Below are 247665 nucleotides of genomic sequence, written 5' to 3'. Positions count from 1 at the left end.
GATACACCCTGACCTTATGTCCACCCCCCATCATAGCAGGCTGGTGAGACCCCAGCATCAGGGACCCCAGTGGCCCCAGTGCATTCCTGCTGGGATTAGGTACCGGCTCCCGGCAGTGCCATGCTGGTGTAGCCCAGCTAATCCCTTTTTAATTGTCCCAACCCTGTGCTGGGCTGATCTGGTCTGCCCAGGGAATGGGGACGTTGTGTGCACCCCAGTGCCTGAGCACCTGTGGGGTGCTGCCATCGTGTGTCCCTTCTGTGGGACCAAGCCATAGGGTACATGGTGAAACTTTTGGGGTGGTGATGAAGAAGGGGGTGTCCATCCTCCAGGTGCAGGGCAGTGGCTTTTTGGAGAGGGAAAGGGAGGGATTCTGGTCCTATAGGATCCTATCCTCCTGACCAAGGTGACCATTTGCCCTTGGCTTCGTGTCTGCCAGCAGCCAGGCTCTGGAACAGGCAGAGGGACCATGTGCCCTGCACTGAAAACCACCAAAGCTCCTCAAAATCATGTGTGGGGCAGGAGCAGGACACCCAGGCTTTCTGCCACCGTGCAAGCACTCTCCCCACCCCAGCAGGATGAGTCCCCCTGCCTGCTGTCCTGCCCATGTCCCTTTGGCCCTGCCCTGAGCCACACCAACCAGTGGCATCCAGCTCCTTAGGCTTTAAAAATAGGCTGGTGTCCCTGCCATGGGGTCAGTAATTTTAGCCAGGGTGTGTCTCGTTGGGAAGCATGCTGATCCATTCATCTTCTCCTGCTGGCCCTGCTGCATCCACACATGGGGCTGATGTCAGCCCCTCACTGCCCGCTTGCTCCTCCCTGCCTTGGGGCAAAGCAGTACAGCCAGGGCCACCTTGGGCACAGGCAATGCCTGGTGTGATGGTGAGGGTCGGGAAGAGAGGACATGGGTGTTCAGCTGCCCCCCGAGCCTGCCTGCTTCCTATCTTGGGCATCTTGCCCCCAAAGCTGGTGGCGCACAGGGAGACAGGCAGTGGTGGAGCAGTCCCGTGGCACCCAGCAGCACCCAGACAGGCAGTGGTGGAGCAGTCCCGGCACCCTGCCCTCTCCTCTCACCCTTCTCCTCTCACCCCGGCCCCCCAACACAACAGGCACTTCAGCCTGCCTCCCACGGTGCTCCCGGGGGGCTGTGCCGGCTGGGAAGGCTGCGGGGGCCGCCACCGAGCATAATGGGGCTATTGATGGCCGAGCCAGCGGCCCCGGCACGGCACAATGGGGCCTTGTCTGCTGGCCCCGCTCCTGCCCAGCCCCGTGCCCAGCCGCAGGACACCCCCTTTCCCCATGGCCCCGGGGCTCACCCAGGTGCCGGCCAGGGCAAACCCTGCCGTGACCGAGCCAGGGAGTACTGCGAAGGAGCAGCAGGTGGGAGGCCACCAGGTGAGCTCCCCTTCTCAGAAACCAGTGCCCAGGGAAGGAGCGCTGCTTGGGAAACTTCCCAGCATGGTGGTGCTCACCCCTGCCACCCCTGCTGGGCCAGAGATGGGGAGTTCCTGCTCAGCTGTGGGGTGACAGGAACAAGGAGGTGGCACATGCCCAATGATGCCTTCACTTCCCTCTCAGGACCACATCCGACTCCGCTGGCACCCCGTACCCACCGTAAGGAGGCAGGGACCTCACGGCTTCCCAGGGAGCTCCATTGTCCCAGGTCCCCAACGCCACAGCCCCCCTCACTGGGCCAGCCCGGCGCCCCAAAGCCACCATCTCACCTGCTGTGGTGCGTGGGCTCTGCCGGAGCTCGCCTGCCTCCTCGCCCGGCGGGTCAGCTGGGCTCTGGCTGCCGCCGGCTCTTTAAACACCAAATCCCCGGTGCTGGGCGCCGGTCCCGCCAGCGGCGGGGGTGGAGGGAGGGGATGCAAAGCCCCGGTCCCTGCTCCCGGGGCCGGCACCAACAAAAGGCAACTGTGTCCCGTGTCCTCCCTCTGCACCCAACGACCTGCTCGGCCGCTTGGGAACAGCCCCTCGGGAGCCCAGGGCTTTCGGGGTGCTGCCACCCCCTCTGCCTGCGCTGGAAAGGGAAGAGAGGTGCGAGCAAGCCTAGGAATCCCGATCACAGCCGCGGTACATCCCGATGTCCCCAAGCACCCGCTCCTGCCTGCTCGGTCCTGTTCCTGCCTTGGAGGAGTGCCAGGGTGAAGGCACTCATCACCGTCCCAGTGCCTCATCTGCTCCTGCGAAGTCCAGCCCAGCCGGGCTGGACGGGGAGGAAGGGGATGTGGCTGCTGCCATGGTGCCGATTCTGGGGGGACTCACAGCACGGAACCCCCATAGCTGCCGTGGGGCCGGAGAAGCACCTCTGCGGTCCGAAGGCCGAGCAGCCGGTGACGCCTCATTAATGCGGGGTAAATGTGTAACAAGTTCTCGGCTGGGCTGGGGCCGTTTGAGCCGCATGACTTCTCCTGCCTTCCCGGCATGCTGGGAGCAGGGGATTGAGTGGCTCTTACTGCTTTTAGTGCTCTTTACTGCTCTATCGCAGTAGGAGCCACTCAGCCAGGGCAGGAGGGGGGAGGAAAGTCCGTGTCCTGGCTGGACACGCTGGGGTGCCCAGGGCTGGCTGGGCGGAGCAGAGTGGGCAGCGCTGGGCTGGGCTGGGCCCAAGCCCATTGCTGGAGGGAGAGGATGATCTCAGCCCATGAGCCCTCCAAGAGGGCATGAGGTGAGAGAGAAGGGAGCAAGGCTTTGTTCAGCAGTGCCTGCCAGCATGGGAGGCAATGGGCATCATTTTAATAAAAAACAAAACAGGAAATTCCATCTGGAGGCAAGGGAATGTGTTTTTCTTCTGTGACAGTGGCCAGGTGCTGACATGGCTGTGCCAGAGGCTGCAGAGCATCCAGCCACGAGGATGTGTGCCCAAGCAGTCGGCACCGGCTGAGCCACTCCTGCCGTGGGGTGGGCTCAGGGCAGCCAGGGACTCTGCCAATACTGTGCCAGCCCCAGCCCCCCTCCTGGCAGCTGTGACCATGCAGGTGGAGAGGGGCTGGAGCACATGATCCTGGGATGTCAGTGCCACCACAGGGCTGGGCTCTTAGCCTGTTGTCCCAGAAGTGACAGTGGATCTCTGTGCTGTGCTGTGTGGTACCAGGTGAAACCCCAGAGCATCTCACAGTGTTGAGCTCCATGGAAAGCACTGGGGTGGCCAGAGGCCTCAGGAAACAGATGGCACCCACTGGAGATGTGTGAGACAGCGCGGCCAGCACTCCCCATAGGGTAGACTGAAGGACTGGGGCTGTCCCACAGAGGGGCAGGCAGGGTTCTGGGGTGCAAGTGGGGGGAGATGACTTCTTGGGACACACATCTGGGGGAACGTGGGCTGGAATCATACGGGTGTGACAAGGCAGGGAGTGCTGGGGAAGCCCCCGTGGGGTCTGGATGCAGGCACGGAGCAGGCGGATGTGGGCAGGGTGCAGGCAGTGGGCAAGCAGGGGGTGGGAGTGGGCAGGCAGTGGGTGGGCAGGCAGGGCATGGGCAGCGGGCAGGGTGTGTGCAGGGTGCGCGCAGTGGGGCGGGCAGGCTGCAGGTGGGGAGCGGGCAGCGAGCAGGCTGTCGGCAGCAGGGCATGGGCAGGGCGTGGGGAGCGGGCAGCGTGCGAGCAGTGGGCGGAGTGCGGGCAGCGGGCAGGGCGTCGGCACTGGGCGGGCAGGGGGCGGGCAGGGGGTGGGGAGCGAGCAGGGTGTGGACAGTGGGCAGAGGGCAGAGGGCAGTGGGCGGGCAGGCGGTGGGCAGCTGGCAGTGTGTGGGCAGGGGGCAGTGGGCAGGGGGCAGTGGGCAGTGTGCAGGGAGCAGTGGACAGTGTGCAGTGGGCAGGGGGCAGTGGGCAGGGAGCAGTGGGCAGGGGGCAGTGGGCAGGGGGCAGGGGGCAGGGGGCAGTGGGCAGGGGGCAGGGGGCAGTGTGCGGGGGGCAGTGTGCAGTGTGCGGGGGGCAGTGGGCAGTGGGCAGGGGGCAGTGTGCTGGGCCGGGCCGAGGGCGGGCCGGGGGCGGGCAGCGGGCGAGGCCCGGCTGTGCCGCCGGCGGCCGCCAGAGGGCGGTGGCTCACCGGTGCCGGCCGTGCCGCTCCGCCCGCCCTCGCTGCCGCTCCCCGCTGCCCTTGGCCCTCCCGGCCATCCCCGGCGCTCCCCGCTACCCCCGACGCTCCCGGTGCTCCCCGGCGCTCCCCGCTGCCCCCGACGCTCCCGGTGCTCCCCGGCGCTCCGGGGCAGGGCATCGCCAGCCCACAGAGTCACGGGGCCGCCATGTCCCGCGTGGGTGGTGTGGGGTCACCAACGCCATGCCCTTCCCTCCAGCCGGTGGGAACCGGGAGCGGCTGGCCGGCGGCGGGGGGATGACGGGGCCGGTGCTGCCGTAGCACCGCGCTGACCTTGCCGGCGGCAGAGCGGGAGCGGGCAGCGCTCAGGGCAAAACCGGCGGAGCTGGAGCAGCCGCCCGTGGCCTGGCACCCGTGGCCTTACCTTTCCAGGGACGGCTGTAGTGCCGAGAGGGCAGCTGCGGGCCTGTATCCCCATCCCCACCCTGGTATAGTGTCACCGTTGTGTCACCGTTGTGCCACGGTGGCTGCTCCTGCTGGTAATGGCATTCCCCACACCCATCCCAGCGCTCATCTGCGTGGTGCTGCTGCTCTCAGGCAGGGTGGGGGTCCCTGGAATGCCACGGAGCGGGTGGTAGGAATTTGGGTGGTGTGGGATGTGCCCAGGAGGGATAGGACTGGAGCTGGCCTCAGGTATCCCCCCGGCATCTGGTGGGACTGGGGTGGTTCTCCAACCGGGGAGCTCCGGGAGGGGTGTCAGAGGGCCTTCTGTGAAGCACCGTGCTCTACGGGTGGGAAAGGTTTCAGGGAATTGGGCTGTGGGAGAAACATGTGAGGTGGCTCGGCAAGGCCATGGCACGTGCCCTGGGCTTGTGCTGGCCACCAACCAGCTGGCCCCAGCCAGCCTGCAGCCCCAGGGACTGGCCCAGGCCCATGGCAAACAGGGCTGAATTGGGCGAGCTGACCCTTGGACTGGGCGAGGAGGGACGACCCCGCACCCAGGGCCAGTGGTCACAGCGCCACCCTGGCTGTGCCTCACTCCTCCCGTTGGGGACAGCTCCTCTGCCAGCACGGTGGGTGCTGATCTGGTTTCTGTTTCCTCCTCCTGGCTCAACCCCTGCAGCCCCGGGCTCGCTCCCGGCTGTGGGGCGGGTGGGTCAGCACCATTAGCCCCCTGGCAGCACCAGGCAGAGCAGTGCTGCCAGCCCTGCTGGGTGGCAGAGGTCCCGGGGACAGGAGCCCTGCCTGGGGGTGCCGGGGCTGGCTGCATGCCGGCGGCGGCAGGAGCCGGCCGGGGCTGTTTTCCTCTCTGTTTGCTCGGCCCTGGGGACGGCCAGCAATGCGGATCAAGGCCGGCGTCCTTCGGGCAGCCAATTGTTGTACAGCTCAGAGGGGAGGGAGAGGGGCAGCTGCCCCTGGGCTTTCCCAACCCTGGAGAGGGCCACCATGGCAGCACTGCCCAGCCTGAAACAGCACCAGGTTTAATCCACCCAAACTCAAGGCTGGCTGGTGCCAGCAGGGGCCCCGGGGTGCCTGCCAAGACCCAGCAGCCGGTGCTCCCCAGGTGCCTTCTGGATGGGGCAGGCACCCCACATCCCACCCCTGGGGCAGCTCAGGAGCCCCGGTGCTGCAGGATATGGCAGCCTCAGTCCTGAGTGCCAGCCCCTCCTTTTGTGCTTCTCTCACTGAATCCTTTCCCCTGATGGGCCATGACAGGGCCTTTATCCCCTCTCCTCCTGGATCACACCCGGCAGGAGCCTGTGGTGGGCTGTCTAGCCCTGGGACTGACAGTCACCCCAGCCGGTGAGGGGGTTCAGGAGAACCCTGTGGGTGCCTCTGTAGGGAGCCAGAGCAGGCTGCCCTTTCACTGGGGCCATATCTGCTCCTTGGTCAGCTCTGGACTGACCACAGCACCCTGGGGAGAGGAGGGACACGGCTGTGGCCATGTCTCCATTTTTGGCCCAGTTATAAATAACTCTAAACAAGGATGCTACAGTTGTCTGGGCTGAAAGGTGTCCCTGGTCCTCCCCTGCTCCCCGGTCCCCAGCTCCCCAGCCATCTGCCACCCTGCTGCCCAGGCCCTGGGCACTATGCCTGGCATCCCTCGGGGGCCTCCCAGCCAGCTCCACACTCCCTGACAGCTTGCAGGGAGCTTGGAGATGAACAGGAGAGCCCCTCCCAGGGACTGGAGACCCCCCAACACTGCCCCACATTTCCTTCCACTGCCCCATGCTGCACTGCTGGCATCACCTTGTGCCTCCTCAGAGGTTCTGGCAGCTGCCTGAGTGGAATGCTGAGTTCCCTGAGGCTTGGGGAGCTGATGGAAGGCAACCCCCAGCCTGGAGAGACTCAGGCCCTGTGCACATGGGAGGGTTCCCCTGGGAGCAGGGGTCCCCCTGCAGAGTGGAGCTGCATCACTGTCCTGAGGGATAATTGCCAGATCATCCCTCCAGCAGCTGATGGCCCCCAACATCTCTTTGCCCACCCAAGAGAAAATACTGCTGGCCCCATGTCTGCCTTTCCAGAGGGATGTGGGCAGCAACAGAGTCCAGCAATTGGGGTCACTGGGGAAACAAGCCAAGACTCAGGGGAGCTGGGTACTGGGTACTGGATGTTTCAGGAGCATCCTGGCTACTTGGGTTTGTTTGACTTGAAAGGCACTTGAAGGCATTCAAGTCCTTGCTAAATTCTTCCTTAATTACCTTAACAGCATTTAAGCCTTTGCTGCAGGATTGTCAAGCCACAGGAACAAAGCCCCTGGCCCCGGTGGGGCTGTGGGTGCTGCCAGTGGGGGTGGTGGGGACATGGCTGTCCAGTGTGGGTGGCAGAGATGAGCAGGCTGCCAGCAGGTGCCAGCACCTCTGGGGGGAACTGAAGGGACAGTCTCCCAGTGCCAACAGGAACAGTTTATTCCCACACCTTATGGCTCAGGGCATCCTCCTGTCCACAGGTGCTCCCAAGCAGCCATGGTGCTTGATGGGTTGGAACTGGGGGAGCCTGTGTAGGTCCCTCCAAACCCCTCAGTGGTGCAGGGGGAAGCATCGGGGTTACCCCGGGGCTCGTCCTGCAGCCCTTGGTTCCCAGATTGTGGCTTGGCAGGGAGGCGATTGAGCACAGAGATAACCCACCCTTCAGGTCTGCTGAGCAGTGCTTTGCTTCTGGCTTCTGTAAAGTTAATTGGTTTCGAGGTTCCAGGAACAAACGAAGGAGAAAAACCCACTCTGCGATGTGCGGGATCATTGAATGCTCTCTGGTGAGTTATAATTGCAAATCATGTTTTGAAATCACATTAACCAATTAGCCCGTGTTGTTGTTGTGCCCTGCCACATGACAGCATGTGCCGCGAGGGAGGCGGTCAAGGGCGAGGGAGGGGGCACCAGCTGCTGCCCTGCACCTCTGTGTGCAGCACCAGGCTGCTTCTGGGGGCAGGAAGGCTCCAGCCCTGGACACGGCCTCGGGCAGGTGTCATTCTGGAGTCCACCCAGCCCATGCTGCTGGCCACAGGCATCCGTCTCCTCTTACAATCAGCATTCCTTTTGTGCCCCACCAGCTCCATGGTTCAGGATGCATAACCCTCTGCATCAAGAGGGCAGTGGGGGTCTGGGAGCCCCTGTGTGTGCTGGCGCTGCGTCCGTGGGATGCCCAGGGATGGGAACCAGAGGCACCCTCTGGAATGTTCCTGGAAAGGGCAATCTCTGGGACACTTCTCGCTCGAGAGGTCACAGTGGTGGTGAGGGGAGCACTGCTTGGGCTGCAAATCTCAGCATTATCTCTGCCCTATCTTCCTGCCATCTGGGCTCTGGAAGCAGTGGGCAGTGGCAGGCAGCAGCAGGCAGCGGGCTCAGGGGCCGGGGAGGAAGCCGAGCGTGACAAGGAGAGCGTGTCCTGGCCATACACAGCACCCACTGCTTTGTGCCTGGCTCCTGGGCTGGCCTCGTCCCTGCTGTGACATTTGAGGCCGAGGGTTTCACGGGTTCACTTTAATCTTTGATCTCAAAGCACGGCTGAAGGATAAGAAATAGGGCAGCTTTTGGCTGGGGGAAATGGTGAGAAGGCAAAACCCACGGGGGTGTGCTGAGGGCAAGGGATCTGGCACAGCACTCTGCTCCCTGCCATTGGTGAAGCTGCTGGAGAGATGAGCCATGCTGTGCCGTGCTCCCCTGAAGGCTCCTCACATACGGGAATCCGGCGTCAAACTTTCCAGCCAGCTGGAGAAAACCGCACGACTGCAATTTTGCAATCCACTGGAGCCCTGACACCACCAGAGCCATTGGTGAGACTGGCCAGAGCTGCACTGGGGAGGCACTGTTGACCAGAGGGCTCAGGGGTCGAGAGCAGGGTCCTAGCCCACCCCTCTCATGGCTCCTCTCTGTGTTGCCAGCCCGGCTGCAGGAGCCAGCAGCTACTGTGTGCCAAGTGCTGGGACAGGCTTTAGGAGGTTCTGGGGACATCTTCACTCTCTTCTCCTCCTCTTGTCACTGCTTTGATTTTCTGCAAAGCTTCAGCTTGACACAGTGGAGCCTTTGTCCTCTGCCCACACAGAAAGTGGAAATACAGGTGAGGCTGTCCCATGCTGGACAAGAGAGGGGACAATACAAAGTAGACATGGCTGCATTTGTGCCAAGAGCAAGCAAAGGGCATTTGGAGGCTGGGAAGGAGCAGACAGCCTCCAAATCACTTCCCACAGGTCCTCCAGCATGCTACCCCAGGGCAGTGGCTGCACCCTGTGCCATGGGCCCACACTGCTGTCCCCAGGCCCGGCACCTGTGCTGTGTTTGCTTACAGGGCGGAAGCTCCTGGCCAGCCCTGTGAGACGCGTGGCCGCCCATCCCGGGACGTTTCTCCACAGGTGCCACGTGGCTGCACCCGCCTTCACCAGAGCAGGGAAAGGGTTAAACTGATGGCTTGAGGCCAGCCATGCCCATCCTCTGGGTGCCTCTGGCTCCCCCGTCACACTGCCAAACCTGGCTGCCTCCAGTCCCCCGGCGTGCCAGCCAGCGCTGGTTCAGCACTTACGCATGCTGCTGTTATTAGAAATTAGTTAATGGATGTATGTCTGCAGCCAAAGGAGAGCGGCAGTAACAGGAGCCGCGGGATTGCCGGGAGCGGGAGGGCAGAGCTGCCACTGAATATTTAACATCCCTCGATGTCCAGGCGAGAGAGAGAGGGTGCCTCTTCTCCCGATGGCGACGCTCACTGCTGGCTGGCAAAGCCATTTCCATCCCAGGCTGCCCGAGGCTCCGCAAGGATTTATGAAAGATATGCATAACACAAATAAAACCTTCCAGCAGCGTGCAGAGCCATTCTGCCAATGCACAGCAGCTGGGCAGGGTTTGCAGCTCAGCATGGGAGCGTGGACCCCCAACATTTTCCTCTGAAGTAAAAGCCGGGCAGGACAGAGGAGCAGGAGGTAGTTTAGGGGTGGCAGACCTTGTAAAGGTACAGGGAATCTTTGGGGATACAACTGGTGACTCCCCAGAGCTCATGGCTCTCCCTGAAGCATGTGGGATGCACTTGGGAGAAATTTCCGCTTCGGGGAACTTTTATGGGGATTTGTTTCTTCATGAAAATAGACATCTTTCAGCTCAAGTGGGGAGGTTTGATGGAGACTGGAGGAGGGAGCTGGCCTGTCCCAGTTACTTTGGGTCTTGTTGGGATGATTCCACATGGGTTGTTTCCTCCCAGTGTGCTGACATGCTGGGGTGAGAACTGTGGGGGCAGCGGGCACCGTGAGCAGGGCAGCCAGCTGGGCTGGCTTAACTTGGGAGCAACCTGAGCTTCCCAGGCCAGGGAGAGAATCTACCTGAAGGAGTGCTGCTGGGTGACCTGTTCCCGTCCAAGGGTGGGGGGGAAACGCTGTGCCCACACTCAGCATGTCCTGGATTTAGCCCTTCAGGTAGATTAGAGTGACTGCCCCAGCCCTGCTTCTTTGGAAGCAGCCCCTGGCCTCCTGCAGGAGCCTCAGCTGCTGTAGGCAGGGGTGCCCGGTGGGGTGTCAATACTGGCGGGATAGAGATGCCCCATACAGGGATCATGCCGTGAGGGGCACAGACACCTGGTGCCGTGTGCGGTGCGTGGGGATGCTTGGTGACTGCCCTATTCCAGACAGGGCAGCGCTGCCTGGACGCTGATGCCCCCAGGGGGATGATGCCTGGTGCGGGGGGTGATTCACTTGCGGGAGGTGATGCCCAGTGGACACTGATGCCCGGCGGGGCGGCGATGCCCCGCGGGCGGCCGTGCCCGAGGAGCGGTGGTCCCGCCGGAGCGGGGCGGGGCGGGGCGGGGCGGGGCAGGGGTCGGTCGATGCAGGGCGGTCGCTCCACCCGCTCCCCAGCGCTCCTCCCGTGCCCCGGCGGAGAGCAGATTGGGAGCCTTCTCACTGGGGGCGGGATCGGGTCCGGTTTAATCTCGGGCTCCGCCGGATTACGGTCGCAGGATAGTCTCTAATCCGCGGCACCGGCCACCGGGGGCTGCTTGCCCCAGCCCGCAGCAGAGGCACCGCGGAGAGGGGGCAGGTAGGTCTCTCCGATCTCCCCTGCCGCTCGCACTCCCGTGAAGCTCCGTGGTTGGAGGCTGCCGGGCGCTCGGACCCCTCAGCTCCCCTAATTCTCCTCCGCACCCCATCCAGTCCTTTCCGACCCATCTCTCGCTGGCTCCGCTTTCCTCTCACAGCCCGGCTCTCTCTCCTCCTCCGTTTCCTCCTCCTCCTCCAGGCGCCGGGCAGCAGCGGGAAGGCTCCGGGGCCCGGCAGCTCTGGCAGGTGCTAGCGCCCCGGGGCTGTTTGCTTTGCTGTACTCCTGCCACTTCCCAGCGGCTGGCACCTTCCCACGGGTGGGTGACAGATCCCGCGAGTGCAGGGGGAGGCAGAGCCCTGCCATACCGCTGGGTACCCCAACGCCCCGACACTGCCCCTGCCCGGAGCGCGGTCTGGGGGCTTCGGCGTGCATCGTTCCGCTGATACTCACAGTGGCACCAACCCCCAAACTCCCTTTACTTTCCCTTTTTTCTGCTTTAATTTTTAATCGCCCGTGGGAATGACATATGTTTCTGAAGGCTGGAAGCGGCTGTGGCCAGGATCGGGTGTCAGGGTGCCGGGGTGCCGGGGCGGGGGGCACGGGCAGGGAGAGCGATGCCGGCCGTCACGGGCACCGGGGCTGGCTGGGACCTGTGTGCGGCGATTCCATGGGCTGGGGTATTAATAGAGCCTGGCTGCCCGGGACAGCAGCATGGAAAGCCGGGCAGCACACTGCGTTCCTGTCGGCCACGCGTGTCCTGTGCCAGCCGGCATGGTGGCCCTCTCTGCCGTGTCAGCTGTGAAAGTCCCACTGGAGAGAAACCTTCCCCAAGGGAAACTGAACCACAGCAGGTGGTTGCTGGACTTGGGCCCCCAAGCCGTGCGGTGGCACGGGTGAGACAGGGGACCTGGCAAAGTCCCCAACAGGTGGGATGGCAGGGAAGCAGAACCCTGACTGGCTGTGGAGGGCATGGCTGTGCTGAGCTGACGCGGAGGAGATGGGGAATTTTCCACTGGTGTTGGACCAGGCCCAAGATGAGGTGTTAGACCTGTCTGGTCCCTGTGGCTTCAAGCGGGGTACCCCAGAGAAAGGCGTCTGTGCCTCGCAGCGCTGCCCTGTCTCCCAGAACAGAGTGCCAGTGTGCCTTGGCTCAGGTGGCCAGGGATGCTAAGGAGCAGTGGGACACTCCATTCCACTCGGGGGTGGCACGGGGGTGCTGGCACTGCAGGGACCCTGGCTGGGGCGCAAAGGGCCCCACAGCACCCGGCCGTGCTGCAGCTGTAATCACACGCCGGGGCCGCGGCCACGGCAAACAAACAAGCACCGGCAGAGCCTATTTTCCTTGGCGCATGGGGATGGGGGAAGGAGCGGAATCCCACGGGCTCCTTTGGAAGTGCAACCCTTGAGAAAACAGAGGCGGGTCGGGGACAGAATGGACCCCCGTGCCCCCGGCTCTCCTCGCCGCGTGGGTCTCAGCGGCCGCGTGCCTCCCCAGCTGCTGACGCAGCTCTGGGACTGGCTGGGTCCCCCATGCCAGCGGGGCACAGCCAGCCTCGTCCTGCTGTCCCCATGGAGCAAATGTCAGGCTGGTCCAATGGTGAGAGTGCCATGGCCAGGCACATACTCTCACCCCGTGCCACGGGGTTTGGGCGAATCGTGGCTCCTGATTGCCACAGGAGGCTGTGCTGGGGGTGCCAGAGGCACGTGGGGCTGTGGCTGAGGCCAGTCCCTTCTGATGTCCCAAGCACTGCCAGCACCAAATGGCACCTTGGAGGTTTTGCTGTTGACCCCTCCGTGTCATCCCACTAAAGCCAGTTGTGTTTTGAGGAGTGTGAACTCCTGGAAAGCATCTTGCTTCCAAGGCGAAACAATGTCCTTTTCTAGGCACTGCCTGTCCATCAGTCTCTGCAGTGCCACTACCTGTGCCACCACCTTCCCTGGGCGGCCCTGTGTTCCTGGAGGGCAGTGTTGGAAGTCCATAGCAAAACTCATCATACAGCCTGGCACGACCTGAGATGCTTTGGGCTCAAGCTGGTGTCTCACCCAGCCTCCCCAGGAAGCACACTGAGTGCCATTGGCCTCGTGCTGTGCCCACCCTGTCCCCATCCCCATGCTGCCAGCTGTACCTGCCACCTGACCTTGTACCACATGGTCAGCAACAGCCTGGGTTGTCCCAGTGCTGGACATGACTCCCCTTGCCTGGCCTCAGCTTCCTCACTTCTTTTCCTATCTTGCCTTGGTACTGGTGCTTGGATGTTGGAGGATGTGGCAGGATGGTGTTGGCTGATACCTGCAGCCATGGTGGGTTGTGTGCCTGGCAGGTAATGCTGTGGCTGAGCTGCACCATGGCTCTGGCACTGGAAAACCCTTTCCATGGCCCCACCATGATGTTTGGCTCTACCACTCCCTTCCCTGAACTGCCTTTCCCCTCCCTGCTGTGTCCCAGACCCCCTTCCCAGGCTCAGGTACAGCTGTCCCCCAGGCCAGGGGTGCCACTTGTGCCCTTAGAGCTAAGACCCTGGATGGACACCGCTGTCCACATGGTGCAGCAGAGATGGCCAGAAGTGCCCAGGCAGGTATTAGTGCTGCCAGAGCCCTGCTAGCCAGGACAGCAGCTTTCAGGGACACTTCTTATTTGCTACTGCCAGTCCTGCCCTGGCTGGAGCACTGGGGGAATTGCCTGACCAGAGGCTGAGCCACAGTGTGGTATTTGGGACTGAGAGAGGAGAAGTGAGCCCAGGAGCAGTGCCTACTCTACCCACCTTGCGCTGGGGGCATGAGTGGGGCTGGCTGGCGTGACCAGCTGGTGGGGCTGTCATCTCCAGAGGATCTCAGGTGGATCTATCTCAGGAGAATCTCCCACAGATCTGTTTGGGGAAGGTCTACAGCAGGGCTACCCAGGGAGATTCTCCAGCCAGGCACCAGGCAGGTTGCCTCCAGCTGTCCTTTCCCACAGCTACTGGGGTTCCCATGCCCATGTGGGTGCCCCCCAAAACCTTTGCCCCAAAGGTGAGGTGCCTGGCTATCCCCTGAATGGCTGGATTTGCCCCTTTGGGTGCCCCTTTCCTCTGGGGGAGGTGGCACCCTGGAACTGCCTTTTCTTAGCTGGGAGGTGGGGGTGGAACACCACAGGTTAAAACCAGGTTTGGCTTGCTAATTTTAGGAAGACAGGCTGGAGGAAAGCTTTGCCTGTGTGTGCTTCAGGGGAAGGGCAGAACTAGTCCCAGGGGAGCCGTGGAGAGTGGCTCTCAGTGGAAGGCAAGGACAGAGGGGTTTCTCTGCTGTGTGCCCTGCTGGGGTCAATTTCCCTGGGTAGGGGTTGCCCAGGGACCACCCAGGTTTGGGCTGTTGCCCAGCTGTGCCAGTGTGCACACACACCCCTGTGCCCACAGCAGTGCCAGAGGCTGACCAGGGACCCCAGGCTGGGGTCACCCTGGGCTCAGTGCTGGGGGAACCCCAGGGTGGGGCTGATGGCAGTGACTGGCATCCCTGCCCATTGCCCTTGCTGCCCATCTCTCTGGCAGGGCTCAGCCATCAGCACAGCCTCAGGGAATATGAGACCTGTGTGCCCAGCTCTGCTGAAACCTGAAGAGCCACCTGGGCCGGCGGGCAGGGCCGGGGGGGCTGCCGTGCCCCTGGCACACAGCGGCAGCAGCGGGAGGGATACCTGGCTGCCAGCACGCAGGCCGGCAGCTGCGGCAGGCTTGGCGCTAAAGCCGGATTACCACCCGGAATAGTCCCACGGCTCCAGCTGGGCCGGATTAACAAGGATTCATCTACAAGGAGAGGAGATGGGGAGGGACTCTGTGCCCTGGGGGGGTCCCCGGCCTGGGGGAGCACTCACCTGCTGCCAGGGAGACCCTGTGCCTTTGCTCCGCACAGGTGGGAGCCGTGGGTGCTCACAGATGGTGCTGTGGGCCCTGGGGACGCGGTCCCCAAGGCTGCCGTGGCACAGGCAGGGCTGGCAGGCACTGGCCGCCTGTCCCCGCGTGTGCCGCGCTCCCACCGGCACCGCCTGCGCTGCTGGGGACTGTGCCGGGCCGGGGCTTGACCGAGGGAACTGGCACAGCGCAGGAGCCAGGCTTGCCCAGGGTGATACGCATCCTGCTGGCCACGTTGCCAGACGCAGTGGACCTCCCATCCAACATATCTGCTGGCATCGCCGACAGAGCTCCCGTGCCCAGCCCCCGCTCCCGCCCGTGCCTGCCTCCCGCTGGGATTTTCCACCTTTTAAATGAGTTGCGTGGAAGCGAGATGTGAGGCAGAGAGAGGGATGCAGTTCCTTCCAGGACTGAAACTCTCACCGTGGTGCCCTGGTCCCCGAGGATGGCTGGCCGGGGGCCGAGGTGAGCCCAGGACTGCCCGTCTGCCAGAGCAGGGCAGGGATTTGGGAGCCCCGCCGCCCCACACACGTGTCCCCATCGCAGCGAGGGCGGGCAGGCTCTGTGCTGGCCGGAACGAGCGTGCGAGACCAAGCGCAGCCTCCCCCGAAGCGCAGACGTGGCCGGCGGGACGGTACGTGCCGTCCCACGCATCCGGCTCCGTGTTCCTTCTGCCGGGGCTGCGGGACAGCACCAGGGCCCAGCTCAGGCTGCCTGGCCGCACCGCAGTTTTGGTGGAGTGTCACCAAGCTCTGGGAGCAGCCTGGGAGAGGTGGGAGGTCTGGCTGCAGCGGGGTCGGGGCTGTCCTTGTGTCCCAGAGCCCGGCAGGCAGCAGAGAGGCGCGTGCAGGGAAATCGATGCAGCTTGCCCAGCACCCCCAGGAACGTGGTCCTGGGTGCCACAGCGCGGGGGTTCTGTGCCCACGCGAGTGGGCACTGGAGCTGCTGGTCAGGAGCGGGATGATGCCAGGCAGCATGCAGACTACCCAACATGGCAGTGAAGATGGCAGCATCCCATCTGCGTGGTGGCACCCTGAGGGAAGAGATCCCTGAGGAGATGCTCTTTGTCCAGAGCAGGGGGTTCCCAACTAAGGTGGGCACACAGTGAGGCAGTGAACCCACCAACCCCACCTGGAGGGGAACCAAGCCACCCCTTCAGGGCCACCCATCACTGTATTTGCTGTTCTGCCTTATCACAAGGCAAACAGCAGCAGGCAGGGCTCACACTGCCCGATCGAATTGTCTCATGCTCCCTCCTCTTTCATCTACCCCCTTGCCCTGGCTGCTGCCACCAGGAGAGCCTGGCCGAGGGGCAAAGGCCAGGGCCAGCTGGGGAAGTGGCAGTGAGTGGTGCTGTGCCTGTGCCAGGGCTGTGCCAGGGCTGTGCCAGGGCTGCCCAGCAGGAGGAAGCGTCTGGGTGGCAGCACGAAGCCCGGTGCATGCTGAATGAGTCCGGCCGTGCCGCTTGCTATTCCGAGAGACGCTTGGGGGAAGAAGTTGGTATTTCCTGAGCTGCCCAGAGAGGTGTAATTATAACCTGGGAGAAGAAAGGGGCTGCAGACGAGAGTGCCCAGCCTTCCTGGCGCCCGTGGGGGAGCGGGCAGGGGAGTGGGCAGATGCTGCCTGCCACCAGCGGGGTGCGGTGAAGCCCTGCCCGCAGGCAGCCCAGCGGCACTGAGGGGCTTAGGGAGGTGTTGGAACATCACAGATCTGGTGTCCCCCCTCAGTCCCATACTGGGTGAGTGGTGGGTTCAGTGATGCCTGCCTGTGGTGGTGGGAAGGCGCAGAGTTAACGGTGGCTTTTGGACGTGCTGGCAGCCTTGTTCATGCCTGGATCCATCCCAAGCGGAGGCCTAGTGGAGGGGATAAATCATCACCCAGAACCCGCCCTGCGCTTCCCTCTCGTCCCCCGCATGGCTCAACCTTCTCATTTTGGTCCCTGCTGGCCTGTGTCCTGCCTCAGCTTCCCCACCTGGCTGGGTGCTGCAGGTAGGGTGGCCCAAATATGTGCCCACCACCCTGGGCCGACCACAGGGGCTCGGCCCCCCTGGAAGTGCCAGCAGCCAGTGTGTGGCCTGGGATGACCCTGCCAGGACTTTGTGGCCTAGATGGGCAGGGACAAGCAGGGCAGCAGCTCAGGAGACCGGAGGTGCTGGCACCCACACCCTGACGTGTCATCCTTCCCTTGCGTGCCAGCAGGACTGCTGGACCCAACTGTGCTGTGGGAAGGCTCCTCAGATTTCTGGGGACACCAATCCCCTAGGAGCATAAAGATGGGCCTGTCCCCTGCTCACTCCATGGTGACCCCAGGCAGTGGGGTGGTGGGGCAGCAGCATCCTCCTGGCATTGGGGACCACACTGCATCCCAGCCAGGCCTAACCTCCAGCTGGGTGGCAGCGGCCCTTGGCTGGACATAGCCCCAGTGTGGAGCCCCCTGGCCAGCCGGACAAGACCCCAGCCCCTCGGGGCAGTGGGGGGTGGCGGGACCCTGCCCCGGCTGCCAGCCTGCCCCAGAAAGCCACCCTGTGCCGTTTCCCAGCGGGGCGGGGAGGGCCAGGGCTCGCACAGAGGCGGCTTTGTGCGGCGTGCCAAGGCGTCCCGCGCTCGGCAGCCCGGCCGCCTTCCCCTGCCAAGGAGCTGTCTCCCGGCCCCGCGCTCTTTCCTGCTCCGTTTGTCCAGCCCTGACGTGCCCCCGAGCCCCCCGCCTTGGCACCCCGGCAGCGGCGGGACGTGGGTGAGCCCTTCGCGCCGGGCAGCACCACGGGCTTTACATAACGGCGGCAGGGGGGTCCCTGAGCTCCCTACCCCGTCCTCAGCCGCCCTCCCAAACGCCCCCACTCGCCTGCTGGCACCCGTTTCCAGGAGGGGAAACAGAGTCATGGAGCCGAGAGCTGCGGGCAGGGGAGTGGAGGTGGGCAGGCGGTGTGGATGGGGACTCTGGGGCTGGGCAGTGCTGTGAGCAAGGGAATGGGGTGGGCTGTGGGATGTCTGGCTGGGCAAGAGGGCAACCCCACGTTGGGGCTCTGGTAGGGTACTGGAGCTGGGGCTGAGTTCCGTGGGACATTGTGTGCTGAGCGGGCAGAAGGGAGAAGCACGCCACCGTGATGCCTGGCTCGGTGACCCTCTCATCCCCGGGCGCCTGTCCCTGCCGTGCCACCAGTGCTGGTGCTGAGCCCAGCTCCAGTGTCCCTGGTGGAGGCAGGACTTGTGAGACTGCAGGCCAGCCCCTCCGGTGCCTCCTGGATCTCTGTTGCCTCCCTCTTGCAGAGCCTGAGTAGAGCCCATAGCAAGCCCAGCTGTCTCCCAGCCATGGATACCACGGACGTGCCCCTCCAGGCCGAGATGGTGGAGCTGGTGCCCAATGGGAAGCACACGGCCGCACTCACTGCCTCCACTGTCCCCTCACTGGCGGGTGACAGGTAGGGGCCTCAGGGCAAGCGGCGGTGCCAGGGACTTGGGGGGTCCTCCGAGCTGCTCCCTGCCCTTGAGATACCAGCCAGTGCTGATGGTCCCTGTCTCTGCTTTGGCTTCACTCCTCTCCCTCCGTGGATAGATTTGAAGAGAACCAGACTGGCGTGGCAGAGATGGAGGAGTTCCTGCCCCACGGTGCTGAGAAGAAGCAGACACACTTCACTGATGTGAGTAGCAGTGTGGGCACAGGGGTGGGGGTGGGATGGGGCAAGCTCCCGGTGTGACTGGTGCATGCCCTCCCTGTTGTGTCCTGTGAACAGTTTGAAGGGAAGACGTCTTTCGGGATGTCCGTCTTCAATCTGAGCAATGCCATCATGGGCAGCGGCATCCTGGGGCTGGCCTATGCCATGGCCAACACCGGCATCATCCTCTTCCTGTGAGTGCCATGGGGGTATGGGGGGGGACATCCAGGTGTGGGGGGCTTCTCCAAGGGGATCAGTGGGTGCAGGCAAGAAAGAAGTCTCTGGCTTGGGGTGATGCAGGGACCAGTGTCCTGCTGGCTGAGCAACGCCTACTGCTGGCAAAAGTCTGCTTGCTCTGCTGAGTGCTGTGCCCCACTTGGGGGGAGGAGGAGGGTGAAGGTTTGCCCTCCTTACTACAAAGTCAGATTTTCAAAAGTAGCTTGAAGGACATGAGTGATAGCTCCTCTTGGGTGTGGAGACAGGGACTGGATCTGCTCCATAAACACCCAGCTGGTGCTGAGGAAAAGGTGTGGTATCCTGCCAGGCCAGCTGCCCACAGGCAGAGCACATCTGCATGGGGTTTGCCCCACAGCCATGTCTGAGCCCTGTGCTGTGACCCACTGGTAACTGCGCTGTCCTCCTGCAGCTTCCTCCTCACAGCAGTGGCCCTGCTCTCCAGCTACTCCATCCACCTGCTGCTCAAGTCCTCAGGCATTGTGGGTGAGTGCCAAGTCCTCAGCAGGGCCGTGCTGGGGGTCTCACCCTGACTCTCACCCACCACTGCTCCCTGTCCCACAGGCATCCGCGCCTATGAGCAGCTGGGCTACCGAGCCTTCGGCACGCCGGGGAAGCTGGCTGCGGCCATCGCCATCACGCTGCAGAACATCGGAGGTGAGCGTGGCGCTGGGGACACCCGCCGGGGCTGGGGACATGGGGTGGGACCAGAGAACACCAGTGCAGCAAGACCTCCTTCTGCCCTGCAGCCATGTCCAGCTACCTGTACATTGTCAAATCTGAAGTGCCTCTGGTCATCCAGACCTTCCTGAACCTGGAGGAGAAGACCACGTGAGTGCCTCCTGCCCACGCTGCCTGCGTGCCTTCCCCGGGCAGGCGCCGGGGCTCTGGCTCCAGCTGTGCAGCCCGTGGCAGGGATTTAGTATCATTAAGCCACTACTATTTTTGATAACTGTCAGTGCTGAATAAGCCCCTGGGTGAGATTAAACCGAGCTGAACTTCCAATCCCTGCTCCTCACATCCCCTTGGGATCAGGCTTTCCTCCTTGAGCAGAACCTGGGGGTGCTGGGTGGGGGTCTGGTTGGTTATAGGTCCCCCATCGAATGCCCACATCCCCACTAGCATCTCTAGCCCTTGTGGGTGGTAGGCAGAACCCTAGCTCCAGAGCCCCTAGGGACAGTGGCCTCAGGGGTCCCCATGCATGTTGTCTCAGGGGTCCCCTGGGATGTTATCAGAGCACGAATGCCAGCCTCAGGGGACACCAGTGCCCCTGGGATTTGCCAGCTTAAGGGTCCCTAGGAATGGTAGACAATCCCCACAGTGGCTGCCTCTGCCTTCTGTGGCCCAGCAGACTGAGGTGGTGAGTGGGCCCTCTGCTTCCAGGGACTGGTACATGAATGGGAACTACCTGGTGATCCTGGTTTCTGTCACCATTATCCTGCCCCTGGCCCTCATGAAGCAGCTGGGTAAGTCAGGGAGATGCTACCCATGGCACTGGGGTCTGGCACCCTGGGTCTCCCATGGGGCGATGGTGCCAGCCTGGATGTGCTGGGCAAGGAGGGGACACTTAGCCAGTGCAAGGGTCCTGCCCGTACCCACCAGCCACTCTCCTCCCTCCCCAGGCTACCTTGGCTACGCCAGCGGCTTCTCCCTCAGCTGTATGGTCTTCTTCCTGATCTCGGTGAGCACCCGCTGGCATGTGCCGGTGCCTTGGGGTGCCAAGCATCCCTCCTGCTGGGGTGTGAGGCTGGGCTGCTTGCTGTGGGGATGGCAGAGGCAGCAGGGACAGCGGATGCTCGGGGCTGCAGACACTGTGGCAGGGCTGTCAAGCTGCTGGGTTATTTTCGGCTGAAGGAACCGAATGTTGTGGAAAGGGAGAGGGGGAAGGTGCTGGAGGGGCATCTGCACATGTGGCCCCTCCACGTGCTGCTGCCTCGCTCTGTCCCGCTGCCCACCCCCACAGGGACAGGCTGGGGGAGCAGCATCTCCACAGGGCAGCCCTAGCAAAGGGTGTCCCTAGGAGGGGTCCTGGCAGGGTCTCTCTCCTGCTGGGCATGTGGGAAGTGTGTGCTGGGAGCTGGGGGCACCAAGAACTGACTGGCCCCATGTCCCCCCCACCCCAGGTCATCTACAAGAAGTTCCAGATCCCCTGCCCACTTCCGGAGCAGGAGGGGAACATCACGGGCATCCTCAACGTCACCACTGTCAGCACTAGTGACTACCAGAATGGCTACACAGTCCTCCAGGCCCCGGAGCAGGACACTTGCACACCCAGCTTTTTTACCCTGAACTCACAGGTAAGGACCTGGGATGCAGCCCTGAGGCTCTGGGTGAGCTCCCACCCCGTGCACCCCATGAAGATGGGTGGTCCTGGTGCTGGCAGCACCTGCCACCGGGCCCCCAGCAGTCAGTCAGTTGTCCTCCCCTCGCACAGACAGCGTACACCATCCCCATCATGGCCTTCGCCTTCGTCTGCCACCCCGAGGTCCTGCCCATCTACACCGAGCTGAAGGAGTGAGTCTTGGGTGGGGGTACGCACAGGGAGGGGTGGGCTTCATCCGGCACCCACCCAAAGGCAGTGCCATCTATGTGTGGGACCTGCCCCGGGCCATTGTGGGGAGGTGGGTGATATGACCCTGGGTGGGGGAGTGGGTGGGTGGATGATGGCTGATAGGACCTGGGATGGGTGATATCAGTCTCAGGAGGTGGGTGATACAACCTGGGGTAGGTGGGCAGGTGGGTGGTAGGCAATATCACCCCTGGGAGATTGGTGATATAACCCTGGGTGGGCGCTACCCCCCCCGGGAGGTATGTGACATGACTCAGAATGGGTGCAGGGAGGGTATGACCCCTGGGAGGTGGGTGCCATGATCCAGGGGTGGTGCTGTGACCTCTGGGATGTGGGTGCTGTGACCCAGAGAGGGTGGGTGGCTGGTTGGTGCCACCCTGCCCAGGAAAGGGGACACAGCCCCTCTCTGCACATCCCCCACACACCCCAGAGTGTTTTGGCATCGCCCCTCCTTACTGGGTGGGTGCTTGGTGTCAGCGGGTGCCACGGGGCTGTGCTGAGCCCACCGTGTCCTGCAGCCCCTCCAAGAAGAAGATGCAGTGCATCTCCAACATCTCCATCATGGTCATGTACCTCATGTACTTCTTGGCTGCCCTCTTTGGCTACCTCACGTTTTACGGTGAGCCCCTGGGGAGGGGACTGGGGCTGGCACACCTGTGCCAGGGGGTGATGGTGCTGGGGCTCACCCAGGGGCTCCTTGATGGTGTTCACAGACCGTGTGGAGTCAGAGCTGCTGCACACGTACAACAAGGTGGACCCCTTTGATGTGCTCATCCTGTGTGTGCGTGTGGCTGTGCTGACGGCTGTCACCCTCACCGTCCCCATCGTCCTCTTCCCGGTGAGTGGCCCCACAGGAATGCCAGGTGGCTTCAGCATCAGGCTTTAAGAAGGGAAACTGAGGGAAACTGAAGACAGGGATTGGGGAACAGGACATTCTGGGTGCCAAGAGCAGGGCTGGGGCAGAGGCAGGGGTGATGGGGCAGAGGCAGGGCCACAGAGACAAGGCTGTGAAGAGGTGACAGGAACCAGTGGGGCATCAGGGTCAGAGCTTGGGAAGGGAAAGGGGTTATGGTGACCTGTAGAGCCATAGGGACAGGGCTAGAGTAGGGGTGATGGGGACCAGCAGGACTGCAGGGACAGGGTATGGGTCCTGGCTCCAAGGATGGAGTGTGGTATCCTGTCCCTGTCCCCAGGTGCGTCGGGCCATCCAGCAGATGCTGTTCCAAGGGAAAGACTTCAGCTGGATCCGCCACATCGCCATTGCTGTGATCCTGCTGACCTTCATCAACCTCCTTGTCATCTTTGCCCCCTCCATTCTCGGCATCTTCGGCTTGATTGGTGGGTGGCAGCACCCTGCTCCTGTCCCTCCTTGATCATGGGGTGTTGCAGCAGCATGCCAGCCTGTCCTGACTGGTGCTCAACTGTGACTGACCCTGCCGTGCCTCAGTTTCCTCCTGTCACCATGCCAGGACCAGGTGGTTGCGTGGATGGCCGATCCCATGGCTGTCCTGGCAGGCCGGTTCCCACAGCGCAGTGCCGGCACTGCTCCTCCCTGTGTGTTTCCCTTGATCCCCCTGGCCAGGCTCCCCCCGCTCAGCACTCAGCTCGGTGCCAGGGCCCGGGCTGCGGGAGGGGTGTGGGGACAGTGCCAGCACACTGCGTCCCTGGGTTCCTGGAAGGCTTTGCCAGGACTGGAGGGGGGGGCAAAGAGGGGGTGGGGGTGGACAGGACCTGCCCTGGCAGTGGGGCTGGCAGGGCTGAGCTGCAGGGTGGGAGGCCCCTGCCCACTCTGTCCCTGTCTTCTCCAGGTGCCACCTCTGCTCCCTGCCTCATCTTCATCTTCCCTGCTATCTTCTACATCCGCATCATGCCCAAGGACAAGGAGCCACTGCGCTCCACCCCCAAAATATTGGTAAGCGTGGGCAGGGGTACAAGGATGGGGACAGGCATGGGGTTCTGAGCCTGGCTGGGAACCCTGTTGCCCTGGCCATCCCTGAGTCCCTTCCTTGTCCCCACAGGCTGCCTGCTTTGCCCTCCTCGGGGTGGTCTTCATGATCATGAGCTTGAGCTTCATCATCATCGACTGGGCCACGGGTGGGGGGAAGAGCGGCGGCAGCCACTAGCCACTGCCGGGTGCCCAAGCCAACCTCCCCCCCACCCACCCGGTGCCCCAGGGAGAGCCGACCCTGGGCTCAGCCCCCATGCTGCAGCCCCACCAGGATTCCCTGGGGACTTCCGCTGTTGCTGCCCATCGCCTGTGGTGATGGTGAGAGGGCATGAGCCATAGCAGGCATGGAGACTCCTCGACCTGTGTCCGGGATGGGGCAGTGAGCCCGGGGCAGGTCCTGTGCCCCCCAGCCACTCCAGCGGGCACCTTCCCTGCTCTGCGCCTCAGTTTCCCCATCTGTAAAATGGGGAGAATAATACTGCCCTACCTCACCCGGAGCTGGCTGTCAGGTGGAGCTCTTCTGCACCCCAAGAGCCACCAGCAGCAGGCACTGCCAGGGGCGCAGGGCACTGCCTGCCGTGGGCACCGAGGACCGGGCACTTCCCTGGCCTCCCCCAGATAGCATCAAGAGCCTGATGAACAGTGTCCATGGGGGATGGAATCCAGCAGGGTGGTCAGACCTGTGACAGCACCTGTGCCCAAGCCACCCACCCTCTGCCCTGCCATCCCCCCATCCCCAAAGAGATGCCACCCACTGTCCTGGGATCACGGGGGCACCCCAGTCCCTGTGAACAAGCGTGGCCCTCATGCTGTGGCTCCTGAGCCTGCCAGGGGAACTGCTGGCTCCAGGTGCTTGTGGATGGGACCCTGCTGACCCCTAGGCCATGTACAGGGAGACCAGCTGCATTGCTCCAGGGAGGTGGCATGCACGCCATGGGCTTTGCATCCACTGACATCCTGCCCATGCTGCGGCTCAGCTGCTGGGAGCCTGGTGCACCCAAGGGGCATGAGGGGGATTTGGGGGTGGGCTGGGGGCAGCACTCACTGGGGGCGAGCTCAGGGCTCTGGAGGCAGCCCTTGTCTGCATGCCCAGATACCAGGGCGATGGGCACCCCAGCAACCCAAGCTGTCCCTGCTCGCCTTGCACCCTGGGCCAGCACTCAGACCCCTACAGCCCTCACCCATCCATCTATCCATCCATGCCGCTGGGATCCATCTATCCAAACCATGCCAAAACCCGGAGAGCGGCTCTCCCACCCCCCACCTCCCCTCCCAGTACAGAGGGCAGCCCGGCAGGGTGGGCAGCACAGGGTTGGGGGGGTCTGTCCTGCGGCAAAGTACATAAGAGATGTATTTTTTTATGAGGTGGTGGAGGCTGGGATGCTTTTTATAAATACTGTACATAAGAGTAGATCTTTTTTAACGTGTTGTGTTGCTCTGGGTAGCTCTGTATAATGTACATATGACATGGGGGGGCACTGCTGCGTACTCTCACCATCACCCCGGGTCTGCCGGTTGCAGCGTGGCCCCGCTGTTCTTGTCACCAGCCTGGCCGCCCCAGGGCCACCCCGACACTTGTAAATTACTGCTGGGGGTGATGCTGGCGGTGGCAGAAGGCCAGAGGTGAGAATAAAGATGTGAATGTGCCCAGGTCTCGGGCATCACTGGGGCGGGTGAGGTGTTGGCACGCAGGCTGGCACCTCACACATGGCATCCTGAGGTGGCACAGACAGATGGACAGGAGCCACACGGGTGCACAGACATGCGTGAAGATAGCAGGGATATATGGACATGGACATAGGGACAGTACACACGGATGAACAGCAGGACAGACAGCATGGACATACAGCAGGACAGCACAGACACAAGGACATGGATGTGCACGGACCCCCATGGGAGCAGGGCCCCTGTGGGAGTTAGACCCTGGGGAAACTGGGCCGTGAGGGAGTGGGATCCCTGGGGAGCAGGACACCTGTGAGAGCAGGATCCCCAGGACAATGGGACACGTGCGGGAGCACAGCCCTGGGGAGTGGGACTCCTGAGGAGTGGGATACGTGGGAGCAGGAGCCCCAGCAAGCGCCATGGCAGTAGTATCCCTGGACAGTGGGGCTGCTCTGGAAGCAGGGCTCAGGGAAGTGGCACTGGGGCACCTCGTGCCTGGTGCCAGGGCAGTGGGTGCCCCCAGTGCCCTCAGGGCCAGACCCCAGGCCTCGCCCATGGCACAGTGCAGAGTGGGGGTGAGCCCCCCCAGCCCTGGCCCCTCGCTCCCCTCAGCCGGCCCCAGGTCTGGGCTCAGTGCCAGCTCGTTAGCAAAGCCTTATTAGCACGGCAGCCTGCTCCCACGGGAACAGCCCTGCTCCCCCACACCAGGCCCACGGGCACAGGCCTGCAGATCCCACGGGGGATGCTGTATCCCTTCCCCTGGCAATCTGAATTGACAGCATCCCTGGCTGCCCTCATCCTGCTCAGCTGGTGCCGGTGGGGTGAGCGGAGGGGCTGCAGGGCCTGGGCAGGCATGAGGCACTGCTGTGGGGCTAGCATGGAGTGCGGATGGCTACCTGGGCACAGGCCAGCCCCCTGGGTCAGTGGGCACACCTGGCCCCCTCCTCAGGAACTGGAGGGGTTCTAGTTCCTAAGGGAGCAGCCCTGGGAGATGGGGGATAGGGCAAGTGCCTGAGGGAGCCCCTGCTCTGGGAGATACCTGGAGATGCCCCATCCTGCCCGGTCCCATCCTGCCCCATGCCCTGTCACAGGCACCGCCAGCCTCGGCACCTGCCACAGAGCTCCCTCCTGCTGTGGCAGGGGACACGGGACCCTGAGGACTGAGAGATGCCCAAGCTCTGAGCCACCACCCAGTGACACCGTGTCTCCACAAAAGGTAGCCCTGAAACACAGCATCACCCAAACCACTGTTCCACTGCTCTGCACCCAAAGGGCCCCAAAACGGCACACCAGGACTCCATCTCCCTCCCCATGTGTGTCCCGGGACACACCGCGTCCCTCCCACACGTCTATCCCGGGACACACCGTGTCCCACGCACACGTCTACCCCGGGACACACCGTGTCCCAGCCACACGTCTATCCCGGGACACGCCATGTCCCACCCACACGTCTATCTCGGGACACGCCGTGTTCCTCCTCCCTCCCGTCCCTCACAGCCCGTGTCCCCCCGCCCCTCCCCCGCCGTTACCCGCCGCTGCCGCCTGAGGGCCCGCGCGCCGACAGAGAGCGGCCCCGCCCCACAAAACCCCGCCCACCAGCCCCGCCCAGTCAGCGTCCCGCCCATTGGCCACGCCCCCATCGGTCCCACCCCGAGGGGCTCCGCCCTGCGCGCCCGGGGGCGGGGCCTGTCGGGGCGGGCCGGGCCGGGCCGGCAGAGCCGCGGGCGCGCGCAGCAGCCGCCGCCGCCGCCGCTGCCGCCGCCATGGGCTGCACCGTGAGCGCCGAGGACAAGGCGGCCGCCGAGCGCTCTCGCATGATCGACAAGAACCTGCGGGAGGACGGCGAGAAGGCGGCGAGGGAGGTGAAACTGCTGCTGCTGGGTAAGACCCCCGGGCCCCACCCCCGGGCCCCCCATCTTGGCTTCTTCGCCCGGCTCGGCCCGGCCCTGCCGGAACCGGGCGGCCTCGCCGCTTCCTCCCCCCGCGGTCCCGGGGCGATCCTGGGTACCAGCGCCGGGACTGCCCCGCCCCGCCCCGGGGATCCCCCGCCAGTGGGATGCTGGCCCCAGCCCAGGCTTCGGGTTCTCCCCACGGTGAGCTGTCGGCTCCATCTCGGGCCGCGGGGATGTCCCCAGGAACGGGGGCCTGCCCCGCCCCAGGCTTCCGGGTTCCCCCCCACGAATGGAGCAGCAGGCCTTCCCCCAGAAGTCGGGTGTTGATCCCCCCAGGACTGAGGTGTTGATCCCATCCCAGGCATCCCCCCCAGGAGTGAGATGTTGATCCAATCCGAGATCCTAGGGATTCCCTCCAGGAGGGGGTTATTGATCTTATCCCAGTTTCTACGGATCCCCTTCCACCCCCCCCCCCCCCCCCCTACAGGAATGGGATGTTGGCCCCATCCCAGCTCCCAGTGTCTCTCCCCACAGGATTGGAAAGTTGACCCTATCTGATTCCCCCTAGGAGTGGGGTGTTGACCCCATCCCAGCTCCCAGGGTTTCCCCACAGGAATTGGAGCCCTGTACCCACAGTAGATCCTAGGTCCCCTCCACACTGGGGTTCTTTCCCCCCACCCCTCTTTGAGCAGGATGCCAGCCCCAGGCATTGTTCCAGGCTTTGGGGATCCCCCTGGCAGTGGGGTGCTGGCCCTACACAGCAAGCCTTGGGTGCCCCTTAGAGAGGCTGCCGCCCCACCCTGGGCTGTGGGGATCCCCCCCAGAATTAGCTGCCACCCCACTATGGTACTGTCCCCCCAGCCAGTCAGTCTACACATATCCCTTTGGGACAAAGGTGAGGCATCCCCACTCACCTGTTGAATGTCCCCCCCTGCCCCAGCAAAGGTCCTGCAAGCTCGGGCACCCCGTCCCACCTGCCCAGGGTCCCTGGACTCCTCCATGGGCTGCTCTTACCGTGGCCTCTGGTTGTGGTGGAGGTGACGGGGCTGACAGGCACCCATTGCCCCGTGCCTGCCTTCCCCAGGCCCGAGCCTCTCCATCACCCTGCCCTCTCCGTGGGGGTTTGGGGGGCTTGGGCCATTGCCTGCCGTGGGCAGGGCCCCCCCCAGCCCACGGGCACCCTGCCTCACGGACACTCGATTTTGGTACTGATAACGGGCCGCTTTCCTCTTCAAAGCGCCCTGGTGATGCTGCCATGGGCGTTCACAGCCCTGCCCTGTGCCTGAGGGCAAGGCAGCACTTCGTTATTTTAATTCATTATTTCTCTTAATGACTCCCAGTTGGGCTTTTTATTCCCTTTGCGAAATTCCCAGGGAGGGCCTCCCTCCAGGTGCGAGCTGGGAGAGCTGGGAGCGTGCGAGGCTCCCATGGCACCGTGGGGTAGCGGGACAGAGGGAACCCTGACAGAAAATGTCTTTGGACTCATCTGCTGTCTGCAGAGGAAGCTGCCAGCAGCAGGAAGTCACGCTGAAATCCGGCAGGCCTTTATTTGCTCAACCCCTGCCTGCCTTGAGAAATACGTAATTAACGCCTTAAAATGCTCCTTTATCAGAGCGCGTCTCTTTTTCAGTTTATTTTATTTTGATTCTTTTTGCCTTGGCACGAGCAGTGCTGGCAACAAAAGCCACCCTGGAGATATTGGGAGGGGGTCTGTGCTGTCTGGGGTGTTCTATGGTTGGGCACACTCGCTGCCCCATTTTTTTCCTGTGCAAGGGAGAGTGAGGGGAGTGGAACCCCGTGGGATAGTGGAGGAGCATGTGGTGGCTCTTTGCTGTGAGCTGCTCCTGGGCTGGCTTTGCTGCCAGGTCTGCTCTTCTCAGCCCAGTGCCTGGTGGGGAGTAATGGGGAGGTTGCTGGCCAAGGGGGTTTGGCACCTCGAGCCTCGGGAGGCTCCTGGGACCGTCCAGGCAGTATCACCCTGGTGCTGTGAGCTCTGGGTGCCCGGGTAGGGAGAGCCCATCCTGTTGGTGCTGAGCATCACCGAGGAGCAGCTGGGGGCTCCCTGGGTGATGAGGATTATGCTGTAGGCTGACTGGCTGACATCCCTTTCCTGGGTCTTGCTCTGTCCTGGAGTGGAGGCAGGAGGAGGAAGAGGATGTCCGCACTCCCTTCTGCTGGGGCCGATGTTTACTAGCGGCATTTCTGATCTCAGCTGCTTTCTAAAGCCAAAAATAGAGCAAAATGGCTCTTTTTGTACATTGAAAAAAAAAGGCTTTTTCTTCCCCTTGCAGCTGTTCAGGTGTCAATAGCACCACAGCCTTGGGTCAGCACTGCCCACTTCCGAGCTGAACCTTGGCCGGAAAATCCTCCCAAGCTGGCAGGGAGCTGCTGGGCAGGTGTGGCCAGCCCTGCTCCCCTGGGGCTTGTGACATGTGCCCTCTGTGAGGTGGGACCGCAGTGCTGGAGGGATGTTCCCACCTCCCTGCTGCTCACCCTTCGTATGGCTTATTTTTTTTTCCCCATGGTCAGGGGAAGTTTTGAGGAGACCTGAGGCCCTCACATGCTTTTTGGTGAGCACCACAGCTCCTCATCACTCTCAGCAAGGCAGAGCTCCAGGGTCCTCTGTGGGGGCTGCAGCCCTCCTGCCTCCTCCAGAAAAAGGCAGGCAAAAACTAAAGAGAAAAACAGCTTCACCCTTTGTGCTGCATCAACGTACAGCATGAAGAGGAAATGTCCCTTCCAAGTGGGGCATATTTTTTGGCGTCAAGTCATGGTGTCCCACAGCTGAGCTTTGGAGCTGGGGCTCTACAGCCAGGCAGAGCAGGGTGTGAGTGGAAGGCATGTGAGTGAGTCTTGGTATGTGGTGATGGCATCAGCAGTGTAGGAGCAGAGAAGGCTTGGGGCTGACTGCTGCAGGTGCCTCAGATCTGTGCTGTGCTCTGTATGTGGCCGTGAGCCGCCTCCTTCCTGCCTTTCCTCTGCTGTGGTGGGTGAGCTGGGGAGGAATGGACACACTGTCAGTGCGGTGGGGACAGCCAGGACCCTCCAGTGGCACACAGCTCTGCAGGCATGGGCACAGCACTGCTCCTGCTGTGGCGCCTGTCCATGCCTTCAGGTTTTCCTCTGCTGTTTGCTCTGGCAAAGTGAGTGTCTGCCAGATAGTTGGAAGCTCCAGTCTCTGATGGGAGAAGACCCAGATGAAGCAATATCCCCCAGGCAAAGCAATTCCCCCCAAACAAAGAATGTGTTTCTCCCTGCTACTGGAAACCACCAGTCTCGCACGGTTTTGGTGCTGGGAGGGGCCAGGAGCCATCAACGACACAGTAAAAGCACCTGGAGCATCAGCTCCATACTTGCAACACCTCCTGGTGCCGCTGTCAGCTCCTCAGCATGGCTAGCACACAAAGCCCTGCAGTCACTGGCTGTTCCTGCTGGGCAGCAGTGTTCTGGCCAACCCACCTCCTTGCCTGTGGGAGCTGGGATGCTCCAGGGGGATTCAGCGTTGGCAGCAGGCAAGCTATTGCTGTGCTCAAAGCCCCTTATTCCTTTTCTTTGGAGGATTAGGAAAATGAAGGATTTCTCAGCTAGGTTAGAGGTGGAGAAGGCACTGGTGGGGTGATGATGTTAATCCCCAGGGGTCTGCTCTAGGTGCAGACCCTGGGATGAGGACACTGCCCTTGCTGGCATGGTGGCACCAGGGTACATCACATAGGAACTGCGTGTACCAGATCCTGCCTGGGACAGACAGGGCCGGGCAGGGCTCGGAAGCAGCTTTTTTTTTTTTTTTTTTTTTTTTTTGTGCTTGCATAAAAAATAGAGGAAGGGAGGGACCAGCTGTGACTTTCAGAGGTTGTGTGGCTCCAGAATTGCCCTGGGTTCTGTGTGAGCCACCTACTTCTCTGTGCTTGCTCCTGTCTTGGGGATTGTTTCTGACCCCACGCCTTCCTCAGTCCTGGCTGTTGGAGGGGTTGGATCCTCCCTTCACTGGGGGCACTGGGAGCCCCCAGTGTGATGGGCTAGGAGGTGTCACAGTGAGGGGAACCAGGGAGGAACTCAGTGCTGTTAGATCCAGAGGGATCTGACATCCAACCCCTGAAGCTGGTGTATGGGCTTGGGATAGGTTGGGATGGGATGGGTCACTACAATGCCCCCACTGGTGATGTCCTAGGGGCCGGCAGCTGCCCTCTGCTCCAAGATGAGCACTTAGACTTTGCCCAGGGGAAGCAGCAGGCTTATATGTATATGTTTAATATATATTTTTACAGATGTACATTAGAAAGGCATTTTATATTTTAACTTTTTTGTGTGTTTGCATATATGTATACACACACCATCTTACTTCTTTTGTGGAGCAACATATACATTGATTTAAAGCACATATAAATACATATATCTATCTTCACCTATATATATGTGTAGCTTTATGGTGTCCCATGGTCTGAGCCTGCCCAGGGCTGGGATCACAGTGTCCCCAGGCACTGTTGCTGTAGCCAGGGCTGGCCTGGCCTTTCCGCAGCCACCGGGTTTCCTGCTCCAGGCCGGAGCGCGGCTTTCCGGCCCGGAGACTGCTTGAATCACCGGAGCCAGGGGAGCTGAGTAATTCTCCATCCCTGGTGGAGAACCCAGCCGGGGGGATTCGGGTGCTGGCAGCATCCCGGCTGTGCCAGAGGGTGAGGCCCCATCCCATCAGGGCTGGGTGGACAGGATAATGGCACCCAGGCCTGGGGGCACATGGTAGCAGTGGTGCGGGGGGAGAGGGACCACTCTGGCCATGGCAGGGGCAGACACAGAGCAGCAAAGTTTCAGGATTCCTGGAAAAAGCCCAGCACAAGGATAGTTTTGTCCAGCTTGTGGACACCGGCAGCCCTTGTTGGCACTGGGGGTGCATTTTCCACACTCCCCCTGGGAAACCTTCCCTAGCCCACCTCCTCCCTGTGTGCCCTGAGCATCCTTTGTGCTGCCAATTTATTTCTGTTTTATTTATTTTTGTGGGTTTTTTTTTTTTTTTTTGCATCTCTATCAGCTGCCTTGGACAGGGGGTCTGCAACCCCCAATTTTTTAAGGTCCTGCCTGAGGACGTGGCATTCCACCAGCCAGCGATGCATGGCTCCTTCTGGGAAGCAGCCAGCCCTGTGCTGGAATGGGATGGCCCTTGGGAAAAACGCCCTGTGTCGCTGTGGGGTTTTAAAAAAATGTGATTATTTTTACAGCAATTTTCCATCTATTTTGGGTAGGAAGGAAAATGTTGAGGGGAATCTCTTTTTGTTATTAGAGTCTTTGGGGTAACTCTGCTTTTAACACACCCCTTTGCCCGTCCCACTTGATGGTGGGGACCCTGCAGGTGCCAAGGGGGGTGGGTTCTGCAGCCGTCCCTCTGTCCTGCTGTCTGTCTGTCCTGCAGGGAGGGGGGTTGGTGGGTTTGTCCAGAGCTAAAACCCATCTGTAAATCCGTGCTCAAATAATAGCTGCTGTTTGCCAGGTTGGGAAAGCTTGCCGGGACAGCAGCAGGGGATGGGCCTCTGGGTGCTGGGGATAGGGATGGCTCTGGACCTGCTGGCAGATTGAATTCCAGCTTTTCCCCCATAATGAGAATTTTCCAGCTATGCATTGCTTCCATCTATGCCTGAATATTTGAAAGTATGTGCTATGTGGAAAAATGGAAAATCCCCTGTCAGTGATGCGGGGTGAGGTGGATCCTGAAACCTGTGGCCAGCTCCTAAAATACAGGGATTACGTAGGTGCTGCCCAGAAGTATGTGCATATATTGCACTAAATATCTGCTGCCCAGAAAGCATCATAAATCATGGGCTGCAGAATATATATGTTGGCTCAATAAAGTTTTTGCCAATGGATTAGCAGGGAGTTCTGGAGCCAGGCAGCTGCTTGCTTATTTTAAATTTTTGAAGATTATTTTTAACAAAGAAAGGAGGAAATGAGCCCAAGAGAGAGCTCTCGTCCTGTTTTTGCCAGGCACTGCCCTGGGAACAAGCACTGCCTGCAGAGAGGCAGTGCTGGAGGAAGCACAGCCCTGGGGTCAGCCCATGGTACTTGGGGGTCTCCACCCCCCTCCCCCTGATATGCCGGCGCAGGAGTCCAGAGCTCCTCTGACACTGCCTCATCCTGCCCGGGCTGGGCTGGAGGGTGGAAACTGGCAATTGGCATCCAGCCCAGGAATTGTTTTGGGGCTGAATGGGCGGCAGCTGGGGTTTTCCGGGGATTGGAAATCCTTCCCCTCCACTGCACTCATGGAGGGGGCTGGGGAGGGCCCCCTGCGTGGGGAGGGGGGGCTGTTAATTCACATCCAAATTCCTGCTCACTGCAAGTGTACAATCTCTTGTGCTGGGCAAGCATCTGATGGGAGGCAGAGGTGCTGACTTGGAACATGGCTGCCTTCCTCGGGGGGGCTGGGAAGGAGCCGGGAGATGTGGAGGAAGTTTGCAGGGAAATAGCCAGCCTTGGTGACAGTCACCCTGTGACTGTCACCCAGCCCAGAGAAAGCAGGAGGCCCCGGCAGGGTTGTTCCCTCCTGGCAGGGAAAAAATGTCAAGCAGGGTCAGAGAGAGGAGGAGTCAGGGATGTCTGTCTGGCACCTCACCTCAGAGATGCTGATAAGCAAGCCAGGTTCTTGCTTGCCACGTGCCTCAGTTTCCCTGTCTGGGCATCCACTGGGAAACGATTGGGTGAATGCCACTGGCCACCGGACCCAGCAGTATGGGATGGTGTTAGAAACTAGAGATTTTTAATGGAAAAAATGAAGGCCTACGCTGAGTCCTTCCCCCTGCTCCCAGCTCCAGGCAGGAGTTGCCAGCACTGACCACGAGGGCTGGCCAGGCTGTGCCGGTGCCGCGTCAGCATCCTGGGGGAGGATGGGTCAGCAGTGCTGAGAGCCCCTGCTGTGCTGGGCAGTGACCTCTGAGCTGAGCAGAGCCCCTCCCTTGGCACATACAGCATGGGAACCACAGAGCAAGGTGCCCAAGTGGCAAATACAGGGTCTCTATAGCCTCAGTATGGCCCCAGCATCAGGGCGCTCCATGCCCTGAGCACTGCCCACAGTGGTGTCCCTGGGGGTACATGTCTGTCACCTGGTGGTGTTCAGGCCAGCGACATGTGTAGAAGGAGTTTGATCCCTGCCACCATGTCTCAGCTGGCATGATGGGCCCTGTTTTCCCCAGTTAATTTTAGCATAATCTGCTTTTTTTTTTCTGATTTTTTTAAACCTCCTCTGTAATCTCTGCCCCCTCTGTGGCCATGCTGGCACCGTCCTGCTTGGGGCCCCCTGTAAGGGCAGCTCCATGGACAAGGGCAGCACTGGGGGGACCCACAAAAAGGGCTGTGAGAGGACACAGGAATGGACTTTGCTCGGGAGATCCTCTGGGATTTGCACCTCGAGGCAGGGACCACACTTGTCCCCGGCCAAAGGGGCCGCATACTGCTGGGGGTCCTGGGGCAAGACAAGCCAGGCACTCATCCATCTCGTGACACTCCCTGCACAGAGAGGGGACAAGGGACATGCCTCTTTCTTTCAGCTTCCCCTTTTGGCTTCCCCTTTCTTGCAGCCAGGGTGACTTTGCTTCTTCCCTGCTCTCAGCCAGTGGAGGGAGGGCTGGGCTGAACTGCACATTGCCTGCGTGGGGTGACGTCCCTAGGGGGGACAGGGTGGGGGAAGGAGAACCTTAGGCACCTGAATGTCTTGCTGAACTCACAGAACCCTGTGCTTGGATGCTGAAAAACAAAATGACCAAAAAGCCATCGGCTTTCCCTGCTGGCAGCCGCCTCCGCAGCAGGCTGGGGCTCAGGACCCGGCAGGCTGGGAAGTGCACACTATTTAAGAACCAACCCGGGGGCGGCTGAGCCCGCTGGGATCGCTTGAGCTGGCTGGTGGAGGTGGCAACCTATTCCCGAGTTCCCTGCCTGTACCTTGTGGCACGAGCATCCCTGCATCCTGGCTGCTGCTGCCTCCAGCTGTGGATATGTACTGGAGCTGGTGCTCCCTTGTTCCCTAGCACAGAGGGGACGTGGGATGTGGCATCTCAGGTTCTGCTTGGAGATGGGATGGCAGGTGATGGGCAGAGCTTGGCCCCCTTGTCACAGGGAGTCCCCAGGTTCAGCCCAAGCTAGGATTGCCTGTCAGCTGTGGCATGCTAGGATTGTGGGGAAAATGTTAGTGTGTTGATGCCATTTTCCTGGCCCAGAGCAGATGTCATTTCTTCCCTTGGGACCTATTGTGAGGGCCCCCCAGGCTCTCCTTTTGTTCTCTCTTTTTTGGTCCTTACGTTTCCAGTGTACATCCTGTCATCTGCTCTGGCTAATGCTGCTTCTCCAATGTCTGAAGCACCTGCTGCATTCCCTCTCTGAGCTGGGCGGGTGTCCCAGTAGGGTAAGGGTTCGTGGCTTTGCACAAGACCTCATCCCTTCTCATTTCTCCACAGGTGCTGGCGAGTCTGGGAAGAGCACCATCGTCAAACAGATGAAGTGAGTGGTCCCTGCACTGTCACCGTGGCTGGCACTGCTCAGGTCTTGGCCACAAGCTCCAAAACCAGTGGCTGACAGGGAAAGCTCCCAGTCAGTGTTGCCACAGAGCATGGGTGGGGAGCAGCATCCTGGGGTACCCCACAAAGGGCTGACCTTGCCTGTGTCTCTTCCCTGTCCCAGGATCATCCATGAGGATGGCTATTCAGAGGAGGAGTGCCGGCAGTACAAAGCTGTGGTCTACAGCAACACCATCCAGTCCATTATGGCTATCATCAAGGCGATGGGGAACCTGCAGATTGACTTTGGAGACTCCTCCAGAGCAGTGAGTGCTATCCTTCTCCCACTGTGCCTGGTAGGGATGGGGGTTCTTGGTGGCTAAAACAGATGTGCCCAAAACTGGACTAGGATTAAAGGTGGCTCAACCCAGGCCCTGCTGTTCCCTGATGGGGCTCCCATCAGGTCCTTTGAGTGAGTGAGCTTCAGTAAGTCTGTGCCAATGCTCAAGTTGTTTTATCCCTGCAGGATGATGCTCGGCAGCTGTTTGCACTCTCCTCCACTGCTGAGGAGCAGGGCATCATGCCTGAGGACCTGGCCAACGTCATCCGGAGACTGTGGGCTGACAACGGGGTCCAGGCTTGCTTCAACCGCTCCCGAGAGTACCAGCTGAACGACTCTGCTGCCTAGTGAGTACCCCCTCCTCTGCCCCAGCTCAGCTGAGCCCTGTGAGCCACAGTGCTTTTATCAAGCAGCAGAAAATCCTCCCCTCAGGGGCTGCTGTTCACCTTCACCAGGCTTAGGAGCTGGTGCTGCCACTTCCCACATGGTGCTGGGGCTGAGCCCGAGCGGAACTGGAAGGCGGATGTTTCGAAAGCTGTTTCCTTCTCTGGCGGGGTGCTGTGTACCCTGGGAGGGGGGCACTGGGGCATCCCCCTCCTGCCACTGCTCTGTCCCCACTGCCCTTCCCCAGGAGATGCTTTCCACTGGCTGCCCACTCATGAGCACAGCCCATCCTCATCAGCCTTCATGGGCTGTCAAGGCAGGAAAAATTCCCAAGGAAAGCCCTGGGGACACTTAGGTCTGAAGAAGATGAGTAGGATGCTCAAGAGGCTTCTCTTTTTCTTTTGACTGCTTTTATACAGAAAGACTTGGCATTACACTCATGCATTACCCAGCAAATTGGTGTTTAGGTAGATTGCTGCAGCTGGTTGGGTTTATTCTTGAGGAGATTAATAAATAAAGTTAATCTGCCTAATGTACCATTGCTGGAGAGAGCAACACAACTGAGTCTGTGTTCAGCTCACACAGTGCCCTCCTACCCTCTCCACCCAGATCCCCTATGGTAAAGCAGTGTGGGGGGAGCTCATGGTGTGCCAGAAGCGCCCCACCAAGCCTGACCTCACCTGGGATCTGCGATGCTTGGGACTCACTGCCATCCCAGGGCAAGTGATTTCCCCAGCTATCCCCTCATGCACAGCAGTGTCGTTCTTTTGCACTGAGAGCACTGCAGGAAAGCTCCTGGCAAGCCCCAAACCTGGAGAAGCTCCTGTCAGCTCTTTCCCCCAGCACCCGCAGCTTTCACTTCCTCCTGATGGGCACACACCCACCTTCCCCAGCCCCTGTCTGCTCAGCTCCATCACTCCCCAGCCAGCCCTGGCATTTCCCTGGCAGTGGGTGCTGGTTTGGAAGCACAGAACACCCAGCAGGTGCCAGGGAGCTTGCACACACAGTTGGAGCAGGTGTATCTGCGCAGTGTCTGCCAAGTGCCAGTTGCTGTCAGTGCCATTATGGAGTGTTTAGCACGTGGTGGGGGTTGGACAACCATTAATTAGGAGCACCTGCAAGCTGTTGTTCCAGCCCTGTGGATATGCCTGCGCAGTGGCCAATCCCTTGCTCATCTCAGAGGGATGTGCCCACGGTGCTGCTGGAACAGGACAGTGTGGGAATGAGGAGCTCCGTGCCGTGCTCGGCACACAGCCCACCTGTGCCCCAGCCCTCTGCAGCACAGCAGCCCCCATCCTGGTCCTCCTCTGCCTCTGGGAATTCCAAGAGTTTGGGGTGCCAGGGTGGTTCTCACAAGCACCCTGGGGCTTGATGCAATGTCCAAGAGCCTGTGGCGCTGCGCAGGGCCCTGCTGTGGCGTTTCCTGTTTTTTGTAGCTAGAGGCCATGTGTGTTTCCGGCTGTTTTTGAGCTGCTCTGCAGCAGTAACGTGCAGGTCCCCCACCCTCACACCCACAGCAGGCTCCTGGGGCACCTCCAGCCCTGGCCTTGCCCTGACACGCTGCAGGGTTTCCCAGGAGCTGGCGAGTGGCCGTGCTGCAGTCAGAGCCAAGGATCCCTATGGCCTCGCGGGCTGTAATCTGGCTTTCACCAGATTACAGGGCCACAGATGCCTTAATTAAGACAAGCCTAATTTGCTTAAAGGAGCCCGTTTGTAGTAACCCAATTAAAGCAATGTGAGCTGGAGAATCAAAACCTGCCTTGATCCCCCTGGCAGCCCTCATCATTCCTGCTGGGTGTTGCACACTGGGGACCCGGCCACCACCTCTGCTGGGACCGTGCAGGCAGCAGGGCAGGCAAATCTCTCAGGGGACTCAGGACTCCTGCAACCCCCCACGGCGCTGCTCCCTGTCTCTCCGGCCTCCTGCTTCCTCCCAGGACGCTGTCCCTTTGTGTTTTTGACTATAAATGGCATGGCGCCATCGATTGTTTCCGCCGGCACTGTGGCTGGTTGCCATAGCACCGAATATTTTCCTCTTGCCATTTCCCCCTGTGCAAACGGCCAGGGAAACGGGGTGAGCCCCTCAGCCCCGGCTGCATCCTCTGCTGGGCTCCCAGTGCCAGCACACTGCCCCCAGTCCCTCGGTCCTGTGTGTCCCTGGCACTGGTGTCCTGCCCTGGGACACAGGGTTACCCCGGGATGCACACGTGGCCTCTGCTGTGTGTCCCAGCTTGGCACTGCCCACCCCAGCTGAACAAAGCTGGGAGATGGACAGGAGACTCCGGGCCAGTGTGGGCATGTCCCATGGGATCTGGGTGGGTTGTGCCCTATCGTCCAGCTCCCATAGCACCTTTCCTCTTGTCCCCAGCTACCTGAATGACCTGGAGAGGATAGCCCGTGCTGACTACATCCCCACCCAGCAGGATGTGCTGCGCACCAGGGTGAAGACCACGGGCATTGTAGAGACTCACTTCACCTTTAAGGACCTGCACTTCAAGTATGTCTGACATCTTTCCCTTTTGCCTTTTTGAAAGCAACAAAACCCCTTCCTCCCCATGAGCCATGGGTGCACACTGTGTGCACTCAGTTCTCCCCACCTCCTGGTTTGCTCATGGCGGGAACTGCTGCCTCAGAGAGCGGAAACCGCTGAAATAGCTGGAACAGCCTCAAAAACACTTCACAGAACTCAGCCTGGGGGCGGATCCAGGCTCTGGTGAGGAGGGGAGGGGGAAGGTGTCCCTCCTCCTGCTGCTGTGACGCTGCTTCCGGTGCAGGAAGGGCGCTGGGCAGGAGCTGGGGTCTCGGGGTCAGGCAGTGGCAGCACTGCCTGCTGGCACTCCGTGGTTGCGTTCCACTGAAAACCCACAGGAAATAATAAGGGCTTCAGTTTCGGAGGCAAAAAGCTGCCATTGTGCACATCCCCAGGGGATTTAGTCCCATGGCAACAGAGCTGATGTCAGAAAGATCTGCTGGGGTCCTCTGTGAGTGCAGGGGGCTCACAGGGACCCCGATGCCACCCTGGTAGAATGGATACACTTGGTTGTGCATTGCCAGGGCAGCACTTCGGGGGTGGCAGTGAGGGTGGTCTGGGGGAATGCAGTGTGTCCCAGTGGGGAAGCCTTCCTGCCAGCCAAGCAGTTGCAAATGGGCATGGCAGTGAATGTGGAATGCTACTGCTGGGCTCTTCTCCATGGAGGCAGGGCATCTGCTGCCCGTGGAGGGAGAGGCACATGGTGCATCGGGATCATCCCTGAGCCCTGCTGCTGCCACAATCCTGGTGAGCCCACAGTGACTTGGTTCCCCTTGGTCCAAGGTCTCTGGCTGTGCCTGCTCTGGAGCAGGTCTCTGGGGAGCATGACACTGACACCCCCTGGGAAAGGTGGCCTGATCCTGCCCCAGCTCACGTCAGGGATTAACTTTGGCTGGGAAATGAGCCTGGGCACTGTCCTGGCAGCAGGAGCTGGGACAAATGCTCAGTACTGGCAAAATCCCTGGGGCAAAGGCACTGTGCTCTGGCTGCACCAGTGCTGCTCCTGCTCTGGGCAACTGGGGACACTGAGACAGGGCATGGGGTGAGGATGGTGGGGCTGGGAGCTGCCATCCATCCCGTGTCACTCCCCTGCTGCAGGATGTTTGATGTGGGAGGCCAGCGCTCGGAACGGAAGAAGTGGATCCACTGCTTCGAGGGGGTGACAGCCATCATTTTCTGTGTGGCCCTGAGTGCCTATGACCTGGTGCTGGCTGAAGATGAGGAGATGGTGAGTCATGAGGATGGAACCAGTGCCATGAGCCGTCCCCTCTCTGGAGGGCTGGGGGAACAGCCCCTCCTCTGGTGGCCACCAGTGCCCTGGCCAGTGTGGCCCAAGCCTTGCAGGGCCATTGGCATCCCCTGCCCAGGCAGGCAGGAGCATTAGGGGTGTCAGTTTGGGGAGCAGTGGGGTGGGTGCTGCCTGGGGGTCCCTGCCTGCCTCATGCTGCTGTCTTCCCTGCCAGAACCGGATGCATGAGAGCATGAAGCTGTTTGACAGCATCTGCAATAACAAGTGGTTCACAGACACATCCATCATCCTCTTCCTCAACAAGAAGGACCTCTTTGAGGAGAAGATTGTGCACAGCTCCCTCACCATCTGCTTCCCCGAGTACACAGGTACCACTGGGACCCTCTGTGCCCCCTGCCCTCCTGGCAGGAGCAGTGGGTTGGGGCAGCAAGTGGGGTGTGATGGGTTTTTGGGTTGCCCTGGGAGATGTGCTGAAGGGGGGGTTATCTGAGGGTCATTCTGCCTCTGGAACTTCAATTTGGTAACAGGACAGTGACTGTGGAGGGCCAAGCCAAGCCCGAACCCTTTGGTGGCTGTAGGCAACTGTGGGGCAGCCCATGTCTCTTCTTCCCCAGGGGCCAACAAGTATGATGAGGCAGCCAGCTACATCCAGAGCAAGTTTGAGGACCTGAACAAGAGAAAGGACACCAAGGAGATCTACACCCACTTCACCTGTGCCACGGACACCAAGAACGTGCAGTTCGTCTTCGACGCCGTCACCGACGTCATCATCAAAAACAACCTGAAGGACTGTGGTCTCTTCTGAGGCTCAGGTGAGTGGTTGTCTCAGTCATGGCTCCTCAAATGGGGTGGTCATGGGCCATCCTTCAGCTGCAGGCTGCCCTGTCCCCAAACCCTCCCCTGCTCACGACCTCTCTCTCCTAGGAGCTGCAAAGGAAGGACCACACCATCTCCCTCTCCTGCTTCTCTTCAGATTCATTCCTCCGCCCACCACGTAAAGAGACTTTTTGAGTGCCAGCATGGTGGCAGGGCCCATGTACCCCCTGCTGGCCGTGTTTGCCCCCCACCATTGTCCTCCTCCTCGCCGGCATTGCCCTTCCAGGGAAGACAAGGTTTTAATCTTGGTTTGTACCCCCTCAGCCGTTCCAGCCCCCATTTCATTCACTCCGAGCCCTGGTGCTCTCACTGTTTACATTGCAAGTGTTGCTGGCACAGGGGGGCACAGGGTTCCCTCGGGGATGCCCACCCAGCCACAAACACGACCGATGACATTCCTTTTAGTAAACAAGAAAAGAAAGAAGAAAGAAAAAAAGGAAAAAAAAAAAAGAAAAAAACAACAAAACCAAACCCAAAACCATGCAAAAAAAAAAAAACCACACCACACCGGTTGGGCACAGGTTACTTTTTAAAGAAACCTTTTTACCAAACTATTTAAAAGCATCAAGTGCTACGTGGTGGTGGCATCCTCTGTGGCCAGCCCACCCCCCAACTGTGTGCCTTTGGGGGGGAGGGTCTGCACCCCACCCCGCCTTGCTGCCCCCATCCAGATGGGCAGCTCAGGCAGGAGGGTGGGCAGGGGGTGCTGCCCACTGCCTCTATCCCCCCCCTCTTTCTAAGCCTAGTTTTTAGGGCTAGCTGTTGCGTTGGGCGAGGAGAGCCCGCTGTACAGAGCGGCCCCCGCTGTCCCCCCAGCCCAGGGGGACCCTTCAGCCGGTGCCTGCGGCCTCGCTTTTCCCACAGGATGTTTTACTGAATCGTTCACATGGTTTGAAATAATAAAATGTAGAAAGGAAAAAAAAAAAGAGAGAAACATTATATATACTGTAACACGCTCTGTGCCATGGGAGTGGGCAGGGGGGCTTCACCTCTGTAGAAGGGCTGGGGTGGTACCCAAGGGGGGAGAGGGACACAAGGTGGGTTGGCATCCCCCTGGGGTCAGGAGAAGCCCCTGGTCCTGGGAGGTGAGGGCAGTGGTGGGATGCTTGGGGATGTAGCTGGGATGCTGCTGCAGGGCTGAGCCCTACCCTGAGGGGCTGTGGGGTGGGGGGGAACAAACACATGACCACCCCCTGGCTCTGCAGTGGTGACATGGTGGCACGAGGGGAGCCCCAGTATCACACAGTCCCTGGGGACACCCAGTACCCAGGAACACCCAGTGATCTGTAGCCCAGAGGGAGATGTAGCACCCCTTGCACCCAGCAGCCCACAGGAACCCCCAGCCCCAGCAATCACCCATGGACACCCCACACTCAAAGGACCCCCAGCTCCAAGGGGTTTGTGGAGACTCCCAGCACCCCCAGCTCCAGGGGGGCACCCATGGACACCCAGCAGCACCCGAGGGACCACCTCAGCACCCAGAGCTTCAGAGGGCACCTGGACCCCCCAGCACCCAAGGGAACCTCTAACACCCCTCAGTTCCAAGGGGTACCAGGGACTCCCAGCACCAAGGGGCAGCCAAAACCCCCCCGTCTCCCCAGTGCCAAAGGTCATCTCTCAGCCCTAAAGGGAATCCAGGGACACCCTAGGATCTCTCAAATACCTAGGGACACCCAGGACCCCCAAACACCCCTCTACTCCAAGGGGTAGTCAAGGACCCTCAGCACCCAAGGGAACCCCCGTACCCCACAGCTCTGAGGGTTCCCAGGGACCTGCAGCACCCAAAAGTATCCAGGGTCATCCAGCTACCCCTAGGACCTGAAGCCCCAGAGACCCCCAGCAGAACTGGGGGCCCCACAGTGGGAGAGTTGGTGGGGAGGGGGAGTGAGATGGTGCCCCCGCCCCCCCCAGCCCCCCACTTCACCAGGGGTGGCTTTAGAGCTGAGTAGGTCAAATCCCAGAGGTCTGGGGCAAGCAGAGATTGTTGTGGAGGTGGAATGGGGTCAGCAGTGGGGCTGGTTCCCAGGGGAGGGGGTGCTCGGCTGGGGCTCAGAACAGCCCGCAGTCCTTGAGGTTCTCCTTGATGATGATGTCAGTGACGGCGTCAAAGACGAACTTGACGTTCTCGGTATCGGTGGCGCAGGTCATGTGGGAGTAGATCTCCTTCACGTCCCGCCGCATGTTCAGCTCCAGGAACTGCAGCTTGATGTAGTTGCCCGCATCATCGTAGGTGTTGGGACCTGGCGGTGTGGCAGTGAGCAGGATCCCTTCCTGGGCTGGTGTCCCCCACCAGAATGCCGGCCCGGGATTACCCAGTGCTCCCTCAGGCGGGTAAATCTTGCACACTCCCTCAGCGAGGCTCCTGCAGCACCACTTGCATGGGGTGCTGAGGACACCTGGTGGGGGACTCCTGCGGGGGTGGTGGCACCCAGCCCTCCAGCAGCGCCCCACCGCCACCAGCCACCACCACACTCACCGTCGTAGTCGGGGAAGCAGATGCTGAGATGGGCCTTCTTGATCTTCTCCAGGAAAACGTCCTTCTTGTTGAGGAAAAGGACGATGGAGGTGGTGGCAAAGTAGCGGTGGTTGCAGATGCTGTTGAAGAGGTGCAGGCTCTCATGCATGCGGTTCTGCGGAGGGACACAGCCTCGTGGTGACGCCCAAGTCATGACTGGGGCAAAGCAGAGGGGGTGTGAGGTGGTGAGCCTTCCTCACCACTTCGTCATCCTCCACCAGGACCATGTCGTAGGCACTGAGAGCCGCGATGAAGATGATGCAGGTCACGCCCTCAAAGCAGTGGATCCACTTCTTCCTCTCTGAGCGCTGTCCGCCCACGTCGAACATCCTGGGCAGGACAAAGGAGGGTCAGCACCCCCCCTCCCTGCCTACCATACCCTGGCACCAGCCCTCACTGGGGCCTGGCCCCCACCTGAAGTTGAGGTCTTTGAAGGAGAACTGGGTCTCGATGATGCCAGTTGTCTTGACGCGGGAACGCAGCACGTCCTGCTCCGTGGGGACGTAGCCGGGGGTCACCAGGCGCTCCAGGTCTGACAGGTAGCTGGCCAGGCACACGGTGGGCATGAGACACAGGTTGGAACCCCCCTGATGCCTGCCCCACCCACAGTCCCTGAGCCCACCACGTACTAGCCCGCAGAGTCGTTGAGCTGGTACTCGGAGGCGCGGTCAAAGCAGGCTTGGATGCCCGAGTCCTTCCAGAGCCGCCCGATGATTTCTGACATCTCCTTAGGCATGGTCCCCTCCTCGATGGTGTCCGAGAGGTGCAGCAGCTTACGGGCATCATCCTGCGAGGGAGAGGGATTCAGTGGGGCCTGGGGACTGCGGGGAACCCCTGCCCAACATGGAACACCCCTCACCTGGCGAGCCGTGTCCCCGTACTGGATGTTGAGGGTGGTCATGGCCCGCACGATGGCCAGCATGGACTGGAGCGTGTTGCTGTAAATGATAGCAATGAACTCCAGGCATTCCTCCAGCGAATAACCGTCCTGATGGATGATCCTGGATGGGGAAGATCACAGGTGTGGGGCTGAGCTGGGTGCCATGGAGCTGAGCCACACGATGGATGCACCCCATGGCAGTGGCACGGGGCAGTCAGGCACAGTGGGAGAGGGCACGCCATGGCTGCAGTGTAGGACAGACACTGTGCAAGGTGGGCATGATCAAGTGACCCCCTCCCTTGGCACTTACTTCATCTGCTTGACAATGGTGCTCTTCCCCGACTCCCCTGCTCCTAAGGGGACAAAACACGGGTCATGGCGGTGCCATGGGCACTCCCAGCTGAGCCCCGTGCTGGCTCACTGAGAACCTTGGTGCCTGACGTGGCTGCAGGCACTGCTGGCTGTGCTGGGTCCATGGCTCAGGGTGTGCAGGGGGATTAACAGCCTGGTGCCAGGGGCATTAAGGTTAGCCTGAGCCGCTGTGTCTAATGGGATCTGAAGCAGCTCAGCCAGGGACACTCTCAGGAGCCCAGGGGAGGAGTTGGGGACATGGTGACATCGCAACCTTCCAACCAACACCCAATGCCCCAAACTTGTGGCTGTGCAGGAAGATGTGTCCTGGGCCAGGCTGTGAGGACAGTGATGGCCCCACCACGTACACAGCACCCCAATCCTCAGGCACCACTGGGGGACTGGGAAGCACTGGGAGGGACACACAGCACAAGGGGGCTCCAGGGACAGGCACGGGGTGATGGAATGGGCTGCATGGGGGTCCCTAGGAGGATGGGGCAGGGGTGCTGACAGGCTGGGGTGGTGATAGGTAGTGTGGGTGAAGGCTCTTAAGATGGGTGGGTTGGTTTTTGGGGGCCCTGGGAGTGGGGGGATGTTAGGTGGGCTGGTTGGGTTGAGGGATATATAGAAGCCAGGGGATCTTTGGGTAAATCTTAGGACCTTGGGATCTCAGGATCTCATCTTGTTGAGACGGTCTGTTGTGTTTGGGGCACCTGGTAAGGGGTGCTGAGCAAGCTGGGATGAGCTGATTTAGGGGATCCTGGGAATGGTTGGGTTTAGGGGATCTGAAGGAGAAAGGAAACATTGGGTGGGCTTTTTGGGTTGACTGGCTGGCTTTAGGGGTTCTGTGGGTGTCAGTGGACTGCTAGAGCGGGCTGACTGGGTTTAGGGGTGCTTAAGAGCAGGGGCCTGGGGACTGTTGAACTGATTGGGTTTAGGGTGGGGTCAGGGAAACTGTGGGTGTTTTATTGGGGAGGGATTGGTTGGTTTTAGGGATGCCTGGGAGTGGGAGGCTGTTGGGGACACTCCTGGGTTGTGCTGGTTTGGTTTAAAGGTGCAGGAAGCATCAGGGAAACATTGGGTGGGCTCTTGAGATGGGAAGATTTGGTTTAGGACTGCTGGGAATGGCGTTGATGTTGGGGTGGGCCGCTTGGTTTTAAGGGTCCTAGGTGAGTCAGAGGAATGCTGAATGGACTGAGGGTGGGCTGCTCGGGTTTGGGGCCCATCAGGGAGCCAGAGGAATGCTGGATTGGCTGGTTGGGTTTGGGGGCAGTTGTGGGGTGTGCTGGTTGGGTTGACGGGCACTGGTAGGTTTCAGGGGAGCATTGGGTGGGCTGTTAGGGTGAGGTGCTCAAAGGATGGGTATGTCCCCCGGGGTGTTGTGTCTCCCTTACCCAGCAACAGCAGCTTGACGGTCCTGGCATCCTTCTCAGCATCTTCCTTGAGCTTCTTCTCCAGCTCTCGGGAATGCTTCTCCTCGGCACTGGCCCCGGCTCCCATCCTCAGCCCCGCAGCCCTGCGGTTCACCACCCGCTCCTTGGAGGTCAGCACCAGGATGGGCAGCGAGCTCCAGCCTCCCGCCGCCTCCAGCGCTCGCTCCCGTGCCCGCCGCCGCCGCTGCCACCACCGTCCGCCGATGTGCGACAAGGACGGGGCCAAGGTCCCGCGGGGCCGCCTGCCGGGGGGCTGCGCTCAGCACCCGGGGCTTAAGCTGGGCCCCCCCGATAAACCCCCTTCAATCTGCAGCGGGCTGAGCTCAGCAATCCCGCGGTTCCCGGAGTCAGCACTTCTGCCGGGAGGGTGCCCCGGCCCCACCAGCCCCCAGCTTTGCCTCCACCCGGGGGCTGGGGCAGTGACCCGTTCTCCCTGGGGGAAGTGGGACCCCTGCCCATCTCCAGCTCTGCTGTGGACCCCAAGGGTTTGGAACTGGGGAGCGGGATAGTGTGTCTGCCGGGATCTGGTCAGAGTGGGACCTAATGTCCCCACTGTCCCCATCTCACCTGGTCAAACCCCCTGCTCTGGATAAGTGCCCACTGTCCCACCCCAGTAAGGCATGCCAGTGTTCCCATGGGCGCTCCCCCCACTGATAGAATGTCAGCCTCAGCCACCATACCCTGTGTCCCCAGGGACCCTTCCAGAACTCTCCATTAATGTCCCCATGCCCTCTCTGTGACTTCTTAGTGTGCCTGCCCAGCCACCCACCAGTACTCTCCCAGTGCCACCAGGCCGGCTCAGTATCACCTCCACAGTGTCCCCAGGCCCTCCAGCCACACCTGCACGATGTCCTCAGGGACACCTGCATATCCTCCACAGGGTTCCCAGTAACACTCCCCAGTGACTACAGAAAAAATCCCAGTGTTCCCAAGCAATTCCATGTCCCACCCCAATCCAAAGAAACCCTGTCCAACATCCAGGGACACTGCAGTGCCACCTCTGTGTTAGCACCCCAACCGCAGTGAGCCCCCACAATGTCTCTGGGTCCCTCAGTGTGCCTTCCCAGTGCCCCCCTCTTACGTCCCCATTGACACCACCATGTGGTCACCACAGCAAAACTGAGTGTCCCAAGGAACTCCCCAGTGTCCCCGCCCCTCCGGTGCCTCCAGGCCTTGCCAGGGCTGCCCCAGTGGCCCCAGTACAGCCCAGTTCCCCTCTGTCCCCACATTTGTCCCCAGCGCGCCCCGTCCCCGCACGGCGGCTCTCCTGCAGCGCCGCTCTCGGCCGCCAGAGGGCAGAAGCGCCCAGAGCAGCTCCCGGTACAGCCCAGTGCAGCTCCCGGTACAGCCCAGTGCTCCCGGTACAGCCCAGAGCCGCTCCCGGTACAGCCCAGAGCCGCTCCCGGAACAGCCCAGTGCTCCCGGTACAGCCCAGTGCTCCCGGTACAGCCCAGAGCCGCTCCCGGTACAGCCCAGAGCCGCTCCCGGAACAGCCCAGTGCTCCCGGTACAGCCCAGTGCTCCCGGTACAGCCCAGTGCAGCTCCCGGTACAGCCCAGTGCTCCCGGTACAGCCCAGAGCAGCTCCCAGTACAGCCCAGTGCTCCTGGTACAGCCCAGAGCAGCTCCCAGTACAGCCCAGTGCTCCCAGTACAGCCCAGAGCCGCTCCCGGAACAGCCCAGAGCAGCTCCCGGTACAAGCCCAGAGCAGCTCCCGGTACAGCCCAGTGCTCCCGGTACAGCCCAGCGCAGCTCCCGGTACAGCCCAGAGCAGCTCCCGGTACAGCCCAGTGCTCCCAATACAGCATTGCACCACCCCAGTAGAGCTCTGCACCCCACCAGTATGCCCAGTACTGACCCCAGCACAGCCCCAGCACGCCCAGTACTCACAGCAGTGCCTCTCAGGACTGGCCAGGAGGAGCACAGCACCACCTCCATTGCTCCAGTACTGAACAGAGTGCCGTGCTACAGCCCAGTACTGCCCACTACAACCCCCAGCCACCCCTGCAGAACCATTTCTACTTCCCTGCCGCTGCTCCCCGTGCCACCAAGTACCACCAGCTCCTACTACCAAGCCCTAATGCCTCAGTAGTTCTCCTAGCCCTCCCAGTACCAACCTCCAGTGTGCCCAGTGCTACCTCTGATACAGCCCAGGACCTTCAGAACTAGCCCCAGTGCCTCCTGGAGCTACTCAGAGGAGCTTGGTGCCACCCCGGTATCAATCAAGGTGCTCCCAGTATCCTCCACTACCACCCTCAGTGCCCTCTGTTAAGTTTCTCCCCTGCTCCACGCTGCCAGTACCAGCTCCCAGTACCATATCCTGGTGCTCCAGAACTTTCCCCAGGGCCCCAGCACTCTCCCGGGCCCCCCGTAGTGACTTTGAGCGCTCCCAGTGCCTTCAGCAACACCCAGGGCTGGCACCAGACATCAGCCCAGGGTACCCCAACACCCAGCAGTGCCACCCACTACTGCCACTCCCCACAGCCCCTGTCCTGCCCCCCAGCACAGTGACACAGAGCTCCCCAGGGCCAGCCCCGGCAGGGCTCGGGGGATGTCGTGGTGGGGCCAGCCCGTCCCCTACAGAGCACACGCAGGCGCCCGCGTCTGTCCCAAAGCCAGCGTTTATTTGGGAGTGCCCCTGGCTGCAGCAGGAGCACTTACTCAGCCCGGGTCACTCCTGTGTTTGCCATGTACAGCTATTTACAGCCCTCCACACCCACCGGGGTGCCCAAAGAGGGTGGCTGATGGGCTGGGTGCCCCAAACACCTCGGGATGCCACTGTCACCAGGCACCAGCAGCTGCCCAAGGTTTTACACCAGCGTGGCCCCTTCTCTTTCCCTTCTGCATCCAACGACCCTGGGGACAAGCCCCCACTATTGCCTGAACACCTCAGTCCTACCTTGAGGTCCCATTTCACCCCTGCCAAGCCCCCAGGGAGGCGACAGAGCCCTTGCCCCTCCTCCTCAGCTTCCCTGGTGGTCTACAGCTTCCCCACAGAAAGCACTTGCTCCTCCATAGCCCTGTGGGGAAACAGGCACAAAACTATGATGGTCATGCCCAGCTTGCAGTGGACAGCCCTTGTCTGGCCCTGCCTCACCCTCCTGCCCTCCCCAGGGCATCATCCCCTCCCACACACGTCCATGCCCCAGCACAGTGCCATGCCCCAGCTGTGTGGGAGAGGGGCTGTGGTGACCCATGGTCCCTGCACAACAGGATCTGGGGGTCCCTGGCAGGGGGGAACACAGTGATGGTGGCTGCAGCCACCTCAGGGGTCCCTGCTCCTCCCTGGAGCTGGGAGGTGGGGGTAGCACCACCCCAGTGACTATGTACAGCCTACAAATAAATACCACCTCCCGTGGGAGGGGGAGCGCATGTGTCTGTGCGTGTGTGTGTGCGTGGATGTGTATATATATATATATATATATTTATTTATTTATAGATATTTTTAATATTAAAAGGGGGGAAAAATAGACCACTGTGCTAGCAAAGTCCCTGATGATGGTTTCATGTATGCCCATAGGTCTCTGGCTGGTGATTCCGGCGGTTCCGAGGCTTCTTCTGGTCCTGCTGCTCCTTGGCTTTGAGGCCAGCCAGCGGCTGCCGGGGGCTGGCGGCCGTGTGCCGCCAGTAGCCCTGGCAGTACTGGTCCAGGAGTCCCATTTCAGGCTGGCTGAGGAGCTGCAGCAGGTCCTGGTAGCGGGGGGTGGGGGCCCCCGGCAGGCCGGGGGGGGTCTCTGCCTGGACCAGCACGGTGTGCACGGCGCGGCTGCTGAGGACACGGAGCTGCACCCTGGTCACCGTGTGCTTGAAGTTGTTCTCGGTGGCGGTGCAGGAGTAGAGGCCGCTGTCGCTGAGCTGCAGGGCGCGCAGCAGCAAGCCCTGCTCCGTGCGCAGCACCCGGCCCTCCACGCGCAGCTGGGGGCACAGGGAGCACGGCTCAGCCGCTGGCCCCCGGCACCCCCGCGCCCCCAGCACCGCCCCGCCCTACCTCCTTCCGCCGGTCGCTGTTGTCCTTCTGCAGCAGCCACTTGATGCTGGCCTGGGGCGAGCGGGGCTGGCACTCCAGGAAGGCTGTGCTGCCCTCCACCCCGTACTGCACGGCCTCCACCGTGTTCTTGTTAGCTGCAGGGGGGCCATGGGCAGCCAGGTCACCCCCACCCCACTGCACTTCGCCCCTGCCCCCTCTGTCTCCAAGGGTGGGTGTCCATCCATCCATCCATCCATCCATCCATCCATCCATCCATCCATCCATCCATCCATTCATTCATCCCTCTATCCACGCATCCAAGTATTTTCAATCTCCTCCCCAATGTATCTGTCTGTCCATCCATCCATCCATCCATCCATCCATCCATCCATCCATCCATCCATCAACCGACCCATTCATCTGTGCTTGTTCTCATCCCCAATGTATCCACTCATCTGTGCTTATCTTCCTCCCTACAACTACCCACTCATCCACCCACCCACCCATTCATCCACATATCTTCCCATACATCTGCCCACAAAACCATCCACCCGCCAAGGAATCCCTGTGTCCCCAGTCAGCCCTGTGCCCTCAGCCTCCCCTCCCAGCTGCCCCATGCTGAAGGCCTTGCCCCAGCCCCCCTCACCATTGGAGTTGTAGCCGCGGCACTGCCGGATGGGGTTGCCGTGCCGGACGTCCTGCCGCCGGCTCCGCCTGCAGGGAAGCGGGAGCTGAGAGGGGGAGCCTGTGGCTGGGGGGTCCCTGCTGCCCCTCCCTGGCCCTCCCTGTACCTCTTGGAGGAGGCGGAGTAGCGGGTGCAGGCGCTGCCATCCCAGGCACAGTAGGGGTCCCGGGCCAGGCAGCAGTCAGCACAGGCTTCCCCGTACACGTCACAGCGGTGCAGCGCCAGGTGGGTCACGCCTACGGCCGAGGACACATACAGCTGTTGCTGTTGGGAACAAGGAGGACAGGCTGAGATACTGCCTCATCCCCACTACATTAGGGCCCCTGCAAACATCCTGATCAGGTGCTGTGGTGACACTGGCAGTGCCACTGCTGGGACAGGGATGGGATCTGCCCACCCAGCCTCTGCTATGACTCACCCTCTTGGAGGAGATGGTCATCGTCTTGATGGGGGCTGGCACCTGGATGAGAGCAGGAATGAAGAAGATGGAGGGATGACTGCTTGGACTGATGCTACAGCCCTGGGGTGGGCACCCAGACCCCCCACAGGCAGCTGGAGCAGGCAGGGGGGGATGTGAGTGGGCAGCAAGCAGGAGGACCAAAGCCTGGAGTCCCTCCAGAGCTGGCCAAGAGGTAGCTAGTGTCCCAAGGGACTGGGTGATGTCCCAAGGGACTGGGTGCTGTCCCAGGGAGTGACTGGTAACTCAAGGGGCTGGCTGGTGTCCCAGGGGGGTTGGTTGGCTGGGTCAAGAACACTCAGCAGAGGGTGGAGGACATGCAAGCCCTTACCTTGAACACTTCAATCTCCTCCAGCATGAGCTCCTCTGTCTCCATGTCATCCCGGGGGAGCACAATGACCTTCTGCACGGTGCCCCGATCTGCAAGACACCACAGTGCCCAGGTGCTCAGTGCTACCCTGGGCACCCATGCCCTCCCTGTCTGTGAAGGGCATCCCTGCTGAGCCTGTGGAATGGAAGGATCCCCCAGGCCCATCCCCATCTCTCTCCTGCTGTGGCAGTTAGCTATGTCTGGAGTGGAGTGTGCCAGCTCAGGTAACCAGTGTCTAGAGACTGCCATCAGAGTGCCAGAGAGTGCCCAGAGCAGCATGCAGACATGCACCAGGGCTAGAGAAGGACCAGGATGTATCATGGGTGCTCTGGGATGCACATCGAGAGCAGGGGAAGCACTGGCCTGGATGGTAGTGCCCCCAGGATGGGCATTGAGGTCTGGGAAGGACCGGGCTGGATGTCAGTGCCTCTGGGATGGGCAACTGGGCAGGAAAGGCACAAGGCTGGATGATGACGGGCTTAGCATGGGCAACAGGAATGGGTGGGTACTAAGATCAGGAAAGGATAAGGCTGGATGATGAGGCCCCTGGAACAAGCACCAGGACAGGGGGAGGACCAGGCTTCATGGTAGAATCCCGAGGATGGGAACATCATGCTGGATCGCTGGCTTCAGGGATAGGAGCTGGGCTAAGGGAAGGACCAGGCAGGACAGTAGGGTCAGTGGGATGGCATCAGGGAAAGAACAGTCTGGAGCCTCGAGGAGGGGCAGGGATCTCAGGGGGCCATTCTCAGCCCCCCACCCCGCTCTGGCAGTGGAGGGCACCGTGCTCTGGCCAGCCCTGGTGGTGCCCGTGCCCTCCGGGGCCGCGCCGGAGCATGCTGCGTTCCCGCGGTGCGCGGCGTGGGTACCTGTGCCCAGGAAAAGCACCTCATAGCGCCCGTCTGCCGCGTCCACCTGGTCCACGGCCACGGTGGTGAAGCGGTAGTTGACGTTGGTGCGCACCACCAGCGGCTGGCGGTGCGTGGGGTACACGGCGTGGTACATCAGCGGGTGCGCGCGCATGAAGTTGATCACTTCGTCGGGGTAGTCCTTGGTCGACTTCATGGATGGGGTGAAGGTCCCCCCAGGGCACTGTGGCACAAACATCACCAGGGCTTGGTGAGTTGGTGCCCGAGCACAGGTCGGAGGGTGCTGGCTGCCTGGCAGGCACTGGCTCACCCACGCGTGGTGCCCGGGCGGTACTTACGGTGCCTGGGCGGGGGTAGGGCATTTTTCCGGTGTAGGGCATCCACTGGTAGTTGGGTCCCTCCTTGTGGGCAAAGGGCCCATTGAAGACCATGCGGATGTCAGCCATCGAGTAGACACACACAGCAGAGCCTTTGAAGACCGACCTGGGGGCAAGGACCTGCTGCCACCCTTTGTCATGGCATTGCCAGGACACCCACCCAGCTGAGACCCCCTCCTCTCCTGCCCTGTGCCAGGAGGGTCAGCACTCACCCCGAAGCAGAGAACACAGCGTAGATAACAGGGTTCTTGGTGTCCTGAGTCTGCTGGATGAAGACGTCCTCTTGGGACAGAAAGATGGAGGCGTCACCATAGGGAAGGTAGGCAGGGACACCAGGGTACAGGCAGAGCAGTTACCCATGGAAGAGCAAGAGGCAGGGGGCAGCAGGGGTGTCCCCAGCTCTGCCCAGGGTGCCCCTCAAGCCTGCAGGGGTAGAGAAGGCTCCCATCCCTTTCCTCGCACACTCACGGAGCTCGTCGAAGTGCGTTTCAATTCCATCGGGTCCCGGCACAGAGCAGACGAGCCGGGCCTTCAGGAAGGTGCTCCACTTGTTCACGAGGCAGCAGTGGCCCCCGTCGTCATTCTGCAACAGCGAGACCCCTGTGCTCAGCCCTGCCTGTCCCCCTGCCCACCTCCTTGCCTGCTTCCCTGCCTCTCCTCTGCTACACCTACCAGGCAGATGCGCCCGATGCGGGAATAGACCCCAGGACTCAGTGGGGCATCGGCCGACTTCTCTCGGAAGAAGAAGTAGAGCTTGTCATCATTCCTCTCGCTGCTGTCAGGGATGAGCTGGGCATGGACAAAGGCTGGGTCTGGAATGGCACAGCACAGCATGGCACCATCAGCCAAGGGCACTGCTGCTCCATGCCATAGCAGGATGCTGAGTCCCTCTCTGCTGAAGCATCACCTCACTCCTGGAAAAGCACTGTCACAGAGTGAGAGCTACATCTCTGAGTGTCTCTTGTGATCTCTAATGCACCAGGAGAGGCTTGAAGCATCTCTGGGGCCCCTGGGAGCATTCCTGAGGTCCACAGGTTGAAGAGATACATCAGCTCTACAAGCAAGGTGGTGGGAACCAGTTTTCCCCAGGAAGGAACCACACAGCATGGAAGCTTCTCAGGAAGCTTTCCCTGCCATCCATCAGCCAGTGCCCAGGCTGTGCTGACAGCTCCCCCTCTTCGGGTTACCACCCCGCTGGCTCCCCAGCCCGGCAGGATCATCCCATCTGCTCTGCTCTGTTTACTCAGCTGCTGCCCTGCAGGCAGGGGCGCTCCGAGGGGGGCAAACGAACGTTCAGGGTCACCGACTGCAGGCGACACGGGTGACATCTCAGTGCTGCACAAACCTGTGCACTGACACCAGCAGAGCCAGCTCCATCTCTCACCAGCCTGCTCTTGCCGCCCAACAAAGCTCCAGGCATGTCTGTCACTGCCCCACACAGCTATCCCTGCTCTTGTGCGCCTTCCCATCCGTCCATCCATCCATCCATCCATCCATCCATCCATGATCAATTCATCCATCATCCATCCATCATCAATTAATCTATCCATCCATCCATGATCAATTCATCCATCATCCATCCATCCATCGTCAATTCATCTATCCATCATCAATCTATCCATCCATGATCAATTCATCCATCATCCATCATCCATCATCCATCCATCCATCCATCCTGGCTGCTGTCTCTGTTCTGGAGAAGGAGGCAGTATCCCATGACAGGTCTCACCTCTAGGCCTGGAGCCATGAGGTCCCCAGGGCACCTGGGCCAGCGTCACCTGAACTCACCATTGAGCCAGCGGGAGTTGTACTGGTCTGTCCTCATGGCTGTCTGCTTGCCCATGGTGCGGAAGATGGCTGCGTCCGTGCCCATGAAGTCGATGTACACACCAGCATAAAGCTCTTCATCTGCAGAGGGCAGAGGTCAGCCAGGCATCCCCACCTCATCCCATACACCCACCTTCTTCAACTGCCAGCCCCAGACCAGGCCAGTGGCTACCAGGCAACCAAGAGCCACCGCCTGTGACCATCCCAGAGTTCTGGAGGTTGGCACTGGTCTGTAACCACGATCCCCTCCTCTGCTGGGCCAGGTGCCTGGCCAGCTGAAGCAGGCAGTGGTGGCAGAGCAGGAACCCTGCTCCTGGTGAGAACACCTGTTCCATCCTGCCTGCATATTCCCTCTGCCCAGAGCAGGAAGCACTGGCTCCAGGGAGCCACAGGACTCACTTATTAATGCAGAGACAGTGTCTACTTTGGGGTCGTAGGAACACTTCCCCTTGCCTGACTCCAGCTTGTCTGGCTCCAGGTAGAAGATATAATCCTGGAGAAGGAAGCAAACAGAGCAGCTGGTTAGACTTTTACCCCTCCACTCATGTGACAGCTCCCAAACCCCACCAGGAGAGGCAGCCTCCTCCAGGATGGTGCACAGCAGCGAGGACAGATGTGGAAGGGGTCTGCAGGTCTCCTGAGAAAGCGAAGCTCCTGTGAGCGACTCCTCCAAAGATGCTGGGTTCTTCTCCATGCCCTCCACCACTTGGAGACTTGGCTGAGCCATCAGGCTGAAGTGGGGCATCCATCCCCCAGGTCTGGAAAAACATCCCCCTCTGATTGCCTCTTCACTCCAGCTAGCTGTGCTGCACATTGCCTCTTGCCCAGCAAAGTCACACAGTTCCAGCAGCTTCAGCAGGAAGGGTCTGGCCTGCAGCACAGCTCAGCACAGCTTGGCTGCTGGACCCGCTGCACTTCTCTTGCCAGGGGCCATTTTCCAGTGCTTTTCTCCACACAGTGAGATGCTGTGTCTGCTCCATGGGATGCCTCCATACTGTCACTTCTGCCTTCCTGTGGCCATCCCTGGCACCATCACACATTCCCAGCCAGGAGTGAGACCCACGCCACCTCTGGAGGCACGTTCAAAATCCTCTGCCAGGGCTGGCTGGGGGCACACAGGGACAGGCTGGCCCAGCCAGGTCACTCCTCACCCTAGCAGAGGGACCACCTTCAGCTGAGACAAAGCAGCAGCACAGAGCACCCACGAGAAGCCTGGGCATGGGGGGGACCTTAAGCAGCCAAACTGGGCAGATGCCCACTGACCCTGTGCCCTGGCTTTGGCACATGGGTGATAGACACAGTGACAGCCACCCTCCACTGAGAGGCCAGCAAGGTCTGGGTGGAGGGTGGGGGGCTGGGATCTCACAGCGGGCATCTCCCACTGGAGGGTTTGCGCACACCAGCTCCTCCTGGGGCACCCAGGCCCAGAGATGAACACAGCCATATTTCTCCATGTGCATTGCTGCACTGTGCAGTCTGTGCCACCATCACCATCACAGATGCCTCTGCCCAACACTGACCCTGCTCCTGAAGTGGGCAAACACCCCACATGGACATCCTCTCTCCCTCCAGCACAGCCCTGGCACTGGCTGCACCATCTCACCCTCCTGGTCAGGCAGCACAGGAGCCAGTGTGGTGCTGGCACTGCTGATCAGCTAAGGCACCTTGAAATGCACCAGAGCTGCCAGGAAGCACGTGCTGGCAGCCCCCAGGGTGCTCCTGCTGGGACACACACCCTCTGCCCAGCAACCTGAGGGGGCTAAAATGGGCACGGCCTTTTCCCAGCTGGCACTGGGGAACTGGCAGCAGGAGCTGCCCACAATCTGGGTGATGCTCACTGCCAAGCATCACCCTTTGCCCCCAAGCACCCGAGGAGCTGGGGGAGCCCCAGGCTGCACCAGGGTGCCCATGTTCCCCACGCTCCCCAGCCCATGCACTGACCCGTGTTAGTCCGGAGGGGAGAGGCTGGGGGGTGACACTGTCAGGGTGAGCTGCACACTGGGGTGCTCGCAGAAGCCGGGGATGCTGTCACCTCCCTGAGTGCACTTGACTGCCAGGATGACATAAGCCCCTCTTGGGGCAAGGTGAAGCAGCTTCTCAGTAATGTTTCTGTAGGCCCTACCCGAACACCTTCTGCACGTTACTTGGGCATCCTCCCCTGAATCATTCCAAGCCCTGTGGCTCTGCCGGCACATGGTCCCACTTCCAAAGGACACAGCAAGCCTGGAGTCAGGCAAAGTCAGCGGTGGGTGGAGAGCCACCATCCCTGACAGTGTCCCCCTTGGGGGGGATCCTACATGGACTGGGAGGAAGGAGTTAGTGAGAGAAGGAGAGCCGACGCCAGGCCGGTGGCCGGGAGATGCTGTGCTGGGAGGGAAGGGGGCCATCCCCAGGGGTCGAAGCATGCCAGTGGGATGAAGGAGCCCGCGGCTCTGGTGTGCCCCTGTGCCAGGTGGGCACGGCTGTGGCGGGCTCCCAGACCCGTTCCCACCTTGCTTTGTGCTGGTCTCGGGCTGAGGGGGCTGTCGGTGGAGCTGCTTTCCCGGCCTCCCGGCTGGCTCGGCGGGAACCCCTGGGGAAAAGGAGCAGGGCAGAGAGTTAGCGCCGGCAGGGGAAGGACCCCCAGGGCAGGGGTGAGCAGGGGACCCCAGGAGCTGGGGTGATGGATGCCCATTGAGCAGCAGCGCTGCTGTCCCCCTGCGTTCCTTCATGCTCCAGGCTGGGTTGGCCTCCAGCAGGAGCTTCTCCAGGATGGATCCTGCTCTCTCCTACAGAACTGGGGTGCCCTAGCATGGGGTAGGAGAGAGTGGAGAGATGGTTGCCCACAGCCAGTCAGGTTGGGCTCACACCTGGAGGCTCAAAAATGGCACCTGCCACCTTGCTCCTCCTGTGTTGATGAGCAATGCCTCAGCATCAAAGCTATCATCACCGTGGGTTCACTGAACATTTCCACACTGCCACTGACCCTGTTGGCCAACTAGTGCTGTCCTTGACTGCACTAGCACCCTAGGTCATCCTCATATGCTGCCACCCTCCAGTTCAGTCCCAATCCAATCCCAGTTTGGAATGGTCTGAGCAGTATCCACCTCTCTCAGTGCCCATGCCAGGTTTGGCGGCTCTGAGGCAGATGCCCGTCTTTCATTTCCAGCGCCGTGATCCTCCATCAGTTCGGCCTGGTGACTCCCTCTCCAGCCTCAGGAGAAGACACAGCCTGGGACCTGTCACTCCAGCACAGAGGGGACAGACACCTCACAGGGCTTAGGACACCTGGGATTCTCATGCTGCTACTTGCAGAGACCAGCTCCCTCCCAAGGCTGTCCTGAAAATGCTCCTCTGTCTGCCACACCTCCTGCCTGGCAGCATGCAGCTTTGATGCCACCCTCTCACTGCACGCTGTGGTCCTTGGTGCTGGGTGACATCCATCCAGGGATGTTCCTGACATGGCCACACGAGCTGGCACAATCCCTGCACGGCTTTCCCTGTGCAGCACCGGTGCTGGCATCCTTGGAATCTATGGTGAGGGGCTCAGCAGCCTGGCAGCAAGTGGGAAGCTGGGTTGACATGTCCCTCGTCCCAGTGGAGATCCAGCAGTGGCTGCAGCCAGCAGGGTGGGAGGGCACGTTGTGTGGAAGCTGCCATCAGAGTACAGCCAAGTTCCAGCGTGAAGAGAAGTCCTTGGTCTGTGGAGAAGGCTTGGCCCCTCTCAGCAGCACAACACTGTTAGCCATGGTCACACCCAGACTGCCCTTGCCCACAACCTTCAGTTCCCAACCTCCCCCAGCAGCCAGCAGAGCTGAGCCAAGCACCCACCCCACTGCAGTCCCCTGGTGGCTGTGCCAGCACCCCTGTGCCAGACAGCAGCTCAGCACCCCCGTGCCAGACAGCAGCTCAGCACCCATCCCTCCCGCCCTCACCTGGGCTTTGCGCCCGCGGTTGACGAAGGCACAGATGGGGTTGTAGGCGCCGGTGCCACACACGTAGAGGTGTGTCCGGTTCCAGGGCTGGATCAGGCGGATGAAGTTGCCGCACTCCCCCTGGGAAGCAGAGGAGAACGCATCAACCCAGGCACGGGGGCTGCAGACTGCCATGGGGCTGTGTTGGGGTGGGCATGGGATGGAACAGGTCATTGGATGGCACGTGGCACGGGACAGCATGGACCAGGGGTTGGCATGGGCCATGAGCCGGCAAGCCGGAGGGCCCAGCCCTGGCTGGTAGGAGGAAGCAGCATGGGGAGCTTGGCCTCCTTCTTGCCCAGAAAGCTCTCCAGGACCTGCCTGGCTGGAACAGAATGGGTGACAGGACACTGCAACGCCCTGGAGTGCCACCCCATCTCGTCACAGCTGTACATGCTAGGGAGTGGCTTTTCCAGAGTAGGATACAGGGACATAAATCCCACTCCAGTGCCAGGCACCAGCCCCACTCCACTACCAGAAGGGGGTTCATGGTGGTTACTCACATTACTGTTCTTGCCTGATAGGATGCACTCTTCAATCCTCTGCTGGGATGCGGGCCAATGGATCTGTGGAAACACCAACCCAGGGGAGACCAGGACTCCCACCTGGCCCCACCAGCACCAGCTATGCCCATCAAGCTCTTGCCCTGGCACCCAAAAAGTCCCCAAAGTGCCCCATTACCCCCTTCCACCTGCTCCCCCTGCCCTGCCCTGCCCTTACGATGAGGGGCTCGCGGTTGATGTCGTGCAGGTCCAGCGAGAGCACGTAGTCCTTGCTGCCCACGTACATGCGGTCGTGGTCCTCATCCTTCAGCAGGATGCGGTAGTCGCTGGAGTTGAGGAGGAAGTTGAAGAAGTGTGCTGTGCCCGTGGCCTTCAGCTCTACAGGGGGAAAGGGGAAGGTGTCAGTACGCCAGGGAGCTCAGTGTCATCCCTGAGTCCAAGCCTGGGCCCAGCTGGAGGACAGCCCGTGAGAGGAGGTGCCCACTTTCCACTCCATGAGCACCATGATACTGCCACCTCTATGCGGGACAAGGGACAATGACAGAGATGCTCATGGCCAGCTGGGACAACCAAGAGTGGCCAGAAGAGGAATCACCAGAACCTGGGCTTGGGAGATCCAGCACCCCACAGCAGGGAGTGGAGGTTGCCATTGAGATGGGGCAGGAGGCCGGAGCTCTCTGCCACCTCAGCCCAGAGACCACAGCTCTCAAAATTTCCAGTATCCTCCTGCCCTGTGACCCCATGTTCCAGCCAAGCCTCTGGCTCCTAGGATGGGAGAGCTGGGACCGCAGGGAACCAGCTCCAGGGGAGGGGATGAGCCTCTCCCCCGCCCCGCACACCCCATCCCCCCTTGGAAAGTTATTTTTAGTCTAAGTGTAGGAGCAAGGAGTGAAAGAGGATAATGAGGGTCATGAATATTCAGAAGTGCAACGAGGCAGCCAGATGGAAGGCAGAAGTGCTGCAGATGATGTGGGCCAGTGCCAAGAACCACGCAGCAGGGGCCAGGGCATGAGTAAGATAGAGCACTCTGCCCCAACAGGATACAATCTGTTCTGGAGGCCACCTCTTTGGAGATGCCACTCTTTGGAGGTGTCACTCCCCTTGGAGGTGTCACCCCCTTTGGATACCACCCCCAAATATCAGATGCCACCTCCATGGGATGACATCTGCCCTGGATGTCACCCCTTTGGATACCACTCCAAGCCATCAGATGCCATCCCCATAGGATGTCATCTTCCCCATATGCTTCCTTTTGGAGGTGCTGCTCTCTTAGGATGCCATCAACAGCCATTGGATGCCACCTCCACGTGATGCCATCAGCCTCTGAAGCCAACCCCTTTGGAGACGCCACGCTTTTAAAAGGTGTCACCCTCCTTGGATGCCACAAACAACAATCAGATGCCATCCTCAGCCATTGGATGTCACCCTCATGGGATGCCATCTGCCCCAGATGCCATATTCTTTGGCGTTGTCATCCTCTTTGGATGCCACCAACAGCCATTGGGTGCCACATCCATGATACACTGATCCAATGAGCACCCTCACCCTGTGGAGTGTGTCCCAGGAGGCACCAGCAGCAGCTCTGGGGACCCTTCCTGGGGAGGAGCAGAGCAGGGTCCTGCAGGTCAGTGTCAGGAAGCATCACACCGGCTTCCATGCAGCATGGGGCAGGGCTCCAGCAGCCAGCTTCCATTCCCAGCACCAGGCCAAGTGCCTGCAAATCCCCTGACCTCCTGGCTGCACAAGGGACTGGAATGTCCCACAGGTGCCCCAGGGTCCCTTCCCACCGAGGGCAGCCCCTCTGTCCCATGGCTGGCAGCTGTTGATGGTCCCCAGTGCTGCCCCTGTGCAGATCTGGACCCGCTCAGCCGCGGCAGCGAGGCCAGAGCGCGCACATGGAGTGGGAACCTCCAGGGCTGGCTGTGGGAAAGGGCGTCACGGGCTGTGACAGGAACCCCTCCTGGCTTGGGACCTGCCTGTCTGCCAGGGCTGGAGGGCGGGATGAGCACGGTGGGCATGTGCAAGGGCTGGAATTTGGGCTGCAAGCGGGGGAGCCGTGGCAGAGGTGCAGTGGAACAGTGCCAAGGATGGGGGGCCAGGCAGCCGCTCACCCACCCACCCACGGCAGGCTCCTCCTCCTGCCTGCCCCATCTGGGCTCCAGATGCTCCCTGTTGCTGGCGCTGGCTCTCATGCCACCCATGGCGTCCCCAGCCTGTCCTGTGACTGTGCCATGGCACGCTGGGTCTGCTCCCTGCCTGTCCTCTGTCCTGAAGCTGCCCCACTGGCCCATACATTGTGTGTGCGCAGGTGTGTGCACAGGTGTGTGCCCTATGCTCTGGGTGTGTGTAAAGTCGTGTGCCCCACACTCTGGGTGTGTGCTGGTGTGTGCCCCACACTCTGGGTGTGTAAAGTCGTGTGCCCCACACTCTGGGTGTGTACGGGTGCCTCCCTCAGTGCAATGCTGGTGTCAGTGGGGACCAGAGCTCGGGAGCCAGGAAAGGGCAGGGTGGCTCTGGCACTGAGTGACACAGGCAGAGCAGAAGAGCTCGTCCCCAGCTGCCAGTGATGGAATTGCATGCCCAGCCTTCCCACGCAGGACAGAGACACCTGGCCAGGCAGAGACAGGGATGGCAATTAAACTGGACAGGAGCCCCCATGCCAGGACAGCCCCTCACCTGTCATCCCTGCTAAGCCTGGGAATACCAGCACCAACAGCCCCAGGATCCTGGAGAGGGGGCACTGAGTGGTAGAGGGTTCCATGTCAGTGACAGCCCCAAACACCCCACACATCCATTAGGATGGGCGTCTCCAGGGCTTGGCAGGGGACAGGGCCAGTAGCACAAAGGGCCCTGGCCCCCCGCCGGGGTCTCCATTCAGCCCCCCACGGCCCAGCGATCAGAGGGGGCGCTCCCGAAGCAGGGCGGGGCCGGACCCGCTGCCCCGTAACGCCCTCTCCAAAGACAATGGTGGGGCAGCCAAGACCCTGCCACAACCTCTGACCTCCCAAACCTCCACCGCACTGCCTAATCCCCCAGTGTCACTGTGCCCCCAAAGCTGCCTCCAGCAGCCGTGGGGTGTCCCTGGGGATGGAGTGGGGCAGGGGCCCCGGCCGGGCTGCAGAAGCCCGCTCACCAGCCGATGCGCCCCAACGAGCAAATTCCCTTCTGCTTCGCCATTGCCAATCCCAGCACCGGCAGAGCTTCCCCGGCTGGCCGGGAGCCTAATCCTATTTTAATTGCAGAGCACCGGAGCCAGGAGCTGCTCGGCATCACAGCCAGGGTGGCCTCCGTGGGGACCGTCTCCTCACAACATTCCGCGGAGCCCCCAGCGAGCCCCCCGGGACTCGCCTGCCCGCAATCGTTTTGTGTCCTCGGGCGCTGAGCTGTAATTACCCCGCGCCCTCGAGTGATGCCGGCGGCCCGGAGCCCCAGGGCTGGCAACAAGGCGCGATGCTCTGCTTTGCCCGCGGCACCACCGCCCCACTGGATGCTCTGCAAAGCCAAATTCCTCCTGCAATGCCAATTTCGGGCTGCATTCCCAGCCCCGGCAGCTGTCCACCATTGCTGGCTGTCACCACTGGCCCCCATCGGGCAGGGGCGAGTGGTCCCTATTCATCACCCATTGGCACGGAGACCAGTGCTGATCTCCAAAGCAAAAGGGAGATTTTGGGGGTTCCCGATAAACCGCGCACCCCGTGGGACTCCTCACCCCACCTCAGTCCCCCAAACATCACCAGGGCACCCGCATGAAGAGTTAATGCCATTACGACCCGAGCGGGTCACCTCCCCAGGTGCACCATCACTGCATTCCCCAAAACCAATTACAGGCGCTCTCACCTAATTAGATTCTAATTATGGGCTTGTAGCGCATTCAACATAATTAGCATGTAAATTACACGGCGTGTTTATATTCAATAACCGCACTCCCGCCCCCCCCCCCACCACCCCCCCCCACCCCGGCTGGCGGAGGCAGCGCCTTTCGGGAGCCCTTTCTTTGCATGGGGAAGAATGAATTCACTTTAAATGCCGATGGAGAAGCCCAGCACTGATCCCAAGGGAGCCTGGCACAGCAGGGATAAATCCCATCTCTATCCTGCAGTGTTTTATCCCACAAATTTAAAAGCGTGCCCCAAATTTTGATTATGTTCCCTACTAATTTTTTTCCCTACTTGGAATTTGAGATGCAGCTTTTTGGGTTTGCGTCAGAGGGGTAGGATGGGGAGCAATGCCAGGAGAGGGATAGGGGGCTGGATGTGTCCCCTCTCGTGGTTAAAGCATTTGTTGTTATTGGGGCTGATCAAAGAGCTGGGTGGGTCGTCCGATGAAAGCAGAATTGCTTATTTGTTTGAGCGTCACTCCGCTACCCCTTGATGGGTTATTTATGATGTAATTAAGCTAATTACATGTAATAAGAGAGTTTCCGTGGCCCCCAGCCAAGCTCTTTTCCCATTTAACCGATTCACAGGTGGGAGGAAACCGAAGATGCCTTGCAGGGGCTCGGGAGATGAAATACCTCCCGTTCCCGCTTGCTGCCTTCCAGCCCCGACCATCTCCAGCCCCCCTGGAGCATCGCCCCGTGCCGGCACCCGCGGCAGAGGACGGACAGGTGCTGCCGCCGCCCGGCTCAAATCCCCCGGGATGAAAGAGGTGCCGGCCGGGTGCTCCCCGCAGCCATCGCAGCCCGGCCGGTTGGACGCAAGCCAAAAAACAATTAAAAAAATAAAAAGAAAACCCACATTTTTTTTTCAGCGGAAACCGCTGATTCATCGCCGGGCCAGCCCGCCCCAAGCGCTGGTGTGTGCGTGTGCCCCAAGGAGCAGCGCTGCGAGGGGGACCCCGTCCCCACCGAGCATCCCTGCGCAGTGGAGACCGGGCTCTTGGCTGAGTCGGGGGATGCTCCAGCAGCACGAAATCCCCTTCAGGAAAGAGCCTGGCTTCAGAAAAAAATACTTTAATCACCCCAAAAGCAGAGTGCTGAGCGGAGGTGCCCCAACCCACTGCTCTTTGGGCTCTTTTGTTTAATGTTTGGACATGATTTCTTTCCGCAGCCCCCGAGGGGAGGGCACGGTGCCGGGTGGAAACTGCGGCTGCTCCAGGCCCCTTGCTCTGTGCCCGAGCAGCTCTGGAGTGGGGAGAACACCCCTGCCAGGACCCCGGGAAGGGCCATGCTGTTCCATAAGGAGCATTGTTAATTTGAGGGATAACTAGCTTATTAGATATAGGCTTGGGGGGGCTGAAATTGCACAGGGTTTTTGGGGGAGGGAGGGTTTAAGGAGCTTATGGAGCTTCGCAGCCGGAGCCAGGGAGCTCAGCCCCAGCAGCAGCCGGTCCCAGCGGGTGGAGGGGCTCTGCCGCAGCCCCCCACTGTCCCAGCCAAGGAAATCCTCTTAGGGGTCACAGGGTTCAGCCCCGTGTCCCCGCCCCTTCGGGCACAGGAAAGGGGACTGTGGCATCCCCCTGACCTTTACGGGGTCTGAGGAGCAGCATGGGGCACTCCCGCCAGGGTGGCGACCAACAGTGCCAGTGTTCCCAGCACATTCCCAGCACTGGCTGTCCCTAAGCCCTTGGCCCTGCTCGCACCCCCTGTTTATCCCATCCTGCTGTCACCAAGCAGTGCCCACAGCTGCAGCAGCTTAGGAGGGCGCCTGGGTGGCCCCCAGGACATGGTCCCCTGTCCGGGCTCCTCTCCAGCCATCTGCCATCCCCTGGCCCGGATCAAGCATGCCGGCATCTCCTGGCCACCAGCAGAGGTGCCAGCGGGGTGGGAGGGGAAACTGAGGCACGAGGCAGGCAGGAGCGAGGCCATGCAGGGGGCTGGCAGTGGAGCCCAGAGGAGACTCCACGCTCAATTCATTCGTTTTAAAGTAATTTTTTTCCCCTGCAGGAACTGCCCTGCCTCTCACCCCGCCCCTCCCCGCCAGGGCTGCCCCCGGCTGGACCTCAGCCACAGCTTTTCCGAGAGGTGCCAGCACGGCTGTTCCCCTCGCTGCGGGAGCGGCTCCCGTTTGGAAGCCCCACGGAGAGCCGTGACCTCGAGGGCTTCCCGCCGTGATGCGGGGCCAGAGCCCACCCTTCCTTCCCGCACGCTTTTCCCACGCTGGACAGGGAGCAGGACACGGAGGGATGAATCACCATCATCACCATCACCTCCTGCATCCTCGTGGGGAATGGGCCAGCCTCTCTGGTGCCCGAGCCCCCGGCCCAGAGGAAGGCCCAGAGCAGAGGGGACCGCAGGATGTGTACAGCAGTGTGGGGAGTGAGTGAATTGTTAGCACGGAGATGATTAAAAATATCCACCCTATTTCTGGCCAGCACTGGGCTGGGATCTGGGAAGAGCTGTTGGCAAAAGGGAGCTGTGCCGGAGCCGCTCCCAGCACTGTTCTTTCCATGCTGGTCACCTTCCTCCTGCCGACACATGGACAGGAAAGCCTTGAGAGGAGGACAGACGTAAAGAGACCACGGGGGTGACGGGATGGGGGGAGGACTGACCCTGCCCAGCCCATCACCCTGCACCGGGGCACTGCAGCTCAGTTCCCACCCCTTTCCTATCACTTCAGTATTTTATAGATGTCTTTTTTCATGCACTCAGACGCCGGGGCTCCGTGGAGGATGACGCAGGCCCCGGGGAGCTGCGACAAACCCCTGGCGCGCGATAACAGCAAAGGCAAACAAACCCAGAGACGCTCCCGCAGCTGGCAGCGCTCCAGGCAGCACAGCCACCCGGCCAAGGCGCCGGGGGACACGCTTGGGGACATGGTGGCTCCTTCCCCAGCAGCCTGGCCACAAGGCCACCTCGATCCCACCCTGGCATTGGGATGCTGTAGCCAGAGGGATGCTGTGCTAGAGACCTGCACCCCAGCCCAGCAGCTGTGGCTGCACAAACGGCCACCAGGTCCCCTGTGGCAGCACAGCCTTCCTGACAGCAGAGCCCAGCCCAACTCATCACACCAATGTCCCCCAGCCCAGACACATCACACCCAACCCCACTGTCGGCAGCTGCACTGGGAGTTTTGGGGCCAGGCATTTGGGTATCACCCCTGCCTCTAGAGGCAAGAAAAGGGGCTGGACCATCCACCACGTGCCACTGTCACCCCATATCTCATCGTTCTCTGGCTTCAGGGAGGCTGCACACAGATGATCAACTCAGGAAGCTGTTTGGTGTGTGGCTCCCAGCAGGCCCTCGAGGAACACCCTGGGAGAATTCTCCACCACTGCCACCCTTGTCAGAATACAGGCAGGAAAGAGGCGAGTGGCACCCCTTCCCAACCCCAATGTGCTTGAATCCAGCACACCGCTGGCATTCCTTCTGCATATGCCAGTGCAAATCAGCCCTTCTCCCACCACAAATCCCCCCTCTAGACAGTGAAAGCAGGGGGAGCCCTGCCACACCACCTCAGGCAGGAGGGAGAAGGACTGCAGATCCTGAGCACAGCCAGGAACTACAGCTCCAACCAGCTGGGGCCAAAATAAACCAACCCCAAACCAGCCCCTAACTTGTAGCACAGCAAGCTTAACCATGCCTATCCAGAATTAATCTCCCTCCTGGAGCACACCGTGGCAGTGGGCACCAGGGCCAGCTGGGACTTTGCTGGAGCCTCCCCTCCCCACAGCTGTGAGGAAAGGTGTTTTAAGCCAAGGTGGAGAAGCATCTGTACAGCAGCTAAAGTGCCCCAGCAGCCCCCCAAACCCTCCAAAAATGCTGTTTGGAGAGGAAAGTGGCGCCTGCCTCTGGGGAGGAACTTGCTCACTGTTTTCCAGCCTGGACTTGTCCCCAGACTCTTCATACCAGCCATTTTTTCTGTCAAGACCAGCCTGTAACACCCATGGCTATTGCTGCTTCACCGCGTTTGCCGTCAGCCCCCCCGGCCCCTCCTGCCTGGCTCTGCTGTGCTCACCATCAGTTCTGCCACCACATCCCTGGGCTCACAGGTTCAATAGGTGACCAGAGGGCAAAGGCACAGTGGGACAGCAAAGAAGGGCACAGGCAGCACAGCCCCAGCTCTCCCACAGACCCCAAGGGGAGGCAGACGTGAGACTCCTCGTGTCTGTCACCTCCTGACACACATCCAAGCAGGCAAGCCCCCAGCAGGAACAATTTCCGTTCCGCTCCTCAAGGTTTGCAGCCCCGGGACCTGCCTCATCAGCCTCAGCCCGGCCTGCTCAGCAACCTCAAAACATGAGATCAAGACAAACCTCTCCGCCAAGGTGCACCCCAAAGCTGACCCAGGGGTCCCCCCACAGCTCCTAGAGTGGCTGGGTGGGCTAAGCAGCCCCGGTATGAAAGGGTTAAGCCCCTTCCCCCCACCCAGCACCCTCCCCTCCTGCCTCTCCCGGCTCCCTGCCAGCTCCCAGGCGTTAATACCAGCTGGGGGGGTCGGGGCGGCGTCAAGCTGCTGTCTGGAATCGGGGTGCTGCTGGGGGGGCTTCCTGCACCTCAGCACCCAGCTTTGCCAGATGGAGGGAGCCACCCACCCACAACAGGAAGCAGACTGGGGGGACTAGGCAGGCTACCAGCCCCCCAGGACTGCATGTGCTGGTGCAGATCGGGAACTCAGCCACACCTGAATATGGATCCCCATGGAGATTTCTGAGGGTGCAGATCGCTGATGCCCCCTGAACAAGGAGGAGGAGGAGAAGGAGCCTGTACTGGGGTGCCCGTGGCTTCCTCCATCTTGGGGTCCCACCCTGCCCCCGACTCCAACAACCAGACTCTTACCTTTGAAGGAGAGCTGCACCCTGGGGGTAGCGAAGCCGTGGTCTTTGGGATGGGCAGCCCGCCAGCCCAGAGTCAGCAGGGTGGCCCAGAGCAGGACACCGACCACGGGCATGGTGGGCACGCTCTGGGCGCCGAGACCGAGGGCAGTCCGGGGGAGCCGAGCCTGCCAAGGAGGGCACACGGGGAGGGATGTCAGTTCACTGCACCCACCACCCCCTGAGGGGTACAAGCCCCACATCCCGCTCTCCATCACCGCTGGCACGCAGCATCCTCTGGGGAGGAGTGGGGGCCAGCCCGGGAGGCTGAACCCCGCTCTGCAGACTGGGGGGCAGGGGGCACAAATCGGGGGGCCACAGCCTCACCTCCCTGGTGAGCACGCAGGGCGAGGCAAGCGCGGCGAGAGCCGCTGCAGCACCCTCCTCCACCCCAGCTGGTGAGCCTTGGCCAGGTGAGGAGCATCCCTCCACCCCTCCTCACCCCCCCTCCTCAGCTGCAGCATCCCCAGCCCCCCACTGGGCTGGCTTTCCCTGCCCCGGCACCCAAAGGGGTCCCACTCCCAGCCCTTGCCTCCCCACCTCTCCTCCCAGCCCCCAGCAAAGCCACAGCAAGCAGAGCTGGGATCAAATCTTTCCAACATGAAGGAAATCTGGACTTCATTATTCCAAGAACGTACAAAAAAAAAAAAAAAAAGGATTTTTTTTTCATAAATAAAAGAGGAAGAAAAAGAAGAGGGGAAAAAAAAAGCCCTGCCTGTGTGCCAGGCAGCTGGACTCCCTGGGGCTCCGGCACTGAGCGGAGTCCGCCAAGCTGCCTCCAGCAAGCCACACACGCACCCCGGCACGGCACGGGGCACGGTGCCCCCCGCGCACCCCACAGCCCTTCCTGGACACACCATCCCCTGGGTCAGGCCCCTCTCCGGAGGCAGCACCCTCCTGGGGGAGTCCAGGGCACTCCAGGCAGGATTTGGGAGGAGGCCAGCAGTGGGAAGCCCCTCGTGTCCCCAGGGAGCTGCACGCCTGGGTGGGATGCACTGTGCCACAGCACCCGGGTGGGCTCAGGCACGTGGGGAGCATCCAGCCAGCCCAGCCACAGGGGGTCAGCTCTGCGGGAATGGGGGTCCCACCGTGACACCCCAGTGAAGCCATGCCCTCCAGGGCTCTGCCAGCTGCCTCCACACAGTCCCACAGGGGACAGGCACACCCAAAGGAGCTGGACGGATGGCTGGGAACCTTTTGGGGCGCCCCGGGGAGAGATGCTGAGCTGCAAGGGGGGCAATCCCGCACCCCACCCGGGTGGTCTGGCTGGCCTCTCCTGCAGTGTACAGCACCCACACCGCCAGCCCCAGCCCCAAGCAGGGAAAGGGCAGCAGCACTGTCACCAGCAGTAGGGCAAGTCCCCGAGTGCGGTGGCACTGCTGCTCCCTACGGCTGTGTATTTTTTTCCTCCTTCTTGCCTTCAGGGTCAGTAAATATTTCAATTTGCTCCTCTGTCCCTGAGCACACCCAGCTCTGCTCCATTGTACTGGTATTCGGTCCCTTTACAGGCTGCCTTTCCCCTTCTCCCACCCATTCCCAGGCTCTGCCCTTCCCATCAGCGCCAGGCCGGGACAGCCTGCACCCCCAATTCCTCCACCAGCCAAAACTCCAGTTGGTTGCAGTTAAATAACCCCCCTCCATCCAAACCTTCCCCCTCTCCCCAGCAGCTTTAGGAAATAATTCTGGCAAATCCTACTATTGCATTTGGATGGAGCGGCGTACGCGTCAGAGACAGGGAGCGAGATGGCAAACAAAGGAAAAGAGGGAGAGGAGGGGAGCGCAGCGAGCGCAGGGCGAGGAGAGGGGAAAGGGCCGGCGGTGAGTGGGGGGCACACAGACCCGGCTGGGAAAGGCAAATTCCAAGGAAGCAAAAAAGGGAAACGGGCCGCTGGAGTGTACCTTGGCCAGGAAATGTCCATTTCCAGGGTCATCTGCACTCGGGGGAAACGGAGAACTCCAGGGGAGAGCGGCCACATTCCTGCCCTCCAGCCCCCGGGCTGTCTGGGCTTGGAGGAGTTTTTTAGCAATTAAAGTTTGGCCATTGCTTGTGCTGCCGCAGGAAGATCAAAATCCCACTCGGCTTTATCCCCCCTTCCCCAGGCTGGTCAGCCCAGCGCCGCCGAGCCCAAGCAATTGGGGAAAGGTTTTCTCGTCTGGAACGGGGACTCCTTTTGGGGATCGAAACCCCAAAGAGGGCTCAGGGGATGCCTCGGGAGAAGCCCGGGGGGACCCAAGGGTAGAGCTGCCTGCACGCCTGCTCCCCGTGGCCTCGGGAGAGAGCAGGAAACATTTTGGGAGGGAAAAGCAATAGAGGCAGGATAGGCAGTGGGAGGGGAGCCTGGCCCACCTCCGGCCACGGCGCGCGATGCCATCAGTGGGAAGGGGGGGAAAATAGGGGGGAAAAAAAATAACATAACATAATACAATAACGCTAAATGCCCAGCGCGGCCCCGCGCACACGAGAAATAACTTTGCACAACTTTGCGCTCTGGCACGCCTGGCCTGTCCCCAGGGAGCGCCGGCTGTCCCCTGCGCCCCCCGACCGGGCGTCCTCCGCGCAGCCCCAGCGCGCCGGGGCGCGGGCTCCTGCCGGGGCTCGGCGTCCCACCGGGGCGGGCTCCGCCAGCCTGCTCAGGGTGCCGGGCGTTCTCCGGCGTCTGTCTCTCCGTGTGTCTCCCCCGGCACCCCCTCCCTGGGCACCCGCTCGCCGCCGAGCCCTGCCGCAAGCCCCGTGCCCCGGGAGCTCCCTACCAGCCCCCGTCCCCTGCGACAGTCCCTCCGCCCCGAGCGAGACCGGGGCGCGCCCGCCCAGCCGCGGCTCCCGGGAGCAGGGGGACCGGCAGGTCCCCCCACCTCGGTATAACCCCGCTGCGAGGCGGGGAGCGGGGGTCCCCAACGCACCCGGCGCCGCCGCCGGCTCGGGGATGGGGTCCCAGCGCCTCACCGCCGGCAGCAGCCCAAGCCCCACCTGCCCACTTCACCGGCAAGTTGCGGCGGGGGGGGACCCACACGCGCGAGTTCCGAGCGGCGGAAAGTTTTCCCGGGGCGCCCCCCGCGCCGGGCATCCGCTCCGCCGCCCGCCGCCGCTCTTACCTCCGCGGGGGTCCCGGCGGCGGCCGGGCGCTGAGGAGGGCGGCGGGGCTCAGCGCCGCGCCGGGGTCCCGCGGCCCCCCGCCATCTCTCGGCCGCGACTGCCGCCGCGGCCCCGGCCCGTGAGCGCCGGGCGGGGCGGGGCGGGCACCGGGCGGGGCCCGGCCCCCACTGGGCCCCGTTGCGGGCCCGCCGCGGGGGGCGTCCCTCGCATGGACGCGCCCCCGGCCCCTCCCACCGCCCCGGGCCGCAGGTTCGAGCCCCGGCGCCGCCCCCGCCGCTCACCTCCTGCTCCGGCCCTTTGTTGCGGGGTGCAGGCGGTGCCCCGCCGCGCCGTGTCTGCCCGCCGGTGGCTCGCCGCACCTCCACAGCCCACCACTCTCCCGCCGGTCCCGGGAAGGAGGCGGATAAATAAGTGCCGTCCCTCCTTTGTCTGCCGCGGCGGGGGGCGGCCCGGGGCGGCGGGGTCTGCGGGGAGCCGAGCCCCGGCGAGTCGGCGGCTTTGTGAGAGCTCCGGCTCCGCTAAGAAACCAAAAGCGTCTCCCAGACACGACATCTCCAAATGCCGGGAGTGGGGCGCCGTCCCTAGCCCCACCTTGCTCATTCTGCCGCCCCCACCCCGGGTACCCCCACAGGTGACCCCCAGCCCTCAGCCCGGGGCAGGCGGGTGACCCCTGCCCGCTCTGGTTGCGCAGCATCCCGCGGCCCTGGGGCCTGCTGGCACCTGGGGGATCCCAGCTCAGTACCTGTGCCTGGCATCCAGGATCTGCTGCTTCCTGGCTATCCCTTCCTGGGACCATTCCCTCCTGGGCTGGCACTGGGTGATCCCTGCCCAGCACCTTCCCCCCTGCACACCCAAGGCAATGACTGGCAGGTGCTGTGCGGCTGAGCTCTGTAGCTCTGCTCTGGTCCTTCCTGCCTCTGGTCCTTCCTGGGGCACTGCCTCTGGTCCTTCCTGGGGCACTTGGAGTCCCCCAAATGCCAGGCATGTGTCTCAGTTCCCCTGCTCGGTTTCTGCCAAGCTGGCGGCGTCTGTCAGAGCCTCCTCAGCCAGATATGGGTACAATCCCCTGCAAGCACCACAGGGCTTGTCCCCATGCCCCCCAGTCCCAACAGGACCTTCCCCCTTGGCCTAAGAGGACCCATGCAGAGGTTTGCAGCTTCTCCTTCTGCTTACCTGCTCCCACAAGTGGTAATGCGGCGTTAAGGATGCTGAAAAACTACAATGATGCGTGCTGGAGCAGAAGGTGCCCTGATCTAAGACCCGTCATTTCCTCTGAGCCAAGCCTTCTTGCATAGGAGCAGGGCAGGGGGAGCCAAGGCATTCCTGCACAAAGACCAGGGAATGGAGAGCAGTAGCCATCCACAAGCAGACACTGCTGCTGGAAAAACTCCTCCCCTGAGCACAGACCCCTGCTCTGTCCCAGTGCCCCTCCATTCCCCTAGGTACCCCACAGGAAGAGGGGAAAGTTTGCAGGGCAGGGTTTCCACCCCGGCAGGGTCACCTTGTCACCCAGGCACTGCTGCTGCTTGAGGAGGAGGCAGAGAGGGTGTCTGCTCCCCGCCCCACTGTGATCTGCCCCCTGCTGCCTCTTCTTTTCCCAGGGATGGCTCCACAGAAATAAGCTGGCGCCGTCCTTCACCCTCGCACATCTGCTCTGTCTTCCTCTGAAAAATGAGGAGTTTGTCGCCGGATTCTCATCGCCAGCCGCTCTGTGTGCGGGAGGGCAGCAGCAATGGCCTCAGTCAGCAGCACAAATAAATGGCCCGAAACACGATACGCGGGAGCTCCCTGGGATAAAAGAATTTCTAAGGAGAGGTTTTATTTTCCCCTCGGAGCCCCAGTCTCTCGTGATCTGGTCCAAACACAAAGGCTGTCCTGAATTTCCAGTCTCACTTTCTCTCCTGGCAGCTGGTGAGCTGGGTGATGCTTTGGGGCACCTTGTCCTCTGTGCTGACGCCTCGGCACACTGGGCTGTGGTGGTGGCAGGTCACCTGGCCCCCCCAGGCACTCCAGGGCCACTGGGCTCTGGTGCAGCCTCCAGTTTCAGTTCTGGGGGTGGTGACACACATTTGGCAGCGAATTAAAGTGGGGCAGCCACAGCCGGAGGCTCTCAGCGCCCCTGCACTCCCTGCCTGATGCTGGGGGGGCTGCGGGTGCTCCCCAAGCTGCCTTGGTGTGATGCCAGGCAGGAGAGGGAGTGCCCACCCCGGGCCACCCTCCCAAGACCAGGTCCCCAGAACAGGTGTGGGTGTCCTGGAGACCCAGAAAGGAGCAGCTGGATCGCCACCATCCCCTCTCATCCCCATGATCCGTGGCTTGCTGGCATGGAAAGGGTCCCGGACCTCCCGGTGTATCATTAACCCAGAACTGAGCCATTAACTCTCCCAAGTCCCCATAGTTATAAATCAGCCTTCCCGTAACTTCCTTCTCCCCTGCTGCAGTTTAAGCCTGTGGCTTCCTGTCCTAATTAGCCAGTGAGGTTAATTGGCCCCCAGCTTCTTTACACTTCCAAGCTTCTCTGAGGGGTGGGTCACTGCATCCTCTGTTCGTGCATTGACCCTTGGACCCTTCCCCACTCCATGAGCTCTTCCCTCAGCACCAGGGATGGGAAGTGCTGATGTGGCCACATCCATGACATGGTTGAGGGCGACTGCCTGCCTATTTCCTATTTCAGCTCCTGCAATCTGCTTTTTGCCTCCTCAGCCTCTGCCAGGCCTGGGGTGGATAGTCACTACCTACCCAGCACCCTATCCTGTCTTCATTCCTGTCCCAATTCCTATCCCCATCTTTATCTCTATCCCCACCCCATTCTCATCCCTATACCCGTTCCCATTCTCATTTGTATCCCTTTTCCTGTCCCCATTCCCATCCCTATCCCTGTCCTCATTCCCATCTCTGTCCCTTTTCCTGTCCTCACCATGATTCCTGTCCCCATTCCCATCCCTTTTCCTGTCCCAATTTCCATTCTCCTCCCTATCCTTGTCCACATCCCTGTACCTGTCCCCATTCCCCCATGTCCCTCTCCTGGCCCTGCTGCATGGCGGTGCAGAGGCCCCCGGCAGCTCTCGGATGCCTCGGCTCAGCCCGTGCCAGCTTCATGCTCTGGCCATCTGTCCCCCACCTGCCTGTCGTCTCACGCCTCCTCCTCGGGGCCAGGGGTCCTTGTCTCGCCTGCCCCAGCCCGGGGATGCCAGCCAGCAGCGGGGTGGGTGTCCACAGGGAGTGCCCTGATGCCGGGAGGGAGCTGGGCACTGCTGGTGGCAGAGCAGTGCAGAGGTGCCTGGACCAGATTTGGTGCCCCTCTGAGCCAGCCTGGGGACCAGCCCACTGCCACCCACCGCAGGGATCCTGCAAGGACCTGAGGAGCTGCTCAGCCCTTTGGGTCGTGCCCCAGCACCAAAGCGTCCCCCAGCACCCCGGGTGCCCTCGGTGCCGCCTCCCGGGCCGTGCCGCCATCCCCTGCCGGGCTGGCAGGCATCGCCCGCCGTGTGCTGCTCTGGGGGAAGCATTCCTGCCTTTTATAACCCTGCTGAGGCTCCCCAGCTGCCAGCCCCGTGCCAGCCTGCCCGCCCTGCTGCCTGCGCTGCCTCCCTGCCTGCTGCCTGCCTGCCCGGGCACGGCCGGGGAGGGGGTGGCGGGGCCGGGGGCTGCAGGGCCCGTCCGACCTGCACAGCTGCATAGCTTGTCTCCAGCTATTAAACAAACTCCTCCATCTCCCCCCTCCTCCCGGTCCCCTTCCCGCCGCCAGACGCTGCTTAACCCTCTGCTGCCCCGCTCCTCGTCCCGCAGCCGCAGGAAGCGGCTCAGCCCCTCGCTGCCCGCCGCAGGTTTGACTGCCAGCAGCGACCCCCGTACTGCCAGTGCCCCCAGGGCCGGCCGGGCAGCCATGGCGGTCACCCAGGTCCCCGGGGTGCCCGCAGCCTGCCACCATCCTGGGCACCCACCCTGAGGGCAGCGCAGGAGAGCTGGGAGTTGGGGCTGGGGAGGGCAAGGGGATGCAGGCTCTGGGGGATACAGGCAGGGGGTTGTAGGGAATGGTGGATGCAGGATGGGAGAAGAGAGGAGCTGTACTGCAGGGGAGGGACGGTTCGAGGGCTGCAGGGCAGGCAGAGGGGTGATGAGGGGCTGGACCTTCCCTGACCCACCACCCTCTGCCCTTCCCACCCCCATGAAACCGTCTGCCCTTCCCACCCCACTGGATGAAGCAATGCTGGGGGGTGCCCCTCCAGCTGCATATGTCCCCTGCAGATGGGGGCCAGTAAAGGAGGCAGGAGGGCTCAGCGGCCCCGGGATTCCCCCCAGGGCGGCTCCTGAGATGGGCACACCTCGGTGCACGGAGGCAGCAGTGCCACAGCCTCCTCTTCCAGTCTGGCTTAGCCTGGCAATGCCACGAGAACAGCATCCATCCCCCAGTCCCCACCAGCTGCCTGTACCCCCCTCTACAGCTCTCAGAGACACCAGCTTCGCACGAAACCTTAGTAGCTCCCAGCTCAGGAACTGCTGCAGGGGATGGGATGCGAGGGAGGAGCAGGATTTGCCCCTCCAGGCTGAATTGAGCCCTCTGGAAGGGTTGAGGTGGTGATGCCACACTCTGCTGCCACCATCTTAGGACGCTGTGGAGAGGACAGACCCTCTCTGGCCCCTCCAGGACCTCCCTGCCTGCCCTCTGCCTCCCACGCTCCCTCCCCCAGATGTTTGGGATATCTGGTCCTTTCCCGCTCCAGCCCAGTGACAAATGCTTGCCTGAGCTCGGTTTATTATTGTAAGAGCCTGGAGCTGGCTCTGGCCAACTTTCTGCCTGGGGCTAAGCCAGCAGCTGCAGGGCACCCTCCGGCACAGCCACCCCAGGGACGAGCTGGCCCTGCCCGGGCACTCTCTGCGTGCCCAGAGTTGGGGACCGACCCCTGGCACTGCCCAGCACCCTGGGGGCGTCAGGAGCCCGGGGCAAGCCCCGGCCCCAGGCAGGGCACGGGTGTGGATTCTGCACCCCTCAGCTGGCAGTGCAGGGAGAGGCGTGGGGGGCTTGTTCAGACCCCCCCAAGCCCCCTCTGCCCTGCCCTGCTCTGCTCATGGATGGGATGCTGTGGGCTGGAGCACGGCGGGCTCGGTGATCGATGGCCGAGGCGGGGGCTTGCCAAGCCCTGCGTGTTTGGAAGGCGCCGTGTTTGTCTTGGCAGGAGCAGGGATGTCATCTCCTCTGCCTTGCACCGTGACGAGCTGGGAAAACCACCGGGGGGCTGTGCCGGAGCGGGTGCCCCAGCGGGACCCCTGGCAGCAGCAGAAGGGTCTGACCCCGAGGGGCAGAGCGAGGTCCCAGTGAGGTGAGAGGTCCAGCAGAGGCACCCAGTGGGTGTGTCGAAGTGACATGGGGACAAACAGCCTGTTAACCCCTGGCAGAGCAGGTTTGGCCATCCAGGTGTGCCCTGCACCTGGCAGAGCTGCCCCCAGCCCGGGCGCTGAGGCGGCGCTGCCCGCAGGGTCACCAAGCTCTGAGCTCTGCCGCTGGGGAAACTGAGGCAGGAGGGTGGCACCAGCTGGCAGCAGGGCCATGGGACAGGGGGCTGAGGGGCCGTGAGTATGGCAGGCGCTGGGAAAAGCAGCCTCTTGGGCAGGGAGCAGCACTCGGGAACTCTGCCGGGAAGGAGGTGCAGTGGGGGCATGAAAGGTGGCTGACGATCGATGTCCTGCCCAGCGCCGACGGCAAAGGCGTTTGAAGAGCAGCTCCTGCTGATGGCAGTGAGGCGCTGGGCGGTCGATAGCCGCCTGCAAGGGCGGGTCACGTCCTGCTGGGGTCTCCAAGCACAACAGGAGACCGTGAGGGGGGGAGATGATGCCTGGTAGCGTCTGCAGTGTGATGTACTGGTGGGCATGGGGCTGGGAGAGGCTGAGAATCCTGAGACGGAACTGCTGAAGTAAGCCCTGCCCCCAGGACTGAGACTTTTCCCAGCTGCAATCCCAGGACGCCTGGGAAGACAGGGCTGACGCACAAGCCCTTCCCAGGCAGAGGGTGGCTGGTGCTGCCTGCACCAAGCCTAACCATGGTACCCATCCTGCTCTGCCCCCATGACGGTTCCTAAGCCAGAAGGACAAGTGGGATGCCCATGCCTAGCATCCCTGCAGTCTGGTTGGCAGTGCTGAGGTCATCCATCCTCGCAGCTCTCCATGCCCCAGAGAAAGAAGCCATCCCCTGCCTTTGGGTGAAGCCAGCCCCACCTCATCCATCCTTCAGCCTGGCCCCACAGGCACAGCCCCAGGCTCTGCAGCAGCAGGAGCATCATGGTGCCCATGCCTGGCCAAGACTGAGAATTCCTGGTGCCCTCCGGCTCACATGGGCCACGTGGGACCAAAGCATGGTGTGGGACCACACCTGTGTGACCCCACAGGCTGCCATGGAAACGGGCAGGAGCTGTGCCAGTGGAAAACAGACCTGCCCTGGTGGCTCTGGGTCCCAGTGAGCCAGTCCCAACACCCCCACTTTGCCATGGGGTGCTCTGTGCTGATGTAGAGGGACACTGGGGCACAGGGGTGTGCATAGAATGGCAGGGATGTGTCACAGTGAGGCTGTGTCCTCTCCAACACATCCCCATGCACACCAGATTTATGAATACCACTGTTTTGGAGGGCTACAAGACCCTTTTCCTGTTTTAGGGAGCAGTTGGGGGCGTCATGACTGGGACCACTGTCTTGTGGCTGCAGTGGCCATGCAGGAGGTGGCACCAGGGGCCAGGCCACTGTGCCAAGAGGAGCATTATCCTCAGATCAAGGGCTGCACTGGTCAGCATCCAGAGTGCCTGGACTGTGCTTCACTGCTGCCTGGAGCCGTTCCCAGCCCCCACAAATATAGGGAGATGCTCAATGTTGTTTGTGTGAGAAATAACTCAATAGTTATTGTGAGAGAATAACTCAATAGTTTTTAGATAACTTCCCAATTTTCCAGGGTGTCCAGGGGCTTTCATGACATGGGAAGGGAATGTGGGCAGAGGGTGGGGGCCAGCAGCTCTGTGGCACAGCCCTGACGTGCCGGTGTGCCACGTAAGTGGGTCAGTGGTGCAGCTGTGGGCATTGGTGTGCGCAGAGGAGCTGGAAAGGACAGGACAGAGGCAGCTGGAATGGCTCAAGGGCTGGAAGAAACTGGGACACATCCATGCACGTGGGTCCTCCCAAAGAAGTTGGTCCGGGAGCTGGATCAGCTCACAGGGATAAGAGAGCACCAGGCAGTTGGAGAGGATTTTTGACTGCGTGACTCAGCAATCGCTCAGCTCCAGGATCCTTCCCTGGGATGTGTCCCGTGGTGGCTGCCTCATTCCAGCAAGGACAGAAAGATATATGGTCACAGCCTGGCATGGCCCAGCCAGCCCCAGCATCCCTCTGGGGTGGAGGAAGGGTGGTCAGCCCAGCCCAGACCGGGTTTGTGGTGGGAATACTGGTGAAAGGGGTCTCTGTGGAGACTGAAGGAATTGGGAGAGCCCCATGCTTACTCCCCAGCCCTCTCCCAGAAACACAGCCTGCCTCTCCCTTTCCCAGCAACATCCCGTGGAAATGATGCTCCTGCTCCTGGGTCGCCGTGGCAACCGGCAGGCCCAACAAGAGCGGGATGCAGGATCTGAGCCCCATCCCTCCCTGCAGCCGGGACCCTTCCCAGCACTTGCACAGCTCCATCTCCCCAGGGCTGGCTCCTTGCCAGGGGGCTGCCACCTCTCCAAGGTCAGGCTCCAGCTGAGGGTCAAGGGAGGCTCAGGCAGCTGATGCCGGCACGTGCCTTGTGGGAAGCTGTCTCCCTGCCTTGCCCTTCACCACATCCCTTCCCAGCTGCTGCCTGAACTTCAAAGCCACTAAAGGCCACATGGCCTGGAGCATCTTCTCCGTATCACTTCCAGGGAGAAGAAGATGCTTTGAAACCCCCTGGCCCTTCTCCCCTCCTCTGCAGGGTAATTTCCATTTTTTTCAAAATCCCACAAAAAAAGGAGCCTTTTTCCTCTTTGTTTCTCTTTTCTCTCTTTTTTTTTTTCCCCTTGTCTTTGTCAGCTAAAAATATGCAACCCACCAGGGAGGGCGAGTGGGGGGAGCTGCTGCTGCACCGAAGGTTAGCGCCAGGCCGGGCTGGGAGAGCCACTGGAGGGAAATGCAGGTGCTCCCCGCCACCTTTGGGAGGGCTCCTGCCCCGGAAGGCCCCCTTTGCTCAGGCTGGGGTTCAGGGCTTTGCCCCCAGCGTGCTGGGCGTGCCTGAGAGGCAGCAGCCAAGTTTGAAGGCAGAGCCTGCTCAGGACTTGGTGTGACACAGCATTCAGTGAAGGGGGCAGATCCAGATCCATCTGTCCCGGCCGCTCCCCGGGGAGCTGGGAGATACCGGGGATGCCCGTCCAGCGGGGGCGGGATGTCCAGGCACCCCGCGGGGACGTGACCCCGCAGGGCGGGGATCAAAGCAGCCGGGGGCAGGCCGGCAGCTCCGGGCTGGAGCGTGGGAGGGAGGTGGGCGGCCGTGGCAAAGGAAGGATGTGATTTACCTAATATCCTCCTCCAACCAAAGAAGGGATGGAGGAGAAAAACATCCCGGGGGTTCCATGTCTTGGGGAGATGCTGTCAGGGGCTGAGAGGCACCGAGCAGTGCCAAAGGCAGCTGGTAAATTAAATTGGGATGAATCACCCAGAGCCGGGAGCATTCACCTGAGCTACAAACTGCCACAAATTCAGAGAAAACACATTTCCCAGCTCCCAGCATTGCTATCTTAAGACTAGTCCAGCTTTGCAGGAAGGTGACAGACTTCAAAACTGGCTTACTATTTCTTCCCGCCCCCCCTTGCTCGCCCCCTCAAGCACGGGAATGTTGCAGCAGGATGTCTCGGCGTGGGGGTAATGACCAGCCACGGGCTCCCCTCCGGAGATGGTGACCCGGCAGCGGGATGCCGGAGCCACGGCCCGCAGGCAGGACCGATCCCCGGGCGTCCTGCAGGGCTGAGGGCGGGCGCTGGGAGGGAGGACGCAGGCAGGAGACGGGCTGGGAGTGGAGACCGCGGAGTCAAACGTGTTGAGAAGGCAGGAGACACAGTAGGAAAAAATTTCCAGGGCAGCTGTGGGTCAGGGGATTTACTGGCGCCCTGGGATGGAGGTGTGAGAAACAGGGAGGTGACAGAGCCGCTGCTGCTACTGAAGTGGGGAGACACCGACACAGGGTGCGCCAGACAGTGCTGCTTGAGCTGAGGGGGGGGGGGCTCCGTGGCTTGGAGGGCTGAGGGCAACTCATTCAGAGGATGCCTTGGCTACATCAAACAAGCTGGCAGACCCCAGACCCGCGGGACAGCTCGGGGCGGGGGCTGTGTGTGATTTATGCAGTGGGGGATTAGGCAGGAGGAGGCGGCGGCAGCGGGACACACATGGCAGGCGCTGACGGAGGGGAAAGGGCTGCCGGAGCAGGACGGGGGTGAGTCCCAGGTGGCAAGGATAGAAATTCCTCAGCCTTCCCTCGAGCCCCGGGGCGATGAAGATGGCCTCGCCGGGCGGCAGGGGGCTTGGGGCATGTCTGCTCTCAGAAAAGCACCCTGGCGCTCAGCGGCGGGGAGGGAGCAGGGTACGTCCTCACTGGGGGCTGTCTGGACAGATTTCCCCTCTCCTCCCACGGCTCAGGCAGTGTCCTCCCCAGAAGAGACTTCAGGGAGGGGAGATGTTTGGCAGGGGGTAAACTGAGGCAAGGTGGGGGTCGCCTGTCCCCGTTTCACGGGTCAGGACGTGGCGGCTCTGGGATTCCCAGCCACAGCTCATCTGGGGCCCCAGGAGCTGGTGGGACCAGGCGGTTCCTGTGCTGCCTGCTGGGCACCAGCGTTCGGAGAGCCCTCACCGCCTCCGCCGGATGGCGATCTGCCCGTGGGAGCAAGGACATCCCGGATCCTTCCCGCGCGCCCGGGCAGGTGGCGTCGGGTGTCCGCAGCTGCGAGCCGCCTTTCATCCCCTTCCAGGCCGGGGCTCGCTTTCCGTCACCTGCTGCCCTCCCGGACGGAGGCCAAGAGCCCGCGGGCAGGGCCGATGTGCGAGACGTGGCCGCTCTGCCCGCACGTCCTCCGGCCGGAGGGGGGGCAGCGAGACGCCCGAGGCAGCATCCTGCCCCACGGCTGCTCCTCGGCTCAGGGTGGGCAGAGCAGGGACCTGGCAAAGCCCCAGCCCAGAGACAGCAGCTCCACGCACTTTCCCTGTAAAGTTTCCATTGCCTCCGGTTGCTGCAATCCGCGGGAGGGGTGGGGGAGCAGGCGCTGGGGTGTGGGTGCTGCTGTGACACGCGTGGGCAGCAGGGTGTGCGTGTCCAGGCACACATGTACCTGTGCCAGCACGCGTGTGTGAGCAGGAGCGAGTGCAGCTGTGGGCAGACGGACAGACAGACAGACACACACACCTCCCTGTGCATCTCTGAGCGGGCACTGCACGCCTGTGAGACTGCAGCATCCCTTCTGCTGCAGAGTGTCTCAGCGTGTGCAGCCTAATGAGCCGGCACAGCAGAGTTAATTGGGGGGACAGGCAAGCTCGTCATTAAGGAAGGCACTGCAGCAGGTACCAGTGACAAGATGCTGCCTTGTCCCCCCGGGCTGATGGCAGCCCCTGCAGGGGACAGTGACAGCCTGAGTCCCCAGGAAAGATGGCTGAAGATGAGCATCCCACGTGCTGTAGCCCTCGCCCAGGGCCAGCTCCATTAGCAAAAGCAGCCAGGGAGTGGGAATTGCTGTTGCTTGCGTGGTGGAATGAATCTGCCAGACTTTACAGTGGATACCCAGCCCTGGAGATGGTGGCTTGTCCACAGCCCTGTTTGCATCCTGCCCACAGCACCTTCCAGCAGGAACACGTCCCTGCAGGTGCACACTCGCACTGGCTGTCAGAGCTGCCCCCTCAGCTCCCACCATTAGGTTCTAGAGTGAACATGCAGCAGAGGGGACAGAACAGCCGGCTCCCAGCAGCATGGTGAGACTGTGCCAACAGCCCACAAGGACGGGGAGCCTTGCTCAGGGCTGTCAGATTCTCGCTCAAGAAACTCAGAGAACTGGAAAGGAGCCTTCACCGCCTTCATAGCCAGGAGCTCCCACACTCCGCCTCCCTCCCTCTTCGGCTCTCTTGCTGGCCATGCCTCTCCATGGGGGCCATGTCCTCACAAGACATGCCCACAGTTTCCCCCTTGGAACCTGGCTGCTCCTATGGGCATCTCCATCTGGAGGGCTGGGAATGCCCCTTCTGTTCCTTCCAGTGGGTGATCACTCTGAAACCTAATGGTGGGCCAAAAGCCTGTCCTGCAGGAAGGAAGTGATCCTGCTGGAGCAGAATCCAACCCTCTGCCTTCTGCCTCTTCCTCCCATCAGTGCAGCCCTGCATGCCCTGCCCCAGCCACCAGTGCCACACGCAGAATAAAACCTTCCAGAGTGAGCATCCCCCCTGAGCAGATTTGCTCTGCTCCCTGATGAGGGGCTCAGTCAGTAACTGCTGGGCTCCTGTCAGGGGGACCTGAGTGTTTACGAGTTGATAACCTTATCACAGACACATCCCTAATTAAGCTTGTTAGCTCTTTATGATAAACAACATATGGGCTGGGGCCAGCATGCTGCTCAGGCCCATGTGCTCTCTGGCAGCCACGCAGCCCATGGGGCAGTGCAGGCAGAGAACAAGCAGCCCTGTGTTCGTGCCTGCCTCGCCCTGCCCTTCACAAAACGGACCTTCAACCCTATGGCTTCGCTGACCCTCCAAACCATAATATTAGCCCTGGGTTTCTCCTCTGGACTGGGGTAAGCAGGAGGGGGCTGGGCTAGACAAGGCTGTCAAGGCTGCAGGATCCCCTTCCTACTGCTACAGGGTGTGGAGCAGCACGAGAGAAACCTACAGTCTGCTGAGGGCTGGGAAATGAAGGCATGATAGAGAACAGCAGCTCTACTCCTCATAGGAAGAAATGATGGGACAGCAGTGCAAACTGCTGGGGTTACACAGGCCTTGTGACCCACCACAGGGTGGTTTCTTTGTCCATTATCTGATTGGTAGCTGGAGATCCATCCATCCATCCATCCATCCATCCATCCATCCATCCATCCATCCATCCATCCATCCATCCATCCACACTGGCAGAGTAGGGTGCTAGCAGGGTACCCTGGCATGACTCACCCAGGCATCCTCCCCACCATCTATCCTTGTCTTCATCCTTCCTGCTCCCCTATCTATCCACCAGACACCAACCCTTGCCTTCACTCCTTCTTCTGTCCTATCAACCCCCCTCACCATCCACCCTTGCCTTCATTCCTCCTCCTCTCTCTCACCCATCTCCCTGCTCTCCCTAAGCTCAGAGTGCTCATCACCTGCCCCCCCCCAGCTCATTAATTACCAGCCTACGTCTCTGGGGCCAGACCTGTTAACGGGGTGCAGGGGGAGCACCCGCTCGCTCCCCCTCCTCACAGCTCTGCCTTTCTTATCTCTGAGATCCCACCTTGCTGGCGGAGGAGTGAGGCAGGACGCTGCTTCCCTGGGGAATGGCAAGCCAAGCGATAACGAAATCGCAGCGCGAGGAGAAATTACCTTGCCTGAATTTTAAAAACTTCTCGCTGAGGTTGCCGTGGTAACTGAAAGGTGCATCACGTTGCTCTGACAACCCCGAAACAGACAGGTTTTTGCCTGGCGGGCTCCGAAGCGGCAGGTTTTGGGGAGGGAGGAGCCCAGTGTGCTGGGGAGCAGGGTGTTCAGCCCCAAGCACCCGAGGCAGAGATGTCTCCCTCCCCATAACCACCAGCTGCATCACAGCCCCACCACAATTTCCAACCTCGCCCCATCCGTCTCTCCTCAGAAACAATGGAGGAAGAGGAATAAGGAGCTCCAAGCCCGACCGTGCAGTCCTTTGAGAAGGTGGCAGGGTGGTGGGATGGGCTCCAGGTTAGTTCCCCCTGCTGTGGGCATCCCTGGCACTGCAGGAATTGCCGGGACCCCCAGCAGGCAGCCTGGGGACCTCTCTGCACCCTGTCTGAGGAGTGGGTTGTGCACCCAGCATTGCCTTGGGCTCCAAGACCCCAGGAGAGTGCCAGCAGCATTGTCCCAGTCCGTGTAAATCACTCTGCCACGGAAATAGCCCCAGTGGGGTTAAAAAATAGCAGGTGACTCACGCAGAGCAAAGGGTCCAAAATAGCCCCTCCGGAGCACTCCTAAAATTAGTCTCCCTCCCGGGAGGTCCCAAGTACTGTGTCCTTGCCAGGGCACAGCCGTGGTGTTGAGCCTGCCTGGCTGCTGCCACCATGGCCACTTCCCTCTGGGGTGAGGGGCACAGGGCTCCCTTTGCTGGTCCTATCCCTCCCATATCTCCTGAAAACCCACCCTTGGGTGTGACCGAGCCGTGCATCTCTGAGTCTCTGTCAGAGCTATGTGGCTTCTGTGGCTGCAGGCTGATTCTCGGGGGATGCCCATGCAACACTCGCACACACCCGGCAAGATTCAGGCGCTAAAATACTACAGCCTTGGAAGCTGTGAGCTAGCAGGGCACCAAAGATTTGCCCCCCATCATGCTCCCTTTGCTCGGATTTCGGTGGGAGGGATGCCGAGGCAGCAGATCAGGTGTTTTCCAGCCACAGTGAGTCCCGCAGACACTCGGGTTTTCCCGCACCACCTCGCCCACCTCGTCGTTCCACCATGGAGGGCAGCACCAGCTTGCTGCTCCCACCCGCTGCTGGTGCTGGGAGGCGTGGGGGGCCTGGGGGGAAACTCGGAGGGACCTCGGGAGCAGCATCCGCTCTGCTGGCATGGCCGGGAGTGCTCCCCATGCCGGGCCATCGCTCCTGCGCGGGGGAGCTGTACCCAGTTAATTAGAGGAAGGGATGAATAATTCCTTTTTATAATGCAACGTCGCACGGCAGATGCCGTCTGCCTCGGCGCGCCGCGCGCGGGAGCCCGCGATATTCTGCTCTCAGCAGAGTTATTTATACACTGGGACATTTTTCAAAGCGCCGCTTTGATGGTCTTCCACCAGCTCGGAAAAAAAAGTAGTCCATCCCAAAATAACCCGAGTGAAAGTCACAGCTCTTCATTACGCAGAGCTTCAACCGGGGGGCTCGGAGAACAAAAACCCGTCACATTCCTCCCATCAAATCCACCCTTTTCAAGTGCATTTCAAACAGGTTCAAACCGCCGCGGCGGCGACCAGACGAGCGCTAATGATGCTGCGGGCACATCCCGCCGGGGAGACGGATGGGGCTGAGGCAGTGGGTTTTAAGCAGCTTCCAGAGCCGACAGATGTTTTGGGGTGCCCAGGACAGGGTCCTAGGAGGACTGCAGTGGGATATGCTGGGAAAAATGCATTCCCTGTCTTGCTTGGTTTTTCTTGCTGCAGGAAGCAGTTTCTCTCCCCAAAGCAAGCTTTGGAGGAGGGGAACAAGCACCAAATAAATTTTTCTTAGGAGCTGGAGCAAAAAAGGTGCAGTCTCTGTTTCTCAATTGCACTTGCATGCACACACCTCTCAGGTCTGGTTGCTGCTAAATGGAAAAAAAAAAGGGTGGAGGTAGAGATTTTTGTAGGTGTTGACAAATTCCAGTGAAAACGTTTCTGACATGAAATCGTCTCCCATTCAACCTCTCTCCCGGCGGAGACGGTGAGCAGCTCCGCCCGCCCCCCCACTCCCATACCTGGCAAAGGGCCCTGTGGGTGCCCCACGGAGGGTTCAGGTTTTCCCCATCGCCAGGCTCCGGCTCACCCCTGGATCCCCCGGGCCTGCCTGCAGCAAGGCTGACGCTGGCCTGCCCGCAGCCCCTCGGTGCCGCCGCCCAGCCCCCTCGTTCTCTCTCCTGCCCGGGGCTCAGCGCGGCTCCGGGGCTGCCTGGCTGCTGATGGACGGCTCACTGCCCGAGGCAGGGAAGAGTCTCTGCTGGGAAAACCGCTTCTTTACCCTCCAAATCTGCATGTTCCAGCATTTCTGCAAGGCTGGAGCATCTCCCCTGGGAGAGCCTGGCATTGGAAGATGCCCAAGGGCTCAGGACAGCATGAGCTGCCTGGACAGGGGATAAGCCTGCTGGATGTAGCCACAGGTCCCAGGCTCCAGGATCCCAGCCCCCATCTGTTTTTAGTTTTTTACAACAAGAGCCCCCACACTCCACCCCCCAGGGATGCAAATTGTGTCCCTTTTGCTGCAGATGGCGAGTCAATTAAAACCATCCATTTTTTCCACCCCAGCAGAGAAACCTGGACCATGCAGTTCCTGAGCCAAAACAGGTCAAAACAGCATCTGAGTAGCCAAGGGATAAGGGACACACCTCGCCTTCCTCACCCACCCTGGTGCTGTGGGGCTGGGGAGGAGGTGTCCAGGATGACATGGCCACTGGTCTAGGGCCACAGGTGTTCCATGCCAAGGGGCAGGAGGGGTGCTGGTGTAGTGAGGACCTGGAGCAGGGTGCTCACACCCTTCCCAACCCCCTTTATCTGTGCGCCCTCCCCCTCAGCTGTGCTTTTCCTGCCCTTTGAGCATCCCAAACAGGCAGGCTGCCAGGGTGCCACAGCAGTAGCCATGGTGTGCCAGCAGGATGCTGCACCATGGCCCTGCCCATCCTCTCACCAGAGCCCCACAGCTGAAACCACAGCCAGGTGGTTGTGGGGCATCTGGGTTAAATAGGGAAAACTGTTCCAGGGCAATTCCAAAGTAGTTAGGACACAGTAGCTCAGGAGAGGATGGACCAACATGGTGGGGAAGAGAAAGGGAAGCAGCCTTGTTAAATCCAGGGTGGTACAGTGGGGAAAGGCACTGGAGAGGAGCACACACATGGACACACAGGTGCATAACCTCACCCATGTCTGTGCCCCCTGCCTCAGCTCTCCCATGGCAGCAAACACCACCTCTCCCTTCAGATGCCCCTTTGGCACCAGGATACAAACCCCATGGAGCTGTAGGTGCCTGGCTTTGAATGACACTCAGCATGAGCACAGCCCATGGTCCCAGTTCTCTCCATGCCTGTCCTGCTGGGCACAGGAGGCTTTTTTTCAGGGAGAATGCAGGAAAGCTGACCCGATCCACACAGAGCCCTGGGGCCTCTGGCAGCCCCAAACACAAGGATGTGTTCCTGCATGCAAGCAGAATTTCAGTGATAGTGCAGGAGAGCCAGGCAGGCCTGGGGCTGGCCATGCAGAGTGCTGGGCTCAGCCATGGGTTGGTAACTCCAGCGATTAAGGAACACTCAGGAGGAAAGCTGTTCACACTGATGGTTTGGCTGCTTTCCCCGCTTCAATTAGCACGCAGGAGCTCCAAAGGCCTCCCGGAAAGCCAGGGCATAGCAGGCTTGGGAGTTTTAATATTAATAATGTTGAAAGCTAGCCAGAAAAATCCCAAACTTTGTAACTAGCAAAGGCCGCCCCAGCAGGGGCGGCCTTAGATTCTGCATATTGTAGGTGCTGGAAGGAGCTGCAGGCCTGTTGGAGCCAATGCCCTAAAAGTCACCCTGCAGCTGCCCTGTGCCTGCAGCCCCTGGCTGCAGTCCTGCTCCCATGTAACTATTGCCCATGGCAAAGGGCACAGGGTCCCTTTGAGTGTCCCCCCTTCCTTCCTAGCCTGGGGTCTCCACCTGCTCTGGGTGGAGACTTTTACTTTTCCATTGTTAGCCAGAGAGAGACCTTGCGGCTGCTCAGCCTTAGGGAAACCGAAGTGTAGGAGCGCAGCGAAGCTCTGCCCATCCAGGAACTGAGCTGCATCTCCTCCAGCCCAGCTACACAAGCCTCTGTCCAGTATGCTATGTCCCTCTGCATTCCTGGTGGGACCAGCTTCAGCCCCCCAGCACTTTGACAATGGCCCAGCACCTTTTTGGGGCATCCTGGCTCAGGCTCAGCTGCTCAGCCCCAGTGGGAGTGGCGCACTGGCAGCCCTGCAAGCCATGCCCAAGGCAGCTCCCCCCTTGCTCCGAGGGGGATCCTGCCTTGTCAGTGCACACTTCTGGGGCTGGCCCCATCCCAGGGCTTTTCCTCCCACCCCCAGAGGTCGGTCCCCGGGGAGGCAGGGACACCATGTTCCTCTGAAGGCTGTGGGCCACAGTGCATTCAGTCACGAACAGCCGCACTGTGCTGCCTAAATTGGAGGCGCGGGTGCTGGCAGGCAGTGGTGCCTCCATGCCCTGCTCCAGCGCCTGCCATGGGGTTCAGGGGCCTGCCTGGGAGTGGGGGGGGTGCAAACCCCCCTTCCCCCAGCTTCTCTTGTTCCCTGGACACCCAGCAGCAGTGCCTTAACCCAGGAATGGGGGCTTTAACCAACCTATCAAGAGCAGGTGGCTGCAAGCCCAGGACCCCAATAAAGCCTTGCCGCAGGAAGGGACCCTGCTTTGGGCATCCCCTTCTAGCAGTTATCCCCAGCAGCAGATCCCTGTGCCCCCGTGGCATGCTCCTGGCTCCCCACTGCAACTGTTCTGCAGGAGGTACCAGCTGGGGCTGGCTCAGCTCCAGGCACGGGAGCAGCCCTTGGCTGCAGCAAGGAAGGAGTGAATCTGACAGAACACTGCCGTGCCCACTGCAGGCCCTCCCCCCGTGCCCGCAGCATCACCCCTCGTCAGGAGGATGCATTGGGACAGGGATCGATGGGCTGGGAAGAAGCTGAGCTACACAAATGCACTTTATCGATCCATCGAACCCACCTGCTGGGAAACAACCCCCCCCCATTTACAGCCCAGAGCAGCAAAGCACTTCTGTGGGGCCAGCCGGGACACACAGGGAGTGGGGGGAGGCTGCCAAAGGCACACGGGGCCCCATCGCAGTGCAGCAGGGCTGCCTTCCCTGTCACGGCCCTGGGGGGAAGCTGGGGCAGGGAGCCGTCACTTTTAGGTTGTTTCAGCCACCCGGCTTCCTCTGTGGAGCCGAAGAGGGAATGTCACTCGCTAGGGAGAAGCCCTGGAGCTCCAGCGATGCTCGGCAGCCCAGCACAGACTGTCAAGCTGGGCCACTCCTGCCACCTGGTGGAAGGGCCCGGCCACTCCGGCAGGGTCCCCAAGCCCTGCGGTCCCGCTCCTGATTCAGGGGTGGGGGCAATCCCCAGCTCCCCTCATCCCAAGCCAGGCACCCCTCAAAAATCAGGGAGCAGCCTGACAGTGCAACAGGGGCACAGGTGCAGCTGCAGCAGCCAGCAAAGCAGGATTCACCCATTCAAAAAACAGCCAGAAGATGCTGGCCTTGACCCTCAGAAGGGCTCTGCACCAAGCTCGAATGGTGAAGCTGCTCCTGCTTCATCCTACCCCTTCCTATACCCACCTGGACAGTAGGAAAGCCCACTGCTGGCTCAGCTTTTTGTGGAGGCTGAGCGAGACCCACAGCCAACAGCATCAGCAAAGGCAGAGCTCAGGGCTGAGAGGGACTCTGATTATCCTGGCTCTTGTGAAGAGGAATGTGAACAAGGCACAGCACAGGCAGAGAACAGACAGGCAGTAATGGAACAGCTGCAGGACACCTCTGGGGAACCTTGTCCTCCCACGACCCAGATGGCAGCTCCCCACAGCATCGAGGCAGCCCAGAAGCCGAGGTGGAGCAAACGAACCTCCCCAGAGGTGCCACACATGACCCCCCCTCCCTGCTCACCAAAGGGCCAGCAGGTAACACCCACGGCTCCTGAGCAAGTGCACACACTGCTGCTGCACCTCTCCTGCTCCTACAGTGAATGGCAAGAAGGGCTACAGAGAGATCTGATGCTGCACCAGCCACCATCCATGCTGGAGCTGTGATAAAGATGCTGAGAACAAGGCACAGCACAGGGATGAAAGGAGGGAGGCGAGTGGAGAACTGCATGGAATGGAGACTCCAAGGATGAAGTCTCATCAAGGAAGAAGCAGAATGACAGAAAGGACAAGTAGCATTGGCAACTTAATTCTTCATTCACCCACTGAGAAACAGAAATAGGATAATTTTTGGATGTATTTCATTTGGAAATGAGCCAAATTGGCAACTAGAATCAAAGTCTTCAAAAAGTCTATACAAAGATGTATCATACAAAATGTACAGGAAAATTCTCCAAAAAAAACACAGACAATACAACAAAAGGAGAGCAGAGACAGTTTGAAAGCACAGCTAACAGGTCCTGCTGCTGCTCCAGGGGGCAGGAGCGGCACCTGGACAACATGCTAGAACACAGAATAATACATTACACTATATACACGACCATATAAAGATCAGCCATCCCCTTTGGTCTAACCAGGAGCTCTCCAGCATGAAGTTGAGTCAGTTCAAACAATCTGCTCATGGAAGTGTTTGTTACATGCTGAGCAGGGAACAGCGTCCAAGGGAATGAAATGGTCAACTCTAAACCAAAGCCAGGATACAGCCAGGTCACCAAGGCTACGGAGTTTAACAGTCAGTTCTTGCTAACAAGAAGTGCTTTGCAGGCAGAGGGGTCACTCCATCTCCGTGAAGCGAGCGAACATGGCTTTCCGCACAGCGTCTTTGTATGAATCCGCCGTGGAGACGCCATAGGAGCTGCCCTTGGCTCCCAAGCCAGCTCCTCTCATTCGTACCTGGGCCTGCAAGGGAAGAGACACACTACAGCTCTACAGCAAGTGGCCAAACCACCACGAGTGCACCACCAAAAATCCCATCAATTCACCCAGCTTCCCAAGCTTCCCTGGGGATCTCTATGGCCATAAATACCACCATGGACACCGAGAGACTGGAGCACACGTAATACCCCACATCTCACATTATGGCCCCAGTCCAGCTGTGCAGAACAGCTCCTAACAGCACAAGCTGGAGCACAGGCAAGGTCAGGAAAGGCAACAACTGGAGTGAGGCACAGCCATGCCTCTGCTTCAGCATCCAATGGGACAAACATGAGCAGGGGCCAACATAAATAGAGACAGCTTTGCAATGGCTGGCAGTTTATTCCTTCAGAGCTTTCAGCAGCAAGTGCTTCTGGTTAAACAAGAAAAAAACCAAGGCACCAAACTTCTCAAGGAGACATCCCTCTTCACTTACCTCAATGGGTGCTGTGATGCCCTGGCATTTCCTTCCCAAGCCCGAACCTTCCCTCCAGCCCATGGCCTGCAGCATCTTGTTCCCAATATTACTGTTGTCAAGGCCATCTTTGGTGGGCTGCTCGTAATTCCTGCAGGAAGAAGAGAAGAGTTAACAAGCCACCCCCACTGCTCATGGTGCACTGAGGCAGCTGCTGAGGAGCTTTCAGATACGTACACTGTGCCTGCATCGTAGACCTTCTTGCGCTTGGGCTCCGGCGGCTCAGGGATGCCGTACTTTTCCCGCCTCTCAGCTGCTCTGTCTCTGTATTTCATCTACACAAAGCAACTACAGTTAGCATGGATTTCAAGACAGTTTTTTTCAACTTTGAGTTATGGGAATCAGATGAATGCCTGGCTACTACAGAATGCTGTAGACTGCAGCCCACTAATTCTAGCACCACAAACAGCAAAGCCAAAGACTCAAGTCTCTCGAGCACCATGTGAACCAGCACTGGGGCAGGAAGAGACTTGCAGGTTTCTAGTCCCAGTCTGGCAGCCCTGAGCTAGAGGTGGAATGAATCTTCTGTGCTAAGCCAGATCTGTGGGACATGGGACACTTCTCTCCATCTAACAGGGCAGCTCTGAACCTTGACTGGAAAAGGGGTTGGCTTACAAGGATTATCTGGAGTGACGTATGTCAGGATAAGGAGAGCTCAACAGATCACCTGGACAGGTTTTCTATTAGCTACTCATCTGCTCATCTCAACACTGACCTCTCTCTCACGCAGCTCCAAGGCTTCAAGTTCCTGCTCGGAAAGCTTTGATCTCCTATAGATATCCATGTTTTGCTGAAACAAGAAGAGAGATTCACTTTAACAACATGAAATACACAACAGTTCTTCTTAAATGAAGTAGCTGACTTTTGGGAAAGCAAAAATCCACCTGCAGATTTCTGCTTTAAGAAAATTAGTTTTCCAAACAGCAACATGCCTCATGGTTTTGGTTTACAAACCTAATTATGACAAGCCCAGTATTTTCCTCACTACATAGTATAACTACCTTGTGCAAGTCAGACAGCTGCTGGTGACGAATCAGAGCATCTTTGTTTGGGAACTGCCTTCTACACAGCAGACAAGCCATCTTCTTCCAGTCAGTCAGTTTCTCCTCCTCATTCTCCATTCTTTCCAGCAAGTCCTCATCATTATCGCTGTCACCACTGTAGGCAGCCACAAGGCCACGCTGAAAAGCAAAGACAGCATTAGGGGAGTGCAACAGTGCCACAGTTCAGAGAGCACAAAGCGGGAACAAAGGCTGCAGATGTGTATCACAGGAGGAACAGCATGCTCCCATTACTAAGGATGAAATCACAGAATGCCTGAGGTTGGATAGGACCACTGGAGGCCATCCAGTCCAACCCTCCCGATTAAGCAAGGTCCGCCCCTAGCACATACTGCTTGGGACTGTGTCCTGATGACCTCTGAGTATCTCTAGGAAAACAGACTCCAGAGTCTCTCTAGGAAACCTTCCAGTGCTCAGTCACTCTCACAGTGCTAGCTCTTTTTCTCATGTTCCCCTGGGTCGTGGATTCCTAAGGGCTGGCCTTGGCAGTGAAGACTGAAACAAAGGTGTTAAGTAGTTCAACCTTCTCTGCCACCTCTGTTACAGGGTCCCTCTTCTATTAAGTACTGGGCCCAACTTTGAAGTACTGCAAAACAAGTACATACCACAGCAGCTGCAAGACAGTTCCCATTAGCCAAACAATACTTCTAAGTACAGCCTATGTAGAAACCTCAAAACCCCAAATGAGCTCAAGGCTAAGAAGAATCCCAGCTGTCCTCAGTGTATCTCAGTCACCCAACCTATTGCACTTGCACCACACCCCTGCAATCCTCAGCACCACTTTTTACAGGTAATGCCATGGAAATCCAGGTTTGAAAGCAAGTACTGGCTAGAGCTCCTCTACCATACTCACCTTTAGTGGATTTTCATCGTCCCCATTTTTCAACACTTCTGGCAAGATCTGCTGCCGCTCAGACAGAGCTCCCTGCATGAGACAAGAATGCCATGAGCACAGAGCTCTCTGTCACAGGAACCCTACCACACACCACTGCCAGCACCTTCACCTTTTTCTCAAAGAGGGCAAAGCCTGCATCTGCAGCTGCTGACTCCTTCCGCTCCTCCTCCCTGGTACTCAGTGGCTGGAAGCTATTCTTGAAGTTCTCCTTCTGCTTGTTTAAACTCTTTGCCCAGCGCTCCATGTCTTTAGCAATCTGAAATGCAGAGTGGTTTGCTCACACAGCTCCTCTCAAAGCTATCAATCTCTTATGACACCCATTCAATCTCACATGCAGTTTCAGAACAAGTCAACCCACTACCTTTTATTTTTAAACCACAGAACACTGGATGCAGTGCAGGTGTTTCCCTGTATACAGCGTTCAAAGATAACAAAGCTTGCTGCTTTTACTGTACAAACCCTTCTTATCAAGATAATCCTCTATGTGATGGCTCAGTTATACTCCCACTGATCCTGGCAGGATTCCATAAGCACTCCTCCTATGCAGAGCTTATTTCTGCACTGAAGCCTTGGCAACTCTACCTCTCCTCAGCCCCCCGCAGTGCCTGCAAATTGAAGGCATGCACCCCACTGAACAACCTAAGATTTCCTTTCTCATGAGAAAGGAGAAATATCCCGTTCCACAGAGAAGACTTTATCCCAGTTATGATCCCATTCTGTCTTTTACCTGTTGGGCTGTTTTACTTTTAGGCTTCTCTTTCTTCTCTTTCACTTCTTTGGTGGTGGTTGTGGTAGCTGTCTGTTGGTATGTGACGCCTTCTGCTGCAGGCATGTAGGTCTCCTTTTCGCCATCCCAGTACAGGTACTGCTGGGTTAAGGCATTGTAGTAATACTGCCAGAGGAAAGGAGAAGCAGACAGTTAAACACCTCACACAAGCTCAATGTCCACGGGAAAACCCAAACAAGCTGATTCACACTACTGCGCCACACGGGAAGGCGTTTTGTAGAGTCCAAACAAGTTTTGGAGACTCCACAGAGGAGTCAAAAGGCAGGAAAGTGGCTGAAGCCTCTGTCCCCAAACACAGGTGGTTCTGCCTAACAGCACTATGGAGAATCTTTTGCTTCTCCCAAGAGATGACCCACCAGAGCCCAGAGCTGGGTGCACTTTGCTGGGCACTCCGCAAAGAAATAGCTCAGTTACAGTGGCTGTGACAAGTGCTAATCCTATATGGGCCAAATGTGGAGGAAAATTAAGGAAAAGGAGAGAAAAATGCAGGGCTATACCAGAGGGAAATCAAGTCCCAGCCCTATACACACTGCTGAGAGTTATCTGCAACATTTGGTATGTTGTGCACTTCAAATGTCACTTGTATGATGAGAGATAGGAAACTAATGGACCTTAACAGTTAAGACATGTGGGAAGAACTTGTGTTTACCTGGGAATTAGGATCATAGTAGAGCCCTGTTATAGGATCATAATAATATCCTGAAGATTCATCATATTGGTAGGTGGAAGTATCAGGGACAGCTGTAAAAAAATTAAAGCGTGGGACATGGTCGTTCCAGACGAATTCAGACAGGTATCTTTCTACATTTCAGGTAAAATTCGGAGATTACAGCAGCCACAACGGCAGACACGTCTGTAAAGGGCTCTTAATCACCCATGCAGCCAACGCTCTCCAGGGGCAGCTTCACCATGACAGGGTGATGGAGCACTTGGCCAAAGCTGAGTTTTATTGCTACAGTGGCAGAAACCTGTCCCCAGGAGCAGCTCCCAAGCACTTACCGTACTTGGTTCCAGGCACTACGCCAGTCGGAGGAGCTGCCTGCGCCTGAGTGCTAGTGGTAGGTGGTGCTGATTGTGTCTGAAAAAAACCCAAACCACAAACCTCAATTAGAAAATCTGTCACCAAGAAAACAAGGACAGCGAGCCAAGGCGTGAGCAGTGCACCCTACGCGTACGACAGCTAACTCCTCCTCACCAGCATGCCTGGCACTCACCTTTAGCAAAGAACAAAACCATCCCAGAGAAGAAATGGCAGGTGACTTATGGCCACAAGCACTGTGACTAACCCACAGACACTCAGAAGCTTTGCTGTACCACCCACTTAAAAAATCAAAGGCTACAGGTAAGCCACATATCCCAGGTTTTGAAAGCAAGGACTCATCAGGGCTGTAATTACCGGAGAGTCAGGTGAGTTTGTCTGCTGATTATACAGCTGAGGACTCTGGGACACGACTGCAGCTGTTGTTGTAGTGACTGGAGCTCCTGCCAAAAGAGAGCAGCAACGCATAAGCGAACTAATTTGTAAAACTACTGCATCCTAGGGCTAAAAATTACTTTGTTTATAGCTTCAGCTACTAATTCCAGCTCCAGCAGCCAAAGAAGGCAATAAACGTTCTAAAGGAGATAGATACACAGTGGGTATCTTCTATCCAGACAAGGAATAGTTTCCTTTTCAGGAGGAAACATTCTGCTCCCAAAGTCAGCAATTCCTGCCCTCTACAGCTCTTAGTGCTGAACATTTGCTAGAGCTGCTTACACCACTAGCATAAGTTCAATGCCTTTGTCAATAGTTTGAAACAAAGGCTTTTCTCTCATCTTGCATGAGAGACTCCACTTCAACAAATATGCTACAGTTCTCTAGTAATGGATCCTCATTCAGACATCCTGAGAGCAAAATGAACCAAGTCTTCTGCACAGCAAAACAACAAAAACAGGCATTACTACTGCAAAATTATAATTACAAACAACTGCTTCTAAGATGCTGGAAGCACTACCTGATATGGTAGCTGTGTCTGTGTCCAACACTCCTCCTTGATTTTGGTAGTACTGCTGATAATCCTGGGAATACTGTAAAGGGAAATGAATGACAACAAGAGGTGAGTAATCTGCATACCCGAATTATGACAACCTACTGCTTAGAGCACCATCTCTACTACTAACCTGAGCATACTGTGAGTATCCATCCTGTCCTGACTGGAGATAGCTGTAGTCAAGGGTGCTGCCCTCTCCAGTCTGTGGCTGAAATTCAAGAAGGTTATATTTGTCAGGGACAGGTAAACAACTTTATAAAATAATTTCATGCACCCCACTGCCTAGGCTCCAAACTGATTGTGTGTGGACCAGATCTGTCACAGCTGAATCTGCCATCAAACAACTGAACCAAGCAGGTGGCCAGGAGGGCAATTACATGGTCTGCATTTTAATTTTCAGGAAAGCAGGACTGTGAGTAACAGTCTCCAAATCATACCTGAGTGGATGACCACTGAGCTGCAGCAATGGCTGTACTTGCCACAGAGAAGGCGCTGACTCTGTTACCGTCTGGGAGAAGCAGGTCTCTGCAATCACAAAAATCAGGCACCTAAGTATGCTTTTTACTGAACTGTCTCCCTATGCAAGGAGGTGGAGTCTGCCCTCACACATGGATTTCTTGGCAGTTATAAAACATTTGGAATGTAATGAATGAGCCAAAACATTGCTTGGCAAGTAAAGGAACTTCAGGTTCATTGTTGTGGAGTCAGTAACAAGTCAGAAGGTGTCCAAGGAAACAAATGTGCGGTGCACACAAACGGTTACAGTGTTATCTTCAAAGGACAGAGGCAGGGGTGTGGGGAGCACTGCTTAGACTATCCTGGTTTGCAGTGAAAAGTAGGATGCATGCAACACAAGTGATTTATAGGAAGCAAAACTTTGGAGTTAGAATAAGCTTAATAAAAGCGTGGGTTACAAGAAGAAACCATCCAATATAAAAGGAAGGGATAGGTATGTGAATAAAAAAAAAAAGCAAAACCCAAAAATGCAATTGACTGCTATCACACTCACTTTCTGGCACTCTTTGCAAAGTCAACACCAATTGTTTTGCCATCAATTTTTAATGGCGGCTGAAGACTTTGTAAAATCTGTAGCAGTTGAGAAGCATCCTACAACAAAAAAATACTCATTATTATGAAGGGCAGTTTACTGAGTGGGATTCAGAAGTCCCCCAAACTCCACCTTTTCATGCAGAGCCACTGAAAAGAAGTAAAGATGTAAAAACACCTCCATCTCCTCCCAATTCACACATGCAGAAGAGCACAGTGAGACTCCTAACAGCCCATGTAAAAATAATGAGCCTTTCCCTGGGTCACATAGTATTAAATACGTTCCAGAAGCTTAGCTTCACCAAGACACAAAGTACTCCAAATGGGACAATAGCAAAAACTGAGACTGGGCACCTGTTTTAATCCAACCACCTTTCCTCTGATTAAAGCAGGTCCAAACAGATCACACTGCTGCTCGAGTTTGATGTACTGACTCAATGAATCATTCAGGTTGGAAAGGACCTTTAAAATCATCGAGTCCAATGGTTAACCCAGCCACCACCACACCACATCCCTCAGAGTCACATCCAGGAACAGAGATTCACTGCCCTTAATGGATCCCACGCCAGCATAGGACCTCCCTGAAACTTAGGAGGCGTTTCTCATAGCTCTGCAATTTCCTGTGTTTCAATTTATGGCTGCTCCCTACCATCCTCTCCTTATATATCCTTGACCATTTTTCTGTCCTTACACCCTCCTACTGGATGCTGCTAAGAAGAGCAACATCTGCCTCCTCCTCTCTTCTCAAGGTGGAAGAAGTTTAACTCTATGCACATGTTCCCAAAATGTATGCCCCAGATCTTAGAATCTGTCAACAAAGTATGATCCCACAGCAATACTTCTGCAATCAAAGCACAAAGCTAGGCTGCAATCCAGAACAGAACTCTGCTACCAAAATAGACTTTCAACGTGCTCCCAACATCCCACCACCTTTCAAACTGCAGCTACATATTATCAGCTTTGACACACTGCATCCATCAACAATCCTTGAAAGGGGACAGTCCTTCAGACAGCTCAGGGCTCTATATGCTGCAAGGGAGAGAAGGAGGTTAACCAGCTGTTTCTCTCCAGAACAGCAGTAAAGTCCTCACCATGGCAGAAGACAGCTGCACAAACGCAAAGCCTCTGTTCTGCTGAGTCTGCTTGTCTTTGATAAGACGAATATTATTGACTGCCAGAGATGCATATGGAGACAAGGCAGTCATGATGGATTCCACTACTGTGTGAGGAGCAATGTTTCGAAGAATGATGGCTGAGGAGAAAAAGGATGACATTAGCAGTGCACATCATGGCTTTGCAGAGTGTTTCATGTCCTTCAGCTGGCAGGCTGAGGTACAGAAAGGATTTTTAGTATGTGTGTTTACATTTCACATTCTAGAGTAAGTCAAAGATCACTTACTATCACAGTAATAATCCACAGACTGAACGGCTTCTGCTGCCCCAGGTGGTACCTCCTGTTCTGAATCTTCACATGAAGAGAAAATATTTCAGTCAGGACATGATTCATTCACTTCAAGCTCAGTATTTCATAAGCCAGTCTAGAACCTACACGGAACTCTGGTTCCTACATAGGCCAGAAAGTTTCCCACAAACTGAACATGAAAGAGATGATGGTAACGTACCAAATTTGTCCGCTCCACAGCGGAAGCATTTTAGCCTCCTTCTGAAGTTGTAAAGGCAGCACTGTGACAAACAAGAGAAGCCCAGTAAGAACTTGGGTAGTTTTAATAACTCTGCATTTGCTGTACACTAACAAAACCCAGACATTCATACAAAGTAACGCAACTAAGCTAAACCCACCAGAATAATCCAGAACGTCAAAAGCCACCTTTATCTGCACTACAGCTGCTTTTCAGAACATCCCAGCTACTTTCTCCCTAGTCACCCCAAATTAGGTATTTTAACTGTGTAGTCTTTGGCTTACAATCCCAAGCATAGTCACAAGATAGTCACTAAAAGCAGTGTTAGAAGGGAGCACATGCTGGGGAATAATTTAACTTCATGGGGAGCAGGAGCAGGTTTGATTTAGGTGTCACTTTTTAAAAAACAACTGAGCAAGTGGTGAGCTCTAGAGCAAGACAAACGCTCACGCAGAAACATGTGTTGTACCTTGTTGCAGAGCCAATCCTCAAATTTAGGCCTTGGGTTGCTGTAGTGCATTGCAATCTGCTTCCCCTGGATCACCAGCTTTTTCTGCAAAAAAAGTGGTTTCAATTATTCCTGCATCAAGACACACATGTCCATTTTCCCATGGCAGAGCACCCTTCGGAGGAATCAGTGCTCCTGAATTAAATGGACAACATATGGGGAGGATGTGGAGGACAACCACCGCCACCTACACCCTGCCCATCCAATCCTGCAGAGAGGAGGACGAGGGCAGTAAGAGAATGGGATGTGGAGCAAAGATAAACAGAATCAGGGAGGGTAGAAAAAGCTGCCAAACACTAAACGCTGACATGGAACCAGAAAGTGTCTCGAAGGAGACAGAGTCCTAATCTGCTGCATTCAGATTAACACATTTTTTAGGAGTCTCTTTGCCCCCACATTTCTATTCACTTCTGGTATAGCACTGAGAGACTTTTTAAACATGTCCTTAGGTGACTGCTTCACTTCGTCCCCTACTCCAAACACCCCAGACCTTTTAACCACATTTGGATTTACTTTTCCAAGCACACTTCAGAAGTGTCCCCTTGAAAATACAGTAATTCCTCCCAAAGGGACCCTGCTTAGACTTCTTGAAGGCTGGATTACAAGTGCCATCAACTGAAACATAACTCAAGTGTGGTTTCATTTGACTACTGCATCAGTTCAATTGGAAGCCTGCACAAGAGGTTTGTGTTCTTCATTCAGGCAAGAGCTCTCCAAAATGAGTAACTAGACTGCACGTGAAGCTTCTCCAGGGGTAGGAAAAGTTCATAATGCTTTCAGCATGTCCTCTCACTCTGAATTCAGAGGAGTTAGGAATCTACAGCTATTAAGAAGCCTTGACTCTCGGCCTCACGCTTTGCCAAGCGTGGGTATGCAGAATGACCTTTCAAAATATGGCTCTCAACATATTTTGGTCAAACAGGTGGAAGCACATGTGCGGAAGTGCATATTAGAGGCCACACCCCAGACACTGCAAGGGCAGAACCATTTTTATAGCAGGTTGGCTTTCTGCAGAGGTACCAGTGTCAGGACCAGTGGCTTTTCTGATAACAGGGTCTGACACAGATGTAGCACGTAGCATGAATAAGGCTCTCACATTCTGCACGACTGAACAGGGCAAAGCCATTGCTCCTACCGGCAGGAGGGAGGGTTGGAGGGCCCAGCACTCACTGGACGTGCACACATAGAAACAAGGCTGCTGGCATAGTTGCAATACATCGTTCTGTCATCTAACAGTCAGCAACCCGGCTGCTGGGGACAGGCTATGTTTTCCCTACTACTAAGGTGGTTGCTTACTGGAGTGAATTTGAGTATATTTCAATAAATTATGCATCAGTACAGCTTTGTATATATTAAAAAATATTAATTTCTCAAAATATGCTCAGCAATAATTTGTTGGTATTTAGCCACACACCCTACTGAGCAGCAAATCAGGAAAACAGAATATGAAAGCTGCTCTCTGGCAGGGGATCTCACCATAGTGTGGGACATATGAAACACTATTCCAGCACGAGGCATATGACAACTTCCATCTGCTGGAAGTGCCATGAATCCCATGATGGTGCCTTTTCTTTATTATAACATCAACAGAGCAGAAAAACAGTCATAATGTTGTCATAGGACTGCTGCATCAAATATTCAGGTGCACGAAAAAATCCGTGATTTGAACTTTGCTCGCTTCGAGAGTATTTTTAAGTTCTGTTGTTAAAATAGGTTATGAATACCCAGAAAAGTAGCAAAAGCAAGTGAAACTGTTTGCAGTGCTACAGTAAAATCTCACAGGAAAACAAACCAGAAGATTCTTACTGCATTTTGGCTCCTTATCAAGTCATAGTAACAAAAAAGCCAAAATACAGAGCCTAACAGATGTGAGATCTCACCATCTGCCTAATGTAGCTGAAATTATGTTTTTTTCTCTAGAAGAGCCAGTTCCCCCTCTTTAACTGGGGTAACAGATAATTGCCAAGAACTGACACTTCTCTTTCAGGGTTAATACCAATGCAACACAGAGATGTGGTGCTTTCTCTGACAACAGAGAACGAAATATCAAGTGGAAATAAGCTAGGATTTTTTAACGAATACTAGCCAATTAAATGGAAACCAAGTAATTTAAAACAATGGCACCTTTTACCAAAGTGAAACTTTCACTCCTAATTTTATCTTCTCTGTTAGAAATTTTAATATATACAAAGCTTTTATTCTTTAAATCACTGTTATGGAACAAACCACTCCTTCCACCTCTATTTTTTTTCCTTTTTTTTTTTTTCTCGTTAAACTGTACAGACTTGTTCCATTTTCAGGAATATCTAGACTTGGTGAGTGAAGCAACCTGATTGGCTTCCATCCAGCTGGTAGCATCTTGAAAGTGATAAAACTCCACGAAGGCGAAACCACGGCTTACACCTAGAGACAGCATTCAGATATAGACGGGATACTTGTGTTAGTCAGTTCCTTTAAAACAGGTGAATCTCTCTCCAACTGCTTCATTACTTCATGACAAAGCAGCTTTACAAATGCGACGTCAACTGCTGGGATCTGTTCGTTATTTTGCCATGGCAAGGAACCAAGCTGCCTTAACTGGCTACATTTCACTCGATCTGAATCCATGTTTAAGGGTAACCATGCAACACACTACATACTATTAAATGGGTTTACACTATTATTACTTACCAATACCTGTTAACAAAACCCCCTGTAGACAGACTTCTTTTAACATGTTGACCAGCTATCTAAGTCTTCCAAAAAGCCACATTCCTTAGCCATGGCAAACCTTTTTTTTTTTATTGCATGTGCTTGCAGTTTGGGGACAATTCTGGATACTCTTTTGGGCTGGGGAAGAGGAAGGCGATGTCAAAAACTGGATTAAGAGCTCTCACCTGTCTTTCTTTTCATCAGCCTCACGTCTGCAGGCTGAGGACCTTCAAAGGACTCAATAAGCTCACGAATCTGCAGGAGATTTTGATGCAACAGTTAAAATTTTCATAGCAGCTTGGCAGACAGAAGTCACAGAAACCACCTACCTTGCAGTACCATGAAAGAGATACACAAAACAATGTTTTCAACGCTATCTTGAAGACAAAGAAAACATTTACTGAGAGCCCAACAGGGGACTGCTGAGCATCAAAGTCCACATCATCTTTTGCTACACGCTAAACCAACTGTAATCCTCACTCAGGACACTGAATCATCCACAACCTCAATCCCTACGATTGTGTGTTCTCAGATTATTTGGTCAGTATTTGGCAAAGACCATGCGTGATTCCAAGATTTTAAAAAGAACACTGCTGGTATCCCTCCCCCTGCATATGTCTAGAAACCCTTTGCTCCTAGCAATGAAAAACAGGAAGCTTGCACTGCAAGGCTCCATGATGAATGCATTCCTAATCCTCATGCTAAATACCTCACCCTCTAGCTGACTCCCATCGGTTTTTCAAAATAAAGTAGATTTGTGAAGAACGTGTCATCCCAGAAAAAGCTAAGGAAATGTCAGTTCTTCTGGTGTAACAAAGCTGCTGTGGCACAGGCAGCCTCAGCCACTGTGCAGAGGCATGGAGGAAAAACAAACACTAATGAATTTTTTTAAATCTAGAGCAGAAGACAACGTTTTTCAGAAGCTTTCACAGAATTCAAACTACATCACATGCAACAGGGCTGCTCAGCAGAATCAAAACTTATCTAAAGCTGCCCATTTATACACTGACTGGAAATAATATCAGAGATGCAAGCTAATTTTTCTTACAAAAAATGTAGAAAAAAATATGAGAACTGTGTACACAATCAGAAGTAATGTTAAGAATTCAACTCTACATTCCAAGATGCACTGTCTACACTCTGAGTCCAGAACTAAACATTCCTATAAATTATGCTACATTTATTGCACAGCTGTACAGCTACGCCATTATCACAGAAACAAGAACTGTTCTAAAGTGTTCTGTGTAATGTCTGACTGGTCTGTCTCATTTGTATGCAGGAACCTACACTTGATTTCAAACACTCCTGAAAATGCTACAGCAGTATACGGTGATTAGGAACCCTCAGCATCAGGAGGGTAACAAATAATAAACGAAAAAGCAAAGGAAAAAAAAATCTGCATTGCAGAAATGGTGCAAATGTATTCTCTGTGTTAGCAATTAAGGCATATACACATCGAAGGCAGAGGCGGAGTCTTGACCAAAAACAAAGTGGGATAGCTCAGCTTTTACCCCTCAAATAACACTTATATGCTTACAGCTTGGCAAGCAAAACAACCCAGTAAGAAAAAAAAACCCTAAAAAGTAACCATAGATAAGAAAACCTTAAAGCTTTAACATCATTTTAATAAATACGTCAGACAAGCAAGCACCAAGCTCGTTAGTACTTGCTCCCTCAGCTCGGCAGCAGCCATTTTGACTCCCACAGCTGTGCCCACACAAAGCAGCTCTGTGCGGGGCTGTGCTCGGCTAAGGAGCTCAGTGACTGTGTGTGACCCCATCGGTCACAAGTTCTGGCCTCGATAAAGACCAGAAAAACTGGTGATTGTCACCTCTTTGTCTCTGTCCCCCTCCCCGCTCCCTGCAGTGGGGCGAAGCAGCAGAAAAAAAATCTGCCTCTCCCCTCGCATACAGAAAACCAGCAAGGAGCAGATAGTTTAAAATCCACTCTTAGGGAAAGCATCCGTGAAAAAAACGAGCATTCACAGCTCGTTCCGTCTGAAAGGGACTGATTAACATTGAACTGACCTCTGTTACTTAACACTGGGAGTTTAAATGCTTTCAGAACTCAAAATGGCAGCGCGACAGCGCTGGAGAGGGGCCACCATGATGCAGCGCGCAACAAAATGGCAGCAACCGCAACCGCCCCGGCACGGCCCTGCGCGGGGGCAAGGCAGGCACAGCCCTGCCCGGCTACTCACATCGTTCTCCGTAACCGTGATGGGGAGCCCACGCAACATGATGGTCTTGCTTTCTTTTTCATCGTTAATATCGTTCCTGTAGTCGTGCTCGCCGTAGTCGCCATCGGAATGGTACCCGTCCTCCGATTTGTCGCTGTTCCTGCGCTCCCGCTCCCTCTGGAAGCCAGCGCCCAGCGTTAGCACCGCGATTTCCCGCAGCGTGTCCCCAGCGTGCCACACGAACGGACGGTGACACCGACACCGCCCGCCGGCCCGCGGCTGCTCCCCACGGCCCCGGGCAGCGCTCAGGATCCAACCCGCTCCCGGTGCCCTCCGCCCCGCAGTGCCGGCCCCGGCCCCGCTCACCTCGGGGCTATCGTAATCGCGGCTGTCGTAGTCTCTATCATAGTCTCGGCTATCGCGACTATCGTAGTCTCGGCAATCCCGACTATCGTAGTCCCGGCAATCGTAGTCTCGGCTGTCCCGGCTGTCGTAGTCGCGGCAATCTCGGCTGTCGTAGTCTCGGCAATCGCGGCTGTCGCGACTGTCGTAGTCCCGGCACACTCGGCTGTCTCGACTGTCGTAGTCCCGACTGTCGTAGTCGCGGCAGTCTCGGCTATCGCGGCTGTCGTAGTCTCGGCTGTCGTAGTCTCGGCTGTCGTAGTCGCGATAGTCATCATAGCGGTCACCGCGGCGCTCCTCACTGGACCTCTTGTAGTCATCCCTCCGCCGGCTGCGGGACTCCCGCTCGTCGCGGTCCTCCCTCTCTACGATGGAGCCGTAGCGGCCGCTCCGCTCCGTCCGGCTCACCCTGCAGGGCACAGCGGGCCGAGCTCAGAGCGTGAAGCCCCGCCGCGACCCCCACCACTGGCCGCCTCCTCCCGTCTCCCCTCGCCCTCCCGCCGCCGCTCACCGCTTATCGGAGCCCATGCCGCCGCTCAGGATCCGCAGGCACCCGGCACAGCACGATCCGGCAGCACACGCCGAGCACACCCGCACAGTCCCTCTCACTGCCTCGCCACAAAATGGCGCCTAAGGGACCGCCCGTCTTCTACCCAGCAGCCACCTCGCGCCCCGACTGGAAGCTTCCAATCGGGGCGCAGGCGCAGCGGCCGCGCGGCACGCCGGGAAATGTAGTTGGGGGCGCTGCCGCCATTAAGGGCTCTGCGGCCCGGCCTCCCCCCCTCATGGGAGCGGGATGCTCAGCGCCCGGCCAGCTTGAGTCTGGACACTGCCAGGAATGGGGCAGCCGCAACTGCTCTGGGAAAAAGGTCCCCGTGCCTCGTCACAGTGCATTTCTTCCTCATGTCCAATCCAAAACTGCTGTCAGTTTAAAGCAGTTATCCCTTGTGCTAACACCATGTGCCCCATCCAAAGCCCCTCTCCAGCCGACTTGGAGCCCATTTAGGCATCGGAAGGGGCTCTTAAGTTCCCTCTGGAGTCATATCGTCTCCACAGTGAGGAGCCCCAGCTCCTTCTCCCCCCCCGTCAATAGCTAAATAGTTGTCATGGCTTACCATCCCTTTGGGGAGCCCCTGCCTCAGTTAAAAGTGAATAATTTCCGCCCCCAAGGGAGGACGCGGGGCTGTACCCCTGCCTGCACTGCTTGGGCTCATATGGCCAAGCCCAGGAGCTGCAAAGCCAACCAGACTTTGGCCCCAGCAACGTCGTCCTCTCCATATTGCCAGCACCAAGGGCCCCTCTGCCCCTTCCCGTGACACCAGCACAGCCCCTGCTCCTGCACAGCTGCTCCTGCCTGTACCCGGACCCTTCGGAGCACGGCAGCAGCGGGCAGAGGCTGCTGAGAACCCTTCAAACCACATTCAAATGCAGTCAGGTTCTCCTCACTGCCTGACCCTTAGCCCCGAGAGTTTGCTTGGGACCCAATAAAAGATATTTGACACTCCATCTTTATTTTTTTTCATGACAGTTTTGTTAGTCTAAGAGCATGGCGGAGTGGGGCTGGCTGGAGAGCAGGGTGGGGTCAGGGTCACACCTCATCCAGGGACTGCTTGGCAGAGCAGGCAGTGCAGACAGACGGCAGTACAGGCAGTGCAGGCAGACAAACAGACAGTGCAGGCAGACAGTGCAGGCAATACAGACAGGCAGTACAGGCAGACAGTACAAGCAGTGCAGACAGACAGGCAGTACAGGCAGTACAGACAGACAGCAGTACAGGCAGTGCAGACAGGCAGTACAGACAGACAGGCAGGACAGGCAGTGCAGGCAGTGCAGACAGACAGGCAGACAGGCAGTGGAGTGGAGCAGCAGGCAGCTCTGTCACAGGGTGCATGCGCTACCCGGAGGCGTCACAGCTGTTTCCGCTGTCATCCCTGGGCGTTGCCTAAGGAAAAAGTTTCTCGTCTGGGCAGGCTGCCCGGCCAGCCTGAAGGCTCTCGGCAGCTCCTCGGCAGGCAGCAGGAGTAGGTAGGACACGGCTGCTGCCCGTACCTCTGTCCCCACTGCTGTCCTCCTCAGCTGGGACTGGCAGGAGCACAGCAGACAGGGGCTGTCTGAGCCTTCTCCTGCCCAAATCAAAGCATTTCACTGGTCTTGAGAGCAAGTGGGGGATGCATTTCATGTCTGGTGGTGTGTGGTTGCATTGTTTCCCCTCTTGCATGTCCCTGGGGGCACAGAGCTGGCCGAGCCTTGGGGACACACTCCTGTGGATTGGGGGTTCCTGGTGAGGGGAGGTGGGGGCACAGCTCCCCTGTGCTCCCCCTCAGCTCTGTGTCACTGGGCTCTTTCCACTTTGGGGTCTCTCAAGGGCTGAAGGGTGCTGAGAGGCTCTTCCACCCACCCTGAACACAGGGACAGTTTATGGGCTGAGGTCCCATCCCCTCCTCAAGCCCTGCTGAGGGCTGAAGGCAAAGGGGAAGCAAGGCACAGCCCTCTGGACTTTCCCAGAAGGGCAACATGGCATCTCTCACCTCTCCCTCTGCTGTCTCCAAGGATTTTTCTGGGGGATTAAGGCTGCGCTGACCCGTGGCAGCGGGGGGGCTCAGTCATGGCTTCCAAGCGTCCAGCTTCTTCCTCGAAGCAGCCAGACAGCAGGGAAAAGAAACCGAAAGTGGAAGAGGAAGAGGACACCTGGAGCTCCACCTTGGCAACCCTGAAAACTGCTCCCAAGGAGAAGCCGCCCGCCAAAATTGATGGGCTGTGCCCCCTGAGCTCAGCACTGGGTGCCCGGGTGAGAGCAGGGCTGAGCTGCTCAGAGGGGCAGGGGTGGGAGGGTTGAGGCAGTCTCAGACCAGCCCCTGCCCTGGTGACACAGGGTCAGCCCCAATTTTCCTTGCAGACCCTGTGTGCTCCCACTGGGACATTTCTGCCCTCTTTGATACCCCAAACGCTCCCAGGTGCCAGCCCAGGCCATGTCACTCGCTATAGGTCTATGAGGACTATGACTGCACCCTGAACCAGACCAACATCAGTGCCAACAACAACAAGTTCTACATCATCCAGCTCCTGGAGCACGATGGTGCCTACAGTGTCTGGAGCCGCTGGGGCCGCGTGGTGAGTCCCCCCGGGCATCGCTCATCCCCTGCACCTCAGCTGTCCTCACCATGCCTTCAGAGCCCCAAAAATTGAGGGTGAGCCTGGTGGTCCCTGGTCCCAAAGCAAGCACCCAAGAGTCCTGCTATAGCACTTTGATGGGGTGGCTTCAAGGAGTTTTCCCCACACAACATAGTCAGTGTCTGGGGCACGTGGCACTTGTCCCTGCAGTGAATGTGAGTGTGACAGCCCAACAAGGAGTCCTGGGGTGTCTTCCTGAGCTGGTGGCTCAGCACATTCCTGCTCACTGCCCCACAGCCTTGCTATCACAGCCCCCCTTGTTCCTGCCTGCCTGCTTCCACTGGCATGGGGCTGGTGGAGCAGGGATGCAGGGGAGGTCCTGACCACTGCTGTCCACTGCCAGGGAGAGGCAGGCCAGTCCAAGCTCATGCCCTGTGCCTCCCTGGAGGCTGCCAAGAAGGACTTTGAGAAGAAGTTTCGAGAGAAGACCAAGAACAGCTGGGCAACAAGGGAGAACTTTGTTGCCCACCCAGGGAAGTACACGCTCATTGAGGTGCAGCCAGGAGCTGGGCAGGAGGTGGAGGCTACACTCAGGGTGAGTACTGAGAGGTTGTCACCATGGTGGGATGGTCCTCATTGCACTCCTGGCCCACTGAACACGAGGACATCCAAGAGGGTCAGCAGGATGGGATGGGTTTTGAGGGGGGTTTGGGTGCTTGCTGAAGCATCTTGCTGGCAGAGATTTGGGGCTAATGGGTTAAAATGGAGTGGGAGGGCAGGGCATCCTGAATGAGAAACATGGCCTTGTGGATGGCATCAGCCATGGAAAGGGGAGGCAGCACCTGCCCATTGCTCTGCTGCCCCAGGACCAGGCTCTCCTCACAGAGGTGGGCAGCCCAGGTGCCGTGCTCCCACAGCCCCCTGCAGGCCCACAGCTGATGTGGTGTGTCTGCAGGTGGATGCCGTGGATGGGGACAAGGTGTGCAAGCAGCGGGTGCTGCCCTGCACCTTGGACAGAGCCACCCAGGACCTGGTGTCCCTCATCTTCAGCAGTGACATGTTCCGGGATGCCATGCAGACCATGAATATCGGTAGGAGGTGGTGGTTGATGGCTGGCATGGGCTCTGTCTGGGGGTGCAGGTGGGGAGGTGAATGCAGCACAGATGCTGATGGATTTTAGAGCATCCCCTCTGATATCCTGGCACCTGATGGGACTGTGGACACCCCATGCTGGGTGCCCACACTTGCCCATGGTGATACTGGAGGTTCTTGGAGGTAGCTGCAGGGTGAGTGGGGTGGAGGGGTTCACCTTGTCCTCCCCTGTAGACGTGAAAAAGATGCCTCTGGGGAAGCTGAGCAAGCAGCAGATCGCGAGGGGCTTTGAGGCACTGGAGGAGCTGGAGGCAGCGCTGAGGGAGCAGCCCCCCCAGGCCACTCGCCTGGAGGAACTCTCCTCACGCTTCTACACCATCGTCCCACACAACTTTGGACGGGCACGGCCACCCACCATCAACTCCCCTGACCTGCTGCGTGCCAAGAAGGACATGCTGCTGGTGAGATGCCAGAGCACACAGTGCCTGACATCCCTTCCTGGTGGGCCATGAGCTGCTGGCAGGAGGCTGGGCTTGCCCTGGGCCCCGGCACAGTGCCCAGCACTGGTGCTGAGGATGTCCCTGCTCTGTCCCTGCCAGGTGCTGGCTGACATTGAGCTTGCGCAGAGCCTGCAGGCACAGAAAGAGAAGGAGGAGGTGGAGAAAGAAGTTGCCCATCCACTGGATCAGGATTACGCCCTGCTCTGCTGCCAGCTCTCCCTGCTTGATCCAGCTTCCCGGGAATACCAGGTGCTGCTTGTGCTACAGTGTCCCATAATGGGAAACAATTTTGTCAGGCCTGTGGGCACCCCAAAGGTTCCTACTGTCCCAGGGGGACTGTGGGCATTGCTGAGATAGCTGCCTGGAGTGACACAGCTTTTTTGCCTCCCCCTTGGCAGCTGATCCAGACCTATGTGACGCAGACTGGGCACAAACTCCACATCCTCAACATCTGGCAGGTGGCCCGAGAAGGCGAGGTGAGGAGGAGGTGATTCTTCCATGTCACAGTGGGGAAGCTATGGTTGCACCCCAGGATTGCTTTAGGGCTTCTCCACCCAGGAGGGGATTCAGCCCAGCTGGCCAGGGCTGAATGGGCCAGTCTCCTGCCCCTCCAGCCAGGCACTGGGGCTGGACTGGGGAGATGGGTGGCAGTCCTCCACCCCTGGGCACCCATGTGTCCCTCTGTGGACAGCCTTTAGCTCTGCATCTCTCCAGGATGAGCGTTTCAAGGCCCATGACCTGCTGGAGCACCGGCGCCTGCTGTGGCACGGCACCAACGTGGCGGTGGTGGCGGCTATCCTGAGGAGCGGGCTGCGCATCATGCCCCACTCCGGCGGGCGCGTGGGCAAGGGCATCTACTTTGCCTCTGAGAACAGCAAATCAGCCTGCTATGGTGAGGCTCCTGGGATGGGCTGGGCTGCTTGTGATGCCCACAGGGTCAGTGTGAGCCTGGCTGCCTTTGCATACCCCCTGCCAGGCAGCTGTGGGCTTGCCAAGCCCCTTCCCTGCCATGGCAATTGGTCCCTGCGGTCCAGTGTGGCCTGGGCACAACCAGATGGGAGTACCAGAGATGGTGCTATCATTCCCATCCCTTTTCTCCCATGGCAGTGGGCCGTACATCTAAGAATGTTGGCATCATGTTCCTGACGGAGGTGGCCCTGGGCAAGCCCTACCGCATCACCTGTGATGACCCCACGCTGTGTCAGCCACCTGCTGGCTATGACAGTGTCCTGGCCTGTGGCCGGACAGAGCCAGGTGAGCTGTGGGCAGGAGGGCTGTGGCAGCTCTGGGGCTGTGGTGCACACAGGGCAGGGGGGAGAGAGACTGCATCTCGGGTTTCATGTGGTGCTGGGTGTCTTCTGGCCCAGATCCTGCGCAGGATGAGGAGGTGCTGCTGGATGGCAAGAAGGTGCTGGTGTGCCAGGGCAAGCCCATCCCCATGCCTGCCTACAAGGACTCCTCCTTCAGCCAGAGCGAGTACCTCATCTACAAGGAAAGCCAGTGCCGGATCCGCTACCTTGTCCAGCTCCGCTTCTGAGGGTGCCTGGGAGCACCATGGCCCTGGCCCAGCACCAGGAGGTGACACCCATCAGCCCAGAGCACAGTGATCTGGACTCTCTGGCCACCCCCCCTGGGGCTTGGCAAGGGACAGGCTGGCATGGGGACTGAGCTTGCTTTGACTGTCAATAAAAGCACTGTGCCTTGCGCCGGGTGCTGCTCTCGCTTTCCTGCCCAGCAAGGTGGGTGTGCTGTAGGGAAGGGTGTCAGTGGGTCCCTGAAGGGATGGCATGGGTGGCTCATGAGGGGCTGAAGCCTTCAGATGAAAGCTGGCATCTTTGAGAACCAGCTGCTCTCATCACCTTAGCAAGGCACACGGCTCATGCCCAGCCTGTGGCATCAGAGCTGCAGAGGATGAGCAAGATCTGCTGCCCTGCCTGGGCATGGAGGATTTCATCCATCCTTCCGGAGGGTGAGTGCCTGCCCTCCCTCTAGTGCCATGCCTCATGCCATGTCTGCTGTCCTGCCCCAGCCTGGCACCCATGCCAAGCCCTCCTCTTGCTCACGTGTGCCCCTTTGAGCACATGTCCGGGTGCTCAGGCTGCCAGAGAAGGGCAACTCCCACCTGTGTTACCCTGATGCCCCTGGGTATCAGCTACCCTGTGATACCCTGTGCCAGTGGAGATGATTTGCTGCAGACCTGCCTGTAGCTCTGTCCCCTGAGCCCAAGGAACTTGAGGGCTGAGGTTTTCCTTGGAAGGACCAGTCCTGGTGCAGTGGGTGGCCATTCTGGGGGGACACAGGGCTCAGGAACCCCAATCCCCCCTTCCTGAGCCCCTGCCGGCTGCTAGGACCCAGCAGCTGTCCCTGTGGGACTGCCACGGGTGCAGGCAGTGCAGGCAGTGCCGGGAGTGACAGCTGGTGCCATCCGCAGCTGGCAGGCTGCAGGCAAACAGGATGACGAGCGGTGACGGGAGCGGGGAAGGGCGAGCGTGGCCTCACACAGGGCCGGCAGCCCCGTTCTGCTGCGGGAGCAACACCAGCAAGCGGGACCCCAGTGAGGAGAGGAGCATCACCCATCTCCCCAGGAGCAAAGGTGCGCTGAATCCCACCCACCCTGGGGTCCCCTGTGGCCAGAGCAAGAGGGTTGGGACAGGCAAGTTGTGCTGTCCCACCTCAGGACATACTGGTGCCATTGGAGAGGGGGGACGGGGTGTCAGCCTGGCATGGGTGCCCACAGGACCTAGCTATGCTATCACTGGCTAGATTGGGGACAGCCTGGGTGGCTGCTCTGGGAGAGCCAGGGTGATATGACTTCACTGGTTACCTCTCCCTCCTCCAGCACCTTGGAAGTGTGCTGGTTGTCTCTGTGTTTCTCTGTGGCTCTTCTCCATTTTGGTTCGTTCCCTTCACACCTGGCTCCTGATCCCAACAGGCAAGGAGAAGGTAGCAGCCATGGTTGTGGTGGGGTTACCCTCTCTGGGATGCAGGAGAAGAGCCCTTGCTGCCCAGACACCAGAGCTGCTGGCTTAGCCCTGGAGGGGGATGCCGAGCTGGACGGGGTCAAACACCACGGACAGCCTAGAGCTGCTCTCCATCCCCGAGCACTCCATTGGCCAGGAGGTGGTGGGCCTCTTCTGCATGATCCTGCTCACCCTCACTGCCCTGGTGGCCAACATCGTGGTGATGGTCATCATCCTCAAAACGCCCCTTTTCAGGAAGTTCATCTTTGTCTGCCACCTCTGCGTGGTCAATCTCCTCTCAGCCATTTTCCTCATGCCCCTGGGGATCATCTCCAGCTCCTCCTGTTTCAACTGGGTTATCTACAGCATTGCTGAGTGCAAGGCCGTGATATTCCTGAACATCTGCTTCATCAGTGCCTCCATTCTCACCATCTGTATCATCAGCGTGGAGCGGTACTACTACATCGTCCACCCCTTGAGGTATGAGGTCAAGATGACCATCAGGCTGGCGGTGGCTGGAGTGATTTTCATTTGGGTCAAGTCTGTTCTCATCACTGTCTTGGCACTAGTGGCATGGCCTCATGGCAACGGGGCCACCAGTGCCAGCCGCTGCACAGTCTACTGGAGCCCTGGGGCCCACAAGAAGGTTTTTGTGATCCTCTTCAGCATCACCTGCTTTATTCTGCCCACCCTCATTATCCTCGCTGTCTACTCCAGCATCTACCGCGTGGCCCGGACTGCGTCCCTGCAGCAGGCACCCGTGCCAGCACAGGCAGTAGCACCCAGACACCGATGTGACTCCATCGCCAGCCAAGTGACCATCCTCACTGCCAGGATCCTGATGCTGTCCAGGCTGATCCCAGATCGCCTTCTGGGAAGCAACAAGGCCATCCTCACCTTGGTCCTCATTGTGGGACAGTTCTTGTGCTGCTGGCTGCCTTTCTTTGCTTTCCACTTGCACTCTTCTGTCCCTGTTGGCACCGTGGGTGGTGGGCACGGGGAGATGGTGGTCACCTGGATTGCCTACTCCTCCTTTGCCGTTAATCCTTTCTTCTACGGGTTGCTTAACCGCCAAATCCGCGAGGAGCTGGCCCGGCTCCGACGCAGCTGTCTTAACCATCCACTTGGTCAGGAGCTCTGTCTTTCCATCTCAGAGGCTTCTGTTCAGGAAAACTTCTTGCAGTTCCTCCAGAGAGCAACTTGCACACTGGAGACACACACCAGCTGCATCAGCCCCAGCCCCAGGAACAGGCTGGACCAGACCACAACGGGCTTCCCCACCCCAGGTCAAGTTCCTGAAGAGAGCAGCTGAGGAGGCTCAGTGCCACTGTGCTGGGCAGGAGACCTGCCAGGGACCTATCTGACCTGCTTGGACCCAATCTTTTGGATTTGGAGGAGTCCTTGTACAGGTTTTGCCTCTTCTCTGAGCCTATGGCAAAAGATGTTTTCTCCACTGGGAGAAGGTAGCAGATCTGAGGAAGTCACATCTCTCTTCTGCAGGCTGGAATTGTCTCTGGCTCTACCAGCACAGCCCAGTTCCAGGGATGGGCTCTTCTCAAGATATGGAGTGCCAGGGGGCTCCTGCACAGGGACAGGGGATGGGGCACCTCCATCTCCATTGCCCTGCTGGGAGCACGCCTGGCCCATGTCCCTGGCACTCTATCAAGGGGCAACGTTCCAGCTAATGCCACTAACACCAGTAACACCAGGGCCCAGCCCCTGCTGAGCCTGGATGGCAGACACAGAGACTTCCATCCTCGGCTGTTTAACCCAAAACTAATGTCTGTGTGGAGGAGCTCCTGCTCCCTGTGACACTGATCCGGGGGACACACCCACAGGGCTGGCTCTGGCTGTGTCGCTGTTTGTCCTGCTGGCATGGCAGCATGCAATGCCTGTGGCCACGCCTGGCCATGCCCTCTCTCCCTCTCAGCTGGCAGTGATCACCCCCCTGGGGGGGAACTGGCTGTCTGGGGTCCATACCGGGCTGTTTATGGACACAGCTGCACAGTTTGAAGCCTGGTCAGCAGTGCCACGTGCCAGCCAACTTGGGCTGCTAGCCAAGGGCACGCTGGGTTGGACATGGTGACACAGGGCGCTGGGGGGTGGCTGTGTGGGCTGCCCCAGGGCAGCAGCAGCCAGAGGGGATCAGGACCTGCTGTTCCTCTTCAGTCTCATTGCTTTTGAAGGGCTTGAGGACTCTCATAGGGTCCCCACTGCTGGAAAGGGGACTGGACCCTTTTGGGGAATGCTGCAGGGGTACTTCACCCTCTGCCTGCCCACAAAGGTCCCAGGGATGGTGTTGGCATGGTGGGTTGGAGATGTCCTACTCCAGTAGTAACTGAAGGCCTGAGGGAAAACTGCCCTATGGCCTCTCTAACTGCCCTGTGGCAGGAAGGGCCTCCGGGAAGACCCCCAGAGAGATGGGGCTGAAGGCCAGCATCCCCCTCTAGACACAGGGATGCCCTTCCAGCCACCACCCAAGTACCCAGGAGTTGGGGCCACCCCTGCTTTGGGGGAAGTCTCCGCCCAGGGTGGGGAATATTATTATTATTATAATTGTTATTTTCTTGTAAATTTTATCTTTTTATTAAACCATTGATAAGTTACAAAGGAGGAAAAAATATAGACTCATATATATACAGCATTTCCAAGCCAGCAGGGACTGGCTCTTGGATGGGGTTACTGGGAGGCGATTGCCCCAGGGTGGCCCAGGGAGGGCCCCCCACCAGAGCCAGTGGAAGTGGGACTCCTGGAGAGGCCAGGCAGTCCTCATCCAGTGGGACATGGCTTTTGGGTGCCAGATGGAGTGTGGGAATGAGCAGGATGGCAGGGGAGGCAGGGTGAGGAGCAGGAAGTAGGGGTCCCACATCAGCACAGAGCACTGGAAGAAGGGACCCTAGGCCAGCAGGGACAGCCCACCCACCCAATACTAGGACACAAGGTCTCTGTGCAGAAAACCAGGGAGGGGGGCACAGCGCTGCTGGGATGAACAGCAGGCAACAAGACAGCCCCTTCCTCCAGCAGGCATCACCACCAGGAAGACCCTTCCCTTCCCTGGGGTGGGGGACATGGGGCACCTGGCAGAGGCTGAGATCAGGGTGGGTGGCAGGAAAGTGTCCCTGCTATTGAGTAGCACCCTGGACCCCCTGGCCCACCCACTAGTGGGGTTCAGTAGGGCGAGAACTTCTGCCGGTCAGCTTTCTTGGTGCCGTTGGCCGCCGAGATCTTGGTCGTGTAGGTGGTGGTGCCACCATTGGGCCCTGCCACGGAGGATGGGGACAGTGCCAGGAAGGGCACTGGCTTGAGGCCAATGAAGTTGGAGAGGGAGATGGCGTAGGGGGTGCCCAGCAGGGCCGGAGGGGCTGGGGCGACGGCGGGAAGAGCCGCACCGGAGCCTGGGGCGAGGGGCTGGGAGAAGCCCATGCCGAGGTCCATGGAGCCAGGGCCTGGTGGCACCTGGGAGGTAGATTTAGCAGTCTCTAAGCTGGGGAAGAAAGAGAGAAGGATGATGGTGAGTACCATGGTGACAGAGTGGTTCTCCCACCACAAGCTTAGGGTGCAGGAACCGCGCACCCCATCCCTTCTGGCACACATATCCATGGCATGTCCTGGGTTAAAAAATTGGGCCTCAAATCTGGTGGGTCAGGGGTCCTGCACCTACCACCTCAGGATCTCAAAGCACCACCCAGCTCATTCTTCCTGAGGATGCTGTGGATCCTCCAAAAGCTGCCTTGGGGTGCTGGTGAAGAGCCACCCCTCACTAGCACCGAGCATGAGTCCCCCCCAGGCTGACACCTACCAGGCTGTGATGAGGTACTGAGCCAGGGTGATGCTGACAGGGGTCCCTGTGATGGTCACGTGCCGCTCACTGGAGCCCTCAGTCTGGTTGCCAATCTTGATGTGGGCACCTGACATCTGCCTGATCTCGCTGATCTTGCTGCCATGCCGGCCGATGATGCAGCCGATGAGCTGAAAGGGCAGGGATGAGCTGAGCCAGGAGCAGCCAGGGCATCTTGCCAAGCAGGGAGCTCCAAGAGTCTCACCCAGACAGCACCTACACCTCAGAGGTGAAACTGTGGAAGGCACTGGGAGGGCAGGGCAATGCTTTCCTTGGCAAGGCCTGCGTTTTGGTCTCACTCAAGACCCTCTTGCTGGCATTGTGCCACATGCCAAGGCCTTTCCTTGGCAAACTCTTCCCCCTGTCCTGTGTTTCAGTTTCCCCTTTCTTCTGCCTCAGCTACTCCCTCCTGCTCCTAAGCTCTGGCAGAGCCCCCACTGTGTGCATCAGTAGGTGCTGGCCTCTGCAAAGCACTGATCCCCCTCATCATTCCCAGATCAATACATACGTCATTGGGCACCAGGAACTCCTGGGAGCTGCTCTGGGAGCTGGCATCCAGACCTGGAGAGAGAGACAGGGATGTCAGCAATGAAGGAGCAGCTCTCCAGTAGCTCTATGCCCCTACCCCAGCCCCATACTGGGATGATGAGTAGCCCTGGGGACAAACCTGAAGGATTGCTGGGGAGAGGAAGGGAGGACAGGTCATAGACAAAAGTCATAATTTGGTGCTGGTGCTCTCCCACTGCAGGACTGGGGAGCACTGGTGGGTTCAGTGACCCCAGGAAAACAATGACAAGGTTGTGCTGGAGGGGCAGATACACATGCTGGGGGGGCTGGGATTGGAAAGGGTGCAGAGGAGGGAAACCCCTTCATCAGGGCCAGGTGTCAGGGTGGATCAGGAGGGGCACACCCAGCCTCGGGGGAGCATGGGAGATGCTCACCTGGTACCATGGTGGGTGCATGGCCCAGGGGGGCGAAGGGAAGCGCATGCCCTGACAGCTGCTGCAGCTTCGTCACCTGCCCGGACAGTGTGAAGAGGAGGAAGGTGGTGTTAGGGGTGGTGGCAGAGGTCAGCTGTGCCCCAGTGCCTCCCAAGACAGGCATTCCCAGCGGCACCCATCCTGGTGGGCACAGACGCCATTGCCACATGGACAGACTCACCTCTGCAGGAGAGACCCCGCTGTACTGGCCCTGCATGGAGAAGCCCTGGGGACAGAAAAAAGGGACATCAGTGGGGAGCCAGGTGAGGACCATTGTCTCAGGTCACTCCCCCCTGGGGCAGAGAGACTACCCTTAGCCCACCAGAGTTGCCCCTTGCTGGTAGAGGCTTCCCTGGCCCCCTCATGCCTTCGGAGATGCTGTGGCCTCTTACCTGATTGGCAGAGAGCAGGATGGTGCCCAGGGAGAGACCAGGGTGGTAGGGTATGGTGGCCCCCTTCGGAGGCGACTGGAGACAGAAGGAAGGAGGTGGAGGAGATGAGAGATGAAGCTGAATGCCCCTGTAGCCCCAAGGACCCTCTGCCCCATTATGGCCCCAGCAAGCTGGGCACAGCTCCCAGCACTACAAAGGCAGGGTGCTCCTACGGGTTTCCACACAGGGGAACCCTGGTGTTTGGGTCCAGATGGGCATGGGAAGCCTTGGGGAGGGGGAGGTGGGTAGCAGATGCCCCCTGGGCTGGGCGAGGGGCTTGGCAGGTACCTCCAGGATGACAGCGCAGATCTGCCTCACGCACTGGATGATGGTGTCTGGCACCCCTGAGACCGTGACAGCCCGTTCAGTGGAGTTGGGCAGCAAGTCACCAGCCACCTGCACCTGTGCCCCTGTGCTCTGCAGGAAGCAGAGAGATGCTGGCATTCCCCAGCCCTGAGCCAGGGCTCAGCACCTCACACCTCCCCTGTTCCCCTCCTGAGTCCTCAGGGACCATTGCAGGACCTGCAGGGTGATGCTCCCTCTCCTGCATCACCTCCCTCAGCCCCCACACCCAGGGCCCTGTGCCCCCAGGGGGAATAGGGGATCCCACCTCCAGGCTACGCTCAGGCTCACCTCCCGGATCTCCCGGATCTTGGCTCCCGCCTTGCCGATGAGGGAACCACATTGGCTGGCGGGGATGACAAGGCGCAGGGTCACCGGCGCTCTGCCTGCTGACACCCCATCGCCCCCTGCTCCCAGGTCCTGTGAGGGATGTGGGATGCAGCGTCAGCCCCCAGGATCCCACGGGTGTGGGGGCACCTGTCGGGGATTTAGGAGGGCTGTCTACCTCCTCCAGCTTGAAGGCGATCATGGAGACAGCGCGGAAGACAGCGTCAGTGGAGCCGGTGATCGTGGTGATGCGCTCGGGGCAGGACCCTTCTGAGATAGTGATGCGTGCAGTGCTCTGGGGACAGTGTCACACCCCGTTAGGGATGTCACAAGCCCTGTGCTTCGTGACTTCCCCCAGGAATAGCCTCACAGGGATAGCCTCTCAGGCCTTTGAGCCTGAGCCTTGCCTTTCCCACCTGCCCCAGGCAGCCTTCCCTGGGGTGCTGCTTTGTTTTCCCTGGTTCCACCTGGGATTTAGGGGGGCAGGCACATGGGAGCCTCCAGGTACAGGCATGACAGGCAGCAGGACCTGGCAGCCCACCAGCATGCCCTTACCTGCTCTCGTATCCTCTTAACAGTCTCTCCTTTCTGCAGGTAAAGGAACAGGGTGGGTGGTCAGGTCCAGGGGAGCCAGCCAAGTGCTGGCAACACACAGGACCCCAAATCTTACCTTGCCGATGATGCTACCGATCTCCTGAAAAGACAGAGAAGAATGGCACTGTCAGGAGGTGGCTCCCTGCATGCCACATCCTTCCTCTGACCACAGCCTGGCAACAGGCAGACCCTGCCCCAGGGACACTGGGTGACTTAACTAGTGATGCTGGGGCATGGGAATGTGCCCCTCCCTGGCTTAGGATGGGGAAAGAAATCCTTCTGGGAATGCGATTCCCAGGGGAGGCTGGGAGCATGGGAAGAAAACAGGGCACAGAAAAGAAGGCATGGTGAGGAGCTGGAGTTCCAGCATGGCCCCTCAGCCCAGGCATTGCTGACCCCTCAGTGGCACTGAGGCCCTGCCATTACCTTGCCGTGCATGAGCATGCGGAGGGTCAGGGTGATGCTGAGCTCTGTCTCCTCGGGACTGCCGCCCACGCCACTGGCTCCGTCCGGTGATGCCATGGCGGGAGGGCGAGATGAGCCTGTGGGACACGGTGGTCTTCAGAAAGGGGGCATGCCCCAGCTAAACCCCCACCCCCAGATCTGCAGCTTGAATATCCTATGCTTGGGAAATGGGCGAACTGAGGCAGAGGAAGCACTATGCCCTCCTCTGGCAGGCAAGGCTCACATGGCCCCATGGCACCCCACAGGCACCTCCAAAAGGGACCCGCTGTTATGTGTGTGCCTGAGCTGCCTCAAGGCTGTCCTGCTCAAAGTCAGGAACTGGATGGATACAGGGGGTGGAGGCAAGGCATGCGGAGCGTGGCTGTGGGATAGGGTTCTGTTTGCAAACGCTTGCTGGAGTGGAGAGAACAGAGGTGGCCTGGGTGGTCTCACAGGCTATGCAAGCCACCTTCTTTCTCCTCCTACCTTCCCCGTGCCCATGCACAAAGCCCCAGAGGACACTAAGGCAAGCTCCCAGACGGGGACTACCCCAACCAAACCACAGCATTATGCCTGCTGACTGACGCCGCTGCACCGTGTCCCCTCCTGGAGCACCCCAGGGCCCCCCGACCCTGTGCCCGGGCGGCCGTGGGCGGCCAGGGCCCCTGGGAGCCGGACAATTACTGTGTGTCCAGGCCCGGGTGGGCGGCTGCGGCACCGCTGGCTCCCGGCAAGCCGGGCGATGCCAAGCAGCTTTGAAACAAAGCACCCGTGTTGAGGCTGGGGCCGCGTCCGCGGGCATGGCGGGGGGGGCGGCTATTTTAGGTGCTGGCAGGACTCGTCACCGCTACAGCACATCTCCTGCATCAGGGGAACGGGGGGGCGGGGGCGCAGCCCCAAAGCGCTGTGCCCTGCACCCCGGCGCCCCGCCTGCACCCCCCTGTTACCGCGGGCTGGAGAAAGGTGGAGAGACTGGAGAGGGGGAATATTCCCGATCCTGGTGCAGGGGAGACCGAACTGGGGCGGAGGGGGAGGGAGGGAGGGATGCACCCTGCCCGCGGCATCCGGAGATGTGTGGGGTGCCGGCAGGGACGCGCGGCCGGCCAGGGTCCCCAGTCCCCCTGGGGATGAATGGCCGCAGGAATCCGCCAGGGACAAAGACCCCGCCGGGAAAAGAAGGATGAGGCTGGCGATGGGACGGGGGAACGCAGCAGGGCCACGGGCGTCCCTCGTGCCACAGACAACGCCTGGGGGGTCTGCGGGCAGGGGGCTCTCCCCCAGGTGAGGAGGCTGGCAGGGACGGCAAAGGCCCCGGTGATGGGCACAGGCCACCTGCCATGGCTGGCGTTGGGACAGCCACCAAGCTGGGCACCGCCCGTCCTTCGGGGCACCTTCGGGTGACAAAGGGAGGAGGGACGACAGGAGGAAGCCCCCACCCCGTCCCTGGGGAAATGTCTCTATTTTCGCCCTCCCGGCTGCCCCGAGCCCCCTGGTCCCCGCGGGAGTGGGGCCTGGCGGGTACCTTTCCGTGCGCCTCGTCCCTCCACCGCCGGCCGCCCCTCTCAGTGCCACATTGTCCCCGGCGGCGCCCAGTGACACCCGGGGCAGGAACAATGAGCCGCTTGACAGGCCAGGGCCAAGCTGGCAGCCCCGGCCCCCACCCCGGTCCACGCCGGGGCCCCCCTCGCTCTTCCCCTCTCCCACATCCCTCCCTCCGGGATCCTATTACAGCGGATAAGAGACACTAAAAGGAACAATGCACCCTGGGTAAGGCCATCTGCCACCGCTGGGGACATTCCTGCCCCCCCCGGCCCCCCTCCCTTTGGCTCACACATCGCCCCTCTTTGTAATTGCGTGTTTTTTTTCCTGGAAGCCGATCAGCTGGCAGGGCTCGAGGGCTCAAGGACACCGGAGCGGGCAGGGATGGGGCAGCTGGCACCCCAAGGCCCGCTGGCACCCCGGGCTGCTGCTGCGAGGTGGTGCCTGGAGGGGCAGGAGGCACCCCTGTATGGGGGGGTCGGGACAGCAACAGGGGACCTGAGCCATCTGGGGGGCCAGGGATGCTCCAGACAGGGGTCCTGCCAGATTGCCAGGGCAGAGACCAGCTCCTGCTGGCACTGCCTTGTGTCCCCCACATGGGCATTCTGCACCCACAGAAAAGTGCCCCCCCCCCCTTACCTCCCCCACTAAATCCTCCTGGGCCCTGGCGTAAGCAGCTAAAGCCCAGGCAAGCTTGGGCAAGGGGGGGCACTGGGGGGGGGGCACCCTGCTGCCGGCTCCATCTGTGCCCCCGAGTGCCCGGTGCAGCAGCACCAAAGGCAATGCAGGCAGGTGGCAGGCAGGGGTCTTGTCCCCTGTCTGTCAGGCCTCCCTGCACGCCCCCTCATCTGGTCATGGCAGCCACTCCTTGGGTAAATCACCCCCCACCTCCCCGGGGTGCTGGGCGGAGGCTGCCGTGGGCAGCAGAGTCCCAGGGCTGGCAGCTCCCTTTTAAGCCCCGGTGGATTACCCTGGACTTGGGTGCATGCCAGGAGGGGTAGGAGGAGGAAGAAGAGCATGAAGAGGAGGCTGGCCGGCCAGGGACACAGATGTCACTACCTTGGGGGACCTACTTGTCCCTGAACACAGCCCCAGGGCTCCCTGGGCACCCTCTGAGGTTCATGGAGGTCCCGTCAGGAGTGAAGGGTGGGCTCCAGCAAGGCTGGCACTCACCCATCCACAATCCCCAAATGTACCTTCCCTCAGTGGCTGCATCTTCCCTGCTGTCACCCTCCAAATCTGTGTGGGAGAGCAGCCATGAAGGTAGGCATGGGGGAAGGAGGTGGGAAAGGTGGAAAAGAAGCAGGATGAAGGTGGCACGAAAGCAGTGGTAGAGCTTGGGGTTTTATTTGGTCCCAAGAGAGGTGGGTGCTGGTGTGGGCCAGTGCAGCGTGAGTGCCAGCTGAGCAACTGGGTTGGCACAAGGGTGCATGTGTAGGCAGAGGGGTGGGTGGGTTGGTCACATCCTCCTGCTCTGTGGTCCCATCTTGCTCACTTCAGCTGCTGCAGGAAGGCCAGGAGTCCACGGTGCCACTCATTGGGCTTGTCCAGGTAGCAGGCGTGTCCTGCACCCTGCAGCATCAGCACCTGGTGCTCAGGGAGGTGCTGCAGGTTATTCAGACTGGTCTGCCCCAGCTCTGCATCCTGGTCCCCATACACGATCAGCGTGGGGGTCTGTAGAGGGGGAAAGCACCCTGAGCTGCAAGTGTCACCCAGGCACTTGCTCCTCCTTGCCAGGAACACCCTGGAGGGGAGTCACTTGCCCTTCTCCTCCACCCAATATGACAAAAGGAAACTGAAGTTCAGTCTCCTGGGTCTCCACTTGTCCCTTCTTTATCTCCTACGACCCCACATTTACATTCCTTCATCATCAGGTTCTTCTCTTTCAGCGGCAACAGAGTTTCTGGCCTGTTTGGCCTTTCCACTGCTCATTCCCGGTGCCAGGGTCCCCCCTGCACCCATCTCCTCCCAGTTCCCTGCCCTCCCCAGTGCCCTTCCAGGCCGTACTTTGATCTGGGCATACTGCTCCGCCGTGAATTTCTCAGTGCAGATGGGTGCCACAGGTACATAGGCCTTGAACAGCTGGCTGTGCTCTAAGAGGCAAGGCAGCGAGTACATGCCACTGAGCGATGGGCTGATCACCACAGCTGGACCCAGGTCCAGAGCCTCTGAAACTGCCTTCAGGAACGCCGCCGGTGCTGGCTGGCCCACGGGTGCTGGGGCCACAGCATCCTTCGAGCGCCCCAGCCCTGAATTGTGAGACACAAGTGGCCCTGTCAGGCTCCACACTGCCTGAATGACAGGGAGAAGCCAGCACAGCACAGCAGGACACCAGGGTTGCCATCCTGGCACCACAAACCGGTGGCTACCCCGCCTGTGTAGGGCTGTGCTCACCACACCTTACCTGGCAGGTCGATGGCCACGGCTCGGTAGCCATTCTCGGCCAGCGTGGCGAGTGTCCCCACCTGCAGCCAGGTTTCCGAGGAGAAGCGGATGCCATGCAGCAGCAGCACTGTCAGCCTCGGCACTGCCTGGGCTGGCTCAGCTCGGCGGTAGAAGAGGCTTTGTCCTTGCACCGTGACGGTGCTCTCGGTGACCAGCGGGGTGGCCATGCCTGGGGGCTGGGGCAGTGTTAAATGGGGTGAGAGGTGGGAACGGGAGGGCTGACCGGCCTTCTGCCCTGTCGAAGCTCGGTGGTGGCAGGAAGGCAAAAGGGCTGTAAAGGGTCACACCGGCATCATCTTCACTGTGGTGGCACCACCGAGGTCACTGATGTGCCAGGCGGCCTCACGGGCCCGCCCCTGCCTCAGTTCCCCCGTCCATCGCTGGGCCTGCAGCCCTTACCTGCTGCTCCGCACACGGGGCCGGCCGCCGTTCGCCTCCTCCCCGCCGCACCACGGGACTGGGGTGCCGCGCCCCGGGGCCAAAGACCGGCGGGGCGGGCAAGAGAACGGCGGCACCGCGTCATGGAGCGCAAGGTCCGGGGCGGCCCCGGGAACCGCTGGGGCTCCGCCGGGCCGGGCCCTGCCCCGCCAAGCGAAGCCGAGTTTTCCCGAGCACAGCCGAGTATTGCCGAGGGAAACCGAGTCCTACCCGAACTCTACCGAGCCAGGCCGAGCGCGGTAGACCAGAGCCCGAGCTCTGCCCTGCAGCACTGAGCCCAGCCCGAGCCCTGCCCGAGCTGTGGCGAGAGCCGCCGAGCCGTTGACGAACATAGCCGAGTTCTGCCGAGCTCTGCCAAGCTTGGCCGAGCCCCAGCCGATGGCCCGAGCCGGCGCTCCGCTACCGGTCCCGGCCGTTGTGTCCTTCGGAGCTGTAGTGCCGCGGGCTGCCGCCAGGCGGGGCCCGAGGGCGCAGCGGCGCCGTGCGCGGCGGGCCGGGGGCGGCAGGGCCGAGGCCGAGCGGGGCCGGGGCCGAGCGGGGCCGGGGCCGAGCGGGGCCGGGGCTGCGCCGGGCGGGGCTCGGGCTGGGCCGGAGCTGAGCAGAGCAGCGAGTACCGGGACCTGTTTCCCCGCAGCAGCGGGGCTGGGGTCCCGCAGCCCCGCGCAGCCGCTCTCCTCCAGCGGGAGCGGAGATGCTGCTTGCCCGCAGCCGCCTGGGGCTGCTGCTCCTCGGGGCGCTCCTCACTCTCCTCCTGTACCTCCTGCTCCCGGCCGCCCGGCGCTCACGGCTTGACGAGGGGAAGCGGGCTTGGCGGGCGGCCAACGGCACCGTGCGAACGGGGATGGCTGCGGGAGAGCCCCCCGTGTTCTACAGGGAGGTTCCCGCAGCAGCTGTGGGCCCCGGGAGGTGGGTCGGCCCGCCGGCAGGTGGGGGGTGGAGGCCCTGGGGCAGGTCTTCACCAGCTCCCGTGGTCTCTGGACGCTGCGGGCATGGCAGCCTTCCTGAACCCCTTCCCGCCTGTCTTCCCCCCCAGGCCTGATGTCCTGTTCCTGCACGGCCAGGCGTTCACCTCCAAGACGTGGGAGGCCTTGGGCACACTGGCACTGCTCGCTGGAGAGGGCTACCGTGCGGTTGCCATAGATCTGCCCGGTAGGAGCATGGCACTGTGCTTAGCTGATTTCTTTTGGGCAGCTCCAGTCCCTTGCCTTAGTCACTGCTGGGCTCTGGATCTCTTCAGGGAGGGCTCTGGATAGCTGCTGGTGATCCCCGGGGCAGTGTGCCTGGGATTTGTCTGTGTCCTGGGGCATTGATGGCTGACTGTACAACCCTGGGGCTTGATCAAGGGTCCATTTTCTGCCAAGCCATTGAAGCCTGGTGAGCAGAGACCATTGCAGGCTGCACAATGCCCCCTGACCACCCCATGCCCTCTTCCCCATACCAGGCTACGGTGATTCACCCCCAGTGGAGATGGCGCTGACAGCACCGGGCCGGAAGGCTTTCCTGGACCGTGTCCTGCAGGAGCTGGGCATGCAGAGGCCTGTTCTCATCAGCCCCTCCATGAGCGGCCGCTTTGCCCTGCCCTTCCTCCTGGCTCACGGGGACCAGCTGGCCGGCTTTGTGCCCATCGCACCCGTGGGCACCAAGGACTACACTGCTGAGCAGTACCGCGGAGTCCAGGTGGGTTTTTGGGCTCTTGGGGGCTGTCCTGGGTATTGGTGAGCCTTGTGGGCCAGCTGGCTGCAGGGTGATGTGGAGGGTGGCACTGTTTTGGGGTGAGTGAGGGGAACCTGTGACCCCCAGCTCATGGGGGTGCTGGCACCTGCCTCCCCTCAGCTTTGCAGCCCTTGTGATGATGGATGGAGGTGGGCACAGCCCAGGGGGTGTGTGGTGGCTATTTACCCCTCTGACAGCTGCTCTTGTTTTCTCTCTCCCCTTACCAAGACACCCACCCTGATCCTGTATGGTGACCGCGACACTGGCCTGGCTCCCCAGGCCCTGCAGAACCTCCAGCACCTCCCTAAGCACCGTGTGGCTGTGCTGTCTGGTGCTGGCCATGCCTGCTACCTGGACAAGCCAGAGGACTTCCACCGGGCCCTGCTGGGCTTCCTGCGCCAGCTGAAGTGAGCACCGCCTCCTCCCTGCCAGCTGAGGGGCTGGGGCGTCCGGAGGGGCTGGGAGGCACAGACAGCTGGCATGAGGGATGCTGTTCCCTCCTGGGGTAGCCCCAGGATGGCAGGGGGGTGGGACTGGAGGTGTCCCTAGCTGGCAGGACAGGGTGTCGTCTGTCACGAGGCCAATAAACTGATGCTGTTCTGGTTTCTGCGTGTGTCCCCAAGCGCCGCGGGGCTCCTCGAGCTCCAGCCCCATCTCTCTGCCGCCAGTCTGGGGCCAGGAGGGTGCCCTGTGCCCCTTGCGTGCACCCTGCCCCTCCTGCGCCCCCGCTCCTCCCCGGCCCGCCCCTGCCCGCCTCCTGCCCGCTGCCGCCGGCGGGGCGGAGCGGAGCGCAGCGGGCGGAGCGGGGCCGGGCGGGAAGCGCCGGCGGCGGCAGCGTTGAGGTAGGGCCGGGGCGGCGGGGGCCGAGCGGCGGGGCCGGGCGCCCCCCGGGTGGGTGCCCCGGTGCCTTCGCCCCCCTTAAACCCGGGCCGAGGTACCCTGCACCCCCGCACTTGCACCCCTCCTCTACTGTCCTGCACTCGCTTGCCGCGCTGTTCTGCACCCCTAGCCATGGTATCTTGCACCGCCTGCACTCCTAACCACACTATCCAGCACGCTTCTGCCCATGCTACGCCTGCACCCCAGGAACGCAGCTGCTGCAGCCCTGACCACGGTGTCCTGCCTGCCCTGTGCTTCACCCCGCACCCCCCTGGCCACAGTACCCCTGCAGCCCTGCCCGTGCCCCTGCGTTGCCCACAGCTCTAACCACGGTGTCCCTGCATCCCAGCTGCAGTACCTCTGCACCTCACTGTGCCCTCTGCCTGCCCCCCAGCCACGGTACCCCTGTACCCCGCCTGTGCCCCTTGGCACCCCCAGCCACCGTCCCCCTGCCCCCCTAACCACAGTCCCTCTGCACCCCTCATGGGCACCCCCTGCTCCTGTACCCCCCGTTCACCCCTCCTGCAGAGCCCCCATGTGCCCCTAAGCACCCCACATCCTCCTGCTCCCCCAGCCACCCAGCTTCCCTCAAACAGCTCCCACAGTAGCCTGTCACCCTCATGTGGTCCCCCAGTACCTCTATCCTCTGTTAACACTCAATCCCCCTTCCCCATCCCCATTTCCCTGCACCCCTACAGCCTTTCCTTGCAGCTCTCCTGCACCCCCCGGCCAGGCAGTAGCCCCCTTTCCCTACCTGCCCCCCCTTACACCAGCATCCTGCCTTCCCTGCCTGCATGCCCCAGCATTCCCACAAACCTCTAACCCCTGGGTAATCCCAACTACCATGTTTCCCTACCCAACACACCCTTCTTCCCCTTTACCCTTCCTCATACTCCCCCACCTAGCTGCTCCCCTTTCCTCCCAGCTAGCCCTTCCCTGGATTTCACCCCTTGCCTGGGCATCGTAGTCTGTCCTGGCACGGCACTGTGTTTGGGGCAGGAGCATGTGTTTTGGGGAAAGAATGAATGATGGGCACACCCCGTCGTGCCTTGTACCCAAGTGGGGGGGATTTCTCCCGTGGTGGCAGTGTCCCAGGAGTCACATGAGGGGGACCTTTGCCCCATCTCCCTTCGGTTTCTGTGACGACCAAGCACGCAGGTGGACTTTGGAGGGGCTGGTGGGTGATTAACCATCTTGCAGCTCTTTCCCCAGAGCTTTGTGGCCCTGCTCCCAGACATGGCACCTGGGAAGCCTGGGAAGAGCACGGGGGCCTCAGAGAACCCCTCGGTTACACTTTTCAGGGAGTACCTGAGGATTGACACTGTCCACCCTAAACCCGACTATGGTGAGGATGGGGGGACAGGATGGGGAGCCATGTGGGGACTGGGTAATGCAGCTTTGCAGCTCTGATCTTTGGACCTAGGTGCCCAAGTGCTGTACTAGGGCTGTTTTGATTGTGGTGTTAGGGAGCGAACTCCTTTGTGCCTTATCTCTGCTGGTGCCTTTGGCTGGGGCAGGGACATCTCAAGTGCCCTCAGAGCTACTGTTTGCTTCTTCTAGCCCTGTGTGCCTTGCTCCCCTTTCCATGCTGCCCTGGGATGGGTGATCTCCTTCTGTGTAGATCTCCTTCTGTTAACATTTATGTCTTCTCACTAAAGTGCATTTTATTGGTGAAGAGCTCCCTAAAGTCCACTGGAGAAACATTCTCCCTGAGCTCACCCCCATTCAATTTTTATTCTTTTCATATTTCCCAAGTCCTCACCCCAAAGGGATGGTGATGAGCTGCTCCCGTCCCTGTTCATGGCCACTTCTTGTGTCCAGGACCTGCAGCACCTGTCCTCTTGTCACCTCTTTCCTTGGTCTGGGAACCCCACAGAGCCTTGGGGTGCCTGGGGGTTTGCAATGAGAGACCCCAGTGTAACCGTGGGCATCCCCACTCTTCCCCAGATGCAGCTGTCCAGTTTCTGGAACGTGTCGGCACCAACCTGGGCTTGGCCTGCCAAAAAGTGGAGGTGAGCAAGCTGAGGAGCAGCCTTCAGTCTGTCCACCCACCATCCATCCATCCATCTATCCACCTGTGCTTGGGTCCTCAGTGACCAAGGTGTTCCTCTGCCTGCACCCAGAGCTAGACAGGAGTGAATCCCCTCTGCCTGTAATCCTCTGCTGACCTGAGCCCTTCCTTAAGCCGCTACTCCGGCTGCTCCCTGCTGACCTTTGCAGCTGCCTGTGCTATGATTAGCAGGGGACCTGGCAGCGTCACGTTGGCTGGGGCCATCCTTCCTGCTGGGCACTGGCTGTCCTGGGAGACTCCCTGGCACCAGGGGAAGATGCTGGGTTTGTCTTCCCTCCTCTGAATTTTCAGTCAGGTTTGGCAGCTGCAGCAGAGCTCTGTCTGGCTGTGGGGGTTCAGGCAGGCCTGCTCCTGCTGCCTGTCCTCTCCCAGTGGAGAAAAGAGTGGCAGGTGGCATCCAGAAACTTTTCCCAAGCTGATGCTTTTTGGCTCCAGCTTGCTGGTCCAAGCTTTCTGTCCCTATCCTGGACCCTGGTGACATCCTGCCTTCGTCCTACAGGTGTGCCAGGGCCGTGTGGTGCTGATCCTGACCTGGCAGGGCACGAACCCCCGCCTGCGCTCCATCCTCCTCAACTCCCACACTGACGTTGTGCCTGTCTTTGAGGTGCTGGAACAGAGCGGGGGGTGGGAAGGGCATGGAGAGGAGGACAGGGTGGATGGGAGCTGGTGTCTTCTGTGCCCTTCTGCCATCGTGGATGCTCTTCCCTGCAGGAGCACTGGACCTACCCCCCCTTCGAGGCAGTTAAAGACTCGCAAGGCAACATCTACGCCCGGGGTGCCCAGGATATGAAGTGCGTCTCCATCCAGTGAGTGGAGGGCTCTGCACCTGCGGGGTGAGCACGGTGCTGGCGGTGTCCCTGAGCGATGCAGGACAGGATGCCACTATCTCCAGGGTCTCTGGGGCCAGAGGTGCCACCTCTGCCCTGAGGTGGTTCAGAGCACACAAGCCCCTCTCCTCCACAATGACCACACACTGCCTTCCCTTGCAAGGTACCTTGAGGCCATCCGGAGGCTGAAGACAGAAGGGAAGTCTTTTGCCCGCACCATCCACCTCTCCTTTGTGCCTGGTGAGTCCGCAGGCTGTCCCCCCCCAGGAGGTACAGAGGGGCTGGCAGCTGCGTGGTGCTCTGGAGTCTCCAGTGGCAGCCAGGCTCCCCAGGTTTTGACCTCCCCTAGCTCAAGTCTGGAGAGGACATCAGGTGTGCTGATGGCATCCAGGCTGGCATGGAAGGAGGACTAGGGGTGGTGGGCTGGGGGATGCCCCAGTTCCTTCCCCCATGCCAGGCTCTCCCCCACAGATGAGGAGGTGGGCGGACACAAGGGCATGGAGATGTTCGTGCAGCGCCCTGAATTTAAAGCTCTCAACGTGGGCTTTGCCATGGATGAGGGTGAGTATTGGTAGGGCTGGCACTGGAATGTGTCTCCTCTTGACATCACTCCCCAGGCACCAGCACCCCACATGCTTCCCAGGACCCCCTTGGGGGATCCTTCCCCTGGGCAGTGGGGAGTGGTCACAGTGCCAGTCTGGAGGAAAATGCTGCTAGGACAGAGCAGAGGGGGCACATCATCGTACCTCCATGTCCCACTGACCCTCTGTCTGTGCCCACCACAGGCCTGGCCAGCCCATCTGACACCTTCAGTGTTTTCTATGGTGAGAGGAGCCCATGGTGTGAGTATCTGTGTGTCCACTGCCCTGTCGTTGGCTCTCCTGGGTGCTGGGGCACTGATGCTAACCCAGGCTTTCTGCTCAACCCTTCCCTCTATGCCTACTGCTGCAGGGATAAAGGTGAAGTGCACGGGTAGCCCCGGGCATGGCTCCCGCTTCATCAGCAACACGGCGGCTGAGAAGATGGTAAGAGAGGGGGTACCCCCTGTGCACCCCCATGCCTGCCCTGGACTGCCAGGCCCCTGCCCATGGGGCTGGTCCTCACCTGCTTCCCTTCCCTCCCCAGAACAAAGTCATCAACTCCTTCCTGGCCTTCAGGGAGAGCGAGAAGCAGAGGTAGGAGATGGGCTGCAGGATGGCAGTGGCTTGGTTCAGTCCATGAAGGGGGCCTTTGGGATCCCAAGCCAAGCTGTGATCTGGTGCTGCTGTCCTGTGCCTCAGTTACCCCATTTTGGGTGACAGCAGGGTAGGGAGGCACTTCTCCCCGGGTGGCAGATAGTGAGTGTCCCTTGCATCCCCCAAGGCTCAAGTCTGACTCAAGCCTGACCCTGGGGGATGTCACCACTCTCAACATGACCATGCTGGAGGGGGGTGTCGCCTTCAACGTGGTGCCCTCTGAGATGGCTGTCGGCTTTGACATCCGCATCCCACCCACCGTGGACCTGAAGGTGGGCACCACGCCAGCCCCACCCAGGGGAGGAGTGGGATGAGAGTACCCTGCTCACACCCCTCCTCTGGTCTCTGCCCCAGGCCTTCGAGAAACAGGTGGCCACGTGGTGCCGTGATGCTGGGGAAGGTGTCACCTGTGAGTTCCTCCAGGTGAGAGATCTCAGCTACCTGGCCTCCCCTGTCCCTCCCCTGCCAAATGCCACACCCTCGCTCCTTCATCTGCCCTCTCCCTCTTGCCAGAAATGCATGGATCAACACATCACGTCCACTGAGGAGTCGGACCCATGGTGGAAGGCCTTCAGTGGGGTCTGTAGGGACATGTAAGTAGTGTCCCTAGGAAGGGCAGGACCCTGGCAGGGACATCCTCTGGTGGAAGCCACGTGGTCCCTGGGGGTCTCTGAGGTCATGTCAGGGGCTGGGATGGAGAGCCCTGTAATTTGCCAAAGCATCTCCCTGTTACCCCACAAAAGAGATGGGACTGAGTGTCCTGCAGGGCTGAGGCATGTCCTGGCACAGTCTCTTTGCCTATAGGGTATGAGTAGGACAGGGGACTCAGCTGGCTGTGTGTCCATGCTGACACAGAGTCTCTCTTGACAGGAAGCTGCAGCTCAAGCTCGAGATCTTCCCGGCTGCCACCGACAGCCGCTACATCCGAGCGGTGAGTGTGATGCCAGCCTGCCACAGGGCCCTACCCTGGGGTGACACCCGCAGCCCCAAGCAGGAGCTGTGTCCAGGTGAAAGGGGGCATGTGCCAGCTGTGACCTCGCTCTGTCTCCCCATCTGCAGGCAGGACACCCTGCTATTGGCTTTTCACCCATGAACCGCACGCCGGTGCTGCTCCATGACCACAACGAGTTCCTGAACGAGCAAATCTTCCTGCGGGGCATCGAGATCTACGCCCGCCTCCTGACAGCCCTGGCCTCAGTGCCCCCGCTGCCCGCCGAGGGCTGAGTGCCTGGCGAGGGGCAGGGAGTGCCAAGCAGAGAGACCCAAGGCTTTAAAAAGAGGGGCAGGGGCTCTGGGCACAGCAAATACCTGCTACAGTGCTGGGGATGTAGATGGCATCATGCCATGTTGGCTATGTTCAGGGATGGCCTGATGGTGACACCTACAGGGTTGTGTCCCCCTTGGTCAGATGCCAGTACAGCCTCATGCCCATGTGCCTCTAGCCTTTCCTGGTATTGTCAGTGCCTCCCCCTCTCCCTGTGCCATCTCTGGCTGCACTGGCTGGGTGGTGAGGGGCTGGCCAATGCCCCACTCTGCCTCCCCTTGCCTTGTCCTGCCTCCCTGCCTGCTTGCTGGGGGTTCTGGGGCTAGTGCTACCCACTCTCCCTATCAATAAATCTCCTTGGTAAGCACAGCCTGGAGCGGGGCAGTCTGTCTGTCTGTCCATGCTGGTGCTACCCACGAGGTCTCACCGAGGCACTGTGGATTTCCTGGCGCAGTGCAGTTTGCTGGGGTGCTTCTCCTGCCCTGGGCTCATTGCCTGCATGACAGCAGTGCGGGCAGGATCCTGCCCGGGCAGGCTGAGGGCCTCTGCTCCCCATCAGCCTCGGGGGACGGGCACTGGGGTTCATCCTGCTCCCTCCCTCCTGAGCTTCTGCCGCTTCCACGGACGCTCTGGTCAGGGCAGGCGGCGTGCGGGTCTGGGCAGGCAGCTCTGCTCACCTGCCAGAGCTGCCATCGCTGCAGCTCCTCCTCCCTGCTCATTCCCAGCCCTGTGTGGCTCCCAGTGCCCCAGGGTGTGGGATCTGTCCCAGCCGTGCGGCTTCCTGGGGAAACCAAGGGCCCGCCGAGTGAATTGGGGTGGTTTTACACTGCTCAGGAGACTGCCAGAGCTGCTCCATTACAAAAGGTGGGGGTGAGCCTGGGGTCCCCAGCCTCCTGACCTCTGTTTTAATTAAGAAAGCTGCTGGAACCTTTGGGGGGCTGGGGATAATGAGGGTGCCCCGTGCTGGGCTGGGAGAAGAGATGAGGCTGATGGCGATGAAGCACTGAAGGAGAAGCCACCAGCTCCTCTGCTCCTTCCCCTCCCTCCATCCAGTGCAGGGGGTTGTCCAACATTTTTGGGTGCAGGACACACTTGCTGTGTGATGAGGCTCCCAGGGGAAGTCGGCGTGGATTCTCTGAGGTGTCATTCAACCACATCCAGTGACCCAGCATCCACCCCCTCGGGGAGGATGGCATGGGAGTGGTGTGGGTACCATGGGGTCCTTGTGGGCCAGGATCCTTGCCTAGGGTCTTGGCACCTTTGCTTTCCCCTGTGCTGTCGGCGTGCCAGGGCTACCTGTGTCACCCTATGCCCCCCTCGACCCTACTCAGTCCCCTTCCCCAGCTGGCTGCTGTCCCCCGCTTGCCTGGCACTGAGATGGGACCTGGCAGCTGTGTGTTTGCTGATGCTGGGAGATCACAGCACGCCGAGCATCCTTCCCGGGGCCAGGTCTGTATTCGCTCTCCCACTCCTCCAGCAGTGCGAGGCTGGGGGACCAGAGCTTCCCTGCCTCTCTCCGCATCCTCAGGGATGAGCCAGAGGTGCTGGCAGGGTCACTTCTGGGAAAGGGGACTGCAGTAAGGTCTAAAGCCTTGCCAGCAGGGGACACCTCGGGGTGTGCGGAGCTCTCAGGGTCCCCCCGGGAGATGGGGCCGTCCCCCCGCGCATCCCCGCCGCCCAGGGATGGGGTTTGGCGGGGCCGGCCGGGGCGGGCCGGGGCGGGCCGGGGGCGGTCGGATGTCGGCCCCATAAAAGCTCGGTGCCACCGAGGGCCGAGGGCGCGGCGGCGGGATGCGGGCAGCGGTGGCGGTGTCGCTGTCGCTGTGCTGGCTCTGGGCGGCGGGGCACAGCCTGCCCCGGCTGCGCCTGTCCTACCGCGGTGAGCCGGGCCGGGGGCACCTGCTGCGGGACGGGGAAGGAGGGCTGTCCTCAGGGTGCGCCCTCCGGGGACCGGCTGGGGACCTGGGGAGCCTCGGCTGCGGGCGCTGCACCCAAGTGCGGGTTTTTGGTGCGGTTGGTGGGAAAATTGTGCTGGGGGCTCGGGCCGGGCTGGGGTTTCATGGGTGGCTGCTCTGCACCCTCCGCTCCCCACGCGGGACGTAGGGCCCCCCCGAGGAGGAGGAGGAAGAGAGGAGCGGGGTGACGGGGACAGGGGACAGGGGATGTGCCGCCGGGCTCCGCGCCAGCCCCGCCGCTGCCCACGGGGGATCGTCTCCCACGCGGCGTGCAGGGAAACTGAGGCACGGCGGCGTTCTGGCCCCGGCACGCCTCGGCTCGTGTGCCGGGTGGGTGCTGCGGTGCGCGGGTGGTCCCCCGGCGGGGTGGGTGCTCAGCATCCTGCCCCCGGCTGCGTTGGGCGGTCCCGGTGCACCTCCGAGCCCCGTCGCGCTGGGGTGCGGGTGCCGGGCTGCCGGGGCCCCTCGGGGGTGCGGGGGCAGTGCTCGGTTTTAATTAAAACTCTCCTTGTGATCCTGCTCTGGCTCGCCGCATCCCCCGCTCTGCCAGCCTAATCCATGGGCTGCTCCAGCCAAACCTGACAGAGCCCGGGGCGCCCCAATCTCCTCCCGGCCTCAAAGCAATGAACCTGCTCTAAAAAATTCAACACAAAATAAATCGCATAGTGTATATCTTCCCCCTTCCCAGAAGGTGGAAAGATCTGGGCAGCCAGCATTTCCAGGGCCTCGGGAGCTGCAGTGGCAGGGAAAATTGCTCCTCTGCTGCCTGGGCTGGGGATTCCTGGGTTTTTTTGCATCCCTTGCTCTGTCCTGGGGCACAGCAGGCGACCCCAGGGCTGCCTCTCTGTTGAACGGGAAACTGAGGCACACAGTGCCCCCCATCCCCTCATCCTGGGAGCCCGGCGTGGCTCACGGCTCTGCCCCTTGATGTGACCCGGTGTCCTCAGGTTGGCCTCGGCAGGGTGAGGAGATCTGGGGTCTCAGCAGGGGTGAATCGTGGGGCTCAGTGTCTGGTTCAGTGTCTGATCCACTCCAGCACAAAGTCCAGCCGTGCAGGGCCGTTTCCCAGGTGCGAGGAGCTGCCCGGGGCGGGGTGGAAGCTCCTCAGCCTCCCACAGGGAGCGAGCCACCCTTGGAAGCTTCTTTTTTTTTTTCTTTTTTTTTTCTTTTTCCTTAAGCTGATTATTCCATTCGTTTTCCAAATTGGAAACAGCAACTGAAATTTCCCATGAAACAAATTCTGCCACCGCCTTCTCCCTGGGGGAAGAAAAAAAAAAAAGAAAATTTCAATTAAAGACATTAGAGTCTCTGAAATTAAAACCGTGGTGAGCTGAAGCTGTTTGTGCAGAGCTCCTCGACCTGGGCTCTGCGTGGCTGCTGGCTCTGGCTGTGAGGTGACTTGGTGGGGTGACAGGGACAGGTGTTGTGCTGTGGGTGCAGTGGTGGCCGTGTACCCAGCTCTCCCTCAGACTTCCAGCCACTCTTTTCCTTTTGTTTCAACTTCCAGCAGTGGCTCATGTGAGAGGGAAAGAGCATTTTGCTGTTGTGAGGACCAGAAGCGTTGCCCTGTGCTCTTTGCTGTCCCTCCTGAGGGACCCCCACCATGGGGTGAAGGTGTCCAGGGAGGGATGGGGCCTGGCAAAGGGCTGTTCCCTGGAGACTTCGAGGGGAAGGTGCCCTGAGCCGCTGTAACCCGAGGCGCAGGAGGAATTCGCCAGGTCTGGGGGAGAAGGGGAAGCCTTGCCTGAAACAATAAAAGGAGCCTGCCGACTTTGCCAGTGTTGTTTTGAGCTGGGAAAATATTATTGCTGGGCAAGAATAGAAGGAGACGACAGCGTTTTCCTGGGCTGGACTTGGCGATATGGGAGGACCTGATGCTGGGAGGACACAGGGAGGAGGGTGCCAGACTGGGTGGAGGGACCACCACTGCCTGGAGCCAGCTCTGCTTGCAGGCACAGGGCTCTTTCTGATGAGGATGGAGCTGCTGGGGCTGTACCCCCTGTGCCACTGGCATCACCAGTTGGGGCACTGGGACTGCCCTCGGGCAGGATAGAGTGTGTGGTGGGGTGAAGGTGTCTGTTGTCCCCTTCTGGGGATGGACCTTGCCTCCCTCACAGGGCCTAGAAGAGGCATTTCCCACCAGAATGGGAATTATGTTGCTGGCCACCTCCTTGCTGGAAGTGACAAATGTCCCCCCAGCAAGAGCAGGACTTGGTAGCCCAGTGTCCTGACCTGTGGCCACTGCATTTGTCCCAGCACCACCTCCCCTCTTCTGGGGACATGTGTGGGAGATGCTTGGGCTGGGTTTTTCCCTGGGGTCAGCTGCACTGGCTGGCAGTTTTCCGGGCTGGAGGGTGTTTGGGGACAGAGCTGGGCCCGTCAATGGTGCTTTGTCCTCCCCTTCTCTGTCTGGCAGGCACAGTGGCCTGGCTTGGGGTCGGGATGGGTTCTCAGAGCCCTGTGAAGCTGAGCCATTCCCTCTGGCCCTTTCCCTCTGGCAGCTGTGGCAGCTCTGTGGGCACCACTGTGCCGGCTCAATGACCCTGAAAGTAATTTCCTGCTGGAAACCAATCGAGCCACTGCCCCCGTGTCATCGTCACTGTGAGGCATTGCACGAGATTCAGCCTTGGACTTGCTCTGGGAGCTCTGACTGTCAGACCCTGTTGTTTGGGAAGTGATGTCCATCCCAGGGATGCAGCCTGTCCATCCCTGGGATACCCCCATGCTGGTGCCTTGTGTGTGCCATGGAGGAAGCCTGTCAGTGAGTTCTGGTGGCACTGGCAGCAGCGGGCTTTGTGTGGCAGTTTCCCCATGGCACTGGCTGGGTGCCTGCTATTGTGTCCTTGGCTGGCACCCAGCAGGGACAGGACCTGCTTTCCACCCACCCCGTGTCCGGTCTTGCCACCATCCCAGCTCTGTGTGAGCCCAGCCCGGGGCTGATGGCACGGCCCAGCTTGCTGTGGCACGGCCCCAGTAGGAGTCTGGGGTGGTTCAGCCAAACCTTGCTGGGGGTGGCAACCTTTCCTGGGACCCTGCAGCTGATTGTTGGCTGTGCAGCTTTGTCCTTGGCTGGCAGGGACAACAGCACTCCAGCCAGGTTGAGGCTGGGATGTCCGTGCCTCCAGGAAGGGATGGAGACACGCTGCAGTGTGGAGTGGCTGTGAGCAGCTCTGCTGACTCCAGGACAGCTCCATGATGCTCAGAAGCAGCAGCTCAGAGGAACCCTTGGGGCTGGGATGGCTTCTGCTGATGCTTTGTCTCTTCCTGGCAGAGCTTTTAGGCTCCAACCGCTCCGTCCTCTTCTTTGGCCACCGCGGCTCCCTGGGCTTCCGCTCCCTCTACCTGGACGAGTACCGTGACCGGCTCTTCCTCGGGGGCAAGGATGTGCTCTACTCCCTGCTCCTGGACGGGGCCAGTGCAGATGCCAAGGAGGTGAGCTGGGTGCTGCTGAGCATCTGGGGTGTCTGTCCTCAGTCCTGACAGGCCCCCTGTGGACCTGTCAGTGTCCAGCTGAGCCGGGCAAAGTCACTCTGCAGCAAGGCTGGCCCTAGGGATGGCCTCAAGTGCCTCGAAATTATTCTGTAATTTTGTAGTGCCTGGCAAGGGGAGGCTGGCTGTGGTGGCTGGAAGGAAATTAGCTGGCAATTAGTCATGATCATCAGCCTAGGAAACTGGTGGTGCAGCTCACCAGTGAACTGGGCACTGAGCATTGTGTTGGACTCCAGTCTTCTAAAAAACTGCCATTGGGAGATTGAGTGATGCCCATCTCCATCTGGGCATCCCCTTCATAGGCCAAATATTCAGCTGAAAGCCTGCAGAGACAAGGAGCTAAAGGGATCCATCACTGCAAGAAGTTGTGCTAGGAGTCATCTGGAAATGCTCCCAAATCTCTCCTGGTTCCTTGGTGGGAGAGATGATGGACCAGAATGATGTGGCTGGAGTGGTGGCTCCCCTCCTCTTTCACCCTCTCCACTTTGAGTTTTTGTTTTCAAACACGGCTCTGGGCTGTTTCTAGCTGAAGAGAGAGGAGGAGGAAATGAAGTGCCCCTCAGCGAGCTGGGTCACTGCAGTGGGGTCAAGGGCTTGTGTACCCAAGCTGCCCTCGGTCCAAGAGCTGCTAAAGGCTGTGGGGGACATGGACTCCATCACTCCTGCTGTCCCCTGGGCACCCTTTCCCCAGGCCACCCACAAGCCCACCCCCTTCCAGGCCACCTCCAGCCATTCCCAGCCTGACCACCCAAATCCAGCCCAGCTGTGGGCTGTGACTGTCAGGATGCATCTGCCCAGGAGGAAGGGTCCTGCTCGGGGTTGTAGGGTGGGAGTCCTGGGCTGGGTGGGCTCCAGGGAGCTGTGGTCCCTCTCTCTGTCCCTCTCTATATCTGCTTGCCAGTGGCAGCCTGGGGATGGGGATTTGCATGGCTGGGTGCCTGCTGTCCCCCCCTCTGCTCCAACAGACCCTTTGTGTTCCAGATCTATTGGCCACCCCGCCCTGGGCAGACGGAGGAGTGTTTGCAGAAGGGGAAGGACCCAGGGGTGAGTCTCTTCCCATGTGTGCTCTGCTGTGAGCTGGGGGGTGCCAGATGGGTCCCCTTGTGACAGATGGTTCCCCCCATGCTGGGGCTGTGCCATGTCACCTGCCAGGGATGGCCCTGGGGCTCAGGGGCCAGTTAATCCTGGTGCAAGAGGAAAACTGAGGCTGGGAGTCCGTTTCCAATCCTGGCCATGCAAAAGGCTTGCTCCAGGCTCTGGAAACCCTGTCTTAGTTGTGCCCAGCCCTGTGGCCACAGAGTGGTGGCCAGTGTGTCCCAGTGTGGCTGCACGAGCAGGCAGGGATAGCTGGGCTCTGGGACCCAAACCCCCATGTAGTGCTCCAGACCCCAGCAGCACTGCCTGGCCCATCCTGGCTGTCCCTGATGGTGGGAAATCTGTAACTGGCTCAGGTTTGGTGACCTTGTTCCCTAAACCCTACCCCTCTTTGCATCCCCCTGCCCCGATATGAAACAGGACTGTGGCGGGGAGAAAGTCCCCAAGGCTCCCCTGGCCCAGACAAATTGCTCCCAGGAGTCCCTGTTCTGCTCTCTGTGTTTATTTTACCAGCTCTCACCGACAGATCCAAGCCAGGGCAGGCTCAACTTCTTATTTTTCTTGAACATATATTTTTTTTCCCTTGCTATTTTAGAGGCTCTTTGCAAAGGGAAAATAAACAGCAGGAGGCTGGGAGCCCCTGGGGCGGCTGGGCAGCGGTGTTCCCAGCAGAGGAGGGGCCTCGCATCCCGCTGTGAAGGGGACAATGGAGGGCAGGCAGGGCTGGCGCTGGCCAGGGGGAGCTGCCAAGCTAATGGTGGAGAAGGATGGGAGCCCTTTTCCAACGGGAACTGCCAGGAGAAAATGCACAGAGGTGGCAGGTCTCCAGCCCTGGGAATGTCATTGCTGCCGTCCCTCAGAGAAGGGGACAATTCCAGACGGCAGCGACCAGGGCTGTTCTGGAGGCAGCCCAGGATGCCTGTGGGTCTCTGTCTCTGTCTCCACTGTTTCCTCCTTTTGTTTCATCCCTGGCGTAAGCAGGAACATGACGGGGAAGGATGTCCCTGCATCTGGTCACGTCCTGGGCGCCAGGGCTTTGGGGCGGGGTTTGGGGCAGGGTTTGCAGCTTGCAGGGCAGGTGACATTGCTCCCCTGGCCAGCGTGGACTGTGCCACAGGGTGAGTGCACAGGTGCCTGTGGGCAGGAGATGCCCAGGTGGCGGCTGGATCCCGTGTGGCTCCCCTGGGATGCTCTAGGCAGCAGGAGGCTCAGTAAAAAGCCCTGTTGTTTTGCAGTGGGCTGGGGCCCACCCAGATGAAGTCCATACAAGCCCTGTCAGTGGGCGCAAGCTGCCACCCCAGATCCCTGGCAGCAGGCTGGAGGCAGGGAGCCTGGTGGAGCCCAGGGAGCCAGGGCTGGGGCTCACCCACTGTGGCAGGGCCCCAGGCAGAGGCAGGGAGCTGGGGTGGGCAAAGAACCAATACCCAGTGACTCTTCCTCTCCCCGCTGTCCCCCCAGACTGACTGTGCCAACTACGTCCGTGTGCTGCATCCCTACAACCGGACACACCTGCTGGCCTGCGGGACAGGTGCCTTCCACCCCATGTGCACCTTCGTCTACGTGGGGCACCGTGGTGAGGTAGGGCAGCATCCCCAGCAGGGCAGCCCTGGAATGTAGGTCCCCATTGCCTGCCTCTGTCCTGAGGGGCCTTGGGACTGCATGGGGATGCTGTATGTGTTGTTTGCTCTGACCTGAATACTGGTGGGGGAGAGTGTCAGAAACCAGCTCCCTGTTGTCCCTTTGTCCTTCTGCTTCTCCCTGTCCAGCTTTCCCACCTGTCTGGCCTGGGATCCCCTTTATAGACATGTCCCTGGGGGTGGTGTCCTGCCAGGGGCTGAGGTGGGGGTGGCATTTTCTCCTCTCCAGCTCACTGCTCATAAATCAAGTTAGCTGGGGTGGAATGGCAAGACACCCCTCAGAGCCCTCCCCACAGCCTGGCCCTGTCTGGGCAGCAGGAGCCCTGTCTGTACCATGATGACTCTGACCAGGCAGATGAGCAAGCAACGGGGCTGGCGGGTCCCCTTCAGCTGCCGCGCACCCTCATGGGATCAGTCTTGCCTCAAAAAGTGTGGATGCTGCTTCCAGATGGTCCTTTGGGTGCACTGAGAGAGGTGCAGGTTGGGCAGGGACCAGAGCTGGCCCCTGCATGCCCAGGGCTCACCTGCCTGCTCCCTTCCCCAGCACACCTTCAGCCTGGACCCTGCCAGCGTGGAGAGCGGCCGGGGCAGGTGCCCGCACGAGCCCAGCCGCGCTTTTGCCAGCACCGTCATTGGTGGGTTGTCCTCCTCAGGATGTGGGAGCCTCTGGGGGGTGTCCCAGGGACGGTCCCCGTGGCAGCCAGCTGGGTGTGTTTGCAGGTGGGGAGCTGTATGCCGGCCTCACGGCGGATTTCCTGGGGCGCGATCCCGGCGTTTTCCGCAGCATGGGGACCCGCTCCGCCCTGCGCACAGAGGTGGACCAGCGCTTACTGCACGGTAACAGCTTCCCTCTGCCCCTCCATCTCCCCCAGCAGGGCTAATGCCAGGGACCACGAACCTCGTGGTGGCCAGAGCATCTGTGGCCATGGTGCAGCATCCCCCATGCCAGCTAAGAGCAGGGACAGGCACCGGGGCAGCAAGGTCTGGGGGTGGTGGTGGCTGGCATCCAGCCCCAGCAAGGACTGGGGCTCTGCAGGTGGTGGCCGTGCCCTCTCTCCCCATCCGACATGACCGGCTCTTGCTTGCAGATCCCAAATTTGTGGCAGCCCACTTGATCCCAGACAACGATGACCGGGACAATGACAAAGCCTATTTCTTCTTCACGGAGAAGGTGGTGGAGGCAGACAGCAAGGAGCACGCCATTGTCAGCCGCGTGGGGCGTGTCTGCGTGGTAAGATGCTGGTGGGGACCGTGGGGGACAGGGATGCACCAAGTCACAGCAGGGGCCCTGATACTCCCTGTCCCTGCAGAACGATGCTGGTGGCCAGAGGGTGCTGGTCAACAAGTGGAGTACCTTCAACAAGGCCCGGCTGGTGTGCTCAGTCCCTGGCCCTGGTGGCATCGACACCTACTTTGATGAGCTGGGTAAGGAGTGCATAGAGCTGTATCTCACTGGGGCTAGTCACTTAGTTGGATTTCAGGAAAAAGCCCATGCTTTCATTTCCAGAGGATGTCTTCTTGCTGAGGACGAAGGATGGGAAGAGCCCAGAGATCTATGCCCTTTTCAGCACTGTCAGGTGGGTGTTCCAGCTCCAGCCTCTGGGGACGTCCAGCTGCAGCTGCCCATGACCTGCCCTGTCACTGTCACTGTCACCAAGGGTTGCTGGCTGCTCCCCATGTCCTTCGGAGATGGGGGTGCCCCTGCTGCCAGCAGTGCCAAGCATGGCTCTGCTCAACTCACTCTCTGTCCCCCTGCAGCCACGTTTTCCGGGGCTCTGCTGTCTGTGTGTACCGCATGGCCGACATCCGGGAGGTGTTCAATGGGCCCTTTGCCCACCGGGAGAGCCCCCATCACCAGTGGGGTGCCTACGAGGGCAGGGTGCCCTACCCACGGCCGGGCGTGGTGAGTGACTCCCTGGAGCTCCAGGTCCCTCCCCTCCTCCAGCTGCTCTTCTCAGATGGTGATGGAGCAATCCCCATCTTCTCACCTGCTGATGAGATCAGCTGGTGCTTTGCCAAGGTCTGGCAAAGGGGTGGAAGAGACGGACGCCAAACTGGAAGGCAGAGAGGGACCCAAAACAGCTCTGAGGGGCAATGGAGGGGGAAGGAGTGATGGGTGCCGGGGTGGCTGGGCTGAGCTGGTCCCCTCTTGTCCCTGCAGTGTCCCAGCAAGACCACCAACCAGCCCCGGCGGCAGTACGGCACCACCAAGGACTTCCCCGACGAGGTGCTGCACTTTGCCCGCGCCCACCCCCTCATGTTCCAGCCCGTGCTCCCCCGGCACCGCCGGCCCCTCCTGGTGAAGACCGACCTGCCCCACCGGCTGCGCCAGCTTGTGGTGGACAGGGTGGAGGCCGAGGACGGGCAGCACGACATCCTCTTCCTCGGCACAGGTGAGCAGCAGGAGCAGAGTGCAGGAAGGAGGCACAGAGCTGGGGGTCCCAGTGGGCACCCCCTGGCCTGTGAGATGCAGGGTGCTCATACCTCCATCTTCCTCGGCCCCCAGATGCTGGCTCGGTGCTGAAGGTGGTGGTCATGCAGAAGATGAGCTCAGCCATGACTGAAGAAGTCATCCTGGAGGAGCTGCAGGTTTTTAAGGTGACATTTACTGCCCCACTTGCAAGGGAGGGGCAGTGGGGTTGGCTCAGGTTGGAGACACATGGGGATGGAGGGTCAGGGCTGTCACTGGAAGGTCTCAGGGCTGTGAGGGCAGAGGCTGGCTGGGGTTTATATTCCTGATGCTCTGCCAAGCCCTGGTGGCTCTGAATGAGCCAGGCTGTCTGTGGTGAGGATTATGCCAGCCTGATGTCCACTCCCCTCCCCTACAGATGCCTGTGCCCATCACCCAGATGGAGATCTCTGTCAAGCGTGTGAGTACAGTACACAGGCTCGGTCACAGGGCTGGGGACCGGGCAGGTGTCCAGCTGTGTCACCAGTCTCCTAGAGCCATGTGATGTGTGCCCTGGGGTGTCCTGGCTGGGCCCCCAGGCACCAAGCCCATGGGGCTTGCCAGCGTCACCACCTTGGTGCTGTTCCCCCAGCAAACGCTCTACGTGGGCTCCAGCCTAGGCGTGGCCCAGGTACGGCTGCACCAGTGTGAGTCCTACGGCACTGCTTGTGCCGAGTGCTGCCTGGCCAGGGATCCCTACTGTGCCTGGGATGGCACTGCCTGCACCCACTACCAGCCCTCCGGCAAGCGCCGCCAGCGCCGCCAGGACGCCCGCCAGACCAACCCTGCACACCAGTGCCTGGACCAGAACCTGACTGGTGAGAGACTGGGGGCCCCAGGGCTGAGGGGCTCCTCCCAGTGCCGCAAGATGGCCTGACATGTGCAGCCCTAGCACACAGAGGGGCTTGTGGCCATTCCATGTGGGCACCCTCATCTGCCCATCTCATAGACCAGGGCATGCCCCAAGAGAAGGTGGGTGCTGCTGGGGCTGGGGCTGGGAGAGAAGGGGATGGAGCCACACAGTGGCCAAGGGGGGCTGGCACCGGGGCAGGTGGAAGCCTGGCTCTGCCCTCCCTGTGAGCCCGTGCCTGTCTTTGCCCTAGTGGACGATTTTGAGAGCGTTGAGGAGAAGGTGCTTTATGGGGCAGAGGACAACAGCACCTTCCTGGAGTGCGTGCCCCGCTCCCCACAGGCCAGCGTGCAGTGGTTTGTCCAGAGGCCCCCCGACGAGCAGCGGGACGAGGTGAGGCTCCCCTGCACCTGCTCCCGTTGTGGGGACACGGGAGGGACGTGGGGCCAGACCCACACCCTCCCAACACCCCGGTGGCCCGCAGGTGAAGACGGACGAGCGGATCCTGCAGACGGAGCAGGGGCTGCTGTTCCGCAGGCTGCACCGGCACGATGCCGGCACCTACTACTGCAAAACGCTGGAGCACGGCTTCACCCAGACCGTGGCCAAGACTGCCCTGCGAGTGATCCCCGGCGAGCAGCTGGCACACTCCTTCCCCCGGGGGCGAGGGGACGAGCTCCCACACCTGCTGTGCCCCGAGCCCCGGCTGGTGCCACAGGCTCCCAAGAGCTGGTTCAAGGACATCATGCACCTGGTCAGCTCCCAAAACCCGCGGCGGGTGGAGGAGTACTGCGCCCGCCTCTGGTGCAGCAGCCGTCCTCACCACCGCAAGAGCAAGCTGGCCCAGGCCAAGCTGGTCCTGGCTGGTGTGGACGTGGCCAAGAAGGGACGGACAGCCAAAGCCCACAGCGAGAGGAACCGTGTGCCCCGGCACGCACCGGCCACTTAGGGAGGGCAGGGGAGCGGACGTGGGGCAGCCGTGGGCAGGTACCAGCTCCCTGTGCTGCTGCTGGGGCCTCGTGACCTGCTGGGTGGCTTGCAGTGCTGCCAGCCTGGTCCCCCTGACCGGAGTGGATGGGCAGGTCCCTGTCACCCTCAGGGGCTGCAGGGTCACCTCACAAACAGGCAGTGAGGTGGGACACGTTGGCTCCCCTTGCTCTTGCAGGTGATGGAGCAGGTGGGGGCCGTAGTGCCTGGGTGGGCTGGGGCACAGTGCTACCCAGGCCATGCTGTCACCGAGATGCTGCCTGGATCCCTCTGTGAGGGCCATGTGTGATGCTGTGGGGAGTGGCTGATGGCTCCAGGCTCTTTCCACAGCAGCACAGAGCCTGGGGAAGATGATGCCTGCTTGTATGGGGGAAAGCCAGCATCATCCCAAAAGCCTTTGTGTGCAGGAGGAGCTCTGTCACCTGCTGTACCTAGGGAGCCAGAGCTGTGCTGTGCCACCCAGGGTGTATCCTAGGGGACAGAGCTCCTTCCTACCTTCCCTTGGCACTAGGACACACTCAGCAGTGCCAGCTGTTCCTGGGTGCAGCTCCCCACTTCCCCTCTGTCCACCCCACAGCCACAGTTTTAGGGCTGGACAGGGCTGGGGAGAAAAGCAAACGGCTGCGGGCAGGTTAGACCTGTTCCTGGGTAAACACTGGGAGAGGCATTAATGCCACCACTGTCACTGTGCCCAGGTGGGAGCAGGGGCAGGCAGAAGACAGCCCCAGCAGAGCTTGGGGGGCTGCACCACAGCTGGGGTGGTTTCTGCTGGTTGGTGGCCTGCAGGGCTGCGTGGGACATGGCTGGTTTGGGTGGGCTCCTGCTGCCTGGCGGAGCTAAACCAGCACCCAGGGCCTCCCCAAACGCAGGGGTTGGGGGTAGGTACATGGAGGGCACCTCCAGGCTGCCAGCAAGGTGCTCCTTGCTTTCCTCAGCCGACATGAGCTCACTCAGTCAGGCAGGGGTGATAAAGATCTGCCCCTTCCTGAGGCAGGGCAGCCCCACACAATGGTGTGAACCGCAGCCCCGCCGGGACGGGCATTGTTCAGAGCCGGAGGAACGGGAAAATAATAATAATAATAATAATAATTAAAAGGCCCTAAATAGCTCACACAAAGCCAGGTTGTGATATCATCTCTCCTCCCTATGTGTGTTTGTGCTGCAGCAGCGGCTCCCCAGGCAGCACTGCCCCATCCCACAGAGACGGGCTGGGGGTCCTGGCCCTCTTCTCCTGCTCCCTGTCCCACCTCTCCTGCAACCTCCGTGGGTCTCCTGGGATGGGAGAGCTGTGGTGGGGCTGGCAGGCTGGGACATCTTCTGCAGAGAGGGGAGTGGTGCTATGGCGCTGATTTATGGGGCCAGATGGGAGCCAAGCACGTGGATCTGGATAATTGCAGGCCTGGGGGCACAGGTGAACAACAGCCAGCAAGCAGAGACAAGGAGGGACCTGGGTGAAAAGCCTGAAATGAGACAGGAGTGTGATTCCTCAGGGCCTGGATTACAGAGCTCTGCAGTGCCTGCACTGACCCGTGCACCCCTCTGCCCTGAGTGACCCCTGTGCCCCACGGAGCAGGGGCTGGGCTGCCCACGGTGGGGGAGGCAGCAAGAGGGGCCCTGAGAGCTCTGCTGCCTTTGGGACCTGGCCCTGAGGTGAACTGTGACAGGCTGGAGGTGGCACCAGGGCCAGCAATGCTTCAGATTGAGCAGGAACAGACGCCAAGAGCAAACAGTCTCTTGAATAGTCCCCCCTTTTGGGGGTGCTTTGTCCCTGCTCCCAGTAAATCTCTGGGGTGGCTCAGCCTGGTGCTCCTGGGTGGATTTAACACTAAGGCTGGGGCAGGAGGGATTTTGTCAGGGCTGCTTCTGCAGGCTTCCAGCCTTGTCTCTGGTGATCACCAGCCAGCTGAGGCAACCTGTGTGCCTGGAAACTTCCAGGGGCTGAGCAGCCATGAGCACACCCAGCTGTGTAAGGATCCGTGTGCAATACAACGCACGTGCACCGGGGCTGGGAGGGGGCAGCACCCCGGTTTCTGCAGGGGGAGCAGTCCCACCTGGGCTCAGCACTGTCCCAGGGTCAGGGTGGGTGAGGGGATCCTTGGGCGGGCGTGGGAACGGCCCAAGAACAAAGCCACTCCTATTTTTATCCCGCTTCCCAAGGAAGTGCAGCGAGGGGCTCGCCCTGGCAGCCTGCCAGCCTCCCAGGCGGCCACGGTGGAGCTGCTGGCCAGGCCAGGGATGGCCTCAGCCTCGCCAGGAGCCCTCACACCTCGGCACACAATCACAGAACCCACTGGGCTGGAGGAGAGCCCTGAGTCCAGCCTGTGACCCGACACCACCACCGTGTCACCAGACCCTGGCACAGTGCCACGGGCAGCCTTTCCTTGAACACCCCCAGGGACAGTGACCCCACATCTCCCTGAGCAGCCTGTTCCAAGGTCTGATCACCTGTGCTGTGAAGAAACTCTTCCTGATGTCCAGCATGAACCTCCCCTGGTGCAGCTTAAGACTGTATCCCTCTCATCCTGTCTTTAGCTGCGTGGGAGGAGAGGCTGGGCAGTGCAGCCCCTCACCAACAGGGCAGCCCAGGCTGCTGAGCCCCATCATCATCATCATCATCATCATCCTCATCCTCATCATCATCAGAGGCTGGGCAGTGTGCAGCCCCTCATGGACAGGACAGCCCAGGCTGCTGAGCCCCATCACCATCCTCATCCTCATCATCATCAGAAGCTGGGCAGTGCAGCCCCTCATGGACAGGGCAGCCCAGGCTGCTGAGCCTGAACCCCATCACCATCATCCCCAAACAACCGCACAGACAAACAAAACACCACAACCCCACCAGGCAGATGCACCCACGTTATCATTTTTGCTGTTTCTTTCTGCCCAACATGCACCTTTCCAGAGCCCCCCTGGAGCACTGAGCACGGCTCCATCCTGCAGCCCTGCACGCCCTGGGGCAGGCCTGTCCCCAGCAGGGCTGTGGGGTGTCACAGTGAGCAGAGGGTCCCTGAGGCACAGGGCAGAACTGAACAAGCACTGAGTACCACCACGTCTGGAGAATTACAGGCATAGAGTTAACGAGCACGTGCCAATAGCTGAATTCCCCAGACAATAAAGGGAAGTAGCAGCACACAGTGAGGAAAGGGAGAGAAGAGAGGCTGGAAATCAGTCACCAGAAAACACAGAGAGATGGGACAAACCCTACTGCTTTAGAGGCAATAAGCTCCAGACATCCATCCTTCCTGCACACCCTGCACCAGAAAGAATGTGGAAAACACGTTCACTGTCCTGTGAAACTTTAAACAGTTTAATAAAGGCCAATAGGAGACAAAGCCCATAAAGCAAAGATTGTTATGGCTGGGTGTGTCTCAGCCAAGAGCACAGCTGCTATTTTGGAAACACCCTTTATGGACCATTTCTATGGCATCAGCCCGTTACATATTCATAAACAATTATGCATACTAAACTTTTCCCCAAACTATTTTACATATTCCAAGAACTGTTTAGCATGGCTCCTCCTCGGTTCCAGCTTTTTAGGGCACATGTATTCCTCAGTTGTGCTTCTGGTCCTTTTTATCACCACCTGCAGTTTTGGCCCGGGCCCACAGTGCCTCCAGACGGGGAGTGCTGGTGGCTGGCACATATAGCAGGAGTGCTCATCCTGTGTCCATGGATGTTATCCCTTCCCAGCAGGGAGTTTAACACAAGCACACTGACATCAGCTATTTCACTAAGCTCAATTAACAGCAGAAATACAAACTGCATCTTTACAGCAAAGTTGCTTTAATGCCACACATGTAAAATCCATTTCAATATTCGCGAAAAGCCAACATTACAGCGTGTATCGGCAGCAGTAAGAGCTCCGGGGCCCGGCTCCTGCTCCGAGCAGATTCCAGGCAATGCCGGGCCATTCCCGGGGCTCTCCCCCAGAGCAGTTCCCCTGTTCTGAGCAGTTCCCCGGGCCATTCCCGGTTCCCGTTCTGAGCAGTTCCCCGGACCGTTCCCGGACCATTCCCGGTCCCCGTTCTGAGGAGTTCCCCGGACCGTTCCCGGTCCCTGTTCCGAGCAGTTCCCCGGACCGTTCCCGGTCCCTGTTCCGAGCAGTTCCCCGGGCCGTTCCCGGTCCCTGTTCCGAGCAGTTCCCCGGGCCGTTCCCGGTCCCTGTTCCGAGCAGGTTCCCGGGCCGTTCCCGGGCCGTTCCCGGACCATTCCCAGCCCTGCACGCGCCCGCGCCCGCCCCCGCCCCCGCCCCTCCGCCTCCACGTGGCCGCCTGTCGCGGCCCCGTGACGTCACCGCGCGCGATGACGCAGAGCGGCGAGCGACGGCGGGGCCCGCAGTCGGGGCCGGACATGGCGGCGCGGCCCGGCCCGCGGGAAGATGAATAAGGGCTGGCTGGAGCTGGAGAGCGACCCCGGTGAGCGCGGGCACCGCACCGCGCAGCGGGCAGGGCTGCGGGAGGGCCGAGGCACAGCTCGGGGCGGCGAAGGGGCTCTGAGGGACACGCGGGCGGCGGGGCCTGAGTGGGGGGGACGTGGCGGACGGCTCAGGGAGGCTGCAGGGGCAGGCTGGGGCTGTGGGGGCACGGGTGGGGTTTGAGGGGTGGGACCTGTGGTGCACGCGTGGAGTTTTGGGGGGGCTGGTAAAGTTCGGAGGGGCTGCGGGTATGGGGTGTGCAGGTGCGGTTTTGGGGGGCTGTGGTGGTGCGGGAGCACCGGTGGAATTTGGGCGGTGAGATGTGCGGTGCACGCCTGCAGGAGGGCAGGACAGCGGCTGAAGAGGCCGGCAGGGAGAAACTGGGAGCAGGATGGTCAGGGGTGTCCCCTTCCCGCTGCCCTGGGGGTGGATGCTGTGAATGATGGAGTTGTCTCAGGGATGGGAATTCAGGGCCAACGCTGGTGTTGTCTGAAATGTTGTTTTAATCCTCTGAGTCGCTGTAGTGTGGAATGGGATTGTCCTGTGCAAGGCTGGCAGCTGCTCTCTAGGATGGGGTGGTGAGTTTTTGGGGCTGTGGGTGAGGAAATGTGACCTCTGGAATTATCCTTGTCTCTTGCACTCAGTAAAGGATTCTGTCTGGTGTCAGGGTCCCAGTCACCCCCAGTTTTGCTGCTCTTTCTTCACTTTACTGGTACTTGGAAAAGGCTGAAATCATTCCCCTCCTGGCCTTCATCATGGCAAACAGTCCCAGGACATGGTTTGGATTCCCACAGCTGGGAGGGCAGGTTATTTGCTCGGGGGACAATCTGTCTGGGCAGAGGCAGGGTTTTTGGCTTTGTGGGAGTTTGGATGCAGGGCTGGCAGCTGGGACAGATGTTAGGAGTGACCCATGTGCTGTTCTCAGCTTTCAGCACATCCCAGTAGCTGAATATCTCCCCACTGGCTCTGACTGGGGTGCAATCTCTGTGTGCTTTACTGGTCAGGAAGCGTCAGTGCATCCAGGTTTGGGTGGGGAAGAGAGCCTTGGGGACATCCAGGCTGCTGGCATAGTGTCATGTGAGCTTGTGGACACCAGAATGTGTCCAGCCAAGCCCTATAATGTGGTGTGGGTGTTGGTGTGTTCCAGGAGAGGTGTCAGCAGCAGGGCTGTGCCTTTTGTGGATGCTGAGGTAAAATGAAATGCTGAAATATGCCGGAGAAAAAAGTGGGGTTGGAAGGGACCAGGAAGGTGATGGGGTTTGGTGTAATGGCCTGGCCTCCCACTGGTTGGAAGCATGTTATTTCCACAGCATATTGCTTCTCACTGACAATTTTGTAAGAAATACAATGTTTTCTGCTAAATTAATGAAGACTTTTTGCTCCCAGGAGTTTCCTCCCTGTTTTAATCATTTCAGCTTCGGTGTGGAAGCCCCTTGGGCTCTTCTTAATTGAGTCACATACATCAGGGTCCTTAAATCCATTGCTTACAGGGATGTTTCTCTGGATTTAATCCTTCTTATTGGTATTCCCTGGACTTCCTCCCAGGCTTTCAGCAGCCTTTCTAAGGGAGCTAAAAAAGCAGATTTGTTATTCCAGTCTCGAACTCGCTTCCTCCACATGCAGAGTGACTGCCTGAAAATTGGGCTGACTGCCTTTGCTTCAGCATCAGAGTGGCAGCTGCTGCTCAGTTGCTGATGTCTGATAATCCTTGTTTTCTTGAGGTTGTCTCTGTGTCCCTAGTTATGTCCTCCTGAATTTTGTAGCCACTGGAGACAGGCTGTTGGATTTGGTTCCCCCCAAAGAGACAGGGAGATGAAGATTAGCTTTTTTCAGCCCTTGGACTTCCCTGCAGCCCTGTTGCTGTGATCTGGATTTCCCCTCACTGGCTTTCACTAACATGAACAGAAATTATATTTTTAAAAAATTATCTTGTGATATCTTCAGTCATTTATCTCTCTGGTTACAAGTGTGTGTGTGTCATTTAGGTGCTCCCTGCTGCTGCTGCTCCTTTGGCAGGCCAGCTGCAGTGGGCTCTGACAGGGAAGAGCTGGTTCAGGTTCTCTTGAGGAAAAGGATGGTCAGTGGGGATGGAGGGGTGAAGGTTGTTGGAGCACCTCTGAGCTGGTGTGATCCTGGTGCCACTCTGCTGTGGATTCTCTGGCTGTGCCTTGGCCTGGGACCATGTGGGACTCTCAGGGGATTGTAACAGTGGATTTCTTCTCTGCTCTCTTCAGCCAGAAGTAACCTGTTGGTTTTATTCCTTTCAGGTCTTTTCACACTCCTGGTTGAAGATTTTGGTAAGTCCTAGAAACCTTTCTGAGAAGTCGTTTCTGTGCCTGACATTACCCTGTCCTTTCTAGTGGGCCTTACACCAGCTTCTGTCCTTTGTCTGCAGGGGTCAAGGGAGTGCAGGTAGAGGAGATTTATGATCTGCAGAGCAAATGCCAAGGGTGAGTCAGAGGTTTGAGAGTGTGAGTTGTGCTAAGCAGAGTGGTCTGTGGGCTTGGGAACTCATGGCCAGGTGTTCAGAGGGGCCTGTGTGAGCTTGTTTGGCATGGAGGCCAGAGCTGTGAGTGATGGGCCAGGAGGGCTTCATCAGGTTTGGGGCAGCTGGGGGACATCCTCCAAGGGATTCAACTCCCTCACCGTGAGAGGGGGTGTGGTTGCAGTGTGGGCTTTCTCCCTGTCCTGGTGTTGTGAAAAGGCTTTGAGGCTGTTGCTTCTTAAAAGCCATTGCTGAATGCATCTCAGAAATGAACCCAAGGTAAGTTTAAAAGGAGGGACATTCAGTGGCCAGGCACTGTTCTGCAGTCAGTCAGTCTCCAGAGGGGATTTTCCCATTTCTTTGTTTTCAGCCTCTTAAGACTTGTCAATCCCCAAAGTTTTCAAGCTTGATTGTAGGCTGAGCCTGGAGCATCAGCGCAGGAGTGTCCTCAGTAGTGTCGGGCTGAGGGACTGTGGCAGGGATGGTCACTGCCAGAAAGATGGCACTGGTCGTTCTGCTTTTCCTCTCTCTCTTTACTGTGCTGTGAAACACAAGGTTTCTGATGCTGGGCAGAGCAGCCCCAGTGGTGTGGTTGGTGCAGAGCTCTGCTGCTTTCTCTGTGCAGCCCCGTGTATGGGTTCATCTTCCTGTTCAAGTGGATTGAGGAGCGCCGCTCCCGCCGCAAGGTCTCCACGCTGGTGGATGAGACGTCGGTGATCGACGATGACATCGTCAATAACATGTTCTTTGCTCACCAGGTAGGCTCCAGGCAGGGGGAAACTGTGTGTGGGGTGTCTCCTGTGATACTTCAGGGAAGCCATGTGCCACTGACAGGCTGCACTGATCTTGCTGGTCAGGAGGGCAGCTCCTCTTCCCTGAGCTCCAGGTTGGAGGGAATCCGGTGAGGGCTGAGAGACTGTGGCCTGCATGGTGAGCAGATGCTCATGGGGCATAGTGAGGCTCACTAAGTGATACTGATTTCTCTCTTTCCTGTGAGAGCTGAGGTCAGGTCACTGCTCTCACAAGTGCTGATAGTTCTTGCATCAGTGCTTTCAGTTGTTATAAATACTGAGGGTTATTGAAAGGCTGCCTTGTTCCTGCTGGTTAAGTTGGTCTTTGTGTTGCTCTCTAGCTGATCCCCAATTCCTGTGCCACCCATGCCCTGCTGAGCGTCCTCCTGAACTGCAACAATGTTGACCTGGGCCCCACCTTGAGCCGCATGAAGGATTTCACCAAAGGCTTTAGCCCTGAGGTAGGGGCAGGGTTGGGCAGGGCTGTGCAGGGGTGGCACAGCTGGCTCTGCCTCTTGCTTCCCTCTTGGGGTGATGCTCTTCAAGAGCTGGCTCCTTCCCTGCCTCTGTGGCTGCACACTGCAGCAGGACTGCCTCTTCTCTCTTATATTCCTGCCTTGCCTTGCTCAGAGCCTTGGTCCTCTTTAGGCTGAGTGCAGCTCTGAGGCTTCTGTCATGTTACTCCCTGTAATCAAAGGCCCTCCTCCCTTCAGGCCTGTTGTGAAGTCTGTTTTTCTCCAGCTGTAATTTATTCAGTAAAAATTGTGTGCTTTTTCCATCTGGGACTTTACCTGTAACTCAGAAGAGTAGAGGATGTTCCTGAGGGTTTCTGTCCTGGTCCTGTGGGTAGAGGGACGGAGGGAGTGGGAAGGTGAAGCATTTTATTTGTTCCCTGTCACTTCTCAGCTGCTCTCCTCTCTTGCTGTTGGCTGCAGAGCAAAGGCTATGCCATCGGCAATGCTCCGGAGCTGGCCAAGGCCCACAACAGCCATGCCAGGTGAGTGAGGGTGTCTGCAGCTGCCTCTATCTGGAGGAGGCAAGCTCTCCATGGTCTCTGTCCCTCGCAGGCCAGAGCCACGGCACTTGCCGGAGAAGCAGAACGGGATCAGCGCCGTGCGGACCATGGAGGCTTTCCATTTTGTCAGCTACGTCCCCATCAAGGGACGGCTCTTTGAGCTGGACGGGCTGAAGGTCTATCCCATTGACCACGGTAAGAGCCACCTGTCCCTGCTTGTTGACACAGGTGAATAGCACCCTGAGGTGTCCAAATGTACTGTTTTTCATTGCCTCTTAGTGTTAAGTGGCGTTAGTGTTGGCTCCCAGACTCCAATGGCTCCCAGATTTGTCCTGAGTTTTGACAGCTAATTTTGGAGCCTGTGTGCTGAGGACTGTGCCTAGAAAGCAATTATTTCTAAATGCACTGCTTTTGTTTTTCCATTTTCTTCCCAGTTGCTCATGGCCATAAGGTCCTTCAGCTCTGAAATAACTTAATATAGCAAGGAGAATTTATCTCCTTGCTCTCTCATTGTGCAAAATAACCACTGTGTGTTGAGACAACTGGTCCAAACAGGTCCCACTGAGCTGCCCAGGTTACTTCTCTTACAACTTCTCTTGCAACTTGACCCCTCAGTTCTGTCATTCAGGCAGTTATTTTCCCTGACAGGTTTCTGTCTGTCAGTCCTTTGGTAAGGTACCCACTTCCTGTACCTGGTTTACTTCAGCATGACCTGCTTTGCTAAGTCCAGCTGTGTGTTGTTATCACAGGGCCGTGGGCAGATGATGAGGAATGGACAGACAAAGCCAGGAGAGTGATCATGGAGCGCATTGGCCTGGCCACTGCAGGGTAATGTCCTGGCCCATGGGCCAAGCACTGGCCCCTTGCCATACTTCCCTGGATTATTTGTCCTGTGGTTTCTGAGTGGCAGGTTGTGGAAGTGTGGGTGGAGGTTGCCAATGGAGAGGTACAGGTGCTCTGCCTCTTGCCTTCTCTTGCCTGCAGAGCACGCATTCCCTGTGTGATGCAGAGTCCCTGCAAATGCTGCACAGCTTTAAGAGTGACCTGATTAGGTCTGGGTTAGCTCAAGTCCATAGGAGGAGGAGTGGTGCTTCTGGTCTTGAGCTGGACCTCTTGGATGCTTGGGCATGAGGGTGACTGGCATAGGTTGCCTAAAGATGGAGTCTCCATCTCTGGAGTTATTCAGAAGCTGTCTGGATGTTGTTCTGTGACCAGCTCTAGGTTATCCTGCTGGAGCAGGACCTGGAGCAGATGAATCTCATGGGTCTCTTCCCACCTCAGCTAACCTGTGATTCTGAGAGTGTTTTGTGTGGTAGCTGAAGAAACCTTGTACTGCTTCACTGGCCACTGTGAAATTGACCTGGTTTTGGGGAGAAGCCATGGGTGTGTTGGTGTTAAATGCCTGGGCAGGAGGTGGGGATGGGGCTGTCACGATGATCCTGTGGCTGAGGGCTGCTGCCCTTCCTGCAGGGAGCCATACCACGACATCCGCTTCAACCTGATGGCCGTGGTGCCTGACCGGAGGATGAAGTACGAGTCCAAGCTGCACATCCTGAAGATGAACCGCCAGACTGTGCTGGAGGCCTTGCAGCAGGTAGGACAGCCCAGGCCCTGAGGGAGTGCAAGGCTGCTGGGGGAATAGGCTTTTTCAGGGCATCTACCTGAGCCCTGGTGTTAGGGGTTTTGTTTGGCCTTGGGAAAAATCTTGTGGGAAGAGGACATAGCCAGCCTCACTGCTTGGCCATTGCTGCTCACCTGGGAGGTGGTTTGCCTGTGTCTCTTGTTACCTGGGCACTTGGTGTTGGCTCACCCTCATGAGCTCTGCAGTGCTTGAGCGGGAAGGATGTGGTTTGGGTCATTGCTGATCCAGCATGCAGCTTCTATGTCATTTGCTTTAAAGCTTATCCGAGTAACTCAGCCTGAGCTGATCCAGACCCAGAAGTCTCAGGAGTCTCAGCCTGGTGAAGAGGCAAAGCCAGCCAGCAGCAAGACCGTGACTCCAGAGAGCACACATCCAGGTAGGGCCTTGTACCAGCAGTGTTGCCAGCCTGGCCCGCCATGGAGTGAGCACAGGGTGGTGACAACAGCTGGCTGACCTGGGACATTGGGCAGTTTTATTGTCTGCTTCACTTTCTTTTCTGTGAGCCCTGGCCCATGTGCACTGTGCTGGGGTATGGTGATGCCTGTGTGTCTGAGGGTGTGTTGTAGGATGTGAAGTTTGAAAAGTGGGAGGACTGGAACCTGGGGACACCAGTGACAGATGGAGGTGGTTGTGGTGGTCTGGGAGAGTGTTAGAGCTCTTCTCTCACCTGGTTGAATAAGAGCTGGTAGGGGACATGGAGTAAAAGGTGACAGTGCTGATGATGAAAGGCTGTGCTGTGCTTGTGTGGCAGATGGCACCGATGAAGCCACCAGCCAGGGCCACCCCACAGCCACACAGAGCCCACCCAGCAAATCCAAACCAGTGCCAAAGACAGCAGTGAGCGGCATCAACGGGGCCCCTCCAGCAAACCCCAACCCCATTGTGCAGAGACTGCCAGCCTTCCTGGATAACCACAACTATGCCAAGTCCCCCATGCAGGTAGGCTGGAGCACCAGGCTAGCAGCACAGCTGATTCAAGCTGAGCTCTTTGCCTGCAGTCCCTCCCCTCTGTGGGACCACACCTGTCAGCTGCCCTAAGCCTGGCCCTGCCTTGCAGCCAGCCTGGGGAGGGGAGAGGGTATATAAAGACTGACCTGACAAAGGAGGTTTACCTTAATGTGGGTAAACTGAACAAGAATGGGGAAGGGTCCCTGTTTCCTCTCAAAAGAACCAAGTCCTGGTGTTGGGCTGGACCAAGGACGAGTCCACTGGGTTCTTCCTCCTTGCCCTGCTGCCAGCAGGCCTTCAGCAGTGGTGTGTTGCAGGAGGAGGAAGACCTTGCGGCAGGAGTGGGTCGCAACCGGGTCCCAGTCCGACAGCACCAGCAGTACTCGGATGATGAGGATGACTATGATGATGATGATGAGGAGGAAGTTCGTAACACCAACTCAGCCATCAGGTGACAGCTTGAGCTGTGGGTGGGGGGCTGGGAGCTGACATTTGCAGAACCATGAGCGAGGACTTCCCTAACCTCCTTCCTTAGATCTTGCTAGTTCCGTTCTTCTCTTCACCTGCCATTTTACTTTTCACTCACTGGGTTTTGTAAAGTCCTTCTGTAGCTCTTTACAGCCAACTCTGTATTTCAGCTGCCCTGAGAGTAACTGTGTATTGGCAGCAGACTTTGGGGCTTTGAGGAACGTTGGTTCCACAGTGCTGATTGCCAGTTCAGCTCCTGGTGACAGTGTTGGTGTGCTTAGACTGCTTCTGAGGCCAGGAAGTTGGGGTCACAGCAAGGGAGCATTGGGGGCTTTGGAAGAAGAGCGGGGGGTACACAGCACCCTGTGCCCCCCAGCAGTGTAGGGATCCCTGGGGCTGAGTGGCTCAGTGGTGCTGAGGTGCTGCAAGAGAAGCCGGTGGTGCTGGGGGTGGTGTTGAAGTATTTCCGACCTTGTTTCATCCAGGCAGGCAGCCTGGACTGCTGAGCACAGAGCTGGCAGTGTCCATGGTGGGCCCCCACCTCTTTCCACCAGCTATTCACCTTCCCTGGGCAGGTACAAGAGGAAAGGGCAAGTGAAGCAAGAGCACGTGGCAGGGGCCGCAGATGGCCAGCTCTCTGTCCTGCAGCCCAACACCATCAACGTCCTGGCTGAGAAGCTGAAGGAATCTCAAAAGGATCTCTCCATCCCCCTGTCCATCAAGACGAGCGGCGGGGGTGCCGCCGTGGCAGTGGTCACGCACTCCCAGCCCTCCCCCACGCCCAGCAACGAAAGCACAGACACGGCCTCCGAGATCGGCAGCGCCTTCAACTCGCCGCTGCGCTCCCCCATCCGCTCGGCCAACCCCACGCGCCCCTCCAGCCCCGTCACCTCGCACATCTCCAAGGTGCTGTTCGGCGAGGAGGACGGGCTGCTGCGCCTCGACTGCATGCGCTACAACCGCGCTGTCAGGGACCTGGGGCCCATCGTCAGCTCTGGCCTGCTGCACCTCACTGAGGACGGCGTGTTCTGCCCGCTGGCTGCTGCAGGTGAGTGCCTGCTGTAGGGGGGTGCTGTCTTGCCTGGGGTGACAGGACAGTGTCCTTTGACTTCGGGGGTGGATACCACTCCTTTGTGGTGGCTCCTAATGCTTCCTTCCCCTGTGTGTAGATGGGAAAAGCTCCCCCTCTTCCATCAAACCCGGTGAAGAGGCCCCGGTTGCGATCAAACTGGAGGAGAAGGAGGGCAGTGAGGCCAGTGACAGCAAAGAGAAGGTGGGACTTGGCAGGACCAGTGATCACCCTGGGGGGGAAAAGTATTCTCCCAAGGTGAGTTTTGTGCTGCGACAGCCCTGGGAACGTGGAGCTCACCCGGAGGCGCAGCAGCGCTGGCAGTGAATGAACTGCATGTGCACGGTGTCCCCTCGCGTGTCGTCGCAGCCGTGCCTCGAGGCACAGGGCAGTGCAGGTTTTGTGCCTTGCGTCATCTCGGGGACCTTTGCCTTCGTAGTGGGCACAGACCCTGTCTCTGCAGCTGAGATATTCAGCTTGCTGTGCTCTCTTCTGGGCCAGGAGCTGGTGAGACCCTGCAGCCCAAGTCCCAGCCCGCTGGTAACTTCACAGCCTGTCTGTGCCCTCCAGCTAGGAGCACCACCAAGTTCAGGCAGCACAAGGGCACCAAGGGCTGCCTGGAGGAGAGCTGGGTAGAAACTGCTATTCCAAAGGGAAGTCTTCAGGTTTTGTTTTTGAGGGGGAGCAGGCCCTGGGGGTGGGGGGTGGATTCTGGCACACAGGCAGCCCTTCCCCTGTCCCAAAACTTTGGAGCTGGAGCAGAACACACCTCCCCTGGGATTAGCCAGAGTGAATTCCCTTCAATGAACTGATCTCGTTGTTTTCCCCGGGCGAGTGTTTTTTCCTTTGATGAATCATCCCTCTCCTAACACAGAGATGAGCACCTGCCAGCTCACCCTGCTGGCTCCTGGACTGTGGCTGGGTCTGTGCTCATGTTTGGTCTGCTTGATCCCGGTAGGAGCTGCTGGCACTGCTCAAGTGTGTGGAGGCAGAGATTGCAAACTACGAGGCCTGCCTGAAGGAGGAGGTAGAGAAGAGGAAGAAATTCAAGGTGTGCTGCTGGCTTGTTTGCACTGCTGATTTAGCTGCCCAAAGGCTTTTGTCTGAGGTGGTTTTATGTAAAAATGGAGGGAGAGTGGTTTCAGCTGAGAATGGCGATGAGGAGCGTTCAGAGTTTCTTCCCTGTTACCAAATAGCCCAGTGGGGCAGAGCTGTTACCAGGACAGACCACAACCCCGGGCCAGCACTGGCAGCCTGTGGAAGGGTGACACAGTGCTGGGATGAACATCAGCACTGATAGGAGGCAGGGGAGAGTCACCAGAGATACCTCCCCTGCTCACCTTCACCTCTTCTGAGCTGTTCTTTGTGGAACATGCTGGCATCTGAAGTGGGATGGAGATAGTCCCAGTTGTGCACTGACCCAAGATAGGCTGGGAGGTGGGTCCCTTCCTGCTTCAGTCTCCCTAGTCTGTGGGCTGGGCCAGGCATGCCAGTTTTTTGTTCCCTATTAACCTTGAACTCTCCCTTCTTTCTGCCCCCTGCTTGTGGATTATTTGTGGATTTGTCTCTTTGTAGATCGATGACCAGAGGAGAACCCACAACTATGATGAGTTCATTTGTACCTTCATATCCATGCTGGCCCAGGAAGGTGAGCTGAGCTCATGGGGCAGAGGATTTGGGGCACTGAGTGTGATGGAGCAGCTGGGCGCCTGGGCTGCTCACCTTGCCTGCCTCCCTGTTTAGGCCAGGCCTGGGGCACAGGCTGACACTCCATCTGGGGAGCCACAGATTTCTGCTTTCTCCTTCTACTTTATAGTCTTGAGAGGTGCCCATTGATGGCTTTTGAATGAGAGAGGCAGGGCTGCCCTCTGGCATGGGTAATGCCAGCACTCCAGGCCCATGTGTGTGCTCTCCCTGCAGGCATGCTGGCCAGCCTGGTGGAGCAGAACATCTCGGTGCGCCGGCGGCAGGGAGTCAGCATCGGCCGCCTGCACAAGCAGAGGAAGCCGGACCGCCGGAAACGCTCCCGCCCCTACAAAGCCAAGCGCCAGTAGCCAGGGAGCCAAGGCTGGGAAACAGCAGTTGGGCTTTGTGGCTTTGGGCACTGGCACTTGGATCTATGTTACCTTTTGCCCAAGGAAGAGGGACCACAGTGACAAGCCCTCTGCCCAGGTGGAGCCTGGGGACAAAGGGAAATCGGGTTTTTCTCTGCGCCTAAGCTGTGAAAGGCAAGAACCTGTCTGGAGGAGTCCCTGCAGCAGAAGGGAGTCTGGAGTGCTCAGCTGCCTGACCATGCCATGGCAGCAGCCAGACATTGTCACCTCTGTCTCAGCGCCCTGGCTGAGGACTGTGACCAGAGGGAAAGAGCCCACCCAGCTGGGGATGGGTCTGGCTTGTGGGAACGCTGGCAATGCCCATGTGAGGCTGTGCTGGCCGCAGCTGGCTGTGGCTTGTGTCCTCCTGTGTCCAGGCCTTCAGCTCTGTGCTTCCCTGGGATGTTCATGTTTTTTATCCTTCTCCCTCCTTTCCCCAAACTGATTTTTGGTCCTGACCCAGACTCTAGCCATTCTTAGCAAGGTGGCTCCAGGACAGAGCCACTTCTGCGCCCACCCCACACTGCACTGCCCAGTGCCCCGTGCTGGCTGAGCCTCTGGGGATGGTGACACCTTCCCCCTGTAGCTTGGCTCCCCAGAGGGCCATGGCAGCTCTGTTGCTGGATGAGGGTGGGTAGGCTCATCTGTGGAGCTGGGCCTTGGCCCCAGCCCTCTGTGGCAGTGCTGGGAGTGGCCTGTGCCTCTTGCTGCCCTGGCTGCTCTCCTTGGGACCAGCTCTGTGGCCTTGGCAACGCCTATGGGTCACACAGCATTGCAGCAGGCCCAGGCCCCAGAGAAACCCTGTGAATTGTGAACAGACCAGGTGCATATAGTGGTCTTGGAGGTGCTGGGCATGGCACGAGGGTGGACTCTGGCTGTGGCTTGGTAAAGCCTCTTGGCAGGGGAAGATGTGGCTCGTTGCTGTAAGGGTGGAGGCGGGATGGGGCAGCAGCAGAGGGAGCCCACATCTCTTCCCCCTGGCTGGCTCCTGCCAGCCCCCAGGAGCCTGGCAGAAATCTGAGATATCAGATGTGAGCACTGCTCCCCAGCACTGTCCTGGGGTGGAGCTGCCATAGGAGAGGACTGAATTTTTTTCAATATGTGTGCAGATCTTGGCTATGAAACAGTTCTTTTGGTATTTGTTGAAGGAAAGAAAATCCTTCTGTCTCTTGCTGTGTCTAATATCAAGTGCTGTAAATAATGGATCTGTCTGAAGGAATAAAGCTATCCTGTAATGGCCAGCCATGGAAGAGGTGTGTGAGGGAAGGGGGTGGGGGGCAGTGGGGCTGGGAGCACCATCTGCCAGCTCCAGACCCTGTTATCCCTGCTGGCAGCTCTTCTCTGGTGTAGAGATTTGAAGTAATCGTGGGGAGTGCAACAATACCAGACTCCATTTATTGTCACACCTCAACAGGGGAAGGGCAGAACTCACCTCAACAGAAGGAGGGCAGGAAGAGAGGGGGGCAGCAGCCCAGCTCAGGCCCTCAGCAGCAGCAGGTTCCTGGGCTGGCTCACTGCATTTTCAGGCTAAAAGTCCAGAGCACAGATCAAGGCTGTCCCCCGTTTGATCCAGTGCTTCTCTGGCTTGTCCGTAGGGATCTCCACAGCAATCACGTAGTTGGTGGAGTGGCCCGTTGTTGACAATGTGCCTGTAATAGGAGAAGCAAGGGTGAGAGGGTGGTGCTGCTGCACAGTGACCCCATCCAGGAGCCCTTGTCCCCATGCTAAGCCAGGTGACTGGCTGAGCAGGGCTGGGGGAAGCAGGCTTGTGGGCTTGAGCGGAGCCTGCCTGTGGGCACTGCTGCAGAGCCAAGGTGCCTTGCTGCTCCATCTCCTCAACCGCAGCAGGAGCAATCTTTTCTCCCTGGCTGGCCCCTGCCAACAGTGCCTTCTCCATGCCCATGTATGGCAGGAGGAACTCCCTACTGCCCCTCCTAGCTGCTCCTGCAGCTGCCCTGCTTCTGGAAGTCTGCCTTTAGGGCACCTACCTGCACGAGTGAGAGTCTTATAGATGGGGCACAGGTAGGAGCCGGATTCTGGAGGCTTGCGGTTGGCGACAGGCAGCAGCCAGATGACAGCCATGTCCGTGTAGAGCTCCTTGGGGCGTGACTCCGCCAGCTTACCCGCAGCGGCGTCCCAGCGGGCGCCCTCCAGGAACAAGCCGTGGATGTAGCAGCCCACGTTGGGCTGCTGCGTCAGCTCCTTCACCGACTCCTTCATGACCTGCCATGGGGAGGGGCCGCCGGGCCCTCGCTCAAGGCGTGTCCCTGGCAGCTCAGCCCCAAGAAACCTCTTAAGCAGCTCTTAGTTAAGCTAGCGCTGCCGAAAGAGAGCGTGCCACAGCTCTCAGAGGGGCAGCCTGGGACAGAGCTGGTGGAGGGGGATGTGAGCAGGTCTGGAAGCAGAAGCCTCTGCCAGCCTTGGGGAGGCGTCTGGCAATGTGGGTGGGTAGATCTATCCAAGCACAAAGAGGCTGATGGAGCCATAGGCAGCTGGTTAGCCTGGTGGCTTCATCTCTTGGGCAGGTCAGGGCCTTTGTGACTTTCTAACAGGAGATTCCAAATAAATTCAGACTCCACCTGATTTACTGACCTGGAAGCTAAACGAGATAGTGTCAATGGAGATGACAGACTTCCTGGCAAAGTTCTGCAGTGTCCCGGTGAGGAAGGCTTGGGGGAAGAAGAATCCACTGATCCAGAACACAGAGGGAATCCCATGGCTGATCCAGTTCTGCAGGAATTCAATCCGCTGCACCAAGTCGTTCACCCACGATGCCAACGGCTTCAGGGACGGATAGGCCTGTGGGGCACCACAGAGGGAGGTGCTGAATGCAGTCAAGGACAGCCTAGACCTTGTGCCTCAGCTGCCCAGAGCCCAGGGCCTGGGAACCACTGGGAGCTGCACTAGGCAGGAGACACCTCCATGCCAGGGGACCAAGAGCCAGCTCCATGGGAGACAGCCCAGTCCAGCAGCAGCTGGTTTGGGTGAGCTCTGGCAGCAGCTAGGCTGGCTGGGGCACATACCTTGGCATTCCATATTTCAGGAACAGTGTTGTTGTACAAACTGCTGGCCATCAGCTCTAGCCGAGAGGACATCACAACCAGGCCCTTGAGAGCTTTCAGCAAATCTTTCAGACTTGAGGCAACCTCCTCCAGGAGCTTGTTGTACCTGCAGAGAAAGGGCAGAGGGAGCAGAGTGACTCAGTGCAGCAGTTAACCCACTGCCTGCCCAGAGGGCGTGTGGATCTTTATACACAAGTGAAGCTCCTCATGTAACTCCCAGCCCCAATCCTCTTCAACAGGGTCTCACAGCTGCTCCCCCAGCCCCAAACTGCTGACTGTTACAGATGGAGACAGAATCAGCCAAAGGTCCTGGCTGGGACAACACAGTGTGACTGCCAGCCCCACTGTTGTGCTCAGTACTGAGGTTCCCCAAAGGTGGGTAGCAGCAGGGGCCTGCACATCTCTGCTGTTCCCTAGGACATGATCCCACAGGAGTTTTACCTGATCACCTCCTGCACCAGCACTGTGTTCATGGATTCTTCATAGAGCAGCGGGTATTTCTCAATCACTTCCTGCAGATTCATGGGGTCAGGCAGCTTTGCCAGGATGTCCTTGGAGGTCTCCTCCACAATCTGGAAGGAAAGCAGCAAGTGGCAGAATCCTTCTAATCCAGCCCCATGGCTGCTGGGAAGGGGGAGAGCTAACGCTGGCACAGCAGTGCCATCGCTAGCACCCAGCAGGCAGGGTGGCACCTGCTGAGAGCTGGTGCTTGTGGTCACTGCCCACACTGGACACTGGCTGCCAGAGCACTGTCAGGACTGGGGCACCCACCTCTTCCCTGCTGCGGCCTCCCAGTGAGATGGTCTTGGGCTGCAGCTGTGCAATGGCCCCCAGCAGTGCAAAGGTCTCGTTCTGAGCGAAGGTGATGTCGGCATTGTCATGTAAACCAAAGAGCTCCGGGCTGTCATTTAGAGGCAGGCCTTTGACATATTGGAGGTAGCCCTGGAGAGGAATCCACAAAGACTCTGAAACCAAGACCAGCTGAAAATCCCTAGGTTCTTACAAACATATTCCCCCTGGGACCTGAAAATGCAGTGGGTTTCAGAGAGGGGAAATCCCCTTTGCACTGTGACAATCCCCCTGGATCTATGAGCTGCAATTTGTGACTTGAGTACTTACATTGAGGTCAGAAGAGGTACTGATCTGCTTGTAGATACCTGATTCTGAATAGGCAAAGTCAGGACTTAAAACCTCAGGTTTGTAGAAATCTTCCAAAATGCTCATGATGCAGCGCCGGTCCCAGTCGTCGGTCACGCGGCCGCCGTAGTTGATCTCCCCAGCTGTGTATTTCAGAACCTGCAAGAGACCCCACCATGGTTCTCATCCATGTCTGCATCATGAGCCTGTTCCCTCACAGGAGGGGCAGCTCTCACCTTGTAGGGAATTTCTGCATATTCATTCAAGAACATTTGCAGCTGACTGATACAGATGCGGAGGTCTCCGTCTGTGAACTCATAGGGGATATTGAACCCCAGAGGCCCAAACTTTCTCCTCTCCAGCATGTTCCCATGGAAGAAGCAAAGTGACAGCAACAAGGATTTAAACTCTGTGACCTGTGGGAAACAGGGAGAGTTGCTCAGCTTGGGAGGAGACATCCTTGGAGGGAGCTGGGTCCTGCTGGGACCTGGCAGAGCAAATGTGCCAATTCATGTGCCAACTGGAGCTTGGAGAGGGGGAAACCTCAGTCACTGGTGCTGTGCTGGGGAAGGCCATGGCTCATTCCTTGCTTAAAGAGAGCTGGAAGTGCCTTATGCCAGGCCTACAAAATACTGTTGCTTCTGTTTCCCAAAGTAAAACTTCCAAGTGTCTCTTGGATGGATGGATGGATGGATGGATGGATGTGAGTTTATGAGAAACACCTCCTTTAGCACATGGATTCTCTAATGGGGAAGAAGATCTGTGTTTGGAGAGGAGCTTTCCAGGCGGAAAGCATACATTGGAGCAGGCACAGAATAGGGACAGCAAGCCAAAGCATAATCTGTGCCTTACCTTGGAGCAAGAATTCAAGAAGTCATCACTGAAACTAATATAGGACTTGAGCAGGTTGGCCTTGACCCCACGGGGGGGCTCAATGGTCATCTTGGAGCCATTCTGGAGAATGGACACAGGGAAGTGGTTGCTTGGTAGACTGGTGAGCCACAAGCGAAAGTCCGGATGCACCTGGGGGTCCAGAAGGCAGCAAGTGCTCAGAGGGTGCAGGCACAGCCCCTGCAGCTGCCCCTGCACTGATCCTCTGGTTCTATAAGGAGCCTATGGATGGGTCTGAACTACAGCAGGGCTCCTCCCAGGCTCCAGCCTCCTGCCTGCTATCCTCAGAGTGGGCACCTGCTCAGCTGAACATCTCACCTTGCTGGGGTCAATGGCCTCAATGAGTCTCTCCAGTGAAGGCATCCAGCTGGGGGCCAGGTGGCAGTTCTGGAAGAAGACCCAGTTGCCCTGCTCCATGGCACTGTTCAACATGGCTTCAGCACGGGGGCCCTGCAGAGGCAGAAGGGGAGAGCTCAGAGACCCTTCCCATGGCACGCTGTGCTCTGCTGGAGCAGGACAGGGAGGCAGCTCCCTGGAGCTGGCTGGAAGGACCTCTGTCCAGAGCTATGGCCTGGCTTTGCTCCCATGGCTCAGCTGGATCTTTGCTGTTTGATGGCACAGCAACATTTTTCTACAGCTTTTACAAGCCTGTGAGGGAGGGTGGAGGGAGTAGAAGGACCGCAGATGGATTTGGGAAGTTAGAAGGCACAGTAGTGCAAGCTGCTGCAGCTCCCACCCTAAGGGGGTAGAAGCAGAAGGTTGGTGAGTAAGGGTCCTGGGGCATGAGGGTATTTTCATAGTGCTGCAAGTGTTTGACCTACTTGGAGTGTGGTGAGGTTGAGAGGAGTGCCAGGACACTATTGTTCCAGGAATGCACTGACAGCTCACCTGTCCTTGACCCAGAGAAATGGCAGAGAGCTTTTGTGTGAACTTCATTTCTTCAGCAAACTTGTAGAGGTCGGCAGCAGGGTCAGTGCCTGGGGACAGCACGAACACCAGGGGGGTGGTGGCAGTGGAGTCCTTAAACACGACTGAGAGGTCAGTGGTCTGCAAGAGAGAGCTGGTTAGAGTGGAGAGGCTGTAGTGGAACAAACCTCAGCACCTCCTCAACCTTCCTGGCCTCCAGCTCTCCTCCAAGGCTCCAGTGTCCTCTTGGGTGCCAAGGCCAGGAACATGATCAGTGAGAACCACGTACAGCTCTCCTCTGCATGGTCAGGCCATGAACCACTCTTCCATTTGTCATTCAAACTCTTCCTTTGTACACCTGCAGTATCTGCCCCCTCCTGGTGAGGTTTAACTGGTGGGCATCAGAAATGCTATCCCTCATCCGAGACATAGGTATTTCCCCAGCTGTGGGAGGAACACTGTGGCTGTAGAGGGCCACCTCACTGCAACTGGGGGCCCATTTAGCACAAGCCTGAGGCCTCTTGCTCCATTCCTGTCCCCACCAGCACCTGCCCTTGGCTGGTTACCTGCGGCTCAATGAAGCGCTGGTCCAGGTTCTGCACCACGAAGTCCTGCATGGCGTTGGTGACCTTGTCTCCACGCAGACACCGCAGGACCAGCAGCTTCTGGAAGGCATCAAGCTCATCTTCCCACTTCCCAGGCAAAGGCTCTCTGCAAAGCAATTAGGTGCATTTTGGGGGGATGTGCCAGATCTCACACTCCATGAGAAGTACCCAAGTTGTCTGCAGCAGCCAGTGGGGCTTCATAAGGGACAAGGACCTTCCAGTCCCTTGGCTGAGATTGTTGCCTGTAGCTCTGAAACCATCAGCAGGCAAGCTGCTTCCACCGGGGAAGCAGCAAATACTGCTGGGATAAGGCATTGGGATAAGGCTCTGCCTTGGGCAATGGTCACCCCTGAGGAAACAAGGCAGTGCCTCATCCTCTCCCTTGCCTGGCACTGTACTGGGAGCAGAGCTGGCACTGTGGCTGTATCAGCTCCTCTTGCTCTTCCAGGGATGTCATGGGCAGTAGACCTAAGCTGACAAAGCAGGGGACACTTGCCTGTGAGGGCTCTGGCTGTCAAAAATGGTCCTGAACCCTTCAAGGCTATTTGCAAAATCATTGTCAAAGCCAGAGAAATTCTTCAAGCTGCTCAAGGCCAGGATGTCTCCCCATGCTCTCTCATTCAGCCAGGCTGGAGCTGGGTTGTCCTTCATCTCCTTTATGGCCCCTCCTGACAGCAGGTACCGCCACTCATCCTGGGAACAGGATAGGATTTGGTCATGGATAATAGCCTACCCACCTGAGCCCATGGCACAGGGTGCCATATCCAATTAAAATCCCATAGTATCCTTCTGGCTGCTCTCCTGCCAGGTGTGTGTGTGTGAAGGAGTAGCTTAGCTGGAGGGTCTGGTGAGATCAACATAGTGACTGCTCAGCTGCCACTCTCTGCTAACCCTTCCTGCTCCCTCTGAACTCATTAACCTTTGCAGCAGTCAGGCAGCAAACTGCAAAAGCTGCAGGAGATTCAGGCAGCTCTGCACGTAGACACAGAGAACAGTTGGAAAGCTGAATAAAGACAGAGGCCCTGTGTTTGTCCAGCAGGCTGCCAAGCCTGTCACTTACCCCAGGGATCAAGGCTTCTTTCCCACCCAGCACACAGTTCTGGGGGCTGAACAGGCTGTGCCTGAGCTGCCCTGATGGGATCCCCTCAAGGACTGAGGTGACTTGCTCACCATATTGATCTTGCCCTCATTCATCAGGATCCGGGCGCTGACCAGGAAGGCAAACATGAGCTTGTGCTTCTCGAAGAGGCTGCGGCACACGTTGCAGTACAGACTGAAGGTGATGTAGTTGTTGATGTTCTTCACCCGCTCCGTCACCTCGTCTGAAAAAAAGGCAACAACCAGACAAGGATGGCAGGTGCCATGGGGGATGTGGAGGGTGCCCTCCATGTCACCTCTGGGCTCCTGGTCACAGTGGCACACCCACACCCTGCCCAGGAAGGACAGATGCTGCTCTCACACGCAGACTGGGTGCAGATGGGGGCTGAGGGAGAGGGAGAGGGCTGTTCTGGGCAGGCACCTGCTTTCTCAGAGTTACGGATCCCCAAGAGGAAGATGTTGAGGAACCACTCGAGTGAATACTGGTACATGGGGTCCACGTTGGACAGGTCTGAGACACAGAAGTAGAGGATCTGCGAGCGGACAGCCACAGGCACATACTGCATGCGGGTGATGTTGATGTCCTTCTCTGTCTGCTCTGCCACCGCCACCTTGGCCTGGAGGATAGAAGCAATGTCATGGTTAGTGCAGTGCTGGCAGGGGATGCACAGCTGCAGGGGGGACAGCACCTTTCAGTTCTGACCTGGATCTCTCCTGCCTTCAGCTTGGATGCCTCCAACACTTTGATGAGCTCCAAGTCATCGACAGGGTTTCCTTCAGAAGTGCTGAGCCGATAGAGGATCTGGTCTTCTATCACCTTTAGCTCCTGACGCATCTGAGCGTTGCTAATAATTAGCTGGTTTCTATCTTCTTCTAAGTCAGGCCGCTCTGCCGCCACCACTTCTCCCAACAACTGGTCCTCCAAGCCACTACAACAAAAGCCATGGAAGTGAGGGTGGCAGGTGAGGGGGCAACATGCCCGAGGGTCTGAGGACTGCAGAATGAGGCTGGGCAGCATGGGCAACTAATGGGGTAAAAGCAGGTACCTGGGTGAGAGGGTGAAGTTGATGAGGGTGAGCTTTGTGGAGACCTCAGGGCTGTAGTGAGGGTTGGGCAGCTTGGTGGTGATATACATCTTGAAGTCGTCATGGTAGGGGATCACTGTATCCCCCAGCTTCAGCACAGTGCTGCCTTGCTGTTTGAAGGTCTGTACCAGAAAAGGACAAATACAGGAAGGCTGGGATGGCTCCCTCTGGTGAGGGAAGGCATCCTGCTTTGCCCTGGGCTCTGCAGTCAGGAGAGTCAGAAGGCTCTCAGGACAGAGGAGCTCCAAGCTTCCCTGTGGGACTAAAGGCCTGAATGTGAAGACAGCAGTTGTGTTTCATGGCCCTGCCTCCCAGGCAGAAATGCCTGCTGGCAGAGTACCAGTGTGTGCAGGAGGCTGTCAGGGTGTTGGAGCCCTGCCCAAGGCATGGGACTCACTCATCCATGCGAGTTCTGCCTGCCCATGGAGACCTACAAATGCACCCCAGCCCATGGCACCCTGGCCAGCTGGCCCCTTACAGCTCAGCCAGGCACCCCCTGCCCCCCTTGCCAAGGGGAGACCCCAGACCTCTTTCAGCAGGACAGGCTCAAGGACTGGATCCAGCTCCTCGCCGACATTCTCCAGCAGGAAGGGCTTCCCAAAGCTGATGGTGTTCTCCAGAGTGGAGAGGAAGTCCCGGTCATTCAGCTTGGCCACCTCCAGGCTGTTTTCCCTCTCCTGAAAGGCAGCAGGGGAGGGCAGGGCTTCTGTGGTGTTCTGACACCTTCACATCCAGCTCTGGTGCACAGTACACCTCTCACTGGACTGATTTAGCTCCCTGGGGCAGCAGAAATAATAGCTTTTCTTGCTCAGCTAGACTTTGGCTATTTTGGCAAGTTGATCCCACATCAGCAGGCTGAATGACAGCTGAATGAGACAGCAGAAAAGGGCGGGGGGGGGGAAATGGGACATTCTTCACAGAGCCATACCACTCTGGAGCCCCACACTGCTAATTCAGGGCAGAGCCTACAAAGTGAGAGCAGGTGGGTGGGAAAAGCTCTCAGGGAGCAAAGCAGGAGCAGCTGCCTCAGCTTCCTGCCTGATCCTTCAAAAGGGCAGAAGAGGTTGTGGTCAATGTTTTTAACACTTTGGCAGTAGGGAACATACTCAGCAGCCAGGTAATGCCACCCTAATCCCTCTTGCTAGAAAAGGAAAATCATTATGGGAGATGCTGGTGTTGTTTTGTGAGGTCAAGCCTCCCAGAATGTTAGCGGACACCCACTAGAGTGGGAATGGGATATGCTTGCTTATGTGAGGGCTCTTCCTGCCCTGTGCTGCTTTCCCTGAGAAGGGAAATCCACCTGGGATGAATTTGAGTGTGGAGACTGTCTGGTGCTGGTTGGGTTGGGCTGCCACAGCATGGGGCTTTACAGCTCTAGAGCCCAAAGCCTGAGGTTGCTCTGCACAGCTCCTGACAGAAAGCTGTTTCCCCTATCCTGGCAGATCTGGCTTTCCTCCCCACAGCTCTCACCAGATTCTTGATCCACTTGTTTGCTTGTCCTTGTGGGTCTATGTAGTGATTCCAGCGCAGGGAGAATCGCGTTATTACCCCGTTCTCCACAGACAGAGCATCGTTGGGTAAACCAGCAATCTAACAGGGTAGAAAAAGTTGTTGGGACACCTGGTAGTGCACATAGGTGACCAGGGAGAAGCCCTTGCTGCCCTGGCCCCTGAGTGCTCCCAGTGGGTGGACAGGGGATGGTGGTGAAGGTACCTCTGCCAGCAGCCAAGCCCTGGGGTGGGGCTGTGCTGTGGGGTCAGGCTTGGCCAGGCTATGGCCTGGTAAAGGACAAGCCTTAGAGGTGAAGGCTGATCCCCTTTTTGCTACTGCCCAGGCCTGGCAGCAATTCCAGTTCTGAAGTGTGGCCATCATCCAGCTGCTTGGTGTGGGGACCTGCCCTTTGATCCAGGGGATCCTGGTGAGTGCTGAGCTGACAGTTTTGGACTTTACCTGAGGCCCCTTCTTCCTCAAGTATTGTTTGGTTTGGGGTTTTTTTTTTGAAACTTGCCTGCCAGGAGCGGATTTCCACGGGGTCTCCAAGGGTGTTGATGAGGCCTGCATCCTCACTGTGGGGAATTTCATTTTTGGCCAGCTCCTCCATCCACTCTGTGGTCAGTGCTGCACGGTAGTCTCCCTGCCATGAGAAAACACCTCCACAGCCTTTCTTTAAGTTGCAGCTAGTCTGTTGTGAGTATCTAAACCCTCCTGTTCCCATTCAAATGGGCCCTGTGCAGCCTCTTGCACAAGTGGACAGAGCTCCTGGAGGGATCTTGCACCCTTGTGTCCTATTCCCTCCTCCCTGGCCAGGACAGCAGAGCTGCAAACTGCATGCTGACCACTGCACACTTACTGTGAAAGGGCCCAGGTAGGCCACGAAGCCAGCAGCAACCAGCACATCCCCAGAGCTGTTGTTGATTTTGTCATCCAGGCTCTCCACAGTGTCCTGCCAGCGCACCTTCTCGTCAGCCAAGCTGTTGATGAGCTGTGGGATGAGTTGCACATGTGAGAGCTGCTGTGAGGTCTAACCTTGTGTCCTGGACCTGCTGCTCTGTGGGTAATGCTGCAGGTGACTTTGGTGACCAGAGGTTGGGGTGACCCCTGACATATTCTGAATTCTTTTTGGCTTTAAGCACTCAATCCTGGGATTACTGGGCTGCTCTCAGGTGTCCTGGAGAGCTATTATTAGCTGAGGAAGCTGTGCACAGGAGGACAGCAGCTTTTTACATCATTAGCTTTCCAGTCCTGTTTGAGCTGCTGAGATCAGGCCAGGTAGCTTCAGCCTAGGATTGTCATGAGCTGCAGGCACATGGATATTTTCACCACTGTGCTGTTGATTTGGAATTGAGTTGCCTCATATAAACAGGCAGAAGCTAGCTCTGTCCCTTACCACGTCAGCACGGGCCAGTCTCTCCAGACACTGCTCACACTTCCTCTCCAACTCCTCCTTATTGGCTTTGCAGGTCTCGTACTTGGCTTGCAGTGCAGCAATGCCATCTTCAACGTCCTTCAGGCGTTGCTTGGCTTCGTCAAGGACCAGCTGGGTGGCACGCAGGTCCTCCTCTGCTTCCCGCAAGGCTTTCTGGGGAGATGCACAAGGAAACAGTGGGAATGTGGTCAGGCTCTTCCCCCAAAAGCCAGAGCTCTTGAAGCAAGAGTTGGTTTTCCATAAAAGCTCTTGCTGATAAGTGCTAGCTACTGATATCTCAATATCTCAGTCAATCCAATCCCTGGGTGATGAAGGCATTGTGTCCTGACCTGCAGAAGAATGTAGTGATTCCCAGCATCTCCTGCAGAAGGCAGCTGCCAGTACTGTGTTCCTGAACACCAAAGGCAGCTGGGTCACACAGTTTCTTACCCGCTTGGGCTCCACGACCTTGGCCACAAAGTGGTACTTGTGCATGGCACGCACCCACTGGCAGATGGAGGTGCAGGCTTTGGAGACCTTGGCAATGGCAGCTGGCTGGAACTCGTCATTGTCAATGTAGGGCTGGATGGCCTTGATCACACTGTCTGGAATGTTGTCCTGCAAGGAACAGTGGGAGAGAAGGAGACTGTCCTCAGTCAGATCTCTAGCATGCTCATCACTGATCTCTTAGGAAACCTAAGGGTTTCCTCCAGAGGCAGCAGCACCCCAGGACCTGACAGGATGGTCAAGGCATTATGCTGGAGCAAGAGGAATCAAATGACTGCATGTTGAGGTCTGGGAGACACAGCTGTGGGATTGGGTAAATCCCTTCCCATACCACTTCTATCTAGCTCCTCCCCAAAAAAGAGCCGGGGGATAGAATGTGAAGACTTGTGTGTCTGGGTCCCATTGCCCAGGGCAATGAAGAGCACCCAACTCACATGAGGGCTTCCAGGCCAAAGAGCCTTGGTGGTGCTGAAGGGTGTTGCCTACAAGGCGCTCACTTTGTAACTGCTGTGAGGAGATGTCTGTGAGGCAATACCTGATCCCAGTCACAGCTTCCTTCTGCCACTGCTTACCTTATCATAATCATACAGGCTGTTCAGGAACTGCACTGGGTCCTGGAGAAGGGCCCTGCCTGGCTCCCAGTAATCATCCACCTTGGTGCCTATCTTTTCTCCTGCCACCTTTTTGGGCTTTTTTCCATGCATAATGCAGACAGCTTCAATCACAATCTTCACACCAGGGGGAGGCCGCTGCAGGGCTCGTACCTGTAAAACCCAATTGGAAAACGGGGTTAACCTGATTCTCTGGGAGATGGGGTGCTCATCCCTCCCTTAGCTGGGCCAGAGGAGACTGGGGCCAGAGGCAGGACACTTCAAGGATGCAATACACAGGCAGGAGGACAGAGGCATTTGAAGGGAAAGCTGGTTATCAGAAAGGCCATGGAGCAAACTAAACATAGGCTGAAAAAGCCTGCTCTGCTACTCTAATAGGTGTGTCCCTGTGGCTGAATATTTCTTGGCAAAGCAGATAAATCTGTATGGCCCTAGGGAGAAGGCTCCATGGAAATGGGACACAGGCAGGCTTTCTCCCTTGTTCTCTGAGCTCCCGTTGCTGTGGTAGCCCACCACAGCAATGAGCTGGTCTTCAGCACTCGTGGAGGGACTGTTTGAGTCTCCCCTCAAGCAGGCACCTAGCAGTGCTGCTGCAGCACCCCTGGGATGACTGGGGGTCAGGACCTCTGAGGATGACTCCTGCTTTTTCTCTTCTAGTGCTGACCATCCTTGCCATGTTCAGCTGGAGGTATTCCCAAGCCTTCCCACTGGACACTGTCTACAGAGCAGAAGATTTTATGGCAAAGCTGAGGCTGATCTACCCCCATGCAGACACCCTCTGTGAGAAGGACTTTGAGTGGCTCTTTGACTGCCCTGAGACAAAGCAGTTCCTCGAGTGGTTCTGCAGCACAGTGGGTGAGGAGAATGTGCTGAGCCCAGCTGAGGTGGAGGCCTATGAGGCCCTGCTGGCTGCAGGCAAACCCATCTTGGAAGGTGATGCCTTGGAGGAGGCCCTACAGATGTGCTGCCGGGTCCTGCAGCTCCCGAGCTCCATAGTGGATGAGGGGCCCTCTCCAGAGGCCCTGCAGCAGGAGCTTCAGGAGCTGAAGTACCACCGTGACTGCCAGCTCTGGAGGTACAGGAGGCTGTTGGCTTGGACAAACAAGCTGCAGCAGGACCAAAAGTATTTGGAGGAGGAGGACAAAGCGGTGAAGCAGGAGTTGAGGGTGGCTCATATGGACTTGAAAGAAAAGATCTTCAAAACCAGAGCTGTCTTGAGCCAGGTCAGCAAGGCTGCAAAGCAGAGGTCAGAGTCTCCTGGGAACATGGGGATGAGCCAGCTGCCAACACTGCTGTGCCAGATGGATCTTGCTCCTTACCTGGAGCAAGAACAACAGGCCACTGATGCATTTGAGAGCTTCATCCAGCAGGTCCTACCAGAGAGTGTTCAGGCTCCAGATGTTTGGGAAGCAAGTGCACAGGGAGAGAGCAGCCTGGAGGAAGGTCTGGAGGCTGAGACACAAATGGACTCTTACTGTGAAATACCAGAAGAAAGAAAAGGAGCTCCTTATCTAGAATGCATAAAAACACTGTGTGGGGGGGCACCAGCAAGCTGGGGAAAATTGGTCCAAGGCTCAAAGTCAGAGCTCCTAGTGGAGGGAGGGAATGAGAAAGACCTGTTGAGCATGGAGAGTGAGGAGAGAGATGGCAGCCAGGAAGTCACAGAGAGAAGGGACACCAAGAAAACATCAACGCCAAAAAATCTTGGGACTGATGAGGATGAGCTGCTGGAGGACCAAGACAGCTTCTGGAAGGAGCTGGGCCGAATAGAGACAGCTCATATCTGTGCCCGGAGGGAGGTTATAGTCACAGCAGCAAAAGTGGTAGGCGCCCGTGCTGCGCTGGAGTGGGCCCAGAGAACTGTGGAAGCTCTTGAGGATAACCAGGTAGGCCAGTGCCCCCATTCCTCCACCATCCTCTGTGGCAGGGTCTGCCTGTGCCTCCTGCTGACCACTGGAGCCCAGCTGATGAGTCGGGAGGGGGTGGCAGAGGCAGGCAGCGCAAAGCCACCAGGCTGTTTGTTTGTGTCCCCTGCCCAGCAGGCTGTGGAGGCCGAGCTGCAGAGGCAGCTTCGCGCCCTGCGCTCGGACATCGCGCACACGCTGGCACAGCGGCTGCCGCCCCTGCTGCAGGCAGAGGCACGCCGCCTCAGCCTGCCCATCCTGCACAGGCACTTCAGCCTGCAAGTTGCCCGGCTCCAGGACACTGCCAGGAAGCAGCAGGAGGCGGCGGCATGGCTGTTGAACCAGCACAGCCGTCTGGACCTGCTGGAGCTCCAGCTGAAACGGGAGAGAAAGGAGCTGGAACACAAGGCTGCTTGGCTGGAGAAGATCGAAACCGTCACGAGGGAATCCCAGACCAGGCTGCCAAAGCAGCAGATCTACTCCAGAGGTGCCAGTCCCTCCCCGAAGGGTGATCCACACAAATGGATAGACCCCAAAGACCTCACTGCTGTACGGTAAGGGCCTGGGGGGGTCTGAGCTTGAAGAACAAGCTAGGTGTGAGGACAGTGGCATGGGAATGGCTGAGACAGGCAGCAGACCCAAGCTACCAGATAGACTAGCAGTGCTCTTCTGCCAGTGCAGAGCCACTGTGACTCCATGGTGGTGTGAAATGCCCCAGATCTGCTTCCTTCTGGCTGGCTTGGACTGATGAAGCAAAGTATGGGCTTGGAGAATGGAATGAGTACAGAGAACAGAAGTTTTTTCTAGATTATTAAGGTAGAGAGTGTAGAGGCAAGTCCTCAGCCATGGAGAAGGGGTACTGGGCCACAAGAAACCACAAGCTGCTTAGAGCAAGACCTTTCTCTGACTTGACTGGGTCTTCTCAGTCTTCCCCACACAGTTTTGGAGCAGTTGGTGCTGGTGTCTGCCTAAAAGATATCACACACTGGCTATTGAGCCAGCCTGCTCCTTTATGGAGCTCTTCCCAGAGCTCTGTGACATAGGATGCTCACCAGGAGTGGCTGTCTTCTCACTGCTGACACACATCAGCTTGCATCCCAGTCCTACAGTGCACAACAACCTCAGAGCCCTGTTCCTGCTCAGTACTGGTGCTGCACTCACAGCTCTGGCTGGCTGTCCCCTCTCACAGGCTCTGGGTCATGCTGATGGGGAAGGATCAGAAGAAGCAGCAGCCTTTCCGCAGCTATGAGGCCTTGGCAGCCAAATGCTCCCGGCTGGTTCAGGACAAGAGGGCGCTGGAAGCCCAGCTGGAAGCTCCTATGCCCCAGGTGTCTGCTCTGGAGTCCTCCATGGAAATGCTCTATCATCAACTGTACAGCAGCTCCAACCAGCTGCAGGTCTCCTCACCGGTAAGGCAGCACTCCCCCTCCCCTGGGCCTTGCTGGGAGGCAGCAGGTCAGCACTGGGGACCCCCTGCCATCCTCCCAGGGTGCAGGTGGAACACCTGGCTGCCTCTCAGCCACAGAGGGTGGGGAGCTTGGCCTGATCGTTGCCTTGTCCCAAAAACCCTCCAGTGAGGCAGTGTCTGGCTATGGGACAAAGGTGACTCTCACTGTGTCTCACGTGTGCTGTTGAGTGTTGAGGTGCCTTAGCCAAGGTGTCCCAGTAAGCCACCTCTGCTCCTTGGACTGGGAGGGTTTGGAGGCCAGAGCTGGGTGGGTAGTTTGTTTCTGGGGGCTGAGCTGTTCCACAGGCATTAGGAAAATCCCCTTGTTTCTCCATGCTCACATGAGTTTGGGCTCTGTTCCTTAGGAGATCTCTGAACTGATGCAGCAATTGAGCATCATGGAGGATGACCTCTACGAAAAGTTGGCAGACCTCCTGAGTGACGTGGAGGCGAAGCGCAGGTCTCTGGAGAACCCCATCCTGCAGGCAGAGCGCAGCCTTTACGTGCATTTTTACTGCAATGAGGACAGGCTGAGGCAGGAGGTGGAGGAGCTGGAGAAGCAGGCATCAGCTTCCTCCAAGGGACCCCTGAGGGAGCTGCCCCGTGGAAAGGAGTAGGTCAGAGGGATCCTTGCTCCCTCCCACAGTAGCGGTGTCCTCTTTTTGCTAGGCTGGGTCCCTAATTCTGAACTGGGAGAGAACGCTGGTGGTCTCTGCTCTGGTGTCATGACCTGGAAGCTGGATTTAAAAGAAACTAGGAGCTTAATCCTTAAACACAGAGTTTCTGGGGGCTGGTTTAGATGACATGTAACAAATTGATGCATCTTGTGGCATTGGAAGCCTTGGCCAGACAAGACACTTCTTGTGCCAGCTCTACAAAAGGATGGGTGCTGGGAGCAAGTGGACCAACACTGTCTGGGTCTTTCCCCACTTTCTGAGGAAAGGAGTTTTGTGTGTTTTTGGGAGAATAAAAAAAGTTTGTTACTCACAACTGCAGAGCAATAAGCCTGTCCCTGTGTGGCGAAATCTGTACTTATTGAATGTGCCGTCTTGGCTGTGATGCTTGCAGGTTCAGAATCACCCTTCTTTCTCCCACTAACCTATTTCAAGCCAGTATTCCTTGAATTCAGCCTGCTGCCTCTTCTCTGCCTGTGGTGGATCCCTTTTCAAAGAGCCTGCAGGTTCAGGGTGCTGCCAGCTTTGTCCCTGTGTTGTACAGTCAGTACTTGGGGTTGCTTGGTGGTAGCTGCTGCCTACCCCTGTGGACAGGCATGTGGGGTGAGCCCTCCTCCACAGCCTCTCCAGGACATGCTAGAAACACCCAGGGGCCACTCACTGTCTTTCTGCCCTTCAACTTGCACCTGAAGGAGGGAGGGTGAGGAGCTGCACGGGCAGCTGCCCAGGGGGATGGATGGAAGGAAGGAAGGAAGGAAAGGCTGGGGATGTTGTAAGCCTATTGAAAGGGAATTGCTGCAAAGGGAGATGCTGTCCTTGACCAGACCCAGCTCTGCCACCCTCTTCCTTGACACAGTTACCTCTGTAACATCATTTCTGTTGAGGTTCTTCAGGCTGGCAAGAGCAGCATCCAGGGCTGGGAGGGCTTCAGCCAGGTCCTTCTGAGCATCATCTGCAATGGCTTGGGCTTTCTGAGCTTTCTCATTGGCCTTTGCCTCCTCAGCCTGCACAGCAATTCTTGTCTTCTCAGCCACAGCTGTGTCCACCTGCAACAGAAACAGCCTCAGGAGCATGCTGGAGGCAGATCTTGGCTTGGCACTGCTAGGAAAGGATCACAGCTGTCCTGGAAGCTTGTGCGTCTTCTTCCAGCAGACCTCAGGGACCTAACTGCTGCAGGGGATGCCCTTCCTGCACCATACTGGGAGAAGGTTTTATTCAGCCTGTATAAACCATCCACAAGCTCCAGTTCTGGCTGTGCCTGAAATAATGTTAGTCTTGCAGGAATTAGCTGCTCTGCCCATTTTCCTATTGGCACAAGTAGAGGATGCATAGGGTTGCAAATTTGTAGGGAGATCTGCTTAGGGGTTTGTTTCTAAAACTGCCACTTCTGCATACCCCAAGGGTTAAAACACTACCAGGAGGCATAATGTGGAATATAGCAGACTCTTTCCACTCTGCATGCAGAGCTGTATTATGTTAGTGTCCCTATTCTCTGTCCCAGTGTGGCCATCCCTCAGCAGGAGACAGGCAGGGAAGAACACCAGGAGAGAAGACAGTGACAGCCAACACAGAACAGTTCCCTCTTCTGAAGTGGCATGAGTGACTGTGTGATGGTCCTTGAGGTCTGGGGGGCAGGCTGCAGCTGGGGCAGCTCCCTGGGGATGGGATGTGGAGGAATGATCATGTTCAACAATGAGCCTGGCTTAGAGCTGCTCAGGCCACCTCAGGATTGTGTTAGTGTTGCTAGACTGTGCTTGCAAGTGCCTGGGAGCTCGGCTGACCAACCCTGGGCGGTGCTTTCAGACAAGAGCATGGGAGCCATTGCTTCTGCAACAACTGGTGCTCACCAGCAGCAGAGCAGGACCCCAGCAGGAGGCAGTTCGTGCTGTCACTGCAGCTCTGCACAAACATCTGCCATGCCAACCCGAGGCATTTTTACCTCTGATCAAGCAGGATTTTGCACAATCCCTGCCAGGCCCCTCCAGTCTGAGCAGAGTCAGTGCAGGGCTGCCTGCAGCAGTACCTTTATCTGTTCGATGGTCACCTCGGTGTCCTTGGCTGCCTGTGCCAGGAGAGGGCGGGAGGACTCCAGCTCCTCCTGCATCTTTGCTACATCCTCTGCCGTTCGCAGGAGCTGAGGGAGCAAAGCAGAGTTCAGAGCAGGGGCAGCAGCCATAGAAAGCCCTAGGAAAGGGCTGTGCATCTCTGGAGGGTGTTCCCTGCCAGGCGTTAGGCTGTGCAAAGCACAGGTCTTGCTCTGGGTCCTGCTTAAGCAACAATCTGACACTGTGGTGTGCTTACAACCAGCAGTGCCTAATGCTGCCTGCACATGCATTGCTTCATAAGCTTGTGGCAATGAGGCAGCAGAACAATGTTTTTGTTAGAGGGCTTTCAATTACAAGGTTAATAAGAACATCCTGAGAGCTGAGCTACACAGAGGTCTGTGGTCCCCAAAGACTGGGGATCATTATTCTTTAGAGCTGTTACAGACTCAGACCTTCAGAAAGCCTGGCCCTGGCAGAAGGCATAGCTCTCACTTGCTTTAGCCTGAGTTTCTTCCTGTCACACAGGACACGTGTACAACATCTCTGCAGCTGTAAATGCACTGCTCAGAGGGTGGCCTCACTGCATAAGGGGTGGCCCCAAAACTTTCCTAGGTATGAGGGACAAACCTTGTCTAGGCCACTTTGCATCCTGTTCTTGGCTGTCTTCAGTTCCTGTTGCTTCTTTCCAATGAGGGAACTGAAGATGCTGAGGAACTCCAGGTAGCTTTTGGGAGTGATATAGTTGTGTCTGCCCAGTTCTGCTAGGAACAACTGGCACTTCTTTGCCACACTCGTGTGGATTGCTACACATACTTGAATCTACAAGAAGAAAGGAAAGGAAAGGAAACAAAGGAAAGAAACATTCATTACTGAACATGTGAAAGGCAAATCTATGTGATGGCCAGAGAGAGCAAAAGGGGCTTATGAAGAACCAAACCATACAGTCACAGCAGAGCTTATGTGTGTGTGTGTGTGTGTGGGGGGGCTTTAGTGCTGCAGAGGGCTGACAAATGGCCAAGCCCATTTTGAGACATACAAAAGCTATGCAGCTCTGCATTTGAATGATCCTGCCATGGAACAGTTCTGCTGCAGGGTAGGACAATTCTGAAGGTGTGCCCTGTACCCGTTGCCTTGGTGTATGTAGAGGCACAGCACACCGAACATGTGGGAGCAGAGTATCCTTGTGTGTGGCACCTACCATCCCAGTAGTGTCCTCAGTGCCGCTGCCAAGGAGTGGGAGCTCATTCAGGAAGGAGGAGGCAACGCTCTGCAGGGCTTCAGCAGGCCACTCATTGAACCAGTCAATGGTACAGCAGTTCACCAGAGAGGGGAACTGCCTCAAGCGTGCACGGAACACTTCTCCGATCGGGCTGAGGGCAAGGCGTGCAGAAAAGATGTGTTACAGCTGGCTCTACATACAGGACGAAATATCTTTCTTCCACAGAACCACCCTGATACTTTGTGGAGCAAGAGGGACAGCAATACAGCCAGGGAAGGAGGGAAAAGAGGAATGGGAGTTCAGGCAGTGAGCTGTGTGCCGAAAGGTGCATGTCTGAGCTCATCCCTTGGCTCGGGATATTCTGGAAGTATTAAGATGGTAGTGGGGTGATGTTTTATGGGTGCCTCTCTAGGGACAACCTTAAGGGATAAAAAAATAGATGTGGTCTGAAGTTTATTTCAAGCAGGTGCATGCAGAGATCCCATCACCAAGCCATATCCATGGCCGTGAGTTTTCTACTTGCTCTTGCACTGAGAATGCCCTGGACCTTCTGGTATCCCTCCTGCAAGGGAGCAAGCTGGTTATGGACTATGCCCTGGGTTGATGAGTAAACATGGTGCAACTGAGCCCCAAATTCAAGCAAGATATGTCTGTAACAAATGGCTCAATGGTGCAGAGAGGAGGAGGTACCTTGTGTTTCATCTGAATCCCACATAATCATACTCTTGAAAAATTCAAACTTCATCTTGAGACCAGCAAAGTGTAAAAAAAAAAAAAATTCTAGTCCTAGGAGAAGGTTTTATGCAAACCATACTCCTATTCTTCCTCCTTCTCCAAAGACTGGGGCTTGGAAATAAAGATCCCATTACACAGTGATGAAAGGTAAAGGATAAGGAGGGAATAATTAGCATTCAAAGCATGGAGGTGTAGGTCTGAAGTGTACCTCATGCACAGGACCATGTGGATATTGCTGCGAACCCGTGCTACATATGCAGCCATCAAATTGGCTTTGGTGGGCTGCTGGCCCAGATCTCGAACAATGGGCTTCATAGCTGTCATGATCTGGTCCTGCTCCTCGGGATTGTAAATGTTGGGAATGTCACCAGAGTTGAGCAAGTTGTTGATATCTTCGAGGAAGGATTCACTTTTAATCTAAGTAGATGGAAAAAAAAAAAAAAAAAAAGGTCAGTTTCTTAATTTAGAAGACACTCATGTCTCACATGCTATGGAGACAATTTCTGCATAAATACAGCCCTCAGCCTCAGTTATAAGAAACAATTTTTGTGATGATTTGGCTCCAGAAAGGCACACCCTGATTCTTGTCCAGCTGTTCCAATTAAACAGCCATATTTCAGCCATTTCAGGGGTGGGAGGGTGTGTTTGAGAACAAACATCCTTCTGCCCATTCCCTGTCTCCTTATAGACAAATTGAGCTCATGCTCTTTTTCCCTGCCTCTGCAGCCAGACCCCAGACACCTCGGTTGCTCCAGGTCTTCGTTCCTCCAGCACAGAACACTTCATTATTAGAATAAAGCTTATCAATGTGGGAGACAGAGTAATTGTAGGGATGTGTCACAGGCTGTGGGACGATCTCCCTCCAGAGCTACATTCACCTCTCCACCTTTGCTATACCAGAAATACACAGCATCCATCTCCTTGACTAAATGCATCCTCCTGGGCCCCTTTGCTCCCACATATGCTTCTCACTACAGGGAAAAGGCCGCAAGAACAAGTAGCATTTGACTGATGCTCATCTCACTGCTTAGGGCTCTGCCACAAGGGAATGGTTCCTATGATAATGAAGGCAGTAAAAAAGCCTATGGGGAACATAACTGTGATTCCAGAAGTGGAAATTGGCCTACTCATTAGCAAGTTACAGTTTACAGCCAGCATTATCCTGTGGAATCAGCATGCGTAAGGTCCTAAATCTACTCTCTTTTTGGAAAGGGAAAGAATCATTTTACTTAGGACTTATATCAGTGGCCAGTAGTGCTTAGTTTCAGACAGCTGAAATCTATGTGCCTACCAAACCATTGGATGGAGCTGAAAGAAGCTTCCTTGAGCAAGAGAAGAATCCACCCACTCACACACAGCCCTACAGACCCTCTAGCAATAAATGCACCACCTCTAGTTTCCCCAGGGCTATTTTATAAGATGATGAATATGGGCTACTGAAGAAATACAAGTTGTGTCTGGTTTTGTTGAGTTCCTTAATACCCTGTAGGGGAATTTATTGAGCTTAGAGATGTGTTTCTCACTCTTTCTGAGATGGAATCCACCATGCTAATAGTCCTGTACCTGTGTGTCTACAAAGAGGAAGGTCTTGGGTAGACTTTGAAGGCCTGCCTTCATCATGATCTTCCTCACATCCTCCCGCCATTCGGCCATGCCATAATTTTTGGACAGTTCAATCTGGAAACATTCATTTTCTGCCCTAAAGGAAAAAGAAGCCTGTGGAGTCACATCAAATTAAAACATTCTCTTCTGTCAATTCTCAGTATGTCTTGTGGACTCTGGGTGAAAGGACTCCAGCAGGTTGTTCTACAGCAAGTCCTGAGCAAATCCTAGTCCTTGTGCACCAAGGACCGCCACCAGCCCAGGAGCATGTTTTACACAAAGCAGAGATACCTGAGCTAGCCAGAAATCCAGTGCAGATGTGCATGTTAACTGAGTCCTAGCTCTTGACTCATTTGAGCAGTCAGCAGCCAGAAAAACATGTAACTGGCAGTGGGAAGGGCAGAAAAAGAGATTCTCTGAAGGCATCCCCAATGGAGCTGCTCCCCATTCCATGCATAGGTGGGGGTGCATTACTTACATGTGAGATGCCAGTCTGGTGAGAGACTGTCTCCCACTTCCCCCAACCCCCAGGAGAAGGGCATTCCCCGGAGCCTGCCGCAGGATCCGGCTGATGCGGCAGATGTGCTGAATGGCATCCATGAACAGCACCAGCTTCAGCTCTGGGGTGTGGCTTTGATTGTACTCCTCCAGGTAGTCCTCAATCACCACTTTCAACTGTGGGCAGAAACACTCAGTTGTGGCTACCAGATAAAAGCAATTGTGTGTGTGGGGGGGAGTGTTACAGCCAGGAGTAGGGGAGGGCAGAGCCTGGCGCTTAACAGAGTCTGGGAGCAGCTCTCCTCTGGGCTGCTAAGGAACTGCCATTGGATGGGCTGAATTTAGTTAGTGGTGGTGGCATCTGCTGACCTTAAACTAACTCAGGCAAGTGACTACAGTCTGCTGTTCCCAACTGTGCTGTTTGCCTCAAGAAACAGCAGGGTGTAGTTCAAAATAAAAGAGCTTATGGCTGCCTGATCCATACTGCTCCAGGGCCTCCCTCTGGGTTAGTTTCCTTGCTCTATAGCTGACCACTGCCTGCTGCTGAATCCTGTGGTTAAGATTCTGGCTGGAAAGCACAGGTGCTGGGGAAGAAAACAATACTGGCTGTAGATGAGTAGAGAAGCACACTCCTCTCCCAGTCCAGCCATCACATGGAAGAGCTGCAGGAGCAGTTTCTCTTGCCCTTCCCAGGGTTCCCCTCAACAGCACCCTCAGGCCAGAGAAGGAGATGAAGCATGAAGACACCTGGGATTGGATCCTACCCCCTCAGCAATCTCACTGTGAAGCTGGGAAAGTAACACCAGCTGGAATTCATAGAGCGCTGAGATCCCTGCCTAGATGCCGAAGTCCCATGTGCATCAGTGGGGACTGTGCAGCTGCCTCTATATCTGGCTGTCTCAGCTGTGCTCACCTCGGTGGGGGACAGGCCTACCTACTTTGCAAAAGGGGCTGGAAAGCTCAGTTAATTACCAGCCCTTGTCACACAGCTATCACAAGAGGAGAGACAACAGAATAATCATCTGTTTCTGATAATGAGTGCAAAACGCACCACTCATTGCCTTTGCTTAATTACCACTATCCAAGTACTCCCAGTATCTTCTCCAACAGGGAGTCTGGCAGTAACATTAATTACTTGTAAAGGTCAATTGTGAAGTCTTTAATGGTGAAAGTAGTATTGTTTGGGGGTAATGTGCCATTTCTTTCCAGCAAATTTCACTTTTCAGTCCCAAGTGTGACTCATCTGGGAAATTTGGCATAGCAGGCTGCCTCCAGGATGGCAATGCAGGGACAGCTTGTTCAACCTCAACTGCCCATCACAACTAATACAGCCACTATTCATATATGTGGTAGGATTCCACAGGAGACCCCTGGGATGGTTTGTAGTTTCAGGCACCTCTAATTAAAGCACCACTATTGTTACTATTACTGTTTTCCTTTGTTTGTAGAAGACTGGGAAGATGTGAACATAGCTCCCAGCGTGATTCCCAGGGTCCTTACCTTATCCTGGCTATCGATTGCTTGGTACACTTTGACATTGGCACCTGGGTCCATGAAGTCTCCAAACAGAACTGGCTGGGTGGGAATGACCTCCTCAAAAGTGGTGCCAAACTCCACCATCTTCTCCGTCATTAGGTTGTCAAACCAGGTCCGGTCCTCGTCACTGACCAAGCGGTCACGGAAGACCCGGCAGCTCTCGTGGTACCACAGTCTCAGCAGGTGCTCTTTGTTCTGGTAGGAAATCCCAGCAAAACAGCCCCCACGAGAGAAGCAGAGAAGTGTTATGAGCATTGCTGTCAGCAAAGCTGGTTTCTGCCCAGCATGTGGCCAGCTCCACTCCTATTACAAGGCAACTGGAGCAGAGAAAGAATTGGGCGGAGGAAGCTGCTTTCCCTTCTCCCCTCAAAAACAACTCTTGTCAAAACAGCTGCTTTGCAGAGAGCTCATAACAGCATCAGTTTATCCCCCTCTATTTGTCCATATGTCGGGCTTTCTTTAAGAGATTTAAATTTTATGTTCTTTGTTCTTATCTTTCACCAGTTTGATTTAATTTGTATGATTTTCTTGCATGTTTTTTGAAAGATCCTTTTGTTTGGCTGATAGCACAGAACCTATAGTACCTAGTACCTATAGAACCTAAGTACTTCCTGTGATAATTCAGTCTCTATTAGCCAGACTGGAGCCACAGCAAGGTCCTCAGGAGAGCTGAAGGGGCAGAAGCAGGTAATAGGACAACACCTCTGCCCCTGCTTGGTCCCTGTCTGATCCCACATGGTTCCATCCAGCCCTGAATGTGTGGGCTGTGTCCTATTGACTCCCTGTGGCCACTCACCTGCTTCCATGCCAAGGAAGGACTGGCATGGAAGGGGGTGTCTGCCTGCTACTGGTACGAGGCAATAGTCAAAGGAGAGGCCACCACACCCCTTGAGCAACATCAAAATGCATCTTCAATGGGAAATTGAAGCCTGTTTGCAGGCCTGGGAATGAGGCCTCAACTAGAACATTTCAGTCACCAGTGGTATCCCTCAGGGGTCTGTGTTGGGGCCAGTTCTGTTTAATATTTTTATTGACGACATGGATGAGGGTATTGAGTAAATTAGTAAATTTGCAAATGACACTAAGCTGGGTGCGTGTGTCCATCTGTTGGAGGGTAGGAGGGCTCGGCAGAGAGACCTGGAACGGTTGGATGGATGGGCAGAGTCCAATAGGATGAAGTTTAATAAGTTCAAGTGCCAAGTCCTAAATTTTGGCCACAATAACCCCCTGCAACATCATAGGCTGTGGACAGAGTGCCTGGACAGTGCCCAGGCAGGAAGGGACGTGGGGGTACTGATCAACAGTGACTGAACATGAGCCAGCAGAGTGCCCTGGGGGCCAAGAAGGCCAATGGCTCCTGGCCTGTATCAGGAATGGTGTGGCCAGGGAGGTCATTCTTTCCCTGTGCTCAGCACTGGTGAGGTCACACCTGGAGTGCTGTGTCCAACTCTGGCTCCTCAGTTTGGGAAGGACCTTGGGACACTGAGCACATCCAGAGGGGGCAACGAGGCTGGAGAGCGGCTGGGAACACAAACCCTGTGAGAATCCACTGAGGGAGCTGGGGCTGCTCAGCCTGGAGGAAAAGGACACTCAGAGGTGAACTTATCACTCTACAGCTCCCTGAAAGGTGGCTGTAGTCAGGAGGGGATTGGTCTCTTTCTCCAGGCAGCACTGACAGAACCAGAGGTCACAGTCTTAAGCTATGCCAAAGGAAATATAGGTTGGATATTAGGAAAAAGTTTTTTATGGAAAGAGTGATCAACACTGGAATGGTCTGCCTGGGGAGGTGGTGGAGTTGCCATCCCTGGATGTGTTTGAAAGAAGACTGGATGTGGGACTGGGTGCCAGGGTTTAGTTGAAGTGTTAAGACATGGGTTGAACTCTATGATCTTGAAGGTCTCTTCCAACCTAGTCATTCCGTGATTCTGTGATTTCTGGTCTTGCCCTGGGTGGCAGGGCTGTGCTGATGGGAAGACTCACCTCGACCTTGCCAGGCTCAGCCATGAGCATGCCCTGGAACACCTTTGAGAGGTCTCTCAGGTTGAAGGTGTAATGTGACTTTGCTGGTGTGGGCAGCAGCTGGGATGTGATGGTCATATACACGGAGATCGTGGCATCGACTAAGGGCTCGTTCAAGTCCTTCACTGCATCTGCTCCCGCTGCAGAGACAGAAGTAGTCAGAGAGGATGTCAAGATGATAATTCTGGGCTGAGAAGGTCTTTGTAGTGCAGGAAGGTGGCACTGAGTGTCAGAGGTGCTGGCTAGCACTTGGGAAGGAACATGCTTTTTTCTGAGAGACAGTGAGGGATGTGTCCAAGCAACTGCTCACTGCAGTGGACAGCTGCCAATGGGTTTATCAACTAATGTGAACTAGATTTGGGGGTGGAAGAATGCTTTACAGTCACTCTGTGGTGTGAAGACTTCATGCCCCCCAGGAACAGAGGAGGCACTGCCAGACAGGTAATTGATGCCTACCTGAAATATTCCAGACAGGTTTTCCTTCTCCTTCTTTGCACTCCCGCAGTGAAATCTCAGCTACTTTTAAGCTAGAAGGTGTGAGTGCCCTCTTAGCTAAACCCCCTGCAATTCATTATGCTCAGCAAATGCAAAGCCACTGAGGAATAATTTCTTATGCAATAGTCTGGCAAGATTTAAACACAGCTGCCAGTTTTAGAGCATAATTTTTTTTTTCTCCCAATGAAGTTTATTACAAACACTCCTGGAGAAGTAGAGCCCTGTGACACCCCAGCATTTTGCATTTTTTTGCATGTTTTCAAAAATCCTTTAATTTCTTTCTAAATCACAGCTAGATGTTTCAGTGTGCCCCTGAGATCACAGTCAGGTACTGGTGCTTCTGAATATTGCAAGCACTCAGAGAGCTCCGCTTTGCTTGTCCTATAGCTGACTATTCTCACTCCTTTCTACTGGCAGATTTGCAGATGAGGGCATATTTGCAAAGATGATCCTCAATTCCCACCCTGTCAAGTGTAAGAGGACTCATTTCACTCCAAATGAACCCTTTTTTCATGGTGGCTGTAGCACCATGCTCAGATCCACCCTGCTCAGCTGTCCACAGGCTGCAGCAGATGGAGAGTAACAGAAGGTTCTGCTTCCACAGAAGGCTGTTGTCTGGACAAGTGTCTGTCTGCTGAATGCACAGGTAAGCTGTGCCATGCTGTGCTCACCAGCTTGTTCTCTTCACAGTCTCTCTCATCTTTTGGCTCTTACTTACGCACTGGATTTCTGTAACTTTTTTCTCCTAGGAGTCCATCTAAAAAAAGACAAAAAAATTAGTTCCAGCTTTACCTGCTGAGGTTAAGAATATCTGCATTACCCATCACAAACAAAATCCTCTTTGAAAGGCCCAGGCTATATGATAACATTGAAACTGTGAAAGGCAAAGCTGAAGTTTGCTGATTTGCACCAGCAGAGTCTGGCCCTGCGACTAAACAGGGTATGAACTCTCTGTTTGCTAAGCCTCATAAAACACTTGCCCCTAAAGCATCTTTAAGTGACTACTGCAAGTTCCAGCTTTCAGCACTTTGATCAGATCATCAATATTAATTGCTCCCTTTCCAAACTCCATTGTCATCAAGGTGACTTCCAATGTAAGGAGAAGGTGGCAGTTTTCTGCAGGACTTACCCATCCAGCTGCCAAGGATGGTGGAGAAGATCTTCCTCTTGCTGCCTTCATCCATCTCGGTGAAGGAGAGGTAGTTGAAATGGCGAGTGAGGCGTGGAGTGACAGGATTCCTTCCCCCTCCAGGAGGTCCCATGGCACAGACAAAATTAATATCTACCAGCTTCCTGAAAGCACCTTTGAGAGTGCAAAATCAGGAATGAGTGCTGAGTTGTAGCTAAAATCCCTCACCACAAATCTCCAGGGCAGGTACACATCTCTAACAGGCCAACCCTTGCCAAGAGCTCTGGCCAGGGATCTGGGTCATACCGATCTGTTTGCGGTCGTACCAGCCGTGGTGGTCCATCCACTGCCGCAGCAGCTCGATGGGAGGCTGAGCTCCAAACTGCTCCAGCATGGGCATGTTCAAGTCGTCAATAAAAAATATGAAATACCGACCAACTGGAGGCCCATACACTCCCTTCCGCCTGCAAGGACAGGACCCGCGTCAGGACACAGGAAAGGTACTTTGAACTTGATTCAAATGCACGTTGTTTTTCTCTGGATGCTTTCTGAGTCAACAGTTTCAGCTATTTTTTACACTTGATACACTCCTTTGTAAGGGCCTTTGCACCGTAAAGATCTGGAGCAATGTTCGAGGCATTGGCTTCTCTCCAAGTGAAATTTTGTCTACTTATGCACAATGCCAAGGAGTAAATGGGTGCAAATAAAAGCAAAGCTTGAGCCCATGAATCTGTTGGAAACTTCAAACCAGTGGCTGACCAGGGAGGTGAAATGGAAGCTGTTTACTGTGGGGAGTGGGACTGCGGGTGGGCAGCCACATTTTCTCCCTTCATCACTTTCTGTAAAGATCCCACACCAGGGTTTGCAAACACCTGTGCTGTGAAATGTAGTATTTCTGGAATAACTAGAATTGGAGCAACTTTTACCAACCTTCAGTAATCCTTCTCACTTTCTTGCCATTATAACAAGCTATTATTGGCTCTCACAATCCCAGCTCAGATGTGCTGTGTGTCCTACATGTTATCCACAGCTATATGTGCTCAGGGCCCCTTCAGGTCTTGGGGTGAAACTAAATAGTCAGGTTGATAGGAACACTGAGCTCAGGGATACTGCCATTGCACACACAGAAAGGAATCTTGCCTCTTATCCAGTTTGCTGTCGATGAGATCCTGGGTTTGGTTAGAAGAGGTGCGTGCTGAAAACATCAGGAAGTGGGCGATGTATTTGTTAGGCAAGTTCTTCAAGAGCTTGTCAGCAATTGTGAGAGTCTTCCCTGTGCCAGTGGGACCAATGCAAAGAACCTAGAAGAACAATCAGCAGTGTAGCATAATCATAGGCAAGCAGCCTGTGTTTCGCAGAACTCTGAGACTGGCTGGAGGAAATACAGGTTACTGCTCCTTTTTGAAGGCCTGGGAGAGGACTCTTGGGCTTGCTTCTTCAATAAGGTCAGCTGCACAACACCACAATCTCTTGGTATGGATGGAATCCAACCAGAGAAGTACAAAATGGAACTGTAGAAAACAGGTAAAGAGGGATGGGTATGGGCTATCTAGCAATTGCTGCATTTTGGTTGAACAACTGTGTGTTGATATCCCTTTGGGGTGTTGACATGGTGCCTGGGGACTGAATGGATAACTCTTAGTGCTTAAGCACAGATTTGGTGCAGAGAAATACAAATCCGTGGAAGTGGGAAATAATCTCAAAGTATTAGGCAGCTGTTAAGTTCTGACTGCACTGGGAGAAGAAGAGCTTGAATCAAAAATTCAAAAACAAGGTTGGGCACGTACTGGCTTATGGTTGGTGAGCAGCAGCTCCAGCAGATAGGCCATTCGGACTGTGTTTATCGTGGGCACAATAACATCACAGAAGTTGGTGTCTGGAACCATGGTGAACTTTGCTGTAGCCTCCAGCCACACCTCCCAGTGCACCTGAAAGATTGGAGTCTGCTTAGAGAGGGCATTTATCCCTTCTAAGAAAAGGAAAACTATTTCTGCTATTTTCCCTGTCACTGCTCCTTGTGTAATAGCTCAGATTCTGATGAGAAATTCAGGTTTCCAGTCCCTCTGTTGAGCCTTGCCACCCTTACCTTTCTGTATGGAAATGCTGGGAGTGTTTGACTTGTTACTTTTGGGAGGGACAGAGCCCAAGACTTAGAGGTCATTGCCACAGCAGCAACACACCTGCCCTCCCTTCTGAGAATTGGGATCAAAGCAGGATGGAGCACTTGTGGTATCTGCAATATTAGGAATTCTGACCATGGCAGAGGGCCAAAGGGGGCTTATCTGGGCTCCTGTCTTCCTGTTCCGTGCTATCACCCGTCACACTCAGAGGCACATGAGGTTTTCTACTTGTACAAGATATGGATCTCTTGTGCTAGACTGAAGCTGCAGATGAGCCTCTCAGAGGCCACTATACAAATGAGATAGAGCTTCTGCCAGGGCAGTGCTGGAGAACACAGGAGAAAATCTGCATTCCTGACCACCCCATGTGGCCTTCCCAGAGAGACCACACTGGCACCTTCTGTTAAGCACCTGACAGTCATGTAGGCTTCTTTGTTTCATTTCAGGAAGGGGAAGCATTTTACCTCCTTCTTTAATTCCTTTTAGCCCAGAGTCTGGTGACTGTCAGTCAAGATGACCCTGACATGCCCTACACTGCTGTCTCTTGTGAAAAAGATGGAATATTTATCTGCCTTGCTGCTATTCCAGACTGCTGCACATAGCTCTTCTGCTGTTGTTCACTGCTTTCTAACACAGACAGATCTATCCATATGAGCTCCCTGTCCTCCAGCAGCCACACCAGTGCCACCCCTCACTTTTCTGAGCACTCACAGAGACACTCAGGTCTCAAATGACCAGCTCTCAACTCAGCTTTGAAAGATCTGGTTCACAACTCTGAAGGCAAGAAACTGCCTTCCTGATTCAACGAAAAGCTTAATTTTGATTTAAACATTCCTGTTTGCTTCCTATACGCCTTTCTTCTTTGCCCTTAATGAGAAAAACCTATCAAATCCTGTAGGACTGTGTTGCTTCCTGGTCTCTCCTCCTAAATTACCCAGCTTGGAATTAAAAGCTAAATATTTTACCTCTTTTCGGACATCATCATCCAGATCTTCTTCAGTACTGCTAAGCCCAGCATCATCCAGTTTATAGTCATAAACCAGTCCTTCTTCTGGGAAGAGTAAGCGGATCTGTGAGAATGAAGCTGTGATGAACCTGGCTGCTACTCAGCTGAATTCACAGGAGGATCTGCACTACTTCAAGGAAGACTTTACTAATGGGATGCTACCCAGGCCAGGGGGCTCAGGTCTGTCCCAGAACTTCCAGCTCCAGGGGTCCCTTTGAGAGAGTGGCATACCAGATGCCCACAGGCAGCCAAAGCCTCCAGGCATTCAGCTCTGATCCCCATTCCTCACTACTAATTTCTCTATAATGAGAGAAGATCTGCTTTTCCTTTACTCACCCTTTCCTTTGCCATCTTCTTCCTGAGCCAAGAGCTAAAGGCCTCACGACCTAGGGAATCTCCAGTAGCGCCCACGCTCCAGATCAAGGCAAATATAAACCAAGGTTCAATCAGCTCTCCCATACGAGCAATCTTCTCCCGGGGAATCGTCTTAAGTCCCTTAGAACCAGAGACAAGCAGAAGAAAAGTTCACAGGTATAATTATGGCACACAAACCCCAGACTCTTCTTAATTTGCTCGTAATTCTATTCAGCTTCTATGTATTTTTTTCTAGCCAGTTTTTCAAAGGCCTTGTTAATATATTATATGGATTAAAATTTGTTGTTTCATTGGTGTACTTGAGAGACTCCCTTTGCTGAACTAACGTCACTCAACAGGAGAGGGGAGAAGAATTTAGTCTTAGGTTTTTAATTTGAAAATTGTCCAGCCTTCTTCAATACTAATTCTCAAAGGACCTGCAATCTGAAGTGCATCACTGCTCAGCTCTGATCTCTGCTTTCCCCTCATTCTCCAATTCCCTCTGCTATAAATAAAAGTGAATCTCTACCCTCCAGCCTGGTAGGCACAGAGCTTATCTTGTGTTCCTTCAGTGGACAGAGCATAATCCTTGCAGGTTTGCCTGTGATTTGCTGGATGCTGTATTACCTTCTGCTATGTGGATGAGCTACAGCATGACCTTTCTGCACCAACATCTTGTTCTCTGGTGACTAACCCTTTCCATGACTTAGCATCCTTAAGAGTTACAGACACAAGGAACAGTGATAGAGGTAGCAAAATCTACCTTAATGGGAACGAAAGGCTGATACAAACATTCCAAGAGCACAAGGAGACTCATTGTGAGGTTACCATCTGTAGAAGTAATTATCTCCTTCACAGAGCTTCGTAATAAGTCAATGGCCTCCTGGAAAGACAGGAAGGGGACAGCTCAGTGTCACCATCCAGCACAGCTGTCTTTGGTTTTACCTTCTTGTTCACCTCCACCATGTTATGTTTAGAAGGGAGACTGTGACTGAGAATGCTGCCATTTCCAGCTGCATCCCAAGTATCAGCATTTTTACTGGAGAAAAGCAAGACAAGCCCCTTGGTTCAGTCTTAACACCAAGAAACCTCTGGGCCTCCCTTTTGGTTCTGTGCAACAGTTGCATGCATCTTGTGCTATCACTGCTGTAAATGGTTTGCTCCCTTTAGAGCCTTCCTTTGTAGCTCTAGGTTCTTCATTAAAATAAAGGCTTATCAGCTGAGTAAAAATAACAAGACTTGTTTGAACAACCTTCTCCCTGGAGGGACTCCACTCTAAGCTATGGAACTGCACTAGGGATGGTTTTGTCCAGAAGATAATTTTAAAATGAAATAAAACCAACTATAATGACCAATAAGACTTAGTCACATCTACAGAGATCAGTGAGTAACGTCTATTAAAGCCACAAAATTCACAGAGAAGTTTCCATGATAGATATTATGGTAGGAAATGTTCCCACAATGAAATTTAAATCCAGGCCTTGACACATCAGGGCTGGTTGATGATCAAGATGACATGGAAAGGCTGCAACAGAACAGTAGCTCACATGGAGGAATCTCCTGAAGAGAGATGCCAGCTGCTGTGCGAAGCGCTGCATGATTTCTGGCATATTTTTCAGCCAGCATTCAATGAAAGGGTCCAGCCCCAAAATGCTGGGTTCCAGGTAAACCATGCCACAGCGGGAGACTGTGGCAGGGGAAGCAACAGCCAAATCCTGGACTTCAAACATCATTGTCATGCCCTAGAAATTAGAAGAGAAAGGATAAGGACCTGCTCAGTTTTGATATGTACTTCAGTGCAGGGAGGAAGGAGTACAGACTACATGCAGCAAAAGTGGGAGGGATTAGTTACCTCTGTCATCTTGATGATTTCCCCTGAGCTGAGGCATAGCTTCTTATTGTCATCAAGTACTGTGTTCATGTTCTCAATCCACAGAGCATCCACTGGCCCATCAAACATGTACCACTTCTTGCTGGAGTCACCGGCCACGGTTCCCCGACGCATGAGTGTGGAAAAGATCCCGTCTGTCCTGAAAGGCAGGAGGAAGGCAGGGCTTGGCCCATTCTGGTTTTGCTGAAATAAATGTTCCCACCACAAAAGGCAGTCTTATCCTGCTTCACGTGTCTCCCTTATCCATGAGCTGCAGAAAGGTCCACCTCATTCTTTTTTTTACTGAGACACATCTCAGCCTGAGTGACACCACAAAACAATTTCTTTGGGCATCAGGATCTGAAATTCATGTCATTTAACTATAAGATGTAAAGCTTCCCTTTAACATCTCTGTCCTCAGTGAAGAGTAAAGAGGCCTCGCTAACATCCAGTTCAGGTCACAGGCAGATCATCTGCTCTTTGGAAGTGCCTCTGTTTCTCTTTTTCTCAAGGTTAAAAGGATAAATCCAGGCTAAAGAGCATGACCCTACCCTCTTCATAACTGAAGTTCCCCATTCTCAACTGCCTGTGAACCCGGGTGGTCCTGGAGCTGGTGACCAGGAGAGCAGACACAAGGAATGCTGGCTGTTGAGAGCAAGAATTTAATCTGTACATGGGAACCTTGAGCAGAGTTTCCATTCAGACTCTGGACTTGACTCCTGCTATTAAATAATTATTTGTTATTTTTATAGTACTAGTGAATTCCAGGGTATTGTTACTGAGATCAAGGGAAAACAGTCTGTTCTAAAGCTCAGCTGATTAAAGCAAATGAATTTGACTGTAAATATATTTTACACAATTGCTGTATTTTTCTTTTTTGTCACATTGACATGTCCATGTAGAGACACATCATAAATAAACTGTTGAGCTTAATTGGAGCTCCTATAAAATGTCCTTCAGTAAATATGTACCACATCCTAAGCTGGGAAGCTCTGGTCACAGAATCAGTAATGTTTAATGGCTTGCACTTTTCCTAGAGGTAGTTAGTTTTATATATGTTTAATTTCCCTCATTTTACAGAACACAGTCTTTAGTTTTGCCTGGAGACAAGTGCTGGCTGACAAGGCCAAAGGGAGATTCACACTGCTTCTCACATCCTAGCTTATGCATAAAGTGAGCTGCAAAGTCAACCTCAGGTCACATATGGAAACAGAAGCAGTAGGACCTGGCTATAAAGAGGGCAAGTGGGCTGTTGGTTCTTGTTTCCAAACCATGTAAGCAAGCAGGAGCCCTGGCAACAGGAATGAAATTTCTCTTTATGCCTCAAAGTCATTCCTCATCACTCAAGGATACCAGAGTATTTATACAGAACAATTCAAGTGCGCAGTACAGAGGTCACTTTTCTTCAGAAGCAAAGCAAGTGTTTTTAAGCTGCTGTATCTTAGGAGCAGGGGCATGTGCTCCAAAGCTATTGAATTATTGTTCTGCAGTTAATGCTGTGAGCTGAGCTGCAGGAACTGTCTGGGCATGTGCTGGCAGTCGGGCCAAGTGCACAATGAGGGATGTCAGCTTAAATCGCCGTGACTGGCTGTTGTAGCTTGGTGGGGATAAGGACTTGATCGCTTCTGGTTTTATGCCACCACCCCAAACGGTTCTCAGCCTTGGAGAGAAGACGCTCAAGACCAGAAAAGTGTTTTCTGTCTGGAAGAAAGGAAAGAAGGTTTTGTACTTTACCATTCATGCGTTAGCAAGTTGAACTCTCCATAAAGCTGGCCCATTGTGATGGATTTGGGATTCAGTACAAAGTAGTGGACTGCTTCGTAATTCCCACCACTGGCTGCAGGCTGACCTTTCAGTGATGTCATTGCAGCTGCCAGGACTTCATAACTCTGCAAAAGCAGGACAGCCAGAGACTTAACTGCCATGGCTCCAGAGCAACAAAGCCACTTGCTCTCACAGCAACTGCATTCAAATACAGTGAGAAAAGACACATAGGGCACTCTATATGCAGTGGAGGAGGAAGTTAGATCTTCTGTGCAAGAGGCCTGAAGCACCTAGAGAGGTCAAAGTATGTCTCAGCCTCAGAAATGTGCAGCAGAACTAATCTCACAGCTCAAAAGCAAACCAGTAATATACCTCCCCATGGCTATAAATTATTACTAACAGGCAGCATCTTTGTGCCCTGACTTCTACCTGAGAGAAGCTTTAAATGCCAGCATGGGTCTTCTGTGAAACTTAACCCACTGCATCACTAGGTAGGTGGGGTTTTCTGGGGCCAGCACAGTGTCTCACCCATACCTTTGTCTTCCCAGAACCTGTTGGTCCCACCAGCATCAGGCCGTGACGAACTACGGTGGTCTCGTACAGCTGGATGCATTTAGTCACAAAACCTGTACAGGAAGATGATGCAGAGTGGGCCTGGGAACACATCTCTTTCCTAGGGCAGCATGCTGGACTAAAAGCCCAGGTCCAGAGGGAGCTTGTGGACAGCCTTTCCCCTCACCATCAACATCCTTCAGATTTGCCTCGATGCAGGATTTGCGGATGGCTTCTTCCAGGATGCCATAATCAACAGGTGTTTCTTTGATATTTGGAAATAAATCTGAGACAATACCATTGAAGAGCTTGAGGTCGTCCTGCAGGAATTTGGGTACGTTGGCATCCCTAATAGCTCGCAGGCAGATCAGCTCCTGCAAGGATTTGAGAACTCAGGACTTCAGAGATCTTTCCTCTTCTATGAGGCTGCAGAAAAGGCCCCATAATCTATGGCAGTGTGAAATACAAGCACATTTACCTCATCCATATCAGGATTCTCTCTTTTGAGATTGCCAGCTGTTGAGATGACAGTCTTCACAGCTCTCATCCCAAAGTCATAGTGATCCTGAAAAAGGCATAGAGGAAACAATATCATCAGATAGAGGAGCAACATCTTAAAAAGTAAACTTAGGCATGCACTCAGCTAGCAGGCAAGAAAAGAAAAATGAGAGAGTTATGCCTTCAGAACAATTCCTCCTTCATCCAACCCTATTCTCAGTATCCTTCAACCAACTAACTAGTCCTCAGCTGTACAGTCTATGAATGAGGAAGATGAAAATAAGTACACAATGAAAAATCCTAGATGGAAGGAAAAGCAGGCAGGCCTGTTTAGCTCAACTGTCCTGCCACTGTAATCCTAAATAGGATTTAAGGTGAATCCAAGTCCAGCCACAGGGGCAGAAATGAGAATTAGAAAGAAGGAAGACGAAGAATGGGTGTAGTGACCTTTCTGAGATATGCTATCACAAGGCACCAAGAAAACCATCCGGGTACTTCATGCCTAGGCTGAGGAAGTCTCACATTTAAAAAACAGTCTTGGACATTAGGGCATCTACCTGGGAGCTGAGCTGTTCTGACAATAGTTTGAATGTTGTGGTGATCTTCTTGGCAAGGATTTTGGCTTCATTAAACCCAAAGGAGTAGAGTGAGATCTCAGCAATCATGGAGTAATCTGGGACCATCATAGCCACAGGACGAAAGAGAGCCTAGAACACAATGTTCAAAACACTGTCATTTCTTGCTTTTTTTCCCAGCAAACTGAAAAGGCTGAGTATCCATTCCAGACTGTTTAGAGGACACAACATGAGTGTGCCTGGCAGCTGTCACTGCAGCATCCCTGCAGACTGCAATCTGAACAGTGCCATTTCCTTACACATGTGGTTCAAATCTCAACGCGATCCTGGAGACTCTCCAAAAGCATCACACCCTAACTCTTGTCATGGACACACTGGTGGGTCTGGGTAGCACCCAGCACCTTTATTGCCCCTCTTCTTTCTGTCTGTGCAGCCTGCCCTCCTTACCTTCAGGTTATCGGGCAGTTCAGTGCGCCCAGCGTACCCTGGGTTCATTGTGATGAAGACTGCACAGGATGGGACCAGTGGGATCTCTGTGCCTTCAAATATGAAGGTTTCCACCTGGAAAATTAAAAATATGATCATCCTTGAAGAACAGAGCCTTACCTGCAAACTAAATAATGTAGCAGAATCTTCCAAGAGGAGAACAATAGTTTTTAGTTGTTAAATTATAAAGCACAAACACACACACCTGCCCACAACAGCAGTGACTCAATCTGGTCCCACTGCAGGAACCTAGTATTACCAGCAATATTTTTCCCTGCATAAAAGACTGGGCTTGTGGAAGATTTACTGATAGGTTATATTTTCCTTTTTTTTCCTTTAAACTCTTGAACAGACTTCTATCCCTTCAGCTGTAAACAAACGTCTTCCCATTTATTTTGCACTAGAGATCAGACCTGAATTAATTCATGGCAAAGAGGGCAAAGAGAAACCTAAATCCTTTTTAAAGCTGTGGAGGTAGTAATTTCAGATGGGGGATAAAGTAATGCAGAAGAATTTACGGAGAGCAAGTTTCTAATTCCAAGCCAAAGTCAAGGAGATTCAGGTCTTAACCCTTCTGGGCCTCCAGAGAACAAAGCAGAGGCTGGCTGCTAGACTGGCTGACAGCTGAATCTCCATTAAAGCCAACAGTTCACAACAATTCACTTTACAATACAACTCTGTGTGCACCAGTATGTGTTTTTCTGAACATACTGGGTTTTGTGAATCCACCAAAGCTTGGTTAACACATTTAGACAAATTTGGTGCTGAGCAACTCATGTCAGAATACTGACTGCCTTTATCACAGCTCCAATTTTGATCAGCTCAGTGGATCTGTATCGGAGTGTCTCCCACACCAAAGCCTGCTGGCACTACAGCTCAAGCTGAGAGGTACTTCAGCCTGTGAGAGTGTGGGCAACTCTGGCAGCATAGACTAAGGTGAAGTTAAAAATTCCCCTGAGGATGTTGACTGTAATGGACTGATATGATGTGCCATAGTTAGGACATTGTTCAAACCTCTCCTCAAGGATGTCTGTTAAGAGCTGCCCCTGAGAAGTGAAGCTTGAAGGTGTGTGCAGAGACAAGGACTTGCCTGAACTAGCTTAAGTGGAGATTTTTTTTGCCTGCCTTTGCATCCACACATTCCTTACATACCCTCTGCTGCTGTGCTTTCTGGATGGTTGTGATCTGCTGGGCCACCACAGACAGCACCTCGATATCGATGCGGTTGAACTCATCGAAGCAAGCCCAGGCACCAGAGCTGGGCAGGGAAGGAAGAATGAAGGGAGTGAGGAGCACCACACAAGAGCAAACTTGCAGTCAAAAATTCAGCTAGATGTAGAAGTTATATATAACCACATATTGGGTAGGCATAACAGAGACTGGAATGGCCCTGATGTCCTGATGTCCCACGGCAAACAGTGACACAGCCACTGTGTCCTGGTTCAGTGGACACCCCAGCTGTGCATCCCAGGCCATGTGATGAGTGACCATGGCAGTATCCAATCCTAGAGCCTGGGACAAATTCTCCATTACACATTTGAGCTTTAAAGAGGTGTCATGTTGAATTCCTAGTTTGTACCTGAGCTGTAAATGCAGCAGATACAGTTTAGACAACACTTAAGTCCATTTTTCAGAGTTTGGAAAACTATATATAAAGCTGGAAGCACGCATATGAGGAAGGTGATCTTCCCACAAGGCATGGCTTAAGAAAGAAGTTAAATTACTTACAAAGAAAACATCTGAGAAAAGAATATCAGCTTTTGTTGGACTGACTAATTCAGATTCACCAGTGTGCAACAGACTAATTGGACCAGCTCTGTTTGAAATGTAGAGAAGAGAGAAGCCTCTCTGAGAGGATCCCTCAGGGCTTAGAGCAGTCTCTCTTGGCTGCTCAATTTTGAATACTCTCAGCAGATTCTCTTCTTCTTAAGATTAAGCAGCTTGTGGGCTGAATCTCAGTCCAACATGGATGATATTAAAATAAAGGCCAAAGCTGCAAACATTTGCACAGGTGGATTAGAGCATTGTGGATTAGTGCAAAGCATTTTAATTTTGTCTTAAATGAACACGGATCTCTTTTTATCTCTTTTTTTTTATAATTGGATCAACTGTTCCTCCTTTCTGGCTGGAATTTTGTAACCTTGCTCATTCTGGAACTCAGTAACCCCCTTGCTAGGGCTTTTCTTTTTCTTTTGGGCTGCTATGAAAAATACCCACCAACTCCCAGTGTGCAGCATCCCTCAATAATGACACTCAGCATTTCACTGTACCTGGCTAGGCCCTTAAAAAACTTGCCCATTGCCATAAAGTCGAGTTGGTCAGAGCAGTTGAACACTACAGTTTGGATTGCCAGTGCTTTGCCCAGGTCTTTTGTTGTTTCTGTTTTGCCTGTTCCTGCTGGTCCTGCAGGTGCTCCTCCAAATTTCAGGTGCAGAGCTCCTGTAAGTGTCAGATAACACCTACAACAAAGAAGAGACCAAATGACAAAAAAAAGCATTTGTACTACTGATTTCTGCAAAGAGACAGATGATCTATACAGCTGGAGACAAGGAGGAATCCATCATTCATTATTCTACAAAACTGCTTAGATATGCAGCATTCTGCAAAGGAGTTAGAGCTATGTGGCCTTGATTAGTATTCATGGGGGCCTGCATGGATAAATCCTTCTGCCACTGGCTACAAATTCATTCTGCAGAAAAAGGACAGCTACAAAACGGTAAAACTCTTATTTTTGCTGCATATTCTAGAGTACTAGCTGGTTTCTAGAAGAGCTCCTTAGCTATCAGGTGGGCATTTTATATGAGAGCACTACATTAAGAATTAGAAGAGTGGAAGCAATCAGTGTGAGCACTGACCACTTGGAATACAGTAGCAACCAATGCCAGGGTGCTCCTGTGCACTTGTCTCAAGTAGTCCTTTACTGTACAAATGGATTCTATTTACATACATTAAGATGTAGGACCTGCATGGTCAGATCCTTAGTTTAATCCTCTTCATCCAGAAGAAAAAAAAATCAAGAAAAGAGAAAAAAAGTGCATTTGTTATCCAGAGAACAATGAATTTACCTGTCAGTGAGGGGTGTGATAACCAGACGGCCAGTGTTGCCCAGATACTCATAGCCATAGATAAACTCAGCATTGACTGCTCTGATGTACAGGTCTCCCCTTGTCCAGTAGTATCTAATGGTGAGTGAACATGGCATCAGAAAGACAAACACTGCCTGGCAGACAAAGCAGCAGCTCACGAGATTACAGCCTGCAGGTTTGGAGAACTGTTTGTCAAGGGATTTCCCTCTCGAGAGCAGAAAGGATAAAGAAACACAACAGGGTGGACAGGAGTCCTCACAGTGCCTGGGATCAAGCATTGCCCCCCTTGGGCAGGAGCACAGCCTTTCACAGTGACACATCATGGTATGGGTTAGTTTATATTGCCAAAGAGAATGCCATCAAAGCTAGATCTGTCTCACACCCCTGTTTCCATTTGCCATGGACACTGCTGATGGGTAAGGAGAATGGAGACTGGCCAGGGAGGCCAGGTGAGGCTCAACAGCTGTGTTCTCTAACCTGAGCTGGGAGATCCACTCAAAATCGTTCATGCTCGTTACATTCTCCTCAACCAGCCTTGCTGCAACGTCCTTGGCATGCACCTCGATCACAATGAGAGCTGACAGCACTGCTCTCTGCATCCTGGACAGCTTCCCACGGACCAGGGCCACCAAATCTCCCAGCTGGGAACAAAAGGAAAGTACCCTGAAGCAATGCACTCTGTACCAACACAATGCAATCAAACTCAGGGCATGCTGAGTCTCACATCATATGCTGTGCTCACACAACTTCTGCCTCTTCTCTTTTTAGAAGTACAAATGGCTGCTCAGAAGGCAAATACTACTCAGGGCTGGCTCAGAGCTGAGTTTTGCCTACATGATTACCATGTTCAGGTGAAAAGAACGAGTTAGAGCCACTATGAAGTCCAGAGCTAATAACCCTCAGGTATTAGGTGTGATTAGATGCACAGAACTGATATGAAGGATGCAGTTTCCTCTACTGTCCATCACTTCAGTTCTTTGCCTTTTGCTTCTTGGGTAACCCTGGAGAAGTTATCTTTCACCTTGTATAGTGTTCAGGTGATGATCATATTATCAGTCCTGTATTTTATTGACAAATACCCTAATAATTAAGAAGACAACCTGTTTTATCATTTGTTTTTAACAGTGCTAGGCAAAACTGTGTCTCTGTTTCCCCACCAGTATTGTCCTGGCTGTATTTATAACTTGTCTGAGGTCTGATGACTGAAAAGGCTCCATCTGGCAAAATCTCACCCTTCCATTCATTTTCATACCTGAGCACTCAGCTGTGGGTAAAGTCTGCTGGACAAATCTCCAGCCTCCAGAGCTTCAGACACTTCCTTTGTCCAGAAAATCTGGCAGCCAGCAATGACCACTTGGCCAGGCCATTCCAAGACCCATGTGGAACGTGGAGTCTTAAAATAGAAAAAAAATAGGTGTGAGAAAGGGGGAAAAAGGTGGCAAGACTATTTATTTATTTATTTATTTATTTATTTATTTATATGTCCTCTTGCTCTGAGAGGCATGCTTAACAAATCAGCACTGAATTCTTGTGTAAGAGGCTTTCCTTTTCCTTCCCTTCCACTTGCTGTGAAGAAATCACCTTAAGGCACTGGGTACAGCAGGTACCTTCTCTCCACTATGCCATTTGCAGTAACCAGTTACAAGTAGCCATTAGCAGGTGAAGAGCAGGAATCTGAGACCCAAAAGAATGTTTCCCCTCCTCTGGCCTATTCTAACTTTCCTACTTTCAAATTTTCAGTCTGAATAAGAAAAAGTAACAGAAACATCTGAGGCCTTTTTATTTTTCAGCCTCTCTGAAAAATAGATTGGAAATAGATTACCTAGATTAGAAATTTCAATTTTACACCAGCATAGCTTTTGTACAGAAACCAGAGCCATGATGCATCCCCTATGCACTGACTGAAACCAAGAGTTCATGTGCCTTGATTCCTTTTACCAGCCCCTAGCACACTGTGTGAGACACAAGAGCTGAAGCAGAAGATCCTTTCAAAGAGAAAGTAGTCTGGAGAGATGAATAGATATGGATTCATACAGGGTTGTTCCATGCTGTAGGAAAGCTGTGAGGGAGTGTGCAGGGTTTGCATTCTGCTGGACCATTAGCTTTTTGCCCAGCTGCCCATTCTGCACTTACAGGCACACAACTGTACTAAAGGCTGTGTTTTGGAAATGGAACAGAATAGAATAGAAAGAATAGAATATCTCGTAGAATACACCCCAAGTTCATCAGCCTCACCTCTGGTGACCTCTATGGCAAGCCTGGAACCAACACATCAGAGACCTGCCTGTCTGTGATAAAACTCTTACCTCTGGATAAACACCAATTGATCTTTCTATGTTGTCCCGAACACTGGCCTTCATGGCTTTCTCCACTTCCACCAGCCAGTCCTCCACATTCTCAGAGGGAGTGATGGCAGAAAACAGCTTCACCTCTTCTCCTTCACCAGAATACATGTGTGTGATCTGTAGGTCTTCCTGGAATTTCAGCTAATGGAAGAAGCACAACAGGAGATATGAGTGAAGGATTTATTTTCTATCCCTGCCTTCCTGCCCCTGGGGGACAGCGAGCCTACACCAGTGTTTGCTCATTATAAACCTGGTGCCAAACTTGGTTGCCAGTGGTGATAATAAAGTGTGAGACAGACGTGCAAAATGACCTCTCCAAATAATGGAAAACGACTGTATGAAAACAAGAGATTCACATTGCTGGTGTGACTTGAGTGAAGCAAATCAAATTATAGGTAGGATGAACATTTCTCATTGCCTGTCTAGGATTCAGACCCTTGACTCCTGCTCAATTCTGTAGATTCAAATAATTTCCCTTGATGTCACAGTGCCTGGTTTTAAGAGTAAAATTTTAACAGCTTCTCCGGTGCCCCAGCATATCACTGAAAGTCCCCTTATTTATTCCAATGGCTTTGCACCATGTTTCCAGTTCAATTTCCTTTCTATTTTTCCAAACTAATGACTAGGAGATTGGTTTTACTGTCTGAGTATTGTGGTGGTTCGAGCTGTGACTAGCTATGGAGTCTGAAGTCTATTAGGAATAACAAAGAGGAAAAATAGCCAGGTTAACTCCAACTCCTAAGTAGGGATGAAGGCAGAAACTTAATTCAGCTCAGGCTTGTTCAGTCTTTGCCCCTTCTGGAGCTGTCAGCAGGACTGGGATTCAATCCTAACAAGGTGCCTGTGAGTAGAAAGCTAAGTCAGAGCTGTTTCTCCTGGCCTTCATGGTGAGATGGACACACATCTCCAGAGGAAGTGTCCTCCCCTCCTAGGATAGTTATCTAAGTGAATTTCTCTAAGTCACCCTTTGCAGATGCCTATTTCCCCCCACTGTCTGAAGGACAACCAAGGGTACCCAGTTCATGGGCAGATGTCTGGCTTTGAAACGTCTTAAGTGAGGTTGCTGGAATCCCACTTCAGGACAGGCAGCACCTTCCAATGCCTATGTACAAGTACAGGTTCCCAGGAGACACATTTCCATAGAGCAGAGTGTGAACATTCCTCCAGACCTCAGAACACCTCCAACTCCCATGACACAGCTTCCCAAAGGTGGGCCAAGCCACTCGTGTGCTGGCTGTGCCTACCCGTGCAATGTTCTCAAAGCACTTGTGGAGGTGAGGTTGTACAGCAGTGGGGTCTTTTGTCTGGGACAGGATTTCCAGCAGCTCATCATCTGAAAGGAAGTAGAACCTACAAACACAGAGAGAAGGATGAGGAGAGGCTCTGTTTACTGCAGCAGCAAGAGCTAAGTGCTGGCATGATGGGGAACAAGCCTTTTGCTAAAGACATTGTTGCTGACTGCTCACTGATCTCTTTGTATTTGTGTGCATGAGCAGCCACCATCCAGCCCCTCTCCCTTTCTATAGAGACAGACTGCTGCCTCAGCAGAAGTCAGTTATTTCCAAGCAAAGAGGGTTTATATGAGTATCAAAGAACAGAAGTCTTCCTTCAGGGAATAAGAGACAAAGTTACTTGGAGATTTTCATTTTACCCACCCTTTCTACACAAATCCTGAGGCACAGATATGCAGCATTGCTACCAGACTGCCCTTAACTCACCACATTTGTGTGTGCCTGTTTTCTCCCCATGAGATGGCAGCATTGAAAGGCACAGCTTTGCTTAAGTTTGCAGGCCATGCATAAATCCTAAGCTTAGGTGGTTTTGCTCTTTCTTGGCAGATTGAACTGCAGTGAGCCTCTCGTTTCGTATTTTCTGAAAGAGGGAGGGCAATCTAGCCCAGTGAAATTTGGGGTTACCTGGGAAAAGCAGCTCTCTTTGTCTCCAGATATTCACTCAGCCCTTTCTGCACAAGTTCAAGTAGTTCATTACTCTTCTGCAGCTTTTCCAGTAGCTTTGGGTTAGGGCACAAAGAAATCACCTATAACAGAATGTGTAACAGAGGAAGCATCAGTATTCTGAGCATGTGAGAGATAAGGCAATGGAGATAATTGGGTTGCCCAGTGATGTTACTGATGGGATTTAAATGACTCATTCACAGGAATTCTCAGGGATCTGGAGAGGTGTAAGCTTTGTGGGTAAGGAGGGTAAACAGCCCTTATGGAGACAAGCATTTCTGGCTTCCCCAAAACACCAACATTTGTAATATGGAATACAAGCAGTGAAGGAGTCCTGGGAAATGGAGACTGGAGAATAGAAGAGAGCAGAGCACTGCCACCGGGACACAAAAATAGGCAAAAACAATGGTTCTAAAAAACTTAGAGAATCAGTCTTGAGTTACCTTATGGATTACAACCACTGCAGGTTACAAGAGTCATTAAGAGGCAGGGATTCTGTGTGTTGAGGAGGAGGAAACTGCTGGGAGGGAGACTTTGGTGGAAGGCACTACAGAGAATGGATCTGTCCATTCAGGCACCAGAAAACAAGGCCAAGTTCCAAGAGAAAAGACCCAGCACAATGCCCTGGGGAAGGCCACACAGTTAACACAGTGCTGCTCATGTCCACACCATTATGAAAACAATGACTCAAAGACACAGTCCTTGTGTGAGCATAGTTCCACAGTGTTTGAGATACCTGCACTGGCTTTCATCAAGGCACATACCTCAGGGTTTGCATTAGCACTCTTCATGACTTGCCTCCAATCCTTATCCACAATGTTGTAGCGCTGGCTTTCCAGTGGGAGCTGTCTTTTGATGTCCTCTGAGCTAAAGATGGGCTCCAAGTAGAGCCAAGAGCGCTGACAGTTCAGCCACTCCTCTAGGACATCCTAGTGGGAAGTAAGAAAAGCTTATCAGGACACCATGCTATGAACCTGTTCAACAAAACCATTCAAACTGAGCACTAGAACATGTTGGGAAAAAAACGAGAAAGAAAGAAAAAAAGAGGTGATGCAGCCCTCACACCTTGCATATACCTAAAATCTACCTACAGGGTCAGGAGCTGGAATTTTCTTTCCAAATAATTAACAAATTCCTAGCACTCCCCTTTCCAAAAGTTTTGGAACTTTTCTCCTGCAGCACTGCTATTTTGCTGTCAGAGTCCTGCTGGGTGCTCCTGGTTTGATGAGCAAGTACTGGCACAGTCTGGCAGAACCTGCTTAAACAGCAGTCTCCCATGTGCTCTCCTACACTGAGATGTGGATGATTAGCAAGGATTTCACAGGGTCTGTAAGAATCTGTAAGGTCCACTCAGTACAGTGTGATTAGAGAGACCAATAACACTACTCACAGCAACTGGCAAGCTCTGGCCCCACCAAAACATGTTGCAATAGGCAGCCAAAGGGCTACATTACTTTCCTAGAGTCAGAGGGCTTTCACAGGCCCTATTCTTCCCTAAAGACTGACACTGTCTTGATAACTGCCCTGCCAGTTCCCAGCAGCAACTGCACAGTGTCCACATCCAAGCATGGCAGCACAGCTCAGCTGCCTGCTTCCACCACACGTGTGTGGGTAAAAAACCAATACCTGTGTCATCTTCAGCTTAGTTTCCCACAAGTTCATCCTCTCCTCAAAAGGTTTCTTGAAGGGTGAAAAAGACATGCTCTGAACCAGGACAATATGATCATCTAGGAGCTGAGAAATGTCATCGGTGCTTTTCAGTATATAGGTATTGGTGGTTTTGTAAGGCGTCACAATGAATGAAACAGATTTCCATTCAGCCTCTATCTTGTTGAGTGCCTGGAACAGAGGGACAAGCAATTTAATTTTCAGATACAACTTCTGCAAATGCAAATGGTTATCCCAGCTTCCACAACTCTCTTAATGCCACTCTCTACAAAATGACAGATTTTTGCTCCTGGAATCCACTGGAAACTGCAGCTCTGTATTTTATGCATGACACAATCAGCACCAGCACATTTCCTCTGCATTGCCCACAGGTTCAACACCTGTACACCAGCACTGAAACAAACACCTTGAGGGGAAAAAATGGCAATTTCACCTCCAGGCCTGTTTATGCTCTAGATGCACAGAGGCTGCCAGCAAAGGGCTTATTAATGACTATGATTAATGACAGCTTTGACAAAAGGGGAACTATCCATTGGGAACTTGCCTGAGATTTCAGAGAACAAGAGCTGCCAGAAGGTCAAGACCATCTTAGATCACATCTGAACTGATGAACTGAAGCTGAAAGACTATTTAATCTATGAATTTCCAGAGCTAGAAAGGTTTCTCTGCACGTTTACTGGTTTAAAGGATTTGCCATCTCTGTTTCCAGTCACAGTTAATCCCTCTGACATAACATTTGAATGGCAGAGTGCAGACAATCAATTTATTTTAACGCAACCAGTCACTAATCCCACAGAGATGAGTGAGACCCTAGCAGTGGATCAACATAACCATAAGGCAGTGCTGTTAATGCCACAACTGAAATTCTGCACAAGACAGAATAAGTTCTACTGTGTGGAAGCTGTGTGGTCATCACTCCCTTCTGTAAGGACAGCAACCTTTTTCTTGTGCTGCAGAATGTCTAACACTCTGGGACAACAGGAACACCACCCAAGGCAATGACTGCCTCCTCAGCAGAAACCCATTTGAGAAGCAAGCAAAGACACAACAAGTTCTCTCTCCTCACACTTTCGATGGCGTATTCCTTGCTGGCTGTCTCAGCCACTTTGAGAACAGTCTCCATGTGGTCCTGCAGGTTCAGCTCCAAGCAGCGACCAAATGTCATGCTGGGGTCCAGCTCCACCTCGGCCTGGATCTGGCTGGACAGCATCTCCCAGTGCCGGCTCCTCATGCCGGGGTTGCGCAGCCCCTGGATTAAGGGCACGTACTGCTTGAAATCATCCATCTTGTCTCGAAACTCCTTGGCGACACTCTGGCAGTCTTTCAGGGAGAGAATCAGAACAACAGGGAGAAAATCAGCAACAACAGCGTGTGAGGAAGTTGCCTTAAGGAACTTCTAGAAGCTGTCTAAAGCCTGATGTGCACCTAGTCACACGGTACAGGTAAGCAGCAGGTGAGAGCACTGGAAAATGCACGTTGAAGTAAGGAGGATATGAAGGCTCTCTCTACATGGCTACTAAACCAGGATTCAAGCCTGCTCCCAAGAAGCAGATCTGCCTATTACCAAAAGCCTGTTACAGACAAGCCCATGCTAAGCTGAAGTGTGCCTTAGGCTAGAACTCACCAGAAGAAGAGAGGCAGACAAATTTAACTTCTTGATATGAACTGAAGCATGATCATCTGCCAGTAGATATTTTGGAAGTTACAGTCATCATTTCAAGACATTCACTTCTTAACAAACCTGCACTTTAAGTTATCCCACAGCACAGCTCAGGTCACTCTCAATAGAAGATGGACACCGAGAAGACAGAAGCAGGCTGGGATCCCAGCCTGGAAATAGAAAGTGTGCAGAACAGGCCCTGCCAGCCTATGGCCATGCTAGAGACAAATGTCCTGCCTCATAGGAAGGATGAAGTGAAGGAAAAGGGCTTTTCTCTCTGGGAGCATCCTAGAAAGCCTCTGCACTGTTCACATCTTGACTTTTTTTTTTTTTTTTTGGCTTGTGCTACTGTGAGTAAAACAATGGGTAGGTAAAGAACATGGGACTTGCTTCCATTCCAAAATCTGGCTATAGCATGTGCCTCCTTTTATTGCACCCTGCCTGGTTGCACTGCATGCTCGCAGCAAAGATGTGATCACCTCGTGCTCCCTGCTGGGGATATGCAAAGGACAAAACAAATATCCAGGTACCAGAGACTATTGCAACGAACTAAGCAGGTATTCTTAGTATTTCTGTTTATCATAATGATTCATAGTTACTCATGCATCCACTCATCACCTCCTCCATTGGGGCTGATTCATGGCATTGTTTAAGAGCAAGTTCAAGTTAAAAAGGATGAATCAAAAATCACCCACAGCAAAATATATTTCAATCTAAGCCATCTGGCAGGAGATTTTAGAATTAGCTCTAAAGAATGACCAACACATCTCTGAGAACCAGGGAATGGCAAGTTAAGCCACAACTGAAGTTTCAATTTCAGCTTTATTAGGAGAAATGGTCAAAAGACCTTCATGTGAATTGCAAGGGCTGAGCGCAATCATCTCAACTTCATACACATTCAGGCAAGAAGGAAAATTGTTATTATATTGCAGAGATCATTTCCAGATTTTGCAATTTCATTTTATTCATAACAAAATCAAGACCTCTTCTGGCTTTCCATTAAATGCATTGGCCAATAAAGAAAATAAGATTGGCCAAGAAAATAGCACCTGCAAGACCCAGATTCAAGTTCCTTTGCTGCCTGACTTTGCATGAGGGCTTAAACCCACACGTCTAGCCAGTGGGCTATATAGTAACTCTCTGTGACTAGCCTGGATTATTGCACTTTATATAAATACATGCATACATATATATATACACACTTAGTAAATACTAACTGCAACATCAGAGGGTGGCTGGTACTTCAAGCCTGTAACTAGTATCTAGATGTGAATCATCATAGTTTCAGGAAAAAAAGCGGAAAATAACTTTGTTAGCATTTTCCCAGCTGTCTCTAATACACATGTGACTTCCTGACAATCCCTGTTTAGAGCACTCTGTGACATGCTTCACATCAAAATGCTGATGTGCACCAACTTCCTTTCCCCAGACTGTGCATCTACCTGGTGAATCCTTGAACTGCTTCACGCATCTTTGCATGGTCTTAACAGAGTCAGTGACATTCTTTTCTAGCTCCTCTGCCTCAATTTTAAGGAGAGAATCATTCATCCAGCTCACATTCCACTTTATCCAGTCTGACACTGTAGTCCAGAGATCATAGTATGGCTGGAAGTCCTTAAGCATCTTGTTCAGCCCACTGTACTTTAGAAAGAAATTAAAAACAACGTAAACAACAAGAGTATTCACCTCCAAACAACAGCTACGTGTTAAAAGGCCAAAAAAAACCCACCTCTTTTTTGAATCTGAAGCCAGCAATGAGAAAACATGTATTCCAAGAGGATATATGAGACCACCCTCTCCTGAGCCAACAATACCTATTCAAGGAAGAGCAACCAGCAGAGCTGGACTTGACACATTCAGGCCAACGCACATCCAGTGGAGCTGTGCCTGCACCATGTGTGTGGCATGGAAAGCACTCTTTCCACTTGCCTTTACAAAGCCCTCCTGCAGAATGAGGAGATTTTGATGGACAGGCCACACACCATCAGTGAAAGCACACACCATTATCATATTGTCTCCTTACAGGGAAGGAGAAGTAACCAGAGACTGAAGGGTAGGAAAGGATCATCATGTGAACTCCACTTCTGGTCTGCAGCCAGACTTGGCTGGATGTGGATGACAATGACTCACTGGCAGCTGAGCAGCTACAAGCAAAATGAGTGTTTACAACTATATAAACTGTTGCCTTAGGAGAACACCACGATCCAAGCCAGCTGCCAGCACCCACTCTGCATTCACACCCATAGACCTGCAGCAACAGCCTTACAGAAATGGATGCATCCTAAGGGCTGCTTCAAGACCTTCCCAACCAATTTCTCCTCATGAACATCTCTCAGATCTCACTGTGGGCATCCAAAGTCTCCCATAGAAATAGTGGAAATATGAGACCCTAAGCAGCCTTCCACGTTTGCCCGGGATCAGCTCTTCTGCAGCCCAGTGGAGTGATGAAGCAGTGTAGCCAATCTACAGGACTGAGCAGCAGTTCCCCAGATTAAGCAAAACAGCATGAAGGATTCCTCCCTAAGGAACTATGTCTCATTATTTGCTCTACCTACCACCTAGAAATCCCAGCAAAGATCAGAGTCCCGTGGGTACGGGACCTGACACTTACATCTGTAACCCTTATGCCAAAGAGTCTTTCCCTGTTGTTGTAGAGAACTGCCAACTCCTGGAGCTCCTTCAGCTGCTTCCGGACATCCCTTGCATCTTCAGCCAGCTCATGGGCTTGGTTAACGTCTGACTGGACAGAAAATCCACCTACAGTCAGCTGGAAAAGGCAGACACAAGTTGAGACTCTGAAGCTGAGTGCTGCTCCTAGAGATAACAGCTTCCTGGTGTGCTCTTTGTTACATTCAAAGGTGAGATTTCTATGCTCGTGATTTCACCTACCCCAAACCAATTTCACTTCTGTTTAGACTGTGATGAAAGTGGTGAGAAGAAGCAATAACCACTGGTCAGGTGAAGGAAACTGCAAATGTGATGACCAGCTGCTTGTCCTCTTTGTGACAGCAGTTAATCCTCAAGGAATAGAAACAATAAGTCTGTGCCCAAATTTGATGCTGAATTTACACTGATATTTGCTACAGAACCAGTAAAGTGCAAATGATAGCTCTACTAGTCACCCAGTTTGTTTCCAAGAATTGTTTAACAACACATATCTAGAGCTTCTCTAATAAATTTCATGGGTTTTTTGGGTGGCTTGGGTTTGTTTGTTTGGTTTGGATTTTGCTTTGGTATTTTGTGTGGGTTTGTTTTTTATTTGTTTGGGTTTTTTGATCCAGTGTTGGGGTATTATCATTTTGGGAACCTGTTTCCAAGAAAATCTAGGTCAGTGATTCCACCTTTCTAAAATGGCTTTTTTCCCCCTGAATTTAAGAGTTTCTGAGGAAAAAATAAAATTCAGACTGTTTCAGCAGACACCAGAGGTATCTCGGCTCCAAAACTCTGCAATTATTTCAGGGTCTTTTCCCACAAGATGAATTCCATGGCTGAATGCTGTATTTTCCCCCTTGATGGCAGCGCATCACAGGAGATGCTCTGCAGGGAACTGAGTACACAAAAAAGAAAAAGGAGGTGCCCATGTTGCCTGAGCACCAAGAATTGGAGCACTGTATAAACACCTTCTCAATGAAAAATGAGTATTTCTGCAGAGTCTTTTCTTTCACACAAAAAGGAAACTCTTAATCAAAAGCCAACAAAAAACCAAGGGAGGGTGTGTTAAAATTTGGTCTAACAACACATTCACCTCGAAGTCTGAGTAAAATCTCATCTGAAAGTTTCCCTCCCGGCTGATGGCAAGAGCTTCAAGATGATCTTCTATGGACAGTTCATTGTCAGGGGCTTAATACCTGCATTTCCTCCAGTTTCTCTTGAAAAACCTTCTGATCCGCAACCTGCGTTTTGCGAAATCTTTCCTCATCGTCTATGTGCTGGAGCCGAATGGACTCTGAGTCCATGGACATTTTCACTGGCCAGTAAGTGGCAGTCCACCTGCACTCACATGATACAAAGAGACAAGCTTTTTGAGCATATGTTTGAAATGCTGAAAATCACAGAATGAGAAAGCCAAATCCCACCAAACAAGGAGGCTTTACAACAACAGAAACACATGTGGTTTCAACAAAACATTTTTTTCCAGCTTGTCTTGTTGATATGCAGTCCTTGTGACTAGGCTATTCAGCTGGAGAGAGCTGGGGAGAAGTGGAGGGCCTTTTTAAAAGGAACAAATCCACTCCGCTGCTGAAAAGCTAGGAGACAGCAAAATAACAGTTGGCATCCAGAGGGAATGTCTGTCTTTGAATGTATTTGCAAGGAACTGAAAAAAATGGGGTCACAGTCTCGGCTTATGGCTTTTCAGGGCTACTGAAAAAGCCAGTCTCCTGTTAAGCAGTGCAGTGAGGGGCCAGCATAACCCAGATACAGGGAAGCCCTGGATTCTGCAGAGTGCCCTGGGGAGAGTGTTGTAGATCCAGGAAAGGCTGCACAAATTGGCTGCTCATGCCAAGGCAGATTTCTTGGTTCTTGCTCAAGCATAGCCCATCCATTACTGCTTCCATTTGGACCCTGAGCCTGTGTGCAATGCCAGTACAAGGTTTGCACACTACACTCACAAGGGTCACACCCCTCCAGCACCTGGGGATGCAGCCATCTCCTACCAGTCCTGCCTGTGGCAGGTCTGGGCAGTGGGAATACAGCCACGCCTGTTCCAAGCTGGCCTGGGGCTGAGCTGCTTTCCTGCAGCTTCTGTGGGGTTTTTGCACCTTGCACCCCATGTTCTAGTTTCACTAGAGCACTCTGCAGAGACTCAGGTTGCAGACATACTGGACCAAGTACATGTCATAAGAGAAGTGCTTCATGGGCTGAGCAAGGTTTAGAAGCCTTGTAGAAGGTTTGTAGGTTGTAGAAGCCTTGTGTTTGTGAGCTGACTCTGCTATTGGGGCATAGTCAGGCCACGATTAGAATAATAAAATTAAGAGGAAGATGCTTGGAGAAGAACTGCAGTAATAATAATAAGGGTTTAAATTTCTTCCTAGTCTTAAGAAAACCCTGGGAGTGTTCCTATTTTGGAAGTGTTCATTTAGTTTCAGGCACAGACTAAACTGTACACTTTGAGACTTTGCAAGTATCTCAAAAAAAACCCCAAAACCAAAAAAACCTACCCAGAGAAAATGGCTTTACTATGTTAAACAGGTTAATAGCTACCAGTTTGCCTTGCCCCAGGCCAGAAGGCAGCATGAACTCACACTTCTTGTCTACAAACTTCATTTCAAGAATTCAGTGCTCATATAGCCTGAGAGACACTTAAAAGTTCTGCAGGAGCCCTTGATAGACACATGGCCCCTGAAGCACTGAGAATGGTAATTGCTGAAGAGTCCCACTTTGACAGTGGGAGAAATGCCTTGTGCTCACTTGTCAGTGAAATCTTCTTCGGTAAGATTGTAAAGGAAGTCTTCCATGACCTTGTAATCTTCCATGACTTCCTCAATCAGTTGCTGCACAGGGTGAGAGAAAGAGAAAAAAAGTAGACACCTTTAGACCATGCTGATTCCAAGTCTCTAGTGTACACCTCATTTTCATGAGGTGCCTTTGAAGAGCGTTAGTCACACAAGCTTAAAGTGATGTGGGCTGCTTCTGTGCCGTGTGAACAGTGGGAATGGATTTACAACCCCTTGTTCTGTGAATGATCATGCCATCATCACCCTCTGTTCTATGGGAATGAAAAGAAGTGTGACCTAGTGGATAAAGTGTTGGACAGAAATTGAGTGTTTTAGGTTATCCTCCAGGTTGCCTCATTGGCATGGACAAGTCAGCTTACAGCTTGATGCCTTTGTTCCCCATTTGTTCAGCTGGGAAAAGACTTACACTTCAAATAACTTTGAAATAACTCAGTGCTAAAATGTCCTATTAGAAAAAATATATTAACAGCAATTTGAGCACTGGGTAACAGAAAGATTTTCTTGAAAAGAGGATTCATTTTTAGAAGATAGCCATTCAGTACACAAATGCAGAATGGATCATGAATGCAGCAAAATGCATACATAAGTATTTTAGGCAAGATTTTTAACTGCTATTTTGTTTTGCAAAGAGATTTAAATTTATGATACGTATATTTAAAAATAAAAATCTTAGGAATTATAAAAATACAAAGCCAGGAATCTTGTGGCATTGCACACAAAGATATGCAAGTAAAAAAACTGGAGTTCTGCTTCTGAGACACCACACATTGCACTGACAAATTTCCTCCTCACTTCACTTGATGTCCTGACCCAAGGAGAGCCTGTCCCACCTCCTGCACTGCCAGCTGCTCAGGCACTCCCTTCAGCCAGTCCCGCAGCTCAACCAGCTCCTCGATGTTCATCGGTCTCTCATGCATTTTGGTGCTGATGGCTTCATATGCCTCACAGATCTGCAGCAGGACACAGCAAACAACATCAAAGAATCACCAATTGCTAATAGACAAACTGGGAAACCTGCCCCAATCCACCCGCTTCCCATTCTGAAGGTCTCTAAGGGATGAGCACACAGTCCTGTTCTGAATTTTTCTTTACCCATCCATCTCACCCATTGCAGCTCAAACTGAACAAGACTGCCAAAAAAAAGGAAGGGGAACTTCAGGTATGTAGTGAAAATGATGATAATAACAGATTTAGACAATCAGCTAGCAGAGGCAGTTGCCTATATTCCAGTTATCCTCAGAGGAAGCAGAAGGGCTTTTCAGTTTTCTTCTAGACAGATCTTTTCAATCCACCAACATACTTTTGTAAAATGGCAAGGTCTTGAAGAATTTGATCTCAAGAGCTATAGCATTCAGGTATGTAATTTATTAAATATATCTAATTCTTCATTTGGTTGAGTTTGCATATGTCCTCGATAATTTCAATTCAAGTAATCAGCTCAGTGTGATCTTTAAAATATCCTCATTAATGTGGCCTTCTAGTCATTTCACAAAAACACAGCAATTGCAAGAGCAGAAGGACAAGACAAGACAGAGACAGATAATACATTGAACCAGTTAACTTACTTTCTGCACCTGTGAATGGAGGGCTTTAGCCAGCATGTCCAACATGGCAGTGGCAAGGGCTTTGTGTTTATCAGACAGACCAAGCCTAATATGTTCTATCCTGACTTGAAATGGGCCAATGATAATGGAACTAGGTAGAAGGTGGTCCAGGGTCTCCTTTTCAGACAAATATGTTTCTACTATCTTTGTCACCTCCTGAGTAGGTGGAAATTGCTCTTCATACTCTCTGTAAATTAAAACACCAACAGAAAAATGGCTGTGTGAACCTTAAGAATATTTGAGCATCCAGGCTGTTTGTGTCCACTCAAAGGATCAAGACATGAAATTAATAAGGCATACATTTACACAATAGGTGCAGAGTGGAATAACAGCACAGATATTCTAGCTGCAGAAAAGGAGTAGCAAAAAGAGATGAAAGAGGAAATATGGCAAGAAGAGAGGGAGAGACAAAATAAAAGCACTAGTGTAAACAGGGCAAGATCTAGAGGGGCTACAGGGGAGGGTAGGCACTCCAGTGTATTCTGGGGAAAGACAGGAATTTGTCAGATGGGATTTGTAAATTGATTAAGCTGGAATTAGAAAAAAGAAAAGGGCTTCATTCTCACTGTTTGGAGAAAACATAAGACCTAAACAGAAGTACATTAATGTAACAGAGGCTAAAGACCTAATAGTTGGAAAGAGTATTGGCAATGGAAACAATGAGGTTGAAAGAAAAGAAAACATTACTTTCTACAGAATGCTATCAGCCTGAGCAGACACTATAGGAAGGAGGTCAGAGTCAAGTATGCTAACTGGATTCTCAAACAGGATGATTCATTTTTAGGGCCATTAATATCTCCAATTACACTGACGAGCATGACAGGAATGTGACTGCTGTCAGAGACAGGAAGTAATTCCCAGTGCCACCACCAATGTCCTCTAAAAGCATGGACTGTCACCCATGACTGAAGGCAGCCTCTGACAGGGGCCTGATCTCACATCTGAGGCACGTGGTCTCAGAACAGCCCCACACTCTCACATCAGCACATCCACACAACAGCTTCCACAAAGGCTTGTCATTGGGGTCACAGGGGTTTTGTCAGAAGCCACTTACTTTAGGAAGTACTTGATGTCATTGTTATTTATCTCTAAGAACTTCTCGTATCTCTTGCCGTAGGCTTGGAGAGGGATCCGAGTCTTTCGAATGGCAGAGCGCAGAGCCTCACGTAGCTCTTCTACTTTTGGCTCCTGCAAACCCACTGATTCCAGCATGGGGGTGCCTGGGATTTCCATGTTCTCCAACACATACTGGAAGAGGAAGGGGAGAGGTCTTTCAGGACAAACAGAGCTAACTGTGCCTCCTCAGGAGAGGGGCAAGGCAATCCCTGGTGGCACCTTCGGGAACTCTTGCAGTCCACACTTCTACATTGTGTCAGAATTGTTTGATCAGTTCTACGTGTCCTCCTCCTCAAAGAGTGAGGATCTAGGGAGACAGGGCTTTCACAGCAGCAGACAAAGGATGCGTATGCAGAAGGGACTTGCATCAAACAGAACTGGAAACAGTGCTATTTCCTTTATGAAGGAAGGACTCCTTTATGAGTCTGCTTTTACCAGCCACCACGCACTCAGGGCAACCAGAGTGTCCATGTGTCCACAGAACCTGCAGCACCAAAGCAGAAACAACCACCAAACAAAAGAGCTACGAGTTTGGGGAGATTGCAGAAATCCTGCCAGAATAGAACTGCATTAGCACAGTGCCCAGAGTAATTTAACTGAATTCCCAAATACCCACTTCTGCACCTCCCTGCCTCAGTACAAGCTCAGGGGTGTCTGTGCTGAGCTGCAATGCACTGGAATGTGCACAGCTGTATCCCTGGTGATGCAGAAGTGTTCACCTGCTCCAGCTGTGGGATGGTGTGGGTCGCCAGGATTCCATTGTCGAACAGAGAAATGAGAGATGTCTCAATGCTCTCCACAGAGGGGCTGAAGAGGACACCACGGAAGTCTAGCTCAATGTCTGTTACAAAGAGTGGATTCCTTTGAGGCCTGTGGTGGGAAGAGATAAGAAAGAACAGGGATGCTTTTTGAGAATATGATACACAACTGTATTGCTCTGGTGCTGATACTAAAATGCCTCCTGGACAGGAAAGGAAAGCCGAGGAGAAGAGGACTGTCTCATGCAGATGAAGATATAAAACACTGTGTTCTCAATTTAACAGTAAAGACACTGAGAACTCTTTTTTATCAAAGGTGAAGGAACCATCAATCATGACATATCAGGATCCCCAAAAGTCATAACCTTATCTTGAGAATTGGAGCTACTTTACAGAAAAACTGGAGGTGTTTTTCAAATTCAGTATCTCAAATATACTCCTAAAATGTACCTTCTGAAAGTTATATTAGTATTTCTAATCTTGCATGTGACCAGCCTGGCTCAGGATTAGCTGAAGTAAGTGTCAGGACTTCCACTGATTTAAAGGTAAGAGGCCTCATGTGAGTGGCAGGGTTTTTTCCTTTTCTTCTGGCTTTCCATTTCTAAACATTCCTTCTTTAATACCACAAAAAGCAAAAATCCTTAAATCAATATCCAATGGAAAAAAATTTTAGGCACTGTGATAACCTAAATTTGGTATTCTTTAGAGATCCCAGGCCAGATTTTAATTCTGAGGTTTCATCTAAGAACAGAATTAAGCAGCCATGCTCCTGGTATTCTTCCTGGCATCCAGAAAAAAAATTAGCAGTAACAATTTGCTCCCCCAAGAATGCTGGAGGTGGCTGATCTTCAGAACAGTGCATCAAAACAGCAGACCTTGGTTCTGATGGGCTGCTCCATAACACTAACTGCAGCTGGAAAGCTGTGCTAACAGAGCAGCCAGCTCTATGTCCTTCTTCCATACTCCAGTGAACATGTCAGGTGGAGGATTAGGGAAAACTGCCCAGCTTAAAGGCCCCACAGAGAGCAAAGCTTGCTTGCAGAACAGTAGTTAAAAAGACAACAACACTACACTTTTCTGCTCTTCCCATCCCTCATTTTTCTTTCTTTCTTACACATAGGGACTGTTGGTGATGTCAGGTCCCCACTCCAAGTCCTCTGGGCAGTTCAGGACACTCTGGCAAGCATCCAGCACAAACTGAGTGAAGCTGATGAGCGAGTTCTGGATCAGGTAGCGCATAGAGTCCTGAAGCATGAACCTGATGCGCTCCATCAGCTTACGCAGCTTGGAGCTCTGGTAGGCATCCCAGTCACTCTCCGCCAGGTTGAACCATTTGCCTGCATCTTCAAGGCTGCTCTTAATCGCAGTCTTTATGGAATCAATCCAAGTACCCTTGAGAAACTCCTGAACCTAGGGCAAAGAAAAAAGCAAGCTGAGTAATCCTCTGAGGGCTGATGGGAAAACAGTATGGCAAGGTGAGCTGCTAACGGGGGCTGTTGGAGCTTTCTCTGCTGTGAAAGAAAACTGTTCTCTCAGAGCCGTGGTAGCTAAAAGTAGCTCTCAACCCCCCCTACACATATGACATCTGAACCTGGTCATATATCTCCTGCACTGACAAAAGACCCACAAAGAGAAAGCCTGATGTTAAAGAGTGGGAGTTCTCTGTTTTACTCACAGTGTTTCCTTTCCTTCCTCTTTTCTACAGAGTGGTATCCCTGGAGCTGCCTGTGTCAGGGTCCCTCACAAAAAGTTGTGTAGACAGTGTGATGAGCACGTAAAGGACAGAATGTTGTCTTCTCTTGACAAGTGAGAAGAAAGAGCAGAAGAAGCCAAGGGCAGCAGCAGTTTGCAGTATTTTAATTTATTAAAATACCACCAAGTGTCACTTCTGCACCACAGGCAGCTTGCTGTTTGTGTGTACTAAAAGAACCTTAGTCACTGAGTGAATGACAACATTGCCTAGCTGAAATAGCACGGGACTGGGAAGGACCAGCACATTCTCTGCCACTGATTTAGTGTGCAACCCTGTGCAAGTTACTCCATGTGGCCACGTCCAGGGTGCAATGTGCTGCCCTCAGACAGAGGACATGAAGATCCTCTGGTGGGAATTACCACAGAGCTGCAAATTTTTTGTCCTACTCTCTCTATTGGTATTGCAAACAGTGTAATTTAAGTATATAAAGAACATAGACTGTAGAAAAGCATTATCCCCATGAGTGTTTCAGGAGGAATCAAGGATCTTGTGCCTTGTAGCTGGATGGATAGGGAAACAAAGAAAAATAAATAAAAGGAAAAAAAAAAAAAGAAGAAACTTGAGTGCCAACCAGGACCCCTATCTGTGTATAAACCAGGTGGAGGAAAGAAGGGCTGCAGCCCTATATGGGCACCTGTTTAACACACTAAAAGCATGGTCAGCATTGGCTGATCCTAACCAGGGCACCATGACTCTTTCAGCCCATTCTCCCCAATAATTCTATCCCAATAATTTGACAGGCACATGCAAATTCCTCCCTGCCCCAAACATGATGTCTCCTCTGACGGCTCATCAGTTTCCAGAAGATCAATCTGCAGCTGCTGCATCTTTCTAATACACACTGACAGCACTGCTGCCTGCTCCATGTGTTCATCCCTTACACCTCCTTTGCTCACCTCAGTGAAGGCCTGAGTCTGGATCTCTTCAAACTCCTCCAGAGAGACAATTTTGGTTACAGTTGTGTTAAACAGAGACAGGACAGCTGCCTTGTTGCACTCATCTTGCACCTGTGCAAGGAGATGGATGGCTTCTGGCCTGGTCAGGAGTGAGAGAAAGTTGAATTCTCTCTGTCGTTTACGGAAAGGATAGTCTGGGATAGGAATGATCCCTAGCACCAAAAAAAGAAATAATGTCATTGCCTGCAACAGCCATTTCAGCTTCTGTTTTTAGAGTACAGGTCCCTTGGGGAAGCACTTGTGAAAAGGACTCTGCTCTAATGCACAGGCCTCATCATGCAGCAGCTCCAGCAGAGGGCTGGATGAAAGAGGGAGTCTCTGCTCTGCTGCAGAGACCTTCTGCAGCCCCCCATTAGGGGCTGAGGTGCTGTCTTGATGCCTGATCTTCCCAAGGCTTTGGCTCATGAAGTCTCCATGCGATAGAACATTGGAACTCAAGAAACTTCCCACTGAGGCTCCAAGGCACAGCTGAGTCATCTCATCTGTGAGAGGCTACTTGTGAAGCACCTCAAGGCCTTCCTGCTTTTAGAAGATTGAAGTGCACAAAATATGCTCCCCTCCCCCCTCCCATCTTTTAGTGGGGACATTTTCCTCCTGTTTGGGACTCTGAGTCCTCTTCCACACCTGAGGCATTTCCCAGCTGGGCACAGCAATGGCAAGGCAGTCAGCCCTAGCACAGTGGTAAGCCAATCACACTGCCAAACATTTGGTGCCATTAAGAGTACACTTGCAGAATTACTGCAGCTTAGCTGATGAGTTCTAATTATACTGAGGTAACATGAGCATGGAAATATACCCTAAAAAAGAGGAGACATACTCAAAAGTCTCACATAATCTCCTGTTGCTGCTCCTTGGAGCTCTAACCATTACCATGAACCTGAGAGTTCCTACAGCAAACCACAAATCCCATCAAAGACAAGAAAGCAAACTGCTTCACTGTGTCCCCTACCTTTCTCTGGTGCTTCCCTCTGCTCTTTGTCTGGAAGGGTAACAAAAGAAAACATCTCAGGTTTGGAAGCGATGACTCTGTCAAAGCTGATCATGTTCATGGTGTGTTTATAGTCTAATTTCACTTCTTTCTCCAGGCTGCTTATTTGGTCTAACACGCTGTTACAAGATACAGAAACACTGAGAACCCATGGCATTTGAGTATGCGTATGTCTGTAGCTTTATTGCAAACTCCACCCCTCTCTCCCTCCCTCCCTCCCTCCCTCCCAAATGTGCTAACCCAGAAGCCCACCTACCACTCAACACATCAGGAGAATTGTGCAGACAATGAAGCAGCCAGCAAAGGTATCAATTGGACTTTTAATGACAGAAGCAAGCAGGGAGTGAGGACTAGGACTGTAGCCTTTTTAAGTGTCTTTTCAATTCAAAGCAGTATCTCCACTGGGTAGAAACATTACAGAGGGAAGAAGAAATAACCACCAACTAAAGAAAGTAGGTGGCAGTTCTGGAAAAGTTGGGCTATCCAAGCTGGCCTCCCATTTGCCTCCTGTTGTCCATTTCCTCAGCCAGAACACTCACATAAGTGCTGAAACCCTGCTCCATTTGCCTTAGGAAATCATCATCCTTTACCTCGAACAGACAGAGTACTTTTCTTTATCCCTGTAGTTCTGCTCACAGAGACTAATTACTCTCCTACTTTCCAGTTCAGGCCGGCAGACCATGCAGCTCCTCACACCTTGCTATTTCTGAGCAAGGCAATCAGTCACGGCTGATTCCCAGCAACACCATCAGTGGCTCATGATTCATCAGCCCAGGGACATTAAAATGCCTCCCCAATATGAACTGCATCACAAAGAGATACTCCATTATATTCAGGTGGAGATCTCCTGTTCTGTTTGCCTTCCCCTGTGCAGATCTTTTTTTGATTTGTTTTAGCAGCTGTTAATAGGTAGAAGGGTCACCAGCAGACAACAGCCAGGTCTCTGGAGACAATGGGTGGTCTGCAGATCAGTACAGCAATGACTGATCTGTTCCTTAAAAGCACAGGGGGACAGCAAGGTCAGCCATCCCTTTTTTTGTCAACCTTCTTGCTGTGGAAGGCCACTTAACTGCAGGTGTAAGCATGGCTTGGTGGGTCTGCGTATGAAAACTACTTCAGCTGGGAACACTGACAGCACACCCATCCTGTACAGGTGTCCCTGGGGCTGCCATCTGCCTCCTTCTGATGCCACTCTGGGCAACTGCATGCTGTGCTTGTGCACAGAATGGAAGGCAGGTGAGATCCATGGTCTGTGAGTTGGCTGCTCAAGACCTGCCTACACTGACACTTGTTTTGTAGCCCTATGAAGTCCCACAATGTTTATGGATGGAAGGCTGAGCCCCCAGACAAGTACATGATGCTTTACTGTTGGGACCCAGAACATTCCTCTGGCTGCCCTGGGTGACTCGAGACCCTGGCAAGGGGCTCAGAGACCTTGGCATGGAGACAGAAACACCAGGGCCTTTGCTTTTAGTCCATGGAAAAAAATTACAAACTTTGTGTGAGGACTTACAAGCCACAAGAGTTTGAGTAGAATAATAATTAATTTGTCACAGGGTGAAAAGGTAGAATTTAGAAGGGGTTTTAGAATTTAGAAGGGAGAAGGAGTTTTAGAATGGGGGTTCAAGAAGCAAGATGGAGGGATCTGGGTGTGTCCTGTCCTTCTTCTCCTTCTTCTTATCCTCCATCTTCTGCTGGGATGGTGACACTTTTTGATTGGTTTAGAGTAGAAACACACTAACATAGGTGATAGGTATTGAAAAATTATTGTAAATAAAGTACACATAGTTCTTAGTCTAAAAAGTTAACACCACCCAAGGGCAGAGGCTGTGCCACAACCCAACCTGCTGGACAAATCTCAGCAGGTCAGAGAAAGAAAGTAATAAATAAGAAAAAATAAGCAACCTTGAAAAGCAGAACCAACAAATCTTGACTTCTTCTTCAGTCGCGGGGCTGGGAAAAAAGAAACTAATACCTCAAAAGAAACTAATACCTCAAAAGAAACTAATACCTCAAAAGTCATCTCAACCACAAAACCCCAAAACTTTACCTCTTCTCATCCTTCAGTTTGGGAGTCTGTACAGCCAAGCGCTTCACCCTCTGCAGGCTTTTCTCGTTGATGGTGTCCAGCCCCTCTGTGGGCATGCAGTCCACGTACAGGTGGTACATGAGCAGCCCCTGCGTCCTCTTGCGCAGGCTGTCGGCGCAGGCCACGCGCTCCGCAAACACCTGCGGATCCTCAGCCAGGAACTGCAGGCACACCCGAGGCACCCAGTACTGACATGGCAACAGTGGAGCTCTTCCTGGGAAAACAAAGTACAGCTTACAAGAGGCTTCAGGGAAAACAAAACTCAGAATGGCCTGCAGTGCTGACAGCAGCTTTTTGATAGACAGGATAATTGGGCTGCTTGCGGGAGATCAAAATGAGGGACCAAAGCTGAGGACAGCAAGAGATAAGGAGCATCTCTAAACCTTTCAGGAGAAGGGTACTTCATTTTAATCTGTCCACATTCCCTTTCAAAATGGCATTGACCCAGAAAGCCCAACATTTTACTTTTCTTGAAGGCAGGAAGGATGGGAAAAGGAATAAAAAGAAAGGTGTCTACAAAGGGAAAACCTCAAACAGGATCAAATTAAGATGTGGAGTTCTCTTCCCTGGAGGTCTTTTCAGATAAGTTTAACAGACACATATCAAGAGAGATAACAGTGAAAGGGATTAGATTACTTCTTGGTGTCCTTCCCATGTCCAGCTAGGACAAGCATGGGTAATGAACTGGCTCTCAGACTATATGACAGGTCCCAAAAGACCTTATTTGAAACACACCTTCTGGAGTTATTCCTCCATTGAGGATGGGTCTCCCTTCTTCGTCACGCACCAGACCTTTCTCATCTGTTTTATGGACCAAGTAGAGGTCTGTCTCCTTGTCATAATCCAGAACACCAACATCAATCCACTGGTAGATCAACTCCTGGCTTTTGGGGTCCTCTGAGAGAGCCAAGGATTAAAACAGGGTTAGTCCATGCCACAATCAAATCCATTTGCTTGTTTGAATCTCAGTCAATCTCACAGAGTTTCTGCTGTGACCAATTAAATAATGAATTTAGTTCTTACAGCTTAGAATTTTCAATGTTTTGCACACACCAGACAGATATGTATTTATATTGATATCAATATGGATACAGGTCAGGACAGCATTATGCTGTCCATTCAACCTGAGGAGTGATCAGGTGTGGTATTCCCCAAGACAGCTGCAGGCAGAACTTGGGCTGGCTGCCCAAGGATACACAGAGCTTATGTTTTATGCTTCAGTTTTGCAGACAGTCAAGCCTCTGGAGGCTGCTCCAGAGCTGCAGATGCCAGTTCCCATGCTTTAAAGCTACGGCAGATGTGTTAATGTGAGCTGCAGCCACAGCTGGACATCAGTACAACTGTACCTAGTAATGCCTTCCCAGTGAGAAGGCTACAAATGAATAGAAAACAATGTCCACATCCCTTAATCTGGCCCAGGTTTACTACTTGTATGTTCACTGTAGTCTGAACTCATCTTCTGATCCTGCACTTGCAGAGAAATCCAGGCAGAACATACAGTGCCCTAGGAGTTTGAACACCCTAACTCCATGAAGAGAGCTATGCACCAATAAAGAGAACTTTTGTCTGTGCTGACAGAAAGTCAAAAGGCAAAGGCAACTTTTAACAAAGTGGAAATGGTCCAGGACAGGACTGGCAGTCCATGAGAACTCTGGTCTCTGGCTCTGACTGCCTGAGCCTGGCCAAAATGAGATATGGCTTTTCAGAGCTACACTCATCAGAATCTACACATTCCCTTCTGCTGAAAGTGCCTGTAACCGTTAGTGTTGCCTGCTTGAGCAGGAACTGATTCAAGTTTTACCATGTCCAAGTACATCATCTGTAGGTAAAAGTGCTTTTCCAGGCACTGGTTTTCTATCAGAAGATCCTGGCTCCAGCCCTAGTGACATCCACTCTTCTGGAGTTCGACAGTCAAATTCATCATTGTCAAACACCTAAAAAGCAAGGACATGAGGGAAATTAAGATTTACTCCAGAAACAAGAAAACACCCAATAAAAAATTTCATGAGAGGAAAACATTTCCATGCAGTTCCTAAATGGGCTACAAAACATGGAAATCAGTCCAGGTGCAAAAGCTGTGCTGATATTTGGCTGACAATTTTCTCCCTAACAGCAGCATTTGTACTTTCAGCTGCTTCCTAGGGAGAACAAACCAACACCTGGAGAGGTTTCCTGCAGCAATACTGCTGACTACTGCATTCAGAAGGAAACATGAGACACCTTTCCTCTGGACACACAAAGGCCAGTGAGGAGCACTCTCAAGGACTATTAGTTTTGATAGAAGTTGTGGGTACCCTGCAGAAGATGCTCAGCATCTTGCAGAGACCCTTCAGTGCCTGAGCCAGCTCCAAAGCATTTCTTTGTTTTGTTGCTTGTTGTGTCAATACTGGCTAAGTGATCTCAGAAACCTCCTGTGGTATAAGCAATGAGACAGATCACAAGTACCAAACATGCTCTCTTACCTGTAATGGGAGGTAGATGGGAAACACAGAATCTTTTGTCTCCTCAATAGGTGGCATATTTTCAGGGTCATAGTGCCTTGGCATCAGCTGATTGGAGTCTATCCCCTTGCTCTCCAGGAGCTCAGCAATGTCAAAGGCGAGATACTGCCGTCTCCTCCTGGATTACATCAGAAGAGGAAATAACCACTTAATGTGCCTACAGGCATTCCCATGCCTACAACTCCACTTTTTCACTGTGCACCCCTATCAGTAAAAACATTTTTAGTACACATTGCATCCGTGTCTATTTCTTCATTTATAGCACAAAATAATTCAGTGGAAGTGACCTAGAAAGATCACTTACTCCAATCTATAAATTATATACTATACTACAGTACTAATACATTATAGAGCATACACAAAACCAGAAATTAAAGAAAGAATGACAAAAAGATGACACAAACACTATTAAAAACCAATGTTTTCTTCCCACATCTCCGTGATTTGTCTTTTGCACCCTCTGCAATTCATGCACACCCCACTTTGGAGACTACTGCCTTACAGGATAAGGTTTTCTTAAGGATTTTTGACATGTTATGTCTTGAGAGCAAAAGTCAACCCCCTAACCTGCTGTGTCCATTCCACAGTGATGGCTCTAGCCACGTTCTGGTTACTTACCTCTCTACTTCAACCTTCCGAGGGTTTTGCCCTGGAACACGTTTGAAAGGAATCTGCACTTTGGGCTTAAATGCTTGTTCAGGGAAATCTGACTCAGCGGGGATCTCAGTGGATGGTCCAACTGCTTGCTTCTCCATGAGACTTTTAAAGTTTGCAGGCGTCTTGAATTTTGTGACTAAGAAACAAAGAGAAACACATCTGAAACCATCAGGCATCACTTTGCTTTACATTCACACACAAAGGAAGACTGTTGTCTACTGGGTTGTCTGCAGAAGTCCCTTCACTAGATTTGTAAGAGAAACCAAGCAGACATCAAATTAGAAACAGAAAGAAAGACCTTTTTTTCCTGCTACAATATGTGATTATGGTTTTCTAGTATCAAAATAATGGCATTGAAGAAAACTCCACTGAGAATTACTGTCATGAAGATTTTTGGGATCTAAGGCACTGACCTGGCTCTAAGGAGCTCTGTTTTGTTCCCAGCTTTGCTACAGACTCTCTACATGACAGTGGGCAATTACTGTCTCTAATGCACAGCTTCCATCACCCTCAGAAAGGGATGGGATTCCCCTCTCTCTCTGGGGGCCCCTGAGACCAAGAGTCAGTCATAGCTGAGAGGAGATTGGTCAAGGTGGTGATAAAGGGTTTATGAATATTAGGGGGGAAAAGAAGCTGCACAGGTCATCTTTGTCTCCTCAAGTGCCTATTCACACCTTGGGACAAACCTGTCTCTTCTCAGCTTTTGCTCAATCAAACCACCCACTCACATCAGCAATGGTGTGAGAAAAAATTGAGTTGAACAGCCAACAATCTCACCATTTGGCCAAACGTTTTCAACAGAAATTTGGACTAAGAAAAAAGTATACATTTTCAAGAACTGGCAGAAATTAAACCATGTCATTTACCCCATAAATAAACCAAACTGTTTATATTGCTAAACAAGTTGCAAATAATAGAACAGCAGCAAACTGGGAATTTGAAGCTTAACCTAAATTAAGTAATTGCATGCAAGCTTTAAAAAGCTCTATTCCCTAGACAGAGCTAAGCATTGAACTAAAAATAGATTTAGTGGAGTGAGAGAGATTTTCCTTTGATGAACTTTCACACTGTACCAAGAAGAAACGTAAGGTTCTGGTTTGGAATTGGGCATTTTGAATGTCAAGCTTTGAACCCAATTGTTCACTGTGAAGCATGTGCTTCTGGAGTCATGGATGTGACCCTTGATTTCAAAGCAATTATGCAGAGCAATAATGCTAAAGCCAGACATGTTTCAGGATAGTTAGGTACAGGAAGGGTCCTCTAAGAGATCATTCCCTCGTCCTTCTAAAATGGCCCCTGGCTCAACCCTTGTAGCTGTATGTTGTCTGCTTAGAGACTGAAATAGCCACTAACTAGCTCCTCTCCCTCTACTTCCCTCCCTCAGGAAGGGCAGCTAGCCTGGCTCTTACACACTTGCATGACCCATAAAGTAATTTTGAGGAATCCCTAAAATGAAGCTCTTTAGCCTTGTGTACATCTCTTGCTTGGGGTCTTTACAGAATGGCCCTGATTTGTATTTGTTGTCAAGGAGCACAGCTGTTCCAATTTAGTCACTTTATTGTTGCCAAATCCGTGGCACCATCCATTACGGCACTTTGTGCACTATCAACTATTTATGTCAATACTTAGTGTTTCATTTGCATTTACATTTCCAACCTGATGGCTTCTTCCCCCTTGAAGAAGCAGCAGATCATAAATAGAGTTCTGTCTCCACTTGTTAAAGATGAGTCTAGCTTGTCAAGATTCACTTGAGGAAGCAGTCATTTGTCCTCACTCATGAAAATAAATGTCACATCTAAGCACAGGAGGGTGGTATATACAGTTCCCATCTTTCTCTAAAATCCTCTCACACACACACTTTCTTCCCACCCACTGCCAGTCTATGATCCATATCCCCAGGAGTGCTCTAGGGGCCAGGAGAGTGCTGGCAAACCTTCAACCATTCTCTGTTCCTATATTTGAGCATCCATGACACAAGTTTTTGTAAGCAGGTGGCACCAGCAGCTCTGTACACACACAGAGTCCTTGCATCTAGGGAGAACAATCTGCTCTGGGGTGCAGCTGGGTGCACAAATGAGGGAAGGCCATGATTTTGGCTATACCTAAATCCCAAATACAGCTTTCACAGGCAGGTCTCACTTTTGGGGTTATCATGTACTGGGCCAGCAGTTTAACTTGATGATCCTTATAGGTCCCTTCTAACTCAGGATATTCTATGATTTTCACAGGAAAAGGACACTGCCGGCTCCATGCACAGTAAGAACACATGCAAATTCAGTGTTCTCCTGGCATCAGGACCAGAACTCCCACAGGCACCAGCACAGTCCACCCTGAACCCTGGGGGAAGTGGATCTATCCAGGAGAAAATGAAGCAGGGTTTTACCACCCACTCAGATCACTTTGCTGCACCTCTAAATTAAATTCACTTTTCACGGGGTATTCACGCAGTTCAGCACCACCCCTGAGCACTGAAAATGAAAGCAGAGCAGGAACCCAGAGGCAGCAGCCTAATTCCCAGTATGCCCACTATAGTCAACCTGAACAGTTACGGCCACCTTGTTCCCTCTCAGTGTATTTACCTTTAGGGGTGTGCTGCTCCTGCTCTGCCTGGTTCACCAAAGACTGGGCCACATGGGGGCCAGCAGAAGCACCCTGGAATGTGAGGGAAGCGTCAGAGCACAGTCGTGGCATAGTGTGAGTGGGGATCATTGAGGTACAGAGATAAAGTTCTGTAAGACTGACTTTACCAGACTTTAGGGACAACTGAGACTGTGATAATGGTCAGAAAAGGCTCAGAGACACAAATACCTGAAAAGTTCAGCCCAATGCACAGGGGCAGGGGATCTTCCAGCAGAGTGTGGCTTGATGTTAGCTTAGGATGTTGACTGGGGGCTGATTAGGCAGCCAGCCGTTAGGGTTTTACTGCCATATATCACCACAGCCACAAGCCTGCCCTGACATACTGGCATCCTAAACCAGGCAATGGTGACAGTGCTGTCACTGGCTACAGTGGAAGACAGGACAACTCTGACCAGGATGAGCCTCATGGCTTCACTTTGTAAAGATCAAGGCCTTGCACAAAGGCCTCTGAGCAAAGGGAGGGTTAGGACCTGGGGTGAAGCATGTATGTGTCCACACCAGCTGTACCATCAGTCTTTTCCTTTCAGGACAGTGCTGGAGAAAGAACTGCTCTTTGCACTTACCCCCGAGCTAGTGGAGGGTCCTGGAGTAGGGACATCAGCAGAAGCCTCACTGCTGGTGCTAGGATTGCTCCTACTCAGAAAATCCCTCAATTCCTTCCTTGCTTTCTCCATCTTCTCAGGAGAACAACACTGTGACGTAACCCTGGGCTTCCTATGAGTGGAAAGACATTGAGCCTGGCACACACTGCATCTTTGGCACTCCTCCACACCCTCCCACAGTGCTGGATATCCTTGACTTGCTACAATGAGCGGGTAACACGAAGTTTCCATCCCCTGATTCCATACCATTCACGACCTGGGGGCCATCAGACTCATGTGGCTGCCTCAATGGCTCACTAACCCTGGAGAAACAGATCGCTTTATTATTCCAGATGGGTTTTGGAGTGGGAAAACCAGCAGTATACACAAGAAAAGCCGCTTTCCTTAAGCAGCAGGGGCTTCCCGGATCTGTGGCAGCATTCAACAGGCTGCCAGGAGAATTTGAGTAAACTGGGACTACAAGAGAAATACTAGTTTTGTTGCACCCAAATCCCTTAAAAACCTAGTCACATTTGACTCCAGTGGGAGTAGGCTACAGCCGAGGATACCAACACAGCTACTCCCAGGTGTAAGTCTGCCTCTTTCATTTAAATAATTCATGACAGATGTTTAAGCATCACCTAACACATATTAAAATATTGCCAGAAGCTCCCCTCTTTCTCCTCCTGCCGGGGATATTTTTGCTCAGCTCACAAATAATTTCTGCTCTTCCACCTTGGGAGACTCAAGTCCAGGCAAATATCACAGCTGTACAGCTTTATTTTATAAAAACCTTTGTGCACTCAGAGATACCAATTAAGAACAGCTCTCAGACTTCTGGCAGGAGGATAATGCAACCCTTGGTTTTAGGCTTGTCTAAACACAGAGATGACTATTGTAACTAATTAGAACAGCTAAAGTGACACAAACCCCTCCAGCCTGCACATGCATGCACTGATATAATGATGTGCACATACCTGTGTAGCTTATTCCTATAAATTATGAGTCAAAGCTCTCCATGGCATCTCTCAAAGGTACTCTGAGGCCAATACAGCCAACTGATCAATTCCTGCTCAGGGCTAGACCCAGACTCCTCATCCAGCCCTACCTGACTAGTGGTTTGTCTCTGGAACCCTTGCTATGACCTTCCTTACTTCTGGTAGCCAAGCCTCTGCAGCAGGAGTCTTCCAGCTTTCCACATCTAAGTTCTGTAAAGACCTTGCCTGGTCTTGAAGGCCACAGCTGGCACAGTACTTGTCTGGAGTCTCATCCTGACCTGGAGACAATGTCACCAGATCCCTTCCTGCCATGCCCTCTCTGCTCTGCTCTTGAATGGAGTCAAAACTCTGCTTGCCCTATACTCCTGATGAGAGAGGGCAATCTTTTCAGAATTTCACCTTGCTGCCTGTCTGTGAGAATGAATCGGGTACAGCAGAGAAAGCATTACCAGCGTGCCGGAGATAAGAGGGAATAACTGTGCTGGTTTATTACTGCAGGTTCAAGCCAGTGCACAATTTTGAGAGGTTGAATCAAAAAAGAAATCAGATAATAAATCAAGGTTACCATGATGCGAATCTTTTAAGTGAAATGGAGTAAACGAACAGATTGGAAAGACCTGGGAGATGAGATCAATAATACCCCCTCCCCTCCTTCAAGCTAGAAAATCTCCAATCTCTCTCCTCTCAGCTTTGCTTTGGCATGGCAACTGGAACTTCACACCCTGAAGAATGAATTTTCCATGGAGGATTTTGTTTTTATTAGCTATTTTATGCTCTGGCCATATCTATTTTAGCAGCCCAGCAGGACTGATTGGAATCAGCCAAGATCCAAGGATTCCTGATGAATCACTGCTGGACTCTTTGGTGCCTGCTGCACTGGCTCGGAGAACAGCAGCAAGGCGGAACGGCCCTGCGGTGCCTGTCCTGATGTGTCACCTGAGCATCCTCTCCTTGGCAGCAGGGGACACATGCCAACATGGCTCGCTGTACTTTTGCCTCTTACCACCAGAACCCTAAAACCATCCAATTAAAGAAGCCAGCTCCAGGACACAAGGTTCATCTGAACCTTTAGTAGGGGTGAGGGACTGAACTCATTCCCAATTTAGCAGGACTGGCAATCTCTGGCTGGAACCAAAATAACGTGGCTGCTGCCCATGACGGACAAGTTTCCATGACTGGGGAAGAGTGTACCAAGACAGCCAATAGCAAGCCTAATTCTTTGCTAATTTGCTTGCTGCGTACTCACTCACACCTCTGTAAAGTCCATCCTGAGCGCTTATGTCAAAATAAAACAAACCCCTACTCAGTGTCCAGATCAGAAACCTCCATCATGCTCTCTCAGCTGCCCAGAGGAAAGGTCCCTGTGTTTGCAATTGCAAAAAAACCTGACACATTCCACTTAAAATAAAGAACAAAACCAGGCATCCAAAGTTCTCCCAGCAATTCCCCAGAGAAATCATTAAAACATCTTGGCTGAGAGCACTAAAGCTGATGTGGATATGGGAGAACTGCTAAGCACAAAGGGAATCCTACTCTCCTGCCACCCCAGCTGCTGGGATGTGTCTGGGTTTTCCAACAGGGAGGTTCCCAGAGCATGGGGGGGAGCTCGCTTCAGTGCTAGCCTCCAGCTAGGTGGTATGGCTGGTCCCATCCACCTCTCAGGAATGGTCTCCAGGCTGGTTTCAAAGATGAGAAGAGACCACCTCTCTTTTACTCAGCCTAACTGCTGAGCCAAGAAATTTATTGCAGAGCAGTTCCCTCTGCCTTGAAAAAATGTGCAGCACGCAGACCTAGGGCTGTCCTCCCCTCCCTCCATCCAGATGTGACCCCAGACCCTCATCCCTGGGCAGCAGAGCTTGGTATGGATTGCCAGGGTGAGAACACCTTCCATCCTGCAGCGAGCACACAATGGCAGTTCAAGCTTTCAGCCAGCAATTGCTGATGGTACCACATACCTTGGGCTCAAGGATTCCCTGGTTGTCTGAGGGATCCTGAACAAGAGCAGTGAAATTGCCCAGTGCCCCCTCACACTCCAGCTGGGGGCAGGAGGCTGGAAACCTGCCACATTCACAGCCTTCAGTCCTTTCCTACTTGGAGCACGTTCCTCAGGACTGAGGCTCTCCTTGGACAAGGAGGGGCACAAAGGCGGAGGAAATAGGAGTCCAGCTCATTGCAAGGAGGGGAGATGTCTTCCTGAAAGCACCTTCCCTGCCCTCCTCAGTAACCCTTCTCTACCCCTTGCACACCCGGGAGCATCTCCCTGCTCTTTGCTGGCAAACACCAGGCTGGCACCAAGCTGTCCCAGCTGGAGCTATAACATCTTTTCCTGACTGCAGAGACACCTATCTCTGCACTAGTTTAGTCATGCTCCCTCACACCTGAAAAGCATGTTTCCTAGATATACCAGGTACGAGGTATTATGCTAAATTGAACTATTCAAAGTGAGAGCATATTCTTATGGCACTGCTGACACAACATTAGTTACAGCGTCTGTGTGTCATTGTGGCAAAACTATAATTACAATTTCTCAGTAAATCCAGGCTTTACACATCCAAGAGTCAAACTCCCACATGTCTTGCTCAACGTCTGGTATGAGCTTTTTGATCTGTTGCCTCTACTTCAATTCTTTGATCCAAAGCTTTGACAAAATGGGACTCTTTTCTTTCAAATAAGGTTTAAAATGGCTAAAAATTGCAACAGAACTAGAGAATAGCACTTTAAATATCTAACCCCTAAGCAAAACCGCAGATTGAAATCTAGTATTTATCTAAAATCGATCTATCTGTGCATAGCCAGAATCCCAGCTACTAGACCATCTGGACACCAACATGCAGAAATTCCCTCTTCCTGTAATTTAAGCCCTACAATATAAATTCAGACAAGGTGATGCGCTCTCAACAAACTGCGTTAAACATTATCCCGTACTTCAAAACCCTTCTACTCTAAAAAGAGAGTTGAAAGTAATTTCGAGTTTTATAGCAGCCCATTCCCTCCAACAATTTGCAGAGTTTTAAAATTGATTTTCCTCTGGGTTTTTAAATGCATTCTTTTCTCCACGGGGAAGCACCACCCGCCCCGGGGGGAGCGGCGCAGGCAGGCGGCGGCCGGTGCCGCTCGTTACCCCGGGGCTCAGGGCACGGCCCGGGCCTACAGCCACCGCGGGTGCCGCAGGACGCCCCGCCTGGCATTTACACCGTGACTCCAACTCGGTTTGTGCCACGGACGAAGCACAACGCGGGTGAAACAGACGCTGCTGTAGGTTTCATTTCTGGAAGCCGCGGGGTGCGGCAGGAGCAGCCCAGGGGCTGTTAACGTGCGACGTGTGGGGATGGGGCAGCGCCAGGAGCGGCTCCCGGCGCCCACCCTGGGCACCAACCGCTCCCAGCGCTCCCAGGAACCCGGCGCTGCCCGCCACTCCCAGGGTGCGGAACGCACCGGAGCCCTCCCTCATGATCCACACCTGCGCGCCCGCCCGCCTCCCGGGCCAGCCCCCGAGCCCCTCCTCGGAGCCCGCAGCACCCTGCTCGGGGGGCCGGTGGGACCCTGCCTGCGGACGGTACGCACCGACCGACCCGAGTTCGCCCCAAGTCCGCCCCGACCGGCCCGAGTTCGCTCCGACCGGCCCGAGTCCGCCCCGACCGACCCGAGTACGCCCCGACCGGCCCGAGTCCGCCCCGACGCCGCAGGCGTTGCCACGGGAGCAGGGGCAGGCAGAAGGCTCCGGCCCGAGACCGCTGCGCCCCCCGCGCGGGCCGTTGGGCTGGTCCGGAGGCGGCGCGGGGCAGCGCGGGCCCGAGCCGCGGGCCACACCACGCCCGAGCCCTGGGGGGGAGCGCTCTCCTGGGGAAGCGGGGCCTGCCCGCGCTGCAGCTGCCAGCGCGGGGCTGTGCAGAGCCCCCGGTGCCACCCCAGAGCCGCCGCAGGGACACCGCAAAGCTCCCGGTGCCACTTCAGCTGCCGCCGTACGGACATCGCAGAGCCCCTGGAGCAACCTAAGAGTCACCGCTACGGAGTTGCTGCTGGCGTCCCTGAGTTGCCACCACGGGGGCACCACAGAGCCGCCGGTGCCACTTCAGGGTCACCACTGAGTCACCACACTAGGGCCAACGCGGAGCTGCCACCAGAGGCTACGGCTGTGGAGCAGTGCCACCGAGCCACCGCCAACCCGTGCCCCCCAGGGCTGCCAGCCCCAGGGTGCTCGGCATCCCGGCAAGGATGTGCCGCTGGGGACAGCCCCGTTCGCCGTGCGAGCAGGGCAAGGGTGACTGCTGTCCCAGTGCCACCTCCCACACCAGCTGGCTGCCGATCCTGCCGGCCACTGACCAGGAAGGTCCAGCAGATCCGTCCCATCCCCAGAATGAGTGGAGGCAGGGTGCTGATGTAGAGCTGCACCTTGGCTCGTCTAAATCGACCTTGTGTGCCCATGAAAGTCTTGAGCTAAAAGATGCTGTTGGGTGGGGATGGGGGACTGCTGGCCCTGGAGAACATGTCATCCCTACAGAAGGATAAGTGGCACTGAGTCCTGTTGAACAGGCCCTGACAAGCTGGTCCCCCACAGAGGGAATGGTGGGGAAGGGACAAACAGTGCCAGCCCTGCGGGGGAGTGAGGAAGAACAGGTTTGGATTATTTTGGGGGAGAGGAAGGAGGTGGAAAAGCAGAGAGGAAAAGATTTAAAGAGAAAAAAACCCAAGCCATAAGAGATCTAGTGTGAATGAGTACAAAGGGCAGAGGAGGAGGAGGGAAGGATGAAACAGGAGATGAGTGGAGGCTCCTGCAGGAGGAGAGCTGTGGCAGGCAGGGGCTGCTTCATAGCTCCTTTGAGACCCCCAGTGCCTGTTGGTCCAGTCCAGGCTGACAGTAAATCCTGCTGCTTCCCAGCTGTGCACCTGGGAGAGGTGCAAGTCCTAGAAAGCAGGGCCAGAGGAGCAGGACATTACAGCTGGCAGGCTGGCCCAAGGGATGCCCCAAGGGCCTTGTGTGTCAGCAGAGAATTGGGCAAACAGGCACCAGGATGGGGGGCATGCCATGGGAGGCAGCAGAGCCAGGCCAAAGCACTGGCTCCTCTTCCTGCCTGGGTACCTGCCCGGGGTAAAGGGCCTGGTAGTTGAGGGTGGCAAGGCATCTGTGCCACCCAAAAATTTGCAAGTGAGGGGATGTGAGGTTTGACAGACAAAGGTGAGGCAGGCAGAGCCTCAGGCAAGAAACACAAGCTTCTCTAGATGAGCAAGCTCCCTCGCAGCTCAGCTGCTGCCAGGGTGTGCACAGGATCGGCCCCATGCAGCAAAGAGGTCTCTGGGGGGGTTTGCACTCCATGCTGAGCTGCTCCCACCCCACTGAAAGCAGCAGATGCTGGAGGAACTCCCAGGTGTATGTCCTCTGTCATATTGCTGGCCTCATAGCTTTACTTAAGTAAGGAGCGCTGCTGGCTTGCCTCAATTATGTTTGATATAATTACAGCTCTTGCTGGAGTTCCCTGGAGTCACATCCCAGATGGCTTCTCTGATTGAGAGGAAACAATGGTGGAGCCCCGATGGCCTTTGCATGGGAAAAATATGCATCCATTTTGTGCTGGCTTCAACCCCCTGCAATGGGCTGGGATTCACAGCAGGTTTTGCCCTTCCTGTGGTCAGCTGGGCTTCATTTCGGACAAGGCTTTCAAAGTCCACCACAAAATGCTTCAGCAGGTCAGGAGGTGAAAGCCCCACTGATTCGACTGGCTGGGCCTTCACAAACCCACCAGGCCAGAACAGAAAGCAAACAGGTATGTGAGCCACCTGCTCTCCACCCATGTGCTGCCACCTGACCTGCCTTCAAAAGGCCTTTCTGGTTCTCCAGAGCCTTGCTGCAGGATGTGCTGGCACTGTGTCCTGCTTCCATGGGTGCTCCTTTAGCCCAGGAAGACCAGGTAGGGGAATGTGTTACCCACTTGCAAAGGGCAGGTTCAAAGTGGCAGTGGTGATGGTTGGCACAGCTGAGCATCTCTGTGCTTTCCCCTTCTTGTATCAGTCTGAGCTGAGATCCAGTCCCTGGGTGGGTCAGCACAAAAGGTTTAGTGTTGTCTTTCTTCTGACAGTTCCTCTTAGTGCTCCTTTTCTTCCATGGGCTCTTTAGAGGGCACAGATTCGATGTTGAGTTCCCAAGGAAACAGTTCTCCAAGAAGAGGTTCCTGAGTCCCTCCTGAAACACACTGTTCAGTGACTTACCAGTATTTCCTTAGTGCAAGGCTGTTTTGGGACAAGGGATACGCTATTCTCCCTGTGTCCTGTCACACCACTAGAGTGAAAGCATGAGCAAAGGTTAGCAGAGTCTGGACTCACAGGGAGGGAGAGAACTCTCACACAGTTACCAGACATGAGAATCAAACCAGTTTCAGTAGGTGATAGGATGTGAGCTGGCACTGGAAAGGAGAAATATGTGAAACATGCTAGTGGCTCATTCTGTCTCTCGGCTCTTTTCTGACTGAAGAGCCCAGCTTTTCTTGTACATGGTCTGAGCTGTGGGAGCCACTTTTCCTGCTCTGCACTTTCACTCATTTGGCTCTCCTGCATCTATCCCAATCCAGTAGCCCAGAAAACCCCATATTACACCAAAACTTGCTTCTACAAACAGCCTTCCCTTAGTTATGGGAGGAAGAATAAAATAGCAAAAATCCTGACTTCTGTGGACCTTGGAGATGATGTGCTGGTTGTTTTGTTCCATCACTTGCACCTACCCCCTACCGTGGGTGGCAGGCCCCATCAGATTTAGCAGTGTTTCCATACCCATCCCACACACATTTTGCTGAAGGTGTAAATGATCCTTAAAGCACAAGGCCACTAGAGAATAAGGCCCTAGATTTCTCTGTCTCCACACCTACATGTGTTCCCACACACAAGATATAGCATTAATCTGGAGTAAAGCACCACATGTTGACAATGCTAACATTTGACAGAAAGTCCACAGATCAAACCCCAAGACACAAACCCCCGAGAAAGTCATAAAGCAGGGAGAGCCAGGACAAGGTCTGGCTTCTTGTTGCCTCAGCACTTCTCCTGAAGGGGCAGGTTGATTCTGAGGAGGTGGTATCGAGCCAGATTCTCTTTATATTCCTGCTGCTTTCAACAGCTCTCTTGACACAAGGCTGTTACCTTGAATTCAGTCAGGCTGGGACCAGGGAACAGTTTGTAGCTGCAAGTTCTGTACTTTCCAGCCAGTTTTTGCTTCAGAAAGTGAATGAGACTCTGGCTCTGACATTCTTGTTAGCTAACTTTATCCTTCACCTCCACCACTGTGCCACAGTACATCATCTCCCCAGTGTGTGTTCTCTCACACTGGGGATCACACTGTTAACCCAGCCAGAAGGCTTCCCCAGGGAATTTGCAGGCAGAGGTTACTGCCCCAGGAAAGACACACAAAAAGCATGGGGCTGTCCAGAAGATGACAGTGAAGATCACCAGGGCCAGGCCTGAGCAGGTAGGGAGCAGTGGGGATGGAGAAGATAAACAAGCCTCAGTGATGAGATCTCAGCAGTGGTGGGCAGAAGAGCTTGCAGTAGCCATTTTCACACAATTGGCTCAGCTGATTTGGCCAGAAGTGCCTCAAATGCAATGCTCTTGTTCTCCATGGGGCTGCTGACAGAAAGAGTTTGTCAGCAGGAAGCTCCCAGTAAGTTGGAAGATTTTTCCAAGAAGAGCCCGTATGTAGTTTATAGGCACCTTGATTCCAGCGAGGGTTAATGGCAGAGGTGCTCCCAGTATCCCACCCTCTGGCTCCCAAACCCCCTGGAGCTAGACCCTTACATTCCTCAGAAGTCCCAACAGCTCAATGGCCAGATTTCATGCAGATGACAGGTCATCTGTCAGAACATACACAGGAGGTTTGGAGCTCTGTAGCTCCACAGCAAATATGGTGCAGCTACTTCCCCATTACTTGCCTCCTTACAGAAAGACTGGAAATTTTCCTTGAGGCTCCCAGAGGAACTTCAAGCTTTTCATGAGAGACAGAGGCATCTTGGCTCCCTAATGTAAGAGAACTTGCTGGGGGCTGTGGAGAGTTCTGGTTCAAGTCTGCGGTCTGAACCAGACCTGTCAGGCTCAATGTTAAATCTCCTCTCAGCAGGTAAATGTTGAAATGATCTGGCTTTGAGAAAAAAATTCCAGCCTTTGCTGACAAACAGCAACAGACTCCTGTGAAAAGCCTTTCTTTCAACCAACTGGCATCTGATCAAGGAATCCCCAACCTGTTCAGATTTTTTCCACTAGGAAGCATGTGCCAAAAGCTGGAATAGATCATCATGAGAACACCGCTGTTTCACATGCTGTACAGAACAGGGCCTGAGCCAGCAGGCTGAACAAAGCAGCAAAACCAGTGGATGTCTTTGCACCAAGAGAGGACAACCTAACATTTTTTTATTTAAAACAGCTTCAAAAGAGAGTTTCTCTAACTTGTTCATCAGCTGATTTATTGCACCAGGTGCCAGCCTGACTTCCTGCCATCATTGACACAGCGCTGTCAGTAGTTGAGCATTCATACCATTTGTCTGGCTGGTCCATCTACCTTGAAGTACCTCTCACTTGGCAGGGAATATTCTCCACAAGTAGCTCTTTTAAATACCAGAAACAATTTTAAACCGTTGGTGGAAAATGAACAAAAAACCAGAAACAAACAAACAAAACCCCCCCCAAAACCAGAACAAAAACCCCAAGAGAGTTTTTTGCAATTTTCCATCACATTTTTGTATTCAACTGGTAATTGTAGAAATGTAAATATGAATGCAGATATGAAACCCAGAGGAGAATGGGAGCAGAGTTTGGGTGTGAGCTTTCGTTGCCTCTCAGCCTGCCTGCCCCACACCCAGTGTAAGGGGAATTACTGGTGTGTCCAGTAGACAGACATTTCTGGGCATCTCAGTGGGAAGGAGATTCCTGAAGCTTAAGGCTGAGCTTCTTCTGCACAAAGAAATTGTCACCGGCTTAGTGAGTGCCAATCTTTTGCCTCGGTCCAGGGAGCAGAGCTCAGAGAAGGCAAAATGTGAAGAAAGCTGTGGTTGTGGCATTGCCGGGAGGAACTGGGCAACCAAGTGAGAGGAATTATAGCTTCCAAATGTGTACCGACATCCTGCTAATTCCCAGATCTCCCCCTACTCCCTCCTCTGCTGACGTTCCAGTCCCCACTTCAATACCTGCCAGGTCCTTTTAGAGAGCTGACATTTCCATTCCTGACATTTTCTGCAGCTCCATCTGGGAATTAATGTCCGGATATTAGCAGCGATGGGGCCGTTTATCATAATTAGTCTCATGAAGCTACTAAGCATCCAACTATTTTTCATCAGCGCCGAGGAAATAAACTGCAGAATCCAGTAGACGAGACGGACGATTTATTTATTGATTGATTTATTTTGGTCTGTCAGGATGCAGCTTTAAAGTTTGTTGAGATGAGCAATGCTCCTCGGAGGCAGTGACGACAGTAGGGCTGGCTCACCTTGGGTGTGCAAGCTGCAGAGAATAGGTCCCCAAACCCCCTGAGACAGTGAGGAGGCATTTGTTATCCTATTATTATCCTGTTATCCTAGGCTCTAGCCTCCTGCACTTATAAAATGACAAGTTGTGACAGGTTGAACATTGTCTGGACAAGCTCAGGAAGAGCCAGCTGCTAGCCCCATGATGGCATTATGAACGAAAGCTATCTCCTGGCATGGGTTTTCTTCTCTGTCAGGAACAAAGCAAGAGTGCTGTGTACCCTACAGGAGGTGGCACAGGGGCCAGCAGCTCCAGGACTCGCATTTGGCCGGGTGTGCATGGTTGTGCTTGGACCTTAATGCTAAACAGAGGATGCTGCAGGCAGCACATGTGTCTGTCACCTTCCAGAGGTGCCTGGGAGCAGATGAAGCCGTTTTCTCACTTGTCGTCCCAATTGGAGCAGGGTGAAGTACAAGCTTGTTGTTTTCCTTCCCCAGGGATTGGGATTGAAGGGCAGGGAAGCAAAGTGCCACACACACGAGATCTCACGCTGTGTCCACTACAAGCAGGGGAAGGTTCTTGGGAAGGGTACTGTGGGTTGGATCTTATCTCTGCCAGAGAAGGTGGCTAATGCTTGCTGTGGTCTCAATCTTAATTTCTGGGGGCCAGTGCAATAGATTCTCCATGTTTCTATGAGTTTGGGTTCAGCTCTCTGCTCTCCAGGCATAGCTGGTGCCTGAGCTGCTGAAACCTACCAAGGGTTCTTATCCATCCTGGTGGCTACTACACAGGGCAAGGAGCCTGTATTGATTTCAGGAGCTCTTCTACCATTTTGCAGGCTTCAGTGACCTCCTGACATATTCTGAGTGGGATGAGATGGGAGATCCCTGGCAGGGTCATCTGCCCTGCACCACACTGCTCTGCATGGCTCGTAGCCCAAAGGCCTGAGAATGAGGATTGCAATGCTGTGTGGAGCTTCTGCCAGAGTGAGGCATGAAGGGCTTCTGAATTCAGTGCTGCTCTTCTCTCTATCCCCATAAAACCCCACAAAGCCCTGCTACATCCCACACACCTCAGTGCTCACCTGCAGCAAGCCCACCTCCTCCCTGCAGGCTGATTATCAAGAGCTTTCCATCCTGAGGTTTGCTATGCAAACATCAAACATTTGTGTTTAAATATTACACTCTTCTGCTGATGTGAAGCTAGTAATTACAGCCAGATGGGACCTGGCTCACAGGCAGACACAGGGCCCACACGCTGCTCAGTGGTGGCTCTGTTTTGTGCAAAACCATGTGGCCGACCACCAGCAGAAATATCAAAAAAGCTGAATGCAATTAAAAACAATGAAGAAAAAAAAAAAAGGCTTTCTAAATATATCATGCAATGTATTCCAGGTGAGCACTAAATGTTCTGGCTGCAGTGCCTGGCAGCCCTAGCACCATACATGGGACATGGTCCAAGCCAGTGTGCTCAAGCCATACGTCCCTCCAGGCACAGCCTGGTGATGACATGCACTGATTTGGTGTCAGCACCTCCTGCAGCACCAGCAGGGTCTGATCCTGCAAAGCCTCCCTCAGCTGAGGAAGAGCTCCTTTTGCACAAGGGCCTGATTCAGCCCATGCTCTAGTCCATCAAAGTGGCCCCTACAAGGATGCCACAATCCCAGGGCCACCACACTGCTGGCATGAGTTTGCAGCTGCTGCTGCCTCCTCAGATGCTGAGTGGAGGGATCACCTTCACTGCACAAGCCTGCACAAATTTCTGCCTTCCACAAACTGCCCAGGGTAGGAAATGCTTCATTGTCTACCACATCCAGGATTTCAGATCTGCTTCTACTCAGGGCAAAACAAAAGCATTGCAGTGAGTGGTGGATTTTTTTTCCCCTGGATCATAGCTCACAGTCCATATTCACATTCCACACCTGATTGTGTTTTTAATAGATAATCCTCTCCCCATTGCCTCTCCCCTACACATCGACCAAAAGGTGAGCAGGAACATACCAGTTTAAGCAAAATGCCCCCGTTGCTTGTCCTACCCACCACCTGTGTTGTATATACACACCACCAAGTGCCCAGGAAACAATCCCCTCCTTGCCCCACACACCTGATTGAGTTCCAGCAGTAACAGTGATGCAGGTAACAGCCCCCATGTTGCCTGAAAGAAGGACTAGAGTTAGCCCATCACACACAGTTTAAGTAGCCCCAGAAACCAGTGCAGATGATGCCACTACAAGCTATAAAGGCTACAGCCCTTGCTCTGCAAATCAATCCTGCTCTGTGGCTCACCCTCCTGTTCACTCTCAGGATGCTTCCAAGCCAAGCAGTGCAAAGCCAGAGCCCAGTTTCCTGTCCAACCAGCCAGGGATGTTTAATTCCTCAGGACAGCTGCTGGGATATGTCCTCCATGTTGTAACAGTCAGCATTACTCAGGTACCTGCTCACCCATCCATCTGCAAATGGTGTCCCACAGCCAGCCTGCCAGACAGGAGCCAGCAGCTCTGGTTGCAGGAAGAAAAAAAGAAACAGCAGCAAACAGGAAAAAAAAAAATAGAAATCATTGCTTTGTGGGAAACCACAGAGCCATAGCAAACACGTGCTGTCATTTGAGACAAGCGCCAAGCCCTGATAGGTTTCCCTGTTGAGGAAATCAGGATCAGCCTTGGTGGGAGGCAGAGAACCTTAATCTCACTTGTCTGCTGTCCCTCTGGGGTCTGCTTCTCCCTCCTTCTGTGCTCTGCAGGTTTCTGACTTCCCAAATCTTCCTCAAAGGACCACGAGTAGAGCTTTCCAAGGAAGCTTATTTCTGATGTCATATACCCCAGGAGAGTGTTATCTGCTGGGAAAGGAAGGGAAGGGAAAGAGAAAGGGAGGGAAAAGAAAGGAAAAGGAAGGACTCAATGCCTCTCTCTTTCTACACCCAAGAAGCAGAGCTTTGGCATACCATTACCAACCCTTGTTTCTGCAGTAACCTTATCCAGCTCTGCATGGGTCTGTGCAAGCTCTGTTGTACTACTGTTGCCTTCATGAATAATGGATCCCCCTTCACCTTCCCTCTCCTCTTCCCTGTTGGATCTCATTTCATTTTGTATGAAATGGTATGCTTCCCTGTTTTGGTCTGAACATTCTGATTCCTGGCTCCAGTTCCCCCTCTTCCCAGGATGTAACCCCTGACTGGTGAGGGCAGAGCCTGTACTGGGGTCACCTTTGGCTCCTGGCTTGCCTTCTGCTAGGAAACAGTTGATCCCTGATATTCCTAGAAACCTGTTGCTTCTCCTTCTCTTCTGGAATATTCCATTTCAAAGACTAAAAGTAAAATTCCAGGAAAAAGATTCTGATTCTAAAAAGTCAAGTCTCAATGCCTAAAAGAATTATGTCTACAATTCTACACAGGTTTGGGCCACAGAACATTGGGGGTCACTTCTACAGTGCAGTCTGGAGAATTTAATTTCCTTTGTTCTTGGAAATACCCAGCTTTATTGAGATTTATCTGGTAAAGACCAGTGTTTTTATTCTCCTTCAGGAGTCTCAGGCTCAGCAGTGAGGTAGCCCCAGTTTTAGCAGGGAATATGCTGTGGCATTTAGCAGCTTCATGGGTGCTTCTTGCTTTAGGTCCTGCTGCAGTAGCACCACGATCCAAGGTGAGGACTTGGTTAAGTTCAGATAAAGCTGTTTTGAGTGGTTTGTAGGATTTTTAGGCTTGTAGACATGAAGGTCTGTCAAAGTTGTGTGCTGTTTCCCAGTCTTTCTCCTTTAATCTTGATTACAAGAAGCACCAAGTTTACGTGCCCTTCTCTGTGGCTGTGCCTTACCACTGTGTCTTCTGCCACCCTCACCAGCCCAGTTTTTCATCTCTGCCACACTTCACTTGCTGCCCCTGCAGATCCACCCACTTTGGGGGTTTCCACGAGGAGAGCCTGTGTTTAAAAAAGAACTGTGAGGATCTGGAAATCAAAGGCAAGGATGTCAAAAAACCTGCAACCAGGAGAGTGGAGTGCAATTTAGGTGAAAGTGTAATACTTACAAAGGGGAGGGAAGAAAACAGGGTCCTCAGTGAGAAACCCCACTGCCAGAGGCCTTTGGAAAGACACCAAATCAGTTGCCTGGAAACTAATGCTGCCCCTCATTATTGTCAGCAACAGGAAAAACCCACAAGTGCCATAATTCAGGCCACCACTGCTGTATTTTTCTCTTGGCTGAATGGAAGAAGCAAAGAGAAGAGGCTTTTCATGCTCTGTGGGTAGCAGGGTGTCTCCTTGCCCTCAGCTCAAGGGGTTGCAGACTCTGTGCTCTTGCATCTGGATGGTCAGTTCCCATGGCAGACTTTGTGTCCTGAAATTTAGAGGCTAAATCATCCTTCTACAGCTTTTTAAAAATTAAGTAACAGCTGAAGTTGGCAGGAGCCTCTGGAGACCTCATCCGACCACCTGGCTCAAAGAAGAGCCAGCTCAAGCAGGTTGATTTGTATCACACCTCATCAGGTTTTGAGTACCTCCAAGGATGGAGACCTCTCAGCCTCCCTGTGCAGACAGTTCCAGTGTTGGATTATCCTTCTGGTGAAGTTTTTTGTTTAAAGTTTAACTCAAAAACTCTTTGACAAAATGGACTGTGTGGCTGTAATAGAACAAAACATGCATATACACATGAAATTGCCCAAAACAATCTGGTTGCAGCAAGTTCAGTGTTAATTTCACAGCTGAGATATTTTCCAGAGGACCCTCGTCCATCCCACACACAGGACAGAGTCTTCACTGTTAGCAAAAAGTCTCACAAGGCTATTCCACAGTGTTGTTCAGTGCATGAAGCCTGAGGCAGGATTTACTGCACATTATTCAGTCTCTGCTAGGGAGGTAGGATTATTAGTCTCCTAAAAAGCTTTTCAATTGAGTTCACTGAAATAGCTGAATGTTTCAAAACTGGTAATGATTTTAGCTTTGCAAGTTCCCTACCAGAGGATGGGTCTATGCTATGGCTGTTTTACAGGGGACAAAGCTTGAGACCAGAAGGGCTAAAGGGATGGGGTGCTGCATGGACACACCCACAGGTAGGACACTACAGAGCACTTAAAGGCATGGCAACTTCCCTTCAGGTCAAGAGGCTTTAATAAAGCCAGTGTCCCATGGCAGACCAAGCTGCTGCACAAGGAGCAGCTCAGTGCCTGGGGGGCAGTGGCAGGGTCTGTGCTTGCCCTGTACTCAGCACTGCTCTGCCTTAGTGTGCTCAGCACACCCAGGCATTTCCTACAGCCCACAGGGAAAGAGGCCTTGGGCTGTAGGAAAGAGGGAATGGGTCAATTCAAATTAAAAGAGGCTGAGATTGTCCAAATCTGGGTCTAGGCAAGTCTGGCTCATTCTAGCCTAAGCACTTTGAATTTGAGGGGGGCAAGCTGGGAATAAAGAAAGCACCTTGAGAGTCAAGCTCAGGCAGACAGGTAGCACAAAGCATCTGCCATGGGCCCTGCTGGCCCCGGGACTGGAGACCTGTAGCCTTTGTCACACAGGTGGTGGCTAATCCTTCTTCCACAGCTGTTTCTATAATCCATGGTGGCACTAACCCGCTTGTCTATAGTCCAAGGAACCTTTTGTCTTCAAACCAGAGACCACTGCAGGGACCCCTTTTCCTGATTGCCCCTAGGAGGGAGATTTGGCTTTTGTTTGAGTGAATGCTTTGCTGATTCAGCATGGGAGTGGGGAACAGGACACACGTTTCAGGAATTAAATCCATTGCAGGAACTGAAAAGATCCTAGTCCCCCAAAAGCTGATCCACAATGTCAAGCGGGGGGGGGGGAAGGAAGGAAGGTGGACAAAAAAGACTTTGCAAGGAGCAGACCAAAGGTAAGTCTGAGTTTCACAGTCTGTGGAGGAGAGCAGAGCCACCCCCCTACCTCCCTCCGTTTCCCAGCCCTTCCCTCTTACAAGCTGCAAGTCCCTGGGAGGCCCCTAATCTGCCTTGCTGTACAAAAGCCCCAGTCTGCTGGCTTTCCTTTTCTTTTTGCCTATTTAAAGTTGAAGTGGGGATCAGTTTCCAGGCACGAAGGCGAGGAGGGGGAAGGAGCAGCGTGCAAAGGGTCTCTCTGCAAAAGAGATCCTGTGGAGGGCAAGAGCTCAGGTGGTTTCAGGTGGGCAGGACACACAGGGACATGGGGTGTCTGAATCCTTGCTTTCTAATTACTGAGGGTTTCTGGTGTGCTTGTATATCACTAGCAAACCGATGGAGAAGATGACTCCTTCCGTCTTTTGTTTTATTTGTGAAACAGGATCTCCAGTCTCTTGATCATATTCAGAGAATTTTTCTGCACTGCTTCTGGCAGCAATTCAGCCTACCTGTCCAGGACTCCTACCCAATGCTAGATGAGGTCTTGTCAGTACTTCGCAAATGCTATTAATAATTTCCTGCTTCTGCTGGCAATATCCCAAACCCCTCGGGTCTCGTTCGCCTTTTTGTGCCTTTAGCTCATTGGTGGTTCATAATCACCCATGACTGCTACAACGAAGTTCACCTCCTCCTCAGTCATGTCCAACTGACACACTCCCTGTCTAGCACAAAAAACCCCAACCCTGTGATTAGTCTTGCATTTCGTGCTCTTGAATTTCAACTCGTTCCTGCGTCTCCGTGCTCAAGGTTGTCTGCTGCTTTCTGTTTGATCTCCTGTCTCCTCTGCATTCACAATGCCTCCCCCTTCTGCGTCATCAGCTGGCTTAACCTAAGTGCTTCCACTTCTTATGACAACATCATTCATGGAGAGAATAAACAAGATCAATCCCAGGATCAATTCCAGAGAAACTCCAGTGGTGAACTCTGTCCAGCCTGCTACTGCTTCTGTCCAGAGGTGCAGCTTCTGTGCCCGACTGCTATTTCTTCCCACTAATCCCATCATCTTCAGTTTAATTAGTAATTTCCCTGTCACTCCATTGAGCACAGCTTGGTGCATTTGTCTAGAAATTTGTCTAGATGAATTGAGATGAGCAGGCTGTCTTGGCCGAATGCTTTCCACGGCCTGCCGAGCTGGTTCTGCTCCAGCCTTTTAACCGAGCTGGCCTGCAAGTTTTGTTCCAGGTCTTTGCATGCTGCTGACCCATCTTACACACTTCCCAAGCCCCACAGTAAAAACATCAAGCAAACCAGGAATGGCTACTACATTCACAACATTCAGTGTGCTTCTTTCTCTTCTGCAAGAGGTTCTGCCTCTGGAAACCTTGCCATCACACCTGCATTTTGGCATTTTGGCTTGTTTGGAAACCAACAAATGCCTGCTCGTCCTGGCTGTAACACATCAACATGTTTGACTTTTGTATCTTATTTTGTTATTCCATTCAGGCTTTGTACTGTCATTATCTTGCATGTTGACCCTACACCCAGCATTACCATCCTCTTCAGACTGACTGGAGCCACATCATGAACACCTTTGCTATCCAATAGAGCCACTGTACTGAGTGGGTGCCTGAACAATATCTTCCCTAGTGTCATAACACCCTTTGTTAAGATTTAGGTCAGCTAGTTTGCTATGGTGTCCATACTGCTTCCTGGTCTCTAGAGTATTCTTTTTCTTGGGTGTTCTGTTTCAAAACTGGCACGGGAGGACATGAATCCAGTTGGAACTGAATTTCCCAGAGCTGAACTCATCCATTTCAATGTGAGGCCAGCACATCCCAGATCCAGTCCTCATGGGCTCAGGGAGCTTTAAGGCTTTGCATTAGCTTTGCTACATGCTGTGCCAGGGGACCTAGTAGTCCTGCTTCTTCTGACCCTCAGGCACTGGGTTCCAGATGTTCCCACTGCAATCCACACCTGTCAGAGGCAACTGATGCTCTCTGGGCGTGGACCAGATCCTCTTGAGTGCAGACAACTAGGCCTAGAAATAAGGCATGTTTTCCATGTCTTCATCTGGAAGGCAAATAGCAAAGCCTGTCTGAATTAAACTGTAAAACCCTCTCTGTCAAGCTACTAAAAAACTAGTTTTCCCCAGTTTAACCCAGTCTGCCAGGGTACTGGGATTCCCAAGCAGGGAGAAGTCCATCCTCAATCAAGGGAGATGAATGGACTCTGAACAGAAGGAAGAGCAGACTGCCTGTGTTGTAGAGGAGGCTGGGACAGAGCCCACACCCTGTAAGGGGCAGACTGGACAGACCCCCTGGAGGGTTGCCACTCTGTGATAACCTTTGCAGGACACTCCCCGGGCGTTGCTGTGCTCCCCAGGATGCTGTTTGCTGTCAGGGCTCCCTGGAGACTGCCCTGGCTGCTCCCACCTCACCTGCCCTGCTGCGAGCACCAAAAGCAAAGCCAGACCTCACCACGCTGCCCTCCAAAGCCTCTGTCTTGCGGTGGAAATAAATTGCCTCATATTCCCGTAACTCAGGCAGAAAACCCAGGCCCCTTGCTGATAAAACCAGGCAGCCTGGACAGCGTTGCCCTGGCAACCTGCACTTTCTTCCCCATCCTTTTGTTCGGCCTCGGACCCAGACTTTTGTACCCAGCCATAATGGGGCCAGACTCTTGGGATGCTTACGGGGTGAGGTGAGAGGAATTTCATTCAGCCGTGTCTTGCTTGGCCCGTCTCCTTCCGCAGGGTGAGGGAGGAATGTTATTGACCAAGGCCCCATGCAGCGACCGAGGCACTGAAGAAAGGCACTTTAGACTTTCCGACAAAGAAAAGAAATTCCTGCCCTCCCCCATGCAAACAAACCCCCCCTGCCCCAACTCGCCTTTTGTTTCCTTATTTCTCTTTTGGTAACTTCCCTGCTCACCCACTCCTGCCCACAGCTGCTCTCATCAGGCACAAACAAAACCCTTCAGCGTGCCCCGTGTGCCTGCCAGCTCCAAGTTGTGAGGCATTCAGTAATCCTCCTGTATCCCGTCCTCCGAGGCACCTTGACAATAAAACAAAGCTGGACGTGCACTGAGTTTGCAGGAGCAGGAGTGCTGTGCAGCTGAGGCCAGGGCATGGAGCAGCCAAGCACAGCAGGGAGCTGGAGCAGGACCCCAGCCCACTCTGAAGCCTTGCCTTGCTCAGTCCCTCGCCCTCTGGTTTGGGCTGGAAAGAGTTAAGCACATCAGGTCCAACTGCCTGCTGAGAAGACAAAAGTCTGCCTCGACATCCAATATTGAAACTCCCAGGGACACCAGTGAGGAATTCCCATTAGCTGGTGTTTGTAGAAAGCCTTATATCAAATGCCAAGGACAGCCAGTTTGCTTTCCTCGTGCCAGTGACTGGGAGAGCAGCAGCACCTTCCTGGCACTGCATTTCAGGGAAGAAGCAATGTGGACACACACCAAGTGGTGCCTTTATGGAGGAAAGACAAGCAAATCTTTCCCTTTGTCCCCCTGCACAGCTAGCAGCTTCAGCAGTGGCCAAACCACCCTAGAGAAACTCTAGCCTGACTTGACCAGACATGTACCTGGGTCAGGTAGCTCATTTCAGAGGAGAACCCCAGAGCACCACCCTCTTCCTGGCCTTCAGACTTCATAGCATCCTGGGAGCAGCCAAGTCAACCCACAATTTGGGCAGAAGACTTTGAGGACCCCTTCCTGGCAATGCATTTGTGTTTCCCACTATCCCTGCCCCACTCTGCTCAGCTTTCAGGGCACCTGAGCAAAGCCAAAGGCATGGGCAGAGATGGGATGCTGGGAAGGGTGGCCACAGGGTTTTGTTCAGTTCTGCTGCGGGCATAAACAGAAGATAAAGCCCAAGCTGGTGTTGTTTGAGGGGATAAGGGCCCCTTGAGAAGTGAGTGGCTCCTGCTCTGGGCAGTGTCCCAGTGCTTGGCCATCCTGGGGGACTCTGCCCAGCAGAGAAGAGCCTGCAGCTCGTAGCAGAGACAATGGATGTCTTATGGATGGTGAGAGGGACTGCCAGAAGCTTTTCTTTAATCCTGAATGGATTGTTATGGTATTGCTCTCTCCCAGCTGGATTACCTGATTAAAAGTGAGCTCATACATCATAGCCTTTCACTTCAGCTGGCGCTGCAAGAAGATGGAGGAAAAAGGTCTGGACACCAGTTTTCCTAACACTTGTCTTTGAGACCCCTACTCTTCCATCATGTCTACTTAAAAAAAAAAATCAGCTAATAGATTTAAAAATCGATTAGTGAGCTGGACAGCAGAGAGGAGAGGCAACACATATGATGGAGGACCACAAGACACCTTCTCCTGGGACTGTTGCCAGCAAAAACTAAAGCCCAGGGTATGCCCAGTTGGCTCTTGAC

General features: G+C 55.4%; 15 protein-coding genes across 19 annotated transcripts; 9 read left to right on the top strand and 6 right to left on the bottom strand.

Moving 5' to 3' along the window:
• The first annotated feature begins 10422 nt into the window (after positions 1-10422).
• SLC38A3 (solute carrier family 38 member 3) lies at positions 10423-23795 on the top strand. Its single transcript, XM_084214609.1, has 16 exons — positions 10423-10552; positions 17701-17852; positions 17987-18071; positions 18165-18280; positions 18733-18806; positions 18885-18977; positions 19070-19151; positions 19704-19786; positions 19943-20001; positions 20444-20617; positions 20755-20834; positions 21408-21508; positions 21603-21727; positions 22083-22227; positions 22698-22801; positions 22908-23795. Exons 2-16 carry the CDS (start codon positions 17743-17745, stop codon positions 23010-23012), a joined length of 1536 nt encoding a protein of 511 aa, XP_084070735.1. The 5' UTR covers positions 10423-10552; positions 17701-17742; the 3' UTR covers positions 23013-23795.
• Positions 23796-26199: 2404 nt separating this feature from the next.
• Positions 26200-41146, top strand: GNAI2 (G protein subunit alpha i2). The gene is made up of 9 exons (XM_084214474.1): positions 26200-26380; positions 34821-34863; positions 35044-35185; positions 35386-35546; positions 37952-38080; positions 39212-39341; positions 39577-39730; positions 39977-40174; positions 40287-41146. The coding sequence occupies exons 1-8, from the start codon at positions 26263-26265 to the stop codon at positions 40165-40167; spliced, it is 1068 nt and encodes a 355-aa protein (XP_084070600.1). The 5' UTR covers positions 26200-26262; the 3' UTR covers positions 40168-40174; positions 40287-41146.
• A 1141-nt stretch (positions 41147-42287) lies between these two features.
• On the bottom strand, positions 42288-45484 carry GNAT1 (G protein subunit alpha transducin 1; the record flags this gene model as incomplete). Its single annotated transcript, XM_084214196.1, has 8 exons — positions 42288-42478; positions 42715-42868; positions 42954-43083; positions 43168-43296; positions 43383-43540; positions 43613-43754; positions 43944-43986; positions 45379-45484. The coding sequence occupies 8 exons, from the start codon at positions 45482-45484 to the stop codon at positions 42288-42290; spliced, it is 1053 nt and encodes a 350-aa protein (XP_084070322.1).
• A 3157-nt stretch (positions 45485-48641) lies between these two features.
• Positions 48642-70399, bottom strand: SEMA3F (semaphorin 3F). 2 transcript variants are annotated; one of them, XM_084214575.1, is made up of 19 exons: positions 70268-70399; positions 67140-67302; positions 58641-58801; positions 58424-58486; positions 57882-58001; positions 56459-56539; positions 54367-54460; positions 53929-54048; positions 52813-52952; positions 52609-52723; positions 52353-52422; positions 52102-52246; positions 51764-51986; positions 50856-50944; positions 50486-50527; positions 50174-50331; positions 50029-50096; positions 49404-49537; positions 48642-49330 (listed from the first exon to the last, which is right to left on the bottom strand). In XM_084214575.1, the coding sequence occupies exons 2-19, from the start codon at positions 67249-67251 to the stop codon at positions 48920-48922; spliced, it is 2346 nt and encodes a 781-aa protein (XP_084070701.1). In that variant the 5' UTR covers positions 67252-67302; positions 70268-70399; the 3' UTR covers positions 48642-48919. The 2 variants fall into 2 exon arrangements, with proteins under 2 accessions (XP_084070701.1, XP_084070702.1); XM_084214576.1 differs by lacking the exon at positions 56459-56539 and having other exon boundaries at positions 48643-49330.
• Positions 70400-89082: 18683 nt separating this feature from the next.
• Positions 89083-104116, bottom strand: RBM5 (RNA binding motif protein 5). Its single transcript, XM_084214835.1, has 24 exons — positions 103977-104116; positions 103430-103874; positions 103085-103240; positions 101070-101139; positions 100523-100596; positions 98155-98238; positions 97668-97728; positions 97445-97510; positions 97137-97297; positions 96008-96105; positions 95436-95523; positions 95129-95206; positions 94963-95035; positions 94365-94450; positions 93968-94046; positions 93618-93709; positions 92909-93073; positions 92291-92437; positions 92140-92211; positions 91227-91406; positions 90941-91015; positions 90403-90500; positions 90187-90316; positions 89083-89735 (listed from the first exon to the last, which is right to left on the bottom strand). The coding sequence occupies exons 1-24, from the start codon at positions 103991-103993 to the stop codon at positions 89610-89612; spliced, it is 2721 nt and encodes a 906-aa protein (XP_084070961.1). The 5' UTR covers positions 103994-104116; the 3' UTR covers positions 89083-89609.
• Positions 104117-105445: 1329 nt separating this feature from the next.
• On the top strand, positions 105446-109825 carry PARP3 (poly(ADP-ribose) polymerase family member 3). The gene is made up of 11 exons (XM_084214206.1): positions 105446-105490; positions 106016-106253; positions 106451-106576; positions 106980-107171; positions 107532-107667; positions 107903-108129; positions 108268-108417; positions 108567-108644; positions 108883-109060; positions 109276-109422; positions 109536-109825. The coding sequence occupies exons 2-11, from the start codon at positions 106071-106073 to the stop codon at positions 109703-109705; spliced, it is 1587 nt and encodes a 528-aa protein (XP_084070332.1). The 5' UTR covers positions 105446-105490; positions 106016-106070; the 3' UTR covers positions 109706-109825.
• A 1385-nt stretch (positions 109826-111210) lies between these two features.
• On the top strand, positions 111211-112440 carry LOC311158802 (putative G-protein coupled receptor; the record flags this gene model as incomplete). The annotated part of the gene is made up of 1 exon (XM_084214419.1): positions 111211-112440. The coding sequence occupies one exon, from the start codon at positions 111211-111213 to the stop codon at positions 112438-112440; it is 1230 nt and encodes a 409-aa protein (XP_084070545.1).
• Positions 112441-113744: 1304 nt separating this feature from the next.
• On the bottom strand, positions 113745-119762 carry PCBP4 (poly(rC) binding protein 4). 2 transcript variants are annotated; one of them, XM_084214498.1, is made up of 13 exons: positions 119607-119762; positions 118067-118182; positions 117717-117740; positions 117602-117634; positions 117225-117341; positions 117011-117139; positions 116666-116794; positions 116339-116413; positions 116128-116172; positions 115908-115983; positions 115475-115527; positions 114928-115097; positions 113745-114612 (listed from the first exon to the last, which is right to left on the bottom strand). In XM_084214498.1, the coding sequence occupies exons 2-13, from the start codon at positions 118160-118162 to the stop codon at positions 114297-114299; spliced, it is 1263 nt and encodes a 420-aa protein (XP_084070624.1). In that variant the 5' UTR covers positions 118163-118182; positions 119607-119762; the 3' UTR covers positions 113745-114296. The 2 variants fall into 2 exon arrangements, with proteins under 2 accessions (XP_084070624.1, XP_084070625.1); XM_084214499.1 differs by lacking the exon at positions 116666-116794.
• Positions 119763-120983: 1221 nt separating this feature from the next.
• Positions 120984-122841, bottom strand: LOC311158866 (putative protein-lysine deacylase ABHD14B). Of its 2 annotated transcripts, XM_084214540.1 has the most exons (4): positions 122468-122841; positions 122028-122244; positions 121631-121872; positions 120984-121297 (listed from the first exon to the last, which is right to left on the bottom strand). In XM_084214540.1, exons 2-4 carry the CDS (start codon positions 122233-122235, stop codon positions 121115-121117), a joined length of 633 nt encoding a protein of 210 aa, XP_084070666.1. In that variant the 5' UTR covers positions 122236-122244; positions 122468-122841; the 3' UTR covers positions 120984-121114. The 2 variants fall into 2 exon arrangements, with proteins under 2 accessions (XP_084070666.1, XP_084070665.1); XM_084214539.1 differs by having other exon boundaries at positions 122028-122841.
• Positions 122842-123056: 215 nt separating this feature from the next.
• ABHD14A (abhydrolase domain containing 14A) lies at positions 123057-124684 on the top strand. Its single transcript, XM_084214211.1, has 4 exons — positions 123057-123412; positions 123540-123655; positions 123948-124183; positions 124448-124684. Exons 1-4 carry the CDS (start codon positions 123198-123200, stop codon positions 124628-124630), a joined length of 750 nt encoding a protein of 249 aa, XP_084070337.1. The 5' UTR covers positions 123057-123197; the 3' UTR covers positions 124631-124684.
• A 126-nt stretch (positions 124685-124810) lies between these two features.
• Positions 124811-130857, top strand: LOC311158861 (aminoacylase-1-like; the record flags this gene model as incomplete). The annotated part of the gene is given in 17 exon segments (XM_084214532.1): positions 124811-124869; positions 124871-124895; positions 124897-125061; positions 126311-126443; positions 127046-127110; positions 127669-127773; positions 127881-127975; positions 128160-128236; positions 128468-128557; positions 128782-128838; positions 128948-129021; positions 129122-129171; positions 129359-129503; positions 129586-129654; positions 129745-129824; positions 130102-130162; positions 130291-130857. Coding segments are annotated over 17 exon segments (1515 nt in total). The 3' UTR covers positions 130456-130857.
• Positions 130858-132285: 1428 nt separating this feature from the next.
• Positions 132286-144059, top strand: SEMA3G (semaphorin 3G). Its single transcript, XM_084214202.1, has 16 exons — positions 132286-132374; positions 135722-135882; positions 136921-136983; positions 138493-138612; positions 139216-139306; positions 139392-139508; positions 139760-139902; positions 139982-140096; positions 140179-140248; positions 140430-140574; positions 140833-141064; positions 141178-141269; positions 141500-141541; positions 141713-141938; positions 142224-142363; positions 142455-144059. Exons 1-16 carry the CDS (start codon positions 132287-132289, stop codon positions 142917-142919), a joined length of 2310 nt encoding a protein of 769 aa, XP_084070328.1. The 5' UTR covers position 132286; the 3' UTR covers positions 142920-144059.
• A 3227-nt stretch (positions 144060-147286) lies between these two features.
• BAP1 (BRCA1 associated deubiquitinase 1) lies at positions 147287-159110 on the top strand. Of its 2 annotated transcripts, none has more exons than XM_084214492.1 (17): positions 147287-147372; positions 149639-149668; positions 149767-149821; positions 150482-150614; positions 150989-151108; positions 151583-151644; positions 151715-151857; positions 152412-152490; positions 153133-153256; positions 153563-153680; positions 154056-154243; positions 154570-154703; positions 155296-155768; positions 155890-155993; positions 156748-156840; positions 157365-157437; positions 157710-159110. In XM_084214492.1, exons 1-17 carry the CDS (start codon positions 147336-147338, stop codon positions 157841-157843), a joined length of 2100 nt encoding a protein of 699 aa, XP_084070618.1. In that variant the 5' UTR covers positions 147287-147335; the 3' UTR covers positions 157844-159110. The 2 variants fall into 2 exon arrangements, with proteins under 2 accessions (XP_084070618.1, XP_084070617.1); XM_084214491.1 differs by having other exon boundaries at positions 155890-156047.
• Positions 159111-159409: 299 nt separating this feature from the next.
• Positions 159410-226856, bottom strand: DNAH1 (dynein axonemal heavy chain 1; the record flags this gene model as incomplete). The annotated part of the gene is made up of 80 exons (XM_084214549.1): positions 159410-159531; positions 159871-160105; positions 160475-160681; positions 160906-161050; positions 161386-161516; positions 161716-161886; positions 162064-162240; positions 162318-162497; positions 162934-163104; positions 163291-163422; positions 163861-164019; positions 164445-164585; positions 164976-165176; positions 165654-165805; positions 166003-166198; positions 166285-166510; positions 166628-166788; positions 167194-167343; positions 168137-168256; positions 168675-168800; positions 169017-169148; positions 169554-169745; positions 170022-170189; positions 170651-170842; positions 175575-175760; positions 176738-176848; positions 177387-177578; positions 177958-178129; positions 178922-179130; positions 180277-180412; positions 180794-180990; positions 182314-182544; positions 184330-184508; positions 185582-185620; positions 185993-186166; positions 186299-186456; positions 187133-187293; positions 187780-187920; positions 189078-189182; positions 189455-189613; positions 190236-190355; positions 191020-191214; positions 191325-191502; positions 193077-193231; positions 193641-193732; positions 193846-194032; positions 194137-194223; positions 194714-194863; positions 195179-195292; positions 196370-196475; positions 197488-197676; positions 198283-198396; positions 198781-198944; positions 199556-199696; positions 200610-200789; positions 201893-201998; positions 202565-202686; positions 203368-203532; positions 204230-204442; positions 205338-205591; positions 207374-207572; positions 208543-208698; positions 209780-209921; positions 211341-211423; positions 212218-212337; positions 212953-213178; positions 214046-214239; positions 214827-214977; positions 215980-216275; positions 217515-217726; positions 218524-218681; positions 220613-220865; positions 221387-221548; positions 222453-222585; positions 223114-223270; positions 223771-223945; positions 225927-226022; positions 226200-226277; positions 226389-226461; positions 226773-226856. The coding sequence occupies 80 exons, from the start codon at positions 226854-226856 to the stop codon at positions 159410-159412; spliced, it is 12717 nt and encodes a 4238-aa protein (XP_084070675.1).
• LOC311158756 (HAUS augmin-like complex subunit 3) lies at positions 171322-174657 on the top strand (the record flags this gene model as incomplete). The annotated part of the gene is made up of 4 exons (XM_084214353.1): positions 171322-172575; positions 172729-173147; positions 173783-174002; positions 174406-174657. 4 exons carry the CDS (start codon positions 171322-171324, stop codon positions 174655-174657), a joined length of 2145 nt encoding a protein of 714 aa, XP_084070479.1.
• Positions 226857-247665: the final 20809 nt, after the last annotated feature.

This window comes from Fringilla coelebs (genome assembly GCF_963513975.1).
Source record: "Fringilla coelebs genome assembly, chromosome: 13".
Taxonomy (NCBI): Eukaryota; Metazoa; Chordata; class Aves; order Passeriformes; family Fringillidae; genus Fringilla; species Fringilla coelebs.
The sequence above is the reverse complement of the archived record's forward strand: the minus strand, read 5'-3'. Positions and strand labels throughout refer to the sequence as shown.

What these genes read in the sequence shown, in the direction of transcription:
- SLC38A3 (XM_084214609.1), top strand. Translation starts at nt 17,743, where the DNA reads ATGGATACCACGGACGTGCCCCTCCAGGCCGAGATGGTGGAGCTGGTG. An exon ending in CCCTCACTGGCGGGTGACAG is followed by an intron (nt 17,853 to 17,986) that starts GTAGGGGCCTCA and finishes CTCCGTGGATAG; the next exon opens with ATTTGAAGAGAACCAGACTG. An exon ending in TCCCCATCGTCCTCTTCCCG is followed by an intron (nt 21,728 to 22,082) that starts GTGAGTGGCCCC and finishes CCCTGTCCCCAG; the next exon opens with GTGCGTCGGGCCATCCAGCA.
- GNAI2 (XM_084214474.1), top strand. Translation starts at nt 26,263, where the DNA reads ATGGGCTGCACCGTGAGCGCCGAGGACAAGGCGGCCGCCGAGCGCTCT. An exon ending in ACCATCGTCAAACAGATGAA is followed by an intron (nt 34,864 to 35,043) that starts GTGAGTGGTCCC and finishes TCCCTGTCCCAG; the next exon opens with GATCATCCATGAGGATGGCT. An exon ending in TTGGAGACTCCTCCAGAGCA is followed by an intron (nt 35,186 to 35,385) that starts GTGAGTGCTATC and finishes TTATCCCTGCAG; the next exon opens with GATGATGCTCGGCAGCTGTT.
- SEMA3F (XM_084214575.1), bottom strand. Translation starts at nt 67,251, where the DNA reads ATGCCCGTGGTCGGTGTCCTGCTCTGGGCCACCCTGCTGACTCTGGGC. An exon ending in GGTGCAGCTCTCCTTCAAAG is followed by an intron (nt 58,802 to 67,139) that starts GTAAGAGTCTGG and finishes TTCCCCCTGTAG; the next exon opens with AGCTGAAGGCCACGGGCACA. An exon ending in GGTGCTTTTCCTGGGCACAG is followed by an intron (nt 50,945 to 51,763) that starts GTACCCACGCCG and finishes GGTGTCTTGCAG; the next exon opens with ATCGGGGCACCGTGCAGAAG.
- RBM5 (XM_084214835.1), bottom strand. An exon ending in TGTGGATTATTACTGTGATA is followed by an intron (nt 97,298 to 97,444) that starts GTAAGTGATCTT and finishes TTTTCTCCTCAG; the next exon opens with CCATCATTCTTCGAAACATT. An exon ending in AGCTGTCTGACTTGCACAAG is followed by an intron (nt 91,016 to 91,226) that starts GTAGTTATACTA and finishes TTCTTGTTTCAG; the next exon opens with CAAAACATGGATATCTATAG.
- PARP3 (XM_084214206.1), top strand. Translation starts at nt 106,071, where the DNA reads ATGGCTTCCAAGCGTCCAGCTTCTTCCTCGAAGCAGCCAGACAGCAGG. An exon ending in GGAGCCGCTGGGGCCGCGTG is followed by an intron (nt 106,577 to 106,979) that starts GTGAGTCCCCCC and finishes GTCCACTGCCAG; the next exon opens with GGAGAGGCAGGCCAGTCCAA. An exon ending in CTGTGGCCGGACAGAGCCAG is followed by an intron (nt 109,423 to 109,535) that starts GTGAGCTGTGGG and finishes CTTCTGGCCCAG; the next exon opens with ATCCTGCGCAGGATGAGGAG.
- PCBP4 (XM_084214498.1), bottom strand. Translation starts at nt 118,162, where the DNA reads ATGGCATCACCGGACGGAGCCAGTGGCGTGGGCGGCAGTCCCGAGGAG. An exon ending in TTAAGAGGATACGAGAGCAG is followed by an intron (nt 117,342 to 117,601) that starts GTAAGGGCATGC and finishes CACTGTCCCCAG; the next exon opens with AGCACTGCACGCATCACTAT. An exon ending in AGATCCGGGAGATCCGGGAG is followed by an intron (nt 116,795 to 117,010) that starts GTGAGCCTGAGC and finishes TGCTTCCTGCAG; the next exon opens with AGCACAGGGGCACAGGTGCA.
- LOC311158866 (XM_084214539.1), bottom strand. Translation starts at nt 122,235, where the DNA reads ATGGCCACCCCGCTGGTCACCGAGAGCACCGTCACGGTGCAAGGACAA. An exon ending in CGTGGCCATCGACCTGCCAG is followed by an intron (nt 121,873 to 122,027) that starts GTAAGGTGTGGT and finishes CTCACAATTCAG; the next exon opens with GGCTGGGGCGCTCGAAGGAT. An exon ending in AGCAGTATGCCCAGATCAAA is followed by an intron (nt 121,298 to 121,630) that starts GTACGGCCTGGA and finishes CCCCCTCTACAG; the next exon opens with ACCCCCACGCTGATCGTGTA.
- ABHD14A (XM_084214211.1), top strand. Translation starts at nt 123,198, where the DNA reads ATGCTGCTTGCCCGCAGCCGCCTGGGGCTGCTGCTCCTCGGGGCGCTC. An exon ending in GCAGCTGTGGGCCCCGGGAG is followed by an intron (nt 123,413 to 123,539) that starts GTGGGTCGGCCC and finishes CTTCCCCCCCAG; the next exon opens with GCCTGATGTCCTGTTCCTGC. An exon ending in GGTTGCCATAGATCTGCCCG is followed by an intron (nt 123,656 to 123,947) that starts GTAGGAGCATGG and finishes TCCCCATACCAG; the next exon opens with GCTACGGTGATTCACCCCCA.
- SEMA3G (XM_084214202.1), top strand. Translation starts at nt 132,287, where the DNA reads ATGCGGGCAGCGGTGGCGGTGTCGCTGTCGCTGTGCTGGCTCTGGGCG. An exon ending in CCAGTGCAGATGCCAAGGAG is followed by an intron (nt 135,883 to 136,920) that starts GTGAGCTGGGTG and finishes TTTGTGTTCCAG; the next exon opens with ATCTATTGGCCACCCCGCCC. An exon ending in CCTGGACCAGAACCTGACTG is followed by an intron (nt 141,939 to 142,223) that starts GTGAGAGACTGG and finishes TCTTTGCCCTAG; the next exon opens with TGGACGATTTTGAGAGCGTT.
- BAP1 (XM_084214491.1), top strand. Translation starts at nt 147,336, where the DNA reads ATGAATAAGGGCTGGCTGGAGCTGGAGAGCGACCCCG. An exon ending in GGTCTATCCCATTGACCACG is followed by an intron (nt 151,858 to 152,411) that starts GTAAGAGCCACC and finishes TTGTTATCACAG; the next exon opens with GGCCGTGGGCAGATGATGAG. An exon ending in CTGCCCGCTGGCTGCTGCAG is followed by an intron (nt 155,769 to 155,889) that starts GTGAGTGCCTGC and finishes CCCTGTGTGTAG; the next exon opens with ATGGGAAAAGCTCCCCCTCT.